The following is a 217,889-nucleotide window of genomic DNA, read 5'->3' as shown; positions in this document are numbered from 1 at the left end:
AGTAGATGGGGGTACCTGGGTCCCACTGGTTTCCACCAGACATCTACAGACAGTAGATGGGGGTACCTGGGTCCCACTGGTTTCCAACAGACTTCTCTGGACAGTAGATGGGGGTACCTGGGTCTCACTGGTTTCCACCAGACTTCTACAGACAGTAGATAGGGGTACCTGGGTCCCACTGGTTTCCACCAGACTTCTACAGACAGTAGATGGGGGTACCTGGGTCCCACTGGTTTCCACCAGACTTCTACAGACAGTAGATGGGGGTACCTGGGTCCCACTGGTTTCCACCAGACTTCTACAGACAGTAGATGGGGGTACCTGGGTCCCACTGGTTTCCACCAGACTTCTACAGACAGTAGATGGGGGTACCTGGGTCCCACTGGTTTCCACCAGACTTCTCCGGACAGTAGATGGGGGTACCTGGGTCCCACTGGTTCCCACCACACTTCTACAGACAGTAGATGGGGGTACCTGGGTCCCACTGGTATCCCCCAGACTTCTCTGGACAGTAGATGGGGTACCTGGGTCCCACTGGTTTCCACCAGACTTCTCTGGACAGTAGATGGGGGTACCTGGGTCCCACTGGTTTCCACCAGACATCTACAGACAGTAGATGGGGGTACCTGGGTCCCACTGGTTTCCAACAGACTTCTCTGGACAGTAGATGGGGGTACCTGGGTCTCACTGGTTTCCACCAGACTTCTACAGACAGTAGATGGGGGTACCTGGGTCCCACTGGTTTCCACCAGACTTCTCCGGACAGTAGATGGGGGTACCTGGGTCCCACTGGTTCCCACCACACTTCTACAGACAGTAGATGGGGGTACCTGGGTCCCACTGGTTTCCACCAGACTTCTTCAGACAGTAGCTAGGGGTACCTGGGTCCCACTGGTTTCCACCAGACTTCTCTGGACAGTAGATGGGGGTACCTGGGTCCCACTGGTTTCCACCAGACTTCTACAGACAGTAGATGTGGGTACCTGGGTCCCACTGGTTTCCACCAGACTTCTACAGACATTAGATGGGGGTACCTGGGTCCCACTGGTTTCCACCAGACTTCTACAGACAGTAGATGGGGGTACCTGGGTCCCACTGGTTTCCACCAGACTTCTACAGACAGTAGATGGGGGTACCTGGGTCCCACGGGTTTCCACCAGACTTCTACAGACAGTAGATAGGGGTACCTGGGTCCCACTGGTTTCCAGCAGACTTCTCCGGACAGTAGATGGGGGTACCTGGGTCCCACTGGTTTCCACCAGACTTCTACAGACAGTAGATAGGGGTACCTGGGTCCCACTGGTTTCCAGCAGACTTCTCCGGACAGTAGATGGGGGTACCTGGGTCCCACTGGTTTCCACCAGACTTCTACAGACAGTAGATAGGGGTACCTGGGTCCCACTGGTTTCCAGCAGACTTCTCCGGACAGTAGATGGGGGTACCTGGGTCCCACTGGTTCCCACCACACTTCTACAGACAGTAGATGGGGGTACCTGGGTCCCACTGGTTTCCACTAGACTTCTACAGACAGTAGATGGGGGTACCTGGGTCCCACTGGTATCCCCCAGACTTCTCTGGACAGTAGATGGGGTACCTGGGTCCCACTGGTTTCCACCAGACTTCTCTGGACAGTAGATGGGGGTACCTGGGTCCCACTGGTTTCCACCAGACTGCTACAGACAGTAGATGGGGGTACCTGGGTCCCACTGGTTTCCACCAGACATCTACAGACAGTAGATGGGGGTACCTGGGTCCCACTGGTTTCCAACAGACTTCTCTGGACAGTAGATGGGGGTACCTGGGTCTCACTGGTTTCCACCAGACTTCTACAGACAGTAGATAGGGGTACCTGGGTTCCACTGGTTTCCACCAGACTTCTCCGGACAGTAGATGGGGGTACCTGGGTCCCACTGGTTCCCACCACACTTCTACAGACAGTAGATGGGGGTACCTGGGTCCCACTGGTATCCCCCAGACTTCTCTGGACAGTAGATGGGGTACCTGGGTCCCACTGGTTTCCACCAGACTTCTCTGGACAGTAGATGGGGGTACCTGGGTCCCACTGGTTTCCACCAGACATCTACAGACAGTAGATGGGGGTACCTGGGTCCCACTGGTTTCCAACAGACTTCTCTGGACAGTAGATGGGGGTACCTGGGTCTCACTGGTTTCCACCAGACTTCTACAGACAGTAGATGGGGGTACCTGGGTCCCACTGGTTTCCACCAGACTTCTCCGGACAGTAGATGGGGGTACCTGGGTCCCACTGGTTCCCACCACACTTCTACAGACAGTAGATGGGGGTACCTGGGTCCCACTGGTTTCCACCACACTTCTACAGACAGTAGATGGATGTACCTGGGTCCCACTGGTTTCCACCAGACTTCTACAGACAGTAGATGGGGGTACCTGGGTCCCACTGGTTTCCACCAGACTTCTCCGGACAGTAGATGGGGGTACCTGGGTCCCACTGGTTCCCACCACACTTCTACAGACAGTAGATGGGGGTACCTGGGTCCCACTGGTTTCCACCAGACTTCTTCAGACAGTAGATAGGGGTACCTGGGTCCCACTGGTTTCCACCAGACTTCTCTGGACAGTAGATGGGGGTACCTGGGTCCCACTGGTTTCCACCAGACTTCTACAGACAGTAGATGGGGGTACCTGGGTCCCACTGGTTTCCACCAGACTTCTACAGACATTAGATGGGGGTACCTGGGTCCCACTGGTTTCCACCAGACTTCTACAGACAGTAGATGGGGGTACCTGGGTCCCACGGGTTTCCACCAGACTTCTACAGACAGTAGATAGGGGTACCTGGGTCCCACTGGTTTCCAGCAGACTTCTCCGGACAGTAGATGGGGGTACCTGGGTCCCACTGGTTTCCACCAGACTTCTACAGACAGTAGATAGGGGTACCTGGGTCCCACAGGTTTCCACCAGATTTCTCCGGAACAGTAGATTGGGTACTTGGGTCCCACTGGCTCCCACCAGACTTCTCCAGACAGTAGATGGGGGTACCTGGGTCCCACTGGTTTCCACCAGACTTCTACAGACAGTAGATGGGGGTACCTGGGTCCCACTGGTTTCCACCAGATTTCTCCGGACAGTAGACGGGGTACCTGGGTTGCACTGGTTCCCACCAGACTTCTCCGGACAGTAGATGGGGGTACCTGGGTCCCACTGGTTTCCACCAGACTTCTACATACAGTAGATGGGGGTACCTGGGTCCAACTGGTTTCCAGCAGATTTCTCCGGACAGTAGATGGGGTACCTGGGTTGCACTGGTTCCCACCAGACTTCTCCGGACAGTAGATGGGGGTACTTGGGTCCCACTGGTTTCCACCAGACTTCTACAGACAGTAGATGGGGGTACCTGGGTCCCACTGGTTTCCAGCAGATTTCTCCAGACAGTAGATGGGGTACCTGGGTTCCACTGGTTCCCACCAGACTTCTCCGGACAGTAGATGGATGTACCTGGGTCCCACTGGTTTCCACCAGACTGCTACAGACAGTAGATGGGGGTACCTGGGTCCCACTGGTTTCCACCAGATTTCTCCAGACAGTAGATGGGGGTACCTGGGTCCCAGTGGTTTCCACCAGACTTCTCCGGACAGTAGATGGGGATACCTGGGTCCCACTGGTTCCCACCAGACTTCTCCGGACAGTAGATGGGGGTACCTAGGTCCCACTGGTTCCCACCAGACTTCTCCGGACAGTAGATGGGGTACCTGGGTTCAACTGGTTCCCACCAGACTTCTCCGGACAGTAGATGGGGGTACCTGGGTCCCACTGGTTTCCACCAAACTTCTACAGACAGTAGATGGGGGTACCTGGGTCCCACTGGTTTCCACCAGATTTCTCCAGACAGTAGATGGGGTACCTGGGTTCCACTGGTTCCCACCAGACTTCTCCGGACAGAAGATGGGGGTACCTGGGTCCCACTGGTTTCCACCAGACTGCTACAGACAGTAGATGGGGGTACCTGGGTCCCACTGGTTTCCACCAGATTTCTCCAGACAGTAGATGGGGGTACCTGGGACCCAGTGGTTTCCACCAGACTTCTCCGGACAGTAGATGGGGATACCTGGGTCCCACTGGTTCCCACCAGACTTCTCCGGACAGTAGATGGGGGTACCTGGGTCCCACTGGTTCCCACCAGACTTCTCCGGACAGTAGATGGGGGTACGTGGGTCCCACTGGTTCCCACCAGACTTCTCCGGACAGTAGATGGGGTACCTGCGTTCCACTGGTTCCCACCAGACTTCTCCGGACAGTAGATGGGGGTACCTGGGTTTCACTGGTTTCCAAAAGACTTCTCAGGACAGTAGATGGGGGTACCTGGGTCCCACTGGTTTCCACCAGACTTCTCCGGACAGTAGATGGGGGTACCTGGGTCCCACTGGTTTCCACCAGACTTCTCCGGACAGTAGATGGGGGTACCTGGGTCCCACTGGTTCCCACCAGACTTCTACAGACAGTAGATGGGGGTACCTGGGTCCCACTGGTTTCCACCAGATTTCTCCAGACAGTAGATGGGGGTACCTGGGTCCCAGTGGTTTCCACCAGACTTCTACAGACAGTAGATGGGGGTACCTGGGTCCCACTGGTTTCCACCACACTTCTCTGGACAGTAGATGGGGGTACCTGGGTCCCACTGGTTCCCACCACACTTCTACAGACAGTAGATGGGGGTACCTGGGTCCCACTGGTTTCCACCAGATTTCTCCAGACAGTAGATGGGGTACCTGGGTCCCACTGGTTTCCACCGGACATCTACAGACAGTAGATGGGGGTACCTGGGTCCCACTGGTTTCCACCAGATTTCTCCAGACAGAAGATGGGGGTACCTGGGTCCCAGTGGTTTCCACCAGACTTCTACAGACAGTAGATGGGGGTACCTGGGTCCCACTGGTTTCCACCACACTTCTCTGAACAGTAGATGGGGGTACCTGGGTCCCACTGGTTTCCACCAGACTTATCCTGACAGTAGATGGGGGTACCTGGGTTCCACTGGTTTCCAAAAGACTTCTCAGCACAGTAGATGGGGGTACCTGGGTCCCACTGGTTTCCACCAGACTTCTCCGGACAGTAGATGGGGGTACCTGGGTCCCACTGGTTTGCACCAGACGTCTACAGACAGTAGATGGGGGTACCTGGGTCCCACTGGTTTCCACCAGACTTCTCCTGACAGTAGATGGGGGTACCTGGGTCCCACTGGTTTCCACCAGACTTCTAAAAACAGTAGATGGATGTACCTGGGTCCCATTGGTTTCCACCAGACTTCTAAAGACAGTAGATGGGGGTACCTGGATCCCCCTGGTTTCCACCAGACTTCTCCGGACAGTAGATGGGGGTACCTGGGTCCCACTGGTTTCCACCAGACTTCTACAGACAGTAGATGGGGGTACCTGGGTCCCACTGGTTTCCACCAGACTTCTCCGGACAGTAGATGGGGGTACCTGGGTCCCATTGGTTTCCACCAGACTTATCCTGACAGTAGATGGGTGTACCTGGGTCCCACTGGTTCCCCCAGACTTCTCCAGACAGTAGATGGGGTTACCTGGGTCCCACTGGTTCCCACCAGACTTCTCCGGACAGTAGATGGGGTACCTGGGTTCCACTGGTTCCCACCAGACTTCTCTGGACAGTAGATGGGGGTACCTGGGTCCCACTGGTTTCCACCAGACTTCTACAGACAGTAGATGGGGGTACCTGGGTCCCACTGGTTTCCACCAGACTTCTCCGGACAGTAGATGGGGGTACCTGGGTTCCACTGGTTTCCACCAGACTTATCCTGACAGTAGATGGGGGTACCTGGGTTCCACTGGTTTCCAAAAGACTTCTCAGGACAGTAGATGGGGGTACCTGGGTCCCACTGGTTTCCACCAGACTTATCCTGACAGTAGATGGGGGTACCTGGGTTCCACTGGTTTCCAAAAGACTTCTCAGGACAGTAGATGGGGGTACCTGGGTCCCACTGGTTTCCACCAGACTTATCCTGACAGTAGATGGGGGTACCTGGGTTCCCCTGTTTTCCAAAAGACTTCTCAGGACAGTAGATGGGGGTACCTGGGTCCCACTGGTTTCCACCAGACTTCTTCAGACAGTAGCTAGGGGTACCTGGGTCCCACTGGTTTCCACCAGACTTCTCTGGACAGTAGATGGGGGTACCTGGGTCCCACTGGTTTCCACCAGACTTCTACAGACAGTAGATGTGGGTACCTGGGTCCCACTGGTTTCCACCAGACTTCTACAGACATTAGATGGGGGTACCTGGGTCCCACTGGTTTCCACCAGACTTCTACAGACAGTAGATGGGGGTACCTGGGTCCCACGGGTTTCCACCAGACTTCTACAGACAGTAGATAGGGGTACCTGGGTCCCACTGGTTTCCAGCAGACTTCTCCGGACAGTAGATGGGGGTACCTGGGTCCCACTGGTTTCCACCAGACTTCTACAGACAGTAGATAGGGGTACCTGGGTCCCACTGGTTTCCAGCAGACTTCTCCGGACAGTAGATGGGGGTACCTGGGTCCCACTGGTTTCCACCAGATTTCTCCAGACAGTAGATTGTGGTACCTGGGTCCCAGTGGTTTCCACCAGACTTCTCTCGACAGTAGATGGGGGTACCTGGGTCCCACTGGTTTCCACTAGACTTCTCCGGACAGTAGATGGGGGTACCTGGGTTCCACTGGTTTCCACCAGACTTCTCTGGACAGTTCATGGGGGTACCTGGGTCCCACTGGTATCCCCCAGACTTCTCTGGACAGTAGATGGGGTACCTGGGTCCCACTGGTTTCCACCAGACTTCTCTGGACAGTAGATGGGGGTACCTGGGTCCCACTGGTATCCCCCAGACTTCTCTGGACAGCAGATGGAGGTACCTGGGCCCACTGGTATCCCCCAGACTTCCCTGGACAGTAGATGGGGGTACCTGGGTCCCAATGGTATCCCCCAGACTTACCTAGACAGTAGATGGGGGTACCTGGGTCCCACTGGAATCCCCCAGACTTTTCCGGACAGTAGGTGGGGTACCTGGGTCCCACTGGTTTCCTCCAAACTTCCCTGGACATTATATGGGGGTATCTGTTTCCATTGGTTTCCACCAGATTTCCCTGGACAGTTGATGGGGGTTCCTGGGTCCCACTGGTTTCCCCCAGACTTCTATGTTATTCTTCTTCCAGTGATCCGCAGAGACCCTGAGCAAACCGCTCCTGCCCCCTCCACAGCCTGGCATTCCAATGATCAGCAGAGACCCTGAGCAAACCGCTCCTGCCCCCTCCACAGCCTGGCATTCCAGTGATCTGCAGAGACCTTGAGCCAACCGCTCCTGCCCCCCCCACAGCCTGGCATTCCAAAGGTCTGCAGAGACCCTGAGCCAGCCGCTCCTGCCCCCTCCACAGCCTGGCATTCCAGTGATCCGCAGAGACCCTGAGCCAGCTGCTCCTGCCCCCTCCACAGCCTGGCATTCCAGTGATCCGCAGAGACCCTGAGCCAGCCGCTCCTGCCCCCCCCACAGCCTGGCATTCCAGTGATCCGCAGAGACCCTGAGCCAACCTCTCCTGCCCCCTCCACAGCCTGGCATTCCAGTGATCTGCAGAGACCCTGAGCCAGCCGCTCCTGCCCCCTCCACAGCCTGGCATTCCAAAGGTCTGCAGAGACCCTGAGCCAGCCGCTCCTGCCCCCCCCACAGCCTGGCATTCCAAAGGTCTGCAGAGACCCTGAGCCAGCCGCTCCTGCCCCCTCCACAGCCTGGCATTCCAGTGATCAGCAGAGACCCTGAGCCAGCTGCTCCTGCCCCCTCCACAGCCTGGCATTCCAGTGATCTGCAGAGACCCTGAGCCAGCCGCTCCTGTCCCCCCCACAGCCTGGCATTCCAGTGATCCGCAGAGACCCTGAGCCAACCTCTCCTGCCCCCTCCACAGCCTGGCATTCCAGTGATCTGCAGAGACCCTGAGCCAGCCGCTCCTGCCCCCTCCACAGCCTGGCATTCCAAAGGTCTGCAGAGACCCTGAGCCAGCCGCTCCTGCCCCCCCCCACAGCCTGGCATTCCAAAGGTCTTCAGAGACCCTGAGCCAGCTGCTCATGCCCCCTCCACAGCCTGGCATTCCAGTGATCCGCAGAGACCCAGAGCCAGCCGCTCCTGCCCCCCCCCCACAGCCTGGCATTCCAAAGGTCTGCAGAGACCCTGAGCCAGCTGCTCCTGCCCCCTCCACAGCCTGGCATTCCAGTGATCCGCAGAGACCCAGAGCCAGCTGCTCCTGCCCCCTCCACAGCCTGGCATTCCAGTGATCTGCAGAGACCCTGAGCCAGCCGCTCCTGCCCCCTCCACAGCCTGGCATTCCAGTGATCAGCAGAGACCCTGAGCCAGCCGCTCCTGCCCCCTCCACAGCCTGGCATTCCAGTGATCCTCAGAGACCCTGAGCCAGCCGCTCCTGCCCCCTCCACAGCCTGGCATTCCAGTGATCCTCAGAGACCCTGAGCCAGCCGCTCCTGTCCCCCCCACAGCCTGGCATTCCAGTTGTCACGGAACGTCCCACACTCCGCTTGAGTGCTTCCGTCTGTATACCGCTTCCTAAGTTCTGGAACACGAGTCCAATGGATCTGGCTATAGGAACCGCCAAGAACTAGACAACACCAGTCTTGGAGTACATCAGGACTAACTTTATTTAGGATCAAAATTACAAGACTTTATATGCTGTTGGAACCTCCTCTAACAATACAACTGTAACTTAATTAACATGAGCTAATTATCTAATCCTTTATACAGCCTAGGTGACTGAGACATGACCTTTCGCCCAGACTTGTGGGCACCGAGCTTCACACAGTTATATCAACACAATAGCTGGAGCTAATTACAATTAACAATACAAACAAAACCTAATTAACCTAATTAACATGAGCTCCAATAGGAGTCGTCCCGTCTCCTACATTGTATAGAGGACAATGTGATCAGCTCATTCAATTAACAGGTTGAGTTCAGAATCAACCAAACCAATAATAGTCTCTACATACATCCTGGGAGATATTGTGGACAAATATTACTGTCCCATTTTAAGTAATCCAAGATATATTTTCTCACTGGCACAGGGTGACTTAGACATAAGATGTATTCTGAGTTCCACGGGCCCTCCCGTCACACCAGTGATCCTCAGAGACCCTGAGCCTGCCGCTCCTGCCCCCTCCACAGCCTGGCATTCCAGTGATCCTCAGAGACCCTGAGCCAGCTGCTCCTGCCCCCTCCACAGCCTGGCATTCCAGTGATCCGCAGAGACCCTGAGCCAGCCGCTCCTGCCCCCTCCACAGCCTGGCATTCCAGTGATCCTCAGAGACCCTGAGCCAGCTGCTCCTGCCCCCTCCACAGCCTGGCATTCCAGTGATCCGCAGAGACCCTGAGCCAGCCGCTCCTGCCCCCTCCACAGCCTGGCATTCCAGTGATCCGCAGAGACCCTGAGCCAGCCTCTCCTGCCCCCTCCACAGCCTGGCATTCCAGTGATCCGCAGAGACCCTGAGCCAGCCGCTCCTGCCCCCTCCACAGCCTGGCATTCCAGTGATCCGCAGAGACCCTGAGCCAGCCGCTCCTGCCCCCTCCACAGCCTGGCATTCCAGTGATCCGCAGAGACCCAGAGCCAGCCGCTCCTGCCCCCTCCACAGCCTGGCATTCCAAAGGTCTGCAGAGACCCTGAGCCATCCGCTCCTGCCCCCTCCACAGCCTGGCATTCCAGTGATCTGCAGAGACCCTGAGCCAGCCGCTCCTGCCCCCCCCACAGCCTGGCATTCCAAAGGTCTGCAGAGACCCTGAGCCAGCCGCTCCTGCCCCCTCCACAGCCTGGCATTCCAGTGATCCGCAGAGACCCAGAGCCAGCCGCTCCTGCCCCCCCCCACAGCCTGGCATTCCAAAGGTCTGCAGAGACCCTGAGCCAGCTGCTCCTGCCCCCTCCACAGCCTGGCATTCCAGTGATCTGCAGAGACCCTGAGCCAGCCGCTCCTGCCCCCTCCACAGCCTGGCATTCCAGTGATCCGCAGAGACCCTGAGCCAGCCGCTCCTGCCCCCCCCACAGCCTGGCATTCCAGTGATCCGCAGAGACCCTGAGCCAGCCGCTCCTGCCCCCTCCACAGCCTGGCATTCCAGTGATCTGCAGAGACCCTGAGCCAGCCGCTCCTGCCCCCCCCACAGCCTGGCATTCCAGTGATCCTCAGAGACCCTGAGCCAGCCGCTCCTGCCCCCTCCACAGCCTGGCATTCCAGTGATCCTCAGAGACCCTGAGCCAGCCGCTCCTGCCCCCTCCACAGCCTGGCATTCCAGTGATCCTCAGAGACCCTGAGCCAGCCGCTCCTGCCCCCTCCACAGCCTGGCATTCCAGTTGTCACGGAACGTCCCACACTCCGCTTGAGTGCTTCCGTCTGTATACCGCTTCCTAAGTTCTGGAACACGAGTCCAATGGATCTGGCTATAGGAACCGCCAAAAACTAGACAACACCAGTCTTGGAGTACATCAGGACTAACTTTATTTAGAATCAAAATTACAAGACTTTATATGCTGTTGGAACCTCCTCTAACAATACAACTGTAACTTAATTAACATGAGCTAATTATCTAATCCTTTATACAGCCTAGGTGACTGAGACATGACCTTTCGCCCAGACTTGTGGTCACCGAGCTTCACACAGTTATATCAACACAATAGCTGGAGCTAATTACAATTAACAATACAAACAAAACCTAATTAACCTAATTAACATGAGCTCCAATAGGAGTCGTCCCGTCTCCTACATTGTATAGAGGACAATGTGATCAGCTCATTCAATTAACAGGTTGAGTTCAGAATCAAACAAACCAATAATAGTCCCTACATACATCCTGGGAGATATTGTGGACAAATATTACTGTCCCATTTTAAGTAGTCCAAGATATATTTTCTCACTGGCACAGGGTGACTTAGACATAAGATGTATTCTGAGTTCCACGGGCCCTCCCGTCACACCAGTGATCCTCAGAGACCCTGAGCCAGCCGATCCTGCCCCCTCCACAGCCTGGCATTCCAGTGATCCTCAGAGACCCTGAGCCAGCCGCTCCTGCCCCCCCCACAGCCTGGCATTCCAGTGATCCTCAGAGACCCTGAGCCAGCCGCTCCTGCCCCCTCCACAGCCTGGCATTCCAGTGATCCTCAGAGACCCTGAGCCAGCCTCTCCTGCCCCCTCCACAGCCTGGCATTCCAGTGATCCGCAGAGACCCTGAGCCAGCCGCTCCTGCCCCCCCCCCCACAGCCTGGCATTCCAAAGGTCTGCAGAGACCCTGAGCCAGCCGCTCCTGCCCCCTCCACAGCCTGGCATTCCAGTGATCCTCAGAGACCCTGAGCCAGCCTCTCCTGCCCCCTCCACAGCCTGGCATTCCAGTGATCCGCAGAGACCCTGAGCCAGCCGCTCCTGCCCCCCCCCCCACAGCCTGGCATTCCAAAGGTCTGCAGAGACCCTGAGCCAGCCGCTCCTGCCCCCTCCACAGCCTGGCATTCCAGTGATCCGCAGAGACCCTGAGCCAGCCGCTCCTGCCCCCTCCACAGCCTGGCATTCCAGTGATCAGCAGAGACCCTGAGCCAGCTGCTCCTGCCCCCTCCACAGCCTGGCATTCCAGTGATCTGCAGAGACCCTGAGCCAGCCGCTCCTGTCCCCCCCACAGCCTGGCATTCCAGTGATCCGCAGAGACCCTGAGCCAGCCGCTCCTGCCCCCCCCCACAGCCTGGCATTCCAGTGATCCGCAGAGACCCTGAGCCAGCCTCTCCTGCCCCCTCCACAGCCTGGCATTCCAGTGATCTGCAGATACCCTGAGCCAGCCGCTCCTGCCCCCTCCACAGCCTGGCATTCCAAAGGTCTGCAGAGACCCTGAGCCAGCCGCTCCTGCCCCCTCCACAGCCTGGCATTCCAGTGATCCGCAGAGACCCAGAGCCAGCCGCTCCTGCCCCCCCCCCACAGCCTGGCATTCCAAAGGTCTGCAGAGACCCTGAGCCAGCTGCTCCTGCCCCCTCCACAGCCTGGCATTCCAGTGATCCGCAGAGACCCAGAGCCAGCTGCTCCTGCCCCCTCCACAGCCTGGCATTCCAGTGATCAGCAGAGACCCTGAGCCAGCCGCTCCTGCCCCCCCCACAGCCTGGCATTCCAAAGGTCTGCAGAGACCCTGAGCCAGCCGCTCCTGCCCCCCCCCCCCACAGCCTGGCATTCCAGTGATCCGCAGAGACCCAGAGCCAGCCGCTCCTGCCCCCTCCACAGCCTGGCATTCCAGTGATCCGCAGAGACCCAGAGCCAGCCGCTCCTGCCCCCCCCACAGCCTGGCATTCCAGTGATCTGCAAATACCCTGAGCCAGCCGCTCCTGCCCCCTCCACAGCCTGGCATTCCAGTTGTCACGGAACGTCCCACACTCCGCTTGAGTGCTTCCGTCTGTATACCGCTTCCTAAGTTCTGGAACACGAGTCCAATGGATCTGGCTATAGGAACCGCCAAGAACTAGACAACACCAGTCTTGGAGTACATCAGGACTAACTTTATTTAGAATCAAAATTACAAGACTTTATATGCTGTTGGAACCTCCTCTAACAATACAACTGTAACTTAATTAACATGAGCTAATTATCTAATCCTTTATACAGCCTAGGTGACTGAGACATGACCTTTCGCCCAGACTTGTGGTCACCGAGCTTCACACAGTTATATCAACACAATAGCTGGAGCTAATTACAATTAACAATACAAACAAAACCTAATTAACCTAATTAACATGAGCTCCAATAGGAGTCGTCCCGTCTCCTACATTGTATAGAGGACAATGTCATCAGCTCATTCAATTAACAGGTTGAGTTCAGAATCAACCAAACCAATAATAGTCTCTACATACATCCTGGGAGATATTGTGGACAAATATTACTGTCCCATTTTAAGTAGTCCAAGATATATTTTCTCACTCACCCTTTGCCAGGATGGCACAGGGTGACTTAGACATAAGATGTATTCTGAGTTCCACGGGCCCTCCCGTCACACCAGTGATCCTCAGAGACCCTGAGCCAGCCGCTCCTGCCCCCCCCACAGCCTGGCATCCCAGTGATCCTCAGAGACCCTGAGCCAGCCGCTCCTGCCCCCTCCACAGCCTGGCATTCCAGTGATCCGCAGAGACCCTGAGCCAGCCACTCCTGCCCCCTCCACAGCCTGGCATTCCAGTGATCCGCAGAGACCCTGAGCCAGCCACTCCTGCCCCCTCCACAGCCTGGCATTCCAGTGATCCGCAGAGACCCTGAGCCAGCCACTCCTGCCCCCTCCATAGCCTGGCATTCCAGTGATCAGCAGAGACTCTGAGCCAGCCGCTCCTGCCCCCCCCACAGCCTGGCATTCCAGTGATCTGCAGAGACCCTGAGCCAGCCGCTCCTGCCCCCTCCACAGCCTGGCATTCCAGTGATCTGCAGAGACCCTGAGCCAGCCGCTCCTGCCCCCTCCACAGCCTGGCATTCCAGTGATCTGCAGAGACCCTGAGCCAGCTGCTCCTGCCCCCTCCACAGCCTGGCATTCCAAAGGTCTGCAGAGACCCTGAGCCAGCCGCTCCTGCCCCCTCCACAGCCTGGCATTCCAGTGATCCGCAGAGACCCAGAGCCAGCCGCTCCTGCCCCCCCCCACAGCCTGGCATTCCAAAGGTCTTCAGAGACCCTGAGCCAGCTGCTCATGCCCCCTCCACAGCCTGGCATTCCAGTGATCCGCAGAGACCCAGAGCCAGCCGCTCCTGCCCCCCCCCACAGCCTGGCATTCCAAAGGTCTGCAGAGACCCTGAGCCAGCCGCTCCTGCCCCCTCCACAGCCTGGAATTCCAAAGGTCTGCAGAGACCCTGAGCCAGCCGCTCCTGCCCCCTCCACAGCCTGGCATTCCAAAGGTCTGCAGAGACCCTGAGCCAGCCGCTCCTGCCCCCTCCACAGCCTGGCATTCCAAAGGTCTGCAGAGACCCTGAGCCAGCTGCTCCTGCCCCCTCCACAGCCTGGCATTCCAAAGGTCTGCAGAGACCCTGAGCCAGCTGCTCCTGGATCACTGGAATGCCAGGCTGTGGAGGGGGCAGGAGCAGCTGGCTCAGTGTCTCTGCGGCAAAACTCCTCCTTCTCCAAAAGCAACCCCCCCTTTCTTTACCCCCCCCACCAAAAGAAACTCCCCCAGACTGGAATTCTCACTCCCTCCTTCCTAAAACAGAAAATTAATGCCTCCCCACTTACCAGACCTCAGATTCAGCACGGCACAAAAGTAGGAAAACTTATGCATCCTCACTCCCCCTTCGGCTGTGTAATATGATACCTCGAGGAGGAGTTTAGGAGTTCCCTCAACTGTGAACTGTCAATTGCCGGCATCTGAGACCTCGCAGTAATTTTATGCTTTTTAGGGGGACCCCTTATTAAACTGAGGGGGTGGGGCACAATAGAAGGAGGGCTGGCTGCTGCACTCTGAAACTCTGATTGCTTCTACTGTGCTGATGCTGAGGCTAAACAGCAGGGACACTGTCTGGGCATTTTGCCAGGATGCTCAGGGGGGGGTTGAACACCCCTTACTCCCCCCTTATCTATGCCACTGGCTCCTAGAACACCTGATGGTGCTCCCTGCATGTTGGGTCTCTCTAGTGGCCAGGCTGTGTAAAAGTCTCACACATGGGGTATCACCATACTCAGGAGGAGTATCAGAATGTATTTTGCGGTGTAATTTTTGCTATATGCATGCCATGCGTTGGAAATATCTTATAAATTGACAATGTTGTGTAAGAAAAAATAAGTTTTCATTTTCTTTCCACGTTTTCCAAAAACTTGTGGAAAAAAATGACATGTTCAAAAGACTCATAATGCCTCATAGATTATTCATTGAGGTGTTTGCTTTCCAAAATGGTGTCATTTTGTGGGTAATTCTATTGTCCTGGTGCTCCAGAGCCTTCAAAAATGTGATAGGTAGGATTGAAATTAGATGTGTAATTTATGTCCCTAGAACACATGAAGGTGCTCTCTGCATGTTGGGCCTCTGTATGTGGCCAGGCTGTGGAAAAGTCTCACACATCTGGTATCGCCATACTCAGGAGGAGTAGTAAAATGTGTTTTGGGGTGTAATTGGAAGTATGCATATGCTGTGTGTGAGAAATAACTTGTTATTATGACAATTGTGTTTAAAAAAAAATATTAATTAATTTCTTCATTTTCCCAAGAATTTACCACGCCTCTTACTAAATACCTTGGACTGTCTACTTTCCAAGTAGCTTGTAGACTCTATAATCTTCACACCGACCAAAAAATATCCACTAATTTGAGTTATTTTTACCAAAGAGATGTAGCAGTACCAATTTTGGCCCTAATTTATTAACAAAAATTACTTATTTGCAAAATTTTATAAAAGAAACTAAAAATTTTCGCTCTCTTTTTACTTATATTGCAAAGAATAAAAACCCCAGTGGTGATTAAATACCACCAAATGAAAGCTCTATTTGTATAAAAAAAATGATAAAAAATTATTTTGGGTATAGTGTAGCATGACGGTGTAATTGTCATTCAAAGTGTGAGAGCGCTGAAAGCTGGAAATTGGTCTGGGCAGGAAGGGGGTATAACTTCCCTGTATTGAAGAGGTTAAAAAATATGTTTACCGTATATACTCGAGTATAAGCCCTTCCGAGTATAAGTCGAGGCCCTAATTTACCACAAAAAAATGGGAAAAACGTATTGACCCGAGTATAAGACGAGGGTGAGAAATGCACAGCTACTGTAAGTGGAAAAGAGGGTCAACAATGCCCATTTGCAGCCTCACTGTGCCCATTTGCAGCCTCACTGTGCCCATCTGCAGCCTCACTGTGCCCATTTGCAGCCTCACTGTGCCCATTTGCAGCCTCACTGTGCCCATTTGCAGCCTCTCTGTGCCTATTTGCAGCCTCACTGTGCCCATTTGCATCCATAAGTCCCCTGAACTTCAAACTTGGTAGTTAAGGGTTCCTAGATGCCCCCTAGCTGCAGCCAAAATTTGGGGTCTCTGAACCCAAAGGGTCCCGAAATGACATTGCTGCAGATGGACACAGTTGACTGAATTTGGGGCCCCGTATCTCCGGGCCACTTAATGCTAGGAACCCCAAATGTGGTGTGCAAACCCAGTAGAACTAGCACCATAAAATATCCAAAGCTGGAGTTTCTAGCACCAAGTGGCCCCGAGATACAGGGCCCCAAAAATCGGTTCAGAAAATGTCTAGCACTTTTCTGCAATAGAGAATGACATTTTCCGAACCTATTTTGGGGCCCCGTATCTCCAGGCCACTTGGTGCTAGGAACTGCAGCTTTGGATATGTTGTGGTACCAGTGCTACTGGGTTTGCACACCAAATTTGAGGTTCCTAACACCAAGTGACCATGAGATACGGGGCCCCAAATTCAGTTCGGAAAATGAAATTTTTTGCTGCAGAAAAGTGCTTGACTCGAGTATAAGTGGAGGTGGAGGGGGGCACTTTCAACACAAAAAATGTGCTGAAAAACTCGACTTATACTCCAGTATATACGGTAATTTTCAAACTAGATAAGCCTGTTGAGATCAAAAATCCAATTATAGAGAGCGAGAGGATAGGGAGAGGTCCACCAATTTGTCTGCCACAAAAAGAGTATTAGGAATAGGAAACCTGCAAAGAGTAAGATGAAGATAACCCAATAAGTATATAAATGGAATATTTACATCAGAAAGCCCACCAGCTCCTCCTCCCAGTATGTCTGGAGTTTGGGGCACCCCCACACTAAATGTACCGGATTACCTGAACTCAGTGCTGTGTCTTGGCCTAGGACGACAAGGCCTACGGCGGCACTTTGTGGGGGGGGGCGGCAAAAAGCCACCCACCGCACGAAAAAAAAGCCACCCACCGCACGAAAAAAAAGCCACCCACCGCAAGAAAAAAAAGCCACCCACCGCAAGAAAAAAAAGCCACCCACCGCCCGAAAAAAAAGCCACCCACTGCACGAAAAAAAAGCCACCCACCGCAAGAAAAAAAAGCCACCCACTGCACGAAAAAAAAGCCACCCACTGCACGAAAAAAAAGCCACCCACCGCACGAAAAAAAAGCCACCCACTGCACGAAAAAAAAGCCACCCACCGCAAGAAAAAAAAGCCACCCACCGCCCGAAAAAAAAGCCACCCACCGCACGAAAAAAAAGCCACCCACCGCACGAAAAAAAAGCCACCCACCGCAAGAAAAAAAAGCCACCCACCGCCCGAAAAAAAAGCCACCCACCGCACGAAAAAAAAGCCACCCACCGCACGAAAAAAAAGCCACCCACCGCCCGAAAAAAAAGCCACCCACCGCACGAAAAAAAAGCCACCCACTGCACGAAAAAAAAGCCACCCACCGCCCGAAAAAAAAGCCACCCACCGCACGAAAAAAAAGCCACCCACCGCACGAAAAAAAAGCCACCCACTGCACGAAAAAAAAGCCACCCACCGCACGAAAAAAAAGCCACCCACCGCACGAAAAAAAAGCCACCCACCGCACGAAAAAAAAGCCACCCACCGCAAGAAAAAAAAGCCATCCACTGCACGAAAAAAAAGCTACCCCCGACCTGTGCTCCTGATTCCTGCCTCCCGCACAAATACAACCCGGGTGGCCAGCTTGCTGTGCGGCATTTGGCTTACATTATGGGCAGTATAGGGCGGGGGTTGGGAGCGACTGACGCCCCCATAAAATGGCTGGCGAGTGACCGGCCAGACCGGGTGCACGGGTGAACTGATGGAGGTGGAGCCTAAATCTCCGCCTACCCTCCTCAGTGCGGCTTCTCCCCAGATGGGGGCGGGGCCTCTCTGTAATGATAGGAGGAGAGAGAGAGAGAGAGAGGAGGATGATGGGAACAGGACAGCAGGTACAAGTACTATTGTTGTGTGTGTGCCAAGCAGAATATAAAGTGCTTATCATGGATTCAGTTGATATATACAGATCGATATGGAATAAAGTGCTTCATGAATGCTGAAAACAAGGCAAACTCTGCGGGACATGAACTTCCACTGAATGTGCAAAGTGCTCCAGGCTGAAAACAAAACTCACATACACTATTAAGCTGTGATAGTATGAAACTGATAGGCTGCACTGGTGGCCCCTGATGAGGCGGCACTGGTGGCCACTGATAGGCTGCACTGGTGGCCCCTGATGAGGCGGCACTGGTGGCCACTGATAGGCTGCATTGGTGGCCCCTGATGAGGCGGCACTGATGAGGCGGCACTGATGGGCACTGATGAGTGGGCACTGATGGGCACTGATGACGCGGCACTGATGGGCACTGATGACGCGGCACTGATGGGCACTGATGAGGCGGCACTGATGGGCACTGATGAGGCAGCACTGATGGGCACTGATGATGCGGCACTGATGGGGACTGATAGGCTGCACTGATGGGGACTGATAGGCTGCACTGATGGGCACTGATGACGCGGCACTGATGGGCACTGATGAGGCGGCACTGATGGGCACTGATGAGGCAGCACTGATGGGCACTGATGATGCAGCACTGATGAGCACTGATGGGCACTGATGAGGCGGCACTGATGGGCACTGATGAGGCAGCACTGATGGGCACTGATGATGCAGCACTGATGAGCACTGATGGGCACTGATGGGGACTGATAGGCTGCACTTATGGCTTTCAGTTTCGTGATGAAGTGATTGATGTAAGCAGTGGCTGTGCGTCCATAGATGGTGCAGGTGTGCCGCCCCCTCTCTCCTGCACCCGTCAATCTTCGATAGGTTCATGTATCTATCTATTGTCGCTGCTGCCTTAAACTCTCTTCCACAGAAAAGTTTTCTCCCTATTGTGGGGTCACCAGTCCGGTATTTGTATATTGTGGGGTCACCAGTCCGGTATTTGTATATTGTGGGGTCACCAGTCCGGTATTTATATATTGTGGGGTCACCAGTCCGGTATTTATATATTGTGGGGTCACCAGTCCGGTATTTATATATTGTGGGGTCACCAGTCCGGTATTTGTATATTGTGGGGTCACCAGTACAGTATTTATATATTGTGGGGTCACCAGTCCGGTATTTATATGTTGTGGGGTCACCAGTCCGGTATTTATATATTGTGGGGTCACCAGTCCGGTATTTATATATTGTGGGGTCACCAGTCCGGTATTTATATATTGTGGGGTCACCAGTCCGGTATTTATATATTGTGGGGTCACCAGTCCGGTATTTGTATATTGTGGGGTCACCAGTCCGGTATTTATATATTGTGGGGTCACCAGTCCGGTATTTATATGTTGTGGGGTCACCAGTCCGGTATTTATATATTGTGGGGTCACCAGTCCGGTATTTATATATTGTGGGGTCACCAGTCCGGTATTTGTATATTGTGGGGTCACCAGTCCGGTATTTATATATTGTGGGGTCACCAGTCCGGTATTTATATGTTGTGGGGTCACCAGTCCGGTATTTATATATTGTGGGGTCACCAGTCCGGTATTTATATATTGTGGGGTCACCAGTCCGGTATTTATATATTGTGGGGTCACCAGTCCGGTATTTATATATTGTGGGGTCACCAGTCCGGTATTTATATATTGTGGGGTCACCAGTCCGGTATTTATATATTGTGGGGTCACCAGTACAGTATTTGTATATTGTGGGGTCACCAGTCCGGTATTTATATATTGTGGGGTCACCAGTCCGGTATTTATATATTGTGGGGTCACCAGTCCGGTATTTGTATATTGTGGGGTCACCAGTCCGGTATTTATATATTGTGGGGTCACCAGTCCGGTATTTATATATTGTGGGGTCACCAGTCCGGTATTTATATATTGTGGGGTCACCAGTCCGGTATTTGTATATTGTGGGGTCACCAGTCCGGTATTTGTATATTGTGGGGTCACCAGTCCGGTATTTGTATATTGTGGGGTCACCAGTCCGGTATTTATATGTTGTGGGGTCACCAGTCCGGTATTTATATATTGTGGGGTCACCAGTCCGGTATTTATATATTGTGGGGTCACCAGTCCGGTATTTATATGTTGTGGGGTCACCAGTCCGGTATTTATATATTGTGGGGTCACCAGTCCGGTATTTATATATTGTGGGGTCACCAGTCCGGTATTTGTATATTGTGGGGTCACCAGTCCGGTATTTATATATTGTGGGGTCACCAGTCCGGTATTTATATGTTGTGGGGTCACCAGTCCGGTATTTATATATTGTGGGGTCACCAGTCCGGTATTTATATATTGTGGGGTCACCAGTCCGGTATTTATATATTGTGGGGTCACCAGTCCGGTATTTATATATTGTGGGGTCACCAGTCCGGTATTTATATATTGTGGGGTCACCAGTCCGGTATTTATATATTGTGGGGTCACCAGTCCGGTATTTATATATTGTGGGGTCACCAGTCCGGTATTTATATATTGTGGGGTCACCAGTCCGGTATTTGTATATTGTGGGGTCACCAGTCCGGTATTTGTATATTGTGGGGTCACCAGTCCGGTATTTGTATATTGTGGGGTCACCAGTCCGGTATTTATATATTGTGGGGTCACCAGTCCGGTATTTATATATTGTGGGGTCACCAGTCCAGTATTTGTATATTGTGGGGTCACCAGTCCGGTATTTATATATTGTGGGGTCACCAGTCCGGTATTTATATATTGTGGGGTCACCAGTCCAGTATTTGTATATTGTGGGGTCACCAGTCCGGTATTTATATATTGTGGGGTCACCAGTCCAGTATTTGTATATTGTGGGGTCACCAGTCCGGTATTTATATATTGTGGGTCACCAGTCCGGTATTTATATATTGTGGGGTCACCAGTCCGGTATTTGTATATTGTGGGGTCACCAGTCCGGTATTTATACATTGAAATCATATCCCCTCTCAAGCGTCTCTTCTCCAGAGAGAATAAGTTCAGAGCTCACAACCTTTCCTCATAACTAAGATCCTCCAGACCCTTTATTAGCTTTGTTGCCCTTCTTTGTACTCGCTCCATTTCCAGTACATCCTTCCTGAGGACTGGTGCCCAGAACTGGACAGCATACTCCAGGTGCGGCCGGACCAGAGTCTTGTAGAGCGGGAGAATTATCGTTTTATCTCTGGAGTTGATCCCTTTTTAATCCCAATATTCTGTTTGCTTTGTTAGCAGCAGCTTGGCATTGCATGCCATTGCTGAGCCTATCATCTACTAGGACCCCCAGGTCCTTTTCCATCCTAGATTCCCCCAGAGGTTCTCCCCCCAGTCTATAGATTGCATTCATATTTTTACCACCCAAATACATTATTTTACATTTTTCTACATTGAACCTCATTTGCCATGTAGTCGCCCCTCCCCCATTAATTTGTTCAGGTCTTTTTGCAAGGTTTCCACATCCTGTGGAGAAGTTATTGCCCTGCTTAGCTTAGTATCGTCTGCAAATACAGAGATTGAACTGTTTATCCCATCCTCCAGGTCATTTATGAACAAATTAAATAGGATTGGTCCCAGCACAGAACCCTGGGGAACCCCACTACCTCAATAAAAACATTTCTAAAAGGACCATATAAGTTACAGAAATGAGTCCATTAGATGACTTTACTTGCACAATTCTATCCCAGGCAGGAGAGGGGGTGGGGGGGGGGAATAACTCACCTGAGGAAAACTGGACATGTAGCACGTGACGCAACTGAAGGAACTGCTAATCCCCCATGGCTGTAGGGGGTTCTCTGTCCTCAACTGCTCATCATTTTTAGGATGGCTATTCTCATATAGTTGAACTAGGGTGGTCACCACTGCTTTCTACCATCTTTCAAAGCCCTGAAGAGTAGATAACTCTCGGAGCCTGTCATTTCCCCAGATAGGAGAATATCTGGTAGGGTAGAAGATTCCCATCTAGTTTTTTATCTGCATTCCATATTTTGTACATTAACACCAGGGTAATTATAGCAATAGATGAACCCCACCCCATTGTCCCCTCCAGTAGGTGCAGTGGTGACCGGCCCCTCAAACACGTGGGAAAATAAACAAAAGGCAGCACAGGATGGTGATTCAGAATCCAATTTTATACGAGGGGCTTATTTTTTGTCCAATTTTCTGATCGTGTGTACGGGGATTTACAATGAGATATCAGTTCTGGGTGGAGTGGCCCTTTAACACATAAGTCATACATTCATGGAGAGGAAACACCAAGAAATAATGAAGAGATGCTTTGAAGGAATTTATTAGAGATGATCACAGAACATAAAGGGAATCCTCATGGGTTGAGTCAGGACATTGTATTGTGGGTTGCTTCATAGAGAACGCCCCACCCCCATGGACCTCCCCCACATGGAAGGATCACTGGCAGCCATTTTTGAACAGTATCACGGGTCCTTCATAGGTTTTGTTCAGAATCTCCTCCAGTTCTGGGAGGGTTTTGGTCACCGTATCATATGGACTGCTATTACGGCCCAGTCTTCCTTCAACTCTCTTCGTGCCATCTCTATGCACACAGCAAAATGCACTCCAGAAAAAGTCTGGCACGTTGACACGGTTCCTCAGCCACTTTCCTTTAGTTGGATTGAATCCGGAGACGATGACACCACTAAGGATGTGCGTCTGGCTGCACGTGGACAGGATCTTGTCTCGTAGGAAGGTCTCGTAAACGTTCCAGGTCCCACTATTAAAAGTGGCGTCTTGGGGCGCCATATTGGTGTAGGTAAATGTGGAGAGCTGGGAACTAGAGCTGTGGTGCATGCTGGGATTGACGTGTCCACGGCTGAGACCAGAGTTCCTGTAATCATCATTCACAGCCTGACTCTCTATTACGTCATCCATTTCGATACTCATCGCAGAATTCGATGGCTGCAGCATGTCCTTCTGGCCAATTCCCGCCAGCTGTGGGGAGAAGAAGAAGATAACCATGAAATCCAACCAACCAATGATGGAGAATCAACGTGACATCCAACCAATCAATGATGGAGAATCAACGTGACATCCAACTAATCAATGATGGAGAATCAACGTGACATCCAACCAACCAATGATGGAGAATCAACGTGACATCCAACCAACCAATGATGGAGAATCAAGGTGACATCCAACCAACCAATGATGGAGAATCAAGGTGACATCCAACCAACCAATGATGGAGAATCAACGTGACATCCAACTAATCAATGATGGAGAATCAACGTGACATCCAACTAATCAATGATGGAGAATCAACGTGACATCCAACCAATCAATGATGGAGAATCAACGTGACATCCAACCAACTAGGAATAGGTCAAAGACCCCCCAGTTCAGTTCGCACCAGAACTTGTGAACAGGCAAAAAGTTCTAGTGAACACCGTTAAAGTCTATGGGACACAAACATGAAATCAAAAGTGCTAATTTTAAAGGCTTATATGCAAGTTATTGTCATAAAAAGGGTTTGGGGACCCGGGTCCTGCCCCAGGGGACATGGATCAATACAAAAAAAAGTTTTAAAAACGGCCGTTTTTTCGGGAGCAGTGATTTTAATAATGCTTAAAGTGAAACAATAAAAATGAAATATTCCTTTAAATATCATGTCTGGGGGGTCCCCTTATTCTGCCTGTAAAGTGGCACATCTGTGCGATGTATAGAACATGCCGCAGCAAAATTACATTTCTAAAGGAAAAAATGTCATTTAATCTTGCTCGCAGCTGCAATGTATTGTCAGGTCTGGTATGGATTTTAAGGGGAACTCCACGCCAAAATTAAAAAAAAAATTGGTGTGGGGGTCCCCCCAAAATTCATAATAGGCCCTTATCCGAGCACACAACCTGAATGACAGGATGGGGGGCAAGCGAGCGCCCCCCCCCTCCTGAACCATACCAGGCCACATGCACTCAACATGGGGAGGTTGCTTTGGGGTCTCCAAAGCCTCTTCCTGACAACCCTGGACTAGTGGTTGTGGGGGTCTGCGGGCGGGGGTCTTATTGGAATCTGGAAGCCCCCTTTAACTAGGGGCTCCCAGATCCCGCCCCCCCCCATGTGAATGGGTATCAGGTACATTGTACCCCTACCCATTCACCATAAAAAGTGTCAAAGAGTAAAAACCACAAGAGACAGTTTTTGACAATTTCTTCACATGAAGTCAGAAGTGGGCGGGGTCACTCGGTTACGTCACTGGGTGGCCCCGCCCTTGCCTATATAAGAGCTGTCACAGCCAAGAGACAGCAGTCGGCGGGACGCCTGCCATCAAGGCGGAGCTTTTTATTTTTTTCTATTTTTCGGGTCCGTCGGCGCCATGATTGAAGATGGATGGACATTGCGGGACACTTTTTTTTTCTTTTTTTAATAAAGGAATTGTCAAAAACTGTCTATTGTGGTTTTTACTTTTTGATATTTTTTTTGGTGAATGGGTAGGGGCACAATGTATCTGATACCCATTCACATGGGGGGGCCGGGATCTGGGGGCCCCCTTCTTAAAGAGGGCTTCCAGATTCCAATAAGCCCCCCGCCTGCAGACTCTGACAACCAATGGCCAGGGTTGTCGGGAAGAGGCTCTTGTCCCCATCAACATGGGAACAAGGTGCTTTGGTGGGGACCCCAAAGCACCCTCCCCATGTTGAGGGCAAGCGGCCTGGTATGGTTCAGGAGCTCGCCTGTCCCCCCCACCCTGGCATGCCAGGGTGAAGGGCCTGGTATGGATTTTGGGGGGACCTCACGCTGTTTTTTTTCTTAATTCTGTCATAGGGTTCCCCTTAACCACTTCAATACACTATATTATATACTCTGTACGGCACTATATACCCTGCACTGTATTATATATACTACACTGACTGCAATATATACTCTGAACTGTATTATATATACTACACTGACTGCACTATATACCCTGCACTGTATTATATATACTACACTGACTGCAATATATACTCTGAACTGTATTATATATACTACACAGACTGCACTATATACTCTGAACTGTATTATATATACTACACTGACTGCACTATATACTCTGAACTGTATTATATATATACTATACAGACTGCACTATATACTCTGTACGGCACTATATACCCTGCACTGTATTATATATACTACACAGACTGCACTATATACCCTGCACTGTATTATATATACTACACTGACTGCACTATATACCCTGCACTGTATTATATATACTACACTGACTGCACTATATACTCTGAACTGTATTATATATACTATACAGACTGCACTATATACCCTGCACTGTATTATATATACTACACTGACTGCACTATATACCCTGCACTGTATTATATATACTACACTGACTGCACTATATACCCTGCACTGTATTATATATACTACACTGACTGCACTATATACTCTGAACTGTATTATATATACTATACAGACTGCACTATATACTCTGAACTGTATTATATATACTATACAGACTGCACTATATACTCTGCACTGTATTATATATATATACTATACAGACTGCACTATATACCCTGAACTGTATTATATATACTATACAGACTGCACTATATACTCTGAACTGTATTATATATACTATACAGACTGCACTATATACTCTGCACTGTATTATATATATACTATACAGACTGCACTATATACTCTGCACTGTATTATATATATATACTATACAGACTGCACTATATACCCTGAACTGTATTATATATACTATACAGACTGCACTATATACTCTGAACTGTATTATATATACTATACAGACTGCACTATATACTCTGAACTGTATTATATATATACTATACAGACTGCACTATATACTCTGCACTGTATTATATATACTATACAGACTGCACTATATACTCTGAACTGTATTATATATATACTATACAGACTGCACTATATACTCTGCACTGTATTATATATATACTATACAGACTGCACTATAGACTCTGAACTGTATTATATATATACTATACAGACTGCACTATATACTCTGAACTGTATTATATATACTATACAGACTGCACTATATACTCTGAACTGTATTATATATATACTATACTGACTGCACTATATACTCTGAACTGTATTATATATATACTATACTGACTGCACTATATACTCTGAACTGTATTATATATACTATACTGACTGCACTATATACTCTGCACTGTATTATATATATACTATACAGACTGCACTATATACTCTGAACTGTATTATATATACTATACTGACTGCACTATATACTCTGAACTGTATTATATATATATTATACAGACTGCACTATAGACTCTGAACTGCAGTGTATATATATATATATCACTGACTGACTGCAAACTACACTAAGTACCTAAGCCATCATTGGCCTGCGAACAAACAAACACCCGATGTTCGACTCAAACATCGGGACCATCCCTACAACCAACCAATGACGGAGAATCAATGTGAAATCCAACCTATGTAGTGGCAGGGAGGTCTGTCAACTGGCCTCCATTCAGAGTCCTCCACCCCTCTCTACCAATCCCTCCACTGGTCTCCATTCAGTGTCCTCCACCCCTCTCTGCCAATCCCTCCACTGGTCTTCATTCAGTGTCCTCCACCCCTCTCTGCCAATCCCTCCACTGGTCTCCATTCAGTGTCCTCCACCCCTCTCTACCAATCCCTCCACTGGCCTCCATTCAGAGTCCTCCACCCCTCTCTACCAATCCCTCCACTGGTCTCCATTCAGTGTCTTCCACCCCTCTCTCTGCCAATCCCTCCACTGGTCTCAATTAAGTGTCCTCCACCCCTCTCTGCCAATCCCTCCACTGATCTCCATTCAGTGTCCTCCACCCCTCTCTACCAATCCCTCCACTGGTCTCCATTCAGTGTCCTCCACCCCTCTCTACCAATCCTTCCACTGGCCTCCATTCAGAGTCCTCCACCCCTCTCTACCAATCCCTCCACTGGTCTCCATTCAGTGTCCTCCACCCCTCTCTGCCAATCCCTCCACTGGTCTGCATTCAGTGTCCTCCACCCCTCTCTGCCAATCCCTCCACTGGCCTCCAGTCAGTGTCTTCCACCCCTCTCTCTGCCAATCCCTCCACTGGTCTCAATTAAGTGTCCTCCACCCCTCTCTGCCAATCCCTCCACTGATCTCCATTCAGTGTCCTCCACCCCTCTCTGCCAATCCCTCCACTGGCCTCCAGTCAGTGTCTTCCACCCCTCTCTCTGCCAATCCCTCCACTGGTCTCAATTAAGTGTCCTCCACCCCTCTCTGCCAATCCCTCCACTGATCTCCAGTGTCCTCCACCCCTCTCTACCAATCCCTCCACTGGTCTCCATTCAGTGTCCTCCACCCCTCTCTACCAATCCCTCCACTGGTCTCCATTCAGTGTCCTCCACCCCTCTCTACCAATCCCTCCACTGATCTCCATTCAGTGTCCTCCACCCCTCTCTGCCAATCCCTCCACTGATCTCCATTCAGTGTCCTCCACCCCTCTCTACCAATCCTTCCACTGGCCTCCATTCAGAGTCCTCCACCCCTCTCTACCAATCCCTCCACTGGTCTCCATTCAGTGTCCTCCACCCCTCTCTGCCAATCCCTCCACTGGTCTCCATTCAGTGTCCTCCACCCCTCTCTGCCAATCCCTCCACTGGCCTCCAGTCAGTGTCTTCCACCCCTCTCTCTGCCAATCCCTCCACTGGTCTCTATTCAGTGTCCTCCCCCCCTCTGCCAATCCCTCCACTGGCCTCTATTCAGTGTCCTCCACCCCTCTCTGCCAATCCTTCCACTGGTCTCCATTCAGTGTCCCCCACCCATCTCTGCCAATCCCTCCACTGGTCTCCATTCAGTGTCCTCCACCCCTCTCTACCAATCCCTCCACTGGCCTCCATTCAGTGTCCTCCACCCATCTCTGCCAATCCCTCCACTGGCCTCCATTCAGTGTCCTCCACTCCTCTCTGCCAATCCCACCACTGGTCTCCATTCAGTGTCCCCCACCCATCTCTGCCAATCCCTCCACTGGTCTCCATTCAGTGTCCTCCACCCCTCTCTGCCAATCCTTCCACTGGCCTCCATTCAGTGTCCTCCACCCCTCTCTGCCAATCCCTTCACTCGCCTCCATTCAGTGTCCTCCACCCCTCTCTGCTAATCCCTCCACTGGTCTCCATTCAGTGTCCTCCACCCCTCTCTGCCAATCCCTCCACTGGTCTCCATTCAGTGTCCTCCACCCCTCTCTGCCAACCCCTCCACTGGCCTACATTCAGTGTCCTCCACCCCTCTCTGCCAATCCCTCCACTGACCTCCATTCAGTGTCCTCCACCCCTCTCTACCAATCCCTCCACTGGTCTCCATTCAGTGTCCTCCACCCCTCTCTACCAATCCCTCCACTGGTCTCCATTCAGTGTCCTCCACCCCTCTCTGCCAATACCTCCATTGGCCTCCATTCAGTGTCCTCCACCCCCCTCTGCCAATCCTTCCACTGGCCTCTATTCAGTGTCCTCCACCCCTCTCTGCCAATCCTTCCACTGGTCTCCATTCAGTGTCCTCCACCCCTCTCTGCCAATACCTCCATTGGCCTCCATTCAGTGTCCTCCACTCCTCTCTGCCAATCCCACCACTGGTCTCCATTCAGTGTCCTCCACCCCTCTGCCAATCCTTCCACTGGCCTCCATTCAGTGTCCTCCACCCCTCTCTGCCAATCCCTCCACTGGTCTCCATTCAGTGTCCTCCACCCCTCTCTACCAATCCCTCTACTGGTCTCCATTCAGTGTCCTCCACCCCTCTCTGCCAATTCCTCTACTGGTCTCCATTAAGTGTCCTCCACCCCTCTGCCAATCCTTCCACTGGCCTCTATTCAGTGTCCTCCACCCATCTCTGCCAATCCCTCCACTGGTCTCCATTCAGTGTCCTCCACCCCTCTCTGCCAATCCTTCCACTGGCCTCCATTCAGTGTCCTCCACCCCTCTCTGCCAATCCCTCCACTGGTCTCCATTCAGTGTCCTCCACCCCTCTCTACCAATCCCTCCACTGGTCTCCATTCAGTGTCCTCCACCCCTCTCTACCAATCCCTCCACTGGTCTCCATTCAGTGTCCTCCACCCCTCTCTACCAATCCCTCTACTGGTCTCCATTCAGTGTCCTCCACCCCTCTCTGCCAATTCCTCTACTGGTTTCCCTCCCCCAAGAGCTTCCACTGATATTAATACTAGTCCCATTCCATATGTTAAGTATTACTCTACAATACTCCTTTATTACTACTAGTGTTCATGACCCCCCCCCCCTTACTATTCCAATATAACGTACCCCATTAATACACTGAGTATTCCTTCTTCATGCTACACTTGTCATTCTTTCATCATGCTCAATTACAATACCCTACTTTTACAATTTCCCACAAAGCCCCCCACTATTACTTCTATATTTAGTAGTATTCAATCTCCTCCCCTCTATTACTCCAGCATACTCCATTCTTCCACCTCTTATCCTCCACAATACTCTTTTTCTATTGGCATTCATTCCCTATGATCCCTTCCCTATTACTCTACAAAACTCTATTATTAGAGCAAGTATTCTTCATCCTTCCTCTATTACTCTATAATACTACAGTATTGTTACCAGTACACCTTATCCCTCAGCTATTACTCTACAATCCTCCAATATTATAACTAGGTTCCCTGAAGCCCTCCAGTGTTATAATACTTCAACATTTTCCATGGCCCCTCCACTAATATTGTACTTATCCATGACTACTTTCCATGAGCCCTTCTCCATTTCTATTACAGCATTTCATTTCTAATACTTCCAAAATGTTACCTCTGTTATCCCTAAAATACTCTGCTATTACTCTATAATACTCCTCCATTACTAATTTCTATGGCTCCTCCACTTTTATTCTACAATACTCACCTATCACTATTTTCCATGAGGCCCTCCATTATTACTCCAAAATTAGATCCAACTATTACTATTTTCCACGAAGCCCTCCATTATTACTCCACAATTAGATCCCACTATTACTATTTTCCAGGAAGTCCTCCATTATTACTCCACAATTAGATCCAACTATTATTATTTTCCATGAAGTCCTCCATTATTACTCCACAACTAGATCCCACTATTACTATTTTCCAGGAAGTCCTCCATTATTACTCCACAAATTAGATCTCACTATTACTATTTTCCATGAAGCCCTCCATTATTACTCTACAATTAGACTCCACTATTGCTATTTTCCATGAAGCCCTCCATTATTACTCCACAATTAGATCTCACTATTACTAGTCCCCTCAGCCCTCAGTCAGATAACTCTGGTCTCTCCTCCACCCCCCCTCCATTCTGTACCCCTGGCTTCTCTTTTATTAGATATCCATCATGCTGGAAGATTTCTGTGATGATGACTAACAGTTCCCTTCTTTCAGTAATAAATTATTTGTCTGTGGAGGGGAGGTAAGTCCCAGGAGTACAGGTAGATGTCATGAGGATGGATGGGTCCTCATCTGTCATTGTCTACAGCCATCCTTAGCCTGACTCTACATTCTACATTCAAAGTCATATAAAGGTGAACATCCCTCCCCCATCAATACTTCAGATCTGCTTATGGTGTCCCTATTCTTACCATTGGCTCCAGGTACCAATTGCTGGAGGAGAGGTCAGGCCTGGACGTGGTGGAGACCTCCAGGATGTAGGCTGAATAGATAGGTACCCGAGCTAAGCGATGGTATAGGGTGGCATAATAATAGTTCCCTCCCAGGCGTTGGCAAATATTGGCCGTGGCATTGGAGGAAAGCCCCAGTGGCTCCTGTCCCTGGTAGAAGAAATTCTTGCAGCTGGGTACATCTGTAAAGTGCTGGAGAACCTCACAAGACGCCCCACAACAGAAGAGCAGAAGAACCAGAGACAGGTTCAGGCAAGTCATCGTTCTACGTGAAGGTGTGAAGCCTGGTGGTCAGTTCATAAGTGTGAAAGAAATATATGAACACGCCGTGGAGATCAAACAACAGATGAACAAACAGAAATGGTTCCCACCACCCCTGACCGCCTTCAAAGTGTGTATAGTGGAGAAAAACACAGCAAGTCCTATCTATCAGAAAATAGAATCTCAGGCTCTTACCTGTGTGACCTCTCGTTCAGCCACGTTGCACTCGGCCCTCAATGCCTCATTCTAAGGTACTTCTTCCTCTGCTTGGAATCTCTCTGCTACGGTTGTCAGGTTCTGCTGCTTGGTGACTTCTTCTGCATTCAACTCCACTAAGGACTTCCCTTCAGGGTCTACATACCCAATCAACATCCCCTAATAGGCTCAGGCCTCCTGTACCCAGCAGGAGTGTGGCCAAGCATGACCGCTTGTTAGCTGGCTTTGATGTTCTTCCTGGTTTCTCCTGCTCTCTGTTTAGGTGCAGCTTGTTGCCCGTTGCAGAGTTTGTTTGGATGGTGCAATTTTGGTCTTTCTAATACTGTGCCTGCCCTGTGTTTCCTGATTACAACTTTCCTGACTCTGGTTTTCACATTTGGATCTTTTTACAATTGGTAACATGTCCCAACTACATGTCTGGCCTAGTCTCAGGTACTGACTCCACCTGGCTGGATACAAGCCTCTCTAACAATTGGCTGCCACTAATGAGGCCATCATGGTAATAACACTCATAGAGAGGCTATCAGGGATCTCATGCAGCGAGTGCTCATTGCCCTTCCCATGCAGCAAGCGCTCATTTTCATGCACATGTCGTGAGCATAGAAGCTTAACTAGACATGAATGTTCATGCGCATGTGACTACAGGTCTTGGGGCTTATTTAAGCCCTTGTCTGCCTGGCCAATGCTGGATTGTCTTCAGCTCTGGTTCCTGTATTACTAGTTCCTGAAAGCCTACTTAACTTGTTCCTGACCTGGTTACGCCTAACATCTCTCTTGGTTCGCCCCTGTATTACCGACCTTGGCTTGGACTTCTGACCACGATTCCACCTCCTGATTTAGAACCTCACTGCCAGCACGTTATCGACTTCTGCCTTTTCCTGACCTTGATCCTGACTCTGCACCTATCTGCCTGGCTGCTGCTGAACATAGCTTGTGACCTGACTGCATACTGCCAGTGGAGGGACTCCTGTGTTCCTAAGTTCCAGTTCACTGCTCCATCTTCCTGGCACCTGCGCCCTTCCACTGCCCTAGCAGTCCCTGTCTCCACCACCAGGGGTGCTTGGATAGGAATTGTGTAAGAGGCCACCCTTGTCATTTTGGACTCCACAGTCAGGTATGTGACAGAGCCTACTGCACAAGTTACCAATGGCTTTATGAGGCACTCAGATACAACCCCAGATATTACTAACCACGGGACATGTCATGAAGAGCTCAGATACAACTCCAGATCTTACCAACCATGGGACATGAAATTAAGAGCTCAGATCCAACCCCAGATCTTACCAACCAAGGACATGGCATGAAGAGCTCAAATCCAACCCCAGATCTTACCAACCACAGGACATGGCATGAAGAGCTCAGATACAAACCCAGATCTTACCAACAACAGGACATGGCCTATAGAGCTTCGTATCCAACTCCAGATCTTGCCAACCACGGGACACGGCATGAAGAGCTCACATCCAACCCCAGATCTTACCAAGGACATGGCAGGAAGTACATCATCCTGGTGAAGTGGGGAGCACCAGCAGTGCAGTACATCATCCTGGTAAAGTGGGGAGCACCAGCAACGCAGTACATCATCCTGGTAAAGTGGGGAGCACCAGCAGTGCAGTACATCATCCTGGTGAAGTGGGGAGCACCAGCAGTGCAGTACATCATCCTGGTGAAGTGGGGAGCACCACCAGCGCAGTACATCATTCTGGTGAAGTGGGGAGCAGCAGCAGCGCAGTACATCATTCTGGTGAAGTGGGGAGCAGCAGCAGCGCAGTACATCATTATGGTGAAGTGGGGAGCACCAGCAGTGCAGTACATCATCCTGGTGAAGTGGGGAGCACCAGCAGTGCAGTACATCATTATGGTGAAGTGGGGAGCACCAGCAGTGCAGTACATCATCCTGGTGAAGTGGGGAGCACCAGCAGTGCAGTACATCATCCTGGTGAAGTGGGGAGCACCAGCAGTGCAGTACATCATCCTGGTGAAGTGGGGAGCACCAGCAGCGCAGTACATCATTATGGTGAAGTGGGGAGCACCAGCAGTGCAGTACATCATTATGGTGAAGTGTGGAGCACCAGCAGTGCAGTACATCATCCTGGTGAAGTGGGGAGAACCAGCAGTGCAGTACATCATTATGGTGAAGTGGGGAGCACCAGCAGCGCAGTACATCATTATGGTGAAGTGGGGAGAACCAGCAGTGCAGTACATCATCCTGGTGAAGTGGGGAGCACCAGCAGTGCAGTACATCATCCTGGTGAAGTGGGGAGAACCAGCAGTGCAGTACATCATTATGGTGAAGTGGGGAGCACCAGCAGTGCAGTACATCATTATGGTGAAGTGGGGAGCAGCAGCAGTGCAGTACATCATCCTGGTGAAGTGGGGAGAACCAGCTGTGCAGTACATCATTATGGTGAAGTGGGGAGCACCAGCAGTGCAGTACATCATTATGGTGAAGTGGGGAGCACCAGCAGTGCAGTACATCATCCTGGTGAAGTGGGGAGCACCAGCAACGCAGTACATCATCCTGGTGAAGTGGGGAGCACCACCAGCGCAGTACATCATTCTGGTGAAGTGGGGAGCAGCAGCAGCGCAGTACATCATTCTGGTGAAGTGGGGAGCAGCAGCAGCGCAGTACATCATTATGGTGAAGTGGGGAGCACCAGCAGTGCAGTACATCATCCTGGTGAAGTGGGGAGCACCAGCAGTGCAGTACATCATTATGGTGAAGTGGGGAGCACCAGCAGTGCAGTACATCATCCTGGTGAAGTGGGGAGCACCAGCAGTGCAGTACATCATCCTGGTGAAGTGGGGAGCACCAGCAGTGCAGTACATCATCCTGGTGAAGTGGGGAGCACCAGCAGCGCAGTACATCATTATGGTGAAGTGGGGAGCACCAGCAGTGCAGTACATCATTATGGTGAAGTGTGGAGCACCAGCAGTGCAGTACATCATTATGGTGAAGTGGGGAGCACCAGCAGTGCAGTACATCATTATGGTGAAGTGGGGAGCACCAGCAGCGCAGTACATCATTATGGTGAAGTGGGGAGCACCAGCAGTGCAGTACATCATCCTGGTGAAGTGGGGAGCACCAGCAGTGCAGTACATCATTATGGTGAAGTGGGGAGCACCAGCAGTGCAGTACATCATCCTGGTGAAGTGGGGAGCACCAGCAGTGCAGTACATCATCCTGGTGAAGTGGGGAGCACCAGCAGTGCAGTACATCATCCTGGTGAAGTGGGGAGCACCAGCAGCGCAGTACATCATTATGGTGAAGTGGGGAGCACCAGCAGTGCAGTACATCATCCTGGTGAAGTGGGGAGCACCAGCAGTGCAGTACATCATTATGGTGAAGTGTGGAGCACCAGCAGTGCAGTACATCATTATGGTGAAGTGGGGAGCACCAGCAGCGCAGTACATCATTATGGTGAAGTGGGGAGCACCAGCAGTGCAGTACATCATCCTGGTGAAGTGGGGAGCACCAGCAGTGCAGTACATCATCCTGGTGAAGTGGGGAGAACCAGCAGTGCAGTACATCATCCTGGTGAAGTGGGGAGAACCAGCAGTGCAGTACATCATCATGGTGAAGTGGGGAGCACCAGCAGCGCAGTACATCATCCTGGTGAAGTGGGGAGCACCAGCAGTGCAGTACATCATTATGGTGAAGTGGGGAGCACCAGCAGTGCAGTACATCATTATGGTGAAGTGGGGAGCACCAGCAGTGCAGTACATCATTATGGTGAAGTGGGGAGCACCAGCAGTGCAGTACATCATTATGGTGAAGTGGGGAGCACCAGCAGTGCAGTACATCATTATGGTGAAGTGGGGAGCACCAGCAGTGCAGTACATCATTATGGTGAAGTGGGGAGAACCAGCAGTGCAGTACATCATCCTGGTGAAGTGGGGAGAACCAGCAGTGCAGTACATCATTATGGTGAAGTGGGGAGAACCAGCAGTGCAGTACATCATCCTGGTGAAGTGGGGAGAACCAGCAGTGCAGTACATCATCCTGGTGAAGTGGGGAGAACCAGCAGTGCAGTACATCATCCTGGTGAAGTGGGGAGCACCAGCAGTGCAGTACATCATCCTGGTGAAGTGGGGAGCACCAGCAGTGCAGTACATCATACTGGTGAAGTGGGGAGCACCAGCAGCGCAGTACATCATCCTGGTGAAGTGGGGAGCACCAGCAGTGCAGTACATCATACTGGTGAAGTGGGGAGCACCAGCAGTGCAGTACATCATCCTGGTGAAGTGGGGAGCACCAGCAGTGCAGTACATCATCCTGGTGAAGTGGGGAGCAGATGCGGGGTAAAGGAATACAGACTCTGTCAGAGGGCCACAGGGGACACATATAACTTTATGAAGGAAAGGACAGCCAGCTAGAGCCCCCTGGATGCCCACCTTATATGGGGGCAGTGGAAGAATATTATGGGACCTTGTATGACCCTTATTCCATCAGCGGGGACCTCCTCTACATGGATGATTTGTACACCAGCCTTCCACTTTTCTCTCACCTTTGTCTCCAGAAAACTGTAACCTGTAGTACATGGCGGCCAAAGCGGAACAACTTCCCACAAAGATTGGTCTCTACAAAGCTGAATAAAGATTCAGCCGGTGAGCAGAATAAAGAATTTATGACCCATAAAGTGAAGAGATAGAAGCAGGGATTTTTTTCAGTGGGAACGCAGTTCCGGCACCTTCATCACTGACTGTAATGGTGAGGGGTGCTGGGGTTTGCTGCGGGGTCTATTGATGCTCACTGCTAGGGGATCTGTTCTAGCTGGAGGGATCCATTTTTCCAGGGGGGTCTATTGTTGCTGAGGAAGTCTATTGTTGCTGGGGGTGGGTCTTATATTTGGTGGTGGTGGATCTTATATTTGCTGGGGGTGGGTCTTATATTTGCTGGGGGTGGGTCTTATATTTGTTGGGGGTGGGTCTTATATTTGGTGGGGGTGGGTCTTATATTGCTGGGGGGTCAGATGTTACTGGGAGAGATCTACTGTTGAAGGAGGGGTCTATTGTTGCTGGATGCCAGAGAGTCCATTGATGCTGGCTGTGGGGAGATCTGTTGTTGCTGCCGGGAGTCTATTGTTTCTGGGGGGGTGGATTTTGTGGCAGGTGGTCCATTGTTGGTTTGGGATCTATTGTTACTGGCTGCAGGGGATCTATTTTACTGCTTTTCTAGTTATAACCCTAATTATCAAATTCCTTACAAATTATTTAGCACCACAAAATGATACTTGGTTCTGTAGCGCAATACTGGGAGGTGGGTCGGGGGTGGAACCAAGGAATGGTGCCCGGAGGTGGGTCGGGGGTGGAACCAAGGAATGGTGCCCGGAGGTGGGTCGGGGGTGGAACCAAGGAATGGTGCCCGGAGGTGGGTAGAGATGGAAAAAAGGAGTGACTTAGACAGGGGGAGTTCCTGCACCTATTCTCTGAGAAAAAAAGCCCTGGATAGAAGAGATCTGTCCTCTCCTCCATCCACCATGACACCTCAATGGAAATCAAAGGAAGACGCCATCCCGTCCAAAGACCTGATTGTATACACGACTACAACCAGCTTATGGGAGACGTCGATTATAAAGACCAGATGATGACACCCTACCTGGCAACTGGTACAAAAGAATATCCATCTACAGTACCTACTCCAATTGGCCATTTACAACTCCTACATCATCTACAGAAGACATGACACCGTCCTAAAAGAGAAGATAGTAACACCCCTTACTTACCAGGAAGGCCCTCCACCTGAACATCTTCATTCTGATGCCTGAGAGACATTTCCCCTATTATTATCCCCAAACAGGCCGAAAACCCCCTAAAAATGTTGTGTGCACCAGAGAAGGTGTCACACCCATTATGAAATGTCCCCAATGTTCTCAAAAACCTGGCCTTTGTATTGGAGACTGCTTCCTTCATTGCCACACCTCACTACCATATTTGTTGATGTGGAAATTCCACTCTACGCTACGCCTAATCCATGTCTCCTGCGCTAATACCAAGCGTTTTCAGCCTCTTGGTATAATGCCTCTTAGTACGATCGTTTCCCGTATCTTCCCAAGTTAACAGACATGACCACCATCCTCACGTCCTTATCTCCACAGGCAGAATTGCCGATAATGGGAGCAATCTTTATCTATATAACAATAGAGCTTGTTAGCTTCACAATTGGCCAATCAAGCACAGGCATTCCTTCAAACAGGAGGAGTTATATAAATCTCAACCAATGAACAATGACTAGGGAAGTTTATGGGTGTGTCTGGGCGGGGGCAGTGTGTACGATTTCCCGCCCCCTGTACCTGTAAGCCATCATCTCCAGCTAGACAAAGGAAGCCGCATGGCTGGTCCTGAAATCATGGACGTTGTCCCCGACCATAACAATTCAAAGACTCCCGTTTTCACCGTTGGCGTGAATCCTTATTCTGCGTTGTTCAGAGAACATCACATCCCCGGATTATACTATCATTCCTGTGGGTAGGAGATTATCTGCAGAGACACGCCATGGCCTCTCTATGTGCTGATCAGACACAAAGAGCAACATAAGCGTACATCCCCTATAATAACATATAGTAATATAATAACCGATAATGTCTTTGCAGAGTAAACACATCCCCCCCAGACGATCGTCTGTTCATTGCACAGGGGCCCTTCACTGGTGGACATATCCCCACTCCGCAAATACTTCTCTGCAACCTCAGGAAGCTTTTCACTACCAAAACGGATCTCAACCAGCGTCAGTCTGCCCCAGTCCGCTCTTTAGAGCAGGAGAACTAACACTGGGAGACACGATGACAATACATATTAAATACATCTTCATAAAATTTCCACAACAGTTCCTCCTCTTTGTCATATCCTCCCATGTGGCCCTTGATGAATCTTCTTCTACACCTGGAAATGAACCAGTCCTTACAGTCCATATGAGTTCATAAAAAGGAAAACACGGCTTGACTTGTAGACTCTGTTCTTCTAGGAGGGATGACTTAGAGGAGGACATGAAGGCCAGTCGGTCTGGGATCCTCTGTGTCTTGTACTTGGGTTGGGCTTCGGGGCGTCTCATCTCAGCGAGGAAGATGTGGTCATCTACTCAGGCTCTGTTCACTCATCCAATCAGGCAACAGTAGCACCTCATCGCGGCATATAGAAGGAATAGAAACAAAAATAACATGAGTATATATACCCCTACTTCCTTCAATCATGATCCACTGAAAAATAAAAAATCCCCAAAGATTCCCAGACCCTTATAAAGATTCCAACCTTCACTAGCTATAGCTCTGGCTTTGCCTTGCAGGGAACTAAACCTTATCCATACGGGCCTGAACTTTGTCTCTAGTATTCCCAATCCAGATACAACAATCTTTACCTATGAATTCACAGAGACCCCCCTTGGATGCCAACAGAGAATCATGGGCAATCTTTTAATAGAAGGGTCTTGATTAGGGATGAGCCGAACACCCCCCCGGTTCGGTTCGCACCAGAACCTGCGAATGGACAGAAAATTTGCACGAACGTTAGAACCCCATTGACGTCTATGGGACTCGAATGTTCTAAATCAAAAGTGCTCATTTTAAAGGCTAATTTGCATGGTATTGTCCTAAAAAGGGTTTGGGGACCCGGGTCCTACCCCAGGGGACATGGATCAATGCAAAAAAAACTTTTAAAAACAGCCATTTTTTCGGGAGCAGTGATTTTAACGATGCTTAAAGTGAAAGAATAAAAGTGAAATATTCCTTTAAATCTCGTACCTGGGGGGTGTCTATAGTATGCCTGTAAAGTGACGCGTGTTTCCCGTGTTTAGAACAGTCCCTGCACCAAATGTCATTTTTAAAAGGAAAAAAAGTCATTTAAAACTGCTTGCGGGTTTAATGTAATGTCGGGTCCTGGCAATATGGATAAAAATCAGTGAGACAAACGGCATGGGTACCCCCCAGTCCATTACCAGGCCCTTTGAGTCTTGTATGGATATTAAGGGGAACCCCGCACCCAAATTAAAATAAGGAAAGGTGTGGGGCCACCAGGCCCTATATACTCTGAACAGCAGTATACAGGCGGTGCAAACAAGACAGGGACTGTAGGTTTGTTGTTAAGTAGAATCTGTTTGTAATTTTGAACATTTTTAACGTGTTTAGCTCCAGCCAAAAAATCTATTTGAATGCTGTTTTGGAAAACATAGGGAAGGGTTATCACCCCTGTGACATTTGTTTTGCTGTCTGTGCTCCTCTCCAGAAGATTTCACCTCACTTTTTGTCCCAATGAAAAATGTTTTTTGAAAATTTGGGGTTTTTTGTGGAACAAGGATTGGAAAGCATCAGTGGAAAGGAGAAATTGTTTTCCCATATTAACTCTTACAGGAGAGAATTTCCCTTCCTAGGGGTAGATTTCATCTCACTTCCTGTTGTCTCCTTCCGTTTGCAAGTAGGAGTCGTTTGTAAGTTAGATGTTTGAAAGTAGGGTCCTGCCCTATATACTCTGCAGAAATTTGGGCCTTAGGTGTTGCTGTGGCCACAACACTGTAAGCCCTCACAGGGCCCTGCTGTGAAATATTAGATCAAGAATTGTAATTACACGCCCCTGTTAAACAGGGGCAGAAAAATTGGGCCTTAGGCACTGGTGGTGGCGCCCAGAACCAAAAATGTTCTTACAAGCTATCAGCGTGATGATTGAGGAGGAAGAGGATAATTACTCAGGATAGTCACTCAGCATCAGCATAGGGAGTCTTTGAAGGGATCTGAGATTTCAAAAAAAAATATTCGGTTACATCAGCATCAGGTGCTTGGTAGCTGGTGGTGATCCAAGACTCATTCATTTTTATGAAGGTCAGTCGATCGACCGAGTCGGTGGACAGACGCACCTCGTGATCGGTTACAAAGCCTCCAGCAGCACTGAATGTGCGTTCCGAAAGAACGCTGGATGCAGGACAGGTCAGTAGCTCAATTGCATACTGTGCAAGCTCTGGCCAGTGATCCATCCTCAAGACCCAGTAACCCAGAGGATTTTCAGTGGGAAAGGTGTCCAAGTCAGATCTTGCCCCTAGGTATTCCTGCACCATGTAAAACAGACGCTGGCGATGGTTGCTGGAACCGATCATACCTTGGGGCTGCGGACCAAAAAATTGTCTGAACGCATCGGTCAGACGGCCACCTTCTCCACCGCTCCTTCTTTCACTGACCGAAGCCTCAGCAACACGTTGTCCAGAAACAGGAGTTTGTAACCTCCCAGTCTCTGGGAACGCGTTGCACAGACCTTTCTGCAAGGCCTCCCGAAGATGTTTCATCCTCTGCTCCCTCTGCGACGGAAAGATAAGGTCTGCAACCTTACCCTTGTAACGTGGATCAAGGAGGGTTGCCAGCCAGTATTGTTCCTTCTCCTTGATACCACGAATACGAGGATCCTTCCGCAGGCTTTGCAGGATCAGGGAGGCCATGCAGCGTAGGTTTGCTGAGGCATTCGGTCCGGAGTCCTCTGGGTCACTAAGGACGACATGATCCGCAGCCACCTCCTCCCAGCCACGTACAAGTCCATGTGTTTCTTGGGACTGATCCCTTAAAGACTGCTGCTGATGCTGAGTGCCAGGCTCCACCTCCATACTGACACAATCCTCCTCCTCCTCTTCCTGTGTGATTGGCGGGCATGCAGGAACACTGTCTGGATAAAGGGGGCCTTGAGAGCTAAGGAAGTCCTCCTCTTCCTGCCTCTGTTCTGCCTCAAGTACCCTGTCCATTATTCCACGCAGCGTGTGCTCCAACAGGTGGACAACTGGGACAGTGTCACTGATGCATGCACTGTCACTGCTCACCATCCCCGTGGCCTCCTCAAATGGTGACAGGACATTGCATGCATCCCTGATCATGGCCCACTGGCATGGGGAAAAAAACGAAGCTCCCCTGACCCTGTCCTGGTGCCATAGTCGCACAGGTACTCATTGATGGCCCTCTGCTGCGTGTGCAGCCACTGCAGCATGGTCAACGTTGAGTTCCACCTGGTGAGCATGTCACAGATTAGGCGGTTCTTGGGCAGGGTAAACTCCTTTTGGAGGTCCGCCAGCCGAGCACGGGCATTATATGACCTGCGGAAATGCACACAGACTTTCCTGGCCTGCCTCAGGACATCCTGTAAGCCCGGGTACCTGCCCAAGAACCGCTGCACCACCAAGTTAAAGACGTGAGCCAAACAGGGCACATGGGTCAGTTGTCCCTGTCTGAGGGCGGAGAGGAGGTTGGTGCCATTGTCACAGACCACCATTCCTGCCTTAAGTTGGCGTGGCGTCAACCACCTCTGCCCCTGCCCCTGCAGAGCTGACAGAACCTCTGCCCCAGTGTGGCTCCTGTCCCCCAAGCACACCAGCTCAAGCACCACATGGCATCTTTTGGCCTGTGTACTTGCGTAGCCCCTTGAACGCCTACAGAGCACCGCTGGTTCCGAGGACAAAGCACAGGAAGAGGCCATGGAGGAAGAAGAAGAGGAGGGGGTGGAGGAGAGAGGTGTGTCAGAATCACAAGTAGCATTTTGGAGGCGTGGTGGCAGAACAACCTCCAACATTACTGCACCTTGTCCTGCATCCTTCCCAGCTGCCAGCTGAGTCACCCAATGCACCATGAAACTTAGGTAACGTCCCTGTCCATGCCTGCTGGACCATGAGTCAGCGGTAATATGCACCTTACCGCTGACCGCCCTGTCCAGCAAGGCCAAAACATTGCATTCCACTTGCCGGTAGAGAGCCGGAATCGCTTTCAGTGAGAAAAAGTGGCATTTGGGAACCTGCCACTGAGGCCACAAACTCACGGAAGGGGGCAGAGTCTACCAACTGAAAAGGCAGCAGTTGAAGTGCTAGCAATTTTGCCAAGTTAGCATTCAACCGCTGGGCATGTGGATGGCTTGGAGCGAACTTCTTTCTGCGGTGCAGCAGCTGGGGCAGGGAAATTTGCCTGGTACAATCTGACGTCGGTGTACCAAAAGCAGATTGCCCACAAGTACTTGGCTGTGACACACCTAATTCTATACCTTCATTCCTCTCAGTGCAGGTCTCAGAGAGGACTGAAGGTATAGTGGGGTTTTAGATCTCAGCTGATGAGGAGCAAGGAGAGGTCCGCTTTGTTCTTTGGTGTGGGTCTTTTAGGTACACTTGCCAACGAACTGCATGGCAGGTCAACATATGTCTGGTCAAGCATGTGGTGCCCAAGCGGGAGATGTTTTGGCCACGTGAGATACGCTTGAGACATATGTTGCAAATAGCAGCGGTGTGATCTGATGCACTCGTCTCAAAAAAGGCCCACACCAAAGAACTTTTGGAATAACGCGCAGAGACTGCAGCGCCCTGCACATGTGGAGCTTTGGGGTGTGATGCAGTCAATGTGCTGCCCTTAGGCTGCCTCGTTGGTGATGTGCTTCCTCCTCCTCCTCTCTCCTATCAGGCACCCACGTCATCACTGGAGCAAACCTGGCAGTATGCTGCAGCAGGGGAGCATGACTGCCAGATTGCTGTCCTTCTTGGGCACCCCCTTTCTCTGGGCTCACGTTACTGCCTTCATCTAGCTGGGTACCATCATCAGAGCCTTCAAAACGCTGGGCATCCTCCTGGAGCATGTACCCAACACTGTGGTCAAACAGTTCGAGGGACTCCTCAGGAGGACATGGTGGGGCTAGGGAAGGAGTGACTGATGCCATTGAGCTGAGGGAAGAGGCTGCGTTGGCAGCTGCTGTGCCAGACAAATACCCTGGGCATGGGTGAGAGAGGATGAGGAGGATGAGGACGGCTTGGTCATCCACTCGACCAAGTCTTCCGCATGTTGCGGCTCAACACAGCCAGCTGCCGAAAAAAAGGCCAAGTGTGTCCCACGGCCACGTGCTGATGAGGATGCACCGTCTCCACGACCTGCACTAGACACAGAGCCTGCTTGCCCTCTTTTATTGGCTTGTGACTGTCTTCCTCTCCTTGTTGGCCTTCCAGACATACTATTGGCCTGCAGTGAGATGTAGCTGCACAAAGCTGGGATGTATATATATATATATATATATATACTGCAGCTAGCAGAATCAACTGCCTGCCTGTAGTATTATTAGTATGAGAACACCTGCACTTGTCTTCAGGTAGCTATACTGTAGGTGAGACTGTGCAGGGTACACAGTACAGTAACTGGAAATACTGTAAAAACACCTGCCTGTCAGTATATTAGGAAGAGAAGAACAGGATCTAGCTAAACGGAATACAGTGTGTATATATATATATATATATATATATATATATATATATACACACAATACACTGTAAGTGCAGCTAACTGACTGTCCTGCCTACTCTATCTAACTTAAATCAAATGACTCTCTCTCTCTCTATCTATGAACGCCGGAACACACTACACAGGGCCGCCGTGCAGGCGGCCTTATATTGTGTGGGGCGTGTTCTAAACCCCCTGAGCCATAATTGGCCAAAGCCTCCTTGGCTTTGGCCAATTACGGCTCTCTGTACACACAGCGCTGTGATTGGCCAAGCATGCGGGTCATAGTGCATGCTTGGCCAATTATTAGCCAGCAATGCACTGCGATGTCGCAGTGAATTATGGGCCGTAACGTGCCACTCGAATTTGGCGCGAACGCCCCATATCGTTCGTAATTCGGCGAACGACCGAACACACGATATTCGAGTTGAACATGGGTTCGACTCGAACACGAAGCTCATCCCTAGTCTTGATCTGCTGTTGTTCCTGTGGGATCTTCCTTGTAGCTTCAACACTTTCATTGAACATCCCATCCACAATGGATGAGAAATTGTTCAATTGTTTCATAAGCTCAGCCCCCACCCTGTACAAGCAGGAAACCATGCCCAGACCTGGTTGGGGTTGGTGAACAATTCCCTTCTAGCTGTCCCTGCCATTCTTACCTTCTCTTGCCATCTAATCCTCACGATCAGCCGCAACATAAGTTGCTGGGACGAGTTTCACCAGCACACATGAACCTCTTGCCTTACGGGGAATTACCTTATAAGCTGTAGATTCGCATTAATACCAAACTAAAGTTGAAGCACACTTGTGCACTACCAAGTTGTCCCGATACCAAACCTGGCAAGAACCAGAAGTATTGTTAAAACTATAACTAATTTTACCCTCTAGAAATGTATTGTTAATTTCTATTGACAAGAGTCTGTTTGGAATTTTTACAAGTTTGTCAAAACTCCTCATACCAATCTGAACATCATATATACCATGTACCGCTGTCATCGCTGGGGTATTAAAGCTTGGTGGAGATTCAGATTAGACCCAGCAATTCATACATTTCTATTTCTCATATACATCATAAACTTATTACACAACATACAGTTACACAAACATTTTAGGTTGTATTATATGGGTCCTATAGAGGAGGTAAGTATCCCAAACAAGAGACCTATCTACAATGACAAACATACAACTAAAATCCCGCCATTATACCAAAAGATGAAAAATTAGTTCTTTTGCAAAGCAGAACCTACCTAACACATCGGACAGAGAGAATGTACTCCTTTGTCTCAGGACAACAAAGTATTTCAAATAGTTTGATGTCCTGGACTGGGATCCGCTCTCCCCCCGTCCTGATCCGATGTGAAGGAGGTTCTGTTGGCTCCATAATATCCCTGGCTCACCATCTGACGTGGAAATTCCACTATAGACTGCGCGTAATCCGTGTCGCTTTCAGCCTTTTGGTATAATGCATCTTAGTACGACCGTTTCCCGTATCTTCCCAAGTAAAGACATGACCACCATCCTCACATCCTCAGCTTCACAGGCAGACTTGCCGATAATGGGAGCAATCTTTATTTATATAACAATAGAGCTTGATGGCTTCACAATCGGCCAATCAAGCACAGGCATTCCTTCAAACAGGAGGAGTTATACAAATCTCAACCAATGAACAATGACTAGGGGAGTTTATGGGTGTGTCTGGGTGGAGGCAGTGTGTATGATTTCCCACCCCCTGTACCTGTAAGCCATCATCTCCAGCTAGACAAAGGAAGCCGCATGGCTGGTCCTGAAATCATGAAACAGAACAAAACATTTTCAAAAAATATGGGGATTTGCTTCCTCCATATTGTTATTTGGTGCTTAAGCCCACTTACTGCGACAAAGTACCCCATTACTTCTCATGGTTCAGAGTAGCAGGATCTTCTATTCTATGGATAGTGGAGGACCCACTAATCATGGGGCACTTTGTCGCAGTATGTGGGCTTAAGCACCATATAGCAATATGGAGGGACCAAATCCCCATATTTTTTGAAAATGTTCCGGTGTTTTAAATAGCCTTGCAGGAGGTAAATGTCTTTTTTTCCATGTGCTCCGTAATATTGTGTTCTGTTTTATGGTCTTATGGCTGCACCATCCTAATGCATCTTTTAGGGTGTGCCCCCCAAATATTTTGTTTGGCCTTGAAATCATGGACACTGTCCCCGACCATAACGCACTCAAAGACGTTGGTGTGAATCCTTATTCTGCATTGTTCAGAGTACATCACATCCCCGGGTTATACTACCATTCCAGAGGACAGGAGATTATCTGCAGGGGCACGCCATGGCCTCTCCACGTGCTGATCAGACACACGAGAGACACCAGCTGTCAGGGAAGTCGTCCGCAGAGTACAGCTGATGCTCTCAGGCGCATACCTGTGCGCAGGCGCCAACATGGTATTCACAGAACAGCCACAGGCACATCAGTAAATGCGCATTCGCATGCGCGCGCCTGTCATCGGAACTGGCGCCAGACGGCCTATTTAAGAAACAGACTCAGTACTGGCTGGTTGCTGCTTGGTCTACAGTGTGTACCCGACTTCTTGTTACCTGTGTTGACTCCTGATTACCGTTCCGGCCTGTGACCTGACTACTCTCCTGCCTGCTGTTTGTACCTGATCTGCCTACCTGCTGCCAACCCTGCCTGCTGCCAACCCTGACTGTGACCTGACTACTCTCCTGCCTGCTGTTTGTACCTGATCTGCCTACCTGCTGCCAACCCTGCCTGCTGCCAACCCTGACTGTGACCTGACTACTCTCCTGCCTGCTGTTTGTACCTGATCTGCCTACCTGCTGCCAACCCTGCCTGCTGCCAACCCTGCCTGTGACCTGACTACTCTCCTGCCTGCTGCCAACCCTGACTGTGACCTGACTACTCTCCTGCCTGCTGCCAACCCTGACTGTGACCTGACTACTCTCCTGCCTGCTGCCAACCCTGCCTGTGACCTGACTACTCTCCTGCCTGCTGCCAACCCTGACTGTGACATGACTACTCTCCTGCCTGCTGCCAACCCTGCCTGTGACCTGACTACTCTCCTGCCTGCTGCCAACCCTGACTGTGACCTGACTACTCTCCTGCCTGCTGCCAACCCTGACTGTGACCTGACTACTCTCCTGCCTGCTGCCAACCCTGACTGTGACCTGACTACTCTCCTGCCTGCTGCCAACCCTGACTGTGACCTGGCTACTCTCCTGCCTGCTGCCAACCCTGCCTGTGACCTGACTACTCTCCTGCCTGCTGTTTGTACCTGATCTGCCTACCTGCTGCCAACCCTGCCTGCTGCCAACCCTGACTGTGACCTGACTACTCTCCTGCCTGCTGTTTGTACCTGATCTGCCTACCTGCTGCCAACCCTGCCTGCTGCCAACCCTGACTGTGACCTGACTACTCTCCTGCCTGCTGTTTGTACCTGATCTGCCTACCTGCTGCCAACCCTGCCTGCTGCCAACCCTGCCTGTGACCTGACTACTCTCCTGCCTGCTGCCAACCCTGACTGTGACCTGACTACTCTCCTGCCTGCTGCCAACCCTGACTGTGACCTGACTACTCTCCTGCCTGCTGCCAACCCTGACTGTGACCTGACTACTCTCCTGCCTGCTGCCAACCCTGACTGTGACCTGACTACTCTCCTGCCTGCTGCCAACCCTGACTGTGACCTGACTACTCTCCTGCCTGCTGCCAACCCTGACTGTGACCTGGCTACTCTCCTGCCTGCTGCCAACCCTGCCTGTGACCTGACTACTCTCCTGCCTGCTGTTTGTACCTGATCTGCCTACCTGCTGCCAACCCTGCCTGTGACCTGACTACTCTCCTGCCTGCTGCCAACCCTGACTGTGACCTGACTACTCTCCTGCCTGCTGCCAACCCTGACTGTGACCTGACTACTCTCCTGCCTGCTGCCAACCCTGCCTGTGACCTGACTACTCTCCTGCCTGCTGCCAACCCTGACTGTGACCTGACTACTCTCCTGCCTGCTGCCAACCCTGCCTGTAACCTGGCTACTCTCCTGCCTGCTGTTTGTACCTGATCTGCCTACCTGCTGCCAACCCTGCCTGTGACCTGACTACTCTCCTGCCTGCTGCCAACCCTGACTGTGACCTGACTACTCTCCTGCCTGCTGCCAACCCTGACTGTGACCTGGCTAATCTCCTGCCTGCTGCCAACCCTGCCTGTAACCTGACTACTCTCCTGCCTGCTGTTTGTACCTGATCTGCCTACCTGCTGCCAACCCTGCCTGTGACCTGACTACTCTCCTGCCTGCTGCCAACCCTGACTGTGACCTGACTACTCTCCTGCCTGCTGCCAACCCTGACTGTGACCTGGCTAATCTCCTGCCTGCTGCCAACCCTGCCTGTGACCTGACTACTCTCCTGCCTGCTGCCAACCCTGACTGTGACCTGACTACTCTCCTGCCTGCTGCCAACCCTGCCTGTAACCTGGCTACTCTCCTGCCTGCTGCCAACCCTGCCTGTGACCTGACTACTCTCCTGCCTGCTGCCAACCCTGACTGTGACCTGGCTACTCTCCTGCCTGCTGCCAACCCTGCCTGTGACCTGACTACTCTCCTGCCTGCTGTTTGTACCTGATCTGCCTACCTGCTGCCAACCCTGCCTGTGACCTGACTACTCTCCTGCCTGCTGCCAACCCTGACTGTGACCTGACTACTCTCCTGCCTGCTGCCAACCATGCCTGTGACCTGACTACTCTCCTGCCTGCTGCCAACCCTGCCTGTGACCTGACTACTCTCCTGCCTGCTGCCAACCCTGCCTGTAACCTGGCTACTCTCCTGCCTGCTGCCAACCCTGCCTGTGACCTGACTACTCTCCTGCCTGCTGCCAACCCTGACTGTGACCTGACTACTCTCCTGCCTGCTGCCAACCATGCCTGTGACCTGACTACTCTCCTGCCTGCTGCCAACCATGCCTGTGACCTGACTACTCTCCTGCCTGCTGTTGTACCTGATCTGCCTGCCTGTTGCCAACCCTGCCTGTGACCTGACTAATCTTCTGCCTGCTGCCAACCCTGCCTGTGACCTGACTAATCTTCTGCCTGCTGCCAACCCTGCCTGCTACCTGACTACTCTCCTGCCTGCTGTTGTACCTGATCTGCCCACCTGTTGCCAACCCTGCCAGTGACCTGACTGCCAGCTGTGACATCTGATCTGTTTCTCTGCTGCTGAGACCTGCCAGTGATCCAGCTACGCTCCTGTCTGCTACCAGTCAAGTCCATCTGCCCACCTGTGTGTTCCTGGCAACTACCTACACAGACTTCAGGACTTTCCCTAGGCACTCTTACTCCACCGTGCTCCAGCGCCAGCTGTCCCACTACCAGCGGCCCTAGAGCCCGAGTTGTATGGGAGGCCTTCCTCTACATGTCAGGCTCGCCACCAGGTACGTGACACGCGCGTACACCCCCATAACCGATAACGTCTTTGCAGAGTGAACACATCCCCGCAGACGATCGTTCTGTACATCACACAGGGGCCCTTCACTGGCAGACATATCTCCCCTCCGCAAACACTTCTCTACATCTTACAGGAAGCTTTTTACTACCAAAACGGATCTCAACCAGCGTCAGTCTGCCCCAGTCCGCTCTTTAGAGCAGGAGAACTAACACTGGGAGACACGATGACAATACATATTAAATACATCTTGATCAAATGTCCACAACATAGTAAAGGTGTTTCTCCAATGTCTGACTACCTGCATTGTCCCTGCGGCCTGGACTGACCCATCTGCATATCCCACTGACTATGTTCCTGTGAGACCCCAGTCCCCACCATCCTCTCTAGACAATTGCACTCCTGGAACCACAGGGACTCTTTTCTTCTCCCTTTCTTCAGCCTCCTGTACTTCCTGGCCAATGAAGACGACATTCCTGGCCATGTACCAGTAGTCTAGGCTTGCCTGACTTAGAGGAACCGGGACTTCTATAGGTGACTCTACACTAAGCTCTATTCCCTGATCCCTCGTATAGAGGCCACCATTACACTACAATTGGATGATTTGTGTGACACACAAGATACGATGTCCGGTATATAATCAGTCCAGACAGAGAAGAAGTCTCACATATGTGGTACCCCCATACTTAGGGGGAGGAGTAGAATGTCTATATATGTATATTATTATTCAGGATCTATACAGGGCCAACATTTTGCACATCGCTTTACAATAAAAAAGGGGGGCGGTACAATTACAATTCACTTCAATACAGAAGGAAAAGGAGGGTCCTGCTCATGGAGCTTACAATCTAAAGGAAGGGGGGTGGTATAGAAGGTAATAGCTGCGGGGGGATGATCTAATGGAGGTGACTCAGGTAAAGTTCTTGGGTGGAGGAGGGGTAGGCTTCCCTGAATAAATGAGTTTTCAAGGATCTCCTGAAGGTGGACAGGGTAGGGGCTGACTGGACATACCGGGGAAGGGAGTTCCAGAGGATAGGAGAGGCTCTGGAGAAGTCCTGAAGGTGAGCATGGGAGGAGGAGACAAGGGAGCTAGAGAGCAGGAGGTCCTAGGAGGAGCAGAGAGGAAAATTGGAGGAATATCTGCCAATGCTGTGTGTGAGAAATATCTTAAACTTTGTGCGAAAAAAAAAAAAAAAAATTTTATTTTTGCTTTTTTCAAAAAAAGTCTTTAATGTACCCTGGAGTGTTTGCTTTCTGAAATGTGGTCATTTGGTGGGTGTTTCCAGTATCCTGGTTCTTCAGAAATGTGATAGGTTGTCAGGAAATTAGAGGTGTCATTTCTGCTCCTGGAACGCCTGAAGGTGCTCCTTGAATTTTGGGCCCCTCTTTGTGGTTGGCTGTGAAAAAGTCTCTCACACAGGTTGTATCGCCATATTTATGAGGAGCAACAGAATATATTTTAGGGTGTAATTCCAAGTCTGCCAAGAAATATCTTGTTAAAATGGCAACTTTGTGAAAAAAAAAAAAATTCAATTTCCTCATTTTCCAAAAAAATTGTGACCAAAAATTACAACTTCAAAAAACTCGCCATGCCTCTTACTGAATACCTCGAAGTGTTTACTTTCCAAAAAGGGGTGATTTGGGGGGTATTTGTACTGGGGGGGTGATTTGGAGGGTATTTGTACTGGGGGGGTGATTTGGGGGGTATTTATACTGGGGGGTGATTTGGGGGGTATTTGTACTGGGGGGTGATTTAGGGGATATTTGTACTGGGGGTGATTAAGGGGGGTATTTGTCCTTGGGGGTGATTTGGGGGGTATTTGTACATGGGGTGATTTAGGGGAGTATTTATACTGGGGGGTGATTTGGGGAGTATTTATACTGGGGGTGATTTGGGGGGTATTTGTACTGGGGGTGATTTGGGGGGTATTTGTGCTGGGGGTGATTTAGGGGAGTATTTATACTGGGGGGTGATTTGGGGGGGGGGGTATTTGTACTGGGGGGTAATTTGGGGGTATTTGTACTGGGGGGTGATTTGGGGGGTATTTATACTGGGGGGTGATTTGGGGGGTATTTGTACTGGGGGGTGATTTGGGGGGTATTTGTACTGGGGGGTATTTATACTGGGGGGTGATTTGGGGGGTATTTGTACTGGGGGGTATTTATACTGGGGGGTGATTTGGGGGGTATTTGTACTGGGGGGTGATTTGGGGGGTATTTGTACTGGGGGGTGATTTGGGGGGTATTTGTACTGGGGGTGATTTGGGGGGTATTTATACTGGGGGGTGATTTGGAGGGTATTTGTACTGGGGGGTGATTTGGGGGGTATTTGTACTGGGGGGTGATTTGGGGGGTATTTATACTGGGGGGTGATTTGGGGGGTATTTGTACTGGGGGGTGATTTAGGGGATATTTGTACTGGGGGTGATTAAGGGGGGTATTTGTCCTTGGGGGTGATTTGGGGGTATTTGTACTGGGGGTGATTTAGGGGAGTATTTATACTGGGGGGTGATTTGGGGAGTATTTATACTGGGGGTGATTTGGGGGGTATTTGTACTGGGGGTGATTTGGGGGGTATTTGTACTGGGGGGTAATTTCGGGGTATTTGTACTGGGGGTGATTTGGGGGGTATTTGTACTGGGGGGTGATTTTGGGGGTATTTGTACTGGGGGGTGATTTGGGGGTATTTGTACTGGGGGGTGATTTGGGGGGTATTTGTACTGGGGGTGATTTGGGGGGTATTTGTACTGGGGGGTGATTTGGGGGGTATTTGTACTGGGGGGTGATTTAGGGGATATTTGTACTGGGGGTGATTAAGGGGGGTATTTGTCCTTGGGGGTGATTTGGGGGGTATTTGTGCTGGGGGTGATTTAGGGGAGTATTTATACTGGGGGGTGATTTGGGGGGTATTTGTACTGGGGGTGATTTGGGGGGTATTTGTACTGGGGGGTGATTTGGGGGGTATTTGTACTGGGGGGTAATTTGGGGGTATTTGTACTGGGGGGTGATTTGGGGGGTATTTGTACTGGGGGGTGATTTGGGGGGTATTTGTACTGGGGGGTATTTATACTGGGGGGTGATTTGGGGGGTATTTGTACTGGGGGGTGATTTGGGGGGTATTTATACTGGGGGGTGATTTGGGGGGTATTTGTACTGGGGGTGATTTGGGGGGTATTTGTACTGGGGGGTAATTTGGGGGTATTTGTACTGGGGGTGATTTGGGGGGTATTTGTACTGGGGGGTGATTTGGGGGGTATTTGTACTGGGGGTGATTTGGGGGGTATTTGTACTGGGGGGTGATTTGGGGGGTATTTGTACTGGGTGGTGATTTGGGGGGTATTTGTACTGGGGGGTGATTTGGGGGGTATTTGTACTGGGGGTGATTTGGGGGGTATTTGTACTGGGGGGGGTGATTTGGGGGGTATTTGTACTGGGGTGGTGATTTGGGGGGTATTTGTACTGGGGGGTGATTTGGGGGGTATTTGTACTGGGGGGGGTGATTTGGGGGGTATTTGTACTGGGGTGGTGATTTGGGGGGTATTTGTACTGGGGGGGGTGATTTGGGGGGTATTTGTACTGGGTGGTGATTTGGGGGGTATTTGTACTGGGTGGTGATTTGGGGGGTATTTGTACTGGGGGGTGATTTGGGGGGTATTTGTACTGGGGGGGGGGGGTGATTTGGGGGGTATTTGTACTGGGGGGGGGTGATTTGGGGGGTATTTGTACTGGGTGGTGATTTGGGGGGTATTTGTACTGGGGGGTGATTTGGGGGGTAATTTGGGGGGTATTTGTACTGGGTGGTGATTTGGGGGGTATTTGTACTGGGGGGTGATTTGGGGGGTAATTTGGGGGGTATTTGTACTGGGTGGTGATTTGGGGGGTATTTGTACTGGGGGGTGATTTGGGGAGTATTTGTACTGGGGGGTGATTTGGGGGGTATTTGTACTGGGGGTGATTTGGGGGGTATTTGTACTGGGGGTGATTTGGGGGGTATTTGTACTGGGGGGTGATTTGGGGAGTATTTGTACTGGGGGGTGATTTGGGGGGTATTTGTACTGGGGGGTGATTTGGGGGGTATTTGTACTGGGTGGTGATTTGGGGGGTATTTGTACTGGGGGGTAATTTGGGGGGTATTTGTACTGGGTGGTGATTTGGGGGGTATTTGTACTGGGGGGGGTGATTTGGGGGGTATTTGTACTGGGGGGTGATTTGGGGGGTATTTGTACTGGGGGGTGATTTGGGGGGTATTTGTACTGTCCTGACATTTTCGGCTGTCAGTACATCAGGATTGGTGGATTGTCAGATTTCTATCTCATAGTTTCTCACAGATAAATAATATTCACTGATTTCGGGGATTTTCGACAAAGAAAAGGAGAAAACATTTTGGCCAAAATTTCTGAAGAAAAAATATTATTTTTAAATGTTTGTATTTTTTAAATTTACTTTATACAGCAAAAAATACCCCCCCCCCCCCCCCATGGTGATTAAATACCAACACAAAGCTCTGTATATATCTCTGATAGAAATGTATTTGGGGTCCAGTGTCACATGAAATGTGGAACGAGTCCTCGGCAGGAAGGGGGTGAAATTGTCCGATCTTCACACAGATCCCTCCAAGTGTCTGCTTTGGAGGACCTTTAGAGAAGAAGCTGTCAATGAAATGTCATTTTCTGGCAACACTTCCAGTCCGGCCAATCCTGACATTCCTCTCCTACAACACTTCCAGTCCGGCCAATCCTGACATTCCTCTCCTACAACACTTCCAGTCCGGCCAATCCCGACATTCCTCTCCTACAACACTTCCAGTCCGGCCAATCCTGACATTCCTCTCCTACAACACTTCCAGTCCGGCCAATCCTGACATTCCTCTCCTACAACACTTCCAGTCCGGCCAATCCCGACATTCCTCTCCTACACTTCCAGTCCAGCCAATCCCGACATTCCTCTCCTACAACACTTCCAGTCCGGCCAATCCTGACATTCCTCTCCTACAACACTTCCAGTCCGGCCAATCCCGACATTCCTCTCCTACAACACTTCCAGTCCGGCCAATCCCGACATTCCTCTCCTACAACACTTCCAGTCCGGCCAATCCCGACATTCCTCTCCTACACTTCCAGTCCGGCCAATCCCGACATTCCTCTCCTACAACACTTCCAGTCCGGCCAATCCTGACATTCCTCTCCTACAACACTTCCAGTCCGGCCAATCCCGACATTCCTCTCCTACACTTCCAGTCCGGCCAATCCCGACATTCCTCTCCTACACTTCCAGTCCGGCCAATCCCGACATTCCTCTCCTACACTTCCAGTCCGGCCAATCCTGACATTCCTCTCCTACACTTCCAGTCCGGCCAATCCCGACATTCCTCTCCTACACTTCCAGTCCGGCCAATCCCGACATTCCTCTCCTACAACACTTCCAGTCCGGCCAATCCTGACATTCCTCTCCTACAACACTTCCAGTCCGGCCAATCCCGACATTCCTCTCCTACACTTCCAGTCCGGCCAATCCTGACATTCCTCTCCTACACTTCCAGTCCGGCCAATCCCGACATTCCTCTCCTACAACACTTCCAGTCCGGCCAATCCTGACATTCCTCTCCTACACTTCCAGTCCGGCCAATCCCGACATTCCTCTCCTACAACACTTCCAGTCCGGCCAATCCCGACATTCCTCTCCTACAACACTTCCAGTCCGGCCAATCCTGACATTCCTCTCCTACAACACTTCCAGTCCGGCCAATCCTGACATTCCTCTCCTACAACACTTCCAGTCCGGCCAATCCTGACATTCCTCTCCTACAACACTTCCAGTCCGGCCAATCCCGACATTCCTCTCCTACAACACTTCCAGTCCGGCCAATCCTGACATTCCTCTCCTACACTTCCAGTCCAGCCAATCCCGACATTCCTCTCCTACAACACTTCCAGTCCGGCCAATCCTGACATTCCTCTCCTACAACACTTCCAGTCCGGCCAATCCCGACATTCCTCTCCTACAACACTTCCAGTCCGGCCAATCCCGACATTCCTCTCCTACAACACTTCCAGTCCGGCCAATCCCGACATTCCTCTCCTACACTTCCAGTCCGGCCAATCCCGACATTCCTCTCCTACAACACTTCCAGTCCGGCCAATCCTGACATTCCTCTCCTACAACACTTCCAGTCCGGCCAATCCCGACATTCCTCTCCTACACTTCCAGTCCGGCCAATCCCGACATTCCTCTCCTACACTTCCAGTCCGGCCAATCCCGACATTCCTCTCCTACACTTCCAGTCCGGCCAATCCTGACATTCCTCTCCTACACTTCCAGTCCGGCCAATCCCGACATTCCTCTCCTACACTTCCAGTCCGGCCAATCCCGACATTCCTCTCCTACAACACTTCCAGTCCGGCCAATCCTGACATTCCTCTCCTACAACACTTCCAGTCCGGCCAATCCCGACATTCCTCTCCTACACTTCCAGTCCGGCCAATCCTGACATTCCTCTCCTACACTTCCAGTCCGGCCAATCCCGACATTCCTCTCCTACAACACTTCCAGTCCGGCCAATCCTGACATTCCTCTCCTACACTTCCAGTCCGGCCAATCCCGACATTCCTCTCCTACAACACTTCCAGTCCGGCCAATCCCGACATTCCTCTCCTACAACACTTCCAGTCCGGCCAATCCTGACATTCCTCTCCTACAACACTTCCAGTCCGGCCAATCCTGACATTCCTCTCCTACAACACTTCCAGTCCGGCCAATCCTGACATTCCTCTCCTACAACACTTCCAGTCCGGCCAATCCCGACATTCCTCTCCTACAACACTTCCAGTCCGGCCAATCCTGACATTCCTCTCCTACACTTCCAGTCCAGCCAATCCCGACATTCCTCTCCTACAACACTTCCAGTCCGGCCAATCCTGACATTCCTCTCCTACACTTCCAGTCCGGCCAATCCTGACATTCCTCTCCTACAACACTTCCAGTCCGGCCAATCCTGACATTCCTCTCCTACAACACTTCCAGTCCGGCCAATCCCGACATTCCTCTCCTACACTTCCAGTCCGGCCAATCCCGACATTCCTCTCCTACACTTCCAGTCCGGCCAATCCCGACATTCCTCTCCTACACTTCCAGTCCGGCCAATCCTGACATTCCTCTCCTACACTTCCAGTCCGGCCAATCCCGACATTCCTCTCCTACACTTCCAGTCCGGCCAATCCCGACATTCCTCTCCTACAACACTTCCAGTCCGGCCAATCCTGACATTCCTCTCCTACAACACTTCCAGTCCGGCCAATCCCGACATTCCTCTCCTACACTTCCAGTCCGGCCAATCCCGACATTCCTCTCCTACAACACTTCCAGTCCGGCCAATCCCGACATTCCTCTCCTACAACACTTCCAGTCCGGCCAATCCCGACATTCCTCTCCTACAACACTTCCAGTCCGGCCAATCCCGACATTCCTCTCCTACACTTCCAGTCCGGCCAATCCCGACATTCCTCTCCTACACTTCCAGTCCGGCCAATCCCGACATTCCTCTCCTACACTTCCAGTCCGGCCAATCCTGACATTCCTCTCCTACAACACTTCCAGTCCGGCCAATCCCGACATTCCTCTCCTACAACACTTCCAGTCCGGCCAATCCCGACATTCCTCTCCTACAACACTTCCAGTCCGGCCAATCCTGACATTCCTCTCCTACAACACTTCCAGTCCGGCCAATCCTGACATTCCTCTCCTACACTTCCAGTCCGGCCAATCCCGACATTCCTCTCCTACAACACTTCCAGTCCGGCCAATCCTGACATTCCTCTCCTACACTTCCAGTCCGGCCAATCCCGACATTCCTCTCCTACAACACTTCCAGTCCGGCCAATCCCGACATTCCTCTCCTACAACACTTCCAGTCCGGCCAATCCTGACATTCCTCTCCTACAACACTTCCAGTCCGGCCAATCCTGACATTCCTCTCCTACAACACTTCCAGTCCGGCCAATCCCGACATTCCTCTCCTACACTTCCAGTCCGGCCAATCCTGACATTCCTCTCCTACACTTCCAGTCCAGCCAATCCCGACATTCCTCTCCTACAACACTTCCAGTCCGGCCAATCCTGACATTCCTCTCCTACACTTCCAGTCCGGCCAATCCCGACATTCCTCTCCTACAACACTTCCAGTCCGGCCAATCCCGACATTCCTCTCCTACAACACTTCCAGTCCGGCCAATCCCGACATTCCTCTCCTACACTTCCAGTCCGGCCAATCCCGACATTCCTCTCCTACACTTCCAGTCCGGCCAATCCCGACATTCCTCTCCTACACTTCCAGTCCGGCCAATCCTGACATTCCTCTCCTACACTTCCAGTCCGGCCAATCCCGACATTCCTCTCCTACACTTCCAGTCCGGCCAATCCCGACATTCCTCTCCTACAACACTTCCAGTCCGGCCAATCCTGACATTCCTCTCCTACAACACTTCCAGTCCGGCCAATCCCGACATTCCTCTCCTACACTTCCAGTCCGGCCAATCCCGACATTCCTCTCCTACAACACTTCCAGTCCGGCCAATCCTGACATTCCTCTCCTACAACTTCCAGTCCGGCCAATCCCGACATTCCTCTCCTACAACACTTCCAGTCCGGCCAATCCTGACATTCCTCTCCTACAACACTTCCAGTCCGGCCAATCCTGACATTCCTCTCCTACAACTTCCAGTCCGGCCAATCCTGACATTCCTCTCCTACAACACTTCCAGTCCGGCCAATCCTGACATTCCTCTCCTACAACACTTCCAGTCCGGCCAATCCTGACATTCCTCTCCTACAACTTCCAGTCCGGCCAATCCCGACATTCCTCTCCTACAACACTTCCAGTCCGGCCAATCCTGACATTCCTCTCCTACAACTTCCAGTCCGGCCAATCCCGACATTCCTCTCCTACAACTTCCAGTCCGGCCAATCCTGACATTCCTCTCCTACAACACTTCCAGTCCGGCCAATCCTGACATTCCTCTCCTACAACACTTCCAGTCCGGCCAATCCCGACATTCCTCTCCTACAACACTTCCAGTCCGGCCAATCCCGACATTCCTCTCCTACAACACTTCCAGTCCGGCCAATCCTGACATTCCTCTCCTACATGTTAAAAAAAAATCTTTTTTTTTCTAGAAAATGTGCGAGAGCCACCAAACATTACATATATGAATATATTTTTTTTTGCAGGGGCCCTGGAGAACACCAGGCTTGGGGACATGGTGCGGACATGGTGAGGACATGGTGAGGACATGGTGGGGACTGTGGGACATGGTGGGGACATGGTGAGGACATGGTGGGGACATGGTAGGGACATGGTGGGGCCATGGTGAGGACTGTGGGACATGGTGGGGACATGGTAGGGACATGGTGAGGACATGGTGTGGACATGGTGGGGCCATGGTAGGGACATGGTGGGGACATGGTGGGGCCATGGTAGGGACATGGTGGGGACATGGTGGGGACATGGTAGGGACATGGTGGGGACATGGTAGGGACATGGTGAGGACATGGTGTGGACATGGTGGGGCCATGGTAGGGACATGGTGGGGACATGGTGGGGCCATGGTAGGGCCATGGTAGGGCCATGGTAGAGACATGGTGTGGACATGGTGGGGCCATGGTGGGGACATGGTGGGGACATGGTAGGGACATGGTGAGGACATGGTGAGGACATGGTGTGGACATGGTGGGGCCATGGTAGGGACATGGTGGGGACATGGTGGGGCCATGGTAGGGCCATGGTGGGGACATGGTGGGGACATGGTGGGGACATGGTGGAGACATGGTAGGGACTGGGGGACATGGTGGGGACATGGTGGGGACATGGTGGGGACTGTGGGACATGGTGGGGACATGGTAGGGACATGGTAGGGACATAATGGGGACATGGTGGGGACTGTGGGACACCGAGATTTTGTAGAAATCCTAGGACTATGTTGTGGGACAGTTGGGGGAATGCTGTCAGGTCAGGAACTGTCTATAGATAAACAGATGAGAAGTATAAATTCCGTGTGTTCAGCTGACTTCCTGGTGAACAGGTTCTTCTCTGGGTGTGTTCCGGGCAGACTAAGAACACCGGAATCTGCTGGTTCCAAACCAACTTCTTATCAGGATTTCCCAGAACACCTGATATGTAAATCAGTCATTACAGAACTCAATCCCTCTCCGTCTGCCCGACCTTTGGTGGACCCATCCCACCGCTGCCTACAGTTATATGAGCACCTCTAACTTTGTATTGCAAGTTGTATGGTAGGTTGTGGACACGCCAGCATTGTATGGTAGGTTGTATGGTAGGTTGTGAGGTAGGTTGTGAGGTAGGTTGTGAGGTAGGTTGTGAGGTAGGTTGTGAGGTAGGTTGTATGGTAGGTTATAAAGAGAAAAACACATGTGGGAGAGACGCATGCGCTGCACACCCCAAAACAATAATGGTAAAAAATGGACAGTTTCCCCGGTGGGGCTTTAGATAGCAATATCTTGAAATAATAAAAAAAAAAAAAAAATGTATAACCAGTAAGTGCTTTTATTGAACCATGAACAATAGTAATGTTATAATTCAATTGGCATTACAACATAGAGCACTGGCCAAGTAGTGCAATACATATTCCACAATATAAAGTCGACACATCTTTACACAAAATTATATACAGTCATACATTTCCGGGCTGTTGACGGTATAAATCCCCGACGCGTTTCGACCTGTGTACGGTCATCATCAGGGGGATAGTTGGTTCTATAAAATACATTGAATATCTTCAAAATTTAAGAACATGTCATCATAAATCTCATTGTAAGGTTAAAAATGGTAGTATATTTACCGCTGAAAAGTAGAGGGAATAATCCTTTGGCCAGTAAAAGCCGTAAATGGATCCGGGGGGCCCCCATATTCGCCCCTGTCTCCCCAGAGCGCATGAGTCCAGCCCAAGGGGCTTGCAAGGAGCCACATTGACGCCCTCCAGGGGAAGGAGAAGTCAACACCTGCGACAAATACCCAATAAGTCAAAATGATTCTCAGCACATTGGCAAGAGTATGAAGTGTATGGGCTAACTGCAATCCTAGTGATCAATATATATTGATCTGGTGTCCTAAGGTTTCATGATTGTAATTATATAGAAGGTGGTAAAACCATAAAAGAAATGGTTGTATAGTTATAGGGTTGTTTGAGTGGTGTGGTGTGTAAACACAGGTGAGTGGGAAGTGATATGTGGTACTAGGAATATGAGTGATAAAGTAAAATTGGATGGATGGGCAGCACAATGCTGACTACAGTGCCGTGTCCAGGTGAATGAAATGGTGTGTAGTGTCAGCCAACACATGGTGGAATAAAAGTGAAAAACAAGTCAAAAGGAAAGTGTGTGAATGAATAAAACCAAATGAAACAATCAAAAACATGTGTGAAAGATCTAAGCTGATTATAGGAATAGGAGTATGAGTGTAGTGTTGTGATATTAGAGGAGTAGGAATATATGTATAGTATAATAATTTACCTTCTGCCACAGTGTGGCTGATGTAGTATGGTAAAGTTTGACTTGTATGAACCAAAATGCAACGAAGCAAAAAAGGTAAAAAGCTGGAGCCAAAAAAGGATTTGTGCAGTGCCATCCATTACGGTCTGCGTGGAGTCATAGTAAGACTCACAGGCAGCCGATCATGGATATATGCCTAGAGTAGGCAATTCATTGAGTAGGCACAGGTGCTGATCTCCCCCCCCAGAGTGGGCAGCCCACATGTGGCTCCCCCGGCATCCCTGTAGGCGGAGAAAGGTTGTGAGGTAGGTTGTATGGTAGGTTGTATGGTAGGTTGTATGGTAGGTTGTGAGGTAGGTTGTGAGGTAGGTTGTATGGTAGGTTGTGAGGTAGGTTGTATGGTAGGTTGTATGGTAGGTTGTGAGGTAGGTTGTATGGTAGATTGTGAGGTAGGTTGTATGGTAGATTGTGAGGTAGGTTGTATGGTAGGTTGTATGGTAGGTTGTATGGTAGGTTGTGAGGTAGGTTGTGAGGTAGGTTGTATGGTAGGTTGTGAGGTAGGTTGTATGGTAGGTTGTATGGTAGATTGTGAGGTAGGTTGTATGGTAGGTTGCGAGGTAGGTTGTATGGTAGGTTGTGAGGTAGGTTGTATGGTAGGTTGTATGGTAGGTTGTGAGGTAGGTTGTATGGTAGGTTGTGAGGTAGGTTGTATGGTAGGTTGTATGGTAGGTTGTGAGGTAGGTTGTATGGTAGGTTGTGAGGTAGGTTGTATGGTAGGTTGTATGGTAGGTTGTATGGTAGGTTGTGAGGTAGGTTGTATGGTAGGTTGCGAGGTAGGTTGTATGGTAGGTTGTGAGGTAGGTTGTGAGGTAGGTTGTATGGTAGGTTGTGAGGTAGGTTGTATGGTAGGTTGTGAGGTAGGTTGTATGGTAGGTTGTATGGTAGGTTGTGAGGTAGGTTGTATGGTAGGTTGTGAGGTAGGTTGTATGGTAGGTTGTATGGTAGGTTGCGAGGTAGGTTGTATGGTAGGTTGTATGGTAGGTTGTGAGGTAGGTTGTGAGGTAGGTTGTATGGTAGGTTGTGAGGTAGGTTGTATGGTAGGTTGTGAGGTAGGTTGTATGGTAGGTTGTGAGGTAGGTTGTATGGTAGGTTGTATGGTAGGTTGTGAGGTAGGTTGTATGGTAGGTTGTGAGGTAGGTTGTATGGTAGGTTGTGAGGTAGATTGTGAGGTAGGTTGTGAGGTAGGTTGTATGGTAGGTTGTATGGTAGGTTGTGAGGTAGGTTGTATGGTAGGTTGTGAGGTAGGTTGTATGGTAGGTTGTATAGTAGGTTGTGAGGTAGGTTGTGAGGTAGGTTGTATGGTAGGTTGTGAGGTAGGTTGTATGGTAGGTTGTATGGTAGGTTGTGAGGTAGGTTGTATGGTAGGTTGTGAGGTAGATTGTGAGGTAGGTTGTATGGTAGGTTGTGAGGTAGGTTGTATGGTAGGTTGTATGGTAGGTTGTGAGGTAGATTGTGAGGTAGGTTGTATGGTAGGTTGTGAGGTAGGTTGTATGGTAGGTTGTGAGGTAGATTGTGAGGTAGGTTGTATGGTAGGTTGTGAGGTAGGTTGTATGGTAGGTTGTGAGGTAGGTTGTATGGTAGGTTGTATGGTAGGTTGTGAGGTAGGTTGTATGGTAGGTTGTATGGTAGGTTGTGAGGTAGGTTGTATGGTAGGTTGTGAGGTAGGTTGTATGGTAGGTTGTATGGTAGGTTGTGAGGTAGATTGTGAGGTAGGTTGTATGGTAGGTTGTGAGGTAGGTTGTATGGTAGGTTGTGGACGCTCCATGTAATCGGTGATCGCACCACACATGTTGGGTATCGTCGTGATCATCAGAACGAGAGGAATAATCCCGGCACCGGACCTCCTCCGTAACTCTGAACTGGTAATCTTGCGGCTGTTTGGTAAAAATATAAAAGATGATGTTAAACCGAGTAAATAGATACCAAATATGTCACACTTTAAAATTGCATCCGCCCCGAGAAACTGTGCCAAATTACAATACCTAAAACTCTCCATAGGTGATGCTTTAAAAGCTTTTACAGGTTCCCAGTTCAGAGTTACGGAGGAGGTCCGGTGCCGGGATTATTCCTCTCCTTCTGATGATCACGACGATACCCGACATGTGTGGTGTTATCACCGATTACATGGAGTGTCCACAACCTACCATCCCCCCAAACCCCTAAACAGGGGACCACACCTCTGAACCCCTAAACATGGGACCATGCCCCCCGAACCTCATACATGGTACCCCCTTCCCCCCGAACCCTATACATGGGACCACGCCCCCTGAACCCCTATACATGGGACCACGCCCCCCGAACCTCATACATGGGACCCCCTCCCACTGAACCCCTATACATGGGACCACACCCCCCAAACCCTTATACATAGGACCACACCCCTGAACTCCTATACATTGGACCACGCCCCCTCCCCTATACATGGGACCACGCCCCCCAAACCCCATACATGGGACCAAGCCCCCCAAACCCCTATACATATGACCATGCCCTCTCCCCCTATACATGGGACCAGGCCCCCAAACCCCCATACATGGGACCACTCCCCTGAACCCCTATACATGGGACCACGCCCCTGAACCCCTATACATGGGACCACGCCCCTAAACCCCTATACATGGGACCACGCCCCTAAACCCCTATACATGGGACCACACCCCCAAACCCCTATACATGGGACAATGCCCTCCAAACCCCTATACATGGGACCAATCCCCCCGAACCCCTATACATGGGACCACGCCCCCAAACCCCTATACATGGGACCACGCCCCCAAACCCCTATACATGGGACCTCGCCTCCAAACCCCTATACATGGGACCTCGCACCCTGAACATGGGACCACACCCCCTGAACCCCTATACATGGGACCATGCCCCCAAACACCTATACATGGGACCCCCCCAAAACCCCTATACATTGGACCACACCCCCTCCCCTATACATGGGACCACCCCCCCAAACCCCTATACTTGGGACCATGCCCCCCAAACCCCTATACATGGGACCAAACCCCCAAACCCCTATACATGGGACCATGCCCCCTCCCCCTATACATGGGACCACGCCCCCAAACCCCTATACATGGGACCACGCCCCCAAACCCCTATACTTGGAACCACGCCCGCAACCCCTATACATGGGACCACGCCCCCGAACTCCTATACATGGGACCACGCCCCCTCCCCCTATACATGGGACCATGCCCTCCAAACCCCTATACTTGGGACCACGCCCCCCAAACCTCTATACATGGGACCACGCCCCCAAACCCCTATACATAGGACCACGCCCCCCGAACCCCTATACATGGAACCACGCCCCCAAACCCCTATACATAGGACCACGCCCCCGAACCCCTATACATGGGACCATGCCCCCAAACCCCTATACATAGGACCACGCCCCCCGAACCCCTATACATGGGACCACGCCCCCAAACCCCTATACAGGGGACCACCCCCAAACTTCATACATGGGACCACACCCCCCGAACCCCTATACATGGGACCCCCCTGAACTCCTATACATGGGACCACGTCTCCCCAACCCCTATACATGGGACCATGCCCCCAAAACCCCTATACTTGGGACCACGCCCCCCAAACCTCTATACTTCAAACCCCTATACATGGGACCACGCCCCCAAACCCCTATACATGGGACCACCCCCAAACCTCATACATGGGACCCCCTCCCCCCGAACATGGGAACATGGGACCACGCCCCCCAAACCCCTATACATGGGACCACGCCCCCTGAACCCCTATACATGGGACCACGCCCCAAATCCCTATACATGGGACCATGCCCCTAAACCCCTATACATGGGACCACACCCCCAAACCCGTATACATGGGACCACGCCCCCGAACACCTATACATGGGATTCCCTCCCCCCAAACCCCTAAACATTGGACCACGCCCCCTGAACCCCTACACATCCTTGCCGCTCTTACAGTAAAGAACCCTCTACGTAGTTTAAGGTTAAACCTCTTTTCTTCTAATTGTAATGAGTGGCCACGAGTCTTATTAAACTCTCTTCTGCGAAAAAGTTTTATCCCTATTGTGGGGTCACCAGTCCGGTATTTATATATTGTGGGGTCACCAGTCCGGTATTTATATATTGTGGGGTCACCAGTCCGGTATTTGTATATTGTGGGGTCACCAGTCCGGTATTTATATATTGTGGGGTCACCAGTCCGGTATTTATATATTGTGGGGTCACCAGTCCGGTATTTGTATATTGTGGGGTCACCAGTCCGGTATTTTTATATTGTGGGGTCACCAGTCCGGTATTTATATATTGTGGGGTCACCAGTCCGGTATTTGTATATTGTGGGGTCACCAGTCCGGTATTTATATATTGGGGGGTCACCAGTCCGGTATTTATATATTGTGGGGTCACCAGTCCGGTATTTATATATTGGGGGGTCACCAGTCCGGTATTTATATATTGTGGGGTCACCAGTCCGGTATTTATATATTGTGGGGTCACCAGTCCAGTATTTGTATATTGTGGGGTCACCAGTCCGGTATTTGTATATTGTGGGGTCACCAGTCCGGTATTTGTATATTGTGGGGTCACCAGTCCGGTATTTATATATTGTGGGGTCACCAGTCCGGTATTTATATATTGTGGGGTCACCAGTCCGGTATTTATATATTGTGGGGTCACCAGTCCGGTATTTATATATTGTGGGGTCACCAGTCCGGTATTTATATATTATGGGGTCACCAGTCCGGTATTTGTATATTGTGGGGTCACCAGTCCGGTATTTATATATTGTGGGGTCACCAGTCCGGTATTTATATATTGTGGGGTCACCAGTCCGGTATTTGTATATTGTGGGGTCACCAGTCCGGTATTTATATATTGTGGGGTCACCAGTCCGGTATTTATATATTGTGGGGTCACCAGTCCGGTATTTATATATTGTGGGGTCACCAGTCCGGTATTTATATATTGTGGGGTCACCAGTACGGTATTTATATATTGTGGGGTCACCAGTCCGGTATTTGTATATTGTGGGGTCACCAGTCCAGTATTTGTATATTGTGGGGTCACCAGTCCGGTATTTATATATTGTGGGGTTCCCAGTACGGTATTTATATATTGTGGGGTCACCAGTCCGGTATTTGTATATTGTGGGGTTCCCAGTACGGTATTTATATATTGTGGGGTCACCAGTCCAGTATTTATATATTGTGGGGTCACCAGTCCGGTATTTGTATATTGTGGGGTCACCAGTCCGGTATTTGTATATTGTGGGGTCACCAGTCTGGTATTTATATATTGTGGGGTCACCAGTCCGGTATTTATATATTGTGGGGTCACCAGTCCGGTATTTGTATATTGTGGGGTCACCAGTCCGGTATTTATATATTGTGGGGTCACCAGTCCGGTATTTGTATATTGTGGGGTCACCAGTCCAGTATTTGTATATTGTGGGGTCACCAGTCTGGTATTTATATATTGTGGGGTCACCAGTCCGGTATTTATATATTGTGGGGTCACCAGTACAGTATTTGTATATTGTGGGGTCACCAGTCTGGTATTTATATATTGTGGGGTCACCAGTCCGGTATTTATATATTGTGGGGTCACCAGTACAGTATTTGTATATTGTGGGGTCACCAGTCTGGTATTTATATATTGTGGGGTCACCAGTCCGGTATTTCTATATTGTGGGGTCACCAGTCCGGTATTTATATATTGTGGGGTCACCAGTCCGGTATTTGTATAATGTGGGGTCACCAGTCCGGTATTTATATATTGTGGGGTCACCAGTCCGGTATTTGTATATTGTGGGGTCACCAGTCCAGTATTTGTATATTGTGGGGTCACCAGTCTGGTATTTATATATTGTGGGGTCACCAGTCCGGTATTTATATATTGTGGGGTCACCAGTACAGTATTTGTATATTGTGGGGTCACCAGTCTGGTATTTATATATTGTGGGGTCACCAGTCCGGTATTTGTATATTGTGGGGTCACCAGTCCGGTATTTGTATATTGTGGGGTCACCAGTCCGGTATTTATATATTGTGGGGTCACCAGTCCGGTATTTATATATTGTGGGGTCACCAGTACGGTATTTATATATTGTGGGGTCACCAGTCCGGTATTTGTATATTGTGGGGTCACCAGTCCAGTATTTGTATATTGTGGGGTCACCAGTCCGGTATTTATATATTGTGGGGTTCCCAGTACGGTATTTATATATTGTGGGGTCACCAGTCCGGTATTTGTATATTGTGGGGTTCCCAGTACGGTATTTATATATTGTGGGGTCACCAGTCCGGTATTTGTATATTGTGGGGTCACCAGTCTGGTATTTATATATTGTGGGGTCACCAGTCCGGTATTTATATATTGTGGGGTCACCAGTCCGGTATTTGTATATTGTGGGGTCACCAGTCCAGTATTTGTATATTGTGGGGTCACCAGTCTGGTATTTATATATTGTGGGGTCACCAGTCCGGTATTTATATATTGTGGGGTCACCAGTACAGTATTTGTATATTGTGGGGTCACCAGTCTGGTATTTATATATTGTGGGGTCACCAGTCCGGTATTTATATATTGTGGGGTCACCAGTACAGTATTTGTATATTGTGGGGTCACCAGTCTGGTATTTATATATTGTGGGGTCACCAGTCCGGTATTTCTATATTGTGGGGTCACCAGTCCGGTATTTATATATTGTGGGGTCACCAGTCCGGTATTTGTATAATGTGGGGTCACCAGTCCGGTATTTATATATTGTGGGGTCACCAGTCCGGTATTTGTATATTGTGGGGTCACCAGTCCGGTATTTATATATTGTGGGGTCACCAGTACAGTATTTGTATATTGTGGGGTCACCAGTCTGGTATTTATATATTGTGGGGTCACCAGTCCGGTATTTATATATTGTGGGGTCACCAGTCCGGTATTTGTATATTGTGGGGTCACCAGTCCAGTATTTGTATATTGTGGGGTCACCAGTCTGGTATTTATATATTGTGGGGTCACCAGTCCGGTATTTATATATTGTGGGGTCACCAGTACAGTATTTGTATATTGTGGGGTCACCAGTCTGGTATTTATATATTGTGGGGTCACCAGTCCGGTATTTATATATTGTGGGGTCACCAGTCCGGTATTTATATATTGTGGGGTCACCAGTCCGGTATTTATATATTGTGGGGTCACCAGTCCGGTATTTATATATTGTGGGGTCACCAGTCCGGTATTTATATATTATGGGGTCACCAGTCCGGTATTTGTATATTGTGGGGTCACCAGTCCGGTATTTATATATTGTGGGGTCACCAGTCCGGTATTTATATATTGTGGGGTCACCAGTCCGGTATTTGTATATTGTGGGGTCACCAGTCCGGTATTTATATATTGTGGGGTCACCAGTCCGGTATTTATATATTGTGGGGTCACCAGTCCGGTATTTATATATTGTGGGGTCACCAGTCCGGTATTTATATATTGTGGGGTCACCAGTCCGGTATTTGTATATTGTGGGGTCACCAGTCCAGTATTTGTATATTGTGGGGTCACCAGTCCGGTATTTATATATTGTGGGGTTCCCAGTACGGTATTTATATATTGTGGGGTCACCAGTCCGGTATTTGTATATTGTGGGGTCACCAGTCCAGTATTTATATATTGTGGGGTCACCAGTCCGGTATTTATATATTGTGGGGTCACCAGTACGGTATTTATATATTGTGGGGTCACCAGTCCAGTATTTATATATTGTGGGGTCACCAGTCCGGTATTTGTATATTGTGGGGTCACCAGTCCGGTATTTGTATATTGTGGGGTCACCAGTCTGGTATTTATATATTGTGGGGTCACCAGTCCGGTATTTATATATTGTGGGGTCACCAGTCCGGTATTTGTATATTGTGGGGTCACCAGTCCGGTATTTATATATTGTGGGGTCACCAGTCCGGTATTTGTATATTGTGGGGTCACCAGTCCAGTATTTGTATATTGTGGGGTCACCAGTCTGGTATTTATATATTGTGGGGTCACCAGTCCGGTATTTATATATTGTGGGGTCACCAGTACAGTATTTGTATATTGTGGGGTCACCAGTCTGGTATTTATATATTGTGGGGTCACCAGTCCGGTATTTATATATTGTGGGGTCACCAGTACAGTATTTGTATATTGTGGGGTCACCAGTCTGGTATTTATATATTGTGGGGTCACCAGTCCGGTATTTCTATATTGTGGGGTCACCAGTCCGGTATTTATATATTGTGGGGTCACCAGTCCGGTATTTGTATAATGTGGGGTCACCAGTCCGGTATTTATATATTGTGGGGTCACCAGTCCGGTATTTGTATATTGTGGGGTCACCAGTCCAGTATTTGTATATTGTGGGGTCACCAGTCTGGTATTTATATATTGTGGGGTCACCAGTCCGGTATTTATATATTGTGGGGTCACCAGTCCGGTATTTGTATATTGTGGGGTCACCAGTCCAGTATTTGTATATTGTGGGGTCACCAGTCTGGTATTTATATATTGTGGGGTCACCAGTCCGGTATTTATATATTGTGGGGTCACCAGTACAGTATTTGTATATTGTGGGGTCACCAGTCTGGTATTTATATATTGTGGGGTCACCAGTCCGGTATTTGTATATTGTGGGGTCACCAGTCCGGTATTTGTATATTGTGGGGTCACCAGTACAGTATTTGTATATTGTGGGGTCACCAGTCCGGTATTTATATATTGTGGGGTCACCAGTCTGGTATTTATATATTGTGGGGTCACCAGTCCGGTATTTGTATATTGTGGGGTCACCAGTCCGGTATTTATATATTGTGGGGTCACCAGTCCGGTATTTATATATTGTGGGGTCACCAGTACGGTATTTATATATTGTGGGGTCACCAGTCCGGTATTTATATAATGTGGGGTCACCAGTCCGGTATTTATACATTGTGGGGTCACCAGTCCGGTATTTATATAATGTGGGGTCACCAGTACAGTATTTGTATATTGTGGGGTCACCAGTCTGGTATTTATATATTGTGGGGTCACCAGTCCGGTATTTGTATATTGTGGGGTCACCAGTCCAGTATTTGTATATTGTGGGGTCACCAGTCCGGTATTTATATATTGTGGGGTCACCAGTCCGGTATTTGTATATTGTGGGGTTCCCAGTACGGTATTTATATATTGTGGGGTCACCAGTCCGGTATTTGTATATTGTGGGGTCACCAGTCTGGTATTTATATATTGTGGGGTCACCAGTCCGGTATTTATATATTGTGGGGTCACCAGTCCGGTATTTGTATATTGTGGGGTCACCAGTCCAGTATTTGTATATTGTGGGGTCACCAGTCTGGTATTTATATATTGTGGGGTCACCAGTCCGGTATTTATATATTGTGGGGTCACCAGTACAGTATTTGTATATTGTGGGGTCACCAGTCTGGTATTTATATATTGTGGGGTCACCAGTCCGGTATTTATATATTGTGGGGTCACCAGTACAGTATTTGTATATTGTGGGGTCACCAGTCTGGTATTTATATATTGTGGGGTCACCAGTCCGGTATTTCTATATTGTGGGGTCACCAGTCCGGTATTTATATATTGTGGGGTCACCAGTCCGGTATTTGTATATTGTGGGGTCACCAGTCCGGTATTTGTATATTGTGGGGTCACCAGTCCGGTATTTGTATATTGTGGGGTCACCAGTCCGGTATTTATATATTGTGGGGTCACCAGTCCGGTATTTATATATTGTGGGGTCACCAGTCCGGTATTTGTATATTGTGGGGTCACCAGTCCGGTATTTATATATTGTGGGGTCACCAGTCCGGTATTTATATATTGTGGGGTCACCAGTCCGGTATTTGTTATATTGTGGGGTCACCAGTCCGGTATTTGTATATTGTGGGGTCACCAGTCCGGTATTTATATATTGTGGGGTCACCAGTCCGGTATTTATATATTGTGGGGTCACCAGTCCGGTATTTGTTATATTGTGGGGTCACCAGTCCAGTATTTGTATATTGTGGGGTCACCAGTCCGGTATTTGTATATTGTGGGGTCACCAGTCCGGTATTTATATATTGTGGGGTCACCAGTCCGGTATTTATATATTGTGGGGTCACCAGTCCGGTATTTATATATTGTGGGGTCACCAGTCCGGTATTTGTATATTGAGGGGCCACCAGTCCGGTATTTATATATTGTGGGGTCACCAGTCCGGTATTTCCCTATTGTGGGGTCACCAGTCCGGTAGGTAGGTGGGTAGGTAGGTGGGGGTAGGTAGGTAGGTGGGTGGGGGTAGGTAGGTAGGTGGGTGGGGTAGGTAGGAGGGGGGGTAGGTAGGTAGGTGGGGTAGGTAGGTGGGTGGGGTAGGTAGGTGGGATGGGGGTAGGTAGGAGGGGGGGTAGGTAGGTAGGTAGGTGGAGGTAGGTAGGAGGGGAAGGGTAGGTGGGGTAGGTAGGTAGGTGGGTGGGGTAGGTAGGTAGGTGGGGTAGGTAGGTGGGTGGGGTAGGTAGGAGGGGGAGGGTAGGTAGGTGGGTGGGGTAGGTAGGAGGGGGAGGGTAGGTAGGTGGGTGGGGTAGGTAGGTAGGTGGGTGGGGTAGGTAGGCGGGGTAGGTAGGTGGGGTAGGTAGGTGGGTGGGGTAGGTAGGTGGGTGGGGTAGGTAGGAAGGAGGGTGGGGGTAGGTGGGTGGGGGTAGGTAGGTGGGGGGGTGGGTAGGTAGGTGGGGGGGGTAGGTAGGTGGGTGGGGGTAGGTAGGTGGGGGGTGGGTAGGTAGGTGGGGGGGGGGGGTAGGTAGGTAGGTAGGTGGGGGCAGGTAGGTGGGGTAGGTAGGTAGGTGGGGTAGGTAGCTGGGGGTAGGTAGGTAGGTAGGTGGGGGTAGGTAGGTGGGTGGGGGTAGGTAGGTGGGTGGGGGTAGGTAGGTAGGTGGGTGGGGTAGGTAGGAGGGGGAGGGTAGGTAGGTAGGTGGGGGTAGGTAGGTGGGGGGGTAGGTAGGTGGGGGGGTAGGGTAGGTAGGCGGGGTAGGTAGGTAGGTAGGTGGGGTAGGTAGGTGGGTGGGGTAGGTAGGAGGGGGAGGGTAGGTAGGTGGGGTAGGTAGGTAGGAGGGGGAGGGTAGGTAGGTGGGGTAGGTAGGTAGGTGGGTGGGGTAGGTAGGAAGGAGGGTGGGGGTAGGTAGGTGGGGGGGGTAGGTAGGTAGGTAGGTGGGGGTAGGTGGGGTAGGTAGGTGGGGTAGGTAGGTAGGTGGGTGGGGTAGGTAGGTGGGTGGGGTAGGTAGGTAGCTGGGGGTAGGAAGGTGGGGTGGGTAGGTAGGAGGGGGAGGGTAGGTAGGTGGGGTAGGTAGGTAGGTGGGGTAGTTAGGTAGGTAGGTGGGGTAGGTAGGAGGGGGAGGGTAGGTAGGTAGGTGGGGGTAGGTAGGTGGGGTAGGTAGGTAGGTGGGGTAGGTAGGTAGGTGGGTAGGTAGGTGGGTGGGGGTAGGTAGGTGGGGGGGGGGTGGGTAGGTAGGTGGGGGGTGGGTAGGTAGGTGGGGGGGTAGGTAGGTAGGTGGGGGGTGGGTGGGTAGGTAGGTGGGGGGGGGGGGGTAGGTAGGTAGGTGGGGTAGGTAGGTGGGTGGGGTAGGTAGGCGGGGTAGGTAGGTAGGTGGGTGGGGTAGGTGGGTGGGGTAGGTAGGTGGGGTGGGTAGGTAGGAGGGGGAGGGTAGGTAGGTGGGGTAGGTAGGTAGGTGGGGTAGTTAGGTAGGTGGGTGGGGTAGGTGGGAAGGAGGGTGGGGGTAGGTGGGTGGGGGTAGGTAGGTGGGGGGGGGTAGGTAGGTGGGTGGGGGTAGGTAGGTGGGGGGGGTGGGTAGGTAGGTGGGGGGGTAGGTAGGTAGGTGGGTGGGGTAGGTAGGTGGGTGGGGTAGGTAGGTGGGTGGGGGTAGGTAGGTAGGTGGGTGGGGTAGGTAGGTGGGGGTAGGTAGGTGGGGTAGGTAGGTAGGTGGGGGTAGGTAGGTGGGGTAGGTAGGTGGGTGGGGTAGGTAGGTGGGTGGGGGTAGGTAGGTAGGTGGGTGGGGTAGGTAGGTGGGGGTAGGTAGGTGGGGTAGGTAGGTAGGTGGGTAGGTGGGGGTAGGTAGGTAGGTGGGGTAGGTAGGTAGGTGGGGGTAGGTAGGTAGGTGGGTAGGTGGGGGTAGGTAGGTAGGTGGGGTAGGTAGGTGGGTGGGGTAGGTAGGAAGGAGGGTGGGGGTAGGTGGGTGGGGGTAGGTAGGTGGGGGGGGGGTGGGTAGGTAGGTGGGGGGGGGGTAGGTAGGTGGGTGGGGGTAGGTGGGTGGGGTAGGTAGGTAGGTGGGGGGGGGTGGGTAGGTAGGTGGGGTAGGTAGGTGGGGGGGGGGGGGTAGGTAGGTAGGTAGGTGGGGTAGGTAGGTAGGTGGGTGGGGTAGGTAGGTGGGGTAGGTAGGTAGGTGGGGTAGTTAGGTAGGTGGGTGGGGTAGGTAGGAAGGAGGGTGGGGGTAGGTGGGTGGGGTAGGTAGGTGGGGTAGGTAGGTGGGGGGGTGGGTAGGTAGGTGGGGGGGGGTAGGTAGGTAGGTAGGTGGGGTAGGTAGGTAGGTGGGTGGGGGTAGGTGGGTGGGGGTGGATAGGTGGGGTAGGTAGGAAGGTAGGTAGGTAGGTGGGTGGGGGTATGTAGGTAGGTGGGTGGGGTAGGTAGGAGGGGGAGGGTAGGTAGGTAGGTGGGTGGGGTAGGTAGGAAGGAGGGTGGGGGTAGGTGGGTGGGTGGATAGGTGGGGTAGGTAGGAAGGTAGGTAGGTGGGGGAGGGTAGATGATCTATAAATAGATTTTAGTCATGTGATGATCTCCGGATATTTCCTCTCTGGAATATATAGAGAAGAGGTGACATTCTCGCCCCGCCCACTCTCTCCTCTCCTCCAATCCCCTTCCCCCGATCTCCCGGAGTAATCTGAGTTCAGGTGAAGTGTCGGTGGGCGGTGCTCTTCTCTGGGTGTGGGCGGGGCTCTTCTCTCTGGGTGTGGGCGGTGCTCTTCTATCTGGGTGTGGGCGGAGCTCCTCTCGGTCACATGACTTGGTGTGTATATATGGGAGTGTCGGTGGGCGGGGCGGTATTCCGGAGGTACACGAGGTTGGGATCGGATCGGATCGGATGGATTCGGAGGGGAGACGTTCGGACGATGCGGCTCAAATCAGCGACCTGACGGAGGAGAGACTCCTGACCGTACTGAGGGGGCGGGACTCCGAGGGGCGGATCTATGTGAGTGCCGAACTCCTCCCCCTACCTACCTGACTGATTACCTACCGACCCCCCAACTACCTACAGCCCCTCCCCCTCCTCTGTGATTGGAGGAGAACTTCATTATAATGATAATTATCACCTTCATCATCCACAACCTGTAATATAGAGGAGAATCTACATAGAGGGGGACATGTGATGGGTGACATGTGATGGGTGACATGTGAAGGGTGACATGTGAAGGGTGACATGTGACGGGTGACATGTGAAGGGTGACATGTGAAGGGTGACATGTGATGGTGACATGTGAAGGGTGACATGTGAAGGGTGACATATGACGGGTGACATGTGAAGGGTGACATGTGAAGGGTGACATGTGATGGTGACATGTGATGGTGACATGTGATGGGTGACATGTGAAGGGTGACATGTGATGGGTGACATGTGATGGGTGACATGTGACGGGTGACATGTGAAGGGTGACATGTGATGGGTGACATGTGAAGGGTGACATGTGACGGGTGACATGTGAAGGGTGACATGTGACGGGTGACATGTGAAGGGTGACATGTGACGGGTGACATGTGATGGTGACATGTGAAGGGTGACATGTGATGGGTGACATGTGAAGGGTGACATGTGATGGGTGACATGTGAAGGGTGACATGTGAAGGGTGACATGTGATGGTGACATGTGATGGGTGACATGTGAAGGGTGACATGTGATGGGTGAAGGGTGACATGTGAAGGGTGACATGTGATGGGTGACATGTGATGGGTGACATGTGATGGGTGACATGTGAAGGGTGACATGTGATGGGTGACATGTGACGAGTGACATGTGATGGGTGACATGTGATGGGTGACATGTGATGGGTGACATGTGAAGGGTGACATGTGATGGGTGACATGTGACGAGTGACATGTGATGGGTGACATGTGACGGGTGACATGTGACGAGTGACATGTGATGGGTGACATGTGACGAGTGACATGTGATGGGTGACATGTGATGGGTGACATGTGAAGGGTGACATGTGACGAGTGACATGTGATGGGTGACATGTGACGGGTGACATGTGACGAGTGACATGTGAAGGGTGATGGGTGACATGTGAAGGGTGAAGGGTGACATGTGAAGGGTGACATGTGATGGGTGACATGTGATGGGTGACATGTGAAGGGTGACATGTGAAGGGTGACATGTGAAGGGTGACATGTGATGGGTGACATGTGATGGGTGACATGTGATGGGTGACATGTGATGGGTGACATGTGATGGGTGACATGTGATGGGTGACATGTGACGGGTGACATGTGATGGTGACATGTGATGGGTGACATGTGAAGGGTGACATGTGATGGGTGACATGTGATGGGTGACATGTGAAGGGTGAAGGGTGACATGTGAAGGGTGACATGTGATGGGTGACATGTGATGGGTGACATGTGATGGGTGACATGTGAAGGGTGACATGTGAAGGGTGACATGTGAAGGGTGAAGGGTGACATGTGACGGGTGACATGTGATGGGTGACATGTGATGGGTGACATGTGATGGGTGACATGTGACGAGTGACATGTGACGAGTGACATGTGATGGGTGACATGTGACGGGTGACATGTGACGAGTGACATGTGAAGGGTGATGGGTGACATGTGAAGGGTGAAGGGTGACATGTGATGGGTGACATGTGAAGGGTGACATGTGAAGGGTGACATGTGAAGGGTGACATGTGAAGGGTGACATGTGATGGGTGACATGTGACGGGTGACATGTGACGGGTGACATGTGAAGGGTGACATGTGAAGGGTGACATGTGAAGGGTGACATGTGAAGGGTGACATGTGAAGGGTGACATGTGATGGGTGACAGGTGATGGGTGACATGTGAAGGGTGACATGTGAAGGGTGACATGTGATGTGTGACATGTGAAGGGTGACAGGTGATGGGTGATGGGTGACATGTGAAGGGTGACATGTGATGGGTGACATGTGATGGGTGACATGTGATGGGTGACAGGTGAAGGGTGACGGGTGACATGTGAAGGGTGACATGTGAAGGGTGACATGTGATGGGTGACATGTGATGGGTGACATGTGAAGGGTGACATGTGATGGGTGACATGTGAAGGGTGACATGTGATGGGTGACATGTGATGGGTGACATGTGACGAGTGACATGTGACGGGTGACATGTGACGAGTGACATGTGACGGGTGACATGTGATGGGTGACATGTGAAGGGTGACATGTGATGGGTGACATGTGAAGGGTGACATGTGATGGGTGACATGTGATGGGTGACATGTGACGAGTGACATGTGATGGGTGACATGTGACGAGTGACATGTGAAGGGTGACATGTGATGGGTGACATGTGATGGGTGACATGTGATGGGTGACATGTGATGGGTGACATGTGATGGGTGACATGTGAAGGGTGACATGTGAAGGGTGACATGTGAAGGGTGACATGTGATGGGTGACAGGTGATGGGTGACGGGTGACATGTGAAGGGTGACATGTGAAGGGTGACATGTGATGTGTGACATGTGAAGGGTGACAGGTGATGGGTGATGGGTGACATGTGAAGGGTGACATGTGATGGGTGACATGTGATGGGTGACATGTGAAGGGTGACATGTGATGGGTGACATGTGAAGGGTGACATGTGATGGGTGACATGTGATGGGTGACATGTGACGAGTGACATGTGATGGGTGACATGTGATGGGTGACATGTGAAGGGTGACAGGTGATGGGTGACATGTGAAGGGTGACAGGTGATGGGTGATGGGTGACATGTGATGGGTGACATGTGACGAGTGACATGTGATGGGTGACATGTGACGAGTGACATGTGAAGGGTGACATGTGACGAGTGACATGTGAAGGGTGACATGTGAAGGGTGACATGTGATGGGTGACATGTGATGGGTGACATGTGATGGGTGACATGTGATGGGTGACATGTGAAGGGTGACATGTGATGGGTGACATGTGACGAGTGACATGTGAAGGGTGACATGTGATGGGTGACGTGACGGGTGACGTGACGGGTGATATGTGAAGGGTGACATGTGATGGGTGACAGGTGATGGGTGATGGGTGACATGTGAAGGGTGACATGTGAAGGGTGACATGTGAAGGGTGACAGGTGATGGGTGACATGTGATGGGTGACATGTGATGGGTGACATGTGAAGGGTGACATGTGAAGGGTGATGGGTGACATGTGATGGGTGACATGTGATGGGTGACATGTGATGGGTGACATGTGAAGGGTGACATGTGAAGGTTGACATGTGAAGGGTGACATGTGAAGGGTGATGGGTGACATGTGATGGGTGACATGTGATGGGTGACATGTGATGGGTGACATGTGAAGGGTGACATGTGAAGGGTGACATGTGAAGGGTGATGGGTGACATGTGATGGGTGACATGTGATGGGTGACATGTGATGGGTGACATGTGATGGGTGACATGTGATGGGTGACATGTGAAGGGTGACATGTGATGGGTGACATGTGATGGGTGACATGTGAAGGGTGACATGTGAAGGGTGATGGGTGACATGTGATGGGTGACATGTGATGGGTGACATGTGATGGGTGACATGTGAAGGGTGACATGTGAAGGTTGACATGTGAAGGGTGACAGGTGATGGGTGACATGTGAAGGGTGATGGCTGACATGTGAAGGGTGATGGCTGACATGTGAAGGGTGACATGTGAAGGGTGACATGTGATGGGTGACATGTGACAGGTGATGGGTGACATGTGAAGGGTGACATGTGAAGGGTGACATGTGAAGGGTGACATGTGAAGGGTGACATGTGAAGGGTGACATGTGAAGGGTGACATATGAAGGGTGAAGGGTGACATGTGAAGGGTGACATGTGAAGGGTGACATGTGAAGGGTGACATGTGAAGGGTGATGGCTGACATGTGAAGGGTGAAGGGTGACATGTGATGGGTGACATGTGATGGGTGACATGTGAAGGGTGACATGTGAAGGGTGACATGTGAAGGGTGAAGGGTGAAGGGTGAAGGGTGACATGTGAAGGGTGACATGTGAAGGGTGACATGTGAAGGGTGACATGTGAAGGGTGATGGGTGACATGTGAAGGGTGAAGGGTGACATGTGAAGGGTGACATGTGAAGGGTGACATGTGAAGGGTGACATGTGATGGGTGACATGTGAAGGGTGACATGTGAAGGGTGAAGGGTGACATGTGAAGGGTGACATGTGAAGGGTGACATGTGAAGGGTGACATGTGAAGGGTGACATGTGAAGGGTGACATGTGATGGGTGACATGTGAAGGGTGACATGTGAAGGGTGACATGTGATGGGTGACATGTGATGGGGGACATGTGATGGGTGACATGTGACGGGTGACATGTGAAGGGTGACATGTGACGGGTGACATGTGAAGGGTGACATGTGAAGGGTGACATGTGATGGGTGACATGTGATGGGTGACATGTGACGGGTGACATGTGAAGGGGGACATGTGAAGGGTGACATGTGAAGGGTGACATGTGAAGGGGGACATGTGAAGGGGGACATGTGAAGGGTGACATGTGAAGGGTGACATGTGACGGGTGACATGTGACGGGGGACATGTGATGGGTGACATGTGATGGGTGACATGTGACGGGTGACATGTGACGGGTGACATGTGACGGGTGACATGTGACGGGTGACATGTGACGGGTGACATGTGAAGGGTGACATGTGAAGGGTGACATGTGAAGGGTGACATGTGACATGTGAAGGGTGAAGGGTGACATGTGATGGGTGACATGTGAAGGGTGACATGTGATGGGTGACATGTGATGGGTGACATGTGAAGGGTGACATGTGAAGGGTGACATGTGAAGGGTGACATGTGATGGGTGACATGTGAAGGGTGACATGTGATGGGGGACATGTGATGGGGGACATGTGATGGGTGACATGTGAAGGGTGACATGTGAAGGGTGACATGTGATGGGTGACATGTGATGGGGGACATGTGATGGGGGACATGTGACGGGTGACATGTGACGGGTGACATGTGACGGGTGACATGTGACGGGGGACATGTGAAGGGTGACATGTGATGGGGGACATGTGAAGGGTGACATGTGAAGGGTGACATGTGAAGGGTGACATGTGAAGGGTGACATGTGATGGGTGACATGTGATGGGTGACATGTGATGGGTGACATGTGACGGGTGACATGTGACGGGTGACATGTGAAGGGTGACATGTGACGAGTGACATGTGAAGGGTGACATGTGAAGGGTGAAGGGTGACATGTGAAGGGTGACATGTGAAGGGTGACATGTGAAGGGTGACAGGTGAAGGGTGACAGGTGATGGGTGACAGGTGAAGGGTGATGGCTGACATGTGAAGGGTGAAGGGTGACATGTGATGGGTGACATGTGAAGGGTGACATGTGAAGGGTGACATGTGATGGGTGACATGTGAAGGGTGACATGTGACGGGTGACATGTGACGGGTGACATGTGACGGGTGACATGTGAAGGGTGACATGTGAAGGGTGACATGTGAAGGGTGATGGGGGACATGTGATGGGTGATGGGGGACATGTGATGGGTGACATGTGACATGTGAAGGGGGACATGTGAAGGGTGATGGGTGACATGTGATGGGTGACATGTGATGGGTGACATGTGATGGGTGACATGTGATGGGTGACATGTGATGGGTGACATGTGACGGGTGACATGTGACGGGTGACATGTGACGGGTGACATGTGAAGGGTGACGTGAAGGGTGACATGTGAAGGGTGACATGTGAAGGGTGACATGTGACGGGTGACATGTGACGGGTGACATGTGACGGGTGACATGTGACGAGTGACATGTGACGGGTGACATGTGACGGGTGACATGTGACGGGTGACATGTGACGGGTGACATGTGATGGGTGACATGTGAAGGGTGACATGTGACGGGTGACATGTGACGGGTGACATGTGACGGGTGACATGTGACGGGTGACATGTGACGGGTGACATGTGATGGGTGACATGTGATGGGTGACAGGTGAAGGGTGACATGTGAAGGGTGATGGGTGATGGGTGACATGTGAAGGGTGACATGTGAAGGGTGACATGTGATGGGTGACATGTGAAGGGTGACATGTGAAGGGTGACGGGTGATGGGTGACATGTGATGGGTGACATGTGATGGGTGACATGTGATGGGTGACATGTGAAGGGTGACATGTGAAGGGTGACATGTGAAGGGTGAAGGGTGACATGTGATGGGTGACATGTGATGGGTGACATGTGAAGGGTGACATGTGAAGGGTGAAGGGTGACATGTGATGGGTGACATGTGATGGGTGACATGTGATGGGTGACATGTGAAGGGTGACATGTGAAGGGTGACATGTGAAGGGTGAAGGGTGACATGTGATGGGTGACATGTGATGGGTGACATGTGAAGGGTGACATGTGAAGGGTGACAGGTGATGGGTGACATGTGAAGGGTGATGGCTGACATGTGAAGGGTGATGGGTGACATGTGAAGGGTGACATGTGAAGGGTGACATGTGAAGGGTGACATGTGAAGGGTGACATGTGAAGGGTGACATGTGAAGGGTGACATGTGAAGGGTGACATGTGAAGGGTGACATGTGAAGGGTGACATGTGAAGGGTGACATGTGAAGGGTGATGGCTGACATGTGAAGGGTGAAGGGTGACATGTGATGGGTGACATGTGATGGGTGACATGTGAAGGGTGACATGTGAAGGGTGACATGTGAAGGGTGACATGTGAAGGGTGACATGTGAAGGGTGACATGTGAAGGGTGACATGTGAAGGGTGATGGGTGACATGTGATGGGTGACATGTGAAGGGTGACATGTGAAGGGTGATGGGTGACATGTGAAGGGTGACATGTGAAGGGTGATGGGTGACATGTGAAGGGTGACATGTGAAGGGTGACATGTGATGGGTGACATGTGAAGGGTGACATGTGAAGGGTGACATGTGAAGGGTGACATGTGATGGGGGACATGTGATGGGGGACATGTGATGGGTGACATGTGATGGGTGACATGTGATGGGTGACATGTGATGGGGGACATGTGACGGGTGACATGTGAAGGGTGACATGTGACGAGTGACATGTGAAGGGTGACATGTGATGGGGGACATGTGAAGGGTGACATGTGATGGGTGACATGTGAAGGGTGACATGTGAAGGGTGACATGTGAAGGGTGACATGTGACGGGTGACATGTGACGGGGGACATGTGACGGGGGACATGTGACGGGTGACATGTGACGGGTGACATGTGAAGGGTGACATGTGAAGGGTGACATGTGACGAGTGACATGTGAAGGGTGACATGTGAAGGGTGACATGTGAAGGGTGACATGTGAAGGGTGACAGGTGATGGGTGACATGTGAAGGGTGATGGCTGACATGTGAAGGGTGAAGGGTGACATGTGATGGGTGACATGTGATGGGTGACATGTGAAGGGTGACATGTGAAGGGTGACATGTGATGTGTGACATGTGAAGGGTGACATGTGAAGGGTGACATGTGATGGGTGACATGTGATGGGTGACATGTGAAGGGTGACATGTGAAGGGTGACATGTGACGGGTGACATGTGACGGGTGACATGTGATGGGTGACATGTGAAGGGTGACATGTGATGGGTGACATGTGAAGGGTGACATGTGAAGGGTGATGGGTGACATGTGAAGGGTGACATGTGAAGGGTGACATGTGATGGGTGACATGTGAAGGGTGACATGTGAAGGGTGACATGTGAAGGGTGACATGTGATGGGGGACATGTGATGGGGGACATGTGATGGGTGACATGTGATGGGTGACATGTGATGGGTGACATGTGATGGGGGACATGTGACGGGTGACATGTGAAGGGTGACATGTGACGAGTGACATGTGAAGGGTGACATGTGATGGGGGACATGTGAAGGGTGACATGTGATGGGTGACATGTGAAGGGTGACATGTGAAGGGTGACATGTGAAGGGTGACATGTGACGGGTGACATGTGACGGGGGACATGTGACGGGGGACATGTGACGGGTGACATGTGACGGGTGACATGTGAAGGGTGACATGTGAAGGGTGACATGTGACGAGTGACATGTGAAGGGTGACATGTGAAGGGTGACATGTGAAGGGTGACATGTGAAGGGTGACAGGTGATGGGTGACATGTGAAGGGTGATGGCTGACATGTGAAGGGTGAAGGGTGACATGTGATGGGTGACATGTGATGGGTGACATGTGATGGGTGACATGTGATGGGTGACATGTGATGGGTGACATGTGAAGGGTGACATGTGAAGGGTGACATGTGATGGGTGACATGTGATGGGTGACATGTGAAGGGTGACATGTGAAGGGTGACATGTGACGGGTGACATGTGACGGGTGACATGTGACGGGTGACATGTGAAGGGTGACATGTGATGGGTGACATGTGAAGGGTGACATGTGAAGGGTGACATGTGAAGGGTGACATGTGAAGGGTGACATGTGATGGGGGACATGTGAAGGGTGACATGTGATGGGTGACATGTGAAGGGTGACATGTGAAGGGTGACATGTGACGGGGGACATGTGACGGGGGACATGTGACGGGGGACATGTGACGGGGGACATGTGACGGGGGACATGTGACGGGTGACATGTGACGGGTGACATGTGAAGGGTGACATGTGAAGGGTGACATGTGAAGGGTGACATGTGAAGGGTGACATGTGATGGGTGACATATGACATGTGACGAGTGACATGTGACGGGTGACATGTGATGGGTGACATGTGATGGGTGACATGTGAAGGGTGACATGTGAAGGGTGACATGTGAAGGGTGACATGTGAAGGGTGACATGTGATGGGGGACATGTGAAGGGTGACATGTGAAGGGTGACATGTGATGGGTGACATGTGAAGGGTGACATGTGATGGGTGACATGTGAAGGGTGAAGGGTGACATGTGAAGGGTGACATGTGAAGGGTGACATGTGATGGGTGACATGTGATGGGTGACATGTGAAGGGTGACATGTGAAGGGTGACATGTGATGGGTGATGGGTGACATGTGAAGGGTGATGGGTGACATGTGATGGGTGACATGTGAAGGGTGACATGTGAAGGGTGACATGTGATGGGTGATGGGTGACATGTGAAGGGTGATGGGTGACATGTGATGGGTGACATGTGATGGGTGACATGTGAAGGGTGACATGTGAAGGGTGACATGTGATGGGTGACATGTGAAGGGTGATGGGGGACATGTGATGGGTGACATGTGATGGGTGATGGGGGACATGTGATGGGTGACATGTGATGGGTGACATGTGAAGGGTGACATGTGATGGGTGACATGTGAAGGGTGACATGTGACGGGTGACATGTGACGGGGGACATGTGATGGGGGACATGTGACGAGTGACATGTGATGGGTGACATGTGACGAGTGACATGTGATGGGTGACATGTGACGGGTGACATGTGACGGGTGACATGTGAAGGGTGACATGTGATGGGTGACGGGTGACATGTGAAGGGTGACATGTGAAGGGTGACATGTGAAGGGTGACATGTGACGGGTGACATGTGACGGGTGACATGTGAAGGGTGACATGTGAAGGGTGACATGTGAAGGGTGACATGTGATGGGTGACATGTGATGGGTGACATGTGACGGGTGACATGTGACGAGTGACATGTGAAGGGTGACATGTGAAGGGTGACATGTGAAGGGTGACATGTGACGGGTGACATGTGACGGGTGACATGTGATGGGTGACATGTGAAGGGTGACATGTGAAGGGTGACATGTGACGGGTGACATGTGAAGGGTGACATGTGAAGGGTGACATGTGAAGGGTGACATGTGACGGGTGACATGTGACGGGTGACGGGTGACGGGTGACATGTGACGGGTGACATGTGACGGGTGACATGTGACGGGTGACATGTGAAGGGTGACATGTGAAGGGTGACATATGACATGTGAAGGGTGACATGTGACGAGTGACATGTGACGAGTGACATGTGACGGGTGACATGTGATGGGTGACATGTGACGGGTGACATGTGACGGGTGACATGTGAAGGGTGACATGTGAAGGGTGACATGTGAAGGGTGACATATGACATGTGAAGGGTGACATGTGACGAGTGACATGTGACGAGTGACATGTGACGGGTGACATGTGATGGGTGACATGTGAAGGGTGACATGTGAAGGGTGACATGTGAAGGGTGACATATGACATGTGACGGGGGACATGTGATGGGGGACATGTGACGAGTGACATGTGACGAGTGACATGTGATGGGTGACATGTGACGAGTGACATGTGATGGGTGACATGTGACGGGTGACATGTGACGGGTGACATGTGAAGGGTGACATGTGATGGGTGACGGGTGACATGTGAAGGGTGACATGTGATGGGTGACATGTGATGGGTGACATGTGAAGGGTGACATGTGACGGGTGACATGTGAAGGGTGACATGTGAAGGGTGACATGTGAAGGGTGACATGTGATGGGTGACATGTGATGGGTGACATGTGATGGGTGACATGTGATGGGTGACATGTGAAGGGTGACATGTGAAGGGTGACATGTGAAGGGTGACATGTGATGGGTGACATGTGATGGGTGACATGTGATGGGTGACATGTGAAGGGTGATGGGTGACATGTGAAGGGTGACAAGTGAAGGGTGACATGTGAAGGGTGACATGTGACGGGTGACATGTGAAGGGTGACATGTGAAGGGTGACATGTGAAGGGTGACATGTGACGAGTGACATGTGAAGGGTGACATGTGAAGGGTGACATGTGACGGGTGACATGTGAAGGGTGACATGTGATGGGTGACATGTGATGGGTGACATGTGAAGGGTGACATGTGAAGGGTGACATGTGAAGGGTGACATGTGAAGGGTGACATGTGAAGGGTGACATGTGAAGGGTGACATGTGAAGGGTGACATGTGACGGGTGACATGTGAAGGGTGACATGTGAAGGGTGACATGTGAAGGGTGACATGTGAAGGGTGACATGTGACGGGTGACATGTGAAGGGTGACATGTGAAGGGTGACATGTGAAGGGTGACATGTGAAGGGTGACATATGACATGTGAAGGGTGACATATGACATGTGACATGTGAAGGGTGACATGTGAAGGGTGACATGTGATGGGTGACATGTGAAGGGTGACATGTGATGGGTGACATGTGATGGGTGACATGTGATGGGTGACATGTGAAGGGTGACATGTGAAGGGTGACATGTGAAGGGTGACATGTGAAGGGTGACATATGACATGTGAAGGGTGACATATGACATGTGACGAGTGACATGTGAAGGGTGACATGTGAAGGGTGACATGTGAAGGGTGACATGTGATGGGTGACATGTGATGGGTGACATGTGAAGGGTGACATATGACATGTGAAGGGTGACATGTGATGGGTGACATGTGATGGGTGACATGTGAAGGGTGACATGTGATGGGTGACATGTGATGGGTGACATGTGAAGGGTGACATGTGATGGGTGACATGTGATGGGTGACATGTGACATGTGAAGGGTGACATGTGAAGGGTGACATGTGATGGGTGATGGGTGACATGTGAAGGGTGACATGTGATGGGTGACATGTGACATGTGAAGGGTGACATGTGAAGGGTGACATGTGAAGGGTGACATGTGAAGGGTGACATGTGAAGGGTGACATGTGATGGGTGACATGTGATGGGTGACATGTGAAGGGTGAAGGGTGACATGTGATGGGTGACATGTGAAGGGTGACATGTGAAGGGTGACATGTGAAGGGTGACATGTGAAGGGTGACATGTGATGGGTGATGGGTGACATGTGAAGGGTGAAGGGTGACATGTGATGGGTGACATGTGAAGGGTGACATGTGAAGGGTGACATGTGAAGGGTGACATGTGATGGGTGATGGGTGACATGTGAAGGGTGATGGGTGACATGTGATGGGTGACATGTGATGGGTGACATGTGATGGGTGACATGTGAAGGGTGACATGTGAAGGGTGACATGTGATGGGTGACATGTGATGGGTGATGGGGGACATGTGATGGGTGACATGTGATGGGTGACATGTGAAGGGTGACATGTGACGGGTGACATGTGACGGGTGACATGTGACGGGGGACATGTGACGGGTGACATGTGACGGGTGACATGTGATGGGTGACATGTGATGGGTGACATGTGATGGGTGACATGTGACGGGTGACATGTGACGGGTGACATGTGATGGGTGACATGTGACGGGTGACATGTGATGGGTGACATGTGAAGGGTGACATGTGATGGGTGACATGTGACGGGTGACATGTGAAGGGTGACATGTGATGGGTGATGGGGGACATGTGATGGGTGACATGTGAAGGGTGACATGTGATGGGTGACATGTGATGGGTGACATGTGACGGGTGACATGTGAAGGGTGACATGTGATGGGTGACATGTGAAGGGTGACATGTGAAGGGTGACATGTGATGGGTGACATGTGATGGGTGACATGTGAAGGGTGACATGTGATGGGTGACATGTGATGGGTGACATGTGAAGGGTGATGGGGGACATGTGATGGGTGACATGTGAAGGGTGACATGTGACGAGTGACATGTGAAGGGTGACATGTGACGAGTGACATGTGAAGGGTGACATGTGACGGGTGACATGTGACGGGTGACATGTGAAGGGTGACATGTGAAGGGTGACATGTGAAGGGTGACATGTGACGGGTGACATGTGACGGGTGACATGTGACGGGTGACATGTGACGGGTGACATGTGATGGGTGACATGTGATGGGTGACATGTGAAGGGTGACATGTGAAGGGTGACATGTGAAGGGTGACATATGACATGTGACGAGTGACATGTGAAGGGTGACATGTGAAGGGTGACATGTGACGGGTGACATGTGAAGGGTGACATGTGAAGGGTGACATGTGATGGGTGACATGTGATGGGTGACATGTGATGGGTGACATGTGATGGGTGACATGTGAAGGGTGACATGTGAAGGGTGACATGTGATGGGTGACATGTGAAGGGTGATGGGGGACATGTGATGGGTGACATGTGAAGGGTGACAAGTGAAGGGTGACATGTGAAGGGTGACATGTGAAGGGTGACATGTGACGGGTGACATGTGACGGGTGACATGTGATGGGTGACATGTGATGGGTGACATGTGATGGGTGACATGTGAAGGGTGACATGTGAAGGGTGACATGTGAAGGGTGACATGTGAAGGGTGACATGTGATGGGTGACATGTGAAGGGTGACATGTGATGGGTGACATGTGAAGGGTGAAGGGTGACATGTGAAGGGTGACATGTGAAGGGTGACATGTGAAGGGTGACATGTGATGGGTGACATGTGATGGGTGACATGTGAAGGGTGACATGTGAAGGGTGACATGTGAAGGGTGACATGTGAAGGGTGACATGTGAAGGGTGACATGTGATGGGTGATGGGTGACATGTGAAGGGTGATGGGTGACATGTGATGGGTGACATGTGAAGGGTGACATGTGAAGGGTGACATGTGATGGGTGACATGTGAAGGGTGATGGGGGACATGTGATGGGTGATGGGGGACATGTGATGGGTGACATGTGATGGGTGATGGGGGACATGTGATGGGTGACATGTGATGGGTGACATGTGATGGGTGACATGTGATGGGTGACATGTGATGGGTGATGGGGGACATGTGATGGGTGACATGTGAAGGGTGACAAGTGAAGGGTGACATGTGAAGGGTGACATGTGACGGGTGACATGTGAAGGGTGACATGTGACGAGTGACATGTGAAGGGTGACATGTGACGAGTGACATGTGAAGGGTGACATGTGACGGGTGACATGTGATGGGTGACATGTGACGGGTGACATGTGACGGGTGACATGTGACGGGTGACATGTGACGGGTGACATGTGAAGGGTGACATGTGATGGGTGACATGTGAAGGGTGACATGTGAAGGGTGACATGTGATGGGTGACATGTGATGGGTGACATGTGAAGGGTGACATGTGATGGGTGACATGTGATGGGTGACATGTGAAGGGTGATGGGGGACATGTGATGGGTGACATGTGAAGGGTGACATGTGACGAGTGACATGTGAAGGGTGACATGTGACGAGTGACATGTGAAGGGTGACATGTGACGGGTGACATGTGACGGGTGACATGTGAAGGGTGACATGTGAAGGGTGACATGTGAAGGGTGACATGTGACGGGTGACATGTGACGGGTGACATGTGACGGGTGACATGTGATGGGTGACATGTGATGGGTGACATGTGAAGGGTGACATGTGAAGGGTGACATGTGAAGGGTGACATGTGAAGGGTGACATATGACATGTGACGAGTGACATGTGAAGGGTGACATGTGACGAGTGACATGTGAAGGGTGACATGTGACGGGTGACATGTGACGGGTGACATGTGAAGGGTGACATGTGAAGGGTGACATGTGAAGGGTGACATGTGACATGTGACGGGTGACATGTGACGGGTGACATGTGACGGGTGACATGTGATGGGTGACATGTGATGGGTGACATGTGAAGGGTGACATGTGAAGGGTGACATGTGAAGGGTGACATGTGAAGGGTGACATATGACATGTGACGAGTGACATGTGAAGGGTGACATGTGAAGGGTGACATGTGACGGGTGACATGTGAAGGGTGACATGTGAAGGGTGACATGTGATGGGTGACATGTGATGGGTGACATGTGATGGGTGACATGTGATGGGTGACATGTGAAGGGTGACATGTGATGGGTGACATGTGAAGGGTGATGGGGGACATGTGATGGGTGACATGTGAAGGGTGACAAGTGAAGGGTGACATGTGAAGGGTGACATGTGAAGGGTGACATGTGACGGGTGACATGTGACGGGTGACATGTGACGGGTGACATGTGATGGGTGACATGTGAAGGGTGACATGTGAAGGGTGACATGTGAAGGGTGACATGTGAAGGGTGACATGTGAAGGGTGACATGTGATGGGTGACATGTGAAGGGTGACATGTGATGGGTGACATGTGAAGGGTGAAGGGTGACATGTGAAGGGTGACATGTGAAGGGTGACATGTGATGGGTGACATGTGATGGGTGACATGTGAAGGGTGACATGTGAAGGGTGACATGTGAAGGGTGACATGTGAAGGGTGACATGTGATGGGTGATGGGTGACATGTGAAGGGTGATGGGTGACATGTGATGGGTGACATGTGAAGGGTGACATGTGAAGGGTGACATGTGATGGGTGACATGTGAAGGGTGATGGGGGACATGTGATGGGTGATGGGGGACATGTGATGGGTGACATGTGATGGGTGATGGGGGACATGTGATGGGTGACATGTGATGGGTGACATGTGATGGGTGACATGTGATGGGTGACATGTGATGGGTGATGGGGGACATGTGATGGGTGACATGTGAAGGGTGACAAGTGAAGGGTGACATGTGAAGGGTGACATGTGACGGGTGACATGTGAAGGGTGACATGTGACGAGTGACATGTGAAGGGTGACATGTGACGAGTGACATGTGAAGGGTGACATGTGACGGGTGACATGTGACGGGTGACATGTGACGGGTGACATGTGATGGGTGACATGTGATGGGTGACATGTGACGGGTGACATGTGACGGGTGACATGTGACGGGTGACATGTGAAGGGTGACATGTGAAGGGTGACATGTGAAGGGTGACATGTGACGGGTGACATGTGACGGGTGACATGTGACGGGTGACATGTGAAGGGTGACATGTGAAGGGTGACATGTGAAGGGTGACATATGACATGTGAAGGGTGACATGTGACGAGTGACATGTGACGAGTGACATGTGACGGGTGACATGTGACGGGTGACATGTGAAGGGTGACATGTGAAGGGTGACATGTGAAGGGTGACATGTGACGAGTGACATGTGACGAGTGACATGTGACGGGTGACATGTGATGGGTGACATGTGAAGGGTGACATGTGAAGGGTGACATGTGAAGGGTGACATATGACATGTGACGGGTGACATGTGATGGGTGACATGTGAAGGGTGACATGTGAAGGGTGACATATGACATGTGACGAGTGACATGTGACGAGTGACATGTGACGGGTGACATGTGACGAGTGACATGTGATGGGTGACATGTGACGGGTGACATGTGACGGGTGACATGTGACGGGTGACATGTGAAGGGTGACATGTGAAGGGTGACATGTGAAGGGTGACATATGACATGTGACGGGTGACATGTGATGGGTGACATGTGAAGGGTGACATGTGAAGGGTGACATGTGAAGGGTGACATATGACATGTGACGGGTGACATGTGATGGGTGACATGTGAAGGGTGACATGTGAAGGGTGACATGTGAAGGGTGACATATGACATGTGACGGGTGACATGTGATGGGTGACATGTGAAGGGTGACATGTGAAGGGTGACATGTGAAGGGTGACATATGACATGTGACGGGTGACATGTGATGGGTGACATGTGAAGGGTGACATGTGAAGGGTGACATATGACATGTGACGAGTGACATGTGACGAGTGACATGTGATGGGTGACATGTGACGAGTGACATGTGATGGGTGACATGTGACGGGTGACATGTGACGGGTGACATGTGAAGGGTGACATGTGATGGGTGACGGGTGACATGTGAAGGGTGACATGTGATGGGTGACATGTGATGGGTGACATGTGAAGGGTGACATGTGACGGGTGACATGTGAAGGGTGACATGTGAAGGGTGACATGTGAAGGGTGACATGTGAAGGGTGACATGTGAAGGGTGACATGTGATGGGTGACATGTGATGGGTGACATGTGAAGGGTGACATGTGAAGGGTGACATGTGATGGGTGACATGTGATGGGTGACATGTGATGGGTGACATGTGAAGGGTGATGGGGGACATGTGATGGGTGACATGTGAAGGGTGACAAGTGAAGGGTGACATGTGAAGGGTGACATGTGAAGGGTGACATGTGACGGGTGACATGTGAAGGGTGACATGTGAAGGGTGACATGTGAAGGGTGACATGTGACGGGTGACATGTGAAGGGTGACATGTGAAGGGTGACATGTGATGGGTGACATGTGAAGGGTGACATGTGACGGGTGACATGTGACGGGTGACATGTGAAGGGTGACATGTGAAGGGTGACATGTGAAGGGTGACATGTGACGGGTGACATGTGAAGGGTGACATGTGAAGGGTGACATGTGAAGGGTGACATGTGAAGGGTGACATGTGAAGGGTGACATGTGACGAGTGACATGTGACGGGTGACATGTGATGGGTGACATGTGAAGGGTGACATGTGAAGGGTGACATATGACATGTGAAGGGTGACATATGACATGTGACGAGTGACATGTGAAGGGTGACATGTGAAGGGTGACATGTGAAGGGTGACATGTGATGGGTGACATGTGATGGGTGACATGTGAAGGGTGACATGTGAAGGGTGACATGTGAAGGGTGACATGTGAAGGGTGACATGTGAAGGGTGACATATGACATGTGACGAGTGACATGTGAAGGGTGACATGTGAAGGGTGACATGTGAAGGGTGACATGTGATGGGTGACATGTGATGGGTGACATGTGATGGGTGACATGTGAAGGGTGACATATGACATGTGAAGGGTGACATGTGATGGGTGACATGTGATGGGTGACATGTGATGGGTGACATGTGAAGGGTGACATGTGATGGGTGACATGTGATGGGTGACATGTGATGGGTGACATGTGAAGGGTGACATGTGATGGGTGACATGTGATGGGTGACATGTGACATGTGAAGGGTGACATGTGATGGGTGATGGGTGACATGTGATGGGTGACATGTGATGGGTGACATGTGACATGTGAAGGGTGACATGTGAAGGGTGACATGTGAAGGGTGACATGTGAAGGGTGACATGTGAAGGGTGACATGTGATGGGTGACATGTGATGGGTGACATGTGAAGGGTGAAGGGTGACATGTGAAGGGTGACATGTGAAGGGTGACATGTGATGGTGACATGTGAAGGGTGACATGTGAAGGGTGACATGTGAAGGGTGACATGTGAAGGGTGACATGTGAAGGGTGACATGTGATGGGTGATGGGTGACATGTGAAGGGTGAAGGGTGACATGTGATGGGTGACATGTGAAGGGTGACATGTGAAGGGTGACATGTGATGGGTGATGGGTGACATGTGAAGGGTGATGGGTGACATGTGATGGGTGACATGTGATGTGTGACATGTGATGGGTGACATGTGAAGGGTGACATGTGAAGGGTGACATGTGATGGGTGACATGTGATGGGTGATGGGGGACATGTGATGGGTGACATGTGATGGGTGACATGTGAAGGGTGACATGTGAAGGGTGACATGTGACGGGTGACATGTGACGGGGGACATGTGACGAGTGACATGTGACGGGTGACATGTGACGAGTGACATGTGATGGGTGACATGTGAAGGGTGACATGTGATGGGTGACATGTGAAGGGTGACATGTGATGGGTGACATGTGACGGGTGACATGTGAAGGGTGACATGTGATGGGTGATGGGGGACATGTGATGGGTGACATGTGAAGGGTGACATGTGATGGGTGACATGTGATGGGTGACATGTGATGGGTGACATGTGACGGGTGACATGTGACGGGTGACATGTGAAGGGTGACATGTGATGGGTGACATGTGAAGGGTGACATGTGATGGGTGACATGTGATGGGTGACATGTGATGGGTGACATGTGATGGGTGACATGTGAAGGGTGATGGGGGACATGTGATGGGTGACATGTGAAGGGTGACATGTGACGAGTGACATGTGAAGGGTGACATGTGACGAGTGACATGTGACGGGTGACATGTGACGGGTGACATGTGACGGGTGACATGTGACGGGTGACATGTGACGGGTGACATGTGACGGGTGACATGTGAAGGGTGACATGTGACGGGTGACATGTGACGGGTGACATGTGACGGGTGACATGTCACCCTTCACATGTCACTCGTCACATGTCACCCTTCACATGTCACCCATCACATGTGATGGGTGACATGTGAAGGGTGACATGTGATGGGTGACATGTGACGGGTGACATGTGATGGGTGACATGTCACCCTTCACATGTCACTCGTCACATGTCACCCTTCACATGTCACTCGTCACATGTCACCCTTCACATGTCACCCATCACATGTGATGGGTGACATGTGAAGGGTGACATGTGATGGGTGACATGTGATGGGTGACATGTGACGGGTGACATGTGATGGGGTGACATGTGATGGGGTGACATGTGATGGGTGACATGTGATGGGTGACATGTGACGGGTGACATGTGACGGGTGACATGTGATGGGTGACATGTCACCCTTCACATGTCACTCGTCACATGTCACCCTTCACATGTCACTCGTCACATGTCACCCTTCACATGTCACCCATCACATGTGATGGGTGACATGTGAAGGGTGACATGTGATGGGTGACATGTGATGGGTGACATGTGATGGGTGACATGTGACGGGTGACATGTGAAGGGTGACATGTGATGGGTGACATGTGAAGGGTGACATGTGAAGGGTGACATGTGAAGGGTGACATGTGATGGGTGACATGTGACGGGTGACATGTGAAGGGTGACATGTGATGGGTGATGGGGGACATGTGATGGGTGACATGTGAAGGGTGACATGTGATGGGTGACATGTGAAGGGTGACATGTGAAGGGTGACATGTGATGGGTGACATGTGATGGGTGACATGTGATGGGTGACATGTGAAGGGTGACATGTGATGGGTGACATGTGATGGGTGACATGTGAAGGGTGATGGGGGACATGTGATGGGTGACATGTGAAGGGTGACATGTGACGAGTGACATGTGAAGGGTGACATGTGACGAGTGACATGTGAAGGGTGACATGTGACGGGTGACATGTGACGGGTGACATGTGACGGGTGACATGTGACGGGTGACATGTGAAGGGTGACATGTGAAGGGTGACATGTGACGGGTGACATGTGACGGGTGACATGTGACGGGTGACATGTGACGGGTGACATGTGACGGGTGACATGTGACGGGTGACATGTGATGGGTGACATGTGAAGGGTGACATGTGAAGGGTGACATGTGAAGGGTGACATATGACATGTGACGAGTGACATGTGAAGGGTGACATGTGAAGGGTGACATGTGACGGGTGACATGTGAAGGGTGACATGTGAAGGGTGACATGTGAAGGGTGACATGTGATGGGTGACATGTGATGGGTGACATGTGAAGGGTGACATGTGATGGGTGACATGTGAAGGGTGACATGTGATGGGTGACATGTGATGGGTGACATGTGAAGGGTGATGGGGGACATGTGATGGGTGACATGTGAAGGGTGACAAGTGAAGGGTGACATGTGAAGGGTGACATGTGACGGGTGACATGTGAAGGGTGACATGTGAAGGGTGACATGTGACGAGTGACATGTGAAGGGTGACATGTGAAGGGTGACATGTGAAGGGTGACATGTGACGGGTGACATGTGACGGGTGACATGTGACGGGTGACATGTGACGGGTGACATGTGACGGGTGACATGTGATGGGTGACATGTGACGGGTGACATGTGAAGGGTGACATGTGAAGGGTGACATGTGAAGGGTGACATGTGATGGGTGACATGTGATGGGTGACATGTGATGGGTGACATGTGAAGGGTGACATATGACATGTGAAGGGTGACATGTGATGGGTGACATGTGATGGGTGACATGTGAAGGGTGACATGTGAAGGGTGACATGTGAAGGGTGACATGTGATGGGTGACATGTGAAGGGTGATGGGGGACATGTGATGGGTGACATGTGAAGGGTGACATGTGAAGGGTGACATGTGACGGGTGACATGTGATGGGTGACATGTGATGGGTGACATGTGAAGGGTGATGGGGGACATGTGATGGGTGACATGTGAAGGGTGACATGTGAAGGGTGACATGTGACGGGTGACATGTGACGGGTGACATGTGACGGGTGACATGTGAAGGGTGACATGTGACGGGTGACATGTGACGGGTGACATGTGACGGGTGACATGTGATGGGTGACATGTGACGGGTGACATGTGATGGGTGACATGTGAAGGGTGACATGTGAAGGGTGACATGTGAAGGGTGACATGTGAAGGGTGACATATGACATGTGACGAGTGACATGTGAAGGGTGACATGTGAAGGGTGACATGTGACGGGTGACATGTGAAGGGTGACATGTGAAGGGTGACATGTGAAGGGTGACATGTGATGGGTGACATGTGATGGGTGACATGTGAAGGGTGACATGTGATGGGTGACATGTGAAGGGTGACATGTGATGGGTGACATGTGATGGGTGACATGTGAAGGGTGATGGGGGACATGTGATGGGTGACATGTGAAGGGTGACAAGTGAAGGGTGACATGTGAAGGGTGACATGTGATGGGTGACATGTGAAGGGTGACATGTGAAGGGTGACATGTGAAGGGTGACATGTGAAGGGTGACATGTGATGGGTGACATGTGAAGGGTGACATGTGATGGGTGACATGTGAAGGGTGAAGGGTGACATGTGAAGGGTGACATGTGAAGGGTGACATGTGATGGGTGACATGTGAAGGGTGACATGTGAAGGGTGACATGTGATGGGTGATGGGTGACATGTGATGGGTGACATGTGAAGGGTGACATGTGATGGGTGATGGGTGACATGTGAAGGGTGATGGGTGACATGTGATGGGTGACATGTGATGGGTGACATGTGAAGGGTGACATGTGAAGGGTGACATGTGATGGGTGACATGTGAAGGGTGATGGGGGACATGTGATGGGTGATGGGGGACATGTGATGGGTGACATGTGATGGGTGATGGGGGACATGTGATGGGTGACATGTGATGGGTGACATGTGATGGGTGACATGTGATGGGTGACATGTGATGGGTGATGGGGGACATGTGATGGGTGACATGTGAAGGGTGACAAGTGAAGGGTGACATGTGAAGGGTGACATGTGACGGGTGACATGTGAAGGGTGACATGTGACGAGTGACATGTGAAGGGTGACATGTGACGGGTGACATGTGACGGGTGACATGTGAAGGGTGACATGTGATGGGTGACATGTGAAGGGTGACATGTGACGGGTGACATGTGACGGGTGACATGTGACGGGTGACATGTGACGGGTGACATGTGACGGGTGACATGTGACGGGTGACATGTGAAGGGTGACATGTGAAGGGTGACATATGACATGTGAAGGGTGACATGTGACGAGTGACATGTGACGAGTGACATGTGACGGGTGACATGTGATGGGTGACATGTGAAGGGTGACATGTGAAGGGTGACATGTGAAGGGTGACATATGACATGTGACGGGGGACATGTGATGGGGGACATGTGACGAGTGACATGTGACGAGTGACATGTGATGGGTGACATGTGACGAGTGACATGTGACGGGTGACATGTGACGGGTGACATGTGACGGGTGACATGTGAAGGGTGACATGTGATGGGTGACGGGTGACATGTGAAGGGTGACATGTGATGGGTGACATGTGATGGGTGACATGTGAAGGGTGACATGTGACGGGTGACATGTGAAGGGTGACATGTGAAGGGTGACATGTGAAGGGTGACATGTGATGGGTGACATGTGATGGGTGACATGTGAAGGGTGACATGTGAAGGGTGACATGTGATGGGTGACATGTGATGGGTGACATGTGATGGGTGACATGTGAAGGGTGATGGGGGACATGTGATGGGTGACATGTGAAGGGTGACAAGTGAAGGGTGACATGTGAAGGGTGACATGTGACGGGTGACATGTGAAGGGTGACATGTGAAGGGTGACATGTGAAGGGTGACATGTGACGGGTGACATGTGAAGGGTGACATGTGACGGGTGACATGTGACGGGTGACATGTGACGGGTGACATGTGACGGGTGACATGTGAAGGGTGACATGTGAAGGGTGACATGTGACGGGTGACATGTGACGGGTGACATGTGACGGGTGACATGTGAAGGGTGACATGTGAAGGGTGACATGTGAAGGGTGACATGTGACGAGTGACATGTGACGGGTGACATGTGATGGGTGACATGTGAAGGGTGACATGTGAAGGGTGACATGTGAAGGGTGACATATGACATGTGAAGGGTGACATATGACATGTGACGAGTGACATGTGAAGGGTGACATGTGAAGGGTGACATGTGAAGGGTGACATGTGATGGGTGACATGTGATGGGTGACATGTGAAGGGTGACATGTGAAGGGTGACATGTGAAGGGTGACATGTGAAGGGTGACATGTGAAGGGTGACATATGACATGTGACGAGTGACATGTGAAGGGTGACATGTGAAGGGTGACATGTGAAGGGTGACATGTGAAGGGTGACATGTGATGGGTGACATGTGATGGGTGACATGTGAAGGGTGACATATGACATGTGAAGGGTGACATGTGATGGGTGACATGTGATGGGTGACATGTGAAGGGTGACATGTGATGGGTGACATGTGATGGGTGACATGTGAAGGGTGACATGTGATGGGTGACATGTGATGGGTGACATGTGACATGTGAAGGGTGACATGTGAAGGGTGACATGTGATGGGTGATGGGTGACATGTGAAGGGTGACATGTGATGGGTGACATGTGACATGTGACGGTTGACATGTGAAGGGTGACATGTGAAGGGTGACATGTGAAGGGTGACATGTGAAGGGTGACATGTGAAGGGTGACATGTGATGGGTGACATGTGATGGGTGACATGTGAAGGGTGAAGGGTGACATGTGATGGGTGACATGTGATGGGTGACATGTGAAGGGTGACATGTGAAGGGTGACATGTGAAGGGTGACATGTGAAGGGTGACATGTGATGGGTGATGGGTGACATGTGAAGGGTGAAGGGTGACATGTGATGGGTGACATGTGAAGGGTGACATGTGAAGGGTGACATGTGAAGGGTGACATGTGATGGGTGATGGGTGACATGTGAAGGGTGATGGGTGACATGTGATGGGTGACATGTGATGGGTGACATGTGATGGGTGACATGTGAAGGGTGACATGTGAAGGGTGACATGTGATGGGTGACATGTGATGGGTGATGGGGGACATGTGATGGGTGACATGTGATGGGTGACATGTGAAGGGTGACATGTGACGGGTGACATGTGACGAGTGACATGTGACGGGTGACATGTGACGAGTGACATGTGATGGGTGACATGTGAAGGGTGACATGTGATGGGTGACATGTGAAGGGTGACATGTGATGGGTGACATGTGACGGGTGACATGTGAAGGGTGACATGTGATGGGTGATGGGGGACATGTGATGGGTGACATGTGAAGGGTGACATGTGATGGGTGACATGTGATGGGTGACATGTGATGGGTGACATGTGACGGGTGACATGTGAAGGGTGACATGTGATGGGTGACATGTGATGGGTGACATGTGAAGGGTGACATGTGAAGGGTGACATGTGATGGGTGACATGTGATGGGTGACATGTGATGGGTGACATGTGAAGGGTGACATGTGATGGGTGACATGTGATGGGTGACATGTGAAGGGTGATGGGGGACATGTGATGGGTGACATGTGAAGGGTGACATGTGACGAGTGACATGTGAAGGGTGACATGTGACGAGTGACATGTGAAGGGTGACATGTGACGGGTGACATGTGAAGGGTGACATGTGACGGGTGACATGTGACGGGTGACATGTGACGGGTGACATGTGACGGGTGACATGTGAAGGGTGACATGTGACGGGTGACATGTGACGGGTGACATGTGACGGGTGACATGTGACGGGTGACATGTGACGGGTGACATGTGATGGGTGACATGTGAAGGGTGACATGTGAAGGGTGACATATGACATGTGAAGGGTGACATGTGAAGGGTGACATGTGAAGGGTGACATGTGAAGGGTGACATGTGAAGGGTGACATGTGACGGGTGACATGTGAAGGGTGACATGTGATGGGTGACATGTGATGGGTGACATGTGATGGGTGACATGTGAAGGGTGACATGTGATGGGTGACATGTGAAGGGTGACATGTGATGGGTGACATGTGATGGGTGACATGTGAAGGGTGATGGGGGACATGTGATGGGTGACATGTGAAGGGTGACAAGTGAAGGGTGACATGTGAAGGGTGACATGTGACGGGTGACATGTGAAGGGTGACATGTGAAGGGTGACATGTGAAGGGTGACATGTGAAGGGTGACATGTGAAGGGTGACATGTGACGGGTGACATGTGACGGGTGACATGTGATGGGTGACATGTGATGGGTGACATGTGAAGGGTGACATGTGAAGGGTGACGAGTGACATGTGAAGGGTGACATGTGATGGGTGACATGTGATGGGTGACATGTGATGGGTGACATGTGATGGGTGACATGTGATGGGTGACATGTGAAGGGTGACATATGACATGTGAAGGGTGACATGTGATGGGTGACATGTGATGGGTGACATGTGAAGGGTGACATGTGAAGGGTGACATGTGAAGGGTGACATGTGAAGGGTGACATGTGATGGGTGACATGTGAAGGGTGATGGGGGACATGTGATGGGTGACATGTGAAGGGTGACATGTGACGGGTGACATGTGAAGGGTGACATGTGAAGGGTGACATGTGAAGGGTGACATGTGATGGGTGACATGTGATGGGTGACATGTGAAGGGTGATGGGGGACATGTGATGGGTGACATGTGAAGGGTGACAAGTGAAGGGTGACATGTGAAGGGTGACATGTGAAGGGTGACATGTGACGGGTGACATGTGAAGGGTGACATGTGACGAGTGACATGTGAAGGGTGACATGTGAAGGGTGACATGTGAAGGGTGACATGTGACGGGTGACATGTGACGGGTGACATGTGACGGGTGACATGTGACGGGTGACATGTGACGGGTGACATGTGATGGGTGACATGTGAAGGGTGACATGTGAAGGGTGACATATGACATGTGACGAGTGACATGTGAAGGGTGACATGTGATGGGTGACATGTGATGGGTGACATGTGATGGGTGACATGTGAAGGGTGACATATGACATGTGAAGGGTGACATGTGAAGGGTGACATGTGATGGGTGACATGTGATGGGTGACATGTGAAGGGTGACATGTGAAGGGTGACATGTGATGGGTGACATGTGATGGGTGACATGTGAAGGGTGATGGGGGACATGTGATGGGTGACATGTGATGGGTGACATGTGAAGGGTGACATGTGACGGGTGACATGTGAAGGGTGACATGTGAAGGGTGACATGTGAAGGGTGACATGTGAAGGGTGACATGTGATGGGGGACATGTGAAGGGTGACATGTGACGGGTGACATGTGACGGGTGACATGTGACGGGTGACATGTGACGGGTGACATGTGACGGGTGACATGTGACATGTGACGGGTGACATGTGACGGGTGACATGTGACGGGTGACATGTGACGGGTGACATGTGACGGGTGACATATGACATGTGACTAGTGACATGTGAAGGGTGACATGTGAAGGGTGACATGTGAAGGGTGACATGTGAAGGGTGACATGTGAAGGGTGACATGTGACATGTGACATGTGACATGTGAAGGGTGACATGTGAAGGGTGACATGTGAAGGGTGACATGTGAAGGGTGACATGTGATGGGTGACATGTGATGGGTGACATATGACATGTGACGGGTGACATGTGACGGGTGACATGTGAAGGGGACATGTGATGGGTGAAGGGTGACATGTGATGGGGACATATGACAGGTGACGGGGGACATGTGACGGGGGACATGTGACGGGGGACATGTGACGGGGGACATGTGACGGGTGACATGTGACGGGTGACATGTGACGGGGGACATGTGACGGGTGACGGGGGACATGTGACGGGGGACATGTGACGGGGGACATGTGACGGGTGACGGGGGACATGTGACGGGGGACGGGTGACATGTGATGGGGACATATGACAGGTGAAGGGTGACATGTGACAAGTGAAGGGTGACATATGATGGGTGACATGTGACGGGTGACATGTGACGGGTGACGGGGGACATGTGATGGGTGAAGGGTGACATGTGAAGGGTGACATGTGAAGGGTGACATGTGAAGGGTGACATGTGATGGGTGACATGTGACGGGTGACGTGTGATGGGGGACATATGATGGGTGAAGGGTGACATGTGATGGTGACATTGTCCTCCTCTCTCTCACAGACGTATATCGGAGATATCCTGATTGCTGTGAATCCTCTGAGAGATCTTCCCATCTATGGAGCCGAGGTGATCATCTTCATCTTCATTCTCTAATTTTCTGTGATTTCTATGTAATCCCCTCCCCCCCAACATTCACTATGGAGATCCCCTCCCCCAGTGATCAGAACTTTGTGTCTCCCGGTTCCCCCACATGTGGATTTGGTTCTCAATGAACCTTCCAGCCTCTCCAGGATCTTCCTCCTTCCTCTCTGACTCAGATTACGTTTCTGGTTGTCACCATCTCTGTGAATTGAGGGTCTCATCTGGTGACCTTTCCCCATAGAGAACCCTTTCTGGTAGTATTTCCCCATAGAGAACCCTTTCTGGTGACCTTTCCCCTTAGAGAACCCTTTCTGGTGACCTTTCGCCATAGAGAACCCTTTCTGGTGACCTTTCGCCATAGAGAACCCTTTCTGGTGGCCTTTCCCCATAGAGAACCCTTTCTGGTGACCTTTCCCCATAGAGAACCCTTTCTGGTGACCTTTCCCCATAGAGAATCCTTTCTGGTGGCCTTTCGCCATAGAGAACCCTTTCTGGTGGCCTTTCCCCATAGAGAACCCTTTCTGGTGGCCTTTCTCCATAGAGAACCCTTTCTGGTGGCCTTTCTCCATAGAGAACCCTTTCTGGTGGCCTTTCTCCATAGAGAACCCTTTCTGGTGGCCTTTCTCCATAGAGAACCCTTTCTGGTGGCCTTTCTCCATAGAGAACCCTTTCTGGTGGCCTTTCTCCATAGAGAACCCTTTCTGGTGGCCTTTCTCCATAGAGAACCCTTTCTGGTGGCCTTTCTCCATAGAGAACCCTTTCTGATGGCCTTTCTCCATAGAGAACCCTTTCTGATGGCCTTTCCATGTAGAGAACCCTTTCTGGTGTAAAAGTAACAAACAACTGCCCACACCTATAACTGGTCTTCACAGCAATTAGCTCATGGAAGAGCAATGCATGCAAAGCAAAACCAGAGAAAATTCCCAGCTCAACTCACCAGCCAATCTGCTACCAACCAAATCCTCCGTATCACAGTTTGCGTTAAAAACTGGGGTTTAGTTGCACACATTCGCAAATAAATGCATAAGCTGCAGAGCCGCTCCAGGGCACCCCGATATTTCTGCAGTCCTAACTCTTGTAAATGTATGTGTGTCTCCACAGTGAAAGCTCATGCATTCTATTGGACAGATAGAAGGTAGCCCACCCCTCCTTAAAGGCACAGGGGCACACTGGACAGCCTTTCCCTGTAGAGAACCCTTTCTGGTGGCCTTTCCCTGTAGAGAACCCTTTCTGGTGGCCTTTCCCTGTAGAGAACCCTTTTCTGGTTTTTGGAGAAGGCGGGGATGAGGGACGGAACCTTCTTTCTTCCTGAGGTACTTTCCTCCTCTCCCCTCATCCTCAGGAGATTCTCCCCCCCCCCCCCCCCCCCCCCCCCTAGCCAGGATTTGTCCCTCCCCGGACACGCCTTCCATCTGAAACTCTGCCTCTCGGTTACTCATGATGGTCCTCCTAAGAATGAAGCAGATTCTCCTCCCACCATCTCTGGGACTGAGGGAGATCACCATGGAGGTGGCGGGGTTACTCTTCATTCTGGGCTTCTCCCATCAGACTCCTGGTCTCCTCATGGATGTCCGAGGGTCTCCTCATGGATGTTTGGGGTCTCCTGTCTGGGATCTCCTTATGGATATCAATGGTCTTGTCTCCTCATGGATGTCCGGGATCTCCTCATGAATGTCCGGGGTCCCCTCATGGATGCCAGGGGTCTCCTGTCTGTGTCACCTCATGGACATCCGGGTCTCCTGTCCTGGATCTCCTCATGGATGTCTGGGGTCTCGTCTCCTCGTGGATGTCCGAGGGTCTCCTCGTGGATGTTTGGGATCTCCTCATGGATGTCAATGGTCTTGTCTCCTCGTGGATGTCCGGGGTCTCCTCGTGGATGTCCGGGGTCTCCTCGTGGATGTCCGGGGTCTCCTCGTGGATGTCCGGGGTCTCCTCGTGGATGTCTGGGGTCTCCTCGTTGACATCCATGAGGAGATCCTAGACAGGAGACCCCGGACATCAACGAGGAGACCCCGGACATCAACGAGGACACGAGACCATTGACATCCATGAGGAGATCCCAGACAGGAGACCCCAAACATCCATGAGGAGACCCCAGACATCCACGAAGAGACCCCGGACATCCACGAGGACACGAGACCATTGACATCCATGAGGAGACCCCGGACATCCACGAGGAGACGAGACCATTGACATCCATGAGGAGATCCTAGACAGGAGACCCCGGACATCAATGGTCTCGTCTCCTCGTGGATGTCCGGGGTCTCCTCATGGATGTCAATGGTCTCGTGTCCTCGTGGATGTCTGGGGTCTCCTCGTGGATGTCTGGGGTCTCCTCGTGGATGTCTGGGGTCTCCTCATGGATGTTTGGGGTCTCCTGTCTGGGATCTCCTCATGGATGTCAATGGTCTTGTCTCCTCGTGGATGTCCGGGGTCTCCTCATGGATGTCAATGGTCTCGTCTCCTCATGGATGTCAATGGTCTCGTCTCCTCATGGATGGGATTGAATTGATTGCCCTCAGATTATAAATGCTGATTATGGGAATAATGGACTTTTTTAGGCACGTATACAAAAAAAAATAAAATTGTAATAATTCACATGGAATACATACATATACAACACAAGTTATCTATAGTAAAGCAATATGGGACACGGAGTTTATTCCCAGAGGTAACACTACGAAAATACTTCCTGTGTGGCAATATTGAAAAGATGCCCACACTATGATGTAGCGTTCCTCTTGGTGATTCCCACAGTCTTCATAGATTAAAGAGAATTGCTCCCTCTACATGTTTTGTGACCTGCTGTCCCTTCTTCAGGAGCTTCAGTAATTCTATTTAGAGAAATATACTCAAGTTAAAATAGAATGAACGTGGTAGTACAAGTGTATGTGTGTGTGTGTGTGTGTATATGTGTTTGTGTGTGTGTTTGTAAATGGACTCACCAAAAAAAAAAGGACTTTCGAGCCCTGAGGGATTTGATGCTCCTACTAGAGGAGAATCAGGAATATGATGATAGTCAACCAGTAGAATCTACTTCAAGGTTAATTACACAACCACAAAGCATTTCACGTTTCAAAAATAAGTCAAACCAATTCCCTGACCTCACCACAAATTGCCAAATATCAGCCTTTGTCATTGCAACGATCAGTGACATCAAACGTATGCCAATGGTTAATGACACCTCTAATCTTACTGCACAATAACAACAAGCCCTTAAGCAATTATATTGGAGACAGGATACAGTCACAGGACAAGGGCGGAAACATGGCACTCATGACTCACAATATGATGTGTTAGAACATCTTGAATAACGTTGAGTATTGACCCAATACACGTGAAGTGACCTCACAGTACGATGTGTTAGAACATCTTGAATAACGTTGAGTATTGACCCAATACATGTGAAGTGACCTCACAATACGATGTGTTAGAACATCTTGAATAACGTTGAGTATTGACCCAATACACGTGAAGTGACCTCACAATTTAAGCAGGAATACAAGCAGCTTATTTACACCACCTATATGGGTGCTCTAATAATTGATCAACAAACATATGAATACCTCAACACACCCCATCCAAGAGAAGCAATATTTTATGCTATTCCGAAAATACATAAAAACATGGAAACCTCTCGGGTAGACCAAATGTGTCCGGAATATTACAGAAAATGCCAGTAGATTTGTGGACTTTTTTTCCTTCTGTCCAATGTCACTGGATTACCCTCGTATGTTAGAGACACATCAGATCTCTTAAAGTGATTGGATGGATTGACAATCCCTCCAGATACCCTAGTGGTTACAATCAATATATTCCAGCATTCCCCATGACTTAGGCTTACAAGTAATTCAAATGTTCCTAATGGAACCGGGTCATTGACAATGGAATTTTTACTCATTTGTGTTGAGGATGTTCTCCTAGATGCTCAATCACAATTGGTTCTCCTTTCTCGGTTCCCACTACCTCCAGGTGCAGGGCGTGGACATGGGCATTTGTTGTGCCCCCCCGGCCTACGCCAACCTGTACCTTGGGGGGGGGGGGGGGGACGTGAGTTTTTTTTCCAATGAGGTACTCAGTCGATACCTGGACCAAGCTCTTTGCTGGTTTAGATGTATATTGACTAATGGAGGAACGTTCACCTGTGGACAATGTACGTATTGAACCTGGGTAAAAATGGGTACTGGATTCCGTTTACCCAATGGGGGAAATGTTTTATCCTCGCTTTCATCCAACTTGTAATACGCAGGGAGTTGTATACCTGATGATGTGCAAATGCGGAGCATTCTATGTAGGCAAGATGATCCGCCAACTTAAACAACGCATATATGACCATGCTCACACCAGTCAGCCGCCACCTGGGTCTATACCACAAGTTTGATGCTACCCCGGTCTCCTTTAGAGGTGGTACCTAGGGACCCACGTGGTGGTGACTGGGATAAACACAACCTCCAGAAGGAGACATTCTGGATCGAGAGTCTCGAAGCGACTAGATTGCTGGGTATTAATGAGGTGCTATCATATGGACCCTTCTTGTGAGGGACTTACTAGCATATTATAGGATGTGGGCTATTTGGCTTGGCCTTACACCTAATTCCAATCCTCAGGTTTGTCTGTTTATTCGGTTGGCCCTGACAATTTGTGGATCTCGTGGAAATGTTATTGCCATACCTACCAAAGTGTCAAAAGTTTTTTGAAGTCAATGTTCCTATTGATCTAAATGTATAAATATAGCAAACGTTCAATTATATTGGACTGTTAAATTGAACAAATGTATTTGCCGGGAACGTGTGTCCCCCCGGCATTATATAGTTACATAATTACATAGAAGGTGAGGATGAAAAAAGACACAAAGTCCATCAAGTCCAACCTATGTGTGTGATTATGAGTCAGTATTACATTATATATCTCTGTATGTTGTGGTCATTCAGGTGATTATCTAATAGTTTCTTGAAGCTATCAATGCTCCCCGCTGAGACCACCGCCTGTGGAAGGGAATTCCACATCCTTGCCGCTCTTACAGTAAAGAACCCTCTACGTAGTTTAAGGTTAAACCTCTTTTCTTCTAATTGTAATGAGTGGCCACGAGTCTTATTAAACTCTCTTCTGCGAAAAAGTTTTATTTCTATTGAAGGGTCGCCAGTCCGGTATTTGTAAATTGTGGGGTCACCAGTCCGGTATTTGTAAATTGTGGGGTCACCAGTCCGGTATTTATATATTGTGGGGTCACCAGTCCGGTATTTGTATATTGTGGGGTCACCAGTACAGTATTTACACAATGAAATCATATCCCCTCTCAAGCGTCTCTTCTCCAGAGAGAATAAGTTCAGTGCTCACAACCTTTCCTCATAACTAAGATCCTCCAGACCCTTTTATTAGCTTTGTTTGAAGAATATTACTGCATATTTGTCTCTCGTTTTCCTGTGCCGGAGTTCTGACTGACACCCTCCGTTTTGGCCACTGGGGGCATCAGTCGGGGAATGCTGCTGGGAGCGCACTTTGGGATGTGCGGCCTCACCTGGGTTTTCTTTACCCGGGATGGGTGGGATTGAACTTGGAGACACCCTCTTCCTGTGTCCCCTTGGCTCACCGGAGTCGCCACAGACGACGGACACTTGGACCGGAACGTCCAGTTCTCTAGTGCGCATGCGCCTGTCCTTGAACCATTAGCCACGCTGAGTGACGTCAGACGTTGTCTGACGGAGCTCAGTCGGGATGTATTTATAGAGGGGACAGGACGATGTTTCCCAGGTGGTGTCCTGAGGGAGCGTATGTCCGCCCCACTTTTGGAGTGGTAAAGCCCTATTGTCTTGCACTCTGAACCTGCACATCCAGGTATATTGTCTCGCGCCTCTCTTGTGGCTTTTTTGCTGTAGTGTGCGTCCATGCTGTCTCGGCTCCTTATGGTATGTTTGTTGACTTTGCTCCCCAGGTGGTTGTTTAATGTCTCGGCACTGATTATATATTATCTGGGAATGTAGACACGACTTCCACTGAGCTTCCACTGTGGACCAGCTGATTTGGAGCTTCGCTCATTTCCCCTGCCTGTATTTAGCTTTAAGCCTAGGAGGACCAACTCTATGGTATGTTTCCCTAGATTGCAAAGTACCTGGTTGTAGTTGGAGGTAGGTGGACACTAGTATGGGATTAAATGACTTTATTACCCCTTAGTCAGCACTGAAGTAGTTTATATCAAATTAGTCTACATTAATACTCAGTACTATTACTTTTTATACTCAGTTTTACAAGCACATCCCCCACATTCCGAATTATTGTGCCCCCGCTGCAGCTACTGCTTGGCTTTGGTGTCCCTGGTGGTCATATCCAATTGGAGGAGGTTATTTGGAAGTCACTTTTCCGGAGCAGATCGATATCGAGACTACCTCTTTAAGCACCATATTTTTTTGGTGAGTCCATGTACACACACACACTTGTACTACCACGTTCATTCTATTTTAACTTGAGTAGATTTCTCTAAATAGAATTACTGAAGCTCCTGAAGAAGCGACAGCAGGTCACAAAACATGTAGAGGGAGCAATTCTCTTTAATCCATGAGGACTTTGGGAATCACCAAGAGGAACGCTACATCATAGTGTGGGCATTTTTTCAATATTGCCATACAGGAAGTATTTTCATAGTGTTACCTCTGGGAATAAACTCCGTGTCCCATATTGCTTTACTATAGATAACTTGTGTTGTGTGTGTATGTATGTATTCCATGTGAATTATTCCAATTTGTATTTTTTTATATACGTGCCTAAAAAAAGTCCATTATTCCCATAATCTCCTCATGGAAGGCCAGAGTCTCTTCATGGATGCCAGGGGTCTCCTGTCCGGGTCTCTTCATGGATGTAAGGGGGTCTCCTCATGGATGTCCAAGGGTCTCCTCATGGATGTCCGAAAGTCTCCTGTCCAGGATCTCCTCATGGATGCTGGGGTCTCCTCATGGATGCCTGGGGTCTCCTGTTCGGGATCTCCTCATGGATGTCCAGGATCTCGTCTCCTCATGGATGTTTGGGGTCTCCTCATGGATGTCCATGGTCTCCTCTCTGGGGTCTCCTCATGGATGTCAGGTGGTCTCCTCAGGAATGTTTGGAGTCTTCTGTCCGGGATCTCCTCATGGATGTCTGGGGTCTCGTCTCCTCATGGATGTCTGGGATCACGTATCTTCGTGGATGTTTGGGGTCTTCTGTCCGGGATCTCCTCATGGATGTCTGGGATCTCCTGTCGGGTCTCCTCATGGATGTCTGGGGTCTCGTCTCCTCATGGATGTCCGGGATCACGTATCTTCGTGGATGTTTGGGGTCTTCTGTCCGGGATCTCCTCATGGATGTCTGGGATCTCCTGTCGGGTCTCCTCATGGATATCTGGGGTCTCGTCTCCTCATGGATGTCCGGGGTCTCGTCTCCTCATGGATGTCCGGGATCACGTATCTTCGTGGATGTTTGGGGTCTCCTGTCCAGGATCTCCTCATGGATGTCTGAGGGTCTCCTCATGGATGTCTGAGGGTCTCCTGTCTGGGGTCTCCTGTCCGGGGTCTCCTCATGGATGTCTGGGGTCTCCTGTTCGTGGTCTCCTCATGGCTGTCTAGGGTCTCCTCATGGATGTCCGGGGGTCTCATGGATGTCCGGGTCTCCTGTCCGGAATCTCCTTATGAATGTCCGGGGGCTCGTCTCCTCATGGATGTCCGGGGATCTCCTCATGGAAGTCTGGGGTCTCCTGTTTGGGGTCTCCTCATGAATGTCTGGGGTTTCCTGTTTGTGGTTTTCTCATGGCTGTCTGGGGTCTCCTCATGGATGTCCCCATGGATCCTCATGGATGTCCGGGGGTCTCATGGATGTCATGATCTCCTCATGGTGGTAATATATATAAATACAGCGCTCACAAACAAAAACCTATAATAAGTGATAACAAAAACATAAAGTCCATACAAAACTATGAAGGTGCTTCACAAATGGTGTGTAGAAATGCAGGGAATGCTTCACATCTGGTGTGTGGAAAGTGCAGGTGCAAGTGTGTCATGTCAATGCATTTCGCCCTCCCACAGGGCGTCATCAAACGACCTGGGCATCCTTTGGGAGGGTGAAATGCATTGATGTGACCCACTTCTGGTTCTGACGTCATTTTGGGTCTCGTGGGAACGTTGTGAATGGTGTTTGCTGCATCCTCTGATTGTTTCAATGCCTGATTTTCACTTACTTTTGTAAGGATAACCTTTTATGTGTAATACATTTTCAATCTTAGCATACTTCACTATTGGTCCCCCTTTTTCTAGCATACTTCACTATTGGTCCCCCTTTTTCTAGCATACTTCACTATTGGTCCCCCTTTTTCTTCCCTTTTGGTATCTATTTTTCGTATGGCTGAGTATTAACATTGAAGGATCGTTTATCATCTCATCGCCATCCTGTAACATTCCTTGGATATGGTTACAAGCCCTTTACTGACTCCCAGACTGAACCTCTGGGTGTCCTTGTGATCTGCTGAGGGGGGACACATGTGGGGGGTCTTTTCTCTGCACTTTCCAAACACAAGATGTGAAGAATTCCCTGCGATTTTACACACTATTTGTGAAGCACCTTCATAGTTTTGTATGGACTTTCTGTTTTTATTATCACTCTCTATGGGTTTTTGTTTATGAGCTGTATTTATATATTTTACCACCATGTTCAAGTGTCTAGAACTTTGTGTATAGCAGCTTCATTCAATCATTTTTTACCATCTATTATATAAAAATTTTTTTTTTTTTTACATTTTTTCACACCATCATCGTGAGTTTTTATATATTTTCTCAGGAATCTCCTCATAAATGTCCGGGGTCTTGTCTCCTCATGGATGTCCGGGGGTCTCATGGATGTCAGGGTCTGCTGTCTGGAATCTCCTAATGAATGTCCGGGGTCTCGTCTCCTCATGGATGTCTGGGGTCTCCTCATGGATGTCGGAGTCTCCTGCCTGGGGTCTTCTCATGGATGCCAGGGTCTCCTCATGGATGTCTGGGGTCTCCTGTATGGGATCTCCTCATGGATGTCCCCATGGATGTCCGGGGGTCTCCTGGATGTCAGGGCCTCCTGTCCGGAATCTCCTAATGAATGTCTGGGGTCTTGTCTCCTCATGGATGTCCAGGAGTCTCCTCATGGATGTCCAGGAGTCTCCTCATGGATGTCTGGGGGTCTCCTCATGGATGTCGGAGTCTCCTGTCCAGGGTCTTCTCATGGATGTCTGGGGTCTCCTCATGGATGTCGGAGTCTCCTGTTTGGTGTCTCCTCATGGATGTCTGGGGGTCTCCTCATGGATGTCTGGGGGTCTCCTCATGGATGTCTGGGGGTCTCCTCATGGATCTCTGGGGGTCTCCTCATGGATCTCTGGGGGTCTCCTCATGTATGTCTGGGGTCTCCTGTTCGGGGTCTCCTCATGGTTGTCTGGGGTCTCCTCATGGATGTCTGGGGTCTCCTGTCTGGGATCTCCTCATTGATGTCCGGGGGTTCTCCTCATGGATGTCTGGGGTCTCCTCATGGATGTCGGAGTCTCCTGTCTGGGGTCTTCTCATGGATGTCCGGGGTCTTCTCATGGATGTCGGAGTCTCTTGACCGGGGTCTGATCATGGATGTCCGGGGTCTCCTCATGGATGTCCGGGGTCTCCTCATGGATGTCCGGGGTCTCCTCATGGATGTCCGGGGTCTTCTCATGGATGTCCGGGGTCTTCTCATGGATGTCCGGGGTCTTCTCATGGATGTCCAGGGTCTCCTCATGGATGTCCGGGGTCTTCTCATGGATGTCCGGGGTCTTCTCATGGATGTCCGGGGTCTTCTCATGGATGTCCGGGGTCTCCTCATGGATGTCCGGGGTCTCCTCATGGATGTCCGGGGTCTCCTCATGGATGTCCGGGGTCTCCTCATGGATGTCCGGGGTCTCCTCATGGATGTCCGGGGTCTCCTCATGGATGTCCGGGGTCTCCTCATGGATGTCCGGGGTCTCCTCATGGATGTCGGAGTCTCCTGACCGGGGTCTTCTCATGGAGGACTGGGAGTCTCCTCATGGATGTAGATCGGCATGTTTGGGGGAGGGGATTGTAGGTCAGTGTACACACAGATGGAGGGTCAGTGTGTGCTGGGGGATTGTAGAGGATCGGTGTGTGTTGGGGGAGGGGGATTGTAGATCGGTGTACACACAGATGGAAGGTCGGTGTGTGTTGTGGAGGGGGATTGTAGATCGGTGTACACACAGATGGAGGGTCGGTGTGTGTTGGGGAGGGGGATTGTAGATCGGTGTACACAGATGGAAGGTTGGTCGGTGTGTGGGGGAGGGGGATTGTAGATCAGTGTACACACAGATGGAGGGTCGGTGTGTGTTGGGGAGGGGGATTGTAGATCGGTGTACACACAGATGGAAGGTTGGTTGTATGTGTTTGGGGAGGGGGATTGTAGATCGGTGTACACACAGATGGAGGGTCGGTGTGTGTTGAGGAGGGGGATTGTAGATTGGTGTTCACACAGATGGAAGGTTGGTCGGTGTATATTGAGGGAGGGGGTTTGTAGATCGGTGTACACACAGATGGAGGGTCGGTGTGTGTTGAGGGAGGGGGATTGTAGATCGGTGTACACACAGATGGAAGGTTGGTGTGTATTGAGGGAGGGGGATTGTAGATCGGTGTACACACAGATGGAAGGTCGGTGTGTATTGAGGGAGGGGGATTGTAGATCGGTGTACACACAGATGGAAGGTTGGTGTGTATTGAGGGAGGGGGATTGTAGATCGGTGTACACACAGATGGAAGGTCGGTGTGTGTTGAGGGAGGGGGATTGTAGATCGGTGTACACACAGATGGAAGGTTGGTGTGTATTGAGGGAGGGGGATTGTAGATCGGTGTACACAGATGGAAGGTTGGTCGGTGTGTATTGGGGGAGGGGGATTGTAGATCGGTGTACACACAGATGGAAGGTTGGTTGGTGTGTATTGGGGAGAGGGATTGTAGATCGGTGTTCACACAGATGGAAGGTTGGTCGGTGTGTATTGAGGGAGTGGGATTGTAGATCGGTGTACACACAGATGGAAGGTCGGTGTGTGTTGAGGAGGGGGATTGTAGATCGGTGTACACACAGATGGAAGGTTGGTCGGTGTGTATTGAGGGAGTGGGATTGTAGATCGGTGTACACACAGATGGAAGGTCGGTGTGTGTTGAGGAGGGGGATTGTAGATCGGTGTACACACAGATGGAAGGTTGGTCGGTGTGTATTGGGGGAGGGGGATTTTAGATCGGTGTACACAGATGGAAGGTTGGTCGGTGTGTGTTGAGGAGGGGGATTGTAGATCGGTGTGTTTGGGGGAGGGGATTGTAGGTTAGTGTAGCAGGGTTGGGCAGAATTCGATCCTTGTTTGGCCTCAGCAGATTGATTCTCTTGAATGGGATTGTTGCAAACTCTTAATTTGCTCAGCAGCTGTAGCCAATCAGAGTCCAGCTGTCAGAATGTGGGTGGGATCCCTCTGGGGATAAGCATTATACCCAGCAGAAGGTTGGGGGTCTTAGAGCAGCAATGGGGCCCTGGAAATGAAGGGTCCCTGTGGCCCTCGGGTTGCATGGCTTACTGGAGTTTGATACATGGAGGCTCCTGGGCCTCCAGGTGAAGGTTATCTTGAGGAAGGCTGGGGGCCCCGGGGCCCGGCATGTGACAGAATAGAACTCAGATGGGGCCCCTGGCACCTGATATGTGGCAGAATAGGACTTGGCTGGGGGCCCCGGGGTCGGGGGATGGTTGGTGATGTGTCTCTCCAGATGTTCCATCTCTTTCCTCTTCCTGACATCTGGAGATTCTCTCGCCTTCCAGATGGCAGCAGTATGGCGTCTCCGAGGGCCGGCGGGGCCCCTGGCTGCTTCTGTTTATGGAGGCAGATTACTTGTGATGAAATAACGACCTTTGTACAGACGGCAACATCCATCTGTATTGATGATCACAGCTCTGCAGGTGTGTGCTTTACCTGGAGACTACCTGAGACTCGGCTGGTCAGTGTCATTGATTGCAACCTACCTGTCCTCAGGTGTGTGCTTTACCTGGAGATTACCTGAGACTCGGCTGGTCAGTGTCATGGACTTCAACCTACCTGTCCTCAGGTGTGTGCTTTACCTGGAGACTACCTGAGACTCGGCTGGTCAGTGTCATTGATTGCAACCTACCTGTCCTCAGGTGTGTGCTTTACCTGGAGATTACCTGAGACTCGGCTGGTCAGTGTCATGGACTTCAACCTACCTGTCCTCAGGTGTGTGCTTTACCTGGAGACTACCTGAGACTCAGCTGGTCAGTGTCATGGACTGCAACCTACTTGTCCTCAGGTGTGTGCTTTACCTGGAGACTACCTGAGACTCGGCTGGTCAGTGTCATTGATTGCAACCTACCTGTCCTCAGGTGTGTGCTTTACCTGGAGATTACCTGAGACTCGGCTGGTCAATGTCATGGACTGCAACCTACCTGTCCTCAGGTGTGTGCTTTACCTGAGACTCGGCTGGTCAGTGTCATGGACTGCAACCTACCTGTCCTCAGGTGTGTGCTTTACCTGGAGACTACCTGAGACTCGGCTGGTCAGTGTCATGGACTGCAACCTACCTGTCCTCAGGTGTGTGCTTTACCTGGAGACTACCTGAGACTCGGCTGGTCAGTGTCATGGACCGCAACCTACCTGTCCTCAGGTGTGTGCTTTACCTGGAGATTACCTGAGACTCGGCTGGTCAATGTCATGGACTGCAACCTACCTGTCCTCAGGTGTGTGCTTTACCTGGAGACTACCTGAGACTCGGCTGGTCAGTGTCATTGATTGCAACCTACCTGTCCTCAGGTGTGTGCTTTACCAGGAGATTACCTGAGACTCGGCTGGTCAGTGTCATGGACTGCAACCTACTTGTCCTCAGGTGTGTGCTTTACCTGCAGACTACCTGAGACTCGGCTGGTCAGTGTCATTGATTGCAACCTACCTGTCCTCAGGTGTGTGCTTTACCTGGAGACTACCTGAGACTCGGCTGGTCAGTGTCATGGACCGCAACCTACCTGTCCTCAGGTGTGTGCTTTACCTGGAGATTACCTGAGACTCGGCTGGTCAATGTCATGGACTGCAACCTACCTGTCCTCAGGTGTGTGCTTTACCTGGAGACTACCTGAGACTCAGCTGGTCAGTGTCATTGATTGCAACCTACCTGTCCTCAGGTGTGTGCTTTACCTGGAGATTACCTGAGACTCGGCTGGTCAATGTCATGGACTGCAACCTACCTGTCCTCAGGTGTGTGCTTTACCTGGAGACTACCTGAGACTCAGCTGGTCAGTGTCATTGATTGCAACCTACCTGTCCTCAGGTGTGTGCTTTACCTGGAGACTACCTGAGACTCGGCTGGTCAGTGTCATGGACCGCAACCTACCTGTCCTCAGGTGTGTGCTTTACCTGGAGATTACCTGAGACTCAGCTGGTCAGTGTCATTGATTGCAACCTACCTGTCCTCAGGTGTGTGCTTTACCTGGAGATTACCTGAGACTCGGCTGGTCAGTGTCATTGATTGCAACCTACCTGTCCTCAGGTGTGTGCTTTACCTGGAGACTACCTGAGACTCGGCTGGTCAGTGTCATTGATTGCAACCTACCTGTCCTCAGGTGTGTGCTTTACCTGGAGATTACCTGAGACTCGGTTGGTCAATGTCATGGACTGCAACCTACTTGTCCTCAGGTGTGTGCTTTACCTGGAGACTACCTGAGACTCGGCTGGTCAGTGTCATGGACTGCAACCTACCTGTCCTCAGGTGTGTGCTTTACCTGGAGACTACCTGAGACTCGGCTGGTCAGTGTCATTGATTGCAACCTACCTGTCCTCAGGTGTGTGCTTTACCTGGAGATTACCTGAGACTCGGTTGGTCAATGTCATGGACTGCAACCTACTTGTCCTCAGGTGTGTGCTTTACCTGGAGACTACCTGAGACTCGGCTGGTCAGTGTCATTGATTGCAACCTACCTGTCCTCAGGTGTGTGCTTTACCTGGAGATTACCTGAGACTCGGTTGGTCAATGTCATGGACTGCAACCTACCTGTCCTCAGGTGTGTGCTTTACCTGGAGACTACCTGAGACTCGGCTGGTCAGTGTCATGGACTGCAACCTACCTGTCCTCAGGTGTGTGCTTTACCTGGAGACTACCTGAGACTCGGCTGGTCAGTGTCATTGATTGCAACCTACCTGTCCTCAGGTGTGTGCTTTACCTGGAGATTACCTGAGACTCGGCTGGTCAGTGTCATGGACTTCAACCTACCTGTCCTCAGGTGTGTGCTTTACCTGGAGATTACCTGAGACTCGGTTGGTCAATGTCATGGACTGCAACCTACTTGTCCTCAGGTGTGTGCTTTACCTGGAGACTACCTGAGACTCGGCTGGTCAGTGTCATTGATTGCAACCTACCTGTCCTCAGGTGTGTGCTTTACCTGGAGATTACCTGAGACTCGGTTGGTCAATGTCATGGACTGCAACCTACTTGTCCTCAGGTGTGTGCTTTACCTGGAGACTACCTGAGACTCGGCTGGTCAGTGTCATGGACTGCAACCTACCTGTCCTCAGGTGTGTGCTTTACCTGGAGACTACCTGAGACTCGGCTGGTCAGTGTCATTGATTGCAACCTACCTGTCCTCAGGTGTGTGCTTTACCTGGAGATTACCTGAGACTCGGCTGGTCAGTGTCATGGACTGCAACCTACCTGTCCTCAGGTGTGTGCTTTACCTGGAGACTACCTGAGACTCGGCTGGTCAGTATCATTGATTGCAACCTACTTGTCCTCAGGTGTGTGCTTTACCTGGAGATTACCTGAGACTCGGCTGGTCAGTGTCATTGATTGCAACCTACCTGTCCTCAGGTGTGTGCTTTACCTGGAGACTACCTGAGACTCGGCTGGTCAGTATCATTGATTGCAACCTACTTGTCCTCAGGTGTGTGCTTTACCTGGAGATTACCTGAGACTCGGCTGGTCAGTGTCATGGACTGCAACCTACCTGTCCTCAGGTGTGTGCTTTGCAGTCCATGACACTGACCAGCCGAGTCTCCGGTAATCTCCAGGTAAAGCACACACCTGAGGACAGGTAGGTTGCAATCAATGACACTGACCAGCCGAGTCTCAGGTAGTCTCCAGGTAAAGCACACACCTGAGGACAGGTAGGTTGCGGTCCATGACACTGACCAGCTGAATCTCAGGTAATCTCTAGGTAAAGCACACACCTGAGGACAGGTAGGTTGCGGTCCATGACACTGACCAGCTGAATCTCAGGTAATCTCCAGGTAAAGCACACACCTGAGGACTGGTAGTTTGCAGTCCATGACACTGACTAGCCGAGTCTCAGGTAATCTCCAGGTAACCTACCTTTTCTCAGGTGTGTGCTTTACCTGGAGATTACCTGAGACTCGGCTGGTCAGTGTCATGGACTGCAACCTACTTGTCCTCAGGTGTGTGCTTTACCTGGGACTTGGCTGGTCAGTGTCATGGACCGCAACCTACCTGTCCTCAGGTGTGTGCTTTACCTGGAGATTACCTGGGACTTGGCTGGTCAGTGTCATGAACCGCAGCCTACCTTTCCTCAGGTGTGTGCTTTACCTGGAGATTACCTGAGACTCAGCTGGTCAGTAACATGAACCACAACCTACCTGTTCTCAGGTGTGTGCCTTACCTGGAGATTACCTGAGACTCAGCTGGTCAGTAACATGAACCACAACCTACCTGTTCTCAGGTGTGTTCCTTACCTGGAGATTACCTGAGACTCGGCTGGTCAGTGTCATGGACTACAGCCTACCTGTCCTCAGGTGTGTGCTTTACCTGGAGATTACCTGAGACTCGGCTGGTCAGTGTCATGGACTGCAACCTACCTGTCCTCAGGTGTGTGCTTTACCTGGAGATTACCTGAGACCAGCATGCTTCAATAGCAGCCTTCAGCTCTTCTGCATTGTCTGGTCTCATGTCTCTCATCTTTCTCTTGGCAATGCCCCATAGATTCTCTGTGGGGTTCAGGTCAGGCGAGTTTGCTGGCCAATCAAGCAGAGTAATCCCATGGTCATTGAACCCGGTTTTGGTGCTTTTGGCAGTGTGGGCAGGTTCCAAGTCCTGCTGGAAAATGAAGTCAGCAACCCCATAGAGCTCGTCTGAAGTGCTCCAAAATCTCCTGGTAGACGGCTGCGGTGACCCTGGACTTAATGAAGCACAGTGGACCAACACCAGCAGATGACATGGCTCCCCAAATCATCAGACTGTGGAAACTTCACACTTCAAACATCTTGCAGTGTGTGCCTCTCCATTCTTCCTCCATACTCCGGCTCCTTGGTTTCCAAATGAGATGTAACATTTGCTCTCATCAGAAAAGAGGACTTTGGACCACTGAGGAACAGACCAGGTGTGTTGTTCTTTAGCCCAGGTAAGACGCTTCTGACATTGTTTGTTGTTCAGGAGTGGCTTGACATGAGGAATACGACATAAGAAGCCCATGTCCAGGATCCTGTGCCTGTGTGTGGTGGCTCTTGTGACTCCAGCCTCAGTCCACTCCTTGTGAAAGTCCCCAACACTTTTCAATGGTCTTTTCCTGACATTCCTCTCCAGGCTGTGGTCATCCCCGGTGCTTGTGCACCCTTTTCTTCCACACTTTTCCCTTCCACATAACTTTCTATTAATGTGCTTTGATGCAGCACTTTGGGAACATCCAACTTCTTCTGCAATGACTTTCAGAGTCTTATGGAGGAGGTCAATGATGGTTTTCTGTCAGGTCAGCCGTCTTCCCAATGATTGTGATTCCTACTGAACCCGACTGAGAGACCATTGAAAGGCTCAGGGACCCTTTGTAGGTGTTCTGGATTCATTATCTGATTATTATGGGACAGAATATTCCATCTTTTCCCAATATTCTCATTTTCTGAGGTTGTGGATTTGGGGTTTTCATGAGCTGGAAGCCATAATCATCACAATTAGGACAAATCACGGCTTGGACTATCTGGCTTTGCATGTAATGATCTCAGATATTGGTTTCACCTTTTAAGTTGCATTCGTGAAATAAATGAACTTTTGCACGATATTCTAATTTTTTGAGTATCGCCTGTAGATCGGTGAAGGATCCGGAATGTGGGGGAGGGGGGTTATAGATCAGTGAACATTCCGGAATGATGGGGGAGGGGAATGGCTCCAGGTGGCTGAGGGTGCGGAATGTTATCTTCTGCAGGAAGAATTCTACAAGAAAAACCTGAAATCTTCTTCCTGACCTTTGTTCTGTGACATCATCGCCTGATTGATGAGTGTCTCCGCCCCCCCCACTGAATTTACTGGAAATAGAAGTCAGCCGGTCATGTGACAGCCATGGGGGGGGGGGGGTGACATGCAGAGGGGTCCCCATTACTGACCCATGTATAGGGGGACTCTCATCCACAGCACCACCTACAGACGTACTACCAGCATGGCGACTCCGGAGTCCCCTCTGTGCCCCCGGCTGGGGAATCAGAAATGATAAAAATATATTTTTCTTCCTTTTCCAGTAAATTCCCCTCCCAGAGGGGTGATCAGAGGATTGTTGGGGTACAGAGGGGTGATCAGAGGTTTGTTGTAGTGAGGAGTCTGGTGTTGGGGTACAGAGGGGTGATCAGAGGTTTGTTGTAGTGAGGAGTCTGGTGTTGGGGTACAGAGGTGTGATCAGAGGATTGTTGTAGTGAGGAGTCTGGTATTGGGGTACAGAGGGGTGATCAGAGGATTGTTGTAGTGAGGAGTCTGGTGTTGGGGTACAGAGGGGTGATCAGAGGATTGTTGTAGTGGGAGGTCTGGTGTTGGGGTACTGAGGGGTGATCAGAGGATTGTTGTAGTGGGGAGTCTGGTGTTGGGGTACAGAGGGGTGATCAGAGGATTGTTGTAGTGAGGAGTCTGGTGTTGGGGTACAGAGGGGTGATCAGAGGATTGTTGTAGTGAGGAGTCTGGTGTTGGGGTACAGAGGGGTGATCAGAGGATTGTTGTAGTGAGGAGTCTGGTGTTGGGGTACAGAGGGGTGATCAGAGGATTGTTGTAGTGAGGAGTCTGGTGTTGGGGTACAGAGGGGTGATCAGAGGATTGTTGTAGTGAGGAGTCTGGTGTTGGGGTACAGAGGGGTGATCAGAGGATTGTTGTAGTGGGGGTCTGGTATTGGGGTACAGAGGGGTGATCAGAGGATTGTTGTAGTGAGGAGTCTGGTGTTGGGGTACAGAGGGGTGATCAGAGGATTGATGTAGTGGGGAGTCTGGTGTTGGGGTACAGAGGGGTGATCAGAGGATTGTTGTAGTGAAGAGTCTGGTATTGGGGTACAGATGGGTGATCAGAGGATTGTTGGGGTACAGAGGGGTGATCAGAGGATTGTTGTAGTGGGGAGTCTGGTGTTGGGGTACAGAGGGGTGATCAGAGGATTGTTGTAGTGAGGAGTCTGGTGTTGGGGTACAGAGGGGTGATCAGAGGATTGTTGTAGTGGGGAGTCTGGTGTTGGGGTACTGAGGGGTGATCAGAGGATTGTTGTAGTGGGGAGTCTGGTGTTGGGGTACAGAGGGGTGATCAGAGGATTTTTGTAGTGAGGGGTCTGGTGTTGGGGTACAGAGGGGTGATCAGAGGATTGTTGTAGTGGGAGGTCTGGTGTTGGGGTACAGAGGGGTGATCAGAGGATTGTTGTAGTGGGGGGTCTGGTGTTGGGGTACAGAGGGGTGATCAGAGGATTGTTGTAGTGGGAGGTCTGGTGTTGGGGTACTGAGGGGTGATCAGAGGATTGTTGGGGTACAGAGGGGTGATCAGAGGATTGTTGTAGTGGGGAGTCTGGTGTTGGGGTACAGAGGGGTGATCAGAGGATTTTTGTAGTGAGGGGTCTGGTGTTGGGGTACAGAGGGGTGATCAGAGGATTGTTGTAGTGGGGTGTCTGGTGTTGGGGTACAGAGGGTTGATCAGAGGATTGTTGTAGTGAGGGGTCTGGTGTTGGGGTACAGAGAGGTGATCAGAGGATTGTTGGGGTACAGAGAGGTGATCAGAGGATTGTTGTAGTGGGGAGTCTGGTGTTGGGGTACAGAGGGGTGATCAGAGGATTGTTGTAGTGAGGAGTCTGGTGTTGGGGTACAGAGGGGTGATCAGAGGATTGTTGGGGTACAGAGGGGTGATCAGAGGATTGTTGTAGTGAGGAGTCTGGTGTTGGGGTACAGAGGGGTGATCAGAGGATTGTTGGGGTACAGAGGGGTGATCAGAGGATTGTTGTAGTGAGGAGTCTGGTGTTGGGGTACAGAGAGGTGATCAGAGGATTGTTGTAGTGGGGAGTCTGGTGTTGGGGTACAGAGGGGTGATCAGAGGATTGTTGTAGTGGGGAGTCTGGTGTTGGGGTACAGAGGGGTGATCAGAGGATTGTTGTAGTGGGGAGTCTGGTGTTGGGGTACAGAGGGGTGATCAGAGGATTGTTGTAGTGAGGAGTCTGGTGTTGGGGTACAGAGGGGTGATCAGAGGATTGTTGGGGTACAGAGGGGTGATCAGAGGATTGTTGTAGTGGGAGGTCTGGTGTTGGGGTACAGAGGGGTGATCAGAGGATTGTTGTAGTGGGGAGTCTGGTGTTGGGGTACAGAGGGGTGATCAGAGGATTGTTGTAGTGAGGAGTCTGGTGTTGGGGTACAGAGGGGTGATCAGAGGATTGTTGGGGTACAGAGGGGTGATCAGAGGATTGTTGTAGTGGGAGGTCTGGTGTTGGGGTACAGAGGGGTGATCAGAGGATTGTTGTAGTGGGGAGTCTGGTGTTGGGGTACAGAGGGGTGATCAGAGGATTGTTGTAGTGGGGTGTCTGGTGTTGGGGTACAGAGGGGTGATCAGAGGATTGTTGTAGTGAGGAGTCTGGTGTTGGGGTACAGAGGGGTGATCAGAGGATTGTTGGGGTACAGAGAGGTGATCAGAGGATTGTTGTAGTGGGGAGTCTGGTGTTGGGGTACAGAGGGGTGATCAGAGGATTGTTGTAGTGAGGAGTCTGGTGTTGGGGTACAGAGGGTTGATCAGAGGATTGTTGTAGTGAGGGGTCTGGTGTTGGGGTACAGAGAGGTGATCAGAGGATTGTTGGGGTACAGAGAGGTGATCAGAGGATTGTTGTAGTGGGGAGTCTGGTGTTGGGGTACAGAGGGGTGATCAGAGGATTGTTGTAGTGAGGAGTCTGGTGTTGGGGTACAGAGGGGTGATCAGAGGATTGTTGGGGTACAGAGGGGTGATCAGAGGATTGTTGTAGTGAGGAGTCTGGTGTTGGGGTACAGAGGGGTGATCAGAGGATTGTTGGGGTACAGAGAGGTGATCAGAGGATTGTTGTAGTGGGGAGTCTGGTGTTGGGGTACAGAGGGGTGATCAGAGGGTTGTTCTAGTGGGGAGTCTGGTGTTGGGGTACAGAGGGGTGATCAGAGGATTGTTGTAGTGAGGAGTCTGGTGTTGGGGTACAGAGGGGTGATCAGAGGATTGTTGTAGTGAGGAGTCTGGTGTTGGGGTACAGAGGGGTGATCAGAGGATTGTTGGGGTACAGAGGGGTGATCAGAGGATTGTTGTAGTGAGGAGTCTGGTGTTGGGGTACAGAGAGGTGATCAGTGGATTGTTGGGGTACAGAGGGGTGATCAGAGGATTGTTGTAGTGGGGAGTCTGGTGTTGGGGTACAGAGGGGTGATCAGAGGATTGTTGTAGTGAGGAGTCTGGTGTTGGGATACAGAGGAGTGATCAGAGGATTGTTGGGGTACAGAGGGGTGATCAGAGGATTGTTGTAGTGAGGAGTCTGGTGTTGGGGTACAGAGAGGTGATCAGAGGATTGTTGTAGTGGGGAGTCTGGTGTTGGGGTACAGAGGGTTGATCAGAGGATTGTTGTAGTGGGGAGTCTGGTGTTGGGGTACAGAGAGGTGATCAGAGGATTGTTGTAGTGAGGAGTCTGGTGTTGGGGTACAGAGGGGTGATCAGAGGATTGTTGGGGTACAGAGGGGTGATCAGAGGATTGTTGTAGTGGGGAGTCTGGTGTTGGGGTACAGAGGGGTGATCAGAGGATTGTTGTAGTGAGGAGTCTGGTATTGGGGTACAGAGGGGTGATCAGAGGATTGTTGTAGTGGGGGGTCTGGTGTTGGGGTACAGAGGGGTGATCAGAGGATTGTTGTAGTGAGGAGTCTGGTGTTGGGGTACAGAGGGGTGATCAGAGGATTGTTGTAGTGGGGGGTCTGGTGTTGGGGTACAGAGGGGTGATCAGAGGATTGTTGTAGTGGGGGGTCTGGTGTTGGGGTACAGAGGGGTGATCAGAGGATTGTTGTAGTGGGGGGTCTGGTGTTGGGGTACAGAGGGGTGATCAGAGGATTGTTGTAGTGGGGGGTCTGGTGTTGGGGTACAGAGGGGTGATCAGAGGATTGTTGTAGTGAGGAGTCTGGTATTGGGGTACAGAGGGGTGATCAGAGGATTGTTGGGGTACAGAGGGGTGATCAGAGGATTGTTGTGTTGGGGTACAGAGGGGTGATCAGAGGATTGTTGTAGTGAGGAGTCTGGTGTTGGGGTACAGAGGGGTGATCAGAGGATTGTTGTAGTGAGGAGTCTGGTGTTGGGGTACAGAGGGGTGATCAGAGGATTGTTGTAGTGAGGAGTCTGGTGTTGGGGTACAGAGGGTTGATCAGAGGATTGTTGGGGTACAGAGGGGTGATCAGAGGATTCTTGTAGTGAGGAGTCTGGTGTTGGGGTACAGAGGGGTGATCAGAGGATTGTTGTAGTGGGAAGTCTGGTGTTGGGGTACAGAGGGGTGATCAGAGGATTGTTGTAGTGAGGAGTCTGGTGTTGGGGTACAGAGGGTTGATCAGAGGATTGTTGGGGTACAGAGGGGTGATCAGAGGATTGTTGTAGTGAGGAGTCTGGTGTTGGGGTACAGAGGGGTGATCAGAGGATTCTTGTAGTGAGGAGTCTGGTGTTGGGGTACAGAGGGGTGATCAGAGGATTGTTGTAGTGGGAAGTCTGGTGTTGGGGTACATATTCCAGGCCATTGTAAAAAAAAGTTTGTTTGGGGTCATATCATAAATTGGGGTTCCCCAGATTTCATTTCTTTGTGTGTTTACCCTAATATATTAGGGGATCGGATCTTCCTTTTATGTTATCTGGGTAATATGACGTCTTTTTTGGGGGGGGAGGAGATAGATGCTGAGTCTACCGGTGGTCAGTGAGGGGGAGGAGCACTGAGTATAGGGGAGGTCAGCGAGGGGGAGGGGCAACAAGTCTCTAAGATTGAAATAATATAATTCCTGGTGATCCTGCAATGGAGGTCCTTCAGGCACTTCCTTTTGTAGGGTGACAATGCTGTGTCTATCTCCAGTTGTCCTCCTGTGTTGTCACCCTGGTGGGGGTGGAGATCTCCTCTGAATGTTCCGGACACCCCCAGATCTTTCCTTCCTCAGGATTTGGTTCTGTTCAGCCAGAGTTGTGATTTACATTTGTGTCCCTCACATTGCTCTTTGTATCCCCCAACCCCCTCTCATCTGTAATCCCTCCCCTCGTCTGAAATCCCTCCCCTCTAAAATGGCAGACTCTATACACGTGTCATACCATGCTATAGTTTTTTCCCTCTAATATTGCTGCCCGTCCCCTGAGGGTTTTTATTTTGTAGTGTGGATACATTTGATGTCGTTTTCTTCTTCTTCTCTTTGTCCAGAATTCCCTTCTAATACAAGTTTGCATCTTTCCTGCAGGTATCTGATACGTACAGCTCTCAGCCAATCAGATCTCTTCCTCCGCACATATTTGCTGTGGCCGATCGTGCGTACCGGAATCTACAAGCCAATCCGACGAGCACCTCTGGGAATCAGACTATTGTAATCAGGTGATCGGAGTTCCCCTTTATTCTATATGTAATGTGATAGCAGGGTCACCAATCCTCAACCCCCCCCCCCCCCCTTTCTGGGACAGGGACTACAAGGGAGAACTTCTCCCCTCCTGGACGGGACTACGAGGGAGGACTTCTCCCCTCCGGGACGGGACTACGAGGGAGAACTTCTCCCCTCCGGGATGGGACTACGAGGGAGAACTTCTCCCCTCCGGGATGGGACTACGAGGGAGAACTTCTCCCCTCCGGGATGGGACTACGAGGGAGAACTTCTCCCCTCCGGGATGGGACTACGAGGGAGGACTTCTCCCCTCCGGGACGGGACTACGAGGGAGGACTTCTCCCCTCCGGGACGGGACTACGAGGGAGGACTTCTCCCCTCCGGGACGGGACTACAAGGGAGGACTTCTCCCCTCCGGGACGGGACTACGAGGGAGGACTTCTCCCCTCCAGGACGGGACTACGAGGGAGGACTTCTCCCCTCCGGCATGGGGCTACGAGGGAGGACTTCTCCCCTCCTGGACTGGACTACGAGGGAGGACTTCTCCCCTCCGGGACTACGAGGGAGGACTTCTCCCCTCTGGGCAGGAGCTACGATGGAGGATGCTCCCAGTGATGTAGGAACCATGTCTCCTCGTTGGAGATGATGCTCCCGGTGATGTAGGGACCATGTCGCCTCGTTGGAGATGATGCTCCCGGTGATGTAGGGACCATGTCTCCTCGTTGGAGATGATGCTCCCGGTGATGTAGGGACCATGTCGCCTCGTTGGAGATGATGCTCCCGGTGATGTAGGGACCATGTCGCCTCGTTGGAGATGATGCTCCCGGTGATGTAGGGACCATGTCGCCTCGTTGGAGATGATGCTCCCGGTGATGTAGGGACCATGTCGCCTCGTTGGAGATGATGCTCCCGGTGATGTAGGGACCATGTCGCCTCGTTGGAGATGATGCTCCCGGTGATGTAGGGACCATGTCTCCTCGTTGGAGATGATGCTCCCGGTGATGTAGGGACCATGTCGCCTCGTTGGAGATGATGCTCCCGGTGATGTAGGGACCATGTCGCCTCGTTGGAGATGATGCTCCCGGTGATGTAGGGACCATGTCGCCTCGTTGGAGATGATGCTCCCGGTGATGTAGGGACCATGTCGCCTCGTTGGAGATGATGCTCCCGGTGATGTAGGGACCATGTCGCCTCGTTGGAGATGATGCTCCCGGTGATGTAGGGACCATGTCGCCTCGTTGGAGATGATGCTCCCGGTGATGTAGGGACCATGTCGCCTCGTCGGAGAGGATGATTTAGGGACGCTCCCGGTGCCTGTCTCAGTGACATTCCTGGAACGTCATATCCCATACCACCATCATTAGATTTAATTCTCTGTGCAGAGATCCCACAGATTACAGGAGCAGGGGGATAAGGAATAGGGAAAATCTATCTACAATCTGAGTACAGTTGCCATGGTTGACAGAAATGTTAAATTGGAAAGCTTTGGCTATTGGATATTCAGAATGTTTGGGTCCTGAGTGTCAATGATTAATAAAACTGGAGTGTTCTTTTAAAATGTTGTGCTTGGTAAAGTTCGAGTTCTGAAAGCCCCACCCAGTCCTGACTCAGTCAATCAGGTTTGTGTGAATCGAATTTCCTTGTGTTTTCAGTGGTGACAGCGGAGCGGGTAAGACTGAGAGCACCAAACTCCTCCTCCGCCATCTGGTGAGACGGAGCCGCGGAAACAGCCAACTATGCCAGCAGATCCTGCAGGTACATTACCCCCGGGGGTATGGTGGGAAGAAGGGGGCGCTGTACATGATCCATGAAGTGTAGAGAATGAGGGAGGTGTGGTGTACAATCTATGGAGTATAGAAGAGGAAGGGGGTGCCCTGTACGATCCATGGAGTATAGAGGAGAAAGGGGGTGCCCTGTACGATCCATGGAGTATAGAGGAGGAAGGGGGTGCCCTGTACGATCCATGGAGTATAGAGGAGGAAGGGGGTGCCCTGTACGATCCATGGAGTATAGAGGAGGAAGGGGGTGCCCTGTACGATCCATGGAGTATAGAGGAGGAAGGGGGTGCCCTGTACGATCCATGGAGTATAGAGGAGGAAGGGGGTGCCCTGTACGATCCATGGAGTATAGAGGAGGAAGGGGGTGCCCTGTACGATCCATGGAGTATAGAGGAGGAAGGGGGTGCCCTGTACGATCCATGGAGTATAGAGGAGGAAGGGGGTGCCCTGTACGATCCATGGAGTATAGAGGAGGAAGGGGGTGCCCTGTACGATCCATGGAGTATAGAGGAGGAAGGGGGTGCCCTGTACGATCCATGGAGTATAGAGGAGGAAGGGGGTGCCCTGTACGATCCATGGAGTATAGAGGAGGAAGGGGGTGCCCTGTACGATCCATGGAGTATAGAGGAGGAAGGGGGTGCCCTGTACGATCCATGGAGTATAGAGGAGGAAGGGGGTGCCCTGTACGATCCATGGAGTATAGAGGAGGAAGGGGGTGCCCTGTACGATCCATGGAGTATAGAGGAGGAAGGGGGTGCCCTGTACGATCCATGGAGTATAGAGGAGGAAGGGGGTGCCCTGTACGATCCATGGAGTATAGAGGAGGAAGGGGGTGCCCTGTACGATCCATGGAGTATAGAGGAGGAAGGGGGTGCCCTGTACGATCCATGGAGTATAGAGGAGGAAGGGGGTGCCCTGTACGATCCATGGAGTATAGAGGAGGAAGGGGGTGCCCTGTACGATCCATGGAGTATAGAGGAGTACGGGGGTGCCCTGTACAATCCATGGAGTGTAGAGGAGGAGGGAGGTGTGGTGTACAATCCATGGAGTGTAGAGGAGGAGGGGGGCGCTGTAACGGAACGTCCCACACTCAGCTTGAGTGCTTCCATCATATACCACTTCCTGCAGTCTGAATATAGAGATTAGATTATATAGCCGCATATTGCAACCAAGAACTAGTCAGGACTTGTTTGGCTGCAGAGCTGGAACTGTTTATTTGAACAAGAATACAGGCTTTTATACACTTGAGAAGGAGGTTCCCCTTTCTGATCATATTACCCTAACATTACAACTGTAACCAGAAATATAAATTAACATGAGCTAATTGACTAATCATTTAACCAGAGTTGGTGACTCGGGTTTTACCTGCCAGGTCAGACTTGCCATCTTCTAGCCCACAAACTACAATACACATTATCATAAGTATAAACACAGAACACCTTCACACAATAGCAGACCTACTTACAATAAACACATTATGGCATCGGCCCCAGACAGGTGGCTTGCTGATGACATCAGCATCTGCTATGAGTCCCACACTGGCAGAGACCATCATGGCCTCCTTAATAATGTCCTTTTGCATTACATAACAGAATATCTTCCTAAATGCTTGTAGCTCCCCCAAATGCCAGGGCCCATAGTCAGTAGGCAAGAGGCTAGCATTCAGCCCTCTCAAAAAGCCTCTGTCCCGGGTGAGTCTGTCACATTTCTCCCTCATTAAAAGTCGACTAACAAGGTCCCAGACCTCCACCTGGTCTGGACATGCGTTAGTCGGGCAGAGTGAACTCACATAATCCGCATGATCTCCATTCTTGGCTGCAAGGAATAGTTGACCTCAGTAGGTGTGGGGAAGAGGTCATTGACTCTCTGTCTGGCTGCCAGCGCTTTAGCTGGGTGGTTTTTAACATTCCAGGGCTCGGTCTGCTGGGCAGTGGGGCCGATTGCCCCAGCTTCCTGAAGCTGTAGAGACACTATAGGTGCTAGGCAGAGCCACGCTCTGCCCTGTTGCCAGCAATTTTAACTGGGAGTAGAAGCTTCACTACATCAGCTTGTTGCTGGAAAGAGGGGCTGACTGCCCTGGCTCCCTGGGACTCCACAGTTGTCGCTGGTGCTGGGCAGAGGTTGGTAGCACTATGCCCTGTTGCCAGCAATTCAGCTGTGAGTGAAAGCATTAGTCCTGGGCTCGGTCAGCTGGGCAGTGGGGCCGATTGCCCCAGCTTCCTGAAGCTGTGGAGGCACTGTAGGTGTTAGGGAGAGGCCAGCAGCACTCTGCCCGGTTTCCAGCCCTTCTGCTGGGTTGATATCAGTGGAGACCGCAGTCCCATCCACCAACACCAGCTCAAGCTGCAGTTGTGAGGTTGCCGATTGCATTACCTCCCTGGATCTCCTGCTGAGTTGATTGTTGTGTGCAGAGGCCAGTAGTGTTCTGCCCTGTTAGCACTTCAGCTCTCACATCATCTGCTCCGGCTAACTGTTGAGGAGGGAAGACGACAACCTCCTCTCCCTTCCCCCCCTGGATCCTGATCTGCTCTTCGGCAGTGGTCACCACTTCCTCACCCTGGGCCTCCAGAACTGCTGTGGGTGTGGGGCAGAGGTCTTGGACCCTCTGTCCAGTTGCCAGTGCTTCAGCTGGAGAAGTTTCTTGTAACTCCACAGATGCTGCTGGCAGGAAATCCCATGTCCATGTCACTGTTGTGGGAGAAAGGCCGACTGCCTCTTCTCTCGGGAAGCCTGAAGCTACTGTTGGTGCTGGGCAGAGCTCAGTGATGTCTGGCCCTGATGCCAACTCTTCTGCTGGAGGCTCACCTGGTTGTTATTCCTCAGTAGAAAAGTCAATTTAAGTCTTAGTCTCTAGTCTCTGGAACTGCAACGTCCAAACACTCAGCCCGTTGGCAAGAGCACCTAAAAGCCACACAAAAGGGGCACAAATCTGTCCCTCCTCCTCTTTACCCACTTCAGTCTACCCCTGAGATACCGAGACATTACATTTCAGCAGCCTCCACTGACAGGGATGATGGTAGAGCACACCGTGTCCCAAGTCCTAGCAGCACATCTGCCAGCAGCACACCACCAGCTGTAGATTGTAGCCAACACATTTCTCTGCCCCATCTGCTGCAGCAGAAAAAAATATGCAGTGCCTGCCACCCACATGCCCAGCGTCTAAATGCAAGCTTGTCAAACTGTTGGCTCTCCAACTTCTGCCTTTCAGCCTGGTGGATTCTGCCCCCTTCCGTGAATTCGCACAATGTGCTGTACCACAATGGCAGGGTCCGAGTCACTACTACTTTACACGTAAGCCCACTCCATCTCTCTACCATCACGTGGAAGGGAATGTTCTGGCATCTTTGGGCAAGACAGTCAGCCGTAAAATCCACCTTACTGCTGACACGTGGTCCATCATGCATGGGCAGGGACGATATATTTAGTTCACAGCACACTGGGTAACTCTGCTTGTAACTAGAAAGGATGCAGGACAGGGCTCGGTGCTGCAGCTTGTTGTGCCCCCACGTCTCCATACAGCTGGTGGTGATGATGCCAGACCTGTGAGCTCTACCTCCTCCTCCGCCACCTCCATGCCCTCCTCTGCAGAATTGTCCTATGAACATCAGGTACCCCCTAAGCATTCAAAGGGCTATTCCCAGAGTCAGGCTAAAAGGTGTCATGCAGTGCTTCAACTGGTGTGTTTAGGGGACAGGAACCACACCAGAGCAGAGATTCTTGCAGCTCTGCAAGGACAGGCCCAGAGGTGGTTCCCACCACGCCAGCTGGAGCCAGGAATGGTGATGTCCGATAATGGCTCAAACCTCCTGTCAGCCCTTAGACAGAGAAAGGCACATGTCCTCAATTTGGTGGTGCAGAGTTTCCTAAGTACGTACCCAGGGTTGCAAGGTATGCTAAAACAGGCCAGAAGAGTCTGTAGCCATTTCAGGCGGTCATACACAGCCAGTGCTCGGTTGGCTGAAATTCAGCGGGAATTCCACCTGCCGGTAAACCGCCTGATTTGTGACATGCCCACCAGGTGGAACTCAACTTTGGGAATGCTGCAGCGGCTATACATGCAGCAGAAGGCTGTCAACGAGTACCTGTGCGAATACGGCACAATGACAGGCTCAGGCCGCCTCGGCTTTTTTTCCCCACACCAATGGCTGATAATAAAGGATACATGCACTGTATTGTCACCATTTGAGGAGGCCACAAGGATGGTGAGCAGTGACAGTGCATGCATCAGTGACACAATTCCTGTTGTGTTCCTGCTGGAGCAGACTCTGCGTGGCATTATGGACAGGGCACTGGAGGCAGAGCAGCAGGAGGAAGAAGAGGACTTCCTTTCCTCTCAAGGCCCACTTTATCCAGACACCATCATTCCTATGTCACAGAACACACAGGAGGAGAAAGGGGAAGAGCATGAGGAGGATGATTCTTGCACTTTGATAGGCTTCAAAGAAGAGGAAGACATACGTCAATCTGTAAGCGATGGCTTTCCAACCCCAGGACCCTTGGGAGTAGTATGTGGCTGGGAGGAGGAAGTTCCAGATGCTGTCATCCTAAGTGACCCCGAGGAGTCTGCATCTCAAGCCTTCGCAAATTTGAGGCGCATGGGCAACCTCAAGCTTCAAAGCCTGCGAAAAGACCCAAGAATACGTGGCATAAAGGAGAAGGATGATTACTGGTTGGCAACCCTCCTTGACCACCGTTGTAAGGGGAAGGTCTCAGAACTCATCCCGTCCCCACAGATAGTGCAGAAGATAAAATCTCTTGAGGATACGTTAAAGAGGATTTTATTGAAAGTTTTTCCTGACTCCAGTAGGTTACAGTGTGGTGGAAAACTTAGTCTTTGAGTCTTCTGTCGGTCAAGAGAGGAGCGTTGGAGAAGGCGTCCGCCTAAGTGAGGCATTTCGGAATTTTTTTAGACCTCGCCGCCCAGGGCTGTCAGCTTCCACATACCCTTGGGCAGCGTCTGGTCATCACATGGTGGACGATTACCACGGGGCCAAAACAGAGATGGAGAGCTTTCCAGTCCACTGGCTTACTGGGTCATGAGAATAAACCACTGGCCAGAACTTGCCCAGTATGCTATTGAGTTGTTGGGCTGCCCTGCATCCAGCGTGCTTTCAGAACGGGCATTCAGTGCTGCAGGAGGTTTTGGTACTGATCATAGAACCCTTCTGTCCACAGACTCTGTGGACCGTTTGACTTTTATAAAAATGAATCAGTCCTTTAATTATCCAGACATAGACTGGGCGGAGGGAACCGCGCATTCATTTAAGGCTCGCCAGTTCCTTAATGTCTTGCAGGACAATTTTATGGGTCAGATGGTAGACGCACCAACTAGAAATAAAACATTACTAGATCTACTGATTACCAACAATACAGACCTGATCACGGATGTGGAAATACGGGGCAATTTAGGTAACAGCGATCAAAGGTCAATTAGTTTCAGTATAAATCACACAAATAGGAAACATGAAGGGAACACAAAGACACTGAATTTCAAAAGAGCCAACTTCCCTAAACTACAAACCTTGCTAAAAGGCATAAATTGGGATAAAATATTAGGAACAAAGAACAACCTTGAGCTTAGCAGAATCCTCGAGAGAATAGCCAGCTCCTTTTATTTATACTATAAACATGAATACCAAAGGAAGGTGGTGGCTTCAGAATCAGCCAATCAGACACTTGTATTCTTTCAAAAGAGCCAATCACACACACAAATGTATGTATTCAAATAAAAATATAGTAGTGACGTGTGCAGACGGTCATGTTCAGAGCAATGCGGCAAGTTCTTTGTGAGACACAAAGGACTCACAATTTGAATACGACTTACATGGCTCTGAACACGATCGTGTGCACATTCCCACTACTACCAATGACACGAGCCGTACTCTATCACGGCTCAGTGGGCCATAATTTTGCTTGGTTATGCTATGGTTCCCATGTACGCAGATCTGATTACTTAGGAGTTTAGATGCGGTCGCCTTGGAGTGGCCAGTCCCTTGGTGAGGCATAAAGGAACATCCCTAAAAGAGCAAACAGATCTGCCGTGTCCACGAGAAGGTTTCCGCAGCCAATGGTCTTCCACTAACGTCTGAATGTGTGAATACCCTCACATGGGCGTATTACAGCAAAACTGACACTGGGGGATATCTGACAACATACATTAATAAACATTTCCACAACAGTATATAAACAGTAAAAAAGGGAGGACAGACCATATTGGCCCCATAAAGAATGAGGAAGGACATCTGGTTACAAAGGATGGGGAGATGGCGAAGGTATTGAATTTATTCTTCTCCTCAGTCTTCACGAGTGAATCGGGGGGCTTCAGTAACCAAAACTGCAGTGTTTATCCTCATGACACAACACAGGAAGCACCTCCATGGTTAACAGAGGACAGAATTAAAATTAGACTTGAGAAACTTAACATTAATAAATCACCGGGACCAGATGGCTTGCATCCGAGGGTACTTGGGGAACTCCGTCAAGTACCGTATTTATCGGCGTATAACACGCACCCCAAGTTTAGGAGGGAAGTTTAAGGAAAAAAACTTACATCTAAATGCCCATCAATGCAGCCTTGTCAGTGTCCATCTGCAGCCTTGCCCAGCTGCTGATTATTTAAAATTGGCGCCGATCTCCACTGACTGTGAGCAGAGAGGAGCGAGCGCCGGTGAGATACACAAAGCCGAGTATACTCGGCTAGACTCGGCTCCTCTCGCAGTCCCGCCCCTGACTGTGAGTAGAGCCAAGAATAGCCGAGTATACTCGGCTTTGTGTATCTCACTGGCGCTCGCTCCTCTCTGCTCACAGTCAGTGGAGATCGACGGGGATCGGCGTATAACATGCACCCACGATTTTCCCCGATTTTAAGGGGAAAAAAGTGCGTGTTATACGCTGATAAATACGGTAATTGCCAGACCGTTGTTCCTAATTTTTACAGACAGTCTACTGACTGGAATGGTACCAGCTGATTGGAGAAAAGCCAATGTAGCACCAATATTTAAAAAGGGCCCAAAATACATCCCTGGGAATTACAGACCAGTTAGCCTAACATCAATAGTATGTAAACTCTTGGAGGGGATGATAAGGGACTATATACAAGATTTTAGTAATGAGAACGATATCATTAGCAGTAATCAGCATGGATTCATGAAGAATCGTTCTTGCCAAACCAATCTATTAACCTTCTATGAGGAGGTGAGTTGCCATCTAGATAAAGGAAGGCCCGTAGATGTGGTGTATCTGGATTTTACAAAAGCATTTGACACAGTTCCCCATAAACGTTTACTGTACAAAATAAGGTGCGTTGGCATGGACCATAGGGTGAGTACATGGATTGAAAACTGGCTACAAGGGCGTGTTCAGAGGGTGGTGATAAATGGGGAGTACTCGGAATGGTCAGGGGTGGGTAGTGGGGTCCCCCAGGGTTCTGTGCTGGGACCAATCCTATTTAATTTGTTCATAAATGATCTGGAGGATGGGATAAACAGTTCAATCTCTGTATTTGCAGACGATACTAAGCTAAGCAGGGCAATAACTTCTCCGCAGGATGTGGAAATCTTGCAAAAAGACCTGAACAAATGAATGGGGGAGGGGCAACTACATGGCAAATGAGGTTCAATGTAGAAAAATGTAAAATAATGTATTTGGGTGGTAAAAATCTGAAGTCAATCTATAGACTGGGGGGAGAACCTCTGGGGGAATCCAGGATGGAAAAGGACCTGGGGGTCCTAGTAGATGATAGGCTCAGCAATGACATGCAATGCCAAGCTGCTGCTAATAAAGCAAACAGAATATTGGCATTAAAAGGGGGATCAACTCCAGAGATAAAACGATAATTCTCCCGCTCTACAAGACTCTGGTCCGGCCGCACCTGGAGTATGCTGTCCAGTTCTGGGCACCAGTCCTCAGGAAGGATGTACTGGAAATGGAGCGAGTACAAAGAAGGGCAACAAAGCTAATAAAGGGTCTGGAGGATCTTAGTTATGAGGAAAGGTTGTGAGCTCTGAACTTATTCTCTCTGGAGAAGAGACGCTTGAGAGGGGATATGATTTCAATATACAAATACCGGACTGGTGACCCCACAATATATAAATACCGGACTGGTGACCCCACAATATATAAATATCGGACTGGTGACCCCACAATATATAAATACCGGACTGGTGACCCCACAATATATAAATACCGGACTGGTGACCCCACAATATATAAATACCGGACTGGTGACCCCACAATATACAAATACCGGACTGGTGACCCCACAATATACAAATACCGGACTGGTGACCCCACAATATACAAATACTGGACTGGTGACCCCACAATATACAAATACTGGGCTGGTGACCCCACAATATACAAATACCGGACTGGTGACCCCACAATATACAAATACTGGGCTGGTGACCCCACAATATACAAATACCGGACTGGTGACCCCACAATATACAAATACTGGACTGGTGACCCCACAATGGGGTGGAAACTTTTTCGCAGAAGAGAGTGTATCAAGAGTTGTGGCCACTCATTAAAATTAGAAGAAAGGAGGTTTGACCTTAACCGCCTCTCCGGCCAGCTGCTGTCTTTACATTGCGTCAGGTCGGCACAATCCCGCGGTCCGTCGTAGCTATACATCAGCTCCTTTAAGCGGGATAGCAGGCGCGCATGCTGCCGGAGGAGTGCGCACACGAGCCTGCTGCACAGCGGGGGTGCCAATGCTCATGACCACCGGCCACAAGAGATCGCGGCCACGAGAGGCAGAACACGGAAGTGTAAGAACACAAATCTCAGTTCTGTGAGGAGAGAGAGATTGTGTGTTCCTAATAGCTGGGAATCACGATCTGTCATCTCCTCTACTCAGTCCCCTCCCCCTTCAGTTAGAACACACACAGGGAACACATTTAACCCCTCGATCGCCCCCCAGTGTTAACCCCTTCCCTGCCAGTGACATTTTTACACTAATCAGTGCATTTTTATAGCTCTGATCGCTGTATAAATGTGAATAGTCCCAAAAATGTGTCAAAAGTGTCCGATGTGTCCGGCATAATGTCGCAGTCCCGATAAAAATCGCTGATCGCCGCCATTACTAATAAAAATGCCATAAATCTATCCCCAATTTTGTAGACAATATAACGTTTGCGCAAACCAATCAATATACACTTATTGTGATTTTTTTTTACCAAAAATATGTAGAAGAATACGTATCGGCCTAAACTGAGGAAAATATGTTTTTTAAAAAAAAATTGGGATATTTATTATAGCAAAAAGTAATAAATATTGTGTTTTTTTTCAAAATTGGCGCTTTTTTTTTTTGTTTATAGCGCAAAAAATAAAAAAGGCCGAGATGATCAAATATCACTAAAAGAAATTTCTATTTGTGGGGAAAAAAAGGACGTCAATTTTGTTTGGGTGCAATGTCGCACAACCGCGCAATTGTCAGTTAAAGCGATGCAGTGACGAATCGCAAATAATGGCCTGGTCAATCAGCAGCCAAATCTTCCGGGGCTGAAGTGGTTAAACTACGTAGAGGGTTCTTTACTGTAAGAGCGGCAAGGATGTGGAATTCCCTTCCACAGGCGGTGGTCTCAGCGGGATGTGGAATCTCTGCAGGACTTCGAGGCTGTCCAATCATTTCATCTGGAAGAATAGTTTTTGGTGTCGATTTCATGGGCACAATTAACACCCAAAGACCAATTTTTACACACCCGTTACTTCTATCCAAAGTCAAAGTGACACCAGAATGTAGGGGCGTGGCTAGGTCTACAAAAGATCGGGGGCTGGAGCCCATAGCAGCGTAGTAAAGAAAGTCATACACTTGGGCGGGGATACACATCTATATAATATACGTGTGTGTGTGTGTATATCCCCAGAGAGCCTCTCCCTTAAATCAGGGTCCCCAGAGAGCCCCCCCTTAAATCAGGGTCCCCAGAGAGCCCCCCCTTAAATCAGGGTCCCCAGAGAGCCTCCCCCTTAAATCAGGGTCCCCAGAGAGCCTCCCCCTTAAATCAGGGTCCCCAGAGAGCCTCCCCCTTAAATCAGGGTCCCCAGAGAGCCTCCCCCTTAAATCAGGGTCCCCAGAGAGCCTCCCCCTTAAATCAGGGTCCCCAGAGAGGCCCCCCCTTAAATCAGGGTCCCCAGAGAGCCTCCCCCTTAAATCAGAGTCCCTAGAGAGCCTCCCCCTTAAATCAGGGTCCCCAGAGAGCCCCCCCTTAAATCAGGGTCCCCAGAGAGCCTCCCCCTTAAATCAGGGTCCCCAGAGAGCCTCCCCCTTAAATCAGAGTCCCTAGAGAGCCTCCCCCTTAAATCAGGGTCCCCAGAGAGCCTCCCCCTTAAATCAGGGTCCCCAGAGAGCCTCCCCCTTAAATCAGGGTCCCCAGAGAGCCTCCCCCTTAAATCAGGGTCCCCAGAGAGCCTCCCCCTTAAATCAGGGTCCCCAGAGAGCCTCCCCCTTAAATCAGGGTCCCCAGAGAGCCTCCCCCTTAAATCAGGGTCCCCAGAGAGCCTCCCCCTTAAATCAGGGTCCCCAGAGAGCCTCCCCCTTAAATCAGGGTCCCCAGAGAGCCTCCCCCTTAAATCAGGGTCCCCAGAGAGCCTCCCCCTTAAATCAGGGTCCCCAGAGAGCCTCCCCCTTAAATCAGAGTCCCCAGAGAGCCTCCCCCTTAAATCAGGGTCCCCAGAGAGCCTCCCCCTTAAATCAGGGTCCCCAGAGAGCCTCCCCCTTAAATCAGGGTCCCCAGAGAGCCTCCCCCTTAAATCAGGGTCCCCAGAGAGGCCCCCAGAGAGCCTCCCCCTTAAATCAGGGTCCCCAGGGAGCCCCCCCTTAAATCAGGGTCCCCAGAGAGCCCCCCCTTACATCAGGGTCCCCAGAGAGGCCCCCAGAGAGCCTCCCCCTTAAATCAGGGTCCCCATAGAGCCTCCCCTTAAATCAGGGTCCCCAGAGAGCCTCCCCTCCCCTTGGGGACCCCTGCAGAGACTCGGGGCTATGGGCCCCAGATTCGGGGCTATAGCCCCAAAAGCCACCCCCTAGCGACGCCACTGCCAGAATGTATCCAAAAAAATCTCTCATCTTGTTCCCAGTGCACCACATTGTGGCCTCATCATACACAGTGGCTCCTCATCATACACAGTGGCTCCTCATCATACACAGTGGCTCCTCATCATACACACTGGATCCTCATCATACACACTGGCTCCTCATCATACACACTTCTGGCTCCTCCTCATACACACTTCTGGCTCCTCCTCATACACACTTCTGGCTCCTCCTCATACACACTTCTGGCTCCTCCTCATACACACTGGCTCCTTATCATACACACTTCTGGCTCCCCATCATACACACTTCTGGCTCCTTATCATACACACTTCTGGCTCCTCCTCATACACACTTCTGGCTCCTCCTCATACACACTTCTGGCTCCTCCTCATACACACTTCTGGCTCCTCCTCATACACACTTCTGGCTCCTCATCATACACACTTCTGGCTCCCCATCATACACACTTCTGACTCCTCATCATACACACCGGCTCCTCATCATACACACCGGCTCCTCATCATACACACCGGCTCCTCATCATACACACCGGCTCCTCATCATACACACCGGCTCCTCATCATACACACCGGCTCCTCATCATACACACCGGCTCCTCATCATACACACCGGCTCCTCATTATACACACCGGCTCCTCATCATACACACCGGCTCCTCATCATACACACCGGCTCCTCATCATACACACCGGCTCCTCATCATACACACCGGCTCCTCATCATACACACCGGCTCCTCATCATACACACCGGCTCCTCATCATACACACCGGCTCCTCATTATACACACCGGCTCCTCATCATACACACCGGCTCCTCATCATACACACCGGCTCCTCATCATACACACCGGCTCCTCATCATACACACCGGCTCCTCATCATACACACCGGCTCCTCATCATACACACCGGCTCCTCATCATACACACCGGCTCCTCATCATACACACTGGATCCTCATCATACACACTGGATCCTCATCATACACACTGGATCCTCATCATACTCACCGGCTCCTCATCATACACACTGGCTCCTCATTATACACACCGACTCCTCATCATACACATTGGCTCCTCATTATACACACTTCTGGCTCCCCAGATGTTTCTGAGCAGAATAAAAGCAGCTTGCAGGGAAAACGTCATTTTTTTTGGCCTTATAAATACAATTATTGCAGCAGGTTCTAGAGATGGGACAGATGCGCCACTTTACAGGTAGACTAAGGGGACCCCCAGGCACTATATTGGAAGGAATTTTTCTTTTTTATACTTTCGAATTAAAAAAATCAACAAATCAATAAATCAATAAATCAACAAATCAATAAATCAACAAATCAATAAATCAATAAATCACTGCTCATTTAAAAGTGAAGTTTTTCCCAAACTTTTCTTTTTTATTGATACATTTTTGGATACATGCTGGATTCACAGTCCAGGGACCTCGGCTATGGAATACTCTTCCAGGGACCTCGTCTATGGAATGCTCTTCCAGGGACCTCGGCTATGGAATGCTCTTCCAGGGACCTTGTCTATGGAATGCTCTTCCAGGGACCTCTGCTATGGAATACTCTTCCAGGGACCTCGGCTATGGAATGCTCTTCCAGGGACCTTGTCTATGGAATGCTCTTCCAGGGACCTCGGCTATGGAATACTCTTCCAGGGACCTCGTCTATGGAATGCTCTTCCAGGGACCTCGTCTATGGAATGCTCTTCCAGGGACCTCTGCTATGGAATACTCTTCCAGGGACCTCGTCTATGGAATACTCTTCCAGGGACCTCGTCTATGGAATACTCTTCCAGGGACCTCGTCTATGGAATACTCTTCCAGGGACCTCGGCTATGGAATGCTCTTCCAGGGACCTCGGCTATGGAATGCTCTTCCAGGGACCTCGGCTATGGAATGCTCTTCCGGGGACCTCTGCTATGGAATGCTCTTCCGGGGACCTCGGCTATGGAATGCTCTTCCAGGGACCTCGGCTATGGAATGCTCTTCCAGGGACCTCGGCTATGGAATGCTCTTCCAGGGACCTCGGCTATGGAATGCTCTTCCAGGGACCTCGGCTATGGAATGCTCTTCCAGGGACCTCGGCTATGGAATGCTCTTCCAGGGACCTCGGCTATGGAATACTCTTCCAGGGACCTCTGCTATGAAATGCTCTTCCAGGGACCTCTGCTATGAAATGCTCTTCCAGGGACCTCGGCTATGGAATACTCTTCCAGGGACCTCGGCTATGGAATACTCTTCCGACTCACATCCGCATGGAAGAAAACCATCAGGCCTTCAGGAAAAAACTCAAAACCTTCCTCTTCTAAGAAGCTGCTCAACACTAAACGCATTTAGCGCCTTGAGGCGATTCAGTTCTCATTTGTAGCGCTTTACAAATCATTCATTCATTCGTTCATTCATTCATTCATACATGTCCCCCAGGGCAGGACCCGGACCCCTATAACCACTGTATGCCCAATTACTTGCATATTAGCCTTCAAAATGGGCACTTTTGATATTTGACGTTCGGGTCCTATTGACTTTAATGGGGTTCGTTTTTTGGGTCTAAACTTTCGCGGTGTTCAAAAGTTCAGGTGCAAACCGAACACAGGGGTCCGTTCGGCCCATCCCTAATTACAACCAAGAACTAGGCAGGACTTGTTTGACTGCAAAGCTGGAAATCTTTATTTGAACAAGAATACAGATTTTTATACACTTGAGAAGGAGGTTCCCCCTTCTGATCATATTACCCCAACAATACAAACTGTAACCAGAAACATAAATGAACATGAGCTAATTGACTAGTCATTTACCCAGCCTAGGGACTCAGAGATATGACCTTTCAGGTCAGACTTGTCGTCTTCTAGCTCAGAAGACACAATACACATTATTATAAACATTGTGAAAAAAGGCAAGAAGCGCCAATCTGAGTGCAGTATCATTAAAAACTTTAATAGGGTTATATAAAAGAACAACAGCCAAATGGCTACTCACAAAGATGGGGTTAATAAAAGCAAGGACAAAAGGTGGGTCCAGGGACGTCCTCCTCAGATGTTGAAAAAGTGCATGGTACAGGTTCACGTGGAGGCGCTCTCAGCGTTGTGATGTGCGGGTGGTCCGTGGGGTCCCTGCTGGGTGCTGGGCTGCAATAACGATGGAAGTGTCCTCAAGGAGAGCCGGCATCTAAACGGACATTAGGAGGAGCCAGAGCCAGAGCCGTTGCAGTGGACCAGAACCGGAAGAAGACAGGCGTGGAGCGCAAACACTGATCCAGGAGCCAGACAGCGGAAGTGACGTGTGGACGTGTCAGATGACGCGTTTCAATGCTTCCGCATTTTCTTCAGATCTGATAGGCTGATGCAACAAGCGTCCTTTATATGGGAGCTGTGGAATCAGTTACTAAGCAACAAATGAAAACGAACACAACATACTGAGTGCGATGGAAATGAGATAAAGGAATTGAGTTCAAAACACCAGGAGAATGTAAGAATGAAATATAAGAGGATAGAAGAAAAAAAAGAAAAAAAGGGATATTTAAATAAAAAAGGGAAAAAAGAATATATATCGAAAAATAATAATAAAAATGAAATAATAATAGTGAAAGATGAGAAAATATATATGTGAAAAAGTGTATATATATAAATAATATTAAAAAATATATAAAATATATATATAAAAAAGGAAAAAGAAAAAAGAAAAAGAGAGAAAAAATATATAAAAGAAAAAATTGAGAAAAAAATTATTATTAAGAAAAATATCAATAGATCGATAGAAAAATAAAAAATGATAGAAATAAGAATACAAGTGAAAATGCATATAAAGAAATGATAAAGCTAAAAAGGGGTAGAGAGGAGAGCTATAGATTGAAACATATATATTGGCTATTGTTGTCACAAACGTACAGATGTAGGAGACGTATATATAAATAAATACAACAACAAAAAGAGGCATCCATATACACATGCAAATGGATGGATCTGGTGACCTTAAAAAATAGAAAATTCTGAGGACACCTAAAGAAATTATTGGAACACACGTAAGTGAACCTATATGTATACATATATACACCCCCATGCACATACGCACACATGCATAGACACAATAATAATAATAATAAATTCAGATGGTATGGGAGAAGTTTTGCCAAAAGGTAACAAAGAAAAATATAGCTATAAACCGTAAGGGTATAACCGAAATGAAAATAAAATAAAATGGGGTACAGTAGGGAGAGACCTGAGGGAAGGGAAAAACATGAGAGATTTGGTGGAATGATGAATAAAAAAGAAAGAAAGGGATATGACCCTACATAAAGATTTAGACCCTAGGCCAGGGGCATACTGAACTAAATAACTGTATTGATCTATATATCTTCGTTGAGACCATTAGGTGCCAAGCTGTTTAAGGTAAAGATCCAGAACGTTTCTTGCCTACAAAGGCGTTGGAATCTTTCAGCAGGGGTAAAACCCCCATAACAGTTACTTCAATGTCCGACGACCCGCAATTTTCGTTGGATAATTCAGTGGACCAACAAGCCATTCTTGATTTATGTGAATTATGGAATATCAATGAGGATGATGATGATTTGGTAGCATGGTCCCAATACTCTCAGCCTACTGTGCCAATACAACACACTTCCTTCAGACCAAAATCCATATTTAATCCCACCCAATCCAAAGGCCCCTTTCTAACAACTTTCTATGAAGTTGTCTATAAGGACCTTTTAGGTCTTTGTGCTTCTGAATCTTCCAAAAATTCATACTCTACCCGTAATCTTAATCCCCAGGAACTTACAGCACTAAAATCACTCAGTACTAACATGGATATCATTATCAAATCTGCCGACAAAGGGGGAGGGATTGTGCTACAGAACAGATCCGATTACCTCCAGGAGACATACCGTCTCTTATCTGACACTCAAACCTATGAGAAATTGAAAACAGACCCACTAGCCAAATTCATTGAGGAATTTAAGACTCTAGTCACACTAGCCCTTGGACAGGGAATCCTGACTAAACAAGAAGCATCATTTTTTCTCAAACCATTTTTTAAGCTCCATTACCTGTATCATTTGCCGAAGATACACAAAGACCCCAATAAGCCACCTGGTCGTCCCATAGTAGCATCCATGAACAGCATTACCACCAGCTACTCACTATACATTGACCAGTTTCTACAGCCATTGGCCCAGTCCCTCCCTTCTTACATTAAAGATGGTACCCATTTGATAGATCTTTTACTTCCCTACAGATGGGAGTCTTCTTATCTGTGGGCCTCCTTTGGACGTCTGTTCACTTATACCTCCATACCTCACCAAGTAGGTCTCCAAGCCATCTCTCATTATCTTCACTCCAACCCCCTTCTCAACCCATCCCAGATTGAATTTATTATTTCTGCCACCAAGTTCTGTTTAGAACATAATTATTTTACTTTTCGATGGTCAATTTTATCTACAGAAACAGGGGACAGCTATGGGCGCTAATCTCACGCCTAGCTATGCTAACCTGACCATGGGACTGTGGGAGACCAGGTGTGTCTGGGAAAATAACCCCTTCTCTGCACACCTGGTCTTCTACAGTCGTTACATAGATGACATTATTATCATCTGGGACAGTCCCCCTAGTTCCGTGCAAGACTTCATTGCCCACTGTAATAACAACTCTTTTGGTTTATCGTTTACATCGACCATGGATTCAGAATCGATATGCTTTCTAGATTTAGAACTGTTCCATAAAAATGACCAGATTGTTACCAAAAACTTTACCAAACCCACAGCTGGAAATTCTTTTTTACATTTTTCCAGTTGCCATCATCCTAGGTGGGTGAACAACATACCCAAGAGCCAGTTCCATCGGCTCAGGAGAAATTGCACTAGACTAGAAGATTACAGTTCCCAATGCACCACTCTTTCTAAAAAATTCACAGACAAAGGTTATCCCTCCAGTACCATCAATGAAGCTGCCTCCTTCTATCTGACTGACATTTTACCTAACCCCAAGGCTCAGAAAACAGAACCTACCACTAGATTTATCACTCAGTTCCATTCTAGTCACAAAAGAATGGAACGGATCATTAAAAAACATTGGTCGATTCTAGCTCAAGATCCTCACCTAGCACCTTCCTTACCCATTGTTCTTCAGTTTGCCTGAATAATGCGAATAATCTCCTATACAGTACCGCTCAGCATTTCACCACTCATCACCAGCAAAATATTGCAGATTTAAATGTGTGGGTCATAGAATCTATATCAGACCAATTTACCCCTGCCGAAAGATTCCAACGCCTTTGTAGGCAAGAAACGTTCTGGATCTTTACCTTAAACAGCTTGGCACCTAATGGTCTCAACGAAGATATAGAGATCAATACAGTTATTTAGTTCAGTATGCCCCTGGCCTAGGATCTGACAATCTTTATGTAGGGTCATATCCCTTTCTTTTTTATTCATCATTCCACCAAATCTCTCATGTTTTTCCCTTCCCTCAGGTCTCTCCCTACTGTACCCCATTTTATTTTATTTTCATTTCGGTTATACCCTTACGGTTTATAGCTATATTTTTCTTTGTTACCTTTTGGCAAAACTTCTCCCATACCATCTGAATTTATTAATATTATTATTGTGTCTATGCATGTGTGCGTATGTGCATGGGGGTGTATATATGTATACATATAGGTTCACTTACGTGTGTTCCAATAATTTCTTTAGGTGTTCTCAGAATTTTCTATTTTTTAAGGTCACCAGATCCATCCATTTGCATGTGTATATGGATGCCTCTTTTTGTTGTTGTATTTATTTATATATACATCTCCTACATCTGTACGTTTGTGACAACAATAGCCAATATATATGTTTCAATCTATAGCTCTCCTCTCTACCCCTTTTTAGCTTTATCATTTCTTTATATGCATTTTCACTTGTATTCTTATTTTTATCATTTTTTATTTTTCTATCGATCTATTGATATTTTTCTTAATAATAATTTTTTTCTCAATTTTTTCTTTTATATATTTTTTCTTTCTTTTTCTTTTTTCTTTTTCCTTTTTTTATATATATATGTTATATATTTTTTAATATTATTTATATATATATATATATATATATATATATTTTTTTTTTTTTCATATATATATTTTCTCATCTTTCACTATTATTATTTCATTTTTATTATTATTTTTCGATTATATATTCTTTTCTTTTTTCCCTTTTTTATTTAAATATCCCTTTTTTTTCTTTTTTTTCTTTTATTTCTTCTATCCTCCTTATATTTCATTCTTACATTCTCCTGGTGTTTTGAACTCAATTCCTTTATCTCATTTCCATCGCACTCAGTATGTTGTGTTCGTTTTCATTTGTTGCTTAGTAACTGATTCCACAGCTCCCATATAAAGGACGCTTGTTGCATCAGCCTATCAGATCTGAAGAAAATGCGGAAGCATTGAAACGCGTCATCTGACACGTCCACACGTCACTTCCGCTGTCTGGCTCCTGGATCAGTGTTTGCGCTCCACGCCTGTCTTCTTCCGGTTCCGGTCCACTGCAATGGCTCTGGCTCTGGCTCCTAATGTCCGTTTAGATGCCGGCTCTCCTTGCGGACACTTCCATCGTTATTGCAGCCCAGCACCCAGCAGGGACCCCACGGACCACCCGCACATCACAACGCTGAGAGCGCCTCCACGTGAACCTGTACCATGCACTTTTTCAACATCTGAGGAGGGCGTCCCTGGACCCACCTTTTGTCCTTGCTTTTATTAACCCCATCTTTGTGAGTAGACATTTGGCTGTTGTTCTTTTTTATAACCCTATTAAAGTTTTTAATGATACTGCACTCAGATTGGCGCTTCTTGCCTTTTTTCACATTATCTTTTCAGAGTTGTCTGCTTCCACTTCCAGTGAGCTGCCGCTGGTGCTTAGTATCAGATTCCTGTGATTTACATATTGTCAGTGACTATCATTTTACATATATATTTTTCATTGACTATTATCCCCTGGACGGTTTTGCAGAGTCCCCATATATATTTTTACCATTTCTGATCTTGCTTATTTAGGTCACATTCCCCTTTTATTCTGGACTCTTTTCATGAATGTGAATTACTTCATTTTAGCTTGTTTGTATGTTCTCGTGCCATTTATCCTTTGTTGATTATTATAAACACAGAACACCTTCTCACAACAGCAGACTTACAATAAACACATTATGGCCGGGGGCCCCACACAGGTGACTTGCTGATGACATCAACATCAGCTATGAGTCCCACACTGACAGAAACCATCATGGCCTCCTTAATAATGTCCTTTTGCATTACATAACAGAACATCTTCCTAAATGCTTGTAGCTCCCCCAAATGCCAGGGCCAATAGTCTGTAGGCAAGAGGCTAGAGTTCAGTCCCCTCCAAAAGCCTCTGTCCCGGGTGAGTCTATCACAGTGGGGGGACTGTGGATGGCCTTGGAGTGGTCATGGTGGGCCAGTATTTGAACTATGGACTGGCTTTGGTGTGGTGGTGGGGGGACTGTGGATGGCCTTGGAGTGGTCATGGTGGGCCAGTATTTGAATTGGGGACTGTATTTAGTGGGGTAAAAGGACTTTGAACTGGTCTAGCCATATGATGGATGAACTGGTTTCGTCATATAGTGGGTGGGCCTCCTCACAGCCCTAGGGGGTAGGAGTTAGTTTTGTTTGACACAAGCAGTTTCGGAAGATATAGACTGGTCTGAGACTGGAAACACTTCTAGAATATTCCAGGCTCGTGGGGTGAATGTGGTGCCACATGGTACATGGAGTTAAAGTGGCTGACGCTGGGGGGGGGCCCTGGTTTTATAAGAAGGTCCATGCTTTAATGGAGAAGGCCGGGGGAGGTGATGATTGTTATCACTGCTGATCTAGAGTGCCATTATCAGTGGTGAGATGGAATTTCTGATTCTTCTAGTCTGGATAGAGTGAAGACAATCCATTGGGATGCCGGTATTGTGGGGAGAGTACGGCTTCTATAGATCCCGGGTACATCCTCTAGACTTGGTACACATCATACATAATCTAGAAGGAATATCTCATTTGGATTTATTGGCTAATTGGGATTGTGTGTGAGGCCCCCGCAGATCTTCCATCATTTTGCCGATTTACATTTGTTGGTGTTCTGCAGGTGAATCCGCTGTTGGAGGCGTTTGGAAACGCACAGACGGTGATGAACCAGAACAGCAGCCGGTTTGGAAAATACATCCAGTTACGGTTCAGCCAGGAAAATGGTAAGACGCATCTCCACCATCCAGAGATCGGCACCTCGGGGGAGGAGCTAGATAATAGGGTGGGAGGAGCACAGAGCTGTGATGTCATACATTCTGCCTATCCTTCAGGTACACAGCTGTCGCCTACATTTCTGTAACTTTCCAAATACGCCAATGATGGTGGTCAGTGGGGGGGATGAATGTCCTGTGTCAAAGGTCAGTGGGAGGGGATTAATGTCCCGGTGTCAGAGGTCAGTGGGAGGATAATTGTCCCAATGTCAGTGGAAGGAGGAACGTGTCTGTAGAAGTGGGAGGAGGAACGTGTCTGTAGAGGTGGGAGGAGGAAGGTGTCTGTAGAGGTGGGAGGAGGAAGGTGTCTGTAGAGGTGGGAGGAGGAAGGTGTCTGTAGAGGTGGGAGGAGGAAGGTGTCTGTAGAGGTGGGAGGAGGAAGGTGTCTGTAGAGGTGGGAGGAGGAAGGTGTCTGTAGAGGTGGGAGGAGGAAGGTGTCTGTAGAGGTGGGAGGAGGAAGGTGTCTGTAGAGGTGGGAGGAGGAAGGTGTCTGTAGAGGTGGGAGGAGGAAGGTGTCTGTAGAGGTGGGAGGAGGAAGGTGTCTGTAGAGGTGGGAGGAGGAAGGTGTCTGTAGAGGTGGGAGGAGGAACGTGTCTGTAGAGGTGAGAGGAGGAACGTGTCTGTAGAGGTGGGAGGAGGAAGGTGTCTGTAGAGGTGGGAGGAGGAAGGTGTCTGTAGAGGTGGGAGGAGGAAGGTGTCTGTAGAGGTGGGAGGAGGAAGGTGTCTGTAGAGGTGGGAGGAGGAAGGTGTCTGTAGAGGTGGGAGGAGGAAGGTGTCTGTAGAGGTGGGAGGAGGAAGGTGTCTGTATCGGTGGGAGGAGGAACGTGTCTGTATCGGTGGGAGGAGGAAGGTGTCTGTATCGGTGGGAGGAGGAAGGTGTCTGTATCGGTGGGAGGAGGAGGGTGTCTGTAGAGGTGGAAGGAGGAACGTGTCTGTAGAGGTGGAAGGAGGAACGTGTCTATAGAGATTATGGTTCTTTGTAGGGGGGCAGCTGCCCTCACAGGGGTCTCCTAAACTCTCACAAACCTTGGGAAACCCTAAAACATCTGAATCTGACCCTTGATAGATCAACTTCGTACATTCAGCCTGCTGAACTGGCCGAGATTCGAACAGTATATGGCCCACCTTTTGAGAGATTCCACCCATCATTTTTCCTTGAATAGAACAATCCCCACCCCCCATGATTCATTCCTAGATCAGACTATTACCCCACCATTCATCCCTAGAGTGGAAAATTCTGCACCCCCGTCACTCATCCTTGAATCCGGCTATTGTAGAAGTACAGGTTCTCTTTGTGGTGATGAACTCATTAAAGGGGTACAGGTCCTCTTTACTGTGAACACAATGTAGAGGTACAGGTCCCCTTTGAGGTGAGGGACAGGTCCTTTTTACTGTGAAGAACACAATGTAGAGGTAAAGGTCTTCTTTGAGATGAGAAACTTACAAGTCCTCTTTGCTGGCTTTTTCTTGTGTTCTCATTGGTCACTCTTCATTGTGGTTGATCGGTTTCTGGGTTGCAGTGAAGGGAGCGAAGATTAACGAGTATCTCCTGGAGAAATCACGGGTGACCCACCAGGACTCCGGGGAGCGCAACTTCCATGTCTTCTACTACATGCTGTTTGGTTGTCCAGAGGAAGAGCGGGAAGTGTACGGCCTTCTACAGTCCTCCATGTACAGGTAGGTGAACGGGTGGGTGCCTCTTGTATGTAGGTGAGCAGCAATATATGTTTTTTGTGAAGACCTGAAACTATTACTTCACTGGAATAGTGCCCGCCAGGGGTGAAATCCGCCTATTCCAGCCCTCACTGCCTATCCCAGCTGTCATCGCCTATCCCAGCTCTCATCGCCTATCCCAGCCCTCACCGCCTGTTCCAGCTCTCATCGCCTATCCCAGCTCTCATCGCCTGTTCCAGCTCTCATCGCCTGTTCCAGCTCTCATCGCCTGTTCCAGCTCTCATCGCCTGTTCCAGCTCTCATCGCCTATCCCAGCTGTCATCGCCTATCCCAGCCCTCATCGCCTGTTCCAGCCCTCACCGCCTATCCCAGCCCTCACCGCCTGTTCCAGCCCTCACCGCCTGTTCCAGCCCTCACCGCCTATCCCAGCTGTCATCGCCTATCCCAGCTGTCATCGCCTATCCCAGCTGTCATCGCCTATCCCAGCCCTCACCGCCTGTTCCAGCTCTCATCGCCTATCCCAGCTGTCATCGCCTGTTCCAGCTCTCATCGCCTATCCCAGAGCTCGCCACCTGTCCCAGCATTCGCGGTCTGTCCTAGAGCTCCCTACCTGTCCCAGCCCTCACCGCCTCTCTCAGCCCTAATACTAATGTGCCAGCCTGGAAGATCTCTTCTTCCGTGGTCCAGAGCCATGGGAGCTATGCTGGCATGACCCCGCCCCTGAGGAATGACCCCACCCCTGAGGAATGACCCCGTCAGCTTGCTGTAAGTAGGCTGTGCATAGTGATTGCTGTGTCGGGGGATTCCTCCGAGTTATTTACCTTTGGGGACCAGGGGGTGTCTCGGCTGCCATAGCCTTGATGAGGAAAGGATTAAGTTAGAGCTGCATGATTAATCGTTAAGAATCTAAATTGCAGTTCTTTTCCCTTCCTGATCTGCACAATTCTTTCTAATGCCCTGTACACACGATCGGACTTTCCGACGGAAAATGTGCGATCGGAGCTTGTTGTCGGAAATTGGGCTCCATCTGACTTTTTCCATCGGAATTTCCGACACACAAAGTTGGAGAGCAGGCTATAAAATTTTCCGACAACAAAATCCATTGTCGGAAATTCTGATCTTGTGTACACAATTCCAACGCACAAAGTGCCACGCATGCTCGGAATCAAGCAGAAGAGCCGCACTGGCTACTGAACTTCATTTTTCTCGGCTCATCGTATGTCTTGTGTGTCACCGCGTTCTTGAGGTTCGGAATTTCCAACAAGATTTGTGTGACCCGTGTGTATGCAAGACAAGTTTGAGCCGACATCCGTCAGAAAAAATCCACGGTTTTGTTGTCGGAGTGTCCGATCAATGTCCGATCAATGTCCGATCAATGTCCGATCAATGTCCGATCAATGTCCGATCAATGTCCGATCAATGTCCGATCGTGTGTACGGGGCATTAGTGGTGCAGAGAGTTCTCAAGCTGAAAAAAAAACAATCCAGGCAGTCTGCCAAGTTTTATCACAACATCACTATAAACAAGGTAACATTTCTTCTTAGATGAAAGGAATGAACTTCTGTCTGTAGATGAGGGAAGTTTAACCATTTAAAGACTAAACCTTTTTCTGCCACTTGCTGCATGTTCAGAGAATAAAATGGTGGTTGTTGTAATATTTTATGTCTCATGTATTCGCACAGCGGTCTTTCAAAAAAAAAAATACACTTTTATTAATTAAAAAGAAACTAAACAGTAAAGTTAGTCCAATTTTTTTGTATAATGTGAAAGTTGATGTTACGCCGCGAGAATCGTGATCTTTATTCTGAGCAAAAAAATCGTGATTCTCATTTTAGCCGGAACCGTACAGCTCTATTATATATATGTATACGGTGATCCTCCAATGTGACCAGCCTTGGATGGATTGTACGCATGGCGCTCTCTCCTATATTCTGCTTCCGTGTGCGTCACGCGCTCCGACCTTCTGTCTTATGTTACATTGTAACCTCCAATAAACATCTTTACTGGTATAAATAGAAAATGTTGGAGGCGGGATAATGTGACTCCCGCTGCCTCTCATAGGGGGATGGACTTCAATAGAGAAGGCGGGGCTGGATTTGTGGGGTATCTTCTCATTGGGTGGATGTGAAGCGCACTGGACTGCCGTTATCCGTGTCATCCAATCAGTGGAGAGCACAACGAGGATATAATTAAAGTGTCAGTGTAAAGTAGAACATTTTATTCAATTTCCTTAAAGTTAACCATTTGCTGACCAGCCGCCGTCATTATACCGCGGCAGGTCGGCGCGATCCCGCGAACCGTCATAGCTGTACGCCGCCTCCTTTAAGCGGGATAGCAGGCAGTCGCACTGCACAGCGGGGGGGGGGGGGGAGGGGGCGACGCTCGTGACTGGCGGACGCAATGACAACTGACCACGAGCGATCGCGAGCACGAGAGGCAGAACACGGAAGTGTAAAGGAGAGAGAGATTGTGTGTTCCTAATAGCTGGGAATCACGATCTGTCATCTCCTCTACTCAGTCCCCTCCCCCTACAGTTAAAAACACACCCAGGGAACAAATTTAACCCCTCGATCGCCCCCAGTGTTAACCCCTTCACTGCCAGTCACATTTATACAGTAATCAATGCATTTTTATAGCTCTGATCGCTGCATAAATGACAATGGTCCCAAAAATGTGTCAAAAAAGTGTCCGATGTGTCCGCCGTAATGTCAGTCATGATAAAAATTGCTGATCGCCGCCATTACTAGTAAAAAAAAATAATAATAATAATAAAAATGACATAAAACTATCCCCAATTTTGTAGACAATATAACTTTTGTGCAAACCAATCAATATACACTTATTGTGATTTTTATTACCAAAAATATGTAGAAGAATACTGTGACAGACCTAGCCGGGAAAGAGACTTTTGGAGGGGACTGAATGCTAGCCTCTTGCCGATCGATCGGGGGCCCTTGCATTTGGGGGAATGGTGCTCTTTGTGAGCTGTATGCCTGGGGACCCTTGAGGTGGTATTACTGTGGATTCGGGTCCTGGTCCCCCAGGACACACAGACTCTGGGGACCCTGGATTTGCCATATTAGAAATAGTGGCTGATTCATAATGCTGGGACAGATACTGTTAGGAGATGCTGATGTAAATTCCAACACCTGTCTGTCTGTTGTCTGCTAGAATGTGTATTGTAAATAAGTCTCTAGTATGGGATCTAAGAGTCATTAGATCCCCATTGTTATTTGTGTTAATTAACTCTGCTATTGTGTGAAGAAGAGTCTATGTTGATTGTGATAATGTTGATTGGACTTTCTGAACTACAATATGGCCAGTCTGGCCTAAAGGTCATGTCTGAGTCATCTAGGCTGTCTAAAGGGATTAGTTAATTAGCTCATGTTAATTAGGTTAATTAGGTTACAGCTGTATTGTTAGAGTAATATGAGCAGGAGGTCTGCACCTCCACTTTGAGTGTATAAAAGCCTGTATTTTGTCAATAAAGAGAGATTCCTGGTTGAACTTACATACAGCCTGCCTGGTGTTTGTTCTGAGCTACACAACTGGGTTAGAACGGCACATAGCTGTAGTTCTAGTCCCAGAGCATCGGATGACCGAACCATCAGACGTTGCAATCTGATTCTATAGCTGCAGAGGAGTGTCGGGAGAGTGGAAGCGAGCGAGCAGGGGGGCTCGTTACAAATACGTATCGGCCTAAACTGAGGAAAAAATGTGCCTTTTTTTAAAAAAAATGGGGATATTTATTACAGCACAAAGTACAAAATATTGTGTTTTTTTTTCAAAATTGTCGCTCTTCTTTTTTTGTTTATAGCGCAAAAAATAAAAACTGCAGAGGTGATCAAATACCACCAAAATAAATCTCTATTTGTGGGAAAAAAAGGACGTCAGTTTTGTTTGGGTACAACGTCGCACGACCGCGCAATTGTCAGTTAAAGCGACGTAGTGCCGTATCACAAAAAATGATCTGGTCATTGAGCAGCCAAATCTTCCGGGGCTGAAGCGGTTAAACATATAGTAACAAAATTATAATAAAATGCAATTCTAAAGCAGTCGGTTCCAACCACTGCAGCAATTTATACAACATATTCTTTCCGCTCAACGCGTTTCTTGGATACGGTCCTCTTCATCAGGAGATAACAGACATTTGCTGCCATCTAAATAAGGGGATGAGATTTGTTTTAAATAATCATATTAATATAAAATAGTTTCACATGTCGTGCTATGCTCCCTCCCAGAGACCGTGGCATGGTCCCGGGGAAGCCCCCTCCCCCCTTCAATCAGTGGACAGGATGGACTGTGGCTGAGGGATGTTCCCAGAGATGAGCCTCGGAGTCCTTCCATCCATCCTGGATGTGAGTGTGGCATTGGTGGCCAATGTGTGGGGTACGGTGCCTGACCGGATGTATGTGGAGAAGGTTGGATCTACAGATGTTGGGCTAGAGGTGTGAGCCCCGCCCCCACAGTGTGTGCCCTGCCCCCTTCTGTGTGAGCCCTGCCCCAATGGTGTGAGGCCCACCCCTGCAGTGTGACCCTGCCCCTACAGTGTGAGCCCCGCCCCTTTCTGTGTGAGCCCCACCGTGTGTGCCCTGTCCCTTTCTGTGTGAGCCCCGCCCCCTGTGTGTGTGAGCCCCGCCCCCGCGGTGTGGGTTGTATGCAGCTGGTAAGACCCATGTTGGACTGAGTTCCTCTTCTCTGGTTGTAGATACATCGGTCAGGAGGAGACGTGTTCGGGGGACTGGGCGGAGCGTTACCACACACTGTGCAATGCCATGCGCATGGTCGGCTTCCAGACTCAGGTTGGTACCAATTCAGAGATTTCCCCATCAGGTAAGTGTACGCCGAGGCCGCAGCGTGTTCCTTCCCAGCCGGGATACGGGATTGGATGATGTTGCTTTGGATGACTCGGGGTGAGATCAGATGGACGGAACTTTCTGGGTTTTGCTGCACCCGGATATCTCCGCCCATAATGCGGTATGGACTCCGCCTTTTCCCATACATCACGGTTCGTCATTGTGATGTCATCCTCTGTCCCTCCCACAGGAGGAGTTAGACCTGAAGACCATCCTCTCCGGGATCCTGTCTCTGGGGAACATCCTGTTCGTTGCTCAGGACACCGGTGGGGTCACCGTGGATGGCAAGTCCTGCGGGTGGCTGAAAGCTGCTGCGGTAAGAGAGTCATTAGTGGGAGATCCAGAGAGGGTCTGTGCATCGTATTATACCCCGGGGGTGATATGTGGGGGAGGGGGTTAGAGAAGAATTGAGATGAGGTTTGGGGAGATTGGAGAGGTGCAATATGAGGGGTGAGGGTACAGAGAATTGATGAATGGGTTGGGGGTACAGAGGGAGTGTAATATGGAAGAATAGTTGGGGGGGGGGGGGTTTAAAGAAAAGATTTTGGGTATGGGGGTTGATATGTAGAGTGGGGGGTATAGAGAATTGATACATGGTCTGGGGGTTCCTAGAGAGTGTGATATGTGGGTTGGGGGGTACAGAAGGGGGTGTAATATAGATTTTGATAAGGAGGGTACAGAGAAGAATTGAAACGAGGGTTGGGCGTACAGGGGGGTGATTTGTAGAGTGGGGGGCACAGAGATGAATTGATATGTGGGTTGGGGGTACAGAGGGGGTGATATGTAGAGTGGGGGGTACAGGGGGGGTGATATGTAGAGTGGGGGGTACAGGGGGGGTGATATGTAGAGTGGAGGTTCTTAGAGAGTGTGATACAGAGGGTGGTCAGGGGTGTACAGAGAAGAATAGAGAGGAGGGTTGGGGTACAGAGGGGGGGGTGATATGTAGAGTGGGGGGGTACAGAGAAGAATTGAGATGAGGTTTGGGGGGTGTATTATGAAGGGTGGGGGTACAGAGGGTAATTGATATGTGAATCGGGAGTACAGAGAGAGTGTGATGTGGGTTGAGGGGTACGGAATGGGGTGTAATATGTGGGGGGGGGGTGGCACAGAGGGGTTTCCCGGTTTCTGTGGATCTAAAGTTGCCTTTTCTGGTTTTCAGGGTCAGTTTGGGGTGGAGGAAGAGGACCTCCGGGACTGTTTGGTCTGTACCATCTCTGTGATGCGGGGGGAGACAATCCGGAGGTTACACTCCCAGCAGCAGGCAGAGGGTAAGAAGTGTCAGATCGGGGGGAGTGGACATTTCCACCAGTCTGACCAATCAGTGTAATTTTATACCTTGGTGGAGGTGTGGCTTCTTTTGTCTGGTTCCGCCCTTTTCATTCATATTCTATTCCATAAATCCTGATATGATAAAATGACAATCATAACAAATGTCCACCCAAACCTATAAGAAAGTCTCACCTGGGTACCAAACATGGTGGGGCTCTAATGTCCAGAAGGTGAATTGGTCACGTGACCCCTCTGAAGGAGAATATGGAGACGATCGATGTTGTGTCTGTCTACCAAATCCTGATTTCATTGTGTACAATGTGACCAATCACAGATATCGATATCATTCGTAAAGTGAGGGAACGTCCAATAACGTACATCTTACGTCACACTCCTCAGCTCTTTTGGTTGGGTGGGGGTTGGGTGGGGGTTGGGTGGGGGTTGGCTCGGTGACATCCTCTAGATCAGTCAGTTCTCACCCTCGGTCCTCAAGTGCCCCCAACAGGCCAGGTTTGCAGGTTTTCCTTTTATCTTGCACAGGCTCTTTAAATCCGAGTCAATGGCTTGAAGAGAAATTCCCAAATCATGGCCTGTTGGGGGCACTTGAGGACCGGGGGGTGAGAACCGCTGATCTACAGCATGGGTGTCAAACTTTCTTCATGGGCTCATTATGGTTTCCCTCAAAGGGCCGGTTGTGTCTGTAGGACTACATGTCCAAAACACCCCACCCCCCCCTTACATCAGATGTTAAAAGCTTCCCCCCACCATAAGTCAAGAGTCCCCCACCCTCCCTTACATCACAGTGCCCTTACCTTGTGCTGCTGATAAGAAGAAGCAGAGCTAGGAAGCAGAAAGTACAGGGTCTTGAGGAGGAATCAGCTGCTGTAATCTTCTGAATGCTGAGACCAGGGGAGGTGGAGATGAGGGGGTGCTACGGCTGCACAGAGAGGTGCAGGATCTGTAGGAAGAGTTCTGCCCTCCGTTCTGCTGCCGACTACTGAGACGGGGGAAGGGGCAGAGACGAGCCTCTCTGGGGCTGCACAGAGAAGCGCAGGATCTGTAGGAAGAGTTTTGTCCTCCTCTCTAATGCCGACTGCCTAGGATAAGGTGGGGATGGAAATGAGGGAGGTGCCACAGCTGTAGGAGAGGTGCGAGGGCCACATAAAATGACCACGAGGGCCGGATTTGTCCCACGGGCCTTGTGTTTGACACATGTGCTCTAGAAGGTCAACAAAAAGCTGCTGTAGATGTCAGTGGTCAGTTCCCAACCTTCAATCAGATCCATGCCGGAGGGCTGAGAGCCCTTTCTGAGGGCCAGTGACTCCCAGTGGACCCTTTACATGTCTTCTTCTGTTATTGGGGTCAGTAAGGTAGACCTATCATTTCACTTCTAAGGACACCTATTAACCAATTGAATGTCTATCCAGTCCACACCTGGGTCCCTGTAATCCTCCAATCACAGACCGCCTATGGGGAGGGGCTGTACACTTCATCCTTCTCTTCTCACGCAGATGCCAGAGACTCCATCGCCCGGGTCGTCTACTCCCGTATGTTCGGCTGGATTGTCACTAAAGTCAATGAGCTCCTGGCTGGTGATGTAAAACGTGGGGCCACGGTGCCGGAAATAGGTAAGTGCCATGTCTGTGGTAGGGGGGCAAAGCGGTGTGTCTGTGGGAAGGGGGCGGAGTGGCTTGCCTGTGGGAAGGGGGCGGAGTGGCGTGCCTGTGGTAGGGGGGCAAAGTGGCGTGCCTGTGGTAGGGGGGCAAAGTGGTGTGTCTGTGGGAAGGGGGCGGAGTGGCTTGCCTGTGGGAAGGGGGCGGAGTGGCGTGCCTGTGGTAGGGGGGCAGAGTGGCGTGCCTGTGGGAGAGGGCGGAGTGGAGTTCCTGTGCTAGGGGGCGGAGTGGCGTGCCTGTGGTAGGGGGGCGGAGTGGCGTGCCTGTAGTAGGGGGGTGGAGTGGCGTGCCTGTGGTAGGGGGGCGGAGTGGCGTGCCTGTGGTAGGGGGGCGGAGTGGCGTGCCTGTGGTAGGGGGGCAGAGTGGCGTGCCTGTGGTAGGGGGGCAGAGTGGCGTGCCTGTGGTAGGGGGGCAGAGTGGCGTGCCTGTGGTAGGGGGGCAGAGTGGCGTGCCTGTGGTAGGGGGGCAGAGTGGCGTGCCTGTGGTAGGGGGGCAGAGTGGCGTGCCTGTGGTAGGGGGGCAGAGTGGCGTGCCTGTGGTAGGGGGGCGGAGTGGCGTGCCTGTGGTAGGGGGGCGGAGTGGCGTGCCTGTGGGAAGGGGGCGGAGTGGCGTGCCTGTGGGAAGGGGGCAGAGTGGCGTGCCTGTGTTAGGGGGGCGGAGTGGCGTGCCTGTGTTAGGGGGGCGGAGTGGCGTGCCTGTGTTAGGGGGGCGGAGTGGCGTGCCTGTGTTAAGGGGGCGGAGTGGCGTGCCTGTGGTAGGGGGGCGGAGTGGCGTGCCTGTGGTAGGGGGGCGGAGTGGCGTGCCTGTGGTAGGGGGGCGGAGTGGCGTGCCTGTGGTAGGGGGGCGGAGTGGCGTGCCTGTGGTAGGGGGGCTGAGTGGCGTGCCTGTGGAAGGGGGCGGAGTGGCGTGCCTGTGGTAGGGGGGCGGAGTGGAGTGTCTGTGCTAGGGGGCGGAGTGGCTGCCTTCAGAGGGGCTCCTAACCTACAAGGTTGTGTGGGACCAGCTTTGGATAAGTACCTGGATATTCAGTGTGCCCCCGGCCACAGGTCATTGGTACTTTTTGGAGAATCAGCCTTTGTGTTCAGTCTAGTGCTGTCCTGTGAAGAGAATCGACTCTACAGACCCTTGTAGTCCCTTGTAGTCCCTTGTAGTCTGCACCTTCCCAAAGGGCCTGACAACTGCAAGATCTATCTAGCTCAAGCTTGGCCAGGTTTCAGCATTGGTAGATACATTTCACTTGTGAGGAAAGTAGTTTAGTTTAGCCCTTGATTAAAAGAGTTCACACCCTGTGTACATTTAGGGAGTTTACCATGGTTGGAGCGTAGATTGCTGTGGGAGCTCCCATCAGACTGGTTCTCGCCATTGTTGGCACGTAGATTGTTTGGGGAACCCCCATCAGAGTTGTTTTCACCCTCTCCTATTTTTTCGTATCCATTTTCCCCTTTTCAGACCCCCTCTTCTTCTGTTGTCCTGGCCTTGGGTTCTAAAGCAGCCCAATGGACCTGTCTCAATGGGCCAGATAGCTCTTTAGGCAAATTAGCTTGTTTTTTTATGGGGATACCTGGGGTGGAATCCACTCGCTAGGGTACCCCCATCCCCAAAGCTACTGTCTGGTTCCTCACAACAAACCGTTTCCACCACATCGGCACAATTCTGCCTTGGCCAAGTTTCCAAGTTTGGACTGTGTTGGACACCATGTAGATTTTGCAGTGCTGAACAATGTCAATAGTATTAGCCTTGCTTGCACTTTCTTTTCTAAAGACAATGCCTTGGAAACTGGCTCGCCTCAACTGGTATCCTCTGAGCCAAGAGGAGAGGTCTATGCACCTGGCTGCACCTCAGATCCTACGTAATGGGTGGAGAATATCATAGGAGGGCCCTGTGCCCCCTGGATTGTCAGCAGGCCGAAAACACTAAGTTGCTGCAGGTACCCATTGCCGAGGATAGAGTATGCCTGGAGGACTTTGTGGGACCAATTCACCATTGTTCTTTTTTCGGAAAATTCACAGCCTTTTGTGAAAGGTAACTAGATGCCTTCTCTTGTTCTGTCCCTAATAAGGTGAATTCTTTGGGGGGTTGTGTTGTGGAAATTTTATGAAGATGTATTTTAATATGTTTTGTCATAGTGTCTCCCAGTGTTAGTTCTCCTACAACCCGCTCTAAAGCCCGGACTGGGGCAGACTGATGCTGGTGAGACCCGTTTTGGTAGTGGAAAGCTTCTTGAGGTTGCAGAGAAGTGTTTGCAGAGTGGGGATATGTCGGCCAGCGAAGGGCCTCTATGCAATGCACAGACGATCGTTTGAGAGGGATGTGTTCACTCTGCAAGGACATTATCGGTCATGGGGGGGGGAGCACGTTTTTGTCTTTCGGTATGTCTGATCAGCACATGGAGGGGCTATGGAGTGTTCCTGCAGATAATCTCCCATCCACAGGAATGGTAGTATAATCCGGGGATGTTCTCTGAACAATGCAGAATAAGGATTCACACCAACGGTAAAAACGGGAGACTTTGGGTGTGTTGATCGGAGCAGCGTATAGTGGAATTTCCACGTCAGTTGGGAGCTTCTTAGACATTTGATTGTGATCCATATTAGGCAGACTACACAGTATTCTACTGCAGGCCCCATATTCACCTTGGGGTGTCAGAGAGGATGGTTTATATTCATCCCGAGGTCTTTCCATGTAGACCAACTGGACCTGTATTTTTGTACTAGATTCCCTCATGGGACTATGAGGGACTTTTGTCTCCACATTAGCTTGTAGGTCTTCCTTTCCTTGTTTGGGAATTTGTCAGTCTTCCACCTGTTTTTGGTGGGTTCTGGTTGATCAGATTCTCCCCTTGGTTGTATTGGTAGGTCCCCTATCTGGTTGGGAGTCCCATTTTTACTGGTTCCAGATTAGGGTATTAGTCCTTCAAGTTGCTCATGGGCTGTAGGCATGCCCACTGCTCTTAATGAGGCATTTTAGTGGCTGTTGCTGTGCTGCCCATCCCTTGATTGGACTGCTTTTGGATGTCCCAAAAGTATCTGAATTCCTGTCCCTCAATGGATAAGAAAGAAAATAGGATTTTGGGACTTAATATAAGATCGATTTCTTGGGGTCCGTTATGGTCCCGTCCCTTTGTTTCATCTCATGTTCTTGGTACTGCTTTATCACAAAACTGAGGCATGCTGGGTAGGAGATATACGATTTGTGAGTCCAGTCCTTGTGTAAGCATTACTATGACCCAAATGTATCTGTGTTCCTTAATGGACTCCAAGACATGGATTGGACATAAAGAAAAAAATCCTATTTCTTGCCGATGTCCCTGCACACCCCAGATGTCTGTGTACCCGAGGTTTACCTATATTGGGTGGAAGGGGAGCCACCTTGTGTCTGGCTGACATATATAATAGTGTGTGTGTGTGTGTGTGTGTGTATATATATATAACTATATAATGTAATATTACTGGTGATCATTCCTCCTCAGATTGGCCACATGAAGAGTCTTCCTTTTTCTCTTCTCAGGTATTTTGGATATTTTTGGCTTTGAGAACTTTGCTGTGAATCGCTTTGAGCAATTGTGTATAAATCTGGCCAATGAGCAGCTGCAGAACTTCTTCAACCATGTGAGTCTAGAATGATATGTGTGTACGCAATCCTACAATGGGAGGGGGGGGGGGGTGTATAACGCAGATTATAACAGGTCTGATTTGTATCTCAGCACATCTTCCTGATGGAGCAGCAGCATTATCTGCAGGAAGGGATCCAGCAAGATGCTGTCACCTTTGTTAACAACCAGCCGATCTTGGTACGTAGTGCCATGAATTGTCTTCCCCCAGAGGTCACATGACCCGTTTTAATACTTTTCTTTTATTCATCTTCTGACGCTCTGCTTTAATCTCAGTCGCCCTTCTGTTTTTCTCTCTAAGAGGAGGCTTCCAGATGCCCACCTTGTAGCATACCCGTGTCTCAGTATAAATTAGTCATGTCATGGCAGTAGACACAGTTGGCGCTCTCTCTGTAGACTACTTATGGAAGGTTGGGGTGGAGGACAGTCCTCTGTTGTCGGAGTTGGTGCTCTCTTTAGATGACCTATGGATGGCCGGGGTGATGGGCAGTCCTCTATTGTCAGAGTTGGTGCTCCCTCTCTATAGATGACCTATGGATGGCCGGGGTGGTGGGCAGTCCTCTCTGGTGTCAGAGTTGGCGCTCTCTATAGATGACCTGTGGATGGGTGGGGTGGAGTGTAGTCCTCTGTTGTCTGAATTGGTGCTCTCTCTCCCTATAAATGTTCTATGGATGGTTGGGGTGGAGGACAGTCCTCTGTTGTCGGAGTCGGTGCTCTTTCTATGGATGGATGGTTGGGTGGAGGGTAGTCCTCTGTTGTCAGAGTTGGCACTCTCTATAGATAACTTATGGATGGTTGGGGTGGAGGGTAGTCCTCTGTCGGAATTGGTGCTCTCTCTCCCTTTAGATGTCCTATGGATGGTTGGGGCGGTGGGCAGTCCTTTGTTGTCAGAGTTGGTGCTCTCTCTATATAGATAACTTATGGATGGTTGCGGTGGTGGGTAGTCCTCTGTTGGAGTTGGTGCTCTCTCTCCCTATAGATGTCCTATGGTTAATTGTGGTGGTGGGCAGTCCTTTGTTGTCAGAGTTGGTGCTCTCTCTCTATATAGATAAGTTATGGATGGTTGGGGTGGTGGGAAGTGCTCTGTAGGATGGTGAAAGGGTTAATTCCCTATATGACTGTATGCAGATCTCGGTATTAATGACGCTCTTCTCTCTCCATACAAGGATCTCTTTCTGGCCCGGCCAGCCGGCATTCTCTCCATTCTGGATGAGCAGACGTCCTTCCCGCAGGTGAGTGTCATTTACTGGGTTCATCTATCCTCAGTCTGACAGCCGCTTCAGCTCTTCTAATGGAAAGCGGAGTTACCTGATGCATATTTGGGTGGAGAGATCTCTGTATCCTGGTGTGCAGATCTTCCCCATTCTCCACTGGCAGGAGGCCTCCTTCCTTATATTATGGAGAACACAACCGGAGGGGTGCGGCTGGAGGAGGGGAGGAGGGGGGGGGGGGGGAGGGGGTGAGACTGAAGAGGTGAGGAGGGAACAGGTCCAGAAAGCACAGTGAGGATGAGCGGAGTTGGAGTCTCACAGAAATAGGAGATGGTGGGAATGTAAAGTGAGAATATCTCCTGAAGATGGGACTGGCTGACTGTCATGAAATACCAAGTCGTCCCCCCCCCCCCCCCCCCCCTGTGACTGGTGACCCCGGAACTTCCGTTCCCCCATCCCTCCTGTGACTAGTGACCCCAGAACTTCTTTTTCGTGGTCATTAGCCTCCATTGTCCCCCTCTCATGTCTGATCCCCCTACTGAGTGTTCTCACCTTCCACCCTGCAGGCCTCAGACGACACGTTCCTGGAGAAGTTGTGCGTTGGATGTAAAGCAAATCCGCACTTTGAACGAGCGCGAGGAAGGGACCCCGGATTCATCATTCACCACTATGCTGGGAAGGTAAGTGAGGGTCCCGTGGTGTTAAGGTGAGGGGGGGAGGTAGAAGGGCTCTATGTCCTCATTGTCCCCGATGTCCCTTCCAGGTCCAGTACACGGCGGTGGGGTTTTTGGAGAAAAACAGAGACACCGTCCCCACCAACATACAGAACCTCTTCATCAACAGCGTCACCGGACTACTTGGCCTTCTCTTCGCAGGTAGGTCCTCCATCTCCCCTCCCCCACTGTCCACAGGTAGGTTCTCCAGCTCCCTTCCCCCTCCAACGCTGTCCACAGGTAGATCTAATTTAAGGTTGATCAGCTAAAGGGAATTCACTGTATAAACACTGCTACTGCACCCCTACTAGATCATCGTCATCATCATCTTCTTCTTCTTCATTTTCTTGTTCGTCTTCTTTTTCTTTAGTTCTACACTGCTATAATCACTACTACATTGCTATTACACCAATTCTTTACTGATACTACACTGCTACTACACCACTACTACTTTGTTACTATACTGATTCTACACTGGGTCCGGGTCCCATGCTGCATTGTGAACACAGGGGGTCGGCCGCTCAGCACAGTTGCTGTTCACAGAATGCTTTGCATATTTTCATTGAATGTGAAGTGTTCTTTGATTGGAGGGGTGGGATGTTTATGTCACACTCTCCACCTCATCCAATCAGAGAACACTTTGAATTCATTAAAAAAATTGTTGCGGGTTTAATGTTGTGGCTTCACACTGAGAGCGCTGATGTGACTGAGTTCCCGGCTGCAGAATCCTCGGCATGGTAGATCTTCATTCTCCGCCATCTTGCCGTGAGACCCACAAAGTCTAAACACCCCTCCCCCCATTCATGAACAGATAGAAGGTGAAATCTATAATGAATGGATCACCTCTCTGAGAGTCACTGAGCTCTATCCAGAGGAAGAAGAGTTCACAGAGAAGAGAGCTGCTCCTCAAACATCTCACAGTACCGACTGGAGATCCATCATTAATAGACTATTGGAGACTCTCTTAATGAGGTCTCTCTTCACTCTGGGAGGCCCAGCTCTGCAACCAGCTCTTGCTACAATTTCAGTGTATCACATTGCAGCTAACTGGACCAAGACCACCAACCACCGTGACCGTGTATTCCTGGGCCGTGTATTCCTGGGCCGTGTATTCCTGGGCCGTGTATTCCTGGGCCGTGTATTCCAGGGCCGTGTATTCCAGGGCCGTGTATTCCAGGGCCGTGTATTCCAGGGCCGTGTATTCCAGGGCCGTGTATTCCAGGGCCGTGTATTCCAGGGCCGTGTATTCCAGGGCCGTGTATTCCAGAGCCGTGTATTCCCGGGCCGTGTATATCAGGGCCGTATATTCCAGGGCCGTGTATTCCCAGGGCCGTGTATTCCCAGGCCGTGTATATCAGAGCCGTATATTCCAGGGCCGTGTATTCCTGGGCCGTGTATTCCTGGGCCGTGTATTCCTGGGCCGTGTATTCCTGGGCCGTGTATTCCTGGGCCGTGTATTCCAGAGCCGTGTATTCCAGAGCCGTGTATTCCAGGGCCGTGTATTCCAGGGCCGTGTATTCCAGGGCCGTGTATTCCAGGGCCGTGTATTCCAGAGCCGTGTATTCCTGGGCCGTGTATTCCTGGGCCGTGTATTCCTGGGCCGTGTATTCCAGAGCCGTGTATTCCAGGGCCGTGTATTCCAGGGCCGTGTATTCCTGGGCCGTGTATTCCTGGGCCGTGTATTCCTGGGCCGTGTATTCCTGGGCCGTGTATTCCTGGGCCGTGTATTCCAGGGCCGTGTATTCCCAGGGCCGTGTATTCCCAGGGCCGTGTATTCCCAGGGCCGTGTATTCCCAGGGCCGTGTATTCCCAGGGCCGTGTATTCCCAGGGCCGTGTATTCCCAGGGCCGTGTATTCCCAGGGCCGTGTATTCCCAGGGCCGTGTATTTCCAGGGCCGTGTATTCCCAGGGCCGTGTATTCCAGGACTTCCAGGGCCGTGTATTTCCAGGGCCGTGTATTCCAGGACTTCCAGGGCCGTGTATTTCCAGGGCCGTGTATTTCCAGGGCCGTGTATTTCCAGGGCCGTGTATTCCCAGGGCCGTGTATTCCCAGGGCCGTGTATTCCCAGGGCCGTGTATTCCCAGGGCCGTGTATTCCCAGGGCCGTGTATTCCCAGGGCCGTGTATTCCCAGGGCCGTGTATTCCCAGGGCCGTGTATTCCCAGGGCCGTGTATTCCAGGGCCGTGTATTCCCAGGGCCGTGTATTCCAGGACTTCCAGGGCCGTGTATTCCCAGGGCCGTGTATTCCCGGGCCGTGTATATCAGGGCCGTGTATTCCAGTACTTCCAGGGCCGTGTATTCCAGGACTTCCAGGGCCGTGTATTCCCAGGGCCGTGTATATCAGGGCCGTATATTCCAGGGCCGTGTATTCCAGGACCATGCTTTACATGAGCAACTTCAGCAACTGCCTTCTGCTCTTTGGTGTGGATGCCTGAGAACATGAGAGAAATTTCCAGAATGCGTAAAGTCCTATGGCTGAAAACCTGGACAGCAGCAGCTGTCTGTATAAGACGTGTCACACGTGTGCCTTCTGAGGAAGACGTCTTTTTGGGGAGCCACTTGACCAATTCATCAAAGATGTCACAGAGAGAACCCCCGCCCTCAGGAGCCTCTACTGTCTCAAATCACAGAGAACCTTAACCCTCTTCCTGACTTCATCTTTAAAACTAAAGTTCAGTCCTTCCATCCAGTACAAGGCTTGGCCCACAAAGTCCACCAAGTCTTCCTCGAAGCCCTCTTCCCTCATCCCTCATCCCTCTTCAGTGGGGGGGACGTCATTCTCGGGGTCACAGATTTCCCAGACTTTGTGCATTCAAAGGGGTACAAAATCCAGTTCTAATCTCTACTACCTCGCCACGTCCTTCTCTCAATCAACCAAATAATGTTCAGAATGTGGTGAACCATCTCTGAGGAAGTCATCCTGCCAGATGCTCCACTAGACTGGGAGGTGACTCCATTCTGTGTTCAGGACCAAAGCCCACCGGAGGTATTCTTCATATTCGGGATTTAAAATCCCTCAACAGATTCCTTCAAATTTCAAAGTTTTACACAAGTTCTGTAATTTCACCTCCTAAACACGAGGAAGATATGGAATCCATAGACATTCCAGATGCCCATCTGCATATTCCCATCAAAGGTGTGATTGTTTCCTGGACTGCGAGTAGACAGCCTCATGAAAAGCCAAGGGAGGCTGGCAGTTCTTGCAGCTAATCGTGCCGACACGTATAATCCCTCAAATAGTCATTACATGTAAGCGATCGGCCCTGGACGCAGGCAGTGGGATTACATGTAAGCAATTGGCCCTGGACGCAGGCAGTGGGATTACATGTAAGCGATTGGCCCTGGACGCGGGCAGTGGGATTACATGTAAGCAATTGGCCCTGGACGCAGGCAGTGGGATTACATGTAAGCAATTGGCCCTGGACGCAGGCAGTGGGATTACATGTAAGCGATCGGCCCTGGACGCAGGCAGTGGAATTACATGTAAGCGATCGGCCCTGGACGCAGGCAGTGGGATTACATGTAAGCAATTGGCCCTGGACGCAGGCAGTGGGATTACATGTAAGCGATCGGCCCTGGACGCAGGCAGTGGAATTACATGTAAGCGATCGGCCCTGGACGCGGGCAGTGGGATTACATATAAGCGATCGGCCCTGGACGCAGGCAGTGGGATTACATGTAAGCGATCGGCCCTGGACGCAGGCAGTGGGATTACATGTAAGCGATTGGCCCTGGACGCAGGCAGTGGAATTACATGTAAGCGATCGGCCCTGGACGCAGGCAGTGGGATTACATGTAAGCGATCGGCCCTGGACGCGGGCAGTGGGATTACATGTAAGCGATCGTCCCTGGACGCGGGCAGTGGGATTACATGTAAGCGATCGGCCCTGGACGCGGGCAGTGGAATTACATGTAAGCGATCGGCCCTGGACGCAGGCAGTGGGATTACATGTAAGCGATCGGCCCTGGACGCGGGCAGTGGAATTACATGTAAGCGATCGGCCCTGGACGCAGGCAGTGGGATTACATGTAAGCGATCGGCCCTGGACGCAGGCAGTGGGATTACATGTAAGCGATCGGCCCTGGACGCAGGCAGTGGGATTACATGTAAGCGATCGGCCCTGGACGCAGGCAGTGGGATTACATGTAAGCGATCGGCCCTGGACGCAGGCAGTGGGATTACCTGTAAGCGATCGGCCCTGGATGCGGGCAGTGGGATTACATGTAAGCGATCGGCCCTGGACGCAGGCAGTGGGATTACATGTAAGCGATCGGCCCTGGACGCAGGCAGTGGGATTACCTGTAAGCGATCGGCCCTGGATGCGGGCAGTGGGATTACATGTAAGCGATCGGCCCTGGACGCAGGCAGTGGGATTACATGCGATTAGTTGGGAGAGCCGGTAGCCTGCCATTGCTTTCCATAGGGCTGCCTATCCACAGCTAATCACAGGAACCCCCACTGAGGTCTGGAAGCTAATCACAGGCAGGGTGGGTGTGGATGCCCCCCTTACCCATCTCCTCAGCACTTTCTACACCTGGCGATAGGAAACAGCCCCAGTTTGTTGCCCTTTGATCTCTTCTCAGCTCCCGGAGACTTCAAAAAGGTCCCTGCACTCATTGCCCTCCTAGGAAATCCGTCCATCCAGGTGACAACCTTCTCCTCTCTCTTCCACAGAACTGTTTAGACAAAAATCTGCTCTCCAGCCTTCCCTCCACCTGGAGTATTTGTCTTCCAAGTCACGGCCCAATCAGAAGGCTTCCTTACGGAAAATGAACACTTCCTCTGGAAACTCATGCTGGAAGAAACCTCTCTGAGAAACTCTGCGTGAGATTTCTGGGCCTCGGGGTCACCTCCTTCCAGGCTCTTTCATGCAAATGTTGGCATGGATCAGCCCAGCTCCTTCTCTCAGCCTTTCTGAGCTTCTATCCAACCAAGTCAGGACCTCCCTAGCTTGGTGCATCTCCAGCCCTGGTAATGGGGAAGTTTGTTTCTACCATACAATGGTGGATGATGGAGATGGATGGAGAAATGCCATCAAGTGTCCACATCCCAGAAGTGGAGAATTGGAAGGAGGATCACCTCTGCCATCACCACCTGGATTGAGAGGATTGGGCCCTTCACCAGGACATGTCAGAGATGAGGACATGGACCTCCCGGCTTCCAGGTTCTGCAAGTTACCTGTCTGGATCCTCCAGCACTGGTTGCGGACCATCAGGTGGTTCCCTGGTCTCTGGCTAGTTTCTGCCTTTCCTCCAGTGTGGAATCTTCCAGGACCTGGAACGTATAAATGCTGAGACTGCTAGAAGATGACCCCTGACCCCTTCCAGACAGGCTGGATCTGATGTCCCGGGGCACCTCCATTCCATCTGCTTCTCAGTCTCTGGCTTTAACAGCATGAACCCCAGGACCTGAGGGACAAGGGGGTCTCTTTTATTCCCACCCCTCCAGAAAGATCTACTATCCTGCCTGGAAACCCACAGAGACTTCAATCCCAGAGATGGCTCTGTGCCGCGCATTCTGGCCTTCCTATAATCAGGTCTTCCCCAGGACTTGGCCTTCAGATAGAATAGAACATTGTTCTCATTTTGGAATGAGTAATGAAGGGTTATAACCCCTGGGTTTTTTTTTTTGCCATCATCGCATTTTGGAAATTTGGCTTCACGTCCTGTCCCAAAGTCCCCCACACTCCGCTTGAGTGCTTTCGTCATATACCGCTTCCTCCAGTCTGAATATAGATATCAGATATTCCAAACCGCTGACAACCAAGAACTAGGCAGTATTCGTTTGGTTGCTCAACGTGAACTGTTTATTGAAACTCAGGTAAACACTCGGGACAATCCCCCCCCCCCCCCCCACATTGCATTCCAGGCAAGGTAGACTGTCCAATTAGCAGGGAAAGCTGTTGGAGGAATTCCCCCCTCCCTCCTCACAGCAATCCCACATCCCATAACTTTTCTCTCAAGGCAGACAGACACAATAGAACAATGGAGGAATACAGCCACACCCCAAACGACCCAACACAGAGCACACCATAGTATGAGACAATATATAATATATATATATATATTATACACACACATTATTCCAGTGTGGTTGTACAGTGAGTCTGGTTAGTACAGATCAGACTGGGGTTCTCTGTCACTCTGTGTCCCTAATGTGTACATAGGAGGTGCATGGGGAGCTGAAACAAGGGTTTCCCAACCTCCACAAGGGATTCTGGGTTCCACGGGCCCCCAGCCCAAAGAGACTCCATCACACATCTCCCCTTTTGCAGGGAACTAACACAGGAGGAGACCCCAGATGGGTTAACTCCGAAATTAGTTAGTAGTTCCAGTCCCCCAATGCCGGTATCCACACAGTACCCCAAATAAATGGTCCCAAACAGAGCAATGCTCACCCAGCCAACCTCTGCCTCTCTCGGAGAACATACCCGCTGCTGGAGAGAAGTGTGGACTGGCCCTTCTCCCTGGAGTCCTGTCAGCCACTGGACAGAAGACTGGGTGGCTGGGCTCACTTCATTATAATGTGGAGGATTTGGCCTGACTGCCCAGCCTCTCTGGAGTATACAGATGGAGACCGCATCTTTTTTTAGTTGAGGGCGGAGACCAGCAGCCCTCTGCTCTGAGACTTCAATCCCAGAGATGGCTCTGTGCCGTGCATTCTGGCCTTCCTATAATCAGGTCTTCACCAGGACTTGGCCTTCAGATAGAACATTGTTCTCATTTTGGAATGAGTAATGAAGGGTTATAACCCCTGGGGTTTTTTTTTTGCCATCATCGCATTTTGGAAATTTGGCTTCACGTCCTGTCCCAAAGTCAAAACAGAAAGTAAGGAAATCTCTGCAAATTAAGGGAATTCCTTGGGCCCCCCAGGTCACCAGAACTAGTGTCCCCATTGGAAGATTTCCCCTCTATCACTTTTCTGGGGACAACCCAAAACTTGGGGTTTTCTTTTACTTTTAATGATAATGGTAATTGGGAGAAATAGAGAGGGGGAATCTCCCCCCATTTGGGCACAGACAGCAATAAAAACCCGACAGGGGGTCTCATCCCTCCACCCTCCATCCAACACAAAAAATGTTTTTACTTTAGTTGTAGTTTAAGCTAGGATGAGGGGCAGGACAGCATATTTGGGGCACAATACATTGGGGGGGGGGGGGGGGGGGGCAGGAGGGCACATTATGGGGCACAATACACAAGGGGGGCAGGAGGGCACAATATGGAGGGCATGTTATGCGGCACAATACATGAGGGGCCAGAGGGCCACATTATGGGGCACAATACACAGGAGGTCAGGAGGGCACATTATGGGAAACAATACACGGGGGGCCAGAGGGCACATTATGGGGTAAAATACGCAGGGGGCATAATACACAGGGGTGCAGGAGGGCACAATATGGGGCACAATACACAGGGGGGCGGGAGGGCACATTATGGGGAACAATACACAGGGGGGCACATTATGGGGCACAATACACAGGGGGGCAGGAGGGCACATTATGGGGCACAATACACAGGGGGGGCAGGAGGGCACATTATGGGGAACAATACTTGTTTGGCAGGAGGGTACATTATGGGGAACAATACACAGGGGAGCACATTATGGGGCACAATACACAGGGGGGCAGGAGGGTACATTATGGGGAACAATACACAGGGGGGCAGGAGGGTACATTATGGGGAACAATACACAGGGGGGCACATTATGGGGCACAATACACAGGGGGGCAGGAGGGCACATTATGGGGAACAATACACAAGGGGGCACATTATGGGGAACAATCTGGCGGTGATGATGTGACAGTTGCTCGGGTGTCTGAGGTTGTAGCAGATTGAAGGGTGCTCGGTGTCTGATCTTCTCTCATTTTCTCTGTTTATAGCGAGTATCTCCAGGACGGGAACTCTGATGCCACAGAAAGGAAAAGTAAGTGTGACAGGAAGGATCCTCCTCCATTATGGTGACCTATAGATCCTGTACAATAATCTATAGATCCTGTATAATAATAATAATAATAATAATAACCTATCAATTCTATATAATAATAATTATCATCTATAGATCCTGTATAATGATAATGTATAGAACCTGTATTATAATAATAATCTATAGATCCTGTATAATAATAATGATAATCTATAGATCCTGTATAGGGATAACTGTAACAAAACGTCCCCCACACTCCGCTTGAGTGCTTTCGTCATATACCGCTTCCTCCAGCCTGAATATAGATATTAGATATTCCAAACCGCTGACAACCAAGAACTAGGCAGTATTCGTTTGGTTGCTCAACGTGAACTGTTTATTGAAACTCAGGTAAACACTCGGGACAATCCCCCCCCCACTTTGCATTCCAGGTGGGGTAGACTGTCCAATTAGCAAGGAAAGCTGTTGGAGGAATTCCCCCCTCCCTCCTCACAGCAATCACACATCCCATAACTTTTCTCTCAAGGCAGACAGACACAATAGAACAATGGAGGAATACAGCCACACCCCAAACGACCCAATACAGAGCACACCATAGTATGAGACAATATACAATATATATATATATATATATATATATATATATATATATATATATATATATATATATATATATATATATATATATATATATATATATATATATATATATATATATATATATATACACACACACATTATTCCAGTGTGGTTGTACAGTGAGTCTGGTTAGTACAGATCAGACTGGGGTTCTCTGTCACTCTGTGTCCCTAATGTGTACATAGGAGGTGCATGGGGAGCTGAAACAAGGGTTTCCCAACCTCCACAAGGGATTCTGGGTTCCACGGGCCCCCAGCCCAAAGAGACTCCATCACACATCTCCCCTTTTGCAGGGGACTAACACAGGAGGAGACCCCAGATGGGTTAACTCCAAAATTAGTTAGTAGTTCCAGTCCCCCAATGCCGGTATCCACACAGTACCCCAAATAAATGGTCCCAAACAAAGCATTACTCACCCAGCCAACCTCTGCCTCTCTCGGAGAACATACCCGCTGCTGGAGAGAAGTGTGGACTGGCCCTTCTCCCTGGAGTCCTGTCAGCCACTGGACAGAAGACCGGGTGGCTGGGCTCACTTCATTATAATGTTGAGGATCTGGCCTGACTGCCCAGCCTCTCTGGAGTATACAGATGGAGACCGCATCTTTTTTTAGTTGAGGGCAGAGACCAGCAGCCCTCTGCTCTGTTGCCAGCTCTTCTGCAGCGTTGGTAGCATCATTCTGAGGTGCCATCTGCTGCTGGGAAGGGAAGCCGGCTGCTCCATCTCCCTTACCCTCATCTGGCTGCTGGGATGACATGTCTCTGGTACTGTCTCCCAGGTGCTGGGGAGGAAAAAAACACTTCCTCCACCCTGGTCAACTGTTGGGAAAGGAGGACGAACACCTCCTCTCCCTTCTCCCCCTGGATCTTAATCTGCTGCTGGGAAGTGACCATCTCCTTCCCACCCTTGGCCTCCAGAACTTCCGCAGATGTGGGGCAGAGGTTTTGGACCCTCTCTCCAGTTGTTAGCGCTTAAGTTGGAGAAGTTTCTGGTAACTCCACTGATGTTGCTGGCAGAAAATCCCATGTCTCTGTCAGTATTGTGGGAGAAAGGCCGACTACCTCTTCTGTCAGGGAGGCTGAAGCTTCTGTTGGTGCTGGGCAGAGCTCAGTGATGTTTGGCACTGATGCCCGCTCTGCTGGAGGCTCACCAGGTTGTCCTTCCTCAGCAGAGAAGTCTATTAAATTCCCCGTCTCTGGAACAGGTGTCTGGGGATAGAGATTCACCATCTCCTGTCCGTAGAACCCAGAAGATGTTATCGGTGCTGGGCAGAGGTTAGCAGAGCTCTGCCCTGTTGTCAGCACTTCAGCTTTGCAGACTCCAATCTCCGGATTTTCCACTGCCGATTCTCTGGCATGCTGCTGAATGTGTTCTAGCAGTTTCCTGTATGCCCTTTCCAGATGCTGTTCCTTCCTTAGCAAATATTCCAGGTCCAGTTTAAGCTCTGAGACCCCTGCAAGACCGAGCATAGATTCTCTGTATTCTCGCAGGTCCTCAAAGGGTAGGTTCCCCTTCATTGCCAAACAAAAATAAAACATCTATAAGGCTCTCCCACAGCAATCCAGGGCCGCCAAAGTCATATCCCTCCAGAGAGCATTCTGTCGTCTCCCCTAAATATCCCTCCTCTGCGTGCCATTGCAGAGCCCGATAACGATTGTCCTGCTCTATTTCCTGCTGGACCAGCCTGTCCAACTCAGTCACCCATTGCTCCTGGGGATGATCTCCCAGGAATGCCATCCGCAATGCCCGCTAGTCACTTTCCCGTTGCTCTGGGGTTGGAAAGCACTTGCCCTGTTGCATACCAGTGACCTGGAGGTGACCTGGAGGTGACCTGGAGGGCTCCAATCCAGAGTCCTACCCGAATCTGCTGCCTGAGCTCAAGGTATTCATCCTCAGACACAGTCCTGGTGTGTGCTAAAAGGACGATCCACAGCAGTCCCGGGAACTCTGATGCCAGGTCCATATCTCCGCTGGGGTGACTGAAGTCTGCTATCCTGATCTTGGATCCCGGTGAAGGTTTGGATGTCCCAGACTGCAGGAAGCTTTCCCACTGCTTTCCACCAATGTAACAAACCGTCCCACACTCCGCTTGAGTGCTTTCGTCATATACCACTTCCTCCCAGTCTGAATATAGATATCAGATATTCCAAACTGCTGACAACCAATAACAGGGCAGTACTCGTTTTTGCTGCTAAACATGAAACTGTTTATTGAAACACATGTACAGAGAGGTAACACTCGGGACAATCCCCCCCCCTTTGCATTCAGGGCGGAGGAAAGACTCTCCAATCAGCAGGGAGAGCTGTAGGAGGAATTCCCCCCTCCCTCCTCACAGCAAATACACATACACATCCCATAACACTTTTCTCCCAAGGCAGACAGACACAATAAAACAATGGAGGAATACAGCCACACCCCAAATGACCCAATACAGAGCACACCATAGTATGAGACAATATACAATATATATATATATATATATATATATATATATATACACAACATTCCAGTGTGGTTGTACGGTGAGTCCGATTAGTACAGATCATAGTGGGGTTCTCAGTCACCCTGTCCCCCTATTAGAGACACAGGGTAACTTAGACATAGGAGGTGCATGGGGAGCTGAAACAAGGGTTTCCCAACCTGTCCAAAGGTTTCTGGGTTCCACGGGCCCCTCGCCCAAAGTGACTCCCATCACAATAACGTTGTTTGTTCTCCAGGCTCTGTTCCTACAGGAATCCTCATCCGCTCGCAAAATGTCAGTTGGAGCGCAATTCCGGGTGAGCGCATTTCTGTGAGATCTTCCAGCAGTCTTCCCCACATCCCCTCCTCCCCCTTTCACCTCCCTATTTCCACCCCCTTTCCTTCCCCCTTTTAGTGCGCGGGGTCTCTGGGCGGGTCACTGCAGTGAGCGGGGTCTCTTGAGGCAGTGGGTAGGTCAGTGCAGTGGGCGGGGTCTCTTGGCGCAGTGGGTGGGTCAGTGCAATGGGCGGGGTCTTTTGGTGTAGTCAGTGCAGTAGGTGGGTCCATGGGCAGGGTCTCTTGGCACATTGGGCGGGTCATTGTAGGGGGCGGGGTCTCTTGGCATATTGGGCGGGCCATTTTGGTGGGCGGGGTCTCTTGGCACAGTGGGTAGGTCAAGGGGCAGAGTCTCTTAGCACAGTGGGCAGGTCAGTGCAGTGGGCTGGGTCCCTTGGCTCAATGGGTGGGTCAGTGCACTGGGCGGGGTCTCTTGGGCAGTGGGTAGGACAGTGCAGTGGGTGGGGTCTCTTGGCACAGTGGGCAGGGTCTTTTGGTGGGTCTCTTGGAACAGGCGAGTCAGTGCTGTGGGTGGGGTCTCTTGGCGCAGTGGGTGGGTCAGTAGGTTTGGTCTCTTGGCACACTAGGCGGGTCAGTGCAGTGGGCGGGTCTCTTGGTGCAGTTGGCGGGTCAGTGCAGTGGGCAGGGTCTCTTGGCACAGTGAGCGCGTCAGTGCTGTGGGCGGGGTCTCCTGGCGCAGTGGGTGGGGTCTCTTGGCTCAGTTGGTGGGTCAGTGCAGTGGGCGGGGTCTCTTGGCATTGTGGGAGGGTCAGTGCAGTGGGCGGGGTCTCTTGGCTCAGTGGGCGGGTCAGTATAATGTGTGGGATCTCTTAGTGTGGTTGATGGGTCAGTTCAATGGGTGGGGTCTATTAGCACAGTGGGTGGGTCAGTGCAGTGGGCGTGGTCTCTTGAAGCAGTGGGTGGGGTCTCTTGGCACAGTAGACGGTTAAGTGCAGTGGGCGGGGTCTCTTGGTGCAGTGAGTGGGTCAGTGCAGTAGGTGGGATCTCTTGGTGCAGTGGGCGGGTCAGTGGGTGGGGTATCTTGGGTCAGTGCAGTTTGTGGGGTCTTTTGGCACAGTTGGCGGGTCAGTGCTGTGGGCGGGGTCTCTTGGCTTAGTGGGCGGGGTCTCTTGGCTCAGTGGGAGGGTCAGTGCAGTGGGCGGGGTCTCTTGGTGCAGTGAGTGGGTCAGTGTAGTAGGTGGGGTCTCTTGGTGCAGTGGGCGAGTCAGTGGGTGGGGTGTCTTGGGTCAGTAGGTGGGGTCTCTTGGCACAGTTGGCGGGTCAGTGCTGTGGGCGGGGTCTCTTGGCTCAGTGGGAGGGTCAGTGCAATGTGTAGGGTCTCTTAGTGTGGTGGATGGGTCAGTTCAATGGGTAGGGTCTATTCGTACAGTGGGTGGGTCAGTGCAATAGGTGGGGTCTGTTGGTGCAGTGGGCGGGGTCTCACTTTGCACTCTCTGGTCTCCATAGCGCTCTCTGGGTATTCTGATGGAGAAGATGTATTCCGCCTCTCCACACTTCATCCGCTGCATTAAACCCAACAATGAGAAGCTGCCCGGAGTCTTCAATCCCGAGGAGGTGCTGAGACAGGTGAGAGAGGGAGGGGCTGTGCTGGGGTGAGGGGAGGGGAGACTGAATCGATGGGGGGGGTTCCTGCCCCCCCCACATGTATTACCTCTGCAGGTGACACCATGGAATGTCAGAACACGGAGTGCCGATATGTGCCGGTAGTATGGGACCTGTGGAGGCCGGTAGGTGACAGGATACCCACCGAGGTACCAATTCAGGCGGCAGGAGAGCAAACCAAGAACAACCAATTACTGGTATGAGAAGGCCAAGGTCACATGACTCCTCCTACATGGGAAGGTAGACCGCTGAGCGCATGCGTGGTAATGCACTCCCTGTTGTCACCCCCGTTATAATGGGAACACGCTTGTCCCCGCACTGATCTCCTGGAACTAACTGGACCTTCCTTGCAAGGGGTCCTGGTCTTCATTCCAGAGGAAGAGGGGACCGAGGTGCCCAGTGCTGGGGTGAGGGAGGCTGACACTGAAATGAGGAGCTCAGCCATGTGGAGGGGGTGAGTTTGGTGAAGGGGGAGGGGCTCAGCCAGGTGAAGGGGGAGGGATTTAGCTAAGTAGGGGTATAGAACTAGCTGTCCTCTCTGTCCAAAATGTGCACCTCACTATCCTGGAAGAATGTCCCTTTTCCTCCAGGTGTAGAAAGTCCATCCTCATATGTCGAGCAGTTTGTTTTGCGCCCCCCAATATACAGGTCTTTGTATTCCTTCTTGCACTGCATATAGGGGGTCCCTTCCTTGTGTTGGTGTGGGGTCCCTTCCTTGTGTTGGTGTGGGGTCTTCTGGATGTCCAGGAGTCTCTCTGTATTGCTGGGGTGGAAGGACATTGGGATGGGATGTTTGGTAGATTCAGCCCAGAGTGTTAGGAAAACACGTCAGTCTTCTTAAAGGGAGAAGGACCTTTTTCCAAGACTCTGGAGTCACGTTTTGTACAGAGAGGACAACTGACTTAAAGAAAGAGGCCATCTATATCATACTGGAACATTTATCCCTGAACAGGGGCGGGGCCTTCAACGCCATCTGTCTTCCACCTATAATGCTGGTGTAATGCGCCCACCCTGGTGACGTAATGATAACTCACACTTTCATCCATGTCAATCAAAGGATTAACACCTGTGCAGACTTCCTGACACCAAGGATGGGGATGATGGAACTAGAACGGGGAGGGGCTCCACAATGTTTACACCTCCTATCCTGTTCTTGAATCTGCCTTTCCATGGTGATTAGATGAAGGCATCGGTGTCACCTGTGTGGATAAATATGTTGGGGGATGTTCCGAACACTCATTAGGAAGCCTGGCCATGGTGTGAGTTCAGGAAATGGATATGGAAAGGATGCAGATTTCTCAGACTAGGAATCACCAGAGTATTGGTTAAGAGTGGAGAGAGACGCATTTCTGTTTCTCTAGGTTTTGTTATCCCAGACCGGGGCCCAGGGTTTGAAGGTTCCAATGTGTTTTGGGTGGGAAGGTCCTGTATCTGGGTTTTGCTGGAGGCATGTAGCCTGTGTGAGTGTACAGGTGTGCAAGTTCCTTATAAGCCTGAGAATAGCTTTGAGCCTCCAGCCTGAGCATAGCTTTGAGCCTCCAGCCTGAGGATAGCCCCGAGCCTCCAGCCTGAGGATAGCTTTGAGCCTCAAGCCTGAGGATAGCTTTGAGCCTCAAGCCTGAGGAAAGCCCGAGCCTCCAGCCTGAGGATAGCTCCGAGCCTCCAGCCTGAGGATAGCTCCGAGCCTCCAGCCTGAGGATAGCTCCGAGCCTCCAGCCTGAGGATAGCCCCGAGCCTCCAGCCTGAGGATAGCCCCGAGCCTCCAGCCTGAGGATAGCCCCGAGCCTCCAGCCTGAGGCTAGCCCCGAGCCTCCAGCCTGAGGCTAGCCCCGAGCCTCCAGCCTGAGGCTAGCCCCGAGCCTCCAGCCTGAGGCTAGCCCCGAGCCTCCAGCCTGAGGCTAGCCCCGAGCCTCCAGCCTGAGGCTAGCCCCGAGCCTCCAGCCTGAAGATAGCCCTGAGCTCCAGCCATAAGGGGGGTGTTCTCCCATTTGAAGACTGGGTGTGATCCTGTATGGAGGCAAAGGGGCTCCAGGCTTGAGAGATTCCATGCCCATTGGACTGAGAGATGGGATAGCTGAGGAGACTAGGAGAGTCTGGGGGACTTGAAGGAATCTGTAAGTCTCAGAGGAGTGAGAGGATTCGGTCTGTCAGAAGAACCCGTGTCTAGAGGCCAGGAGTGGGCCCATGCAGCCAGGTGCTGTAACCGAGGCTGAGTGAGCCAAGACAACCTGGACAGCTAAGTGATAGTCAGAGGGACTGGTAAGAGGAGAAGAGAGCCAGGTGACTCAGCATTTTCAGATTCTTGTTTTGCTTTGTGAAGCTGATATCCCCGCATGAGAAACTTTGTGTTGAACTTTGCTTTAATCTCACTTAATAAAAGTGGGCTGCCCTGCCCTAAAATACAGTTCAGACTAAGACAACTTAATAATATGTATCTACCATACTGAGCCTAATCACCCCAAATCACAAACTGAGGAAAAGTCAAAACAAGTCCAACTGGATGTGACCAACTACTACTAGATCTACCATGACCTGGATACATAAGACCAACTACTAATAGATCCACCATGTCCATGAGAGCAACTACTACTAGATCTACCATGACCGTGAGACTAACTACTACTAAATCCACAATGACCATGAGAAAAACTACTACTAGAGCCACCATGACCATGAGACCAACTACTACTAGTTCCACCATGACCGTAAGACCAACTACTACTTGATATACCGTGAGACTAACTACTACTATATCTACCATGAGGACAACTACTACTATATCTACCATGACTATGAGTACAACTACTACTAGATATACCGTGAGACCAACTACTACTGGATCCACCATGACCGTGAGACCAGCTACTACTAGATCCACCATGACCATGAGACCAACTACTACTAGATCCACCATGACTGAGACCAACTACTACTAGATCCACCATGACCGTGAGACCAACTACTACTGGATCCACCATGACTGAGACCAACTACTACTAGATCCACCATGACCGTGAGACCAGCTACTACTAGATCCACCATGACCATGAGACCAACTACTACTAGTTCCACCATGACCGTAAGACCAACTACTACTAGATATACCGTGAGACTAACTACTACTATATCTACCATGAGGACAACTACTACTATATCTACCATGACTATGAGTACAACTACTACTAGATATACCGTGAGACCAACTACTACTAGATCCACCATGACCGGGAGACCAACTACTACTAGATCCACCATGACCGGGAGACCAACTACTACTAGATCCACTATGCCCGTGAGACCAACTACTACTAGATCCACCATGACTGAGACCAACTACTACTAGATCCACCATGACCGTGAGACCAGCTACAACTAGATCCACCATGACCGTGAGACCAACTGCTACTAGATCCACCATGACCGTGAGACCAGCTACTACTAGATCCACCATGACCTCAATATACATGAGACTAACTACTACTGGATATACCATGTAATATGTCTTCCTCTATTTCAGCTGCGGTATAACGGTTTGATGGAGACACTGCGGATCCGGAAAGGTGGCTTCTCATGGCGACCTACATTCCAGGAATTTGTGGAGAGGTAAATGTCCGAGTTTCCTGAAAACTATTAAATGTTTATTTTTTAGAATAATATTTGATATAAATAATCAAAAATCTTCATAAACTTTCAGACAAGAAAAGGAGATCAGTCTGACTCCGCCTCCCATGATGTCATCTATACCTCCTCCATATTTCCAGTGCAGTGATTGGATGAGGGGAATGGTGGAAGGTCTCCTGTCCTAATCCAGGAATAATTCTATTCTTTCCTCTCCAGGTACGGAATCTTCCTTCTCACCCCCAAAGTGCCGGTCAGTAAAGAGAGGTGAGTGCGTCCAGTGTGTGGCTGTGACCCCTGACCCCGGTGTGCGGCTGTGACCCCTGACCCTGGTGTGCGGCTGTGACCCCTGACCCTGGTGTGCGGCTGTGACCCCTGACCCTGGTGTGCGGCTGCGACCCCTGACCCCGGTGTGCGGCTGCGACCCCTGACCCCGGTGTGCGGCTGCGACCCCTGACCCCGGTGTGCGGCTGCGACCCCTGACCCCGGTGTGCGGCTGCGACCCCGGTGTGCGGCTGTGACCCCCCCCACGTGCGGCTGTGACCCCCCTGACCCCGGTGTGCGGCTGTGACCCCCCCCTGACCCTGGTGTGCGGCTGTGACCCCCCCTGACCCCGGTGTGCGGCTGTGACCCCCCTGACCCCGGTGTGCGGCTGTGACCCCCCCTGACCCCGGTGTGCGGCTGTGACCCCCCCTGACCCCGGTGTGCGGCTGTGACCCCCCCTGACCCCGGTGTGCGGCTGTGACCCCCCCTGACCCCGGTGTGCGGCTGTGACCCCCCCTGACCCCGGTGTGCGGCTGTGACCCCCCCTGACCCCGGTGTGCGGCTGTGACCCCCCCTGACCCCGGTGTGCGGCTGTGACCCCCCCTGACCCCGGTGTGCGGCTGTGACCCCCCGGTGTGCGGCTGTGACCCCCCGGTGTGCGGCTGTGACCCCCCCGGTGTGCGGCTGCGACCCCCCCGGTGTGCGGCTGTGACCCCCCGGTGTGCGGCTGTGACCCCCCGACGTGCGGCTGTGACCCCCCCCGACCCCGGTGTGCGGCTGCAACCCCTGACCCCGGTGTGCGGCTGCGACCCCTGACCCCGGTGTGCGGCTGCGACCCCTGACCCCGGTGTGCGGCTGTGACCCCTGACCCCGGTGTGCGGCTGTGACCCCTGACCCCGGTGTGCGGCTGCGACCCCGGTGTGCAGCTGTGACCCCCCCACGTGCGGCTGTGACCCCCCTGACCCCGGTGTGCGGCTGTGACCCCCCCCTGACCCTGGTGTGCGGCTGTGACCCCCCCTGACCCCGGTGTGCGGCTGTGACCCCCCCCTGACCCCGGTGTGCGGCTGTGACCCCCCCTGACCCCGGTGTGCGGCTGTGACCCCCCCTGACCCCGGTGTGCGGCTGTGACCCCCCCTGACCCCGGTGTGCGGCTGTGACCCCCCCTGACCCCGGTGTGCGGCTGTGACCCCCCCTGACCCCGGTGTGCGGCTGTGACCCCCCGGTGTGCGGCTGTGACCCCCCGGTGTGCGGCTGTGACCCCCCCGGTGTGCGGCTGCGACCCCCCCGGTGTGCGGCTGCGACCCCCCCGGTGTGCGGCTGTGACCCCCCGGTGTGCGGCTGTGACCCCCCGGTGTGCGGCTGTGACCCCCCGGTGTGCGGCTGTGACCCCCCGACGTGCGGCTGTGACCCCCCGACGTGCGGCTGTGACCCCCCCCGACCCCGGTGTGCGGCTGCGACCCCTGACCCCGGTGTGCGGCTGCGACCCCTGACCCCGGTGTGCGGCTGCGACCCCTGACCCCGGTGTGCGGCTGCGACCCCTGACCCCGGTGTGCGGCTGTGACCTCTGACCCTGGTGTGCGGCTGTGACCCCCCGACATGCGGCTGTGACCCCCCCGACCCCGGTGTGCGGCTGTGACCCCTGACCCCGGTGTGCGGCTGTGACCCCTGACCCCGGTGTGCGGCTGTGACCCCTGACCCTGGTGTGCGGCTGTGACCCCTGACCCTGGTGTGCGGCTGTGACCCCTGACACGTATGTCACTCTTTGTCCCGCAGCTGTGTGAACATTCTACAGAAGGTGGCGCTCCGGGACTGGCAGTGTGGGTAAGTGCTCCTGGATGAGGTTTTACCCCAGAAGTGCTGATATCAGATGATTGGCTCACCCTTCCCCCTCACAGGTCTTCCCGACTCTTCTTCAAATATTGGCACCAAGATGAGCTGAACCAACAACAGCTGAGACTCCAGCAGGCCGCCACCAAGATCCAGAAGTGTGAGTTATGGCCGACGGGTGACGTCACTTATCATTGGTGCTGAAAATGCTGGAACCCTATTGGGAGGATATATGATGAGCGTGACCCCGCCCCCAGCGATGGCATCAATACTAACACTGACCCCGCCCCCAGCGATCCCACCAATACAAACACTGACCCCGCCCCCAGCGATCCCACCAATACTAACACTGACTCCGCCCCCAGTGCTCCCACCAATGCAGACACTGACCCCGCCCCCAGCGATCCCACCAATACTAACACTGACCCCGCCCCCAGCGATCCCACCAATACTAACACTGACCCCACCCCCAGCGATCCCACCAATACTAACACTGACCCCACCCCCAGCGCTCCCACCAATACTAACACTGACTCCGCCCCCAGTGCTCCCACCAATGCAGACACTGACCCCGCCCCCAGCGATCCCACCAATACTAACACTGACTCCGCCCCCAGTGCTCCCACCAATACTAACACTGACCCCGCCCCCAGCGATCCCACCAATACTAACACTGACCCCGCCCCCAGCGATCCCACCAATACTAACACTGACCCTGCCCCCAGCGATCCCACCAATACTAACACTGACCCTGCCCCCAGCGATGGCATCAATACTAACACTGACCCCGCCCCCAGCGATCCCACCAATACTAACACTGACTCCGCCCCCAGCGATGGCATCAATACTAACACTGACCCCACCCCCAGCGATCCCACCAATACAGACACTGACCCCACCCCCAGCGATCCCACCAATACTAACACTGACCCCACCCCCAGCGATCCCACCAATACTAACACTGACCCCGCCCCCAGTGCTCCCACCAATACTAACACTGACCCCACCCCCAACGATCCCACCAATACAGACACTGACCCCACCCCCAGCGATCCCACCAATACTAACACTGACCCCGCCCCCAGTGCTCCCACCAATACTAACACTGACCCCACCCCCAACGATCCCACCAATACTAACACTGACCCCACCCCCAACGATCCCACCAATACAGACACTGACCCCACCCCCAGCGATCCCACCAATAAAGACACTGACCCCACCCCCAGCGATCCCACCAATAAAGACACTGACCCCACCCCCAGCGATCCCACCAATAAAGACACTGACCCCACCCCCAGCGATCCCACTAATACTAACACTGACCCCGCCCCCAGTGCTCCCACCAATACTAACACTGACTCCGCCCCCAGCGATGGCATCAATACTAACACTGACCCCGCCCCCAGCGATGGCATCAATACTAACACTGACCCCGCCCCCAGCGATGGCATCAATACTAACACTGACCCCGCCCCCAGCGATGGCATCAATACTAACACTGACCCCGCCCCCAGCGATCCCACCAATACTAACACTGACCCCGCCCCCAGTGCTCCCACCAATACTAACATTGACCCCGCCCCCAGCGATCCCACCAATACTAACACTGACCCCACCCCAGCGATCCCACCAATGCAGACACTGACTCCACCCCCAGCGATCCCACCAATGCAGACACTGACTCCACCCCCAGCGATCCCACCAATACTAACACTGACCCCACCCCCAGCGATCCCACCAATGCAGACACTGACTCCACCCCCAGCGATCCCACCAATACTAACACTGACCCCACCCCCAGCGATCCCACCAATACTAACACTGACCCCACCCCCAGCGATCCCACCAATACAAACACTGACCCCGCCCCCAGCGATCCCACCAATACTAACACTGACCCCACCCCCAGCGATCCCACCAATACTAACACTGACCCCGCCCCCAGTGCTCCCACCAATGCTAACACTGACTCCACCCCCAGCGATCCCACCAATACTAACACTGACCCCACCCCCAGTGCTCCCACCAATACTAACACTGACCCCACCCCCAGCGATCCCACCAATGCAGACACTGACCCCGCCCCCAGTGCTCCCACCAATACTAACACTGACCCCGCCCCCAGTGCTCCCACCAATGCTAACACTGACCCCACCCCCAGCGATCCCACCAATGCAGACACTGACCCCGCCCCCAGTGCTCCCACCAATACTAACACTGACCCCACCCCCAGCGATCCCACCAATGCAGACACTGACTCCACCCCCAGCGATCCCACCAATACTAACACTGACTCCACCCCCAGTGCTCCCACCAATACTAACACTGACCCCGCCCCCAGTGCTCCCACCAATGCTAACACTGACCCCGCCCCCAGCGATCCCACCAATACTAACACTGACCCCACCCCCAGCGATCCCACCAATGCAGACACTGACTCCACCCCCAGCGATCCCACCAATACTAACACTGACCCCGCCCCCAGTGCTCCCACCAATGCTGATTCTACAACTGACCCCGCCCCCACAAGTGTTGATTCTAGCACTGACCCCGCCCCCACAAGTGTTGATTCTAGCACTGACCCCCACCTCTACTGCCTCCAACAGTGCTGATTGGATCACTGCTTCCGCCCCACCACCATTGCTGAATCCTAAAATGATCCATGGTCCTGAAGTGTTGCTGACCCCCAAACCAATAGTGACTGTGACTTCGCTCTGCCCCTGACCCCTGATCTAAAACTGACCTATGACCCTGAAGTGGTACTGACTCCAATTCCGAACATGTGGTGACCCCCCTAATCCAGAACCAACACTGACCACTGATACCAAACTGACCCATGATCCCTCCATTGTCCTTAAATACCGAGCTGGTGGTGACCCCTGACCCCATTCTGACCCCAAAGCAATACTAACTCCCAATCCCAAATCACCCCGATCCTGAAGTGGTGCTGATCCTAATTCCAAACTGATCCTAAAGCAATGCAGACCCATTTCTGAACCAATGGTGACACCTGGTGGTGCTGACCCCCCCCCCGTGTACCTGAATTAGTGGTGACACCTGGTCTTAAAGTGGTTCTGACCCGGATCCTGAACCAGCGGTGACACCTAATCCTAAAGTGGTGCAATATACCTGAACCAGAGGTGACACCTAATCCTAAAGTGGTGCAATACACTTGAACCAGCGGTGACACCTGATCCTAAAGTGGTGCAATGTACTTGAACCAGCGGTGACACCTGATCCTAAAGTGGTGCAATGTACTTGAACCAGCGGTGACACCTGATCCTATAGTGGTGCAATGTACCTGAACCAGCGGTGACACCTGATCCTAAAGTGGTGCAATGTACTTGAACCAGCGGTGACACCTGATCCTAAAGTGGTGCAATGTACTTGAACCAGCAGTGACACCTGATCCTAAAGTGGTGCAATGTACTTGAACCAGCGGTGACACCTGGTCCTGAAGTGGTGCAATGTACTTGAACCAGCAGTGACACCTAATCCTAAAGTGGTGCAATGTACTTGAACCAGCGGTGACACCTAATCCTAAAGTGGTGCAATGTACTTGAACCAGCAGTGACACCTAATCCTAAAGTGGTGCAATGTACTTGAACCAGCGGTGACACCTGATCCTAAAGTGGTGCAATGTACTTGAACCAGCGGTGACACCTAATCCTAAAGTGGTGCAATGTACCTGAACCAGAGGTGACACCTGATCCTAAAGTGGTGCAATGTACTTGAACCAGCAATGACACCTAATCCTAAAGTGGTGCAATGTACTTGAACCAGCAGTGACACCTAATCCTAAAGTGGTGCAATGTACCTGAACCAGAGGTGACACCTGATCCTAAAGTGGTGCAATGTACTTGAACCAGCAGTGACACCTAATCCTAAAGTGGTGCAATGTGCTTGAACCAGCGGTGACACCTGATCCTAAAGTGGTGCAATGTACTTGAACCAGTGGTGACACCTGATCCTAAAGTGGTGCAATGTAATTAAACCAGCGGTTACACCTGATCCTAAAGTGGTGCAATGTACTTGAACCAGTGGTGACACCTGATCCTAAAGTGGTTCAATGTACCTGAACCAGCGGTGACACCTGATCCTAAAGTGGTGCAATGTACCTGAACCAGAGGTGACACCTGATCCTAAAGTGGTGCAATGTACTTGAACCAGTGGTGACACCTGATCCTAAAGTGGTTCAATGTACCTGAACCAGCGGTGACACCTGATCCTAAAGTGGTGCAATGTACCTGAACCAGAGGTGACACCTGATCCTAAAGTGGTGCAATGTACTTGAACTAGAGGTGACACCTGATCCTAAAGTGGTGCAATGTACTTGAACCAGCAGTGACACCCTGATCCTAAAGTGGTGCAATGTACTTGAACCAGCGGTGGCACCTGATCCTATAGTGGTGCAATGTACTTGAACCAGCAGTGACACCTCAACCTAAAGTGGTGCAATGTACCTGAACCAGAGGTGACACCCTGATCCTAAAGTGGTGCAATGTACTTGAACCAGCGGTGACACCTAATCCTAAAGTGGTGCAATGTATCTGAACCAGAGGTGACACCTGATCCTAAAGTGGTGCAATGTACTTGAACCAGCGGTGACACCTAATCCTAAAGTGGTGCAATGTACCTGAACCAGCGGTGACACCTGGTCCTGAAGTGGTGCAATGTACTTGAACCAGTGGTGACACCTGGTCCTGAAGTGGTGCTGACCTGCCCCGTTTCTGAACCAGTCGTGACACCTGGTTCTGAAGTGGTCCTGACCCCAACCCTGACCAGTGGTGACACCTGGTCGTGAAGTGGTGCTGACCCCAGTACTGATCTCAGTGTTGCCCCTGGTGGTGATGCCTCCTCTAATCTCTGGGAAGATGGTGGGATTTCTAAATGTCCTCATCTCTCTCCATGTAGGCTACAAGGGGCTCCGATGCCACCGGGTTTACCAGAAACTTTTAGAGGAATTGAAGATTCAAGAGAAACAAAAAAGAGAAGAAGAGGAACGAGAGCGAGAACGAGAGCGAGAACGAGAGCGTGAGCGAGAGCAAGAACGAGAGCGTGCCAGAGTGCGGGAACTGGAGGCCCAGAGTAAGTGACTTCCTGGAACATGTATTGTAATACCGCCTGTCATGTGACCCCACCTGGAACATGTAATATATGTGATTAGTCAGAGATTATTCTCTGTATGGGTTGTAAGGGGCTGAGTGTTATCTGAGACCTGAGTGGAGTGAATTGATACATCCCCTCTACACACACACTCATAGGAAAACATGCAGAGCTGAGGCTGCCAATCACCTGCTGTATGCTGGAGGGGGGCGGGGCACACATTGTAAGCTGTGAAGTGACAGGTCCACTTGATTAGCATGTGCCTTCAGTGGTCATGCCTCAGCTCTGTAATTCTCTGCTGATCCTCCATGTTGTCTTCATGCCGTATGGCTGCACATTGGTTGTATACATCATATATGGCCACGTCATTTACATCTTCTTCTCTCAGAATCCGCCATGCGCCCCGTTCCTATTCCCCGGAAGAGGCTGCCTCCAGTATGGATAAAGTCAGAAGACGCCTCAATGGAGCCACCGGTGCCTCGCCCTCGCAGCACTCTCATCCAGGTATAGAAATGTCTTCTCATAGGATTTTGGGTTCTCCATGCGGAGGTTTTTTAGGTTCTCCTCCCCCATTCTATTCACCTTTCCTTCATTTCCCCATCCTCCATTCAGCACCAAGGAAATAACCATTACTTCAGCTATGGAGGAGCATGCCATGTGACAGGGCTGAGCCAATCAGTCTTGTCAGTGGAGGGAAGAAAAGCCTATATTACTGGGAAGGGGAGGGCAAGATGGCAGGATGCCCTGCTGGTGTGTACAGGCCTAGAGGAGAGGAGGCTTAAATGGTGCACACATGCCAGGGTGGGAGGAGGCCTCTTTGGTGAGGACAGGTCAGAGTGTGTGGTGGCCCCAATGGTGCTGTGGTTGGAGTAGGTTGTAGGTTTCGGTAGTAGGTCAGGGTGGGAGAAGGGCTACTTGTGCAAGTGGGACATGGCAAGATGAGGTCTTGCTAGTGAGGATGGGTTCAGGTGTGAAGAGGCTTTACTTGTGCAGGCGGGTCAAACTTGGGAGGAGGCCTCACTTTTGACGATGGGTCAGGGTAGAAGGAAGATTCACTGATAAGAATGGGTCATGGTGGGAAGAGGATTTCTTACTGGTAAAGATTGGTTGGGGTGGAAGACAGCTTTGCTGATGACAGGTCAGGGTATGGTAAAACCTCACAGATGAGGATGGATCCTGTAGTAGAAGGCCTCTCTGAGGAAAGGTCACGGTTGGAGAAGGTTCATTGGTGATAATGGGTCAGGATTGGAGGGGACCTTGCTGGGGTAGGAAGATGTCTCACTGGTGCAGGTGGGTCATAGTGGGTGGAGGCCTCACTATTGAAGGGCTGGGTCCCCCCGACCCTGGTGTGCGGCTGGGACCCCCCTGACCCTGGTGTGCGGCTGTGACCCCCCCAACCCTGGTGTGCGGGTCCTGAGGATGAGTCAGGGAAGGAGGAGCCCTTGTTGGTGAGGATAGGTCAGGGAAGGAGGAGCCCTTGGTGAGGATGGGTTGGGGAAGGAGGAGCCCTCGTTGGTGACGATGGGTCGGGGAAGGAGGAGCCCTCGTTGGTGACAATGGGTCGGGGAAGGAGGAGCCCTCAGTGATGCTGGATCGGGGAAGGAGGAGCCCTCCTTGGTGACGATTGGTCGGGTAAGGAGGAGACCTCGTTGGTGACGATTGGTCGGGTAAGGAGGAGACATCGTTGGTGACAGTGGGTCGGGGAAGGAGGAGCCCTCGTTGGTGACAGTGGGTCGGGGAAGGAGGAGCCCTCATTGGTGACAGTGGGTCAGGGAAGGAGGAGTCCTCGTTGGTGACGATGGGTCGGGGAAGGAGGAGCCCTCATTGGTGACAGTGGGTCGGGGAAGGAGGAGCCCTCATTGGTGACAGTGGGTCAGGGAAGGAGGAGTCCTCGTTGGTGACGATGGGTCGGGGAAGGAGGAGCCCTCGTTGGTGACAGTGGGTCAGGGAAGGAGGAGCCCTCATTGGTGAGGATGGGTCGGGGAAGGAGGAGCCCTCATTGGTGAGGATGGGTCAGGGAAGGAGGAGTCCTCGTTGGTGACAGTGGGTCAGGGAAGGAGGAGTCCTCGTTGGTGACAGTGGGTCGGGGAAGGAGGAGCCCTCGTTGGTGACAGTGGGTCGGGGAAGGAGGAGCCCTCATTGGTGACAGTGGGTCGGGGAAGGAGGAGTCCTCGTTGGTGACCGTGGGTCAGGGAAGGAGGAGTCCTCATTGGTGAGGATGGGTCGGGGAAGGAGGAGCCCTCGTTGGTGACAGTGGGTCGGGGAAGGAGGAGCCCTCATTGGTGAGGATGGGTCGGGGAAGGAGGAGCCCTCGTTGGTGACAGTGGGTCGGGGAAGGAGGAGCCCTCGTTGGTGACAGTGGGTCGGGGAAGGAGGAGCCCTCATTGGTGAGGATGGGTCGGGGAAGGAGGAGTCCTCGTTGGTGACAGTGGGTCGGGGAAGGAGGAGCCCTCGTTGGTGACAGTGGGTCGGGGAAGGAGGAGCCCTCATTGGTGACAGTGGGTCAGGGAAGGAGGAGTCCTCGTTGGTGACAGTGGGTCGGGGAAGGAGGAGTCCTCGTTGGTGACAGTGGGTCGGGGAAGGAGGAGCCCTCATTGGTGACAGTGGGTCAGGGAAAGAGGAGTCCTCGTTGGTGACAGTGGGTCGGGGAAGGAGGAGCCCTCGTTGGTGACAGTGGGTCGGGGAAGGAGGAGCCCTCATTGGTGACAGTGGGTCGGGGAAGGAGGAGCCCTCATTGGTGACAGTGGGTCGGGGAAGGAGGAGCCCTCATTGGTGAGGATGGGTCGGGGAAGGAGGAGCCCTCGTTGGTGACAGTGAGTCAGGGAAGGAGGAGCCCTCATTGGTGACAGTGGGTCGGGGAAGGAGGAGCCCTCATTGGTGACAGTGGGTCGGGGAAGGAGGAGTCCTCGTTGGTGACCGTGGGTCAGGGAAGGAGGAGCCCTCATTGGTGAGGATGGGTTGGGGAAGGAGGAGCCCTCATTGGTGACAGTGGGTCGGGGAAGGAGGAGCCCTCGTTGGAGACAGTGGGTCGGGGAAGGAGGAGCCCTCATTGGTGACAGTGGGTCGGGGAAGGAGGAGCCCTCATTGGTGACAGTGGGTCGGGGAAGGAGGAGCCCTCATTGGTGACAGTGGGTCGGGGAAGGAGGAGCCCTCATTGGTGACAGTGGGTCGGGGAAGGAGGAGCCCTCATTGGTGACAGTGGGTCGGGGAAGGAGGAGCCCTCATTGGTGACAGTGGGTCGGGGAAGGAGGAGTCCTCGTTGGTGACACTGGATAGGGGAAGGAGGAGCCCTCGTTGGTGACGATGGGTCGGGGAAGGAGGAGCCCTCATTGGTGACAGTGGGTCGGGGAAGGAGGAGCCCTCATTGGTGACAGTGGGTCGGGGAAGGAGGAGTCCTCGTTGGTGACACTGGATAGGGGAAGGAGGAGCCCTCGTTGGTGACGATGGGTCGGGGAAGGAGGAGCCCTCATTGGTGACAGTGGGTCGGGGAAGGAGGAGCCCTCATTGGTGAGGATGGGTCGGGGAAGGAGGAGCCCTCGTTGGTGACAGTGGGTCGGGGAAGGAGGAGCCCTCATTGGTGATGATGGGTCGGGGAAGGAGGAGCCCTCATTGGTGACAGTGGGTCGGGGAAGGAGGAGCCCTCATTGGTGAGGATGGGTCGGGGAAGGAGGAGCCCTCGTTGGTGACAGTGGGTCGGGGAAGGAGGAGCCCTCGTTGGTGACGATGGGTCGGGGAAGGAGGAGCCCTCGTTGGTGACGATGGGTCGGGGAAGGAGGAGACCTCGTTGGTGACAGTGGGTCGGGGAGGGAGAGGAGCCCTTGTTGGCACAGTTGAGACTGGACAGTGGGGGTTATGTTGGTCAGTGGGAAATGAACGCAGTCCGGGGAGGGTTATGTTAGCATGGTTGGGACTTGATGTGATGCAGCTTATATAAGCATAGTTGGGACTGGACATGGTATAGTGAGGGCTGTGCTGGCACACATACGGTAGAACTGGACGCAGTCCAGTGAGGACTATTTGGCACATTTGGGATTGGACGTGGTATGTTGAGGGTTATTTTGGCACGGTTGGGATTGGACGTGGTTTGTTGAGGGTTATGTTGGCACGGTTGGGATTGGACGTGGTAGGTTGAAGGTTATGTTGACACGGTTGGGATTGGACGTGGTAGGTTGAGGGTTATGTTGGCACAGTTGGGATGGGTCGTGGTATGTGGAGGGATATGCTGACACTGTTGGGATTGGACGTGGTATGTTGGCACGATTAGGATTGGACGTGGTATGTTGAGGGTTATGTTGGCACGGTTGGGATTGGACGTGGTGTGTTGATGGTTATGTTGGCACAGTTGGGATTGGACGTGGTATGTTGAGGGTTATGTTGGCACGGTTGGGATTGGACGTGGTATGTTGAGGGTTATGTTGGCACGGTTGGGATTGGACGTGGTGTGTTGAGGGTTATGTTGGCACAGTTGGGATTGGACGTGGTATGTTGAGGGTTATGTTGGCACAGTTGGGATTGGACGTGGAGTATTGAGGGATATGTTGGCACGGTTGGGATTGGACGTGGTGTGTTGTGGGTTATGTTGGCATGGTTGGGATTGGACGTGGTATGTTGAGGGTTATGTTGGCACAGTTGGGATTGGACGTGGAGTATTGAGGGATATGTTGGCACGGTTGGGATTGGACGTGGTGTGTTGAGGGTTATGTTGGCACGGTTGGGATTGGACATGGTATGTTGAGGGTTATGTTGGCACGGTTGGGATTGGACGTGGTTTGTTGAGGGTTATGTTGGCACGGTTGGGATTGGACGTGGTATGTGGAGGGTTATGTTGGCACGGTTGGGATTGGACGTGGTATGTGGAGGGTTATGTTGGCACGGTTGGGATTGGACGTGGAGTATTGAGGGATATGTTGGCACGGTTGGGATTGGACGTGGTATGTTGAGGGTTATGTTGGCACAGTTTGGATTGGACGTGGTTTGTTGAGGGTTATGTTGGCGCGGTTGGGATTGGACGTAGTATGTGGAGGGTTATGTTGGCACGGTTGGGATTGGACGTGGTTTGTTGAGGGTTATGTTGGGATTGGACGTGGTATGTTGAGGGTTATGTTGGCACGGTTGGGATTGGACGTGGTATGTTGAGGGTTATGTTGGCACGGTTGGGATTGGACGTGGTTTGTTGAGGGTTATGTTGGCACAGTTGGGATTGGACGTGGTATGTTGAGGGTTATGTTGGCATGGTTGGGATTGGATGTGGTATGTGAAGGGTTATGTTGGCACGGTTGGGATTGGACGTGGTATGTGGAGGGTTATGTTGGCACGGTTGGGATTGGATGTGGAGTATTGAGGGTTATGTTGGCAAGGTTGGGATTGGATGTGGTATGTGGAGGGTTATGTTGGCACGGTTGGGATTGGACGTGGTATGTTGAGGGTTATGTTGGCACGGTTGGGATTGGACGTGGTATGTTGAGGGTTATTTTGGCACGGTTGGGATTGGACGTGGTATGTTGAGGGTTATGTTGGCACGGTTGGGATTGGAGGTGGTGTGTTGAGGGTTATGTTGGCACGGTTGGGATTGGACGCGGTATGTTGAGGGTTATTTTGGCACGGTTGGGATTGGACGTGGTATGTTGAGGGTTATGTTGGCACGGTTGGGATTGGACGCGGTATGTTGAGGGTTATGTTGGCACGGTTGGGATTGGACGTGGTATGTTGAGGGTTATGTTGGCACAGTTGGGATTGGACGTGGTATGTGGAGGGTTATTTTGGCACGGTTGGGATTGGACGTGGTATGTTGAGGGTTATGTTGGCACGGTTGGGATTGGACGCGGTATGTTGAGGGTTATGTTGGCACGGTTGGGATTGTACGCGGTATGTTGAGGGTTATGTTGGCACGGTTGGGATTGGACGTGGTATGTTGAGGGTTATGTTGGCACGGTTGGGATTGGTTGCGGTATGTTGAGGGTTATGTTGGCACGGTTGGGATTGGACGTGGTATGTTGAGGGTTATGTTGGCACGGTTGGGATTGGACGTGGTATGTTGAGGGTTATGTTGGCACGGTTGGGACTGGACGTGGTATGTTGAGGGTTATGTTGGCACGGTTGGGATTGGACGTGGTATGTTGAGGGTTATGTTGGCACGGTTGGGATTGGATGCGGTATGTTGAGGGTTATGTTGGCACGGTTGGGATTGGACGTGGTATGTTGAGGGTTATGTTGGCACGGTTGGGATTGGACGTGGTATGTTGAGGGTTATGTTGGCACGGTTGGGATTGGACGTGGTATGTGGAGGGTTATGCCCGTTGCAGCAGTCAGCGTTGATTTTGTATTCTTCCTCTCCAGCTCTCACCTTTTGATAACGCCATTCACCGTGTCCCGTCTGTGAAATCGGAGGAGGGGGAGAAGCGCCAGATTCAGCGACGGAAGACGATTGTGTGGTTCAGAGAGACGCAGGCCAAGAAAGTGCTGGATGATGGAGAATTCCCTCCGTGGCTGTACGGCATGACATCACGCAGGTAGCACCTCCCAGATCATATAATACACCTCCCACACTTCTTTTCACTGAGGGCGGGGATAGCAGTGGGAAGGGGTGGGATGAGAGTAGACTGAGGGCGGGGATAGCAGTGGGAAGGGGCGGGATGTGAGTAGACTGAGGGCGGGGATAGCAGTGTGAAGGGGCGGGATGTGAGTAGACTGAGGGCGGGGATAGCAGTGTGAAGGGGCGGGATGTGAGTAGACTGAGGGCGGGGATAGCAGTGGGAAGGGGCGGGATGTGAGTAGACTGAGGGCGGGGATAGCAGTGTGAAGGGGCGGGATGTGAGTAGACTGAGGGCGGGGATAGCAGTGTGAAGGGGTGGGATGTGAGTAGACTGAGGGCGGGGATAGCGGTGGGAAGGGGCGGGATGTGAGTAGACTGAGGGCGGGGATAGCAGTGTGAAGGGGCCGGATGTGAGTAGACTGAGGGCGGGGATAGCAGTGTGAAGGGGTGGGATGTGAGTAGACTGAGGGCGGGGATAGCAGTGTGAAGGGGCGGGATGTGAATAGACTGAGGGCGGGGATAGCGGTGGGAAGGGGTGGGATGTGAGTAGACTGAGGGCGGGGATAGCAGTGGGAAGGGGCGGGATGTGAGTAGACTGAGGGCGGGGATAGCAGTGTGAAGGGGCGGGATGTGAATAGACTGAGGGCGGGGATAGCGGTGGGAAGGGGCGGGATGTGAGTAGACTGAGGGCGGGGATAGCAGTGTGAAGGGGTGGGATGTGAGTAGACTGAGGGCGGGGATAGCAGTGTGAAGGGGCGGGATGTGAGTAGACTGAGGGCGGGGATAGCAGTGTGAAGGGGCGGGATGTGAGTAGACTGAGGGCGGGGATAGCGGTGGGAAGGGGTGGGATGTGAGTAGACTGAGGGCGGGGATAGCGGTGGGAAGGGGCGGGATGTGAGTAGACTGAGGGCGGGGATAGCAGTGTGAAGGGGCGGGATGTGAGTAGACTGAGGGCGGGGATAGCAGTGGGAAGGGGCGGGATGTGAATAGACTGAGGGCGGGGATAGCGGTGGGAAGGGGCGGGATGTGAGTAGACTGAGGGCGGGGATAGCAGTGTGAAGGGGCGGGATGTGAGTAGACTGAGGGCGGGGATAGCAGTGTGAAGGGGTGGGATGTGAGTAGACTGAGGGCGGGGATAGCAGTGTGAAGGGGCGGGATGTGAGTAGACTGAGGGCGGGGATAGCAGTGTGAAGGGGCGGGATGTGAGTAGACTGAGGGCGGGGATAGCGGTGGGAAGGGGTGGGATGTGAGTAGACTGAGGGCGGGGATAGCGGTGGGAAGGGGCGGGATGTGAGTAGACTGAGGGCGGGGATAGCAGTGTGAAGGGGCGGGATGTGAGTAGACTGAGGGCGGGGATAGCAGTGGGAAGGGGCGGGATGTGAATAGACTGAGGGCGGGGATAGCGGTGGGAAGGGGTGGGATGTGAGTAGACTGAGGGCGGGGATAGCAGTGTGAAGGGGCGGGATGTGAGTAGACTGAGGGCGGGGATAGCAGTGTGAAGGGGCGGGATGTGAGTAGACTGAGGGCGGGGATAGCAGTGGGAAGGGGCGGGATGTGAGTAGACTGAGGGCGGGGATAGCGGTGGGAAGGGGTGGGATGTGAGTAGACTGAGGGCGGGGATAGCGGTGGGAAGGGGCGGGATGTGAGTAGACTGAGGGCGGGGATAGCAGTGTGAAGGGGCGGGATGTGAGTAGACTGAGGGCGGGGATAGCAGTGTGAAGGGGCGGGATGTGAGTAGACTGAGGGCGGGGATAGCGGTGGGAAGGGGTGGGATGTGAGTAGACTGAGGGCGGGGATAGCAGTGTGAAGGGGCGGGATGTGAGTAGACTGAGGGCGGGGATAGCAGTGTGAAGGGGCGGGATGTGAGTAGACTGAGGGCGGGGATAGCAGTGTGAAGGGGCGGGATGTGAGTAGACTGAGGGCGGGGATAGCAGGGGGAAGAGGCGGGATGTGAGTAGACTGAGGGCGGGGATAGCGGTGGGAAGGGGCGGGATGTGAGTAGACTGAGGGTGGGGATAGCGGTGGGAAGGGGCGGGATGTGAGTAGACTGAGGGCGGGGATAGCGGTGGGAAGGGGTGGGATGTGAGTAGACTGAGGGCGGGGATAGCAGTGTGAAGGGGCGGGATGTGAGTAGACTGAGGGCGGGGATAGCGGTGGGAAGGGGTGGGATGTGAGTAGACTGAGGGCGGGGATAGCGGTGGGAAGGGGTGGGATGTGAGTAGACTGAGGGCGGGGATAGCGGTGGGAAGGGGCGGGATGTGAGTAGACTGAGGGCGGGGATAGCAGTGTGAAGGGGCGGGATGTGAGTAGACTGAGGGCGGGGATAGCGGTGGGAAGGGGTGGGATGTGAGTAGACTGAGGGCGGGGATAGCGGTGGGAAGGGGCGGGATGTGAGTAGACTGAGGGCGGGGATAGCAGTGTGAAGGGGCGGGATGTGAGTAGACTGAGGGCGGGGATAGCAGTGTGAAGGGGCGGGATGTGAGTAGACTGAGGGCGGGGATAGCAGGGGGAAGAGGCGGGATGTGAGTAGACTGAGGGCGGGGATAGCGGTGGGAAGGGGCGGGATGTGAGTAGACTGAGGGTGGGGATAGCGGTGGGAAGGGGCGGGATGTGAGTAGACTGAGGGCGGGGATAGCAGTGTGAAGGGGCGGGATGTGAGTAGACTGAGGGCGGGAATAGCGGTGTGAAGGGGCGGGATGTGAGTAGACTGAGGGCGGGGATAGCAGTGTGAAGGGGCGGGATGTGAGTAGACTGAGGGCGGGGATAGCAGTGTGAAGGGGCGGGATGTGAGTAGACTGAGGGCGGGGATAGCAGTGTGAAGGGGCGGGATGTGAGTAGACTGAGGGCGGGGATAGCAGTGTGAAGGGGCGGGATGTGAGTAGACTGAGGGCGGGGATAGCGGTGGGAAGGGGCGGGATGTGAGTAGACTGAGGGCGGGGATAGCAGTGTGAAGGGGCGGGATGTGAGTAGACTGAGGGCGGGGATAGCAGTGTGAAGGGGCGGGATGTGAGTAGACTGAGGGCGGGGATAGCAGTGTGAAGGGGCGGGATGTGAGTAGACTGAGGGTGGGGATAGCAGTGTGAAGGGGCGGGATGTGAGTAGACTGAGGGTGGGGATAGCGGTGGGAAGGGGCGGGATGTGAGTAGACTGAGGGTGGGGATAGCGGTGGGAAGGGGCGGGATGTGAGTAGACTGAGGGCGGGAATAGCAGTGTGAAGGGGCGGGATGTGAGTAGACTGAGGGCGGGGATAGCAGTGGGAAGGGGCGGGATGTGAGTAGACTGAGGGCGGGGATAGCAGTGTGAAGGGGCGGGATGTGAGTAGACTGAGGGCGGGGATAGCAGTGTGAAGGGGCGGGATGTGAGTAGACTGAGGGCGGGGATAGCAGTGTGAAGGGGCGGGATGTGAGTAGACTGAGGGTGGGGATAGCAGTGTGAAGGGGCGGGATGTGAGTAGACTGAGGGTGGGGATAGCAGTGTGAAGGGGCGGGATGTGAGTAGACTGAGGGTGGGGATAGCGGTGGGAAGGGGCGGGATGTGAGTAGACTGAGGGTGGGGATAGCGGTGGGAAGGGGCGGGATGTGAGTAGACTGAGGGCGGGAATAGCAGTGTGAAGGGGCGGGATGTGAGTAGACTGAGGGCGGGGATAGCAGTGGGAAGGGGCGGGATGTGAGTAGACTGAGGGCGGGGATAGCAGTGTGAAGGGGCGGGATGTGAGTAGACTGAGGGCGGGGATAGCAGTGGGAAGGGGCGGGATGTGAGTAGACTGAGGCCGGGGATAGCAGTGTGAAGGGGCGGGATGTGAGTAGACTGAGGGCGGGGATAGCAGTGTGAAGGGGTGGGATGTGAGTAGACTGAGGGCGGGGATAGCAGTGGGAAGGGGCGGGATGTGAGTAGACTGAGGGCGGGGATAGCAGTGTGAAGGGGCGGGATGTGAGTAGACTGAGGGCGGGGATAGCAGTGTGAAGGGGTGGGATGTGAGTAGACTGAGGGCGGGGATAGCAGTGGGAAGGGGTGGGATGTGAGTAGACTGAGGGCGGGGATAGCAGTGGGAAGGGGCGGGATGTGAGTAGACTGAGGGCGGGGATAGCAGTGTGAAGGGGCGGGATGTGAGTAGACTGAGGGCGGGGATAGCAGTGTGAAGGGGTGGGATGTGAGTAGACTGAGGGCGGGGATAGCAGTGGGAAGGGGCGGGATGTGAGTAGACTGAGGGCGGGGATAGCAGTGTGAAGGGGTGGGATGTGAGTAGACTGAGGGTGGGGATAGCGGTGGGAAGGGGCGGGATGTGAGTAGACTGAGGGTGGGGATAGCGGTGGGAAGGGGCGGGATGTGAGTAGACTGAGGGCGGGAATAGCAGTGTGAAGGGGCGGGATGTGAGTAGACTGAGGGCGGGGATAGCAGTGTGAAGGGGCGGGATGTGAGTAGACTGAGGGCGGGGATAGCAGTGTGAAGGGGCGGGATGTGAGTAGACTGAGGGCGGGGATAGCAGTGTGAAGGGGCGGGGCTGCAGAGAGGTCGGAATCGCCATAAGATTGTTATATTTGTCTTCAGGGACACGGAGAATTTACTGACCGATAAAGAGGTCGGCGATTTCCTGATCCGCATCAGCCAGTCCCGGGTCGGATACATCCTCAGCTACAGGTCAGTGTCATCTCCGTCCATAGTTACATAGAAGGTGAGGATGAAAAAAGACACAAGTCCATCAAGTCCAACCTATGTGTGTGATTATATGTCATATTACATTATATATCTCTGTATGTTGTGTGATTATATGTCAGTATTACATTATATATCTCTGTATGTTGTGGTCATTCAGGTGATTATCTAATAGTTTCTTGAAGCTATCAATGCTCCCCGCTGAGACCACCGCCTGTGGAAGGGAATTCCACATCCTTGCTGCTCTTACAGTAAAGAACCCTCTACATAGTTTAAGGTTAAACCTCTTTTCTTCTAATTTTAGTGAGTGGCCACGAGTCTTATTAAACTCTCTTCTGCGAAAAAAACCCTATTGTAGGGTCACCAGTCCGGTATTTATATATTGTGGGGTTCCCAGTCCGGTATTTATATATTGTGGGGTCACCAGTCCGGTATTTATATATTGTGGGGTCACCAGTCCGGTATTTATATATTGTGGGGTCACCAGTCCGGTATTTATATATTGTGGGGTCACCAGTCCGGTATTTATATATTGTGGGGTCACCAGTCCGGTATTTGTATATTGTGGGGTCACCAGTCCGGCATTTATATATTGTGGGGTCACCAGTCCGGTATTTATATATTGTGGGGTCACCAGTCCGGTATTTATATATTGTGGGGTCACCAGTCCGGTATTTATATATTGTGGGGTCACCAGTCCGGTATTTGTATATTGTAGGGTCACCAGTCCGGTATTTATACAATGAAATCATATCCCCTCTCAAGCGTCTCTTCTCCAGAGAGAATAAGTTCAGAGCTCACAACCTTTCCTCATAACTAAGATCCTCCAGACCCTTTATTAGCTTTGTTGCCCTTCTTTGTAGTCGCTCCATTTCCAGTACATCCTTCCTGAGGACTGGTGCCCAGAACTGGACAGCATACTCCAGGTGCGGCCGGACCAGAGTCTTGTAGAGCGGGAGAATTCTTCAATGACAACCTGCACAAACCATCCCATGGAAGGAGGCGGATCTCATGGTCTGGGGACGGGGTGGAGGAAGATAGAGATTCTCCCTTCAGGTCAAACCATGAAAGGGCAAATGTGATTGGGGTCATCCCTAGCACCATAGATTGACAGATCACCCCAAGATGGAGACATTCCCCATAGCTAAGCTCCTCCTTCACCCATAACTGAGGTCCTCCATCCCCCATAACTGAGCTCCTCCATCCCCCATAACTGAGCTCCTCCATCCCCCATAACTGAGCTCCTCCGTCCCCCATAACTGAGCTCCTCCGTCCCCCATAACTGATCTCCTCCATCCCCCATAGCTGAGCTCCTCCATCCCCCATAACTGAGCTCCTCCATCCCCCATAACTGAGCTCCTCCCCCCCCCATAACTGAGCTCCTCCACCCCCCCATAACTGAGCTCCTCCATCCCCCATAACTGAGCTCCTCCATCCCCCATAACTGACCCCCTCCATCCCTCATAACTGAGCTCCTCCACCCCCCATAACTGAGCTCCTCCATTCCCCATAACTGATCTCCTCCATCCCCCATAACTGAGCTCCTCCATCCCCCATAACTGAGCTCCTCCATCCCGCATAACTGAGCTCCTCCATCCCGCATAACTGAGCTCCTCCATCCTGCATAACTGAGCTCCTCCATCCCCCATAACTGAGCTCCTCCATCCCTCATAACTGAGCTCCTTCATCCCTCATAACTGACCTCCTCCATCCCCCATAACTGAGCTCCTCCATCCCCCATAACTGATCTCCTCCATCCTCCATAACTGAGCTCCTCCACCCCCCCATAACTGAGCTCCTCCATCCCCCATAACTGAGCTCCTCCATCCCGCATAACTGAGCTCCTCCATCCCGCATAACTGAGCTCCTCCATCCTGCATAACTGAGCTCCTCCATCCCCCATAACTGAGCTCCTCCATCCCTCATAACTGAGCTCCTTCATCCCTCATAACTGAACTCCTCCATCCCCCATAACTGACTGACCTCCTCCATCCCCCATAACTGAGCTCCTCCATCCCCCATAACTGATCTCCTCCATCCTCCATAACTGAGCTCCTCCATCCTCCATAACTGAGCTCCTCCATCCCCCATAACTGAGCTCTCCCATCCCCATAACTGACCTCCTCCATCCTCCATAACTGACCTCCTCCATCCCCCATAACTGACCTCCTCCATCCCCCATAACTGACCTCCTCCATCCCTCATAACTGACCTCCTCCATCCCTCATAACTGAGCTCCTCCACCCCCCATAACTGAGCTCCTCCATCCCCCATAACTGAGGTCCTCCATCCCCCATAACTGAGCTCCTCCATCCCTCATAACTGAGCTCCTCCATCCCCCATAACTGAGGTCCTCCATCCCCCATAACTGAGGTCCTCCATCCCCCATAACTGAGCTCTCCCATCCCCCATAACTGAGCTCCTCCACCCCCCATAACTGATCTCCTCCATCCCCCATAACTGACCCCCTCCATCCCTCATAACTGACCCCCTCCATCCCTCATAACTGAGCTCCTCCATCCCCCATAACTGAGCTCCTCCATTCCCCATAACTGACCTCCTCCATCCCCCATAACTGAGCTCCTCCACCCCCCATAACTGAGCTCCTCCATCCCCCATAACTGAGCTCCTCCACCCCCCATAACTGAGCTCCTCCACCCCCCATAACTGACCTCCTCCATCCCCCATAACTGAGGTCCTCCATCCCCCATAACTGAGCTCCTCCATCCCTCATAACTGATCTCCTCCGTCCCCCATAACTGAGCTCCTCCGTCCCCCATAACTGAGCTCCTCCATCCCCCATAACTGAGCTCCTCCATCCCCCATAACTGAGCTCCTCCATCCCTCATAACTGACCTCCTCCATCCCCCATAACTGACCTCCTCCATCCCCCATAACTGACCTCCTCCATCCCCCATAACTGACCTCCTCCATCCCTCATAACTGAGATCCTCCATCCCCCATAACTGAGCTCCTCCATCCCCCATAACTGAGCTCCTCCATCCCCCATAACTGAGCTCCTCCATCCCCCATAACTGAGCTCCTCCATCCCTCATAACTGACCTCCTCCATCCCCCATAACTGACCTCCTCCATCCCCCATAACTGACCTCCTCCATCCCCCATAACTGACCTCCTCCATCCCTCATAACTGACCTCCTCCATCCCTCATAACTGACCTCCTCCACCCCCCATAACTGAGCTCCTCCATCCCCCATAACTGAGCTCCTCCATCCCCCATAACTGAGCTCCTCCATCCCTCATAACTGACCTCCTCCATCCCCCATAACTGACCTCCTCCATCCCCCATAACTGACCTCCTCCATCCCCCATAACTGACCTCCTCCATCCCTCATAACTGAGATCCTCCATCCCCCATAACTGAGCTCCTCCATTCCCCATAACTGACCTCCTCCATCCCCCATAACTGAGCTCCTCCACCCCCCATAACTGAGCTCCTCCATCCCCATAACTGAGCTCCTCCATCCCTCATAACTGAGGTCCTCCATCCCCATAACTGATCTCCTCCATCCCCCATAACTGACCCCCTCCATCCCTCATAACTGAGCTCCTCCACCCCCCATAACTGACCTCCTCCATCCCCCATAACTGAGCTCCTCCACCCCCCATAACTGAGCTCCTCCACCCCCCATAACTGAGCTCCTCCATCCCCCATAACTGATCTCCTCCATCCTCCATAACTGAGCTCCTCCACCCCCCATAACTGAGCTCCTCCACCCCCCATAACTGAGCTCCTCCATCCCCCATAACTGATCTCCTCCACCCCCCATAACTGAGCTCCTCCACCCCCCATAACTGAGCTCCTCCACCCCCCATAACTGAGCTCCTCCATCCCCCATAACTGAGCTCCTCCATCCCCCATAACTGAGCTCCTCCATCCCCCATAACTGAGGTCCTCCATCCCCCATAACTGAGGTCCTCCATCCCCCATAACTGAGCTCTCCCACCCCCCATAACTGAGCTCTCCCATCCCCCATAACTGCTGTCTTTGCTTGCTGCAGATTGGCATGCTGTCATCTACTTGGACCCCCAGATTGATCCTGGATGCCTCCAGAGGTCCCCCTTAGAGTGTAATATTTCTATTTTGCCCCTCCTCTTCCTGTAAGGTTTCCATATCTTGTTATGTAATTCTCACCCAGCCATGGATCTCAGGACCTCCAGGCCGGAGAGTTACCATCTTCTCCATATTGTAGGGGGATGGACCGCTGCCGCCATTATATGATCGATGTGCGCTGCAATGGCTGCTATGTCATCCTGGGTGAAGATCGCGCTCACTCCTCGCTCTCCGCCCTCATAGAGTATCACCGCGTAGTTGGTCTTCAGCCGTATGGGGAAACCCTGAGAGAAGCCTGTGAGAAGGTGAGAAACTTGGGTGACCACTGGACTTGGCAGAGGTTAACTATATGGGGTCACAGGGACACAGCAACCAATGATGAGGGGGGTCACTGGAGGGGGTGTTATGACACAGGGGCCACTGGAGGTGGTCACATGACACCAGGGCCACTGGAGAGGGGTCACGTGACACCAGGCCACTGGAGGGGGTCACATGACACAGGGGCCACTGGAGGGGGGTCACATGACACCGGGGCCACTGGAGGAGGACATATAACATAGGGGCCACTGGAGGAGGTCATATGACACTGGGGCCACTGGAGGGGGTCACATGACACCGGGGCCACTGGAGGGAGTCACATGACACCGGGGCCACTGGAGGGGGGTCACATGACACCGGGGCCACTGGAGGGGGGTCACATGACACCGGGGCCACTGGAGGGGGGTCACATGACACCGGGGCCACTGGAGGGGGGGACACATGACACAGGGGCCACTGGAGGGGGGGTCACATGACACAGGGGCCACTGGAGGGGGGGTCACATGACACAGGGGCCACTGGAGGGGGGGTCACATGACACGGGCCACTTGAGGGGGGTCACATGACACCGGGGCCACTTGAGGGGGTCACATGACACAGGGGCCGCTTGAGGGGTGGCCACATAACACAGGGGCCACTGGAGGAAGTCATATGACACAGGGACTAGAGATGAGGCTCACATGACACGGGCCACTGGAGGGGGGTCACGTGACACCAGGGCCACTGGAGAGGGGTCACGGGCCACTGGAGGGGGCCACTTGAGGGGGTCACATAACACAGGGGCCACTGGAGGGGGGTCACATGACACCAGGGCCACTGGAGGGGGTCACATGACACAGGGGCCACTGGAGGGGGGTCACATGACACAGGGGCCACTGGAGGGGGGTCACATGACACAGGGGCCACTGGAGGGGGGTCACATGACACAGGGGCCACTGGAGGGGGGGTCACATGACATGGGCCACTTGAGGGGGGTCACATGACACCGGGGCCACTTGAGGGGGGTCACATGACACCGGGGCCACTTGAGGGGGGTCACATGACACCGGGGCCACTTGAGGGGGGTCACATGACACCGGGGCCATTTGAGGGGGTCACATGACACCGGAGCCACTTGAGGGGGGTCACATGACACAGGGACCACTGGAGGAAGTCATATGACACAGGGACTAGAGGTGAGGCTCACATGACACTGGGGCCACGTGAGGGGGTCACATGACACCGGGGCCACTTGAGGGGGGTCACATGACACCGGGGCCACTGGAGGGGGGTCACATGACACCGGGGCCACTGGAGGGGGGGTCGCATGACACCGGGGCCACTGGAGGGGGGTCACATGACACCGGGGCCACTTGAGGGAGTCACATGACACCGGGGCCACTTGAGGGAGTCACATGACACCGGGGCCACTTGAGGGAGTCACATGACACCGGGGCCACTTGAGGGGGTCACATGACACCGGGGCCACTTGAGGGGGTCACATGACACAGGGACCACTGGAGGAAGTCATATGACACAGGGACTAGAGGTGAGGCTCACATGACACCGGGGCCACTGGAGGGGGGTCACATGACACCAGGGCCACTGGAAGGGGGTCACATGACACCGGGGCCACTTGAGGGGGTCACATGACACCGGGGCCACTTGAGGGGGTCACATGACACCGGGGCCACTTGAGGGGGTCACATGACACTGTGGGCCACTGGAGGGGGGTCACATGACACCGGGGCCACTTGAGGGGGTCACATGACACCAGGGCCACTGGAGGGGGTCACATGACACAGGGACCACTGGAGGAAGTCATATGACACAGGGACTAGAGGTGAGGCTCACATGACACCGGGGCCACTTGAGGGGGTCACATGACACTGGGGCCACTTGAGGGGGTCACATGACACTGGGGCCACTTGAGGGGGTCACATGACACCGTGGGCCACTGGAGGGGGGTCACATGACACTGGGGCCACTGGAGGGGGTCACATGACACCGTGGGCCACTGGAGGGGGGGTCACATGACACCGTGGGCCACTGGAGGGGGGGTCACATGACACCGTGGGCCACTGGAGGGGGTCACATGACACCGTGGGCCACTGGAGGGGGTCACATGACACCGGGGCCACTTGAGGGGGTCACATGACCCCGGGGCCACTTGAGGGGGTCACATGACCCCGGGGCCACTTGAGGGGGTCACATGACCCCGGGGCCACTTGAGGGGGTCACATGACCCCGGGGCCACTTGAGGGGGTCACATGACACCGGGGCCACTTGAGGGGGTCACATGACACCGGGGCCACTTGAGGGGGTCACATGACACCGGGGCCACTTGAGGGGGTCACATGACACAGGGGCCACTGGAGGAAGTCATATGACACAGGGACTAGAGGTGAGGCTCACATGACACAGGGGCCACTTGAGGGGGCCACTTGAGGGGTGGCCACATAACACAGGGCCCACTGGAGGAGGTCATATGACACAGGGACCAGAGGTGAGGATCACATAACACATGGGCCACTGGAGAGGGCCACATGTCTGTGATTGGTTTGAGCCCCGTAGCGGGATGTCATGTGATGTCTGTTCTCTATAGACGGAGAATTGGGGTCCAGACTGTGAGGAGATGAAATTCCTGACCAGAACTCTGTCTCTCGGAGATGAGAATGTTCCCTCCTCTCCACCCGCCGAATCTGCATCCAACCAATCAGAGCACAAGAAACTGGAGGAGCCTGCCCACCCCCGCCCTCGATTCCACAAATCCATCCGAAGAGCCATGCAGGAAATCCAGCAGGTGAGATAAAAGTAGAGTTCAGGGTGATGATAATGGTGGAGCTCATCCTTTCCAACGGGATTATGGGAATTATGTACTAAGATTGTCTTCCTCAATCATTGGCTATCGGGTTATACTGCCGCCTACAGGAGAATTGTACAATGACAAACATTAAGTAACCCCTCCTCCTCTACCCAGCATGCCTCCGTTTTTGTAGTGTCCTGGTGGGGGGGGGGATGGACGTCTTTTCAATGCTGGGAAGAATCTGACCTTTTTATTGATTTTTTTTTTTTTTTCTTCAATCTCCATGACTGGCGATCCGCTCTCTATATGCAGCACTTCAGTTTGGTTTTCTTCAGGTTGACCTAAGAGGGCCACACCCGACCCCTCTGGACTGGTCAATTGTGGAGCTGCAATGTGGCCTTCAGGACCTGGGCTCTTCGCTGACATGTATACTGAAGTCCATTACTGTCCCTTGAGCTGTGGCACAGTCCCAGGTGTGACCCTGTCAGTCCCAGGTGTGACCCTGTCAGTCCCAGGTGTGACCCTGTCAGTCCCAGGTGTGACCCTGTCAGTCCCAGGTGTGACCCTGTCAGTCCCAGGTGTGACCCTGTCAGTCCCAGGTGTGACCTTGTCCATTCCAGGTGTGACCTTGTCCATTCTAGGTGTGACCCTATCAGTCCCAGGTGTGACCCTGTCAGTCCCAGGTGTGACCCTGTCAGTCCCAGGTGTGACCCTGTCAGTCCCAGGTGTGACCCTTTCAGTCCCAGGTGTGACCTTGTCCATTCCAGGTGTGACCTTGTCCATTCTAGGTGTGACCCTATCAGTCCCAGGTGTGACCCTGTCAGTCCCAGGTGTGACCCTGTCAGTCCCAGGTGTGACCCTGTCAGTCCCAGGTGTGACCCTTTCAGTCCCAGGTGTGACCTTGTCCATTCCAGGTGTGACCTTGTCCATTCTAGGTGTGACCCTATCAGTCCCAGGTGTGACCCTATCAGTCCCAGGTGTGACCCTATCAGTCCCAGGTGTGACCCTATCAGTCCCAGGTGTGACCCTGTCAGTCCCAGGTGTGACTTTGTCCATTCCAGGTGTGACTTTGTCCATTCCAGGTGTGACCTTGTCCATTCCAGGTGTGACCTTGTCCATTCCAGGTGTGACCTTGTCCATTCTAGGTGTGACCTTGTCCATTCTAGGTGTGACCCTTTCAGTCCCAGGTGTGACCCTTTCAGTCCCAGGTGTGACCCTTTCAGTCCCAGGTGTGACCCTGTCCGTTCCAGGTGTGACCCTGTCCGTTCCAGGTGTGACCCTGTCCGTTCCAGGTGTGACCCTGTCCGTTCCAGGTGTGACCCTTTCAGTCCCAGGTGTGACCCTTTCAGTCCCAGGTGTGACCTTGTCCGTTCCAGGTGTGACCTTTGTCCGTCCCAGGTGTGACCCTTTCAGTCCCAGGTGTGACCCTGTCCGTTCCAGGTGTGACCTTGTCCGTTCCAGGTGTGACCCTTTCAGTCCCAGGTGTGACCCCTTTAGTCCCAGGTGTGACCCTGTCAGTCCCAGGTGTGACCCTGTCAGTCCCAGGTGTGACCCTGTCAGTCCCAGGTGTGACCCTTTCAGTCCCAGGTGTGACCTTGTCCGTTCCAGGTGTGACCTTGTCCGTCCCAGGTGTGACCCTTTCAGTCCCAGGTGTGACCCTGTCAGTCCCAGGTGTGACCCTTTCAGTCCCAGGTGTGACCTTGTCCGTTCCAGGTGTGACCTTGTCCGTCCCAGGTGTGACCCTTTCAGTCCCAGGTGTGACCCTGTCCATTCCAGGTGTGACCCTGTCCGTTCCAGGTGTGACCTTGTCCGTTCCAGGTGTGACCCGTTCAGTCCCAGGTGTGACCCTGTCAGTCCCAGGTGTGACCCTGTCAGTCCCAGGTGTGACCCTGTCAGTCCCAGGTGTGACCCTTTCAGTCCCAGGTGTGACCTTGTCCGTTACAGATCCACTGTACCCGGTGCTCACACCTCCTCCTCCACTAATGGTTCCTGTGCTGCCAGTAGCCCTTAGATGCCAGACACTGATTCCCTGGAATTTCATCTTATGGTAAAGTCCATGCCATCTTCAGAGTCTTCCTTGGCTCCGCCGGCTATGGTGGTCTCCTCTGCTCTATAAATGGAGGATTCCACTGCAGTCATGCTGGATTTTATGGTCCAGATATTGCTGATAGATGCTGACTCTGACCACAGAGGCCATAATTGTGCTCCCCAGATTTTGTATCTAAACTGCTGTGACCTTTGAGCCTTCAGCCCCGGAGACCTGGTGTGATGCTCAGTCTCTCGAGTTCCTGACACACAAATGTGCACCTGAGGAGTCCGTTTTCTGCTATTATTCCCAAACTGGGAGGCAACATTTCAGCTCTTGTTGGTTCTGTTTGCACTTTCAAACCTGTGGTTTCTATCAGTAGAGTCCCCAGTCCACGCTTCTTTAGGGCTCCTAGGACTGCCAAAACTTTTCTGTTTATGGAGAATGGAAAAATCCAGCCGTGGTCTTTTTACCTCCCAGATGCCTACCAGCGTTGTACCCTTTTGTGAAGATGTGTACCCCTCTGTAAACCCAACAGTATCCTATCATCACAAGGCGCCTGTCATCTCAGTGGAGGATCTACCTGTCTTTATGAACCTCACCGATAGGCGACTGGGAGGCATTTCTCAAACTCCCTTCTTTTTGGCAAGTCCAAAACTAAGTCCGGCAACCAGTTTACCCGCAATTCTTGGTCTTCCAAATTCCACAAACCCTCAGATACATATTCTTCAGTATGAGGAGCACCCCCCACTTTTCAGAGAGTGGGAGAGCAGGGGAGTCTATTAGCCTTTGCAGACACATGGATAACCTCCACCTCAGGGGCTTGGGTATGGAAGGCGATTTCCAATACCAGCTAGAGGTTAGTTTCCAGTCCCCTCCCCAGTTAATTACTTCGACCTGTCTGTGTCACCTCAGAGATATGCAGATCCTAATGCAACCCATGGTATGGTGGGTCTTCTGGAACAAGTCTCATTGCCCCAGTGCCTGTGATACAACAGTTCCTCTTCACAGTATTCAAACCCAAAGGGGGCATCCACCCAATCTTGTATCTCAAGGCCTCATCCTATGGTCAGACTGGTTCATCTACCACCAGGTTGTCTCAGGATTGATGTCTCTATAATCCTGCTCTGGAGTTGGGGAAATACTTTCCTCTAGTCTCCTGAAATATCCAGGATGAGTGCTAGTCACCTTGTCAGTGCAGGGAACTTGGACTAAAGATAAAATCTCCCCATCAAAATTCTGGAAATTTGGGCAATCTGACTGTTCTTACAGCACTGGACCTCCCATTTGGAGGAATATCCAATCAGAATTTAGTCATGGCAGTGGCATATATCAACCATCAGGGAGGAACCAGAAGCATTACCATGGCAAAAAGCGTGAATCCTGTCCTGGACAGAACAATGTTCCAGCCTTGCCCACTGTTTACATGCCAGGCGTGGACAATTGGCAGGCAAACTTCCTCAGTATGCAGTGCCTGGACCCAGATAAGTGGTCCCTACATTCAGAAATGTTCCAGGACCTATGTCACCTGTGGGGGACTCCAGATGAGGACCTCCTGGCCTCCATGTTGAATTGTAAAATGAACTGGACGGGTATCTATGCAGGTCCAGGGATCGGAAGTAGTGGATGCTTTGTTGGTTCCATTGATTCAGTACACCCTGATCTATTCCTTTCCTCCATGAAAACTCCCTTCCTTGTCTTCTCTTTAGGATAAAGATGGAGGGCATTTCAGCGATCCCCATAGCTCTAGACGGTCTCAGACATATGTGGTACTTGACCTCATCAAACTCCTGGATGTTGTTTCAAAGATTGATTTACCATCCTCTTCATCAGTTCCTGGCCTTAACACCTGATAGTTGAAGCCCAGATTTTGAGGGATGGGAATACTCTTAAGCAGTGATTCCCATGATGCTAAAAACGAGTAGGTCTACTGTGTCTGCAGGGGTTATCGTGGTACGTGGAAGGGCATACTTTAGTATGTTGGAGGCAAGAGGCTTTAACCCCAGGAAATCCTCTGTGGGATGTACCCCTGCCGCCTTACAGATGACCTAGGCAGCATTTGGCCTTTGCACTATCCAGAGTCCGGTATCTGCCCTTGTGGTCTTGTTCCAGAACCTGCTGGCTTCCCATTCTTTCATAAAGACCTTTGTGTAGGGTGGTTCCCCTGTCCGTTCTTCTGTGTCTCTGTGAGATGCAAATGCTGTTCTCTTGCCACTTCTAAACCTACACTTTGAACCTATCCGGTTTATTCCCCTTTCATGCATTCCCTGTTGCCATCCCCTCTGTGAGGCGAGTGTCTGAGCTGGTGGCCTTATCCTGTAGAGAACCCTTTCTGGTCTTACACAAGGACAAGGTGGGTTGGGGCCCAGGACTTTCTTTTTCTACCTCAGGTAGTGTTTGCCTTTCCTCTGAACCTGGGCATCATTCTTTCTTCCTTCAGAGATCTCTCTATTGCCTGGATGTAGTTCAGTCTGTGAGTTTCTCTAAGAAAATGCTTCCTTCAGAAAGACGGACTCTCTGTCATTCCTGATGGTCTCCACAAGGATGAACTAACTTCTCCTTTCACCATATCTAGACGGCTCAGACAGATCAGACAGATCATAACTCGAGTTTACAGTCTGAAGAATTGGGTCTCTCCTCTTCTATCAGGGCACACTCCGCTAGATCTGTAAATGCCTCCTGGGCTTTGTGGCATTAGACTACCGATTAAAAAGGTAAAAGGAACCACGCTAAAAAAAAACTCAATTAAATGTATATAAAAAACATAGACAAGCAGCAGCATGAAGTGGGATACACACAAAAAGTAACATTAAAAAGAGAGAAGCTGCTCTAGAGAGTCTCAATCAATCAAGTCAAGGCATATAAAGTCCATAATAAATCACCATTTCTTCTTAATGGCACCACAGTAATTATACACAAACAGGAGAGTGCCCAGCTACCGTAACAAAGACCTGCTTACCAGATGGCAAGCATAAAGGGCAGATGGCTATAACCCAGCCACGGTCTTTAGCTTGCAGATGTCAATCAAAACCGGTTCCAGCAGACTGGATGGTGCAAATCTCTCTCACCGTCTATGGAGTCTGTACTTGCTTAGGTAAATTCCCCAAAAAGAGAAGACTAACCATAGCATAATACATTTTAAATACTTTATTTAGAAAAAGATATTACATTTACATCTGTAGGTTGAATATCGCATGTGTTAAAAACAATGCCGGCCGGGAACAAACAAACGGAGCCCGTTGTCCTAGTAAATTTGTGTGGTGACGTCAGTACGTGCCCTCCCCCAGACGCGTTTCGTCATACGTGACGTTGTCAATGGAGAATGGGCAACGTAATGACTCACCACCTTATATAAAGAGCCAAGCCTCGTTCTGAGTCATGAGCACATGTCTCAAGAAGCGCCATATTGGATATGGGCAATTTATCCCTTACTTGCCAAGACAGAAACATTCACATCCAAACTGCTTCAGATGTGAATGTTTCCGTCTTGGCAAGTGAGGGATAAATTGCCCATATCCAATATGGCAACTTTTTGAGACGTGTGCTCGTGACTCAGAACGAGGCCTGGCTCTTTATATAAGGTGGTAAGTCATTACCTTGCCCGTTCCCCATTGACAACGTCACGTATGACGAAACACCTCTGGAGGAGGGCACGTACTGACGTCACCACGAGAATTTACTAGGAGGACGGGCTCCGTTTGTTGCCGGCCAGCATTGTTTTTAACACATGCGATATTCAACCTACTGATGTAAATGTAATATCTTTTTTCTAAATAAAGTATTTAGACTGTATTACGCTATGGTTAGTCTACTCTTTTTGGGGAATTTACCTAAGCAAGTACGGACTCCATAGACGGTGAGAGAGAGAGAGATTTGCACCATCCAGTCTGCTGGAACCGGTTTTGATTGACATCTGCAAGCTAAAGACCGTGGCTGGGTTATAGCCATCTGCCCTTTATGCTTGCCATCTGGTAAGCAGGTCTTTGTTACGGTAGCTGGGCACTCTCCTGTTTGTGTATAATTACTGTGGTGCCATTAAGAAGAAATGGTGATTTATTATGGACTTTATATGCCTTGACTTGATTGATTGAGACTCTCTAGAGCAGCTTCTCTCTTTTTAAAATTAGGCTACCGATGGTCTTCTGTTCACAAATTCTCTAAGGTCTACCTGGTGGATGTTCAGGACTCATTAAGTGCCATCTTCGGGTTGAAGGTCCTGCAGGCAGCTCCTTCCCAGATTATTAAGGCTACTGCCTGGTCTTCTGTTCACTTGTCCTCTACGTTGCTCTGGGTGGATCTTCAGGCCTCTTCTAATAAGACCTTGGGGTGTAAGGACCTTGGGGTGTAAGGACCTTTCAGTGCCTTTTTAAGCTGCAGGTGGTCCACAGTTCCTTAGCTTTCTTGGGCCTGTTGGAGTTTTGTTTGCTTTTGCCCACCTCTCAGTTGGACTTCTTTTGGATGTCCCAACAGTCAGAGATTTACCACGTTCCTCAATAAACAAGAAAGAAAAGTGTGACTTTTGTAGTCCCCGTAAAATGCTTTTCTTGGGGTCCATTGAGGGACAATACTGTAGGTGTTTATATTCATGCTGTGCCACAAAACTGAGAAATACTCCAAGTAGGAGGGGATATCCTGGGCTGGCCTACCATGTGTCCAGTTCTCCTGTAGGTGGCAGTATGACTGGACAGCACAAGACTGTCTGTATTCCTCAATGGACTCGAAGAAAAGGATTTCACAGTATGAAAAGCAGATTTTTGTAATAAAGACCTCGGATACCCAACACGGTGTATTGTAACGTAGAGACCAGTACAGAGTAGGACTGTACATTGACGTTTTCTGGGTGGACACCCCCCACAATGTGACTCCATGCTGGATGTTTCTTCTCTCTCCTGCAGGCATCTACAGCACAGAAGACGTTGGAGGTGTAGCGGAGCCAAGTGTCTGCATCGTCGTGATTGGATGTCACCATCTCTGTGAATCTATTTCTGTTCTGCTTGGAGACTCCCCATATATATACCAGAGCCACGTCTGTTCCATTGGAAGTATATTGGGGGTGGGGGGGCGTGGGAAGGACAGTAATGGGTGAAAGTAGTCCCATGCTCTTCCCTTTCCAGGATCACCACTCATCCCTGGCAGATCCTGAATCCTAATGAAAGTTCTGGAAGGTTCTGTATTGTCTCCACCCAGAAAGGGCTTTCTCTGCTTTTCCTTCCTGGCCTCTCTCTGATTTACTTCCACTTTCCCCCCCATAGTGGCCAATCAGTAATGGGAATTCAGTGGACTCCGCCTGCCTTCTCCTCGCTCCTCCAGCATTCTTTCTCAGACACACTTTCTGATTGGTGAATTCTGTTCAACAGACGAGTGAGACTACCCAGGAGGATGCAGCATGGAGGACATGTTGAAGTACCATTGTGATACAATGTAAAGTGGTACAAGGCTGTCCATATTCCATGTGTGGGAGGGGTGGGGAGCCCCCTGGGTGGTCCGTAGTCTGTGGGGGAGGGGAGGGGTGGGGAGCCCCCTGGATGGTCCATAGTCTGTGGAGAGGGGTAGGGAGCCCCCTGGATGATTCATAGTCTGTGGGGGAGGGGTGGGGAGTCCCCTGGATGGTCCATAGTCTGTGGGGGAGGGGAGGGGTGGGGAGCCCCCTGGATGGTCCATAGTCTGTGGGGGAGGGGAGGGGTGGGAAGCCCCCTGGATGGTCTATAGTCTGTGGGGGAGGGGTGGGGAGCCCCCTGGATGGTCCATAGTCTGTGGGGGAGGGGAGGGGTGGGAAGCCCCCTGGATGGTCCATAGTCTGTGGGGGGGGGGTGGGGTGGGAAGCCCCCTGGATGGTCTATAGTCTGTGGGGGGGGGGGGTGGGGAGCCCTCTGGATGGTCCATAGTCTGTGGAGGAGAGATGGGGGTTTCTCCTAAAGAATAATAGTGGTCAGACATGTCTGTGTCGTCACACACAGGAAGATCCACAGATCGCAGTTCTCACTGATTGGTTCTATGACTGTACAGAATGTATTATTTGTATTTGTACAGTAAAACTGTCTTTTTCGAGGTGCCAATAAAATATCATTATATTTGTGAAATGTGAACTGTCTGTTCTATTTCCTGTTATCACAATAAGTAATGAGTAGCACACAATCTGCCCATCCAGTGCTGACCCAACGAGGTTTTTTTTTATTTTTTTATATATATTCTCTTTTTATTGTTTTATGCATTATTAAAAACAGATCCAAACAGTTACAATGCAGATATTCAAATCTGAGCTTCAATTCACATAATTTCATATATATATTCCCATCCCCCACCCCCATTCACCCATTTCCCCCATATGGTATGATATACCTCTATTATATTACCTTCTATTATATGCATTGTTTCTTCTATAGATCTCAGCCAGTCCACCTTTGCTACCCTTTCTTTCATAGTCGGGGCTTCTGGGGTTCTCCATAATTCTCGGTATCAAACTTTTAGCTGCATTTAATGAATGTGGAACTAAGGTGCTCTTCTACTGGGCCACCATTCTTTTCTGTACCACGGAACAGACATTTCCATGGCTCAACCTTGGATCTGTTCTCCTGTAATTTGATAAATCGCCTTAGTAATTCCCTCCCAGTAAGGCTGTATCTTTATGCATTCCCACCATAAGTGGCCAAAGGTCCCCTGAGCATCGCACCCCCCCCTCCCCCTCCAACATGTAGGGGGAACCTCTGCGGGAGTCACATACCATCTCGCTAATAATTGATGGCACATCTCTCTATTGTCTTTCCATCTCTTGATGAGAAAGAAGCTAATCTCAAAATCTTCCCTCTCTATTCCTCATCTCCGATAAATCCTATTTCTTTCTCGAACATCACGGGACACAGAGCCACAGTAATTACTGATGGGTTATATAGGTATCACTGGTGATTGGACACTGGCATACCCTATCAGGAAGTTCAACCCCCTATATAATCCCTCCCCCTTGCAGGGATACCTCAGTTTTTACGCCAGTGTCTTAGGTGTTGGACGTGTAAAGATGTCCTGTGCTGAGCTCCAAAGGGAATATCCTATATCCTATACTGGGGCAAGCCATGAGAACCGGATCCATTTCAAGGTGTCCTTTCATGGCCGAATTGAATGGTACCCGGGCCTCGTGTCCGAAGAAACGAGGTTTTACCCGTAATGCTTCTCTTTTTAGAGAGCTGGACCCCGCAGATCAGAAAATGGCTTTAACCACTTGCTTACCGGGCACTTAAACCCCCCTCCTATCCAGACCAATTTTCAGCTTTCGGCGCTGACGCACTTTGAATGACAATTGCGCGGTCATACAACACTGTACACAAATGACATTTTTATCATTTTTTCACCACAAATAGAGCTTTCTTTTGGTGGTATTTGATCACCTCTGCGGTTTTTACTTTTTATTAAAAAAATTTTAAAAACTGATTTTTTTTTTAAAAAAAAGTTTATTTTTTTATATTTTGTTTTAAAAAATTTTAAACGGGTAATTTTTCTCCTTCATTGATGTACGCTGATGAGGCGGCAGTGATGGGCACTGATAGGCGGCAGTGATGGGCACTGATGGGTGGCAGTGATGGGCACTGATGGGTGGCAGTGATGGGCAGCACTGGCAGGTGGCACTGATTGGCACTACAGGTGGGCATTGATAGGTGGCACTTGTGGGCACTGATAGGTGGCACTTGTGGGCACTGTTAGGTGGCACTGTGGGCACTGTTAGGTGGCACTGTGGGGCACTATTAGGTGGCACTGTGGGCACTATTAGGTGGCACTTTTATTGGGTACTGATGAGGCAGATGTGCCTCTTCCACTTGGGGACCGATGTCCCTCACATCCGATCCGGTGATCGGCTTTTTTTTCTACTCGCGCTGTCAGCGTGAGTAAAAAAAAAAAAACGATTACCGATCTTTTGTTTACATCATGTGATCAGCTGTCATTGGCTGACAGCTGATCACATGGTAAGGGGCCGGGACCGGCCCCTTACACAGATCGGTGATCAGCCGAGTCTCAGTGACTCGGTGATCACAACGCGCGCGCCCTGCAGGGCGCGCGCAGGGAGCGTGCACAGGGGAGGACGTCATATGACGTCCTCCCGGGAATGTAGGTCCGCGCTGTAGCCGTCATTCGGCTATAGCGCGGATGCCAGGTGGTTAAACTTCCTAATTTCTGGCGAGGTGCTTTACGGTCCCAGAACTGTTGGATCCCCCTACTGATGGGGGCCCCAGTCTCTGACGGTTTTTCAAACGGAGCCCACCGTGAGAGGTGAAGATTGGGTCTGTGTAAACAGCACCCTGCGGCTGGATAAGGTAAGAGGAGATTCCACAGAATTTTTGAGTTCTAGTGGCTTTTCTCCTTTAAGGTAAATGCATGCTATGCCTATTGTGACCACCGGGGGCTGCCAAGCGCACAAACCTACACATGCTGACTGACTGTCTCAGGTGTTCAGTGCTGATTATGTCCCAGCATCTCAAGCCGGCTGCAAACAGGTAAGGTGGAAGGGGGGATTTCTCATGTTTGAATGTTCCCCCCCCCCAGGCTAGAGAGGGGCCACAGGGGTCTAGAAAGTGGTTATACCACCCGGGCTCTGCGGCCTAATGGCCACCATCTCTGAAGATAGCCATTCAGGCAGATCTTGTTACCAGTCTCCCTCCCCCCCCCCCCCCCCATCCCCAGCCTTTCTCTAGAAGCATGACAGGAGAGTCGGCAGTGCGGGAAGCGCTCGTTTTTTTCAAAACTTGAGGGGGGGGGGCGGTAGAGGGGAGGGGGCGGGACGTCAGCACAGAGTGCTTAGACTCCCACTCAGGCCAGCTGCAGGCTATTAAAGGCACTCTGTACAGGTGCACTCAGCCTTCTGAGAGACACAGAGCTGACGGTCGCATGTAAGGTGGGACACAGGCATTCTCCTAGGCAGCATTTACTGAAGTAACACCAGACTGAGCATTGGGTAGCAAGGCTTTTAGCCAGACTACATCGCTCAGCGGGCAGTGTTCATTTGTATACCTCACACCTTGTTGCTTTGCACTATGGGTAGAAGAGGTTCAAGCACCCCAGGAACCAGAGACACTAGGGGATCTCGTTCAGGTTCTGAGGGCCCCTTGTCGGCAGCATCCTCCCCCCCTAAAGATGGGCCAGGGACGGCTAGCCAGGGAGAGCCATCGGGGTCAGGGGCTACACCTGCTTCTGGCACTTCAGCCCCTGTATATATTACACAAGAGGTTTTTTCCTCAACCATTAATGGTCTAGAGGAAAGATTAATGGCCGTGATTACATCTTCACTCAGTGGAAGAAAACGCACTAGGCTTTCCTCTGTTCCCCAAGACCCTCAGACAGAGGAGCCCTGGGATAAAGGAGATGAATCCCTTTCAGAGGATCGGGATGGGATGGATGATTCCTCTTCGGAGGAATCAGGTGGAGAGGGACCCTCTGCGACTTCCCAAGAGGAGAAAGTCTTAGTGCAGATCCTCACTGGATTGGTCCGATCCACATTTAAGTTGCCCATACCTGAAACTGCTAAAGAATCCTCTTCTGCTTTGGGGTCACTGAAACCTTTCCAAGCAGCACAGGCTTTTCCTGTTCATAATTTACTTGAAAAGCTCATTTATTCTGAGTGGGATCACCCAGACAAATGTTTTTTTCCGCCGAGAAAGTTTTCAACACTTTATCCGATGGAAGAAAAGTTTATTAAAATGTGGGGAATACCGGCTATTGATGCCGCCATTTCCTCCGTAAATAATAGCCTGACTTGTCCTGTAGACAATGCTCAGATGCTCAGGGATCCTGTAGATAAAAGGATGGAATCCCTATTGAAGGATGTTTTCTCCTTAGCAGGATCAGTGGCCCAACCTGCAGTAGCAGCGATTGGAGTCTGTCAAAACTTAAGAGACCATGTTAAGCAGGTCATCAAAGTATTACCTGAACAGCAGGCCCAGGGGTTTGCTAACCTTCCAGCGGCCTTATGCTTTGTGATTGACGCCATTAGAGATTCTATCGTGCAAACCTCCCGTCTTTCACTGGGGTTGGTGCATATACGTAGAATCCTATGGTTGAAAAATTGGTCAGCCGAAGCACCATGTAAGAAGCTCTTGGCTGGGTTTCTATTTCGTGGTGCAAGGTTGTTTGGAGAGGACTTGGATAACTATATCAAGAGAATCTCTTGTGGGAAAAGCACTCTCTTACCTGTCAAGAAGAAGAGCAAGCGTCCCTCTTTCAAATGGACTCTTTCCCCAGCGCCGGGGGCTTCAGCCTCCAGGCAGTCTCGACGGCCGCCTCCATCGGGGTCCAGAGACAAGAGTCAACCCCAGGGACAAAAGAAGTCCTGGGGAAAGAAGCCTACTAGGCAAAACACTAAGACCTCTGCATGAGGGGGCGCCCCCGCTCACTTGAGTGGGGGGAAGACTGCGACAGTTCTCAGAGCTCTGGCAGGAGGACTTCCAGGACAGATGGGTAGTCTCCACGGTAACCTTAGGGTACAAGCTGGAGTTTCAGGAATTCCCTTCTCCTCGGTTCCTCAGATCAAATGTTCCCAGAGACCCAGAGAAGAAGCAGTAGCTCCGTCTAGCGTTAGAGCGACTTTTGTCGCAGGAGGTCATTATGATAGTTCCTGCAAAGGACCAGGGATTGGGCTTCTATTCCAACCTTTTTACGGTCCAATAGCCAAATGGGGATGTCAGGCCCATTTTGGACTTAAGGGATCTGAACCGATTCCTAAGGATTCAATCCTTCCGCATGGAATCAATTCGAACAGTAGTTCCCACCCTGCAGGGAGGAGAATTTCTGGCATCAATAGACATCAGAGATGCATATCTACATGTGCCCATTTTTCCTGCTCATCAGAAGTTTCTGCGCTTCGAGGTAGGAGGGCGCCATTTCCAGTTTGTGGCTCTGCCTTTTGGGATAGCCACTGCACCTCGAGTGTTCACAAAGATCTTGGCTCCTCCTCTGGCCAGATTAAGGGCTCAGGGTATAGCTGTCATAGCATACCTAGACGACCTGCTCTTGATAGACCGGTCGGTAGCCTCTTTGAAGGGAAACTTGAGGACCACGGTCAGGTATCTAGAACATCTGGGTTGGATCCTCAACTTAGAAAAATCTTTACTAAAACCAGTAAGAAGACTGGAGTATTTAGGTCTGATTATAGATACAAGCCAGGAGAAGATATTTCTACCCCAGGCAAAGATCATTGCTTTGAGAGAGCTGATTCTGACAGTAAGGACCAAGAAGGGTCCCTCAGTCCGCCTTTGTATGAGGCTACTAGGGAAGATGGTGTCTTCATTCGAAGCAGTTCCCTATGCTCAGTTTCACTCAAGAATGCTGCAACACAGTATTCTGTCGACCTGGAACAAGAAGGTTCAGGCATTAGACTTTCCGATGCACCTGTCGCATGCGGTGCGTCAGAGCCTCAATTGGTGGCTCATACCCGAAAACCTGCAGAAGGGGAAATCCTTTCTACCGGTTACCTGGACGGTGGTAACAACAGATGCCAGTCTGTCAGGTTGGGGAGCAGTTCTGGAACAGGCTGCGGTCCAAGGGGTATGGTCCAAGACAGAGAGGACCTTACCCATCAACATTCTGGAGATCCGGGCGATACATCTAGCTCTAAAAGCCTGGACTATCAGGCTACAGGGTTGTCCGGTCAGGATCCAGTCCGACAATGCCACAGCAGTGGCTTATGTCAATCATCAGGGAGGCACCCGGAGCCGAGCTGCTCAAAAAGAGGTGAACCAGATCTTAGTCTGGGCAGAGATGCATGTGCCATGCATATCGGCAGTTTTCATCCCGGGAATAGAGAATTGGCAGGCGGACTATCTAAGTCGCCAGCAGTTACTCCCAGGGGAATGGTCTCTGCATCCCGACGTCTTTTGGGCCATATGCCAAAGATGGGGGGTTCCAGATGTAGATCTCTTTGCATCCCGATTCAACAAAAAGATAGACAGATTTGTGGCAAGGACAAGGGATCCTCTTGCATGCGGGACGGATGTGTTGGTGATTCCGTGGCATCGGTTCTCACTGATTTACGCATTCCCGCCTATTCTGCTACTACCACGACTCCTTCGCAGGATCAGGCAGGAAAGGAAGTCGGTACTTCTGGTGGCCCCCGCTTGGCCCAGAAGGACTTGGTATGCAGAAATAGTAAGGATGACGGTGGGTTCCCCGTGGACACTACCGGAACGCCCAGACCTGTTATCTCAAGGTCCAGTGTTCCATCCTGCCTTACAAACGCTAAATTTGACGGTTTGGCTATTGAGACCCACGTTCTGAAGAGTCGTGGGCTCTCAGGTCCTGTCATATCTACCTTGATTAATGCAAGGAAGCCAGCTTCCAGGATGATTTATCATAGAGTCTGGAAGGCTTATATAACCTGGTGTGAATCCAGAGGTTGGCATCCCAGGAAATATGTCATAGGTAGAATCCTTGATTTTCTACAGATGGGATTAGAGATGAAGCTGGCCTTGAGTACCATCAAGGGCCAGGTCTCTGCTTTATCAGTATTATTTCAGCGGCCACTTGCTTCGCATTCTTTGGTCCGAAACTTTATACAGGGGGTGATGCGTCTTAATCCTCCGGTTAAAGGGCCCCTAAACCCCTGGGACTTGAATTTGGTCCTGGCTGTGTTACAGAAACAGCCTTTTGAACCAATAAGTCAGATTCCTTTGGTCTTGTTGACAAGGAAATTAATTTTTCTGGTGGCCATCTCTTCTGCTAGAAGAGTATCAGAACTAGCAGCTCTTTCCTGTAAGGAGCCTTATTT

General features: G+C 51.1%; 2 protein-coding genes across 2 annotated transcripts; one reads left to right on the top strand and one right to left on the bottom strand.

Annotated features, from left to right (window-relative positions):
* Positions 1 to 22,311: 22,311 nt before the first annotated feature.
* Positions 22,312 to 30,817, bottom strand: LOC141129282 (endonuclease domain-containing 1 protein-like). Its single transcript, XM_073617223.1, has 2 exons — positions 30,518 to 30,817; positions 22,312 to 22,851 (listed from the first exon to the last, which is right to left on the bottom strand). The coding sequence occupies exons 1-2, from the start codon at positions 30,815 to 30,817 to the stop codon at positions 22,312 to 22,314; spliced, it is 840 nt and encodes a 279-aa protein (XP_073473324.1).
* Positions 30,818 to 73,266: 42,449 nt separating this feature from the next.
* On the top strand, positions 73,267 to 210,638 carry LOC141124070 (myosin-IIIb-like). The gene is made up of 29 exons (XM_073612173.1): positions 73,267 to 73,490; positions 100,935 to 101,000; positions 123,715 to 123,845; positions 125,502 to 125,604; positions 145,804 to 145,906; positions 147,475 to 147,631; positions 152,337 to 152,430; positions 152,675 to 152,800; positions 153,644 to 153,752; positions 155,265 to 155,381; positions 158,934 to 159,034; positions 159,130 to 159,216; positions 160,203 to 160,268; positions 160,814 to 160,927; positions 161,011 to 161,122; positions 168,842 to 168,885; positions 172,240 to 172,299; positions 173,786 to 173,905; positions 177,459 to 177,544; positions 177,779 to 177,826; positions 179,597 to 179,644; positions 179,719 to 179,810; positions 184,568 to 184,741; positions 185,148 to 185,263; positions 191,096 to 191,268; positions 195,840 to 195,929; positions 200,158 to 200,323; positions 202,921 to 203,118; positions 210,043 to 210,638. The coding sequence occupies exons 1-29, from the start codon at positions 73,383 to 73,385 to the stop codon at positions 210,073 to 210,075; spliced, it is 3,042 nt and encodes a 1,013-aa protein (XP_073468274.1). The 5' UTR covers positions 73,267 to 73,382; the 3' UTR covers positions 210,076 to 210,638.
* The last annotated feature ends 7,251 nt before the right edge of the window (positions 210,639 to 217,889 follow it).

This window comes from Aquarana catesbeiana, linkage group LG01 (genome assembly GCF_042186555.1).
Source record: "Aquarana catesbeiana isolate 2022-GZ linkage group LG01, ASM4218655v1, whole genome shotgun sequence".
Classification (NCBI taxonomy): Eukaryota; Metazoa; Chordata; class Amphibia; order Anura; family Ranidae; genus Aquarana; species Aquarana catesbeiana.
The sequence above is the reverse complement of the archived record's forward strand: the minus strand, read 5'-3'. Positions and strand labels throughout refer to the sequence as shown.

What these genes read in the sequence shown, in the direction of transcription:
- LOC141129282 (XM_073617223.1), bottom strand. Translation starts at nt 30,817, where the DNA reads ATGACTTGCCTGAACCTGTCTCTGGTTCTTCTGCTCTTCTGTTGTGGG. An exon ending in ATTGGTACCTGGAGCCAATG is followed by an intron (nt 22,852 to 30,517) that starts GTAAGAATAGGG and finishes TTCTCCCCACAG; the next exon opens with CTGGCGGGAATTGGCCAGAA.
- LOC141124070 (XM_073612173.1), top strand. Translation starts at nt 73,383, where the DNA reads ATGGATTCGGAGGGGAGACGTTCGGACGATGCGGCTCAAATCAGCGAC. An exon ending in TTCCCATCTATGGAGCCGAG is followed by an intron (nt 101,001 to 123,714) that starts GTGATCATCTTC and finishes TCTTTCCTGCAG; the next exon opens with GTATCTGATACGTACAGCTC. An exon ending in TGCAGAACTTCTTCAACCAT is followed by an intron (nt 159,035 to 159,129) that starts GTGAGTCTAGAA and finishes TTTGTATCTCAG; the next exon opens with CACATCTTCCTGATGGAGCA.